The sequence below is a fragment of the Dreissena polymorpha genome, chromosome 4, assembly GCF_020536995.1.
Source record: "Dreissena polymorpha isolate Duluth1 chromosome 4, UMN_Dpol_1.0, whole genome shotgun sequence".
In the NCBI taxonomy this organism is placed as follows: domain Eukaryota; kingdom Metazoa; phylum Mollusca; class Bivalvia; order Myida; family Dreissenidae; genus Dreissena; species Dreissena polymorpha.
Window position 1 is genome coordinate 111414877 of NC_068358.1, and position 267127 is coordinate 111682003.

General features: G+C 35.7%; 9 protein-coding genes and 2 long non-coding RNA genes across 15 annotated transcripts; 6 read left to right on the top strand and 5 right to left on the bottom strand.

The window, feature by feature from the left end:
* The first annotated feature begins 17000 nt into the window (after positions 1 to 17000).
* Positions 17001 to 40539, top strand: LOC127875895 (ufm1-specific protease 2-like). Its single transcript, XM_052420638.1, has 14 exons — positions 17001 to 17096; positions 22032 to 22161; positions 22690 to 22754; positions 24718 to 24919; positions 25674 to 25882; positions 26748 to 26838; positions 27869 to 28020; positions 29307 to 29409; positions 30505 to 30654; positions 32646 to 32824; positions 34757 to 34855; positions 38457 to 38559; positions 39180 to 39304; positions 39639 to 40539. Exons 1-14 carry the CDS (start codon positions 17007 to 17009, stop codon positions 39723 to 39725), a joined length of 1785 nt encoding a protein of 594 aa, XP_052276598.1. The 5' UTR covers positions 17001 to 17006; the 3' UTR covers positions 39726 to 40539.
* A 206-nt stretch (positions 40540 to 40745) lies between these two features.
* On the top strand, positions 40746 to 45672 carry LOC127875898 (uncharacterized). The gene is made up of 2 exons (XR_008047497.1): positions 40746 to 41361; positions 41572 to 45672. It is a non-coding gene; the product is annotated as an uncharacterized LOC127875898 (long non-coding RNA).
* On the bottom strand, positions 44609 to 114605 carry LOC127875897 (unconventional myosin-Ie-like). 4 transcript variants are annotated; one of them, XM_052420641.1, is made up of 29 exons: positions 114464 to 114605; positions 100323 to 100448; positions 99557 to 99646; positions 95710 to 95804; positions 94091 to 94178; positions 93264 to 93353; positions 90051 to 90128; positions 86387 to 86471; positions 85306 to 85409; positions 79793 to 79925; positions 78697 to 78893; positions 77466 to 77633; positions 76823 to 76993; positions 75575 to 75741; positions 73542 to 73623; positions 72547 to 72653; positions 70146 to 70244; positions 69800 to 69944; positions 69225 to 69339; positions 68193 to 68362; positions 65826 to 65885; positions 65109 to 65194; positions 61165 to 61314; positions 60672 to 60820; positions 59778 to 59894; positions 59297 to 59453; positions 56877 to 56900; positions 52033 to 52208; positions 44609 to 50869 (listed from the first exon to the last, which is right to left on the bottom strand). In XM_052420641.1, the coding sequence occupies exons 1-29, from the start codon at positions 114473 to 114475 to the stop codon at positions 50793 to 50795; spliced, it is 3318 nt and encodes a 1105-aa protein (XP_052276601.1). In that variant the 5' UTR covers positions 114476 to 114605; the 3' UTR covers positions 44609 to 50792. The 4 variants fall into 4 exon arrangements, with proteins under 4 accessions (XP_052276601.1, XP_052276602.1, XP_052276603.1 ...); XM_052420642.1 differs by lacking the exon at positions 114464 to 114605 and adding an exon at positions 112431 to 112632; XM_052420643.1 differs by lacking the exon at positions 56877 to 56900.
* LOC127875896 (uncharacterized protein K02A2.6-like) lies at positions 106127 to 111268 on the top strand. The gene is made up of 2 exons (XM_052420640.1): positions 106127 to 107070; positions 107500 to 111268. The coding sequence occupies exons 1-2, from the start codon at positions 106254 to 106256 to the stop codon at positions 110337 to 110339; spliced, it is 3657 nt and encodes a 1218-aa protein (XP_052276600.1). The 5' UTR covers positions 106127 to 106253; the 3' UTR covers positions 110340 to 111268.
* A 1377-nt stretch (positions 114606 to 115982) lies between the features above and the next one.
* LOC127877475 (translocon-associated protein subunit beta-like) lies at positions 115983 to 126944 on the top strand. The gene is made up of 6 exons (XM_052423394.1): positions 115983 to 116059; positions 120268 to 120437; positions 122294 to 122392; positions 122842 to 122953; positions 125198 to 125275; positions 125887 to 126944. The coding sequence occupies exons 2-6, from the start codon at positions 120268 to 120270 to the stop codon at positions 125992 to 125994; spliced, it is 567 nt and encodes a 188-aa protein (XP_052279354.1). The 5' UTR covers positions 115983 to 116059; the 3' UTR covers positions 125995 to 126944.
* A 283-nt stretch (positions 126945 to 127227) lies between these two features.
* On the bottom strand, positions 127228 to 134777 carry LOC127877473 (uncharacterized). Of its 2 annotated transcripts, none has more exons than XM_052423393.1 (7): positions 134585 to 134777; positions 134009 to 134313; positions 132293 to 132428; positions 131949 to 132015; positions 131525 to 131674; positions 130551 to 130708; positions 127228 to 128396 (listed from the first exon to the last, which is right to left on the bottom strand). In XM_052423393.1, exons 1-7 carry the CDS (start codon positions 134765 to 134767, stop codon positions 128301 to 128303), a joined length of 1095 nt encoding a protein of 364 aa, XP_052279353.1. In that variant the 5' UTR covers positions 134768 to 134777; the 3' UTR covers positions 127228 to 128300. The 2 variants fall into 2 exon arrangements, with proteins under 2 accessions (XP_052279353.1, XP_052279352.1); XM_052423392.1 differs by having other exon boundaries at positions 130545 to 130708.
* Positions 134778 to 138485: 3708 nt separating this feature from the next.
* Positions 138486 to 148680, top strand: LOC127878707 (beta-1,4-N-acetylgalactosaminyltransferase bre-4-like). The gene is made up of 8 exons (XM_052425238.1): positions 138486 to 138531; positions 139176 to 139333; positions 139953 to 140024; positions 140517 to 140701; positions 141503 to 141625; positions 143669 to 143773; positions 146417 to 146555; positions 148654 to 148680. The coding sequence occupies exons 1-8, from the start codon at positions 138486 to 138488 to the stop codon at positions 148678 to 148680; spliced, it is 855 nt and encodes a 284-aa protein (XP_052281198.1).
* A 9406-nt stretch (positions 148681 to 158086) lies between these two features.
* On the bottom strand, positions 158087 to 210853 carry LOC127878995 (uncharacterized). The gene is made up of 8 exons (XM_052425575.1): positions 210126 to 210853; positions 196558 to 196990; positions 176110 to 176276; positions 174870 to 175000; positions 174198 to 174366; positions 170618 to 170727; positions 161376 to 161428; positions 158087 to 160472 (listed from the first exon to the last, which is right to left on the bottom strand). The coding sequence occupies exons 2-8, from the start codon at positions 196702 to 196704 to the stop codon at positions 160368 to 160370; spliced, it is 882 nt and encodes a 293-aa protein (XP_052281535.1). The 5' UTR covers positions 196705 to 196990; positions 210126 to 210853; the 3' UTR covers positions 158087 to 160367.
* On the top strand, positions 162346 to 167891 carry LOC127878996 (uncharacterized). The gene is made up of 2 exons (XR_008048878.1): positions 162346 to 164562; positions 165059 to 167891. It is a non-coding gene; the product is annotated as an uncharacterized LOC127878996 (long non-coding RNA).
* Positions 210854 to 218317: 7464 nt separating the features above from the next.
* LOC127879474 (rhodopsin, GQ-coupled-like) lies at positions 218318 to 221544 on the bottom strand. Its single transcript, XM_052426322.1, has 2 exons — positions 221444 to 221544; positions 218318 to 221303 (listed from the first exon to the last, which is right to left on the bottom strand). Exon 2 carries the CDS (start codon positions 221247 to 221249, stop codon positions 220269 to 220271), a length of 981 nt encoding a protein of 326 aa, XP_052282282.1. The 5' UTR covers positions 221250 to 221303; positions 221444 to 221544; the 3' UTR covers positions 218318 to 220268.
* A 37110-nt stretch (positions 221545 to 258654) lies between these two features.
* LOC127876434 (uncharacterized) lies at positions 258655 to 259623 on the bottom strand. Its single transcript, XM_052421714.1, has 3 exons — positions 259410 to 259623; positions 259077 to 259269; positions 258655 to 258935 (listed from the first exon to the last, which is right to left on the bottom strand). The coding sequence occupies exons 1-3, from the start codon at positions 259539 to 259541 to the stop codon at positions 258754 to 258756; spliced, it is 507 nt and encodes a 168-aa protein (XP_052277674.1). The 5' UTR covers positions 259542 to 259623; the 3' UTR covers positions 258655 to 258753.
* Between the last annotated feature and the right edge of the window lie 7504 nt (positions 259624 to 267127).

Sequence of the window (267127 nt, forward strand, 5' to 3'; positions counted from 1 at the left end):
TCAAGTAACGGCTTTTTAGTTAGTTTTATTTGTGTATATATGTCAAGCATTTTACAGTTCAATATAATCAAAGCATTACAATATCGTAACATGTTAAGTACAAATACAAATACTACGATATAGCTTACATTCTAACTTCAAGTGTGAATGGTGCCTTTTATCACAGATCTAATATAACGACATGATGTATACACAGGATAACCCGTAAAGCCTAGATATGTAAACATGAATAAGCTTATTTCCAACGGGGTCACTGGATTTTGTCAAACAGGTCTTATAAGTGACAATAAATATATAGTTTTTTCAGTTCTTAATATAAAAACGACATGATCTTACAAATTATTTCTTTTACACATTAAAAAAGTGAGACTTTCAAACGTTGACATGATAATACACAGACTCATACAAATTAGAATAAAAATAAGCGATTTCATAAAATAAAACAAATCTAAAAGTAAAAATACATGGAATTCTCGTCTTCCTTTATTTCATTTAATAGATGTTTCTTAACAAGTTTCTTTAAAGTAAATTTCGATTTGATGGACTTTATATTATCAGGTAATGAATTCCAATCCTTAATACCATTGTAGTAAAATGAAGAACTAGTAAAGCCATCAACTTGAGGTACATAAAAAATTAATCTTGATCTATTCCCATATTGATGGACATCTGTACATTTGACAAAATTGTCTTTCATATAGCTTGGGCATTTATTGTAGAAAATCTTATGGATATGGTTAAGTCGAAGTTGCTTGTATCTTTGCTCAATGTTCAATAAACCAAGATCTTCGAAATTCGATACACCAAGTGATGTTCTACTATGGGAATTGTTAATAAAACGAACCATTTTATTTTGGACTATTTGTAGCTTGTGCTTGAGCTGTTTCGTGAGCCCACAATACCACGAAGAGGATGCATAATCTAAATGGCATTGTATTAAAGAATTACATAAACTTCTTCTAAGACTTTTATTTAAGAAAGCACTTTGTCTATATAAAAATTTAAGTCTAGAGTTAACCTTCTTGACGATATTATTTACAATAGAAGTACCAGACAAATCAGCATCCAAAATCGAACCAAGATATTTTACATGCGTCTGAGATTTTATAACATGATCATTACATTGTATATTAAAATTGTCCACCTTAAGTAGTGAGTTTACGTTTCGAACCAAAAAGAATACACTCTGTTTTGCCTAGATGGAGGGATAGCTTATTGTCTATTAGCCACTTACTACAGGACTCGAGCTCTTTGCCTAAAACTTGACTGATGGTACTAGGATCTTTATGTGAATACAAAATTGCACTATCATCAGCATAGAGTATTAATTTACCATTGGATGATATACTTGTTTTCATATCATTAATGTAGGTCAAAAACAAGAGAGGACCCAGTATACTCCCTTGGGGGACTCCACACACAACCGATTCGAAAACTGATTTAGCGGCATTAACATGCACAGACTGCGTCCTATCAGTTAGGTACGAGCGAAACCACTCCACAGACTCCACTCCCATCGCACGAAGCTTTTGACACAGTATTTCATGATCTACAGTGTCGAAGGCCTTCTGTAGATCCAACATAATCATACCAGTAAACAAGCCCTTAGAGGTCTGTCCACGTATATGATCCGACAGGTGAATAAGACAGGAGTCAGTGGAGTAGTTCCCCATGAAGCCACTCTGATACTCAAACAACAGACCTTGCTTCACTAGAAAGGATTTCAACTGGTTGTATACAGCTCTCTCTAATTTTTTTGAAACAATTGACAAAATGCTAACCGGTCTATAATTAGAAACCTCGGACCTATTGTCTTTCTTAAACCGTGGTTTACCTTAGCACTTTTTAAATCAGTGGGAACTACATTGTTTACAATAGAGCTATTTATCAAAAATGTAACATTAGTTTTGGTATAAGGAGCAGAATCTTTCAAAAATCTGGCCGGAATTTCATCTAACCAAGTACTCTTTGAACAATTCGATTTGCTTAACTCTTTGTAAACAAAATCTTCCGAAACTGTATGCAGTTTAAACGAATTGTGAGCAGGATTTCTTTCTCTGTAAAATGATTTAAAAATGCTAGACGCTGTATTAAATAGATTTGGAGCAGCAGGAAGCTTATCAACTAGTACTGAAGCAACAGTTGTGAAAAAATGGTTAAAATGATTCTGTATTGTTTCAGCTTTAAAACATAGGTTGCCCTCTATTTTTAAAACAACATGTGGTGAGGATTTATTATTATTGCTATGACCTAACGATTTTTAATGAGACCACACACTTTTAGGATTGTGTTTCTTTTCTTCTAATTGATCACAAATATATTCTGCCTTTGCTTTCTTCACAGCTATGTGGACCTTAGTTCTATATAAACAAAACAATTGAAAAAAAAATCATTATTATTAGTTTTCTTAAATTTGTACATAAAATAGTCCCTATTTTTAATTAATTCTAATATATTTGAATCCATTCATGGCTCTGTTCTCTGCTTTAAACGAACTTCTTTGGTTGGATCTATATTATTCAAACCTGTCAAAAATTTGTCTTTGAAAAATAACAAGATTCTTGTACAGTGTCAGCAGTAAACATACAATTCCAATCACAATTAAAAAGTTTGTTAATAAAATCTTATACAGTATTATTTGTCATACACCGAACATGAACTGTGTTATGCTTACTTATTATTTCTTTGGTAGTTTTTCTTGTACAATATAACGGGAAATGGTCACTAAGATTTATGGGTAAAGTACCAGATTGAGAAACTTTATTACTTTGATTGCACAAGATATGATCTAAAATCGATGAAGTTGTTTCAGTTATTCTAGTAGGATTAGCAATCAGTTGTTTCAGGTTAAAAATTTCTATAAAATTTCATATTTTTTAAACAGTGAACACATTTTGTTTTTAAAACAAATATTTAAATCACCTAAAATAAACCATTCAGAATCAGATCGTAAATTCGTTGAAATGTTTTCTAAATGTTCCGTAAAATCATTTTGATTCAGAGGCCGATAGCAAGAACAAATCAGAATAGGTTTAGTTTTTACAAGATGTATCTCAGCCCAAACGGCCTCAATAGTGTCACCGTGTAAATCAGTTATTTCCGAAAATGCAATATTTTTATTTATAAATAAGCACACTCCTCCTCCATTACGATTTCTGTCTCTCCGGATGACATTAAAACCTGGTATACAAATTTCATTGTTTGTGATGGTATCGTCCAACCAAGTCTCAGTAATTGCAATCACATGTACTTTACATAAACAGGCAAATAGTTTCTGACATTTTTGGTAATAAAGATCTACAATTAAAATAAACAAAATGCAACCCTTTTTGTTTAAAAACATCAAACGAATTAAAAACACTTGTACATTTCGTTGAGTTAAAATCACTGGAAGAGTTTGATGACGATGAATGATGATTAAAACTATCACAGTCTCTTGGATCACAGGTTCCTGGATGTTCCTCCGTTGATTCCCTGGGTGATGTTTCTCCAGGAAGAAGATTAAAAGTACACGTATTACAAGTAAAGTTAAAAGATATGTTTTCACTGGATGCTTTGATAACGTTTGCATCTGTAATGAAGCCTGTGCATCTTATATGTGTTTTTGCTTTACACTGAGTGCAACTAACTGCTTTGCTCGAAGCAATTACACCTCCTGAGCAGACAGTACAAGGGAACTTTGGTTGTCTTTTTCTTTGAGAGGATGCTGTTCTTGGTGAGGGTCCGTGGTTGGGCTGTATATCGCCACACTGTAACAGACACAAGTTCAATAGGCTTTTGGGAGTTGGTCTAAGTTGTGTAGTCAAAGTTATGAAACGAACTTCTGGATCATAGTGATTTCGATCAACGATGATTGTCTGACGTTTCGTGATTAGAATGCCACTAATGGAAAGATGCTCAATAGCGTGTCGACGATCTATAATATATGGCGTGGGATCCAATTTAAAGTCAATATAATCGTTCTGTTTTTGGCGGAAAGTTTTCTTTCGATGTATTGTACATTTGACCCCTTATTAAATGAAAAACATATACATATAGATACATTTTTAACCCGGTGATATAATATACTTACTGGCATATAATGCGATTGATATGGGAAAAGCTCATTAGTCTGGAGGTACAAAACCTGCTTAATCCATTTAAAATACTTTCAAAATCACATACCATATCAACAGTTTAATTATTTAAATAAAGCTACCAATGTTTTTTTTTATCTACGAGTTTTCAATCAATACCTAAAATTTCACAACTTAGCATCACTCCAGATCTTAACAATTTAACTTCTTAGGTCAGTGTGTCCAATTTATCAAAAGTTGTACGCGGTTTGCGCAATGGTTGATACACGCCCTTATGGCTTATCATCTCGGTGACCCGGGTTCAATCCACGTACCGGAAAGCATTTGATTTTGGTAGGTGGTCACTAGAACGGACATGTGGGATACTCCGTATTCCCCAACAACAAAAGACCACACAACATTTATAAATCTGTCAATAACAACCAATGGGCAGGACATTTGATAATTCGAAAGTTCGTCCCAAATTTCCTGAGTTTAGAATGTAAATTAAGTAGGAGTGCTGGGACACACCAAAGGTCCTTACATGATGCAGACTAAGGATATTATAGACTTCATAATACACATACATGCAGACATAACACAACGAAGAGAAACTAAATTAGAAAATTGAACTTACTTAAACGAACGGAGTATACATGAACATGTAGACCGCATGAGTTATTGTACTCATGTGTGTTAACACCCTTCTGTGGTCACATCATTATCAGCTGAAATTAGACAGCTGAAAGAAATGATGACTTATAAAGAAACAGGTTCAACAAATTAAGAGTACCAAGGTAGTCAGATGTGGATATACCTTAAACTAGACATGTCGCTCAATGCCTTGTTTAAACTCGTACCCCTCCAATTTTGGTATTTTGCTTGGTTCACCATAACCTCTCTTATCATAATCTTCAATCTTATGAGACATATGACTAAACAATTGCTCATTAAAGTTGTTCTCTGCAGCAGTGTATTCATTATCAGTTGGTATGAGCAACAACGTTATGACTCATTCAGCCACCGAGTCGTTGACGTCTGGAACTCGTTACCAAACAGCGTCATTACATAGAGGATATTTGTTGGATTCGGTGGATTATTAATTTTAGTTCACGAGTGATCATAGAAAAAAATATTTTCACGAGTGGCGCAGCCACGAGTGAAAATATATATTTTCTATGATAACGAGTGAATAAAAATCGATATTCCACCGAATCCAACAAATTTTCTTTTTATTTTATGCTTTTTTTTCACAGTTTATAAACATTGTTAAAGAGTTTAATTAAGAATTTCGCTCGAACAATGACGTCATTTCGTCAAAAAAGTGACGCCATTTCACAGTAAACAGTATAAATTATCGATAATTTTCACTGATAATTTTCATTGTTTGAAATAGTGAAATTATTAGTTATAATTCACTGATATTTCTCTAAAAACCACCCAAAGCATAACATAAAGCTATATCCATAAATTTAAACTCATTTGAGGCAAGACTTGATAAATACTGGAAAAAACAAGAACTTGTTTACAAATTTAAAGCTGAAATCTCAACCGGAAGAGATAAAGAAAGTGAAAAGCTTGAGTCAGAGGCTGAGGGCCTTCTTCAAGAATTATCTAAGGTAATCTAAGGTACCACTGAGTTCCAACACATGGTAAAATACACCAGATGGCGAGAATAATAACATAGAGAATAAAACCAGGAAAAATATTGATTCTTGTTTAACACAAGTTGAAATATGTTATAATCAAATCTATCATTTAATTTTTACACACATATGCGCGCAACAGTAAAAGTCAAAGAACACTTTAAAGGGGCCGTCCAACAGATTTTGGCATGTATTAAAGCTTGTCATTAACTGCTTTAAATGCTTTATATTTATAAATTTAAACATTTAAACTAAACAACTCCAGTAAAAAATAAGAATACAATTTAAAAAAAGTAGAAAAACGTTAACGTCCATAGGGCTCGAACCACTGACCCCTAGAGTCACGGAGTCTTGGAGTAAAATGTCTCCCGACTTTACCACTCGACCACCCACGCTCACGTCAACTTCGGAGGTATTTTTAGCTATCTAAGGGCGAGGTATAAAACCCGGAACTATCCGGAAATCTTTATGGTAAAACCCGGAACCGATATAAATGGTTATAACTTCATTATTATTCGTCCGATATTAATTATAATGGTACCGTTGTAAAGAAGATCCTCTACAGATTCTAACCATATCAAAATATTTTATGGCAGAGTCGTAGTCGGCCTGTAAATCGCGGACAAAGTTGGCCTGTTTTAACGTTTTTTTTTACACACGCAAATGCCGAAAAGAAAACCCGGAACCGATATAAATGGTTATAACTTCATTATTATTCGTCCGATATTAATTATAATGGTACCGTTGTAAAGAAGATCCTCTACAGATTCTAACCATATCAAAATATTTTATGGCAGGGTCGTAGTCGGCCTGTAAATCGCGGACAAAGTCGGCCTGTTTTAACGTTTTTTTTTACACACGCAAATGCCGAAAAGAAAACCCGGAACCGATATAAATGGTTATAACTTCATTATTATTCGTCCGATATTAATTATAATCGTACCGTTGTAAAGAAGATCCTCTACAAATTCTAACCATATCAAAATATTTTATGGCAGGGTCGTAGTCGGCCTGCAAATCGCGGACAAAGTTGGCCTGTTTTAACGTTTTTTTTTACACACGCAAATGCCGAAAAGAAAACCCGGAACCGATATAAATGGTTATAACTTCATTATTATTCGTCCGATATTAATTATAATGGTACCGTTGTAAAGAAGATCCTCTACAGATTCTAACCATATCAAAATATTTTATGGCAGGGTCGTAGTCGGCCTGCAAATCGCGGACAAAGTCGGCCTGTTTTAACGTTTTTTTTTACACGCGCAAATGCCGAGAAGAAAACCCGGAACCGATATAAATGGTTATAACTTCATTATTATTCGTCCGATATTAATTATAATGGTACCGTTGTAAAGAAGATCCTCTACAGATTCTAACCATATCAAAATATTTTATGGCAGGGTCGTAGTCTGCCTGTAAATCGCGGACAAAGTCGGCCTGTTTTAACGGTTTTTTTTACACACGCAAATGCCGAAAAGAAAACCCGGAACCGATATAAATGGTTATAACTTCATTATTATTCGTCCGATATTAATTATAATGGTACCGTTGTAAAGAAGATCCTCTACAGATTCTAACCATATCAAAATATTTTATGGCAGGGTCGTAGTCGGCCTGCAAATCGCGGACAAAGTCGGCCTGTTTTAACGTTTTTTTTTACACACGCAAATGCCGAGAAGAAAACCCGGAACCGATATAAATGGTTATAACTTCATTATTATTCGTCCGATATTAATTATAATGGTACCGTTGTAAAGAAGATCCTCTACAGATTCTAACCATATCAAAATATTTTATGGCAGGGTCGTAGTCGGCCTGTAAATCGCGGACAAAGTCGGCCTGTTTTAACGGGTTTTTTTACACACGCAAATGCCGAGAAGAAAACCCGGAACCGATATAAATGGTTATAACTTCATTATTATTCGTCCGATATTAATTATAATGGTACCGTTGTAAAGAAGATCCTCTACAGATTCTTACCATATCAAAATATTTTATGGCAGGGTCGTAGTCGGCCTGTAAATCGCGGACAAAGTCGGCCTGTTTTAACGGTTTTTTTTACACACGCAAATGCCGTAAAGAAAACCCGGAACCGATATAAATGGTTATAACTTCATTATTATCCGTCCGATATTAATTATAATGGTACCGTTGTAAAGAAGATCCTCTACAGATTCTAACCATATCAAAATATTTTATGGCAGGGTCGTAGTCTGCCTGTAAATCGCGGACAAAGTCGGCCTGTTTTAACGGGTTTTTTTACACACGCAAATGCCGTAAAGAAAACCCGGAACCGATATAAATGGTTATAAATGCATTATTATTCGTCCGATATTATAATGGTACCGTTGTAAAGAAGATCCTCTACATTTTCTAACCATATGAAAATATTTTATGGCAGGATCGTAGTCGGCCTGTAAATCGCGGACAAAGTCGGCCTGTTTTAACGGTTTTTTTACACACGCAAATGCCGTAAAGAAAACCAGGAACCGATATAAATGGTTATAAATGCATTATTATTCGTCCGATATTAATTGTAATGGTACCGTTGTAAAGAAGTTCCTCTACAGTTTCTAATAATATATAAAATAGTTTATGGCAGGGTCAGAGTCGGCCTGTAAATCGCGGACAAAGTCGGCCTGTTTTAACGGGGGTTTTTTACACACGCAAATGCCGTAAAGAAAACCCTGAAAAGGAAAAAGGGAATTATAAAAACATTATTATTAATTCGATATTAATTATAATGGTATCGTTGCAAAGAAGAACCTCCACAGTTTCTAACCATGTTAAAATATTTTATGGCAGGGTCAGTGCCAACCTGTAAATCGCGGTCAAAATTGACCGAAAAATACCGTTTTGTTTTTGTTCACAAAACAATGTCTTGAGGAAAACACGTAAAAGCTAAAAGGGGCTATAAAAGCATCCTTTTTCTAACCGACCATACATTTTTGGTACCGTTGTTATGGTTTTCTTCCACTGTTTCTAAATATGTAAAAAAAATTGTGAGAAAGCATAATATGAAATAAGGCGATGCATCAAAGCGAGCTCAATTAATCTGTAATAGAAGAAACCACGGACTCTAGATGACAATATACAATATACGCACCGTGAAGAAACTAACTCACAACTTATATACAGAAAATATTTGAATTAAATCATTAAAGGCACTTCTAGCAGAAGAACCTGGAGTTCGTAAAGACTTTTATTAAAAAGTAAGGAAATGAACTTTCAATTATTACTTTAATCAGCAATTCAACAACAAACGGGCCATATTAAAGGGTTTCATGTGACCTAATGAACTGAACTGTTAGCCCAAAAACCCCGCCCAAAACAGATTGTCATCCTATTCGTTGCCATCCTTGCAACCACAATTTACCTACGAAGGTCAGATCGGGATTCGAACCCGAAACCACCCATTAGCCATCTAAATAAGATATGATTCCGGCCTGGGTTGCTCTACCAATTAAGCTATTCTGACCTTTTGAAAAATATATGGGTAAACTGCAATTCTGTTGAATAGCATGATTAACTTGCTTAGAAAAACAACTTAATAGAACAACTTTTTGCTACTTTACACGGCATTTTTGGCATTTTTTCTATTTTTGGAAATGTTGTAAACTGTTGTTTAGTAATACATTCTAATAAATGTGCTCTCATTCTTGGTATATCATATCTGATAATTGAAAAATCTACATCATAATTGTTGTGTAACACCTCAGTAAGATTTGCAATAGCAAAAACACCACAATCTGTGTAATTAGGTTGACGTTGTACGTCGGGTATTTGTACTTGTACACTGCGCTCTCCATTTTCATAGATTTGAGCGATTTGAATTGAAATACTACTGTTTAGAGTTCTTGGAGATTTTAAACTGTCCACCACAATAACATGTCGATCTTTCTGTGACTGGTATGGTAATACCCAGTGATTACTGGCGTTGTAATGTATTTGGGCGGACGGGGGATTTTGTTTCGTTAAACGTTTATTTATATCCCAGGTACCTAAATCATGATTAAAGTACGGAGCAAGAAGTGTGTTCTGCATCCCACTGTCAAGCGCGAATTGTTCTTTTAGCATTTGCTGACATTTGTTTTTTATTGGGTTGTTCAGCCACCCAGATGGATTTTTAACTAGCTCTAAATCTATTGTAGATATATTTGCAATTTCTACATTATCGTCTTCCGCGTCATCAATGGTCATTTGATTAAAACACGTCTGTCCACTGGTAAATGAATCATCGCTGCTTATATTTAAATGGTTTTCTTCTTCGAGAACGTCTTCTGCAATTGAACTTAAATTGTTGTCAAACTTTATTTGTTTACAAGAAGTGAATGAATTGTTGGTGTTCCGGCTTCTTTTTTTAGACGTTGGTGTTTTGGGGGCTGATGCTATTAAATTGGCGAGCTTTTGTTTCAGCGATGTGTCGCAAGATTTTTCAGTTGGTGTCATGAGTATTGAATCGGGTGCTGGGTTAATTTCGAAGTCGGCTTTTTTCGGTTTCTTTTGTCCCGTTTTTTTTGGCAACACGCGGTTTGCTATTTTTTCGGAGAAGCGTGAGATTTTTAAGCGTGCGTTTATCACAGATTCCATCAATACCAAAATATGAATCATTTTCTGCACACGTGAAATGCAAATTATTTCATTGCGAATGAGATGCTAATAGATTGATGTAATGACAGCGATGAATTGAAAGAATCTGTTTGTCTTACATGTACACTATACATGAAAGGAAGGTATCATTAATCTCGTTTATTTTATATATATTATTATGAAAAATTATTCCGTAAAAGGCATAGTCAAACGGAAAAACTTTTCATGGTTATTATAATATATCATTCCTTCACTAAAATGAATGATATCTCTTTGGATAGTTGTCAATTTTGTGGTTCAAAATTGAAATGTCATAATATGTAACGTCTCTTACAGAGTATATTATATATACGATTTTGTAGTGACTGTCATGTTTTATACATAGCACACACAATGCACCCATATCCGATTTTTCGTCATTTAAAGTCAAAAGTTTCAATTGGTTGCATCAAAATATCACTCACTACAAGTTGGTTTTTAACTACTTCAAAAAATGAAAATGTCCCTTTAATTGACTATAGAGGATTTGACACCATTTTGTTAATGCTGTTAGTACAGATGACATAATAGTTTCAGATTTTAATTCGCACCTTTCGCTTAACTCAACGTTCAATGGCACGCGCACTTATTATTGTAACTAATGCAAGATAAAATTAATATGTGAATACTTTCTAAAAAACCACTATCCTGCGAAAATGGATCTTATTTGATTGTGGTTCCCTCTTAAGTTGTCCGTCGACTTTAAGAATAATGTGTCAGTAATAAAAGTATTGTACATATTCACATGCTTTGTAATAAATGAAAGATGCAAATGTGTCCAATTCATCTTTTTCAGTGCGCTTAATGTAGCTTTTTTACCTGTGACTACGTGCTTATTTTTTCGAATAAATGAAAGATTCAAATGTGTCTTATTGATATAATACTACATGCTATACTGCCAGAGTCATGCGAAAATGGATCTTATTTCTTAATATCCAACTTAATTAGCGCCGTCTTTATAAAGGCTATGTCTATTTAAAGAACAGATTACGGGGCGCCTAAATTACAGTGACGTTTATACTAATGTGCAACAATGATGTGGGTCCACTCTCGTTGTTTATTTTAAATGTACATAACAATTTGGCAATAAATGACATCAGTTATTTTCAGTAAATCCAATTTGTTCATAACAGTAGCCAGGTGCCTGAGATAGAGCTGATAAATAGGGATAACCACAGCGGGTGGCTAATACACAGTGTAGACTTCCCCTGTTTTATTATTGGAATTGTTTTTTATCTGATTGGCATTTATGAAGTGTATTAATTCGGGTCTGTTGGCGATCATTTTATGTGCAAAACTGTGTTTCTTACATACTTTCAATCGTTATGCTTTTGAACACAATTTCATGAAACCATTTAATTAAATACATTGGCGCGTTGGAACATGAATTATAAATCAAGCTGAGTGGTATCAGTTTTTAAATCGCATAACTCGCTTAAATCAACGTTCAATGTCACGCACGCTTAACAAAATTATAAAAACATCACGTGATTCATTATATTTGTTTAAAAAAGTATGTACACATATTATATGTATTGGTATATTTTGTTTTTGTTTTTAATCAACAAGAAAAAATAAAACATTGTCATATATATAGCGCTTTACCTTTGCAAAATTCTACATTACATAAAGAAGTATCGTATTTGTTAAAGTGAACATGCTTGACATATTTATAATGCATTATTACAAGTATTATAGTGCAAACGGAATTTGACCTTTAACTTTATGCAATCCACATTTTTAAGCGTCGTATTGTAACAGTAGCAGACAACAGGCATCAGGTTAATAAGAATAACTGATGTATGTATTGAACGTGAATAACATCACCAAGTAACATGTTTTGAAATTACAAATAATAGTATAACATTATTCATCTATCAATGGTCATTAAAAGCTATGTTTAAAAGCAAATAATATCACAATGTTTGCCGAAATAAACAATTATTCTGTGTTTGTGTCACGCTCTATTGGTATTTAAGTCGGTCCATACAATCACCGAAAAGCACCGAAAAACACTCAATTTCTCTCTCTATATATGCAATATATCGTTTCTAGCGTGTGTTAACGGGTTTAATTAGTTATTAATGGTTATATGAATGTATTTTGCCCAAAATTGGATAAATATCGGCAATATACCGACCGAATAGCAATTCATGTGAAGACCGAAAAGCAATCAATTTCTCGCTATATAAATGAAAAATTGCGTTTCTATTGTGTGTAACGGATTAAATGAGTTATAAATGGTTATATTTTATGCATACTTATACTACCTTTTGTTTATTATGATGTATTAATGCCCAAAATTGGATAAATATCGGCAATATACCGCCCGAAAAGCACTTCATGTGACGACCGAAAAGCACTCAATTTCTCGCTATATATATATGAAAACTGGCGTTTCTATTGTGTGTAAACGGACTAAATTAGTTATAAATGGTTATATTTCATGCATATTTATACTACCTTGTGTTTATTATGATGTATTAATGCCCCAAATTGGATAAATATCGGCAATATACCGACCGAAAAGCACGTCATGTGAAGACCGAAAAGCACTCGATTTCTCGCAATATATATTAAAAATTGCGTTTCTGTTGTGTGTAAATGGACTAAATTAGATAAAAATGGTTATATTTCATGCATATTTATACTACCTTGTGTTTATTATGATGTATTAATGCCCAAAATTGGATAAATATCGGCAATATACCGACCGAAAAGCACTTCATGTGAAGACCGAAAAGCACTCCCGCGACAGCACAGAATCACAGAAAAGCACTCAATTTCTTCATATTTACATGAAAGTAAGCCATAAGTGCCGTTTATAATGGATTGAAAACATGTACGTATTAATTAAGTCATTAATGACTTCGTTAAATATTGATTTAAGTTTAAAGATTACGCACAATAGTATTTTTATTTGCAACCGAAAAGCACTATCGCGCCAGCATAGAATCACCGAAAAGCACTCAATTATTCTATATATACATGAAAGTAAACTATAAGGGCCGATTTTAATGGAGTGAAAAAATGTACATATTTATTTAGTCAATAATGACTTCGTAAAATATTGATTTAAGTTTAAACATAAAAAAGGCAGTTCTTCTTTTCATTGCATCAAATTAAAGGTTAAAGACCGATTGTTTAAAAAAACTGCTATTTTATGAATATATATCAAGCACGTACACTTAACAAAAAAATACGATATTTCTTTATTTAATGTAGAATTTTGAAATAGTAAAGCGCTTTATACATAACAATGCTTCTTTCTGGTACTTCTTGAGTAAATAAACAACAATGTATAGCATATTATATTTGTACATAATTTATAAAAAGAACTATGCGCGTCCCATTGAACGTTGAGTTAAGCGAGAGTTGAGAATTAAATTACACATTCATTGTTTTATTTTTATTTTTAATTTAAATGATTGAAAAGTTATGTCAGAAAACCAGCTTTTCTGCATTAAATGACCTTTAACAAAACGCCATCAGACCCGAATGAATACACGTCATTTATTCCAAGCAGGTAAATAACAAATACTATAATAAAACAGGGGAAGTCTACACTGTGTATTAGCAACCTGCTGTGGTTATCGTATCAGCTCAATACACAGGAACATGGCCATAATGGCTACTGTACTGGAAAAATTGGATTTACAGTCAAAATAACCAATTTCGTTTAAGTCTACACTGTGTATTAGCAACTTGCTGTGGTGATCTTATCAGCTCAATACACAGGAACATGGCTACTGTACGGAAAAAAATGGATTTACAGCCAAAATAACTGATTTCATTTATTGCTGAAGTGGTGTGTAATTTAAATTAACAACGAGCATTGATCCACCTCACCGTTGCACATTATATTAAATTAATTAATTTAATGAACTAATTAAAGACGGCGCTAATAAAGTGTGAAGGTGGAAATTAAGAAATAAGATATATTTTCGCATGACACTGAATACACACGATACATGGATAAAATATAAATAAGACAAATTTGAATCTTTCATTTCTCCAACAAAATAGCACGTAGTCACATATATAAGATAGCTTAAAGACCAGAAAACAATATAAGTTAGACACATTTGCATCTTTCATATCTTAAAAAAACAAACATGTGAATCTAAAGCAAAAAAAACCCGTTAAAACAGGCTGACTTTGACCGGGATATACAGGCGGACTCTGACCCTGCCATAAATTATTTTGACATGGTTAATAACTGTGGAGTATCTTCTTTACAACGGTACCACTATAATTAATATCGAACGAATAATAATGCATTTATAACCATTTTCGCTTTGATGCTTCGCCTTATTTCATATTATGCTTTCTCACAATATTTGTTTACATATTTAGAAACAGTGGAAGAATACCGTAACAACGGTACCAAAAATGTATGGTCGGTTGGGAAAAGGATGCTTTTATAACCCCTTTTAGCTTTTCCGTGTTTTCATCAAGACATTGTTCTGTGTAAAAAAACACGGTATTTTTCGGTCAACTTTTACCGCACAGCGATTTACAGGTTGACACTGTCCCTGCCATAAAATATTTTAACATCATTAGAAACTGTGGAGGTCCTTCTTTGCAACGGTACCATTATAATTAATATCGGACGAATAATAATGCATTTATAACCATTTATATTGGTTCCGGGTTTTCTTTACGGCATTTGCGTGTGTAAAAAAACCCCGTTAAAACAGGCCGACTTTGTCCGCGATTTACAGGCCGACTCTGACCCTGCCTTAAACTATTTTATATAATATTAGAAACTGTAGAGGATCTTCTTTACAACGGTACCATTATAATTAATATCGGACGAATAATAATGAAGTTATAACCATTTATATCGGTTCCGGGTTTTCTTTACGGCATTTGCGTGTGTAAAAAAACCGTTAAAACAGGCCGACTTTGTCCGCAATTTACAGGCCGACTACGACCCTGCCATAAAATATTTTGATATGGTAAGAATCTGTAGAGGATCTTCTTTACAACGGTACCATTATAATTAATATCGGACGAATAATAATGAAGTTATAACCATTTATATCGGTTCCGGGTTTTCTTCTCGGCATTTGCGTGTGTAAAAAAAACCGTTAAAACAGGCCGACTTTGTCCGCGATTTACAGGCCGACTACGACCCTGCCATAAAATATTTTGATATGGTTAGAATCTGTAGAGGATCTTCTTTACAACGGTACCATTATAATTAATATCGGACGAATAATAATGAAGTTATAACCATTTATATCGGTTCCGGGTTTTCTTCTCGGCATTTGCGTGTGTAAAAAAAAACGTTAAAACAGGCCGACTTTGTCCGCGATTTGCAGGCCGACTACGACCCTGCCATAAAATATTTTGATATGGTTAGAATCTGTAGAGGATCTTCTTTACAACGGTACCATTATAATTAATATCGGACGAATAATAATGAAGTTATAACCATTTGTATCGGTTCCGGGTTTTCTTTTCGGCATTTGCGTGTGTAAAAAAAACCGTTAAAACAGGCCGACTTTGTCCGCGATTTACAGGCCGACTACGACCCTGCCATAAAATATTTTGATATGGTTAGAATCTGTAGAGGATCTTCTTTACAACGGTACCATTATAATTAATATCGGACGAATAATAATGAAGTTATAACCATTTATATCGGTTCCGGGTTTTCTTCTCGGCATTTGCGCGTGTAAAAAAAAACGTTAAAACAGGCCGACTTTGTCCGCGATTTGCAGGCCGACTACGACCCTGCCATAAAATATTTTGATATGGTTAGAATCTGTAGAGGATCTTCTTTACAACGGTACCATTATAATTAATATCGGACGAATAATAATGAAGTTATAACCATTTATATCGGTTCCGGGTTTTCTTTTCGGCATTTGCGTGTGTAAAAAAAAACGTTAAAACAGGCCGACTTTGTCCGCGATTTACAGGCCGACTACGACCCTGCCATAAAATATTTTGATATGGTTAGAATTTGTAGAGGATCTTCTTTACAACGGTACCATTATAATTAATATCGGACGAATAATAATGAAGTTATAACCATTTATATCGGTTCCGGGTTTTCTTCTCGGCATTTGCGTGTTAAAAAAAAACGTTGAAACAGGCCGACTTTGTCCGCGATTTGCAGGCCGACTACGACCCTGCCATAAAATATTTTGATATGGTTAGAATCTGTAGAGGATCTTCTTTACAACGGTACCATTATAATTAATATCGGACGAATAATAATGAAGTTATAACCATTTATATCGGTTCCGGGTTTTCTTTTCGGCATTTGCGTGTGTAAAAAAAAACGTTAAAACAGGCCGACTTTGTCCGCGATTTACAGGCCGACTACGACCCTGCCATAAAATATTTTGATATGGTTAGAATCTGTAGAGGATCTTCTTTACAACGGTACCATTATAATTAATATCGGACGAATAATAATGAAGTTATAACCATTTATATCGGTTCCGGGTTTTACCATAAAGATTTCCGGATAGTTCCGGGTTTTATACCTGCCCCTATCTAAGCAATCCTCGTAGATTCCCAAAATATCGATTCGCGTCGAACGACGCTTTTAATCTGTTGGACGGTCCCTTTAAAGACAATATTCAAAGCTAATAATGGTTGTATGTCGTAAATGCGCCAGACTGATATATAAGTTTAGTGGTTATTAGCCAGATACTGTATGGTACAGGTTTTAAAGGCCGATGTTTTGACCACAGCGAAAATGACTACGTGTGTCAAAATTTCACAAAAAATTACGGAAAATTGTAAAGTATGCTATAATTGTCAAATGGTTCTTTCGTATATTGGTTTCTGTTATCATCTGCAAATCTTACATTTAACAAAGATGGTTAAATTGTTGGAAATACATATTTCGGTGGAACATACTTTGCTTTCGGTTTGATATTAGGCGACAAACAACTAAATAACTTTTTTAACCAATCGTATATATCCTATAATGAATTTAGTCAAACGGGTAAAAGCGATGTTAGTGAAACATGTTAAAACTCAGATTTAATCTCTCTCTATTGCATTATATGAACAGCCATGAATAGTTGTGACAAACTTCACGGCAATACAATATTTATCCATTCTGCTTTATGACAGAATGGAAATGTATCATCATTAAAACATTACACATACATATACATATAAAACCCGTAAGGGGAGTTAAAAAGATAGATAGATAGATGTATATTTTTGTGCCTCTACAGAATGAAAGGCATTAAGCATTGTTCTTGTCTGACCATACAATGCATACATCCCTACTGACATCCTGAAGCTTTTGTTTTCACATCTAACACCTGTTTGGATTTTGCTGAAACTTTCACAGTTGAATGACCTAAACTAACAGATACCCAACTGATCGCCCTTTGTACAGTTTTCACCCCTTAACCAATAGGCGCCGGCACAAAATCTTCCATTGAGAAGGAGTTCTGTATCCAGAAGATCAAAAAGACATTAAAGTTTAGATGATCAAAAATGTAATTTGGCTGTGATCAGTTTTGGTATTCTGGCTCTTTGACTGTGTTTAATGTCCTGAAGCTTATCAGTAAGCATGTACTTTGTCAGAACATCAGCACTGGTTTATCAGTAGACATGTACTTTGTTGAATATCAACACTGGTTTATCAGTAGACATGCACTTTGTTGAATATCAACACTGGATTATCAGTAGACATGTACTTTGTTGAATATCAACACTGGATTATCAGTAGACGTGAACTTTGTTGAATATCAACACTGGATTATCAGTAGACATGTACTTTGTTGAATATCAACACTGGATTATCAGTAGACATGTTCTTTGTTGAACATCAGCACTGGATTATCAGTAGACACGTACTTTGTTGAACATCAGCACTGGATTATAAGTAGACATGTATGTTGTTAAACACCAATACTGGATTATCAGTAGACAAGTAGACATGTATGTTGTTAAACACCAATACTGGATTATCAGTAGACATGTATGCTGTTAAACACCAACACTGCATTATCAGTAGACATGTATGCTGTTAAACACCAAACTGGATTATCAGTAGACATGTACTTTGTTGAAAATCAACACTGGATTATCAGTAGACATGTACTTTGTTGAACATCAACACTTGATTATCAGTAGACATGTACTTTATTGAATATCAGCTCTGGATTATCAGTAGACATGTATGTTGTTGAACATCAGCACTGGATTATAAGTAGACATGTACTTTATTGAATATCAGCACTGGATTATCAGTAGACATGTATGTTGTTGAACATCAGCACTGGATTATCAGTAGACATGTATGTTGTTGAACATCAGCACTGGATTATAAGTAGACATGTACTTTATTGAATATCAGCTCTGGATTATAAGTAGACATGTATGTTGTTGAACATCAACACTGGATTATCAGTAGACATGTATGTTGTTGAACATCAACACTGGATTATCAGTAGACATGTACTTTATTGAATATCAGCTCTGGATTATCAGTAGACATGTACTTTGTTGAATATCAGCACTGGATTATCAGTAGACATGTATGTTGTTGAACATCAGCACTGGATTATAAGTAGACATGTACTTTTTTGAATATCAGCACTGGATTATCAGTAGACATGTATGTTGTTGAACATCAGCACTGGATTATAAGTAGACATGTACTTTATTGAATATCAGCTCTGGATTATCAGTAGACATGTATGTTGTTGAACATCAACACTGGATTATCAGTAGACATGTATGTTGTTGAACATCAACACTGGATTATCAGTAGACATGTACTTTATTGAATATCAGCTCTGGATTATCAGTAGACATGTACTTTGTTGAATATCAACACTGGATTATCAGTAGACATGTACTTTGTTGAACATCAGCACTTATAAGTAGACATGTATGTTGTTAAACACCAATACTGGATTATCAGTAGACAAGTAGACATGTATGTTGTTAAACACCAATACTGGATTATCAGTAGACATGTATGCTGTTAAACACCAACACTGCATTATCAGTAGACATATATGCTGTTGAACACCAATACTCGATTATCAGTAGACATGTACTTTGTTGAACATCAACACTGGATTATCAGTAGACATGTACTTTGTTGAACATCAACACTGGATTATCAGTAGACATGTACTTTTTTGAATATCAGCTCTGGATTATCAGTAGACATGTATGTTGTTGAACATCAGCACTGGATTATAAGTAGACATGTACTTTATTGAATATCAGCACTGGATTATCAGTAGACATGTATGTTGTTGAACATCAGCACTGGATTATCAGTAGACATGTATGTTGTTGAACATCAGCACTGGATTATAAGTAGACATGTACTTTATTGAATATCAGCTCTGGATTATCAGTAGACATGTACTTTGTTGAATATCAACACTGGATTATAAGTAGACATGTATGTTGTTAAACACCAATACTGGATTATCAGTAGACATGTGTGTTGTTGAACACCAACACTGGATTATCAGGAGACATGTATGTTGTTAAACACCAATACTGGATTATCAGTAGACAAGTGTGTTGTTGAACACCAACACTGCATTATCAGTAGACATGTATGTTGTTGAACACCAACACTGGATTATCAGTAGACATGTATGTTGTTGAACACCAACACTGCATTATCAGTAGACATGTATGTTGTTGAACACCAACACTGGAATATCAGTAGACATGTATGTTGTTAAACATCAACACTGGATTATCAGTAGAGACATATTTTGTTGGAAATAAACATTTTATGATCAGTAAACCTGTATTTTAAAGGTCGTATACACTTTTTTATCAGAAGGCCTGTATTTTGTTGGACTGTATTGTTGGTAGACATGTATTTTACATGACCTTAAAACTAAGGATGCCACAGATTACAAAAAACATTAACCAGTTAACATTTTGCTGTAACCAGTTATTAAACAATTATCTGAACAACCTTAAAAAGTAAAACTGTTACTGTAGACTTTAGAAATGTCATATTGCTCATAGATGTAATTTATGGTAATTTGTTTTGATCACATGAAGCGCCATTTCAGTTTGTTAATACAAATATATTATAACATTTATTTTAATAATTTGGTAAATGTATATTAGATTTTGTATTTATTCTTCCTGCTTAAAGTAAAAATTGATAAGAGCAACATAATGTTCATTTTCACAAGTAAGTTTTTTATGCTCCCCCTAAATTTTTGGGGTGAGCATATAGTCGCCGCTTCGTCTGTCCGTGTGTCCGTCTGTCCGTGTGTCCGTCTGTCCGTGCACAATTTTTGTCCGGGCTATTTCTCAGCAATTAATGACCGGAATTCAATTAAACTTTATGGGAAGCTTCACTACCAAGAGAAGATGTGCATATTATCAGCAGGTTCTTGTCCGATGATTTTTCACAGAGTTATGGCCTTTTTAAATTTTCCATTAACTGTACATATAGTGCAATTCTTGTCTGGGCTATTTCTCAGCAACTAATGACCGGAATTCAATGAAACTTTATGGGAAGCTTCACTACCAAGAGGACATGTGCGTATTATCAGCGGGTTGTAGTCAGATGATTTTTCACAGAGTTATGTCCCTTTGAAATTTTCTATAAACTGTACATATAGTGCAATCCTTTTCCGGGCTATTTCTCCCCAACTACTGACTGAAATTCAATGAAGCTTTATGGGAAGCTTAACTACCTTGAGGAGATGCGCATGTTATTTGTGGGTTCTGGTTAGATGATTTATTTAGAGAGTTATGGCCCTTTGAAATTTTAAAGTTGCTGTCCAAAGTTATGCCCCTCAAGACGTTTTTTTTTATCTGAATATATAGTGCAATATTGTGACAAAAAAAAACGTTGGGGAGCATCACCCGTCTCCGACTGTTTCTTGTTTTGGGTGGTTGGACCACTTATGTTACGTTTATGTCATATTGCTCACAACAATGTTGTGTTTTTTTTGTCATCAAGTTTTTTCTTTTTTTAGTAATAAAGTTAAATGTCTTATTAAAAAAACGACGTTACCTGGTCAAGATTTTCTTGATAAAATTGAAACTTATTTATACTTTATTTTTGCCAGCAATCGTGTTGGGTATTGGTTAACTGAACATCAAAATAAGCAGTCCAATGTTTCAACTGGTTTTTATTGCAAGTTAAATAAATGTGTTTATTACATTCACTGTTAATAGCTCCAACTCACCTCAGTTTGCAAGTTGTTTTTCATGAAAAAACAAAATTGCCAATTATCAAACACTTATAACAACAAAGGTACTGATCTATTGCTTTATTAATGTGTCTGTTCACACGTTATTTATTACCGTAATTGGTGTGGCAGTATGTCACGCGCAAGAACAAAAATGAACAATTTATTCAATGAAAAAATGATAATTAAAAAATCAGGTTAACCTTTTCCAAAAATGTAACCGATTAACAGATCCTTTCGGTAAGTTAACCAGTTAACCTTTGGTCATACAAAATATATATATCTTGTGATGATCCAGACTCGTTGTCTTATAAAATGCATGTCTACTGATAGTGTAGATTTAATTAGGATTACCGGTAATTAAAACTACATTATCAGTAGACATGCATTTCATTAGACAACGAGTCTGGCTCATCAGAAGACATGTATTTTGTAAGACATCAACACTCGATTAGACTTGTTGTGTGTAAGTTTTATCTTGTACGACATCAATACTGGATTATTATTAGATATCTGTTTTGCAGGACATCAACTCTGGATGCAAGCTTGTTTTTGGCGTACAATCCAGCACTACCAGCTATGTTTTAGGCTGTGTCAGTGTATCGGAAGATCCTGTTAAGAGGCTGAATTATGTACACACTTTATTACCTGGAGGTAAGCAACTACACACTGCAAGTTTATTCAAACTATAGGCATGATAGCAGCCTTATAAGCAGGGCTTACTCTGCCATTCACCAAATCAGCCAATGGCTACAAATAAGGAAATTTGGCTACAAAAAATCCATTTGGCTACAAGGTGTTCTACATAATCACCCATAAAATATCCAAAATAATAAGAATTAGGACATACAAAGGTAAAATTGGCTGCAGAAAATGTTGAGCCTGAGGAACCTTGGATAGGGTTTTATTAAAGTTACTTATCTGATTACACTTTGTATAAATTATACAGTTTCCAATACAATCAATATTGGTTATAATAGCATTGCTCCAAAAAAGAAATTTTTGCAAAAGAATAAGCATTAACTGATATATGAAGAATACAAAAGAACTCTGCTACTAACATACTTAAGCCTCTAAATCTGTAATCTAAATATTTGTACATGAACATTAAAAGAGGAAAAGAATCCAGCGACAAAGATGCTCATTTAGCAATTTAAAATACTTGCCTGTTGTTTTTACCAGGAGTTCAAGTCTTGGGAATTCTATCGGCTGATGCAGATCCAGTTTCAAAACACCGAGATGTTCTTGTAAGTACCAGTCAAAAGATGATATTTGATTATTTTCAGAGAGAATTAGGGTTAATGCATACATGCCAGAAATTTTCGGGTCCAAATCGATCAATCGTGCCACCTTTACTGGAGTCAGTAATCAGCTAATTACTTACAAAACCTCATAATTTCTGGCAAATATTGACGATAAATGTGTTAAGAATTGCATGAACACAGACGTTCTCCATTTTTCCGGAAGTAAACACACATGTGCACTATGTGGATGAATCCATTTGGGACTAAGGCAACGTTCAACGGGATGTGCGAACATCGAGCACTGTTTTAATTCAACCAATCATCCATTAGCTCTAAATTTAGATTGATGCAATAATATGTACACATTATTTTCTGAAAATCAGTCAAAAACGAAAGTAAATTTATGTCTCTGGTATCGGTCAGCGCTCGATTTGTCTGACATATAATACACTAAATACCGCGTAATTATAGTATCTTTGTACTTGATTTGTGCCTTGAAATACAAAAAGCAATCTGCTAATTGCACTACGATGCATCTTTCACTAGCAATTAACGACCCTTATCATAAAAAAACCCTGGTGTGAATGCCCGATAAAATCAATAATTTGCCGATATATCGCTGATAAGGTGTCGAAAATAACACTGGATCACTCGACTAGTAGATATGGTTTGTTTATAGGGGGCAATAAAGGGATTAGCGATGGTAGTTAAAGCCAGACGTAGCTTGAATAGGGAATCTTATTGTGAACTTATAGAGCATATATCGTTTTGTATGAATGTCGGGACAAATAGTGTCACATCGGGACACCGGGACAAACTCCCCAAAAGCAGGACTGTCCCGCCAAGATCGGGACGTCTGGCATGTATGTCATGTTTGAGTAAAGGGAGACAAATTATTTGGGTCGTGCTCAGGACAAAAGAGCTTAATGCAAATGCATAAAGTATCGTCCAAGATTGGCCTGTGCAATCTGCACAGGCTTATGTGAGAAGACACTTTCTGCATGAATTGGACTATAGGTAAGAAGAGAGTTCTTTTAAACGAAAAATAACATTAAAGAACAAAGGGTCAGCCCTAATTAGCTTTCTGCACAGGCTAATCTTTGACAACATTTTACACACATGCATCAAACCATGTTTTTACAGAATAGGACTCATATTTAAAAAATGCTCATGCATCGCTGAGAAAGACATGGAGAATTTTTTCTGGGATAGTTTACAATAGTTTTTGGTATTTTTGCATTAAAATAAATGATTGTCATGACTACAGATATTATACGCTTTAATTATGAAATTATTTGCTGTCAACTTAAAGCAAATTTAACTCCAAAGTAAACAAGTATGGAAATGTGATGACATTTTTTAACTCTAAGTAGAGACGTGTTTGTTAATAGAGTCTTGTAATTTTCAGGGTTACTCTTGCATGTACCGGTAGATGTTGTTCATGTTTGTACAAGAATGCTATTTTCTTGAGCAAATATTACATGTATGTAGGCTGTTGTCATAAAAAAGTGACAAGACCATTGTTGCATTTCTTGTTTGTCCAACATTAATAATAAAACTATTTTGACATGAACATTTATGAAATCAATAAATTTCTTACTTTAACAGAGGGATTCTTATTTTTATGCCTCCGAAAGAGGGTATATAGTGATCGCACTGTCTGTGTGTCCGTCTGTCAGTCTTTGCTTCCGTCTGTCCGTCACACTTTGCGTTTAGGTTTCGAAAAATGCTTATAACTTCTATGTCGCTTCAGATGTAACATTCATATTTGGTATGCATGTGTATATGGACAAGTCCATTCCATACGCATACAAATTTTGACCCCTTTGACCTTGACCTTGAACTGAGGGTCCGTCGTTTAGGTTTCAAGAAATGCGTTTAGGTTTCAAAAAATGCTAATAATTTCTATCAAAGCGTTTATCGGGGGCATATGTCATCCTATGGAGACAGCTCTTGTTCATTTCAGAATTGTATTGACCAAGAGACCTCCAGGCTAATAATAACTGTGAAGAAGGGCCAGACCCAGATAGACTCTGTGCATGAGTTCAGTGCTGATGGCGACTGTGTGCAGCTTCAGTGGACCCTGGAGCACATAGACCTCCCCTCCATCTGTGTGGTAGCCAGAACGAGATGCCAAATCTCACTGGCATTTCCACTCCCAGAGAAAGGTATGTTAAACAGGCATTGTCAGTCCCGGATTACCAACGAGGCAGAGAAGGCAACTGCCTTTGGGCCCAGCGACTTTTAGGGGTCCTATGAGACCTTCAGGAAATAATTATACCCCCACAAAAGAAGTTTAGGGGGGTATATAGGAGTGAACTTTTCTGTTGGTCGGTCTGTCGGTCGGTCCGTGTCCGCTGTCTAATTCAAGTAGTTTTCATTTTTTACTTACTTAGCCAATTATAATGACTTGCAAAGCCAATTACTTTGTTTCAATGTTATGTTCCGATTAAAGGCATTTTTAGATTGCTTGTGTCTTGCCAGCCTAAGCTCTGGAAGGCTAATTAAAATGTGTGAAAACGACTGGGTACTGATGTCCTAGTAAGAACTATGCTGACTAGGGGCCAGTGGCGTGGGCCCCAAAAGTTTCACTGTCTATGGGCCTCCACTGTGATTATTCCCAACTGGTTATTTTTGAAAATTGTTATGGCTGAACAATGTAAATAGCAAGTCATATTGTATTACAATGCAATGCAGTGCTTCTCAAGTAAAATTTTACCAATCTTGAGGATTTGTTGTTTTAGTAAAGCAATTCATGAAGGTAAGGGTGAGTTGTTAAAGAAATATTTAAAAAAAGAAGGTATACCTTAAACGTTATTGGTTGCCTCTGTTAAATGCTTTTAAGCACTAGAATAAGTCAATGTTTAAATTAAATACTACCACTTTCAGAATTTTTTAATAATTCCTTAACTTTAATTGCAGGAAAGTGGCAAGACAGTTTAAATACTGCAATCGAAAATATCAAAACAGGCATAGCATCACAAAGTACAATGTTCCGTTTAGAACAAGCGAATGTGTTGCTATGCAGTTCTGGTTGCTATGGGTTACCAGATGATAGTAGTATTCATTCTCTTGTTGACATGGTTGGCGATGAAAACGCAATCCAAACAAGACGTAAAGAAAAGAAACAGGTATGTTTTATCTTGGTAGATTCTACATGCATGCTGCTTAATTGGTGTTGGAATTATTTTTCATAGAACATGTCCATTAAAAAAAAAAGTTAAAGTTTTTCTACTCAAAACACAAGTGCTGGTATAAATGTATTGGCATCATTCTCTTTTATTTATTTATTGTCTGACTAATTTCAGTAAATATATGTTATTGATTCTATGCATATTTTAATCAAATGAGATGTTTTGAGATGTATGTAGGAAATTGAATGCATAAATGATTAATTATCATTTGAATGATTCTATTGCTTTTAGTAAACATTGTTTCTATAAGATCTTTCTTTTGATGAATAAGTTTTCTCTTATATTATTTTTTGTTTTCCTGTGGTTTACATGTATATAATCTGAAATGAAATTGGAAGATCACTGTTCAAGACGATATAACCTTACAGTAAAAATTATTGATAATTTTCTCTGCTTTATTGTAAAATGATGTCAGCATTTTGATGTTATATACATTTTAAAATATAAACAAAAAGGACCTTTGTTGTTATGCTTAATTATCGATTTTTAACCACTTTTGATATTAGAGAATAAATATATGGAACACCTCCACTTTAGTGTTTCTTGGAAAGATCAAAAATGTTAAATGAATGAGACATTATTATGGACCAAGCACACCGATATCAAGTGAGTTTCCTGAAAGCTTGGCAGTTTTGAAAAATCAGCCTTAAAACCAATTGATGACCCCAAATTCTTGATTTTCATTAATTGAAAAATTCAAAAATAACACATCAAGCTTAAATGATTGTAAAATAGTTTGATTATCAATCTTCACATGTTGATTTTTGTTGCGTGATTGTTAACTGTAGTTGGATTGTACCAGGTGACACTGTTATTTGAAGTCTACACAGATATGTGCAATGGCTGTTCCGAAAAAGTGCCCTCCTGTTCCCCAGTCATCAGTTATAAAACAGGTACATGTATATGAATAAGGCATTTTACATTCATGACAATATTACAGACTATTTAGCTACAGTTTCATGTCTGTCTGATTAATTGGTCTTAATCATTTAAAATACAAATTCAGGTACTTCCAGAGTTAATAAAATACATTTTTCTGTAATTGTACAGTCCCTAATTGACAGGCGTTGACAATACATTTTGCAATTCATGAAGTGGGACGTAATTCTAAAAACAGTTTTTATGCCCCCCAAGGGTGGCATATAGTTTATGAACTGTCTGTCAGTCTGTCTGTCTGTCAGTCAGTCTGTCCGTCCGTCCGAAAACTTTAACATTGGTCATAACTTTTTTAATATTGCAGATAGGAACTTGATATTTGGCATGCATGTGTATCTCATGGAGCTGCACATTTTGAGTGGTGAAAGGTCAAGATCATCCTTCTAGGTCAAAGGTCAAAGATCTGGCTTCAAAGCAGCGCAGAAGGTGGCATTGTGTTTCTGTCAAACACATCTCTTGTTCAGAGATTTGTTTGTGAAAACATTTGTTTATTGAAAATTGTTGTTAAAATTTGTTTAAGATTGACAGAAGAAAGAGTTCCAATTATCCAATGGCTCCTGATGATTGCAATGCAGGAGTTCCATAGAGTGTAGCTGCACTTTTGGAAAACTGGTCTTTGTGCATATGAGTTTAGTGTCATCCCAGATAAGCCAGTGCAGTCCCATCAGGCTAATCAGGGACGACACTTTCCACATTTTTCGATTTCAGGAACTCTTTTATGAAAACAAAATCCACTCTATGTGGCAAATTTCATCCCTGCTTTGACTGAATTTGGTCTCCACAGGCTGATCTGGGATGACTTTTTATGTGCATGCATTAATTCTAGTTTTAATCAGAAGGACACATATTTCCTTAGAGCAAGAAGTTCTAAAAGAATAAGTGTGAACAACTTTATTGCTAAAATTGAATTTCTGTTCCTGTAGTTATAACTCCTAGTTATCACTCAGTTTCATTGGAGGTTGACATTTAAGTATGACTTTATTTCAGGGCCAGTAAAGGTTACCAATCTTTTGTTGAACCTGGACACAGTGACATTGTTACCAACAAGTGCTCACATATCTGACGTATCTAAGGGGCTCTCAGTGAGTCTTCAGAGACAGCTGGTTGCTATGGAAACATGTATCTCACAGCACAGCAAGGTATGTCTGTATGGAGGAGGTTCAAGAATATATGAGACTTGCTGTGCGAAAAAGGGGTTTAATGTATAAATGTAAAGTATTGTCTCAGCTTAGCTCGTGCAGTCTGCAAAAAAACCTAGCTCAAAGATGAAGGTTAAGATTAGAAGTCAAAGGACAAATATGGGAAAGATGGAGCTTGTCCAGACAGTAAGTTTGTAACTTGTAAGATAATAAAATATTTACTTGCCAAAAATGTTCACCATGTGTAGACAGCAGTATTTCTCACACAAGACATGTGTCTAAAGCACTGAGGTCAAGGTTACATTTCAAGGTCAAGGCTCGAATTCGGGCATTATATGGCTTGTTCAGAATGTAATTTAATCATTTACCAGATAATTGTGAAATAACTTGTAATGACTCAATGCATTCAAGGTCTTTGTCACCAGTGCAAAGGTTATCGTCAAACGTGTGGTTGATACAGCTTGTTAACACTGTAACTTTATCATTCATCTGGCAATTTAATATGTTTTATATGTTCAACCTGATGTCAAGGCTTTTTAAGTGCAATGTCTGTTACATTTGCTTAAAAATCCAGGTCACACTATTGTTTTTATGCTGCCCGAAGGGTGGCATATAGCACTGGGACTGTCCGTCCATCTGTCCATCCATCTGTCCGGCACTCCCTTTCCAGAGATATTTACCTGATTTTTGGTTTTTAGCTCGGCTGTTTTCAGAGAAAATCCGAGGTATTGTCATAGCCAGCTCGTCATCCGGCGTCGTGCTAAAACCTTTACATTGGCTCTAAAATCAAAGTGCTTCCACCTACAACTTTGAAACTTCATATGTAGCTGCACCTTGAGGAGTTCTACAGGCCACACCCATTTTTGGGTCACTAGGTCAAAGGTCAAGGTCACTATGACCTCTAAACAAAACAAAAAATATTCTGACAAGCTTTATTCGAAACTGCACCCGCAGCCGAGCGTTGGTACCAGCTATGCGGTGCTCTTGTTGAGACTACCTGCATGAGTTACAGATAAAGTTTCAGTTTTGTTCTGGTCTATTGATGTTTTGTGAAGTTATGGGCCTTGAAAATTTCTCTACAATAACAGTTTCCAGACTTTTTTTGCCAAATGCTTGCAGATATTTACATGTACCTGATTTTTTGTGTGCTTTTTTACCGTAGGAAGAGGTTCTTGTTCTTATTAAAAGCCCATTCTTTCTTAAAGATTTTATCAGACAAATGAGTTTCCCAATATTATACTGGTTTCTCTAAAAAAAAAATAGAAATTGTCAGTTTTTGATTGCAGTTGAAGTCATTTGTGAAGCCCAAGTCCTACCACTGCAAGCCTCTTCTGTCTGACTGTGTGTTCTCTGTCATTTACCCTGACAGCTTCGACAACAAACAACTCGGTATGTTCTTTGTTTTGGAGTACGTTTTTTGAAAAAGACTCTTCAAATATAAAACTGCTGTCATCCATTTTGAATGACATATCTTTATATAGTTATACTTTACTTTGAATTACCACATATTTATTTTGAAAATGACTTTCTCACTATGATTGAGGGAAATGCATAATAAATAATGATAATAAATCAAAGAAATACATCCAAGCTGAGAACAGCGGTCAATCAAGGGAAATAGTCAAAGTGACTGTTGTTAACAGGTAACTGTTGTTCTCAGTGTCCAATGTTTAGATGTTTGGTCAATTGTACTTATAATTGAACGAAAATTGTACCAACCAGTTAGCGACCATGATGCGTTGTTTTGAGCACTTGCCACCTTCCCAGGTATCCCCGTTCTCAACACCTTTTTACATTTGAGCCTCACTCTGTGAAAAGGGGGGTTAATGCATGTGCGTAAAGTGTCGTGCAGTCCGCATAGGCTAATCAGGGATGACACTTTCCCCTTTTTAACCAGGTTTTTAACCAGGTTTTCTGAAGGAAAAAACTGGTTATTAGATTGGCGAATGCGGGCGGGCTGGCTGGCGGGCTGGCGGGCGGGCGGAACAAGCTTGTCCGGGCCATAACTTTGTCGTTCATTGTGAGATTTTAAAATCATTTGGCACATTTGTTAACCATCATTAGACGGTGTGTTGCGCGAAAAAATAACGTCAATATCTCCAAGGTCAAGGTCACACTTTGAGTTCAAAGGTAAAAAATAGCCATAAATGAGCTTGTCTGGGCTATAACTATGTCATTCATTATGAGATTTTAAAATCATTTGGCACATTTGTTCACCATCATGGGACGGTGTGTCGCACGAAAGAATCACGTCAATATCTCCAATGTCAAGGTCGCCACGACTAAAAATATATTTATTTAAAACAAACTTACAAAGGGGGTTAATATTGTTTGTTCATTTCAAAAGTTCAGTTTGAGTTGTCTCCCTTTATCAGATTTTTTTTCACAATGAAAACCTGGTTTTGTGACAATTTTGTCCCTTGTTTATATTTTTCTTAGTTTTAGTTTAAATTTAGTTTATTACTTTGATTCAACATTTTTTAGAGTTGGAGCGAAAGCAGCTACATGAATGTCTTTGTTTCGCGCTGGATCGGCCGCTATTCCGTCGTGTAAATCGTTTTACTTTCCCTGGTAGTCATGACAACACTGGGGGGTATCTCGTGAATGTTCATGAACATGTACCAAGGTCAAAAGGTAGGAGCTTTGATACATCTGCATAATGTTTTTTTTAATTATTTGTCATCTAATATTCATACCTAGTATAATCATGTAGGTTTGAAGTTTAGTGAAGTACACAGACATGATGTTTTTAATTTTAATAAAGTTTACCATAATGTAGGTTTGAAGTTTAAAGAAAAGCACAATCACGTAGGTTTGAAGTTAAAAGAAGTGCAAAGTGATGTAATTTTTAAGTTAAACAAAGTGCACAATGATATAGGTTTGAAGTTTTAAGAAAATTGTTATCATGTGTGTTAAAAGTATAAAATTAAATAGATTTTATGTCTCATATTAAAATCAAATAGATTTTATGTCTCATGAAGTATACAATCATGTAGGTTTGAAGTTTTAAGAAGTGCATGCTGTACCTGTAGTTTAAAGTTTAAAAAAGGCACATTCATGTAGGTTTTAAGTTTACAGGCGTGCATAATCATATGGATTCAATGTTTAATGAAGTACACAATTATATAGGTTTGAACTTTAATAAATAATGTATCTAGACACACTATGAATGCACAAGGCACATACTGCAGTTACTGGTGGCAGAGTTTATTGTGTACAGGAATGAACACACATGATCATTATGATGGGTCCAAATTTGGATGACATACATTAGAAATGCAATTACAATTACTGGGGACACCGTGTGTTAAGTTCAGGGATACTAACCATTTGGGTAACTTTGGCTTTGGTCGGGAAAAACGGGGCATATTCTTGTGCGTAAATTGTTGTCCAATACTAGCCTGTGTTATATGCACTGGCTAATTAAGAAATAATCGACGGGTAACCATTGGTTATTGCGGTAATAACCAACGGTATGGAATTCCGATGCGTAGGAATTAAACCACGAGGGCGTAGCCAAGTGGTTTGATAACAAGCATCGGAACAACATACCGTTGGTTATAACCGCAATAACCAACAGTTACCCGTCGATTATTATGATTCTAACACGATTTCATTAATAAGTTACCCGCGATTTTAAGGTTATAAATGAGAATTATATTAACCAAACGTCCTCCACATTTCCTCGAAAACGTGACGTCACCACAACAATGAAAATCAAATGACGTCGTCTTCATTCATAAAGAGTGCGCGGACAATAAAAAGTGACGTCATACTAACAACCGTTGGGGGGGGGTTTATCGGGGTAATAATCCACGGTGGATTTCCTTCTTTGTATATAGAAAACAAGTCACGTGCCGTGGTAGAATCAGGGACAATACTTTCAACATACACTGGATTTTTGCTAAAAAGATTTTTCCTGTTAACAAAAGATCCATTTAAGTGGAAAGTGTCGTCCTTCATTAGTCTGTGCAGACTGGTCAGGCTAATCTGGGACGAGACTGTGCAGCAATGGATGAAAGTCAGTGTTCCCAGATTGCTGCTCATAGTTCCTGTATTTCAGTGACTGGTGGCACTATGTGTTGTGTTCAGGGCAGCCTGTATTTCAGTGACTGGTGGCACTATGTGTTGTGTTCAGGGCAGCCTGTATTTCAGTGACTGGTGGCACAATGTGTTGTGTTCAGGGCAGCCTGTATTTCAGTGACTGGTGGCACTATGTGTTGTGTTCAGGGCAGCCTGTATTTCAGTGACTGGTGGCACAATGTGTTGTGTTCAGGGCAGCCTGTATTTCAGTGACTGGTGGCACTATGTGTTGTGTTCAGGGCAGCCTGTATTTCAGTGACTGGTGGCACAATGTGTTGTGTTCAGGGCAGCCTGTATTTCAGTGACTGGTGGCACAATGTGTTGTGTTCAGGGCAGCTCATTGTTCCTGTATTTCAGTGACTGGTGGCACAATGTGTTGTGTTCAGGGCAGCTCATTGTTCCTGTATTTCAGTGACTGGTGGCACAATGTATTGTGGTCAGGGCAGCTACCTCATAGTTCCTGTATTTCAGTGACTGGTGGCACAATGTGTTGTGTTCAGGGCAGCTACACCTATCACCACTTCATAGTTCCTGTATTTCAGTGACTGGTGGCACAATGTGTTGTGTTCAGGGCAGCTACACCTATCACCACTACATGCAGGACAGGTTTGATGACAATAAGTGGGGGTGTGCGTACCGCTCCCTCCAGACCCTTGTCTCCTGGTTTCGTCTCCAGGGTTACAATGACACCGAGATACCTTCCCATCACACCATTCAGCAGGTCAGGGGCTCGCGGTATACTTTATCTCTTTCCCACTCTGATATACATTTTGATGTGTTTGTAGACCCTTTTTGCCTTGTATAGTAGGTGTTAGCAATTACCCAAGTAGAGTGATTTGTAACCAGGTTTTCTGAAGGAAAAAACTGGTTATGAGATTGGCGAATGTCGGCGGGCAGGCGGGGGGAACAAGCTTGTCCGGGCCATAACTTTGTCATTCATTGTGAGATTTTAAAATCATTTGGCACATTTGTTCACCATCATTAGACGGTGTGTCGCGCGAAAGAATTTAGTCAATATCTCCAAGGTCAAGGTCACACTTTTAGTTCAAAGGTGAAAAAATGACCATAAATGAGCTTGTCCGGGCCATTACTTTGTCGTTCATTGTGAGATTTTAAATCATCTGGCACATTTGTTCACCATCATTAGACGGTGTGTGGCGCGAAAGAATAACATCGATATCTCCAAGGTCAAGGTCTCATTTTTTAGTTCAAAGGTCAAAAATGGCCATAAATGAACATGTCCGGGCCATAACTATGTCATTCATTGTGCGATTTTAAAATCATTTGGCACATTTGTTCACCATTATTGGACGGTGTGTCACAAAAAAAGAATTACTTCTATATCTCCAAGGTCACGGTCGCTGAGACTAAAAATAGATTTATTTTGAAACAAATGGGGTTAATTATAAACAATCAGTTCAGTTTGAGTTGTCTCCCTTTATCAGACTTTTTATGCCCCCTTTCGAAGAAAAGGGGGTATATAGTTTTCGCACTGTCCGTCAGTGTGTCTGTCTATCAGTCTGTCACACTTTTCGTGTCTGCTATCTAATTCAAATAGTTTTCATCTGATCTTTACCAAACTTGGTCAGAAGTTGTATCTAGACAATATCTAGGTCAAGTTCGAATATGGGTCATACCGGGTCAAAAACTAGGTCTCGGGGTCACTTAGTTTATTTCAAGGATTTAGCATGGTGTCCGCTCTCTAATTGAAGTAGTTTTCATCTGATCTTTACCAAACTTGGTCAGAAGTTGTATCAAGACAATATCTAGGTCAAGTTCGAATATGTGTCATGCAGGGTCAAAAACATCACAGGGTCACTTTTCAAGGATTTAGCATGGTGTCCGCTCTCTAGTTTATGTGGCAATTGATTTATTTTGATATTCTAAGACATTTTTATGCCCCCGAAGAAGGGCATATAGTGATCGGACTGTCCGTCTGTCTGTCTGTCCGTCACACTTTACGTTTAGATTTAGAATAGCTCATAACTTCTCTGTCCCTTCAGATAGCAATTTCATATTTGGCATGCATGTTTATATGGACAAGGCTTTTCCATACGCACACAAATTTTGACCCCTGTGACCTTGACCTTGAACTTAGGGTCCGCGTTTAGGTTTTGAAATCTGCGTTTAGGTTTCGAAAAAAGCTCATAACTTTTACCAAGCGTTTATAGGGGGCATATGTCATGCTATGGTGACAGCTCTTGTTTCAAATTGAAAACCTGGTTTTGTGACAATTTTGTCCCTTGTTTTATTTGGGCTCATGCTGCTCTTGCTTTTAAGTGCTTGATATCAATATTGTAATGAATATATTAACTTTTGGTGATCAACTATTGCTTATATGTAAATTTGGATATTTAACTTTTGCTGATGTTGGAGTAAAATAATTATGGGTGATAAACTATTGCTACATGAATATTAAATGATAAAATTGCAGATATTTAAATTAGTTACACTATGGGAAAATCGTGCTTTAAGTATGTCCACACAGGCTTGGGAAGTCTAAACAAAAAATTAATCTAGGCAGAAAGTGTTCTCCCAGATTAGCCTGTGCAGACAGCACAAGCTAGCCTGTGACAATATGTTACGCCCATGCATTAAGCCCCATTTTCCAGAGCGAAGCTGACATGTAAGGCAACTGAACATTCTGTTTTAGACCCTTGTGGACATTGGGGACAAGGAGCCCAGCTTTGTTGGTTCCAGAAAGTGGATCGGTTCCATGGAAGTCAGCTTTGTTTTGGATACTCTGCTGGGGGTGAGTGGCCATGGTAACGTTTTTTTGTGTTAATATCAGCAAAAGATATTATAAATTTCCTTTGAATATTCTTGAGTAAAATTAGTCTGAAATACATGTTTACTGGTAATTGATTTAATGGTTGGTAATATCCACTTATTGACTGGTGAGCCCTTGAATTTGATGGTATATTAACTGTTATTGACATAGGCAGTATTTATAGCTGCAATAAGTAATTTTACATTTATAATTTCTGTAATTACTCTTTAAGTTTTTGGACTCTCTTATTTTTCAGACACCCCTTTTTGGCCAAAACAATTTTTTCATGACTCTTAATTTTTGGACTTGCAAGTTTTTTCCATAATTAATGACTCAATATTTTCTGACAGTATATTTTACAGTGCTATCTTATCAGATTTCTTTGTTGTTTCGCTTATCTGGTGTCACTTTGATCATGCATGTTTATGTCTGAATTAAGGACATAAAACCGGGCAAATAAATGCCAGAGGGCAATATCGTTACATTTGTGTTATTGGGTAAATAACCATGTATACTGGTTATAAACAATGGTTTCACCTCAGAAAGATAACTTTCACAAATACGAAATGCTCCAAATAGTAAAGAATGGTATCCTGACTAACGGCACCCGGTCAATCGGCACCCAGTGTTTTTTTGCATACGCGGACAGTCGGCACCCTGTAAATTTGACGACGCGGACAGTCGACACCCTGTAAATTTGTCGACCCGGACAATCGGCACCTGATTCATTTGTATACCCTGACAAACGGCACCCTATTTTAAGTTCTCGATCATAGCTATACTTATTGACAGAATCGTTGTGTTTTTATTGAGGATATCACTGAAAATCCGGTTCAAATCCGTTTTAATTTTAAATCGATTCCCGCTTTGTAATTGATTAAACCAAGCGTATTTGTAAATTGTGAAGACACATAGCAGTAATAAACGGGGATAATTAGTTGAGTGATTAAATAATTATTTCATCAAGCAATGTTCAACGTAATCTAATTGCAGAAAACAAACAATCAGCCGACAATATTTGCGGCAATTTTCAATAATGACGATTAAATAATAATGTGCAAAAAAATAATGAAGCTTTAAGAGTTACCGATAAAGCACAGGGAGATAAAAGAAATTTTCCGAAATCTAGCACTTCTGTCGGACACTGATTGAGAAGAACGCTCTAGGCCACGATGTTGCCCAAGTTAATTGACGCATGTATGACAATACACAGGGACGAGTGTGTACACAGTAATCTTGATACCGATAAAATAATCGCCATTGTCTTGCTTCAGCCTGAGCATTTGTTAATGCAGCATACTAACACAATATCGCGGAAAGAGAAAAATAATGCATTTAATGTCAACCTTTTAGTGTTTTCTGTTTTGTGTACAAGTTGATTGCGAAACACAACCTTTGCACACCTTTACGTGTCGTGATGAATTGCATTTTTGTTACGGAATGTTTCCATTTTAATTCCTTTATATAAGCTAGCTTATGTTCATTCGCAGTTTGTTGTTTTCAGGACAAATAATAAGATTAGGAATTCTTTTATTGTCTTTGATGTATGTAAATTGTTTAGAGGTGTTATTAAACCAATTAGCAGATAACGTTAATTAATCCACACTTATATTGGTTTGATAAAACAGTTTGTTGACTGGATGTTTTAATCATCTCTTTTACCAAACCAATTAGCGGATTGGACTAATTAGTTCAACAAGGTGCTGACGGGCTTTATCAATCGCCTTTAATCGGGACATGATGGTACATGTGATATTAGTTGTTGATATAAAAGACGCTATACATATTGCATACCGGTATCGGATTGTCTGTACAATCTTTTTATAGTGTTTCTAAATTTTTGGACACCTGTATTTTTTTTTATATTTTCGTATCTAAATATTCGGACAGGGAACAAAATATTTTTTTAAATTTTGATAACTTAGTTACTGTATGTTATTGATTTAGTTTGCTATTCACTAAACAAATATTTATAAGACTGACTAAATATCTGATTAATAAGAAAAATTACTATAAGAGAATAGCACTAAATACAGAAATTCAAAATCTAGATAGAATATGTTTATCAATGTCGTTTTTTTAGCTCATCTAAAAATAGAGCTATTGTCATCACCTTGGCGTCGGTGTCCGGTTAAGTTTTGTGTTTTGGTCCACTTTTCTCAGAAAGTTTCAAAGCTATTGCATTCAAACTTGGTACACTTACTTACTATCATGAGGGGTCTGGGCAAGCAAAGTTAGATATCTCTGGCATGCATTTTGACAGAATTATGTGCCCTTTTTATACTTGAAAATTTGGTTAAGTTTTGTGTTTAGGTCCATTTTATTCCTTAAGTATCAAAGCTATTGCTTTCATACTTGCAACACTTACTATCATAAGGGGACTGTGCAGGCAAAGATATGTAACTCTTTTTATACTTAGAAAATTGAAAATTTGGTTAAGTTTTGCATGTCCTCTGTATTCCTAAAGTTTTATACTTAGAAAATTGAAAATTTGGTCAAGTTTTGTGTGTCCACTGTATTCCTAAAGTATCAAAGCTATTGCTTTTATACTTGCAACACTTACTAACTATCTGAAGGGGACTGTACAGGCAAAGTTATTTAACTCTGACTGGCATTTTGACAGAATTATGGGCCCTTTATATTTAGAAATTGAAAATTTGATTTAAGTTTTGTGTTTTGGTCCACTTTACTCCTAAAGTATCATAGATATTGCTTTCATACTTGGAACACTCGCAAACTATCGTAAGGGGACGTTACAGGACAAGTTGCATAACTCTGGTTGTCATTTTGACGGAATTTTGACAGAATTATGGCCCTTTTTTGACTTAGTAACTTTGAATATATGGTTAAATTTTGTGTTTAGATCCACTTTACTTCTAAAGTATCAAGGCTATTGCTTTCAAACTTCAAATACTTTCATGCTTTCATGAGGGTACTGTACCTGGCAAGTTGAATGTTAACTTGACCTTCGAATTACCTTGACTATCAAGGTCAAATTATTAAATTTTGCTAAAATTGCCATAACTTATTTATTTATGATTGATTGATACTTTGACATAAGAACTCTTACCTGACATACCACAATAGACTCCACCCAAACAATCCCCCACGCCCCCCCCCCCCACCCCAGAATCCCCTCCCCATTTTTTTTTCTATTTTTTTTAAAGATCGTCTAATAAATGACTACAACCTCACACTATACCCCCCCCCCCATTTTTTTTGCATGGTTAAAAAACAAAATATTTTTTTATTATTTCATGTTTGAAATACTGTCCAACCATCCCACCCAAGAATACCCTCCATTTTTTTTGCATTTTTTTTCTATTTTTAGGATATAATGTAATAATGTAATAAATGACCACACACCCACACTATACACCCCTCTCCACCCCACCCCTCCCCTCCCTCCTTTGTGATAAAAGTATTGAGATAGGTCCCTTCACCTTTAAAAGAAAAATAGATGAGCGGTCTGCACCCGCATGGCAGTGCTCTTGTTTAAAGGTGTTTTCTTTCATACATTGGATCGTGCACATATTTAGCCATATGGGTAGTTAATTGTTCATAGCTGTCTGTTTGTCTTCAGGTGACCTCCAAAATCTTGTCAGTGAGTTCAGGGGCGGAGATGTCATCCAAAGGGAGGGAACTCCAGTCTCACTTTCAGACCCAGGGGACACCAATCATGATCGGTAAGAAACAAGCAGGAGTTAACCCTTTCCCACTTTAAAGCTTAAGTGAAAATGGCTATGTGCAAACAACATACAACCAGAACAGCCTGTGAGTAACTCGCAGTTTGTTCAGGCCTAATGCTGTTTGCTGCTCATCAGTATCTAAGGGTTGGAATTAAATTAAATATAACTACAAATGTGCAGAGGTAAAGGGTTCATGCAAAAATGTTATTGATTTACTGTATGCCATGTCTGTGTTATATTGAGGTAGGTTTATTAAGCGAGGCATGGAGCTGTTGCCATTACTGTTTGTGCCAAGTACGGTAACCTTTCTTAGTTATAATCCTATATAAAATTGCCATTCTATTCATTTTGTAAACCGAACAGAAGTTTTCTGAGCAAAATATCATAGCCTAGCGATATGCCAGAATGAAACATTTTGTATATGTGAGAGCAAATTTCACGCATGGAGCTTCTTTCTGTGCCTAAAAACTGGTCTTAATGGCTGTGCGTTAAGTGTCTTCGCAGATTTTTAAGAAATTATCTAGGAAGAAAGTAACGGACTGCACAGACAAATCTGGTACGACACTTTACATACATGCATTAAGCCCTGTTGTCCTATTGACCTTGGCATGTTTCAGGTGGAGGTGTTCTTGCCCACACCATCCTCGGTGTGGACTATGATGAAGTGACAGGCAATATTGCCTTCCTCATTCTCGACCCACATTACACAGGCGCGGAGGAGCTGAAAATCATCGTTGATAAGGTTTGCTGATTATGTATCTGTTTCATGTACATATGTAATTATATTAGTAACTTAAGATGAAAAGGTATGTAAGTTATTATTGATGTCGAGGTTTGTTCTTTGAAACCAATGTTATTTGTTGGACAATGATTGTGTGGATTTTTGCTTGTATTTGTGGGTCTGCTAACCCAAAAATCAAATGTGCTGGAAAAGTTTATTCCCAAAGTCATGTTTATAAAATACATACAAAAATTGTAATGTGAGTATTCAAGGGGGCACATGTTTTTGACATGTCATGTATTTTGTTGAGATTCAGACTGCATTTGGTTTATGTTTCAACTGTGTATGTTTTTAGGGCTGGTGTGGATGGAAAGGTCCAGACTTCTGGGACCAACATGCCCACTATAACATGTGCCTGCCGCAGCGACCCTGTGTCATATAGCACACAATGGACCATCATGCCCACAATAACATGTGCCTGCCCCAGCGACCCTGTGTCATATAGCACACAATAGATATGGATATAAACACATGGATCTTTGTTCTGGGAAAACTAGGCTTAATAAATGTGCTTACAGTGTTTTCCCCGATTAGCCTTGGCAATCTGCACTGGCTAATCAGGGATGTCACTTTCTGCTATAATAGTATTTTCGTCAAAGGAAGTCTCTAAGAGAAAATTCCGTCTAGGCTGTAAGTGGTGTCCCTGATAGGCCTGTGCAAACTGTGCAGGCTAAACTGGGATGACACTTTATGCCCATGCATTAAGCCTAGTTTTCTGAAGACATATAGCACACACCGGATTTAGCAATCTTGGTAGAGGAAGATTGGTATAGAACTCTTGTGAGATTGTGTGATATAGAAAACATGGAAGTTGAAAAGTGAAATATTACAGATGTAGAGTTTGTGTTTTATAGAAAACATGAGACAGTGCAGTTGAGGTTTTTACTTCACACTCTGGGTCAAATGGATAGAGTAATGTGTGTTCTTTAGATAAAGTGATGTTTAACCTTAGCATTAAAAGTGCACTATTGAAAAAAAGAAAGAAACGTTATGATGTTTTAGTTCAAGAACTTGTTTAACATTTACACAGAATTAAACTGAATTTGTAGTGAATGATGTGAGCATGGCTTATCAAAGACAACACTTTCACCTTTCATACAGATTTTTCGTTTAAAGGAAGTCTCTTCTTAGCAAAAATCCAGTTATGGTGAAGTGTTGCCAGGATTAGCCTGTGCAGAATGCATAGGCTAAACATAGACAACACTATGCTCATGCATTAAGCGCCATTTTCCCAGAGCAAGTCTCATTTAACCCATTTATGCCCAGATTATTGGATCAATTTTTTTTCAAAATTAGGGATGTCTAGTATATTTATTTCTATATTTAGAATATTACTTACTCAAATTCCTTTAAGCAAACAGCGTAGACCCAGATGAGACGCCGCATCATGCGGCGTCTCATCTGGGTCTACGCTGTTTGCAATGTCCTTTTTTCAGGACGCTAGGCATGAATGGGTTAAACTTTTCCTAAAGTTGCAACTGTCACAGCAGCAACTGTACTTTCCTTGATACCCTGTCAAGGTGAAGTAGGACTTTGTAATCACTGGTGCTGTGTCCCAAACATTTCAGATCTCTCCACACATTCAAAATAGTCTATTTTATTATTAATTAATTATGCCCCACTTCTAAGATGCTGGGGTGTATCACTTTGCACCTCTTCGTTAGTTGGTAGGCGGGTTGGTATGTTGACCATTGGTTGTCAGGCAATAAGTAGAGAACATAGCTTTGATTTATGACCTTTGACCTATAACAATGCTTATCAGTATGATGGTTTTTGAGAGGAAACAAAAATGCTTACTGATTTTGAGGTCAACAGATCAAATGTCAAGATCATGATCTTTAGAGAATGCTTCACTTAAGATCGTGCAAATGTGTATACATGTAGTGGTTACTTGTGAGAAAGAACAGACGTTTATGGCAATTGAGGTCTCCTGGTCATGGATCATGGTAAGAGGAGTTTAACAAGAAATTTGTTTCCCCTCTAGATTTTGAGAATGTTTTGACCTACAATCTGGCAAAGTTTAACCCTTAAAGCGCTGGAGCTGAATTTTAAAGGCCTTTGCAAACAGTTTGGATCCAGATGAGACGCCACAGAACGTGGCGTCTCATCTGGATCCAAACTGTTTGCTATTCTGATAGTATTCTTTGAAAAAATTTTGAAGAAAATGCTAATTTTAGAAATTCAACAGACGACATTTTAGCAGACGACAAATTTCCCAGCATGCAAAGGGTTAATAGTGGTTGCATTGGAAAAAAAGAGGACGCATTTTGATTTTGGTGATTACTAGGTTTAAGATCAAGGTCAAATGAGCTTGTATCAAGAGACTTTTTACTGCATGATATCCAGGGAACACTTTTGCCTGCCATATTCTTAACCCATTTATGCCTAGCGTCTAGAAAAAAGGCCTTGGCAAACAGCGTAGACCCAGATGAGTCGCCGTATCATGCGGCGTCTCATCTGGGTCTGCGCTGTTTGCTTAAAGGAATTTCTGTAAGAAATATTCTAAATATAGAAATAAATATACTAGACATCCCTAATTTTGGAGATAAATTTATCCAATTTAGAAAGATGGGAGAGTCCACTAGGCTTAAATGGGTTAATCTGTATTCTGGTTATTTGGGAGGATAGAAAGACGCCCATTGATTTTGAGGTCAACAGACCAAAGGTAAAGATCACAGGGGCTTGTAACAGGCAACTCTTTTCCATACAATACCTCAAGAATGCTTTGACCTAAGATCATGAAAATTGAAAAAGTGATAACTTTGGTTGAAAGGAAGATTAAGTTTGAAAAGATGAAGGTTGTATGTGCTTGTATCATGCTATTGGTTTCTTCACAATATCTAGAGACTGCTTTGATTATTATCAACTTAATTGGTATGCTGGGTACTTGGTAGGAAAGAAAGATGCCTATAGATTTTAAGGTCACCATGTCAAAGATCAAGGGCAGACATCAAGAAAATGTTTAGGATGAGATAAATTAGTTTGCTGGTCAGTGTTGATGAAAGATAACTCCTCGTGATTTTTAAATCAAGATAACGAAGGTCAAGGTTACAAGGACAATTTTGCTGCAATTTGGGGGACATACATTTTGCAAATATCTTTTGTTTGTGTTTTATGTTGTTCAAAACTGTCTTAAAAATATCTTGCCTGGAGAACCAATTGTTATTTCCTCCTTTATGGACAAAAAGACTGTTTTGTTACTTTAAATGTTTCAAATTTTACAAGATGTGTAAGATAAGAAAGACAAAGTATATTTACACTATATATTTTATTTCACTGATCACTATTTATTAAATGTTTGGAAGATCATAATTGTTGCATTTACTTGTTATGTCCCTGCCAAGCATATTTACTTCATCTAGCACAAACACTGCCTGCTGCACAGGCTGATCTGATATGACACTTTATGCACATGGCAGTATGCCTAGTTTTCCCAGAACAAGACTCGTTAGTAAAATGCCATGTGAATGTGGAGTAAGGGCCCGGGATTGTATTATCCACATATATTGTTGTCCCAATGATATCTTGGATGAGTTGGAAAACAGTAATAATTTGCATAACTAAATTATTCATTATGCCCCCCTTCGAAGAAGATGGGGTATATTGTTTTGCAAATGTCGGTCCGTCCGTCCGTATGTCCATCCACCAGATGGTTTCCGGATGATAACTCAAGAACGCTTAGGCCTAGGATCATGAAACTTCATAGGTACATTGATCATGACTCGCAGATGACCCCTATTGATTTTGAAGTCACTAGGTCAAGGTCATGGTGACCCGAAATGTTAAAATGGTTTCTGGATAACTCAAGACCGCTTATTCCTAGGATCATGAAACTTCATAGGTACATTGATCATGACTCGAAGATGACCCCTATTGATTTTCAGGTCACTAGGTCAAAGATCAAGGTCACGGTGACCCGAAATAGTAAAATGGTTTCCAGGAGATAACTCAAGAACGCTTATGCCTAGGATCATGAAACTTCATAGGTACATTGATCATGACTCGCAGATGACACCTATTGATTTTCAGGTCACTAGGTCAAAGGTCAAGGTCACGGTGACCCGAAATAGTAAAATGGTGTCCGGATGATAACTCAAGAACGCTTATGCCTAGGATCATGAAACTTCATAGGTACATTGGTCATGACTGGCAGATGACCCCTATTGATTTTCAGGTCACTAGGTCAAGGTCACGGTGACCCGAAATAGTAAAATGGTTTCTGGATGATAACTCAAGAATGTTTATGCCTAGGATTATGAAACTTCATAGGTACATTGATCATGACTCGCAGATGACCCCTCAGGTCACTAGGTCAAAGGAAGGTCAAGGTCACGGTTACTCAACTTAGAAAAATGGTTTCCGGATGATAACTCAAGAACGCTTACGCCTAGGATCATGAAACTTCATAGGTACATTGATCATGACTCGCAGATGACCCCTATTGACTTTCAGGTCAGTAGGTCAAAGGTCACGGTGACTTGACACAGTAAAATGGTTTCCGGATGATTACTCAAGATTGCTTATGCCTAGGATCATAAAACTTCATAGGTACATTGATCATGACTCGCAGATGACCCCTATTGATTTTCAGGTCACTAGGTCAAAGGTCAAGGTCACAGTGCCAAAAAACGTATTCACATAATGGCTGCCACTACAACTGACAACCCATATGGGGGGCATGCATGTTTTACAAACAGCCCTTGTTTATTTCTGAATATATGGTGATATTTTGAATCTTGATATGACTGTAGAATATTGACTGTTTTTACATTTCATACCAAATAGCCTTCAACATATTTGCCTGTGCAATCTGGGTGACATGCCAAGTAATGGTAAAAGGTCATAATCAAGGACAATATTTAAGACAAGCTTTTCTAGGGCCAAATGTTTCCTTTGACCCCAAAGTGTAACCTTGACCTTTGACGTATTTTATGTTAAAGTTGTCTTTTCATTGGTGATCAAAAGTTCTTTTACGAGTATACAAAGCTCTGACAGGCACATACACTTGATCATTGTGATCTCTATCTTAAGCTTTCTGCAGCAGGCTGGACAAAAATTATGTCATTTTTATGCATGAGATATCTATATATCAGCATTTCTGAAATAGAGGTTATATTACACCATATTTATATATTTCAACAATGCACGTTTGATGACAGGTTAACAAAGTTATACCTTTCAGGCACAGATGTGCACACATGCATGTTTTGAATTTTATTACTTTGATTACCAATTATGTTTAAAGAGTAAACCACAAACGACAAGTAACAATTCATAATTTATTATATGTATAATTCAACAATGTCATGTAACCAATATAAGCTACATTAATTAGATTATGTATAACTAACAACAGAATATATTGATATAAAATAAAAATATAGTAGCCTATACAGCAGCAGTATTTATTCTAAAAAAGTATTTGCGAAATACATGCACACATATGAGCCTTGTTCTGGGAAAACTGGGCTTAATGCATGTGTGTAGTGTCATCTGAGCTCTGCAGTCAGCACAGGCTTATCAGGGAGGACACTGCGATTGTATGTTTTTTCGTTTATAAAAGTCTCTTGTCAACCAAAATCCAGTGCAGGCGGAGAGATGCATTAAATCCAGTTTTTAACGAACAAGGCTCATATAATAAGTAAATTAATACAGAAGAGTTCTCAAATTCAATTGCTCAACACAAATTTGAATAAGGACAAGTTCACTTAAAGTATGAAAATAAAGAATGTATTACAAGTAATGATCCCATTCGAAAATAAACAAGCACATTCGTTGAATTGATATCCCCCGCCAATATGCTTCTGGACACAAAAGTGTTATATTTGACACTCAAAAAAAGCATTTTTTCAAGATACAGAGGGCCATAACTCCGTTATTAACAGATGGTGTACAATGCAATTTGGCGTGCATCATCCTCTTATCCATATATATATACTCATACCAAGTTTCAATGAAATCCGCCAAAGCACTTCCAAGATATGGCTCCATACGGACGGAAAGACAGACGGAAGGACGGACAGACAACGCCAAAACAATATCCCTCCGCCTATGGCAGGGGATAATAATGTTAAACATGTTATTTGCATAAACAATTAAAGCAAAGGCACTATGGTGCCCAAAACAAGCACATTGAGTTGATTGACTGTCTCTAAAAACATATTAAGACAATTTCATAGTTCTATCTGCAATTATGACTTTATATGCTTCTCATAAAACCCGCTTCTTACTTTGATTGCATTTGTTACTGAACATTTATTTCTAGTTGATTATCAAAATTTTGCCCTAACAAGAGCATCGCATAGCAGGTGCCAACGCTTGGCTACGGGTGCAGTTTTGAAAAAATGAAAGCTTGTCAGAATTTTTTTTATTTGAGGTAACAGTGACCTTGACCTTTGACCTAGTGACCCAAAAATGGGTGTGGCCTGTAGAACTAATCAAGGTGCAGCTACATATGAAGTTTCAAAGTTGTAGGTGGAAGCACTTTGATTTTAGAGCCAATGTTAAGGTTTCAGCACGCCAGGGATGGTGGACGAGCTGGCTATGACAATACCTCGGGTTTTCTCCGAAAACAGCTGAGCTAAAAAAAATCAGGTTTCAGTAGAAGGTTGTCTCAGCTTGACACATCTTGCTACTCGATTAATAAATGCAAATGGTGCAGTTAAAAGTCCTACATATTGAAAGCGTTCTAAGCCCCCATAACATTATTAACATAACACAACAATATTGCAACTTCTGTGAAAGCACATTTATTACAAAACAATATTCCTTATTGTAATTGTTTCATAAGTTCGTACAGCTGTTCATCCTGCTGCAATTTGATGGTTAAATAAAATAAGTGTGTCACTTATTTAATAAATGAACTGTTGTTTTTTTTACAAAGGTGACAAAAATATAATTCTAACAACATGTCTATTTGTCTGCTCACAGAAATGAGATTGCTACAAAAGATTTATCCTCCAAACTTTATCAAAACAAGCATTACACAGAGTCCACCATTCTGGAAAGGAAATATTCAACAATAAATGACTTGATTATACAAGTCCTTCACTAAGTTAATGAAGTATTATAAGCCATGAAATGCCCAGTATTTAGTGTTTCATTTTTTTATGAAATAAGAGTTACTCTTAATATCATACCATAGGTATATATCCATCTAAAAATGTTTCAGATGAATAAACTAGTTCATTATAATGCATTTAAGAAACTGTATCAAGCATGTTTATTTTTGTAAATGCTTAAGAATGTTTTATCACAAACCAAATCACGTACTGTTGGAATAGTGAAATTCCAAATGCACACCAGAAAGAAATGCAATGAAGTTAAAGAATTAAGTAATACTTCTTCAATAAAAATTGAGTGCACAATTTACATTACGATTAAATTGTTAATGTCTATAAAAGATAATAATAAATCACAAGGTTTTTAAATAAGGAACCACGCAAGATGGTGCATCAAATAAAGATCTAAAACAATACAACAAAATACCTGTTCGGATTAATAGAAACTTCAGAAAACAGACTAGAACTTATGCAATGAAATGTCTGGTCTGAAATAAACTCAAATCTGTATCAACCCTTTCCCACTCAAAAGCAAAGTGAAAATGGCTATGTGCAAACAGCATAAAACCAGAACAGCCTGCAGCATAAAACCAGAACAGCCTGCGAGTAACTTGCAGTCTGTTCAGGTTTTATGCTGTTTGCTGCTCATCAGTATTTGAAAGGGTTGGAAATGAAGCCTTTAACATTTGAATCTAGTAAGAAAGGTCTTTAATTTAATTCAGCTTTCTATGGAACTACAAATGCGTGAAATACGTATCTAACTGCTAAAGGGTTAATTTTACGTACATTGACATGAAACTAAATTACCCAAATTGAGAGTGAAACAATCTTTACTTAATTTATACAAGAATATGTGCCAGCTTGTTAAGTTGTATATAGAACTAGTCAATAAAGATTCCAGTTGTAAAAAAGGAATCCTCCTGAAAAAAAACATCCTCTAGAAACATGGGTACAAACAAGAGCACCGCATAACAGGTGCCACCTTCTACTACGGGTGCAGTTTTGAGTTGAAAGGTTGTTAGATTTTTTTGATTTTTTTTTGTAGAAGTCACAGTGACCTTGACCTTTGACCTAGTGACCCCAAAATGGGTGTGGCATGTAGAACTCATCAAGGTGCATATACATATTAAGTTTCAAAGTTGTAGGTGGAAGCACTTTGATTTTAGAGCCAATGTTAAGGTTTTAGCACAACGCGGACGTCAGACGGCGGACGACATGTTGAGCTGGCTATGACAATACCTCGGGTTTTCTCCGAAAACGCCGAGCTAATAATACTGGGGAAAACAGGGCAAAATGCATGTGCATTTAGTGCTGTCCCACATGAGCCTTGGCAGTCCGCACAGGCTAATCAGGAACGCCGATTATATGGTATTTTTTGTTTAAACAATCTGTTTTTGGTGAAAATCAAGTTTAGGCAGAAAGTGTCGTCCTTGATTAGCCTGTGCCTTCAGACTTAAAGGAAGTCACAGCGCAGTCAACAAACTGTATACTTTCAAACTAATTTTCAATATAATAATATCATTTAACATAACGAGACAAACTTATCAAAACGTATAATGCACTAAAAGTAACAAACCTAGTAATAGAATCACAGAATTCCTCGTATGATAGACCTTATTCAATAATATTTTGCTGAGAGACAGATAAACTTAAAAAGATCTTCTCATGTTTTGATGAACAAAATTGTTTGAGATTAGTCATGCTCACAAATATCAAATGTACAAATCTTTTGACAATTAAAAAAAACGAAAATCATAAGTTATAAATGCGAAATGATTGTATAATTTGGAAATTTCTGTTATCATTATATTTTGTGACATTACAAGGATTGCATATATAAAGTTACAAAAAAACATGCACAGCACAGCTGGACGAGTGGTTTATGCGGTAGTCTTTTACTCCAAGGGTCAGTTCGAGCCCAGGTGTGGATTTAAAAAAATCTTTGTTTAACTTAGTTTTTTATTTAAACTGGAACTCTTTATTTACAATGTTTTAAAGCATTTAATGACAAACTTCAAAACATGCCTAAATCTGCAAAAAGGTCCCTTTTAAACTGGCCCTTGCAACACATTTCAGACTCCACCTGAGAAAACTGGGCTTAATGCATGTGTGAGTAACAGATTGCGCCAGATAAGCCTGTGCTGTCTGCTCAGGCTAATCAGGGACATCACTTTCCGCTTTTATAAAACTTGTTTGTTAAAGGAATCTCATCTAATTAAAAATTAAGTCTAGGGGATAAGTGTTGTCCCAGATAAGCCTGTGCTAACATTTTACACATATCAATTGAGCTTAGTTTAATAGAACCAGACTCAATCGGTTTTCATCAGACATCAGACATAACTTAAGTCACTCTTTATTTGAACCATGCTCTGTAAAAAGTTGGTTTACTGCATGTGCGTAAAGTGTCGTCCCTGATTAGCCTGTGCAATTTGCACAGGCTAATCGGGGACAACACTTTCCGCCTAAACTTGATTTTTGATACGTGAAATGAAAATATCATAAAAACCGAAAGTGTCTGCCCGGCTGATTTGTTTTTCAGAAATGTGTCTTACAATAATAACAGCATGCAATGTTGTTGATGAATAAAATATATAATTGGAATGCTTATTAAAGAAAAAAGTGATTCAATGATGGGATGAATAAATATAGTGAACAATACAAGAGTAGTTTGATACAATGGCTTACAATCTTAACAAATTATATAAACATGAGTGCGTGGAGACAGATATTTATTGAAATAGATCATTAAAGATAATAATTCATTCATAAAGCTAAATAATCAACACAAATGGGCTGTGTCATGCAAAAATGGGTATTACACTAGGTCAGGAGCTTCACTGTCCTATATAGTAATGAGACCAGCAAACCTTGCATGACTTTGTAGCTGAAAACGTAGCTCCTTACTAGACTGCAATATAGGGCACCCTGGTGTGGAGCTACGCTGGCTTCATATTGCATAAGACCCATTTTCGCATGAAGTGTGTCATATAAGCAGGCAAACACCAGGCACTTCAAAAAGATTGTTCTGGAAGGAATGTTACAAAGTTGGATCAGCAACAAACAAGATCAATGTAATACAACAATAATGCATAGATCAAACAACAATAAACAATGCATGGAACCACTGCTTAATCCACAATTATTCTGACTTAATATAAATATCATAACATTTGATGTAGAATTTCAGAGTTCATAGAAATCTATCAGACGGTAATTATTTGCATTGTTTTTTCTAAATTTTAAGATTTATATATTTATAAATGTGAACAAGAAGCACTTAATTATTAAATTTTTACTATAAAGTAATTTTGATATAAAAACCTCACCAATACTTGATATATTTATGTATATTTGCAATTGTCATAATGTTCAGAACAACCAAAGGTCCAAATTATGCTCTGATGTGGGGAATTGTGCAAAAAAAAAAAAAAAATGTAAAAGGCTATTGTTTGTCTCATGTAAAACAATCATGTCATACCTAAAAAAAAATAAACATATCTCTTACACTTGTGACTTACAAATATTTATAAATTATCTTATACCATTTTGACCTTTGCCTGTCACTTCACCTTCAAATCGTTGCACGTTGATGTACACTAGCCTATTTTTGATAATTGTAGTCATTTAACAGTTGATACCCGTTACCTTGGTTACCTTGAAGAACAGAAACATAACTGACCCTCACACTGGATAAACACCGCTTAATGCATGAGCATAGAGTTGTCCCACATTATTCTGCGCAGTCTTCACAGGCTTATTAGAGACAACCACGTCCCCTTAAATGGTTGAAATCAGTTTAGACTGGAAGCGCCATCCGTGATTAGCCTGTGCAGACTACACTGACTAGCCTAGGACAACACTTCACACACATGCATTAAGGGGGTTTAATGCATGTGCGTAAAGTGTCATCCCAGATTAGCCTGTGCAGTACACACAGGCTAATCAGGGACAACACTTTCCGCCTCAACTGGATTTTTGCTAAAATGAGACTTTCTTGAAACAAAAAATATCATAAAAGCATAAAGCCTCGTCCCTGCGGACTGCACAGGCTAATCTGGGACGACACTTAACGCAAATGCATCAAACCCCATTTTCCTATAGCAAGGCTTTAATGGTTTTTTTATTACTTTTATATGCATAGATCATTGTTCAAATTTAACATAAATCTAGCTGCTGTAAAACAATTAATAAATATGCATTTTTTTTAAAGAAAAAGAAAAGAAGTATAAAACAAAACTGTAGTTTTCAACAACGTTTGCACACTTTTTTATAATTACAATCCCTGTGAAATTCGAACATGTGACAATACCCATTACAAATATCAGATGTAATATTTCCGTTCTGTCCAGTCACATGGTATCATATGTGTTGTCTCTATGGGTGACCACTCAGATCTTCTCCACATAGTTAGCTGGGAAGAGACCATCTTTGCCACGCAATCGGCCCTTCCACCAACCCGCTGGGTCTGTAAAGTATAAGCAGAGAATGATTTTATAAATGATAGTATAACAACAATCATTTAAACTTGAGCACTATACCCTCCCTATTTTTAGATCAGATTTGGGTTTTTCCAAAAATTGAAGAATCTGTTTTTGTCAACTATGGAAAAACTTAATCGTAAAAAAAATGCGATATTCGATACATATTTATTAATGGAAAAGGGGAGGAAATAATAAGATAAATAGAATATGATGTGAGTTTTGTTTACAGATCAAGTTTATCATGCTCGGCTCGAACTCTTAGGTACTGATGAGCAGCAAGCAGCATAAAACCTGAACAGACTGCAAGTTACTCACATGCTGCTCAGGTTTTATGCTGTTTGCACATAGAAATTTTCACTTTTAAGTGGGAAAGGGATTACTTTCTGGTGTGTCAACTTTCCAAGATGATAGTTTGATCTTAATTTTTAACTATTAAAGTGCTCAAGCGAACATTCCTGCAGACTCAAAATACTGTTTATACAAGAGACAAAATTGTCACAAAACCAGGTTTTCCATGTGACAAAAAGTCTGATATAGGAAGACAACTCAAACTGAACTCATTGTTTATAATTAACCCCCTTTGTTTCAAAATAAATATATTTTTAGTTGTGGCGACCTTGACCTTGGAGATATTGACGTTATTCTTTCATGCGACACACCATGATGGTGAACAAATGTGCCAAATGATTTTAAAATCTCACAATGAATGACATAGTTATGGCCTGGACAAGCTCATTTATGGCCATTTTCGACCTTTGAACTCAAAGTGTGACCTTGACCTTGGAGATATCGACGTAATTCTTTCACGCAACCCACCATCTAATGATGGTGAACATATGTGCCAAATGATTTTAAAATCTCACAATGAACAACAATGTTATGGCCCGGACAAGCTTGTTCCACCGCCCACCCACCAACATACGCCAATCTAATAACCAGTTTTTTCCTTCGGAAAACCTGGTTAAAAATGAAAATAACAATAAGCCTTAATGTACTATTATTTTTTATGATAATGATGAGGAACTTAAACATTACATCTGTAAATATTAGCTTCATCACAGAACTTATAACAAATATATCAGCTGATGATCTTTCTTAACGATGGAAATGAAATAGAATCTTTGAACAAGATCACCAAGCCACCCACCTTCCTTGACTATCTCAATTATCTCCCCCTCGTTGAAGGTCAACTCGTCGGTGTCCTGGGCGTCATATGCGTACAGCGCCCGGCATTTGGGTAGCACGGGCTTCGCCTTAGGGGTGGGCTTGGGTTTGCCCCCTCCTGGGCTGGGCTTCACATCACTCATACGATTTCTCTGAACACTGAAAATACAGCCAAAGTGGTTGAGGGGTGAGGTTGAAAATTTTCCACTATACAAATAATACTATAAAAAGGGGAAAGTGTCATCCCTGATAAGCCTGTGCTGACTGCACAGGCTAGTCATTGACGACACTTAAAGCACATGCTTTAAGCCCAGTTTCACATCATGCATACGTTTTCTCTGAATACTGCAAATACAGACAGGTGGTTGAGATCTGAGATGGGTTAAACATTTACTGTACACAATGTATAGACCCTAATGGGCAGCCTTCCATTATGCCCACTTTGTCTTTTGGAGATAATCTCAAGGAACAAAACATACATTGCACAGCAGTGCATGTTTCAATTGTTACGAAGAACTGACAGGACATGTGTTGCTACATATAAATATACAGATATATGGTAAAAGTCTGCATCATAGAAAAATACATGTAGCGCACATTAGCTCTTAATTAAGCAAATAATAATGTGTTTAGACTTTAAGCATATGTATCCTATATTTTGGTGGCATTTTTAATATTACCTGGTTTATGTACTTCACTTTTTACAGAACTACTCTTATTATATTTTATTTAAGAAATTCCTAAATTTTTGGAAAAATATTTAGGCTATTTTTTAAGAAATCTTTAAACAGCTGTAAAGTAGCTTTTGCAATATCAACTTCTGAACAGTTACCAAGATATGAGCCTTGCTCTGTAAAAAAGAGGTTTAATGCATGTAGGTAAAGTGTCGACCCAGATTAGCCTGTGCAGTCTGCACAGGCTTATCAGGGACATTTTATGCCTAAACTGGATTTTTGCTAAAAAGATACTTTCTTTAAAAAAAATATCATAAAAGCGGAAAGTGTTGTCCCTGATAAGTTCTGGGTCAACACTTTATGCACATGCATTAAACATCCTTTTCACCGAGCGAGACTCGTAAACGGGTGACAAGATTTACCCAAATACACCTTCAAATACACCCAAATACGCTCAAAATACCCATATTCTCATAACCCTAACCCAAACCCTAACCCTTACTTAACAAAAATATGGACAAACATTCCAAAATGTGTCCAAATTATGAGTATTTGGGTATTTTGAGCATATTTGGGTGTATTTGGGTGTATTTGGATGTTTTAGGGTAAATCGTGCTTCCTCTCATATACATTCTAGTAATGTTCAAAACAATCTTTGATTACTTAAAGAACATTACCACTTATTTTACCTTATTCAGAAATTTCTTGAAGTTTAAATAAACAAGGGCTGTTTGTAAAACATGCATGCCCCCCATATGGGCTGTCCGTTGTAGTGGCAGCCATTGTGTGAATACGATTTTTGTCACTGTGACCTTGACCTAGTGACCTGAAAATCAATAGGGGTCATCTGCGGGTCACGATCAATGTACCTATGAAGTGTCATGATCCTAGGCAAAAGCGTTCTTGAGTTATCATCCGAAAATCATTTTACTATTTCGGGTCACCGTGACCTTGACCTTTGACCTTGTGACCTCAAAATCAATAGGGGTCATCTGCAAGTCATGATCAATCTACCTATGAAGTTTCATGATCCTAGGCGTATGCGTTCTTGAGTTATCATCCGAAAACCATTTTACTATTTCGGGTCACTGTGACCTTGACCTTTGACCTAGTGACCTCAAAATCAATAGGGGTCATCTGCGAGTCATGATCAATCTACCCATGAAGTTTCATGATCCTAGGCGTATGCGTTCTTGAGTTAGCATCCGGAAACCATTTTACTATTTCGGGTCACTGTGACCTTGACCTTTGACCTAGTGACCTCAAAATCAATAGGGGTCATCTGCAAGTCATGATCAATCTACCCATGAAGTTTCATGATCCTAGGCGTATGTGTTCTTGAGTTATCATTCAAAAACCATTTTACTATTTCTGGTCATCGTGACCTTTGACCTAGAGACCTCAAAATCAATAGGGGTCATCTGCGAGTTATGATCAATGTACCTATGAAGTTTCATGATCCTAGGCCCAAGCGTTCTTGAGTTATCGTCTGACAACCACCTGGTGGATGGACCGACCGACCGACCGACAGACCGACCGACATGAGCAAAGCAATATACCCCCTCTTCTTTGAAGGGGGGCATAAATATCTAACATTAAAATGTTTGCATAAAAATATGCACTAAAATGGTTGCGTAACTAAACAAAATGTCTCTTCTCTAGTGGATGTCTCCACGAGCATCTGATAAAAAGCATTTCAATTAGACTTAACTAAAACACACCACACCAAACATAACTAAAATCAGAACCAAACAGCAACATATTTTATAAGCGAGTAAACAAAGTAAAATGAATCACTTATGCTCTTAATGATAATTTCTTTTGCAAAATCAATTCATAAATAGATATATTTCGGTGACCATATTATTAGCAGAATTTGTATTAAAAGTTTTTGTAAATATGTGATAGGGATATCACCTATTCGTAATAACATAAGAAATAGTATAATAATATCTGACTGTTCAGGAACAGACAAACCATATGAGCCTCGCTCTGCAAAAAGGGGCTTTAATGCATATTCGTAGTGTTTTTCCAGATTAGCCTGTGCAGGCTGCACAGGCTAATCTGGAAAAACACTACGAATATGCATTAAAGACGACACTTTCCCCTCCAACTGGATTTTCATCAAGAACAGTCTTCCTTTGAACGAAAAATTCAATAAAAGCGGAAACTGCCGTCCCTGATTAGCCTGTGCAGACTTCACAGGCTAATCTGGGATGTCACTTTATGCACATGCATTAAACCCCCTTTTCACAGAGTGTGTCCCATATATATCTTACAGAATAGATTTTCTTTTCATGGATGCATAATGAATACATAGATGAATTTGAGGAATACTAGTTAACACAACAGTGGCTAAAAGGATGTTCTTATTTCATGACATATTGCAATGGCAGCAAAAGAACAGCAAAAGTAGTTGCTAACAATATATCAGTTGACAATTATGTGCAGAAAATTATAATCTGCTTGCATACATAGAAACAACTTCATATTATATACAGTGGCGGAGCCAAGATCTAACTTAAGTTGAGGCAGTCAAAAGAGCCAGTATACATGCTCCCATATTAGAGTTTTTTTTCGACATGACATTTGAATGTATCAGGAGTTTTAAATCATGTTATATCATAAACTGACTAAACTTTAATAGTACCTTAGAAAGCCTCAAATTAGCTGGATATTGAACCCCTCAATAGTTTATATATTTAGTCTGAACATCTCAGACAAGGAAACTACCATTCATACCTCAGTGTTGATACAATGCTAATATCCAATGATAATTTTTGTTTAATATATTTATATCACATTTCAAACTTAGAAATTTTATTTAACATAGCCAGTTTTCACAGAATACAGTTAAAATGTATTAACTTTGATAAATTTTGTAGTTAAAATAATTACAATTTGATAAAGTTAATATATAAAGATTCATTGTAAGCCATTCAATGTATGCAAGCAGATTTTGTTATATTTGAGGACAAGAAAATGGTTTCCAGAAAAGCCAGAAAGCTTTAAGTCAAGGCCAACATTGAAAAAAAAGTTTTACCAGCTATTCCGTTAATGCACTTCCAGGCGTAATTATGCCCAAAAACTAAGTCAATCGTAGACTTTTACAAATGACTTACATATATTTTCGAAGGAAAAGTATTCATATGTTATAATCACATATCTTTACCAAACTGTGTATTCAACTTTTTTCAACACTGCCTCTGTTAGTCCAACCCACAACAAAACAGCAATCATGGGCCTGAAGCGCTCGCCTGAGATAACCAATTACCACTTAGATACATATTTAACTATTTACCACTTAGATACGTATTTAACCCTTTTTCACTTAGATACATATTTAACCCTTTACCACTTAGATACATATTTAACCCTTCACCACTTAGATACATATTTAACCCTTTACCACTTAGATACATATTTAACTATTTACCACTTAGATACGTATTTAACCCTTTACCACTTAGATACATATTTAACCATTTAGCACTTAGATACGTATTTAACCCTATACCACTTAGATACATATTTAACCCTTTACCACTTAGATACATATTTAATTCTTTACCACTTAGATATGTATTTCACCCTTTACCACATAGATATGTATTTAACCCTTCACCACTTAGGTACGTATTTAACCCTATACCACTTAGATACGTATTTAACCCTTTACCACTTAGATACGTATTTAACCCTTTACCACTTAGATACATATTTAACCCTTTACCACTTAAATACATATTTAACACTTTACCACTTAGATACGTATTTAACACTTTACCACTTAGATATGTATGTCACCCTTTACCACTTAGATACATATTTCACCCTTTTACCACTTAGATATGTATTTCACCTTTACCTCTTAGATATGTATTTTTACGTATTTGTTGTCCCTTAGAAAGTTAAAGACCTTTCTTACTAAATTCAAGTTTTAAAGGCTTCATTTCCAACCCTTAATAAACTGATGAGCAGTGAACAGCATAAAACCGCAGGCTGTTCTGGTTTTATGCTGGTTGCAAAAACCATTTTCACTTTGCTTCTTATGGGGAAAAGGGTTAAGACCACAGACAAAGGGTGATCACAATAGCTCACCTGAAGTGCTCAGGTGGGATAAATATAAAAGCGGAACACAACATCAACTTACTTCTGTATTTGAGATCTGGTTTGGCTTGTAAAAACAAACATACATTATATATGTGTACAGGGTTAGAGGACACAATTTAACATAATAATAACACGCAGAGCCTGTAAAAGACCACCATTCACACTTTCCACAAATACATAACATAGCAAAGGCATGTTTTTCTCCTGGTTTAAACAAAATAAACTATTACAATTGCATGAAAATTGCAACTTTTAAGAATTAAAGCTTAGTTAACCACTGTCCAACCCTATCAATAAAATTTAAGATGCTTTGTGAAAGGTAACCAATAGTTTACCACTGTCCAACCCTATCAATAAAACCTAAGATGCTATGTGAAGGGTAACCAATAGTTTACCACTGTCCAACCCTATCGATAAAACCTAAGATGCTTTGTGAAGGGTAACCAATAGTTTACCACTGTCCAACCCTATCAATACAACCTAAGATGCTATGTGAAGGGTAACCAATAGTTAACCACTGTCCAACCCTATCAATAAAACCTAAGATGCTCTGTGAAGGGTAACCAATAGTTTACCACTGTCCAACCCTATCAATAAAACCTAAGATGCTTTGTGAAGGGTAACCAATAGTTTACCACTGTCCAACCCTATCAATAAAACCTAAGATGCTCTGTGAAGGGTAACCAATAGTTTACCAATGTTCAACCCTATCAATAAAACCTAAGATGCTATGTGAAGGGTAACCAATAGTTTACCACTGTCCAACCCTATCAATAAAACCTAAGATGCTCTGTGAAGGGTAACCAATAGTTAACCACTGTCCAACCCTATCAATAAAACCTAAGATGCTCTGTGAAGGGTAACCAATAGTTTACCACTGTCCAACCCTATCAATACAACCTAAGATGCTTTGTGAAGGGTAACCAATAGTTTACCACTGTCCAACCCTATCAATACAACCTAAGATGCTCTGTGAAGGGTAACAAATAGTGTACCACTGTCCAACCCTATCAATAAAACATAAGATGCTTTGTGAAGGGTAACCAATAGTTTACCACTGTCCAACCCTATCAATACAACCTAAGATGCTATGTGAAGGGTAACCAATAGTTTACCACTGTCCAACCCTATCAATAAAACCTAAGATGCTTTGTGAAGGGTAACCAATAGTTTACCACTGTCCAACCCTATCAATACAACCTAAGATGCTATGTGAAGGGTAACCAATAGTTTACCACTGTCCAACCCTATCAATAAAACCTAAGATGCTTTGTGAAGGGTAACCAATAGTTTACCACTGTCCAACCCTATCAATACAACCTAAGATGCTATGTGAAGGGTAACCAATAGTTTACCACTGTCCAACCCTATCAATACAATCTAAGATGCTATGTGAAGGGTAACCAATAGTTTACCACTGTCCAACCCTATCAATACAACCTAAGATGCTGTGAAGGGTAACCAATAGTTTACCACTCTCCAACCCTATCAATACAACCTAAGATGCTATGTGAAGGGTAAACAATAGTTTACCACTGTCCAACCCTATCAATAAAACCTAAGATGCTTTGTGAAGGGTAACCAATAGTTTACCACTGTCCAACCCTATCAATACAACCTAAGATGCTATGTGAAGGGTAACCCATAGTTTACCACTGTCCAACCCTATCAATACAACCTAAGATGCTGTGAAGGGTAACCAATAGTTTACCACTGTCCTACCCTATTAATACAACCTAAGATGCTTTGTGAAGGGTAACCAATAGTTTACCACTGTCCTACCCTATTAATACAACCTAAGATGCTGTGAAGGGTAACCAATATCTATATGAGCTGCGCTCTGTGTACAGGGGATTAATGCATGTGCCTAAAGTGTGCTGACTGCACAGGCTAATCTGGGACGACACTTCACACACATGGAATAAACCCCCTTTTCACAGAGCATGGCTATATTAGCAGGCTATTTACATGACAGATTTAGTGATATTTTGATTATCAATATAAAGAAGTTACATGAATGACATAGTAAGTAGACCCACACATTCTAGAATACATTTATACAACAAAGAGATTATGACATAGAAGGAAGTTACTAGAAGAAAGCTTTATTTTGTTATTTTATACTTTATAATGACTATATTTCAAATTTATTTTTCAATGTTTATCAACATTAATATGGGAAAACCTAGCTTAATGCATGAACAGTCCGCACAGGTTTATCAGGGACAACACTTTCTGCTTAAACTGGAGACTTCCTTTAAACAGAAAATTCCATACAAGCAGAAAGTGTTGTCTGTGTAGCCTGTAAAGACTGCACAAGCTTATGCGGGACCACACTTTACACACATGCATTAAGCCAGTTCTCCTTAAGAGGCTGGAATATAAACAAACAGTGTACATCTAAGTGTCTACCTCAAAGAAGTTATATAACAACCAGCTTGGCAATGCCTGCATATTTACCCAGACTGTCCTGAGTCAGGCACCTTCATGAAGTCGTTGTTTCGCATCTCAACTGCATTGTGAATCTTCTTCGCCATCACATGGGCACCCTGCCTTGGGAGCGATGGAGCCTTTTCCACGCTGTGCTGTTTGGATATTTTTCGGGCGCTAGGTGGGGCTAGAGATTGATTGGAAACAAACCCTTGCTTTTCACATTTCATAATGAGATGCAATATTTGTGTAGAATAGCATCAATAAAACAACTAAAAATCCAAAGATAAAATTGCGCGGTTGTCTGACTAGAATGTGAATTTCTCCGATAAATCTGTTGTTTTACTTAGGTATGATTCTGTAAGTGATACAAATTATCAGATAAACAATAATAATTAAATGTTTTTCCTTTTGTGATGTTTTTCAAAGTTGCTAATAATTATATTGAGAAGTTACAAATAATTGCATATGTAAGCACCAATCTTGTAATAATACTTAAACATGCCCTTACCTGTTGTTGGTATGGAAGGTGCTGGGAATGAGGGGGCAGGTCGGGACGGCGCTATCCGGGACGGGCGTCTGTTGCCAGGGCCGCCATTACTGACCATCGGGGCTGATCTTCTAGGTCCTGGGAATCACAGACAACAACAAACTGGTAACCTTGGTAACATTTATAGTCAAATTCTCACAGAGAGTCATCCAGCAATATTGAAGTTCAACAAGAAAATGAATTCTAAAGCATTAGAGCTGCATTCTGAAAAAACTGGGCTAAATGCATGTGCGTAAAGTGTCATCCCAGATTAGCCTGTGCAGTCCACACAGGCTAATCAGGGACGACACTTTCTGCTTTAATGACATTTTTCGTATAAATGAAGTAGGCGGAAAGTGTTGTCCCTGATTAGCATAGGCAAATCTGGGACAACTCTTTACGCACATGCGTTATGCCCAGTTTTCTCAAAACACGACCCATTATATTCCGGTATCCTGAAACAAAGCAAACAAATCTCTCATCATCCGTAACAAAAGCATTTTGTTCACAAAATATTGGCATAATAATTTCAATACATAAACTAGTGATAACTATAATTCTACAAATAACAATTGAGACAATAAACTTAAGCAGCTACTTCACAAGTATATAAGTTAGACAACTTGGTTTAGTTTCTGTTTTGCAAAGAAAAAAATCTTCCATTTGAGACAAGAATTTACAAAACATCACAAAAACTGAATGCTTCTGTTTAGTGTGTGATATAAAAGATGGGATGTCATGTCTGCATGTCAAATTAAGACGAACAATTTAAACCAAACATTTATAACCATTTCCCAAGCTTATTAGCTAATGGTGAATACACAGAGAGATACAATTTTCAAATTAAAATTAAATCAAGAAATATTAAAAGCTTACTGGAATCCTTGGGCAATCCAGACCCTATGGACACTGTGAGGGTCTTGCCGGACACCTTGAACACGGCCACATCTCCCTGACCTCTCACGAACTTAATCATCCTTGACCCACCACCTCCCCAGCCCTCCTTCTTCACACCAAAATCAATACTGCAACAAAATGGCAAGTTATTAACCCTTTACCACTGAGTATTTTGACGCATTTGTAGTCCTTTAGAAAGTTAAATTCAATTAAAGGCCTTTCTTACTAGATTTAAGTTTTAAAGGCTTCATTTCCAACCCTTAGATATGATGAGCAGCAAACAGCAAAAAACCTGAACAGACTACGAGTTACTCGCAGGCTATTCTGGTTGTATGCTGTTTGCACATAGCCATTTTCACTTTGCTTCTGAGTGGGAAATGGTTAAAACACATCTTTGTGCAGTTAAAGTTCAAAACAAATTTTTAATTCAGACATCTGAACACATATCAAATCAAATGTGACATCCTACTACCTGTCAGAAAATATCAATCGGAGTTCCTTCCCAGTTTTGTCCTTGTAACGTTTTGTTAACAAGGACAGGAACTCTGTCTTGAAGATTGATTCTAGCACGCTAGCATAGTCGTTCTGTATATTCATAACAAATAGGTCATCTTGCATAGTACTGAAAGGAAGTGAATGTATTATTAATACTTCCATGCAACACAGTTATGATGTTTTTGTACTAGATCTTGACCAGATTAGATTCTTTTGTAAAATCGCAAGTAAAATAATTAAACAATTGGGGAACAATCAGTTGAATATGGAAAGAAATTTACAAAACCTTTAATAATTTCATTTTACTTGTTTCTTGTAGAAGATTGCTAAATAATGACATTTTGTATGATGATGTAAATGCAGAATAAGCCGTATGAACTTAAGTTTGTTAAAAAAAGTTTGGTAGACTGCAACTGGTATGAAGTTAAACCATGGGTGTCTGTATTTGCTGTTTTATCAATACTTTCTATCTAGTTTGAAATCCATAGCAAAAATGGGTGGTAAAAAATGGTAAAGTATCTGATACAAAATATTGAATATTTCTTAAAACTGTCCACTGCTTAACTATTAAACATTGGAGCAGCCCTTGTGTTGTGTTACCTACACGCAATAGACTGAACACCCCTGGGTTGTGTTTCCTTAATGCAATAGACTGAACACCCCTGGGTTGTGTTCCCTTAATGCAATAGACTGAACAGCCGCTGGGTTGTGTTACCTAAATGCAATAGACTGAACACCCCTGAGTTGTGTTACCAACATGCAATAGACTGAACACCCCTGGATTGTGTTACCTTCATGCAATAGACTGAACACCTCTGGATTGTGTTACCTTCATGCAATAGACTAAACACCCCTGGGTTGTATTACCTTCATGCAATAGACTGAAAACCCTGGGTTGTGTTACTTTCATGAAATAGACTGAACACCTCTGGGTTGTGTTACCTACATGCAATAGACTGAACACCCCTGGGTTGTGTAAGCTTCATGCAATAGACTGAGCACCCCTGGTTTGTGTTACCTATATGCAATATACTGAACACCCCTGGGTTGTGTTACCTAAATGCAATAGACTGAAAAACCCTGGGTTGTGTTACTTTCATGAAATAGATTGAACAGCCACTGGGTTGTATTACCTAAATGCAATAGACTGAACAGCTACTGGGTTGTGTAACCTAAATTCTATAAACTGAACAGTGGCCGTGTTGTGTTACCTAAATGCAATAGACTGAACAGCCACTGGGTTGTGTTACCTTCATGCAATAGACTGAACAACCCTGGGTTGTGTTTCTTTCATGCAATAGACTGAACAGCCACTGGGTTGTGTTACCTAAATGCAATAGACTGAACAGCAACTGGGTTGTGTAACCTAAATGCAATACACTGAACAGGGGCTGTGTTCTGTTATCTATATGACTTAACAAACCTGGGTTGTGTTACTTTCATGCAATAGAATTAACAGCCCCTGGGATGTGTCATCTACATGCAATAGACTGAACGGGTGTTGTGTTACCTAAATGTAATAGACTGAACAGCTGCTTGGTTGTGTTACCTAATTGCAATATACTTTACGGCCTCTGTGTTGTGTTACCTTCATGCAATAGACTGAACAGCCACTGGGTTGTGTTACCTTAAAGAAATAGACTGAACAGCCCCATGGGTTGTGTTACCTTAAAAGGGCCTTTTCACATTTAGGTAAATTGACAAAATTGAAAAAAGTTGTTTCAGATTCGCAAATTTTCGTTTTAGTTATGATATTTGAGAGGAAACAGTAATACTGAACATTTACCATGCTCTAAAATAACCATTATATGCATTTTGTGACGATTTAAAAACCCGAAAATAATCAAGCGTTGCAACGCTAAAGGAATTAATAATTTGGAGAGTTCTGTTGTTGTCGTTATATTCTGTGAAACTACCAGGATTGCTTATATAAAATATAAAATACATCTGTCATTGTTTCCGCAAGGATGGCTGAGTGGTCAAAGTGGGTACTACTTTTACTTCAGGACTCCAGGGGTCAGTGGTTCGAGCCCTGCTGAGGCTTACCTTTTTTTTCCTTTTTTAATTTTATTTTTGATTTTTTACTTGAGCTTTTTATATCTAATGTTTACATTTATCAATATAATGCATATAATGACAAACTTCAAAACATGCCAAAATCTGTGAAAAGGCCCTTTTAATGCAATAGACTGAACAGCTGCTGGGTTGTGTTACCTAATTGCAATATACTGAACAGCCTCTGTGTTGTGTTACCTTCATGCAATAGACTGAACAGCCACTGGTTTGTGTTACCTTAAAGCAATAGACTGAACAGCCCAATGGGTTGTATTACCTAAATGCAATAGACTAAACAGCTGCTGGGTTGTGTTACCTAATTGCAATATACTGAATGGCCCCTGTGTTGTGTTACCTTCATGAAATATACTTGACAGCTCGTGTGTTGTGTTACCTAAATGCAATAGACTGAACAACCCCTGTGTTGTGTTACCTAAATGCAATAGACTGAACAGCTGCTGGGTTGTGCTACCTAATTGCAATATATTGAGTGGTCCCTGTGTTGTGTTACCTTCAGGCAATATACTTGACAGCTCGTGTGTTGTGTTACCTTCATGCAATACACTGAACAGCCCCTGGGTTGTGTTACCTTCATGCAATAGACTTGACAGCCTGTGGGTTGTGTTACCTTCATGCAATAGACTTGACAGCCTGTGGGTTGTGTTACCTAAATGCAATAGACTGAACAGCCACTGGGTTTTGTTACCTTCATGCAAAAGACTGAACAGCCCGTTTGATTTGTTACTTAAATGCAAAAGACCGAATAGCCATTGGGTTTGTTACCTAAATGCAATAGACTAAAGAGCCCCCGGGTTGTGTAACCTTAATGCAATTGACTGAACAGCCCATGTGTTGTGTTCCCTAAATGCACTAGACTTAACTGCCCCTGGAATGTGTTACGTAAAGGCAATAGACTAAACAGCCCTTTGGTTTGTTACCTAAATTTAACAGACTGAACAGCCCCTGGATTTTGTTACCCAAATGAAATAGACTGGAAAGCCCCTTTGTTTTTTTACCTAAATGCAATAGACTGGACAGCTGCTTGGTTAGGTTACCCAAATGAAATAGACTGGAAAGCCCCTTTGTTTTGTTACCTAAATGCAATAGACTGGACAGCTGCTTGGTTAGGTTACCCAAATGAAATAGACTGAAAAGCCCCTTTGTTTTGTTACCTAAATGCAATAGACTGGACAGCTGCTTGGTTAGGTTACCCAAATGAAATAGACTGAAAAGCCCCTTTGTTTTGTTACCTAAATGCAATAGACTGGACAGCTGCTGGGTTAGGTTACCTAAATGAAATAGACTGAACAGCCCTTGGGTTTGTTACCTTAATGCAATAGACTGAACAGACCCTTAGCGTTGTTACCTGGATGCAATAGACTGTATAGCCCATGGAATGTGTTACCTAAATCAATCGACTGAACAGCTGCTGTGTTAACTAATTGCAATATACTTAACAGTCCCTGCGTTGTGTTACCTTCATGCAATAGACTATACCGCCCCTGGGTTGTGTTACCTTCAAGAAATGGACTTGACAGCCTGTGGGTTGTGTTACCTAAATGCAATAGACTGAGCAGCCCCTGGGTTTTGTAACCTTCATGCAATAGACTAAAAAGCCCATTTGGTTTGTTACCTAAATGCAATAGACCAAATAGTCACTGGGTTTTGTAACATAAATGCAAATGACTGAACAGCCAATTTGGTTCTTACCTAAATGCAAAAGACTGAAAAGCCAGTGGGTTGTGTTACCTACATGCAATAGACTGAACAGCCACTGGGTTGTGTTACCTTAATGAAATAGACTGAACAGCCACTGGGTTGTGTTACCTTAATGAAATAGACTGAACAGCCCCTGTGTTGTGTTACCTAAATGCTATTGACTGGACCTGCTCCAGGGGCAGCTGTCTCTTCACAACTTCCACCAGTTGACCCTTCTGTGGACCCTTTTTGATCTGAAAACAGCACAGAACTATTGTTGACAATACCGCTAGCGATGCTGAAGCCATTATGGTGTCTGCATTGAAAACAGGAGATCCTACAGATCATTCCTATCAATTCTTTGACACCACTCAAATAGACAGGGTCAAAATTTTGCTAAATTTTAATAACAGACAAGTTCACACAGTCTTGAAGTTGGGTAATTACAAAGTAAGGCTTTTATGAAACTGTACTAAAATAAATCAAAGTAAACACGACATGAGCTGACGAGCTTAGTCTCTTGAAAGCTACATCTCAAAATCACAAGTATGACAATTTTTATGGAAAAAGGTTAACATTTAAATATGAAATGATTGGTTAAAACTTCATGTGAGTCTTGGTAGGGGAAAACTGGGCTAAATGCATGAGGATAAAGTGTGGTCCCAGATTAGCCTGTGCAGTCCACTTCTATTGCATTTGTTTTACATATCAAGGAAGTTTCTTCTTAGAAAAAAGTTTAGGCAGAAAGTGTCGTCCCTGATTACCCTGTGTGGAAAGCACAAGCTAATCTGGGACGACACTTTGTACATACGCATCAAACCAGCTAGTACCAAAGTGCATATCACTTAAAACCTGGTGATTTTAAGACAAGTCATCAAAATGTACCTTTTCTCTGCCAATTAGGTAAATATTCTGTGTAGTAAGCAGGAGATCTCGTTTGGTGGCCTGGAACAAAAAAATAACCCTAAGTAAAAGAAGTAACCTGAAGTAAAAAAAAGTCACCCAAAGTAAAAGTAACATCTTTTTATAATTAATGAAAGTCATGTTTTGAGATTGAAACAGTCTTACTCTGGAAGGGGCTATATTATGTAGAAACCTGCTAATTTTTTTAGACAGAACTCTCTAATGATAAATTATATCTTAAATTAATTTCATAAACAACTAACAAAGTATATAAAAATTAATATGATTTTGAATTATTATAAAGAGTTATATTAAATTAGTTTTTCCCACCTCATGCAGCGGACTTTTCATATGAATTTCATTTTTCCCCAAATGACCAGGAAAAGACCTGATGCATCTATATTGTGTCAATATTTGTTGATAAAAAAATTCCAATTTGGTCTATTTTATTGATAAACAAGAGGGCCATGATGGCCCTGAATCGCTCACCTGACTAACCAAATACAATCCCAACCCAGATTGCATCAAGATAAACATTCTGACCCAATTTCATAAAGATTGGATGAAAACTGTGACCTCTACTGTCTATGCAAGGTTTTTCTATTATTTGACCTAGTGACCTAGTTTTTGACCCCAAGTGACCCAAATACAATCCCAACCCAGATTTCATCAAGATAAACATTCTGATCAAATTGTATAAAGATTGGATGAAAACTGTGACCTCCATTGTCTACACAAGGTTTTTCTATTATTTGACCTAGTGACCTCGTTTTTGACCCCAGATGACCCAAATACAATCCCAACCCAGATTTCATCAAGATAAACATTCTGACCAAATTTCATAAAGATTGGATAAAAACTGTGACCTCTAATGTCTTTACAAGTTTTTTTTATTATTTGACCTAATGACCTAGTTTTTGATCTAGTGACGTAGTTTTTGACCTAGTGACCTAGTTTTTGACCCCAGATGACCCAAATACAATCCCAAACTAGATTTCATCAAAATAAACATTCTGACCAAATTTCATAAAGGTTGGATGAAAACTGTGACCTCTACTGTCTACACAAACAAATTGTTGACGGTTTTTCTATTATTTTACCTAGTGACCTAGTTTTTGACCCCAGATGACCCAAATACAATCCCAACCCAGATTTCATCAAGACAAACATTCTGACCAAATTTCATAAAGATTGGATGAAAACTGCGACCTCTATTGTCTACACAAGGTTTTTTGTATTATTTGACCTAGCTTTTGACCTAGTGTTTGACCCCAGATGACCCAAATACATTCCCAACCCAGATTTCATTAAGATAAACATTCTGACCAAATTTCATAAAGATTGGATGAAAACTGTGACCTCTACTGTCTACACAAACAAATTGTTGACGGACGCACTCACACACAACGGACGCTGGACATCACACGGTCACATAAGCTCACCATGTCACTTTGTGACAGGTGAGCTAAAAATGCTCAAATTTGCCATTTTATCGATTAAAAAATCCCAATTAGACTCAAAATGGCTAGATGGGTAGGAAAACTGAGACTGCGCATGAAGGCTGAACTGTCTGAAACTAATGTTGACAAAATCATTGATATATATTTAAGAGTGATTTTTAATTTTCTCCTTTTCCTAAAAAACGGCGGGGTTTTTCCCTTTGGCCGGGCCCCGCCACCATTTCCCTATTTGTGAAAAAAAAACACTGAAGCTAAAATAAATAGATTTAAACCAATTTAAACCAACAAGTCTGACACATTAAAATCCTTTCACAGTCATACACAATATTTACTGTATTTTTTTTATAACTATCAAATGTGGATAAAATAGGTAGCTCTAGTGTTATTTTACTTACAGATTAGATCATAAATATATTATTAAATTTCCTATAAAAAAATGTCATCACACAATAAGCCTGAATAGCCATTTAAATTATTTCCATCTTGTTAAGCAAGGTAATGTTGCCAAAAAGTTTTTCATTGCAATTATTTTTTATTGATTTTTTTTCTTTCTGAATTTAAAAATAGAAATGTGTCAAAGACACCGATGCCCCCACAAAACATGTTGTAATCCACTATATTCGTGCTCTTTGAAAAAGGGGTATAATGCATTTGCATAAAGTGTCGTCTCAGATTAGCCTGTGCAGTCTGCACAGGCTAATCAGGGATGACACTGTCCGCCTAAACTGGATTTTTGCTAAGAAAATACTTTCTTCCCTGATTAGCCTGTGCAGACTCCATAAGTTAATCTGGGATGACACTTAATATAAACGCATTAGGCCCCATTTTCCCAAAGCAAGAACATTACATCCAACAAAACTCATTCAAAACCAACCAAATTATCCCCTACCTTAAACCGTCTGTCATACTTGTTGACGGTGTCTGCAAACTCTATTCTCTCCCTCTTTCCCACGAGAGCTCGCAATGCTGGATTCTCGTCCATGCCTATGTAGTCGCCCACAAAATTGCGGTTGATACTATATCGCTTTCTCTCTTTGCGGTTCAGCAGAATATCCGAGGCTGAAACAAGTCAAAATCATAATGAACACCTTGAATCGCTCAAATAAGCATTCTGCACCTATGTAGTCCCTTAGTCCGCACAGGCTAATCAAGGACAACACTTTCCGCCTAAACTGGATTTTTGCTAAGAAGAGACTTTCTTTAAGAAAAATATTATAGAAGCTGAAAAAATTGTCCCTGATTAGCTTGTGCAGTCTGCACAGGCTAATCTGGGACAGCACTTTACGCACATGAATTAAACCCCCTTTTCACAGAGTGCTGCTCATATATAACATTTAATAAATCCCATCAGTGCTTTGATACCCTAAGAATGATTACCCTTTACCAATTAGATACGTATTTTGACGCATCTGTAGTCCCTTAGAAAGTGACATTATATTAAAGACTTTTCTTACTAGATTCAAGTTTTAAACAAGACTATTGCCAAGCAAAATGGTCCCCTACTAGTGAAACTCCACCATTTTCAGCAATATTTCTAGTCTATTTGTTTCCATAGCAACCCGAATTCTTGATGTAGGAACAAAATGAAAAATGTAGTGCATAATCTCCATGTTGCCATCTGTCCATGTTTCAAGTTTCATGAAAAAATATGTAAAACTTATAAAGTTATCGCAGAATCCACCATTTTCAGCAATATTTCTAGTCTATTTGTTGCCATAGCAACCATAATTCTTGACGTAGGAACAAAATGAAATGACGTGCATAATCTCCATATTGCCATCTGTCAATGTTTCAAGTTTCATGAAAAAATATGAAGACTGACAGACAGAGGGCAAACCATAATTCCCCTCCAGTTTCATCGGTAGGGGACAATAACTGATAACTGAACTACAATACAGGCATACCTCATTAGATATATTACCTTCTTCCTTCTGTTTGAAGTACTGTTGCCGAGCATGATACTTCCTCCATGATTTCTGGATAACTCGAGCATAGCTGTCAAATTTTCGCTCCCTCATTTCTTCTAGCAAGAACAGCTGATGTGAAAATAAAAACAATGGCATTATAAGGCTGCAAGTCCAAAGGTTGTAAATTGTAAAAATAACTTTTTTGCAATTTTAATGTCAGAAAATATCAACACATAGCATAATAACATCAAAACAACAGTTGGCATAGAGAATTCAGTTTTTGAAGTACAAAAATTCATATGAGCATATGCGTAAAAAGTAAAATAAGCTACATTAACCCTTTACCACTTCAATACGTATTTTGACGCATTTGCAGTCCCTTAGAAAGTAAAATTTAAGAAAAGACCTTTATTACTTAATTCAACTTTCAAAGGCTTTATTTCCAACCCATAATTCTGATGAGAAGCAAACAAAATAAAACCTGAACAGACTGGGAGTTACTCGCAGGCTGTTCTGGCTTTACGCTGTTTGTTCACAATGCCTCTGAGTGGGAAAGGGTTAAGCATTCTATGAGCAAATAATTACTTACCGACTCTGGGTTCTTAATGAAGACTTTAGTTTTGCCGAGCTGGTACTGATCCTTATCCATGTTGACAGAGTTCATGAGGTGGTGTATACCTCGAGTTATGTCCCCTGTCCACTGGGGCCACGTCTCCGGGGTCAAAATGGCGTATCTGGGAAAGTGTGAGAACAGCGGTAACAATAGGTGCACACCAGCTCGCGAATTAAGAACTTTATTTTATTTAATGATCATTTTAACATTTATAATGAAAACGCCTTTTCCTTTTACGTATTTGTGAAATTACAAATAAGATAGACACCTACTGACACGTTTGTTAGATTTTCTGCCATTTCAACTAATGCAATGGTATTACCTCCGCATAAATTTGGGGAATTCTCTCCTGAATGCAAATCCAGCACGTCTGACTCGAATGTTCTCCTTCAAACCCAGGTACTCAACTTGATGTTTCACCCTGGAAACAACACAAGCGCCTCCATATGAGCCTCTCTGTATGAAAATTGGGCTAAATCCATGCGCCTACAGTGTCATCCCAGATTAGCTTGTGCAGTCCGCATAGGTTAATCATAGATAATACTTTCCCCTTGAATGGTATATTTCATTCAAAATAGTATTTTGTATAGCAAAAATCCAGGTTGAAGGTTTTGTCCCTGATTAGCCAGTGCAAACTACACAGGCTAATCTGGAACAAAAGTGTATGACATGCATAAAGCCAAACTTTCCTGAAGAAAGGCAAGTATGTTTTCATCTTCTCATCATTTGAAATACAATTTCTATTGAGATATCTTCAAACAGAAGTTAGTTTGTAATTTCTGCTACACCTAATGTTAACACAGATATGGGTAATTTACAGGCAACCATAATGATCGAAATTAACAATACACTTGTCTGCCATTCTTTATTTTCATGTCACTTTTGTAGATGCTTCATTTTTCTATGGATTTTGAATAATTTTTTATTAACACTCTAAATTTTCCAACATTTAAAAAAAGGTCTGTAGAAACATATCCCACAATTCAAGTGGTTTATGTATAGCATGCACTACGGACTTAATTGAAAGGAAGTTTGATGTGTCCTGCCATGAAGTTAAAGTCCTGCAATTTTCATGTAATTACCCACTTTTTACTAAAACAAATTATGGCATGCAATTGCATGTGCAAATCACTGTAAAAAAAATAAATATCTCTACTGAAATCTGTGTAGTAAGACATTTGTTAGTGAGTAATATTTAAATGCTCATAGTTGTACTTATTCATTGACAAGATGCAATTAAGTACAAGTGTTTTATGCAATCTACTTAGGTTGCCATTTTTTAAATGTACATTCCATTCATTTGATTACAAAATTAACTATAGATTTGGAATAAAACAAGAGCTGTCTCCATTGGAATACAAATGCTTTTTTCAAAATTTTGAAACCTAAACACAGAGTTCAAAGTTAAAGGTAAAGGTCAAATGGGTCAAAATTTTGATGCACATGGAAACGTCTTGTCTATATACACATGCATACCAAATATGAAGGTTACATCTGAAGCGACATAGAAGTTATGAGCATTTTTCAAAACCTAAACGCAAAAGTGTGATGGAAAGACAGACCAACAGACGGATAGTGCGATCTCTTTATGCCCTCCTTCGGGGCAATAAAAAACATATCATTGACAATGTTGAGAATGCTCTCAATTTCAAACATATTATAATCTTCAAATATTGATCATTGAAAATTGTTGTTACATTTGAGCTGTGATGTCCACTATTATGATGTAAAAAACTACCAGCAACATTAAGGTAAAATGCTTGATGGCTAGAAATATCATCAGCCATATTGTTTCTTTACACTTTACCACTTAGAAACATATTTTACCGAATTAGTAGTCTCTTAGAAAAATATATTTAATTAAAGACCTTTCCTACTAGATTCACTTTTTAAAGGCTTCACCTCCAAACCTTAGATACTGATGAGCAGCAAACATCATAAAACCAGAACAGACAGTGAGTTACTTACAGGCTGTTCTGGTTGTGTGCTGTTTGCACATAGCCATTTTCACTTTGCTAATAAGTGGGTAAAGGTTTAAAGCAAAAAGGGCTCATAAGACTTATTAGCAGAAGTGCAGATACACAATGTTGACTTTCAAAGGTAAGTTATCTGGTAAAAGCCATAAAGGCTTATCATAATACTTTGGCAATATGCTGATAGGACCTTTTGGCTTTCAATTGACATCTATGAAGGCTTAATGGATCTTAAAATGATAAAGGAGCCTCATTCTATGAACACTGAACTTTATACATGTGCAAAAAGTGTCATCCCAGATTTGCATGTGAAATTAGCGCAGGCTAATCTGGGAATACACTTTCTGCCTAGCCCTTTGCATGCTGGGAAATTTGTCGTCTGCTAAAATGCTGTCTGCTGAATTTCTAAAATAAGCATTTTCTTCGATTTTGTTTCAATGAATACTATCAGAAAAGCAAACAGTTTGGATCCTGATGAGACGCCACATTCTGTGGTGTCTCATCTGGATCCAAACTGTTTGCAAAGGCCTTCAAAATTCGGTTCCAGCACTGAAAGAGCTAGACTGGATTTGAATTTAGAGATGACACTTCCTTTAAATAAAAAATTCCATAAAAGCAAAAAGTGTAGTCCCTGATTAGCCTGTGTGGACTGCAGAGGCTAATCTTGGACAAGACTTAAAACTCATACATTAAGTTAAGTTTTCCTAAAACAAGGTTAATAGAAACCCGCCTACAGTTCCCAGCATATACCTGCTGTCCTCAAAGTCCTTGGGTCGTTTGGTCTCGTTAGGTTTGATACATCGGATATAGTGTGGTGTGCACTGCATCAGAGTGTCCACCAGCTTGTTGGCTTGAGACTGCAAATATACACATGTACAATTAAAATACAGTGAGTGAGAACACAAGGCTTGAGACTGTAAATATACACATGTACAATCAAAATACAGTGAGTGAGAACACAAGGCTTGAGACTGCAAATATACACATGTACAATCAAAATACAGTGAGTGAGAACACAGGGTTGTATGCATAACAGAGCAGCTTGTGCTGCATATATACCATAGGGTCCTGCTTCCAAGTATTGAGTTTCATAAACCATATCTTAAGTACTTTTTAAGTTATGGCTGTTCCAGAATAAATGAAAGCAAATGTAGTCCATTATTCTTAAAAGAATATTCAAAGAGTGTTGAGAAAACAGGCCCAAACCTAATAGAGACAAAATTACTCAAACCTTTAGCAAAAATCTGTATGAATTGCATACAGTGGTCATGTCCTTCCTCTGATTTAACCTAAATTCCATTTGCACCATAGGAACGGCTACTGTATGGAACCAATTTAACACATGATCCCAATTTTTTCTCATTCTGTAAAACAAAAGATAATCTACTAAATTATCCTCAGGGATAATTAGGGAATAATTAATCCTCAGAAGAAATCTGTACAGACAAATGAGCCTTGCTCAAACAGGGCTTGATGCATGTACAAAAAGTGTTGTCTCAAATAAGCCTGTGAAGTCAGCGCAGGCTAATCAGGGAGGACATTTTTGGCTTTAATGGTATTTTAAAATTAAAGGAAGTCTCTTCCAAAACAAAATCCAGGTTAAGCCAATTGTGTCGTCCATAATTAACATGTGCGGATTGCACAGGCTTATCTGAGAAAATAATTAACCCACACGAATTAACCCCTATTGGAGTGCAGCTCAAGTATAACATAATGATGCTTGGACGTGACTTTGAACACTTAACCTTGATTTTTGTTGAAGCTGTTGTCGGACGGCTTTTGGTCATGGCATCTACACTGTCTGGGAAGAGCTTGACTATAAAGTCACTGAAAAATATTCAATAAAACCCAATATTAAAAGTTCTTTTAACCCTTTCCCACTCAGAAGCAAAGTGAAAATGGTTATGAGCAAACAGCATAAAACCAGAACAGCCTGAGAGTAACTCGCAGTCTGTTCAGGTTTTATGCTGTTTGCTGTTCATCAGTACCAAAGGGTTAGAAATGAAGCCTGTAAAACTTGAATTTAGGACAAAGGTCTTACATTAAATTTAATTTTCTCAGGGACTACAAAAGAGTACAAATACGATTCTAAGTTGTAAATGGTTAAATACGTACTTAAGTTGTAAATGGTTAAATAAAACTTGTTAAAAGATGCATGACTATTACCTTACATGCTATATTAAATACCTCATGACATAGCAAATAATAGACTTATTATTCCACATAGAGCCAAAGATGAAAGTCAAATATTGAATAACATTGAGCTGAATAAACACAACAGATTTGTGGTATATCATAATTAACATCAAAATCAAAAGACAATATATAAAAAGATGTCGTAAAGCAACCAATTCATCTCACAATTTTACTTTATGTAATCAGTTTTGTTCATGACTTCAATTGCACAGGAGAAAACACACAGTATCTTCTTCACGTTTCTGTACAAGCTAAAACTGTTTCAAGGTCAGGCATACATGGGCCTCGTTCTGAGAAAACTGGGCCTGTGTGTGCACATAGTGTCATCCATGGTTAGCCTGCGCAGTCTGCATAGGCTAATCATGGACAACACTTTCTGCCTAGACTGGATTTTTGTTTAGAAACAACGTTCTTTACACACACAAATCCTAAACACCTGAAAGTGATGTCCCTAATAAGCCAGTGCAGACTGCGCAGGCTAATCTGGGACCACACTTTGAGTACATGGCACATGCATCAAGCCCCCTTTTCTCAGAATGTGGTTCACTATTTCAGATCAATATGGAACTGACTGTCCCTTTTAAGTCAACTACATTAACATGATATCATTTTATCAGTCTTGATTTGTACCCATAAGTGGCAGTTTTGATAGAAATCATAACAACGATGTCAGTTTTTAAAGGTCATTTTATCTCCTTTTCACAATTTTCCTGTTCAAGCTTAGCCAATCAAAACACTTTGACAAAACTAAATGCGCTAGTCCATATAATTAAATGTAATCTACTGATGTATATCAACCTCATATTTATAGGATGATAAATGCACATGTTCATGACAGTAAATGAACAACTAAAACAAACACAGCCGTCAAAAAAAATTGCGAACCATGAATCAGTGGACCAGGGATAGATTGAAAGAGCTGTAAGCAACAAAACTTTTGTAACTGTCCTTACTGTACCTAGTCATTCAAAAATTATACTGTGATAATATTAATAGTGGTGATAGTTTCAAACAAAAATTTGTATTTTACTGCTTGAACTTTGAGGAGAAACTCATCAGATCTAGTTAATATTTAAAAATAGTTAGGACAAGGATATATTCACCAAAGATTATCAAATTTTTTATGAGCTGTGCTCTGTGAAAAGGGGGTTTAATGCATGTGTGTAAAGTGTCGTCTCAGATTAGCCTGTCAGACTTTCTAGAAACGAAAAGTATCATTAAACCCCCTTTTCACAGAGCATTGTGCTCATATGCATGTTAGCCAATATACAATAGTTATCATTTACCAATGATCAAATATTGAAACAACCAGACCCTGTCTACTTACTGAGCATCTTTTTTTTTTAATGAACTTAATGCAAGCACCTAAAGTGTTGTCCTAGATTAGCCGGTGAAGTCTGCACAGGCTTTTCAGAGACCAAACTCTCCGCTTTGATAGTATTGATTGTTTAAAGGAAGCCTATTCTAAGTGAAAACCCAGTTTAAGCAGAAAGTAGCATCCCTGATTAGCATGTGCAGTATGTACTTTATGCACATAAATTAAGTTCGTTCATCAAAGACTTTGACTCCGGCAAAGACTCACTTATCGCTGGACTGCATGAGCTGTATCAGATCAATAAAGAGGACGTCCCTGTTGCGCTCACAGAACCCTTCCACGAAGTACTCCACCTTGCCTGCGTAATGGTGGATGACAAAGCCGATATTGGTACCATTGTAATGTTCATTGCTGCCCACTGCGGCATTCAGTTTCTGGGAGCAAGAAAAAAACAACATCTGATATAAGGATTTAACAATATAAAACGGGAAAGTGGTGTCTCTGATTAGCCTGTGCAAACTGTTGTAGTGCTAATGGCTGCCCAACGAAGCATTAGGTTTTATACATTAAACCCTATAAAAGTTGAAAGTGTTTGCACAGGCTCATCTGGGACAACTCCTAACGTAAATTCATAAAGAATATTTTCCAAGGCAAACCTCTCGCCATGACTCCAATAAAAACCCTCTAAAATTGAGTGTGTGTGTGGTGGGGGGTGGATAAAAAAAACTACATCTGGGATCTACATTAAGTGCTGTTTTCCAACAAACCACATACATCATATATTTTTTTTAATATCACATTAGTTTGTTCACTCATTATACACACTTTATAGTGGAAATTAATATACAGCATTGTTTACATAAAGATTGTTATAGTTATATTGAGACTGTTTTTCTTCAAGGACTACCCTTGGCAGAAAAACTGTGCATGTCTAACATCATCTGCGATGGATACATCAGGCATTAGATTACCCAAATCCTGGGTAAATATATAATTAATGGAGCCTGGTTTTAGGAAAACTGGGCTGAATGCATGTGTGTTAAGTTCCATCCCAGATAAGCCTGCGCAGTCCACACATGCTGAACAGGGATGACACTTTCCACATAAACATTTTTGTTAAAAATACTTCCTTCAAATGAAAAATTCCAGTGGAAAGAGTCGTCCCCATTCAGCCTGCGCCGACTGACTGCACAGGCTATTCTAGGATGAAACTTTACACACATGAATTAAGACCAGTTTTCCAAGAACGAGGAGTAATGAAATGTTTTTCTTAACCCTTTCAGTGCGGGAACCGAATTTTAAAGGCCTTTGCAAACAGTTTGGATCCAGATGAGACGCCACAAAACGTGGCGTCTCATCTGGATCCAAACTGTTTGCTATTCTGATAGTATTCTTTGAAAAAAAATTGAAGAAAATGCTAATTTTAGAAATTCTGCAGACGACATTTTAGCAGACGACAAATTTCCCAGCATGCAAAGGGTTATGAAGCTTGAAAGGAACATCCCCTTTTCTGACCTGTGAGAGAGTTTGGTCTGCCCCTTCAGACACTGCATGCATCGTTGCACACACGTCGTCAAGGACGCACATGACCCCGATAGGCTTCTTACTCTCTATGAGGTCACACACTATCTTGTTGTTGAAGTAGTCGATTGGTGTCCACTTGATACCCTCTTGCACATACTCTTCCTGGAATCCATGGAGACCACAGAGATTGAAGAATTTAAACAGACAAGTATGTTTCTATAGACAGATTGATGGGCAGACTAAAGTCCATGATCATTCCAATATACCTACCCCTTTATCGCAGTAAAGTGGTATTACTATTATTGTGATAAAATTATTTAAAATTGATAATGCACAAAATAAACACAGTTTGTATACTTCAAACACAGGAAATAATCTAACACTTTACTTATTCTATAAGCTCACAAGAGTCACCCAAGCATGTTTGAACTCTTTCAGTGCTCAAACCGAATTCTGAAGGCCTTTGCAAACAGTTTGGATCCAGATGAGATCCAAAACAGGATCCAAACTGTTTGCTATTTCTATATTATTTTTTGATAAAAATGATTGAAAATGCTATTTTTAGAAATTCAGCAGACGACATTTTAGCAGATGACAAATTTCCCAGCATGCAAAGGGTTTAGTTGAGTGTTACCTGTTCTGCCTTGAGAGTGAGCTCAATGAATATCTGCTGTAACTTCTCGTTGACATAGTTGATACAGAACTGCTCAAACCCATTTTTCTGGAAAATCTCAAAGCCGTAAATGTCCAAAATACCGATGTTGATTTCTTCTTTCTCCTTCCTAATGGCTTTATTCACCAACTAAAACAAAGGGAAAATTAATTTAATACCGGAACATGCATCTGTATAACAGCTTTGTGTCATGCCACTTAAGAACTTAACTTAAAACGCACTAAGTGACCCCGTAACCTAGTTTTTGACCTGGCATGACCCATATTCAAACTTGACCTAGACATCATCTAGGTTACAACATCTGACCAAGTTTGGTGAAGATCGGAGGAAAACAACTAGAATTAGAGTGCGGACACTTAATATGGACTGACTAACAGACAGACAGAAGACTGACAGACAGACAGACAAGCTCACTCCTATATACCCCCCCTAACTCTTGTTTGTGGGGGTATAATTATAATCGATGAGAGATGAAACAAGTAATGCAGACGATTTACTTACATGCAAACGCAGGTAATTGTTAACAGAAATTCACATTAATTTCAGCCCAGTTTAAAAAAAGTCCAAGGGAAACTCGCTTTTTGCATGACTGTGTATAACTCAATAAAGCATGGCTTTGTATTATATTACATTTAATCCAAATTTAAATTCACTCATTCATTGGTTGTTTTAATTAAATCTGAACATTGACTCATGAAACCTCTGTCCCATACTGCACTGTACACTTTACACTTCTAAAAAATGGCGTATGTTTGTGCTTATGAAATTATTAAACATATGTTTATGAAATTATTAAATCCAGTCTATACTGGGGGACATATTGTATTTGCCCTGTCTGTTTGTTGGTTTGTTTGTTGGTTGGTTTGTTTGCGTCAAACTTTAACATTTGCCAAACACTTCTTAATTTATGTTTTAATTATATTGGATTATGAATATAAATTCATGTTAGAAAAGCACTATTTATACAGTTCTCGACATGGTACGGTTTATATGCATGTATTGGCAAATAACAACACAACATGGCAGTAAATGAGCTCAGAACTTCTAACACGGATCCGTTTATAACCCTGTCATATGGCTTAGACCCGTTGTCAGTGTTACATTGGAGTCACTGTGTACATATGATGAATTTCCCAGTACTTAAAGATCCACATTACCACCAAATCTTAAAACCAAGTTCAACAACTCTTACCTCCACTAGAAAATCAAACATGCGAGAGTAGAGGGCCTTCGAAAGAGCGTCACGCGTGAACTCTGCCTGCTCCACATTGAGTGTGACCTCGATACTTTCTGACTTGCCGCCCCACTTGCTGTCCATTTTACGACTTGTAATCTTGGACTGCAGAAGGTCTTGCCGTATTCCAAACAGGTAAGCTGGGTATTCTAGAACTGTGGTGGAAAAAAAATTGTCATCATAATAATTATCAATATCATGATCATGATTATTGGCAGCAAAATCCTCCTCCTCCTCCTCCTCCTCCTCCTCCTCCTCATCATCATCATCATCATCATCATCATCATCATCATCATCACCGTCATCATCAGCAGCAGCAGCAACAGCAGCAGTATAAGCATCATTATCATCATCATTAATTGACAAAAATCACATTTATCATAAAGAGTTATTATTACATGTTCCATGTCCTCACTACATTCATGTATGAATTTCATGGTATTTGGTTATTTATATATAGTGCTGGTCTTAGTAAAATGTATCAACAAACAAAATAATGGACAGAAATTTACGCTAGTGATGATAAAATGACCACATCGCTGGAAACTTGGACCAAGATTAGGTGAAAAAGGAATTCGAAAAGATATCTAAAACGGTAAATTTGCATTTTTTAAATATGAAAGTCAAATAACTGAGAAGTTTCAGAGTAAACTTGGCTTGTTATTGAACTGTGCCTCAAGACACTAAATGCTCATTTTTATTTTTTTAGTGACAATATTCCATGTTAATTTGCCACAACTATATCTGAACATTTACAAGCAAACGTGAGATTGGCTTCGGGCAGCATCAAAAGCATGATGTAGTTCTTATGAGCTGCCTGAAGCCAATCCCGCATTTGCTCGGCAATATTCGCATAGCGTGGCAGACAATTATCATACATCTATGCTACCAGACCACATCTAGTTTTGAAATTTCAGCTTTTGCTTTAAGGAACACTCATTTTTGTAGGTTCACTCTATTTTACGAAATATTTAACAAAATATTCGCTGATTTGAGTATTTATGTGGCTTTAAATATCATATCAAAAGATTCATATTAACAAACAAAACCTTACATCCTGGGTCAGCAATGGCAGCGTAGTTGCCATTCTCCACAAAAGAGATGTTGCCAAGGTGAAGAATGCCTGATACAAGGGACAGGACATCTTCTCGAGTCTGATCATCCAGCCCTATCACTTGCATGGCGTGCTAAAACATGGACATGTATGCAGTGAGACACAATGTAGCATCCAGCTCTATCACTTGCATGGCGTTCCAAAACATGGACATGTATGCAGTGAGACACAATGTAGCATCCAGCTCTATCACTTGCATGACGTGCTAAAACATGGACATGTATGCAGTGAGACACAATGTAGCATCCAGCTCTATCACTTGCATGGCGTGCTAAAACATGGATATGTATGCAGTTGGACACAATGTAGCATCCAGCTCTATCACTTGCATGGTGTGCTAAAACATGGACATGTATGCAGTGAGACACAATGTAGCATCCAGCTCTATCACTTGCATGGCGTTCCAAAACATGGACATGTATGCAGTGAGACACAATGTAGCATCCAGCTCTATCACTTGCATGGCGTGCTAAAACATGGACATGTATGCAGTGAGACACAATGTAGCATCCAGCTCTATCACTTGCATGGCGTGCTAAAACATGGATATGTATGCAGTGAGACACAATGTAGCATCCAGCTCTATCACTTGCATGGCGTGCTAAAACATGGACATGTATGCAGTGAGACACAATGTAGCATCCAGCTCTATCACTTGCATGGCGTGCTAAAACATGGATATGTATGCAGTGAGACACAATGTAGCATCCAGCTCTATCACTTGCATGGCGTGCTAAAACATGGACATGTATGCAGTGAGACACAATGTAGCATCCAGCTCTATCACTTGCATGACGTGCTAAAACATGGACATGTATGCAGTGAGACACAATGTAGCATCCAGCTCTATCACTTGCATGGCGTGCTAAAACATGGACATGTATTCAGTGAGACACAATGTAGCATCCAGCTCTATCTCTTGCATGGCGTGCTAAAACATGGACATGTATGCAGTGAGACACAATGTAGCATCCAGCTCTATCACTTGCATGGCTTGCTAAAACGTGGACATGTATGCAGTGAGACAATATGTAGCATCCAGCCCTATCACTTGCATGGCGTGCTAAAACATGGACATGTATGCAGTGAGACACAATGTAGCATCCAGCTCTATCACTTGCATGGCGTGCTAAAACATGGACATGTATGCAGTGAGACACAATGTAGCATCCAACCCTATCACTTGCATGGCGTGCTAAAACATGGACATGTATGCAGGACACAATGTAGCATCCAGCTCTATCTCTTGCATGGCGTGCTAAAACATGGACATGTATGCAGTGAGACACAATGTAGCATCCAGCTCTATCACTTGCATGGCGTGCTAAAACATGGATATGTATGCAGGGAGACACAATGTAGCATCCAGCTCTATCACTTGCATGGCGTGCTAAAACATGGACATGTATGCAGGGAGACACAATGTAGCATCCAGCTCTATCACTTGCATGGCGTGCTAAAACATGGATATGTATGCAGTGAGACACAATGTAGCATCCAGCTCTATCACTTGCATGGCGTGCTAAAACAGGGACATGTATGCAGTGAGACACAATGTAGCATCCAGCTCTATCACTTGCATGGTGTGCTAAAACATGGACATGTATGCAGTGAGACACAATGTAGCATCCAGCTCTATCACTTGCATGGCGTGCTTAAACATGGACATGTATGCAGTGAGACACAATGAAGCATCCAGCCCTATCACTTGCATGGTGTGCTAAAACATGGACATGTATGCAGTGAGACACAATGTAGCATCCAGCCCTATCACTTGCATGGTGTGCTTTAACATGGACATGTATGCAGTGAGACACAATCTAGCATCCAGCTCTATCACTTGCATGGCGTTCCAAAACATGGACATGTATGCAGTGAGACACAATGTAGCATCCAGCTCTATCACTTGCATGGCGTGCTAAAACATGGACATGTATGCAGTGAGACACAATGTAGCATCCAGCTCTATCACTTGCATGGCGTGCTAAAACATGGACATGTATGCAGTGAGTCACAATGTAGCATCCAGCTCTATCACTTGCATGGGGTGCTAAAACATGGACATGTATGCAGTAAGAAACAATGTAGCATCCAGCTCTATCACTTGCATGGCATGCTAAAACATGGACATGTATGCAGTGAGACACAATGTAGCATCTAGCTCTATCACTTGCATGGCGTGCTAAAACATGAACATGTATGCAGTGAGACAATATATAGCATCCAGCTCTATCACTTGCATGGCGTGCTAAAACATGGACATGCATGGAGTGAGACACAATGTAGCATCTAGCCCTATCACTTGCATGGTGTGCTAAAACATGGACATGTATGCAGTGAGACACAATGTAGCATCCAGCTCTATCACTTGCATGGCGTGCTAAAACATGGACATGTATGCAGTGAGACACAATGTAGCATCCAGCTCTATCACTTGCATGGCGTGCTAAAACATGGACATGTATGCAGTGAGACACAATGTAGCATCCAGCCCTATCACTTGCATGACGTGCTAAAACATGGACATGTATGCAGTGAGACACAATGTAGCATCCAGCTCTATCACTTGCATGGCATGCTAAAACATGGACATATATGCAGTGAGACACAATGTAGCATCCAGCTCTATCACTTGCATGGCGTGCTAAAACATGGACATGTATTCAGTGAGACACAATGTAGCATCCAGCTCTATCACTTGCATGGCATGCTAAAACATGGACATGTATGCAGTGAGACACAATGTAGCATCCAGCCCTATCACTTGCATGGCGTGCTAAAACATGGACATGTATGCAGTGAGACACAATGTAGCATCCAGCCCTATCACTTGCATGGCGTGCTAAAACATGGACATGTATATTGCAGTGAGACACAATGTAGCATCCAGCTCTATCACTTGCATGGTGTGCTAAAACATGGACATGTATGCAGTGAGACACAATGTAGCATCCAGCTCTATCACTTGCATGGCGTGCTAAAACATGGACATGTATGCAGTGAGTCACAATGTAGCATCCAGCTCTATCACTTGCATGGTGTGCTAAAACAGGGACATGTATGCAGTGAGACACAATGTAGCATCCAGCTCTATCACTTGCATGGCGTGCTAAAACATGGACATGTATGCAGTGAGACACAATGTAGCATCCAGCTCTATCACTTGCATGGCGTGCTAAAACATGGACATGTATGCAGTGAGACACAATGTAGCATCCAGCTCTATCACTTGCGTGCTAAAACATGGACATGTATTCAGTGAGACACAATGTAGCATCCAGCTCTATCACTTGCATGGCGTGCTAAAACATGGACATGTATGCAGTGAGACACAATGTAGCATCCAGCTCTATCACTTGCATGGCGTGCTAAAACATGGACATGTATGCAGTGAGACACAATGTAGCATCCAGCTCTATCACTTGCATGGCATGCTAAAACATGGACATGAGCATTCACTTGTGAAAAGGGGGTTAATGTATGTGGGAAAAATGTCATCCCAGACTTTCTTTAAACAAAAAATAACATAAAAGCGGAAAGTGTCGTCCCAGATTAGCCTGTGCAGTCCACACAGGCTAATCATGGATGACACTTTCCGCTTTCATTGTATTTTTCATTCAAAGGAATACTTCTCTGGATGAAAATCAAGTTAAGGCGGAAAGTGTTGTCCCAGAGTGAGACAAAATCTAGCATATGCAGATATGGACCCTATGGGCATTTGTCCAGCCAAATCACTTGCATGGCACGCTGAATATGGCAATTAAAATAGCAAGGATATTTTGAATAATTTATTAATGTCATAAAGCACATTCTTGAAAATATTGACATATATTTAAGAATGTCATAAACTCAAGCGTCTGTCATTTATCTAAATATGAAATGAATTCTGGCATATGTTGTGTTGGCAATGTTACGTATTTCTATTTGAATTGCATTAGTGTTGGCAATATTACATATTACTGTTTGCATTGCATTAGTGTTAGAAATGTTATGTGTAACTGTTTGCATTGCATCAGTATTGGCAATGTAACATATTACTGTTTGCAATGATTAGTGTTGGCAATATTACGTATAACTGTTTGGATTGCATTAGTTTTTGCAATGTTACGCATTACTGTTTGCATTGCATTAGTGTTGGAAATGTTACGTGTTACTGTTTGTATTGCATCACTGTTGGCAATGTAACGTATAACTGTTTGCATTGCAGTAGTGTTGGCAATGTTATGTAAAACTGTTTGGATTGCATTAGTCTTTTAGCCTTAAAGCTAAATGTTCTTATATCTTTGTTGATCATTATATTAAAAAGTGTTTAATTTTGTTTTATTTATTTAATGAAGTGTACAACTATTGTTTTCAGTATGTAAGCTTGTAAAAAAAAAAGTCAATACTTCTTAATGTTCTCTCTGGTACAAAGTTTTCATGTTGAATCAAGATTGCCCAGTGTTTCCATATGGAAAATAAGACGTCATCCATGTTTTTTCTTGCACTTACTTGCAGAACAAATGATTACTGTGACAAAAGAGTGCAATACAATTGTGAAATAATTTGTATTTACATAATTGGCATAGAAAATGGAAAAATATTTCCTGTTGCTATTTTTTTATAAAAACACTTGGAACTGAATAACAAATTATGTTCTTCTTTATGTCTAAAATTAAATGGTTTATTTAAAATACGAAAACAATAAATTACTCTTTTTTACAAAATGATACAGATGGATATTTTTGTATCCTATTTAATTGAATTATAAACTTCATACAAGGATGGAAAAATAACATGTAACCTGCAGTGAACATGACACATGGTCTATATTTGCCATGGTTATAAATTATCGCAATCTGGGAAGTGCAAAAAAGCACATTAAATAAGACCTCCTTGAAAATGAGATATTCCACAATAGGTGCTACATTGGACCAAAATATGGTACAGATATCAGAACTGGCAAGTTACCTTATACTTTGACCATGAGGACACATACAAAGTTTCAGATATTCATATTTATTGCTCCTCAACCTGAACATGATTTTTCTGAGTACAAAAGGGACATAATTTTGCTAAATTGCAAGTATGAGTTTAAGGCCTTGGTCAGTGGCCATCCAATAATTACCAGTAATGACAAGGCCACCTTTAAGACATAATTGGCCAATTAACCATTTTCAACTCAAAAGCATAGTGAAAAAAGCTATGTGCAAACAGCTAAAAACCAGAACAGTCTGTGAGTAACTAGCAGTCTGTTCAGGTTTTATGCTGTTTGCTACTCATAAGTATGTTAGGGTTGGAAATAAAGCTTTTAAAACTTGAAAATAGAAAAAAAAGGACTTAAATTAAATTTGATTTTCTAAATGACTTCAAATGTGTCAAAGTGCGTTTCTGAGTGGAAAAGGGTTAAACTCAATATATTCTTGTACATCTAAGTTATTTTGAGATACGTCTTTTAAATAAGTTCCACCTACCAGGGTATCCCTAAAGTCCTTGACATCATCTACCCCATCCACTGTGTAGGCTCCACTCTGGTTGAGGTAGCAGTAGAAGTCGGGCGTGGAGATGCCAAACTGCTCTGTAAACATAGACCATCCTTCTTAGACCAACTATCTTTTAAGCTGTGATATTAAGCTTTACCATCATTGAAAAATTTGTTTTTGAATAAAATATTGCTGCCTTGTAATAAAATAAATATGCTGTTGAAAATACTAAGTAAATACTATTTAAGTGGGGAAGTTACAGATGAGAGGTTGCTTTATATATCAGCCAAATCCTGCTTTAACATTCTAAAAGAAAGAAGGAATATTTTATATTCAAAATGAATTGTATATACTTTATTTTTATTCTGTACATTTGTTAATTAGTTTATTGACTAGTCTAGGCTTTAAGAAGCAAATGGAATTTTAATGTATGAACAATATTGACAAGTGTAAATAATAGATACAATAACTTAGTTTAATAGAATTAAGTTTTAATCATGTGGCAGTAATTTGATAGTCAAGAATTGTTAATGCATATAATTATATAGTCTCTTATAAATCATATAATCACATGTAACTGTGCTTTTTATATTTATCTTAATTGTTAATGTATTGCGAATAAGACTTTAATAAAACATTGATTTGAATTGGTATAGTTGATCAATTGAGTCTCGTAATGGGAAAACTGGGCTTAATGCAGATAGGCAGTGTCATCCCAGACTAGCCTGCGCAGTCCACACAGATTACTCAGAAATAACAATTACCACATAAACTGGATTTTAACTAAAAAGAAACTTCCTTTTAACAAAAAATACAATAAATGCAGAATGGTTGTTCCTGATTAGCCTGTGTAGACTGCACAAGCTAATTTGGAATGAAACTTTAAATTAAGTCTCCTTTTTAAAGATTGAGGCTTATTTCAAATTTCTATATTCTTCTTACACTTACTGTTACAACTAATGATAAAGCTTGACTTATACCTACAATTAATGATGAAGTATGACTTGTACTAACAATTATTTACAAATATTGACTTGTTACACTAACAAGTGATTAAGTGTTACTTTTTCACCTTTTTGAGTCTTGTCCGCACCAGAGCACAGTTGATAAAAGATGTGGAAATTTCTTTCTTCAAGGTTTTGGCTCACTACTCTGGACTTGATGAAAATAACAATAATTTAATATAAAAACATCATGTACAATCCAATCAAGTCACACATTTAAAACACCAGTAAAATTAGTCACTCATTATGCATGAGCATTACAAGTGAAACAAGAGCACCGCATAATGGGTGCCACGCTCGGCTGCGGGTGCAGTTTTGAATAAATGAAAGCTTGACAGATTTTTTTGATTTTTTTTAGAAGTCAGTGACCTTGACCTTTGACCTAGTGACCCAAAATTGGGTGTGGCATGTAGAACTCATCAAGGTGCAGCTACATATGAAGATTCAAAGTTGTAGGTTGAAGCACTTTGATTTTAGAGCCAATGTTCAAAACCTTGACAAAATGTTAAGGTTTTAGCACAACGCGGACGGTGGACACGACGACGGACATGACGAGCTGGCTATGACAATACCTCGGGTTTTCTCCGAAAACAGCCGAGCTAAAAAATACAAAATGTAACACCAAAAGTAACACTTGCAGTATTACAAATAAGTCAACTAATGTAGAGTGAAACACTCAAAGTGATTAGCACCGACGAAATTACTTCAAACATAGAATTATTATGAGTATTACCTGAAGTGAAAAATCTTATAATTGTTACAGGGGCAGTCAACCAGATTGCTATATATCACGAAAAAGAAAAGTTCTAAAATAGGGTCATTTAATGCTTTATATTGATAAATTTAAACATTGGATCTAAAAATCTCCAGTAACAAGAGCTGTCACCATAGGATGACTTCTGCCCCCTATAAACACTTGGTAGAAGTTATGAGCTTTTTTCGAAACCGAAACACAGATTTCGAAACCTAAACGCGGACCCTAAGTTCAAGGTCAAGGTCACAGGGGTCACAATTTGTGTGCGTATGGAAAGGCCCTGTCCATATACACATGCATGCCAAATATGAAATTGCTATCTGCAGTGACATAGAAGTTATGAGCATTTTTTCGAAATCTAAACGCAAAGTGTGACAGACAGACGGACGGACAGTCCGATCACTATATGCCCTCCTTCAGGGGCATACAAACGTCTTAGAATATAAAAATAAATCAGAAAGCCACATAAACTAGAGAGCGGACACCATGCTTAATCCTTGAAATGCACTAAGTGACTCCGTGACCAAGTTTTTGACCCGGCATGACCCATATTCAAACTTGACCTAGATATTGTCTTGATACAACTTCTGACCAAGGTTGGTAAATATCAGATGAAAACTACTTCAATTAGAGAGCGGACACCATGCTAAATCCTTGAAATGCACTAAGTGACCCGTGACCTAGTTTTTGACCCGGTATGACCCATATTCTAACTTGACCTAGATATTGTCTTGATACAACTTCTGACCAAGTTGTGTAAAGATTGGATGAAAAATATTTGAATTAGAGAGCGGACACGAAAAGTGTGACAGACTGACGGACACTGCAAAAACTATATACCCCCTTTTCATCGAAAGGGGGCATAAACAAGAGCTGTCAGAGGACAGCGCGCTCGACTATTCGAGTGCTTGACATTATAAAAAAGGAAAAAAAAAAAAAATTTTGTTTTGGGGGGGGGGGGGGTGAGAAGGGCTATAATGTGGGGTGTGGTCATTTATTAGACGATCTTTCAAAAATAAAAAAAGGAAAAAAAAAAAAAATTGGGGTAGGGGGGGTGAGAGAGGGGTATAATGTGGGGTGTGGTAAATTATTAGATGTTAATAAAAAAATATATATATATATTTTTTTTGGGGGGGGGTTGGGGGTGGTACGGGTGGGGGGTGGGGGTGAGAGGGGGGTATAATGTGAGGTAGGGTAATTTATTAGATGATGTTAAAAAAAAAAATTGGGGGGGGGGGGTAGGGGGGGTTGGTAGGGGGGGTTGGTAGGGGGGTGGGGGTGAGAGGGGGGTATAATGTGGGGTAATGTATTAGATGATGTTTAAAAAAAAAATGGGGGGGGGGAGAGGTTGGGGGGGGGGGGGATTCTGGGTAGGGGCGTGGGGTATTGTTTGGGTGGAATCCATTGTGGTATTCAGGTAAGTGTTATTTTGTCAAAGTAATAATAAAATGTGATCATAAATAAAGAAGTTATGGCAAGTTAAGCAAAATGTTCAATTATCTAAGTGTAAAAGGGGCCATAATTATGTCAAAATGCTTGAGACAGTGGTCTGCTCTTGTTTATAGGTTGGGGTCATGTTGGTAAACAAGTATGCAACATATAAAAGCAATATGTCAAAGGATATAGGAAATATTTGGGGTAGTACGCAAAGTTTAACATAGATTTATCAATAATATGCATATTCGAAGTATAAAAGGGGCAATAATTATGACAAAATGCTTGATAGAGTTGTCTGCTCTTGTTTACAGGTTGGGGTGATGTTGGTAAACAAGTATGCAAAATATGAAAGCAATATGTCAAGGGACATTGAAAATAATTTGGGTAGTATGCAAACTTTAACATTTGCCCGCTAACGCAGACGCTAACGCTAACACTAACGCTAACGGTAACGCTAATGCAGACGGTCACGCCGACGCCAGGGTGAGTAGGAGAGCTCCACTATATACATATGTATATTTCATATATAATAGTCGAGCTAAAAACTAAGGTAGATAGAGTTATGGTTCTTGGTCACTGCACTTCTCCTAGTTGCCATCTATTTATACTTTAAGTTTCAAGTAAATCCCTTCAGTAGTTTTGGAGTTATTCTCCGGACAAAAATTTACAATGAATTTATATAAAAGGATAATTCAAAAACTATGGTAAATAGAGTTATGGTTCTTGGTCACTGCACTTCTCCTACTCGCCATCTGTTTATATTTCAAGTAAATCCCTTCAGTAGATTTGGAGTTATGCTCCAAAAAAAATTTCGGCGGGGATAAACAAATACAGAGAACTTTCTTTTCTTCGTGATATATAGCAATCTGGTTGACCGCCCCTTTAAGTTAAGAATGCTGCTATGCAAGAACATTTTAATCTGCTGTGACGTACATATACAATCCCTCAAAATTCTTTGAACAGCTTTGAATGAGTGCCAACCAAGGACCATTCCTGAGAATTTTCGTAAGAAGCTGTTAAGGGGTCTAGAAGTCCTTAGGAAAATTAGTTATATGTAAGCATGCACATACACACTTACAAACTAGGACTACACATGATCTTAAGAGCTTACCGATGAGCACTATTATGCAATAAGGTCACAGTACAAACATAGTTCCATGCGAAAACTGATAACTTTTCGGATGCACATAATTTGGATAAAACATGAGCGTCTTAGTTGGAGCTCCAGACCAACTGAATTTCTTGAATATACATTCCATGATCTTAATTTAACCCTTTGCATGCTGGGAAATTTGTCGTCTGCTAAAAATGTCGTCTGCTGAATTTCTAAAATTAGCATTTAATAGCAAACAGTTTTGATCCAGATGAGACGCCACGTTCTGTGGCGTCTCATCTGGATCCAAACTGTTTGCAAAGGCCTTCAAAATTCGGTTCCAACACTGAAGGAGTTAAAAATAGCAACCCCATGTTCATAAGCCTCTTTCTTCAAAGAGTGCCAACAATCCAGAAACTGCCAAAATGAAAGAATGCACATTGAATACCTTTTCCAAGAGAAAGTTAGATATTTTGCCACCATCTGGCTCACCACCACGGCTAAACTGTATCTCCACGTACTTGCCCTGCAACAGAATCAGGGGGACACCTTATCAAACATTGTAAGACATACAAGCTTTGTTCTGGGAAAACTGGGCTTAATGCATGTGAGTTAAGTGTTGTCCCAGATGAATGTAACAATAGAACCCATTTCTATGTCATTTAATGTTAATTATCGGGCCTCATTTGTATAGAACTTTACATTTGTCAAGTTATGTAAGTTTTCAGATTTGTCTGTTTGGTGGTTATAATTGGAGTTTTAAGTAAGTTTTTGTTAGGCACATTATTCAGTGTGGTAGAAGATACATTTTAAGCCAAAACACGATAAAATACGTTTAGTTTTAAGAAACTTTGATCTTCATATTTTTGTAAATTGTTATGTTTTTCTGTAAAGTAAGATTTACGGGCCACAGTAATTTACGCTTGTAGTCGTACGATATCGGGTGATGTGTACATTGTCGATTTATGTCTAATTTTATTGGTCAGTTGAAGAAAAGTTGTTCAGTTCGACTTCATGGAAAACAAATTTCTCGATTTTTCGGTAAATGCTGCTGGGCAGTTACACGTATAAATCGGCAGACTATGTGACATACACGGACAGTAACAGCATTCCGTCTAGAGCACTAGCTGGAAAGTAAGTGTCCGCAACATACAGCATTTGGGTAAGTCATTTTATTTTCCATTTTTTTGATACTCGTTTTTGGATAGGTGAAATACATTGTTTTATTTCAACATTGCAATTTATGCTTATAGGAATAAAATAAATTGTTGTTTGCATTTTTACAAGTAAACGCCAAAGTCATGTTTCAATTTTTAAATATTTGTTAAAAGCGGAAACTTGTATTACCTGTGTAGTTGTTTGCTTGTGTACATAATCCTAGATAAGCGAGGCATGTATAATAATGACTTGTTAATGTCTCTATATCATTTATTTTGTGTAGACGCTTTATGTATCAATTGATTTAACAAACCATTAGAGTTTGATTTAATTCAATATTACACCTAACAGTGGAGTATCATATTTAACATGTAGATGATAGTTGGTGAATTGTATTATATGTACAACTTTTTGTTGCACACAGTGCATTTAATATATGCATTCAAGCGAGTAGCAATACTTTATAAGAAACTTGTGCATTTATGGAAGTAAACAAGTTTGTGATACATTGTATGACATTGTACCATTTATATTTATATGGTATGACTGTAAGACAGTCGTAAAAGACAAAGTATTTACTAATGACACTTATTTTAGCCATTTCAATGTGGTGAGTCGTATGGTATGATAGATGTCAGGTCGTCAACGCACCGTTAGCGTTACGCCTGTGCTACATGAGCATCCACAAGTCCACAGGGCCTCATACTCGTTGACAGTACCTACGACACCTCTTTATAAGGCGAAATACGGGGAACCGTTCGCACCGGTATACGGCCGGTCACGTAATACGTCATCAGTTTGTTCTACTTCCGGGCATAGTCTGCTCGGTGTTTGACAGAACACTACTTCCGGGCTTGATACAGCTCGGGTAACTACAGTCTACTTCCGGGCTTGATGCAGCTCGGGTATCTACAGTCTACTTCCAGGCTTGATACAGTTCGGGTTATCGGCACTCTACTTCTGGGCTTGATACAGCTCGGGTTATCGGCACTCTATTTTTGGGCTTGATACAGCTCGAAGTTTGCTACTTTGCAGAACACTAGGACCGGTGCTCAGTTCCTGTTCTGGTCATTGACGGCTGGACATAAGTTCAGGTCGTGATGCTCAATATTACTACATCTACCATCTACAGTTGGACTACATCATCAGAATTTAAACTGGCCATTAACTTTGATACGTTGTTGTTTATTTCTTTTCATAGTCATATCATATTGTAAATAGTTTATTTTAAGGTTGTAAATAAATTGATTTATTGTTCATGTTTATATGTATCTGGTTCTGGAGGGGTTATTGCGCTGGGTTATCACAGCTTCTGCAATCCTGACCGTTACAATGAACCTGTGCAGTCCACACAGGCTAATTAGGTACAACCCTTTCCGTTTTTTTTGTGGATTCTTTTTTCCATAAAAAGTCTCTTCTAAACAAAAAACATGTCTTCAATTACACTTATAAAGTCAATTGCAAATAAAATTATCATACAGACTCTAAATACTGACTGGTTGATTCATCACCAATACTGTGAAACCATTATTATTCGTCCGACATTAATTTTCGCATTTTTCGTCCTTCGACCGATGGAGAAATTCAAGATCCTAATGAACAATCATGTCCCATATTTGAAACAAATAAGACTGAATTACCATGGCATGAGGCATTTAAATCCAGCGTAATCCACGCATATACACAGGGCTTGAAATAAACACTCGCACACTAGCAAAATGCGAGAAAAAAAGATTGCAAGGTAAGTTATAAGCCACTAGTATTTTTTGCAAATAAAGAAATAGTGAAAAAAAAGAGTTATATTGCTTAATGCGTTCGACGGCGTGAACGCTAAACCGTAGGTCAATTTTTTGAACGTCCGAATACCCATATGTGGAAGCGCGCACCTTGTTTGTTGACTGGTATACTTATAATACAGATACACAGATGGTATTGATACAAAGAACATGAAACAGTCGACTATTCACACTCAAGTTAAATCCGGTTTTGACACAAAGGGATGTTCATTATACAGTGTACTGACAACTGACATTTCCTGTAAAACGCGAATGCAATAAGGCTGTATCGAATGCGTCGACTTCGTTTAGGTATAATACTGTTGATTAGCGCTAATTGTTAACAACTTTATTACCCGATTATTCAGTCCCACTTATCTGCTAATCATAACAAAGAACGTGTCAATGACATAAAATAATAAGGGACAGTTACTATCACCTGAAATAACAGACTTGTTAATTGGCATATGCCAAACAAGGCCCACCTCCTGCAAGTGACTACCAAGTGTCACCTCTCTTTCCCCAGCACCATTTTTTCGCAACAGCTTATAACATGTATTACAAACAAATCGGAGGTTGATTTTTTTTTTCCAAAACCAGAAATGGACGAATTTAAGAGCGGATGAAATAGTCATTTTTATGAAAAGGGCGAAATTTTGTGCTGACGAAAATAAATGGTTTCACAGTATATTAAGTATATATTTCTTGCAATTTAGATCAGTACTTACAAATCTACTGGAATTGTTGTTTCTGACTGTCTTTGCATTTCCAAATGCTTCCAGAAGAGGATTGGATTCCAGAATGACGTCTTTCACTCTCTGCAAGAAGGAGAATAATCTAGCCACTTCTCGTTCACTGATTTACAAAAATTTCGACTAAAATGTCTGCTAGGCGTTGAAAACAGAAAGACAACTATAATCTTTCCCCTATTGCAATTTTCTACGCTTTCAATTGCAACGCAATTATGTTCCTGAATACAATGTATCATATACATTTTGTATCCATATATATTGTAAAATAAATGTGGTAAAATGTATTTGTATATAAACAAATACTAGTATTTCATATCAGTTAGTTATTTTGATTTGTTTGAATTCCTTATCTTTCTGTTAAATTAAATTGTGCAATCAATGCCTCAAAAAAAAAATTGAACAAAGTTGATTTGTTTACAGAATAAAATTGAAACCAGAAACAAACAAATAGTGTTATTTGCTGTTGTGATATTCAGTTCACTGATTCTTCTCTGTTTAAACATATATTATAATGCAGAACGAGAAGAAAGAACTTCTAAATAATCCGCTTATTAAAGTGTCATCCAATCTCTGTAAGCTAATCCAATGGTAATACATTTTTTTGTGTTCTAAAATAAAGTTCAAGCCAATAGTTCATGAAGTAGTTGTTTCTTGTGTTATTTAACAATATTTCGCTTTTTGTATATAGCGTATGAAAATCAATTTGAAAAATCAGATAAAAACATAGTAATGTTTGTCAAAAACACTGCATTCCTCTATGAAGTTCTGACCCACCTGTACCATAGCCACTCCCCCTGACCCACCTGTACCATAGCCCCTCCCCCTGACACCTTGGAGATGTAGCTCATAATATACTTGGCAGCAACCGTCTTCCCTGCACCACTCTCACCACTGCAATGGAAGAAATAAGCTGCGTTCTGAGAAAACTGGGCATAATGCTTGTACGTAAAGTGTCATCCCAGATTAGCCTGTTCAGTCTGCACAGGCTAATCAGGGACAACACTTTCTGCCTAAATTTGATTTTTGCTCAGAAAGACTTCATTTAAACGAAAAATGGAATAAAGGCGGAAAGTTTCGTCCATGATTAGCCTGTGCGGACTGCACAGGCTAATCTGGGACAACACTTTACGCACATGCATTATGCCCAGTTTTCTCAGAACAAGGCTCAAATCATTCAGGATAGTGTGGTATGAGCCAAGTCATGCACACATTAGTGTTTTTCCATGTGAAGCTCTCTATATTACCATCCTGCACATCAGCCCAGTCTCGTTGGAATTATTATTAGCAAATTAGCAAATGTCAGAAAGCTATTCTGGCTTTCAGGGACAATATCAAGACAGGCTGACCACGTTGTGGTTGTTACATCCTGCAAGATGAAATGTATTATGCTTTATGAAAATACACATTGTTTCTAATGGCACTGTAGCATTTGCAAAATCAATTAATGTAAAATTGTATGTTAGTTTAAAACTATATATCATGACTTTTCGTAAGTATATCAGGGTAGGGAACAAAATGGAAAAGACAATTACATGATTAAACAAGCAAATTCATTAAATTGCTATCCCCCAACAAATTCAAAATGTTGTGACAGATGGAAGGACAGAATGACCGCTGGACGGAATGAGGGACAGATGGACAACGCTAATTCTATATCTCTCCAATTTTGGGATTCACAATCTGGCTAATATAATGGGAAATGCAGACATTCTTTGGATTTTAACAGTTTATTGTAAAACTGTTGAACCTGCTAATTATATTCTATTTGAGATACTACAGCTTCATGCTCAACATTCAGCTAGCATCATTGCACAACGATTTTCTGAATCCCTATAATTTTCTATTATGCAAATTCAGTAGCAGAATTGTATTTATTTCGTTCTAGCAGCAGAACATTTTTATTTAAGGTCAAGAACAGTAAATACCTGGATTTAGCAGCATACATAATGGAAAAACAAGACTATTGCCAAGCAATAACAGTCCCCTACTTACGTAGGATCAACCATTTTCAGCAATATTTGTAGTTTATTAGTTGCCATAGCAACCAGAATTCTTATCATAGGAACAAAATTAAATGACGTGCTTAATTTCCATATTGCCATCTATCCATGTTTAAAATTTCATGAAAAAATATGGAGAATTTTCAAAGTTATCGCAGGATCCACCATTTTTCAGCAATATTTCTAGTCTATTTGTTGTCATAGCAACCAGAATTCTTGACGTAGGAACAAAATTAAATGACGTGCATAATCTCCATATTGCCATCTGTCCATGTTTCAAGTTTCATGAAAAATATGAAGAACTTTTAAAGTAATCGCAGGATCCAGAAAAGTGTGAAGACAGACAGACTGACAGACAGACAGAGCGCAAACCATAAGTCCACTCAAGTTTCGCCGGGTTAATTCATAGTTTCATTACATACCTGATAATGACACACTGCTTCTCCATGTCAATCATCATGTTACGGTACATGTTGTCCGTGAGTGCATACACGTGCGGAGGGTTTTCATACTGGGCCTGAAGTAGATTCACACTGTCAAACAAGTATAAAAGTTATTTTCAATCAAAACTGAATAGTACCAAGTCTTAAGAAAGACAAGGACCAGTAGACTATGTTTAATTTAATAGAAAAATCATGTACTCATCCTCATCATGAACTGCAATAAAAAACTGCATGTCTGTTGTTTTTGCCACCTGACTAAATGTAATTGTGGAGAAAAGAAACACACACAACAATTATTTTCAATATTTAGTGTACAAAGTTTTATTTAAATTGAACAAAAAATGAAACAGTAGCTTGAGGGGAAAGAAATGCTAACTGACAAAGAAACATGTTGACATAGCAAAACACCTTCAAACTTTTTTGGTAGGGGTATACAAAATCATTACCGGCCTAGTTCTGGGAAAAAAAGGTTTAATGCATGTGCGTTAAGTGTCGTCTCAGATTAGCCTGTGCAGTCCGCCTCAATTGAATTTCCAATAATAATAATAATAATAAGAGACTTTTTTTAAACAAAAAATACCTAATAGAAATGAAGAGTTTCATCACATGACAATTCAAGGTAAAGGCATAAAGCCCAATTTTACCAGAGCGCTGCTAATTTATTGGTGTTCTACTGAAGAGATAGGGTTTTCTAATCATACCACTTTAAGTGTATGCTAACAAATTGTTTTCTTCTTTAAATCTGTTTCAAATACTTTACTGTGAATCATCCACTATACTCAGGCTTCTTAACAGACCATCAAGTGTTCTGTAGATTACAATTCATTAGATTATTTTTCCTGTTATTGAAATGATCTGCTTTCCAGGTTAATCATGGTCAGGATTATGTACCTCTAAATATTTGAGCCTCACTCTGTGAAAAAGGGGTTTAATGCATGTCCATAAAGTGTCCGCCTAGATTAGCCTGTGAAGTCTGCACAGGCTAATCAGGGACGACACTTTCTGTCTTAACTGGATTTTTAATAAAAAGAGACTTCATACTTTAAGAATATCATAAAAGCGGAAAGTGTTGTCCCTGATTAGCCTGTGCACACTACCCAGGCTAATCTGGGACAACGCTTTTCGCACATGCATCAAACCCTCTTTTCACTAAGCATGGCCCATTTATATGTTTCTTTAAAAACAGTTATGATACTGGTGTGAAAAACAGTAACAAACATTCAGAATTACATATACATGAAATGGATGTTCACAGTTTGGACATTTTGTAAATTAAATGTCTTAATTTCTTGTTTCAGTATTTCAATTGTCTAAATGTTAAATGATCTGGTTTTAGATATGAATTTGCATTGCTAGGGCTGGCTTTAGGTGTTTAACCAGTTGCAATTGATGTATTTTTTAATCATAAGGATTTTAAAGTAGTTAAAATACTATCTTGGTATCCGTTCAAAATGTCAACTGCCAAAATATCTAACTCATTGCAAAATTGCTCAAGCATGTTTAATTAGATAAAAATCAAATTCAGCCATGGAATAAAATTTAGAAATGTTACTGTTTTAATTATCATCCCCATCTGATTCATACGCTATATATAGCATGTTACATGAATTGCTGAGAGTATTTCATACGGATGTCAAAACCCACACATACATGTGCCAAAAGAGGAAACAAATGCATTAACATACACTCCAGTCTGAAAACAGTGGTGTTTAATGCATGTGCACACTGCACAGGCTAATCTGGTACAACAATGTCCGCCTTGACTGGATTTTCTTTTTATACATACACTTAACCTAAAAGTGGAAAGTGCTGTCCATTCCAAGACTGTGCAGACAGCACAGGCTTATCTGGGATGTACATGTACTTTATGTACATGCATTAAGCCCCATTTTTCAAAACTAAGTCTTATCTATAATCCTTAAAATGTCACAAACTTCATCATAAGTGTTCCATTCATTAACAAGTGACCTTAGACTTTGTGTTGTGTATTTTGAGATTGTGAGTGAATATTTGTTGTACCTAATATGTATATAACAGAAATCAAGCATTCAACCTGTCTATCCAATAAAGCTAATAGAAAAACAACTATTTAGTACCAAACAGTGAATATGGGATCATACTACTGGTATAAGTAAAAATACTTAGTTCTTGTAAACCCTTTTGATAAACTGACTCCAGAAACATGCATATTAAACAAGCAAATTCTTTGAATTTATATCCACTGAAAAATATATTTTGTTTATGGATGGGTGCTAATCCTTCTATAAACATCATACAAACAAGAGATGTGTTTGTCAGAAACACAATGCCCCCTAATGCGCCGCTTTTTTTTGTTTTTTGACCTTTGACCTTGAAGGATGACCTTGACCTTTCACCACTCAAAATGTGCAGCTCCATGAGATACTGTAAAACCATTAAATTTCGTGTGGTACGAATTTTCGTCGATTTCGTTGTTCCGCTGAACCACGAATTTAAGTACCAACAATTAATTTTACATTTTTAATCCGAAATCGGTCCTTTCTGAATGTCATTGCCGACCTTCTCTATTGTTTTCGGTTATCTGAGATATTTGATTGTGATATGCTAGGTAATACAATATGTTGTTTTCTTGATAAGTGTTTGAGTAATAATACTTTTTTAATCAAGCACGGAATTTTAAACTGTACATCAACGATTGTTCTCTTTTACGTGTCGTCGTCCAATAAACAGTTTGTAGATTTACCACATATGTCAATTAGTGCCAATTAAAGTTAAAAGAGAAATAACGGTTTTCACACCTGTAGTTTGCGGACCTTCTTACTCAATTGTTACTACTAGGGGACCGATTGAGCAGAGAAATGCAAATGTTGTCAAAACAACATTGATGGCAATTAGCGAGGGGGACTCACAAGATGGCCGCTCGCTCTTATCGACAATTATCGGCAACACTTTCATGCTTCAGTGCACATTAATCACAAGCCTTGTTGTCAACACACATTAGCAGATTATTCTTCGTTATTACTCTGGTTGTTTTAAGAAAAATTTAATTATTATGACTGTCAATCTTCCCCGAAAATTTGAAATCCACGAAATTACGTGTCAACGAAATAGTTGTTTTTTATTAAACCACGAAATTTCATACAGACGAATTTCTATACGTTTACAGTACACATGCATGCTAAATATCAAGTTGGTATGTTCAATATTTCAAAAGATATTGCAAAACTTTACTGTAAGGTTAAAGTTTTGGTGACAGATTGACAGAATGACGCAATGACAGACAGAAAGAAAGACAGACAGGCCAAAAACAATATACCCCCTATCTATTGATCCGGGGGCATAAAAAAACTAAGGGCCATAACTCTTATTTGAGAAAGTGTAGGGTAATGGTTCATCTGCATGACACTTCTCTTCATTGATATATATATACACCCATGAAGTCTCATGTAGATATTTTATCAGTATATAGTTTCTGAGATATAGCCCTGCAAAATTTGTGACAGACACCTTTAGCAAGGGATAATAAGCGTTGCTATATGAATGAAAGGCAATTAACAACAGATAAAAATGAGCCTGGCTACGGGAAAACTGGGCTTAAAGCATGTGCTTAAAGTGCCCTTCAAGATTTCCCTGTGCGATCTGCACAGGCTAATCAGTGACAACACTATCCACTTTTAGAGTTTTTTTTTTAAAGGAATTAAGGCAAAAAGTGTTGTCCATGATTAGCCTGTGGGGACTGCACAGGCTAATCTGAGACGATACTTCACACACATGCATTAAGCACTGTTTTCTCAGAGCGCTGACCTTATCCACACAAAACAAGACAACACGTGTTACAAGTACTCACAGCTCCTTGATACTGGTCCACCTCCTTCTCACTGTAGATGTTCAGGGCCTTGAAAGGGTTCACAGACACCAGCACCGGACCAATATATGTCTGAACTCACGTTAAGAGACATGCCACATTAGAATAACATTGCTTTCTTAGATAAATAGGTTTATGAGATAGTTACTGCCAAATTAGAACAGAAAAATAATGATAATTTAAAAAGAAAGACTACTGAAACAATGTAAGACAAAAACAGTTCAATCTGCCAAATAAAAACAGAAAAAATAACAACAATTTACAACAACTGTACACATTTAAACAATATTAGACAAGAAACTGGTTAATAAAATTTAGCATTTGAAAAGCATTGGTCTCTTCAATCTTAAAGTTTAAAGGCTGCCATATTGGTATAGGAGTAAGATTAAAATGGTCTTCTTGAGTATTTGTATAGAAATTGTGTAGAAATATCTGCACCACGCTGAAAAATTGGGCTTGATGCATTTGCATTAAGTGTCATTCCAGGTCAGCCTGTGCAGTCCACACAGGCTTATCAGGGACAACACTTGCCGCTTTCATGATATTTTGGTTTAAAGGAAGTCCCTTGTAATCAGAGTCAGCCTTGGCCAAAAGTGTCGTCCCTAACAAGCCTTGGCCTACAGCAAAAGCTAATCAAAGACGACACTTTACGCACATGCATTAAGCCCATTTTCCCCAGAGTTTTTCTTATTTTAAAATCGTCATGGTAACATCAGACATTGAGAGGCCGCTGTGTTGCCAAGGATACATAGATGGTGTCCTCCATGAACCTCTTTTTCAGGTTATCCACGATGCCTGACTCTGAGATCTTCTGCAGCAGCACCATGTCATCAACCCCGCTGGTCTTGACATTGTGGCTCTGCCAATGGTACGGCTAAAAAACAAGGTTTACATAATGACAGCACAGGCTTAATCTGGGCTTCACGCATGTGCAAAGAAAAAATGTCAGCCCAGATTATCCTGTTAAGTCCTCACATGCTAATGGGGGATGACACTGCTTTCATGGCTCACATGCTAATGGGGGATGACACTGCTTTCATGGCTCACATGCTAATGGGGGATGACACTGTATTCATGGCTCACATGCTAATGGGGGATGACACTGCTTTCATGGCTCACATGCTAATGGGGGATGACACTGCTTTCATGGCTCACATGCTAATGGGGGATGACACTGCTTTCATGGCTCACATGCTAATGGGGGATGACACTGCTTTCATGGCTCACATGCTAATGGGGGATGACACTGCTTTCATGGCTCACATGCTAATGGGGGATGACACTGCTTTCATGGCTCACATGCTAATGGGGGATGACACTGCTTTCATGGCTCACATGCTAATGGGGGATGACACTGCTTTCATGGCTCACATGCTAATGGGGGATGACACTGCTTTCATGGCTCACATGCTAATGGGGGATGACACTGCTTTCATGGCTCACATGCTAATGGGGGATGACACTGCTTTCATGGCTCACATGCTAATGGGGGATGACACTGCTTTCATGGCTCACATGCTAATGGGGGATGACACTGCTTTCATGGCTCACATGCTAATGGGGGATGACACTGCTTTCATGGCTCACATGCTAATGGGGGATGACACTGCTTTCATGGCTCACATGCTAATGGGGGATGACACTGCTTTCATGGCTCACATGCTAATGGGGGATGACACTGCTTTCATGGCTCACATGCTAATGGGGGATGACACTGCTTTCATGGCTCACATGCTAATGGGGGATGACACTGCTTTCATGGCTCACATGCTAATGGGGGATGACACTGATTTCATGGCTCACATGCTAATGGGGGATGACACTGCTTTCATGGCTCACATGCTAATGGGGGATGACACTGCTTTCATGGCTCACATGCTAATGGGGGATGACACTGCTTTCATGGCTCACATGCTAATGGGGGATGACACTGCTTTCATGGCTCACATGCTAATGGGGGATGACACTGCTTTCATGGCTCACATGCTAATGGGGGATGACACTGCTTTCATGGCTCACATGCTAATGGGGGATGACACTGCTTTCATGGCTCACATGCTAATGGGGGATGACACTGCTTTCATGGCTCACATGCTAATGGGGGATGACACTGCTTTCATGGCTCACATGCTAATGGGGGATGACACTGCTTTCATGGCTCACATGCTAATGGGGGATGACACTGATTTCATGGCTCACATGCTAATGGGGGATGACACTGCTTTCATGGCTCACATGCTAATGGGGGATGACACTGCTTTCATGGCTCACATGCTAATGGGGGATGACACTGCTTTCATGGTATTTTTAAGGAAGTCGCTTCTACATGTAAGTCCAGTTTAGACAGAAAGTGTCCTCCCTGATTAGCCTGTGCAGACTTCAGAGGTTAATCTGGGATGACAATTAACACACATTCATAAAGCCCACTTTCCACAGGATGAGGCAAATAATTGTCCTGTCAGTTGTTAAATTGCTATTGTTGGAGAATGTCAGTAAAAAATTAATACATATATTCCTTAAGTTTTATCCTGGTCTATTCATGTTTGGGGATAACCAGGACAATTGATTTAACTGTTTCTATAATGAATTATCCAAATGTCACATTTGGTGTAACAAAATTGCAAGATTCTCTGTAAAATGTAAGTATTGGCCACATTAAATGGTAACCCATTGTATGACTTGCATTTATAAAGGTGTTCTAAACAATGTATTTTTGGTTTTTGAAATCTTGAGCACAAAAGAGTGTTTTTATTGTCAGGATCAAACAGAAATTATTTCCAACTGACAGGGCAAATAACTAGAGAAGCATATCATACACTTAAACAAGATTTCTGTAAAAACCAAAAACTTACTTAAAGTTACTGCCTGTTTTAATTTTAAAATGGCTATTCACAATCTCATGACATTTTCTTCAACTTACTATACAATTAATTCCAACCATGTACAGCATTAATAGGTTTAAACAATCTTCAATAAAAGCTTCTTAACCCTTTACCAGGGTGTAGTTTTCTGCAATAAAAAAAAATGGCGGCAATTGTGAAAATTTATGATTACGAAATGGATTTTTTGCAATTTAGCAACCAGGAAAGCGTTGTGTTAATGTATTACGCGCACTGAATTTTTATTTTGAAATTTGAAGGTAAAAAACTGCGCGCTATGCATGGTAAAATACGGTAATGGATATTTTAGAGCAAGGTAAATGCACCATACAACTGTCATCTTGCAAATATCAACAACAACTACAACAACAATTTGCAATTCTAAAACTTTTTTTTTTAATTTTGTAAATTTACCAAAACGTTAAAAGGTCCATTTAATGTTTCTCAAACAGTTTACTTTTGATTTTCCAGATAAAACTCAATCATGAACAATACTGGGAAATCCCCAACATATGTTTTCATGTATTGTACAGATCTGATCATTACACTGCAAAGAATTTTTGTTTCACCAACGCATACAGTACAATTAAACTTGCCATTATCGACTTTGAGACAGTAATAAGTAATGAAAATCACTAAACGTTTGAAAAAAGTATACATGTATCCACTTTTAATTTTAATAAATTTGATCTTTCCTTAATTCATATTCATCCTCTCATTTGTATTGTTCTAAGTATGATATTGAATGCAATGTTGACACTTAAAATGATCATATACATGCACTGTGCATGAGGCAATCACTTTAGCAATCATAGTTTAACCCTTTCCCACATAGAAGCAAAGTGAAGATGGCTATGTGCAAACAGCATAAAACCAGAACAGCCTGCAAGTAACTCGCAGTCTGTTCAGGTTTTATGCTGTTTGCTGCTTATCAGTATCTAAGGGTTGGAAATGAAGCCTTTAAAACTTGAATTTAGTAGGAAAGGCATTTAATTAAATGTAACTTTCTAAGGGACTACAAATGCGTCAAAATACGTATCTAAGCGGTAAAGGGTTAAAACAGTAGTATAACAAAACAAGAGGGCCTGAAAGGCCCAAAGTCGCTCACCTGAGATAACAAGATATTATTGGAACAAATCTTCTGACCAAGTTTCATGAAAATCGGAAAATAAAAGTGGCCTCTAAAGTGTTAACAAGGTTTTACTATAAGCCATATAAGGAAAAATGCCCCGCCCCCTGGCAGCCATGTTTTTCAACCAACCAGCATCTTTTTTTAACTCGTCCAAGATATTATCGGGATGAATCTTCTGACCAAGTTTCATGAAGATAGGACAGTAAATGTGGCCTCTAGAGTGTTAACACAATTTTACTATAGCCATATAAGGAAAAATGCCCCGCCCCTTGGAGGCCATGTTTTTCAAGCAAACATAATTATTTTCAAATTCATCCAAGATATCATTGAGACCAATCTTCTGACCAAATTTCATGAAGATTGGACAATAAATGTGGCCTCTAGAGTGTTAACAAGGTTTTACTATAGCCATATTAGCCATGTAAGGAAAAATGCCCCGCCCCTGGTGGCCATGTTTTTCAAGCGAAACCATTTTCGAACCCATCCAAGATATTATTGGGACAAATCTTCTGACCAAGTTTCATGATGTTTGGAAAATAAATGTGGCCTCTAGCGTGTTAACAAGGTTTTACTATAGCCATGTTTTTCAACCAACCGGTATCATTTTTTAACTCGTCCAAGATAGTATTGGGATGAATCTTCTGACTGAGTTTCATGAAGATAGGACAATAAGTGTGGCCTCTCGATACCGGCCCCGATTTTTAACGAAAAAACACTGTAAGCACTTTCATGTACACTTAAATGCCGTAAGAGGGTTGTTTATTGTGTTGTTTTCTTTATACTTGATAGTTGATTTAATTTATAATAAAGAGACTTGAATCAGCAGGATTCATAATGCACATCTTGTATTCAGCAATTTTAAAGGGTAAAATAATGCAACTAATTACAACACCATCTGTGTTCTGATAGCATGTTGTTGTTTGTGCAAGACTGTGAATAAAAGTTTATTTTGATTTCCTGTGTCATTTAAAGCTGATAAAAGTTAAACAAAGTCATTATTAAAAATACCATTCTTCAATTGGTACAATTCACAACTTGATTTTTCCCAATTGGAAGATTTCGCGACTCGTTTTTTCCCCAATCTGGTGATTTCACAACGCGAAAAATTCCAAATGGCATGGGTACCGGACCCGTTCCCAATTGGGTGAAAAAAATCACTGCAAAGAGTGATGCCAATATACTAACTTTCAAGCATATCATGTAGGGTTCTAAATAATAATTAGACTTCTGTCAGTTAGTATTTAATAAAATGGACCATTTGCTGGCCATTCAATTGAAATATTGTACAACAAGCATACTGGTAGATTTGTTAATTGTTTTTTATACTTAAAATTTATTAGTTTACTCTAGCTTTCGTCTATAGCAAAATGGTCATTCAAAAAGGTCATGTTTTTAAATATGGCTAGTAGTTATATAAACTTCATATTAAAGAAAAACACATCATGGATTTTATTTTTATTTTTTTTAAGTATGTGAAAGAGGTATTGAAAAGTATACCTCTTACAAAAGTTATCACTTGTTTTTCTTTACATGTTGACAGAGTTTTATGTGAATTAATAATTAAGACATATCAACAAAACCATTTTATGGCGTGTAACTAGTCTTATTTATAAGACGGGCAAAGAATTTAGAGATACTTTTTATATAGGCTAAATTCTTTGGAACGTCTTATCGGAGAAGAGTCACTTATGTGTTGGACACCAGAAAGTTTTAATTTTCATCAATTCGCGTAAAATTGCAAAATAACATTACCAATTCATAATGTTTTAGTCCAGAAGTCCATTTTTATCTCAAATATATTCGAATTGAAGTTAGAAAGGCTTAAATTCTTCAGGTAACCTTCTGCTTAAATCGCATAACAATCACTGACCTGTCGCCATGTCATAAAACTGATTTAAATATGAACCAATCAGAAGAAGGCATTATGGTGTAACGTGTACGCGCAATTTTATTTAACATTAGCTTTTAACACTGACTTTTACCTAAGTAGATCTAGTATGCTCATCTTTGTCGATTAAATAAGCATATGTTCAAAACAGATATGGTGCAGTTTCTATTCACTCTTCTAAGTTTCAGCAACTTTTTATGCATGTCTTTTTCGCACCTCTGTCTTTGTTGTTTCTGTACTTACATTCTACGTTACATAGGACGGTATACTGTACAATCTGTATCACTATTATTTATGAACCATATAAAAATAAAAGATGTTATTTATTTCAGAACTTTTTAATTATCACTTTACAAAAAAAACAATGCTTAATTAATCCAGAAAAGTATAATAACATCGGTTTTCTATATAACGCTCAGCACCACAACAGACGAACGCAAACTGTATTTTACGCCGTATAACCAGAAACAAACAAATACTTGTTTTGGCCTAATACTTGTGGTTTTTTTACCAGCAATACATGTACTTGTTGTCATGTATTGTAATGTAAGGGACACAACTCGTATTGTCTTGTTAAAGCATGCAGTCATGAGTTACTTGTATTGAGATTTATATATATATGTGAATCTATGAATAAAGCGAGTTGTGAGTTACCCACCGACGAGTTCAGAGTTATTACATGGTGTCAGAAATCTATTAAAAATCGGCGCAATCAGGCGATTGCATGACAATCGTACGTTGCAAATCTGTTGTTAAAGGTTCATTTTATACAACAGCGAAATGGCTTCGAAGGGAATCAGGCCATTACCGGAATTTAACCCGTCAGAAAGTGCATCAAGTTGGGAAGACTACAAACGGGACTTCATAATTCATTTGGACGCGCTAGGTCTGGACGACAAGCCTGGACAAAGAAAGGTTGGTGTCCTACTTGCCAACATGGGGAGAGAGTGCGTAAAAATTTACGATTCGTTCGCGTGGGCGCCGGAAGTTGTTGCCAATCAGGATGCTGGAATCGCGGCAGTGCCAGCCGAGGATAAATACCATCTAGAAACAGTTTTCACAAAATTTGACAGACATTTCGGAGTGCAGAATTACCGTAACATTAAAAGACAAGAGTTCCTCAACACAAAGCGTGGTAACCTGTCAATAATGGATTACATTTCGGAATTAAAAAGAAAGGCCGAACACTGTCAATATGGGGAACAAAAAGAAGGGTTAATATGTGACATGATCATTAATGGCGTGAATGACACAAAGTGTAGTGAAAAGCTAATGGAGATACCGGTTACACAACTTACCATCGAACGTGTCGTGCAGGTTTGTAGGCAAATAGAATTGACCGCGTCTCACATCAAATCACTGGGCGAAAGCCCTCACGTAAACATCGCTAGAACGCATCAAAACCCCCATAAGCAACAAAAATACTGTGCCAAGTGTTGCAGAAAACATGAAGTAAGGAAATGTCCCGCCTATCAAAAACAGTGTGACAATTGCGGTGAGTTTGGCCATTTCAAGGCATCCAAATTATGTCCTGCAGTCGGTGGGACATCGCATCAACAAAAGGGGATATCACACAGAGGGGCACGTGGCTATGGACGTAGACTGCGTCATCGCGGAAGTGATCGGGGAATCCACCGTGGATATCGGGGCCGTGGAGGTCAACGACGTGTCAACTACACCGAAGCCCAGGAAGACCAGGTCGAGGAAATGTTTAACCAGTTTGAACATGCGGATGTGAACGACGTATTTATCGCAACATCGAGTGAAGATAATCATGAATGGTCCGCTAACTTGAAAATAGGGTGTAAAACGATAAAATTTGAAATCGACAGTGGCGCAATGTGCAGTGTCATGTCATATGGAACAGCGAAGCTATTTGAAAAGGTTGCACCAATCACAAGGAGTGATGTTATTATTAGCGGTGTCAATGGGCCAGCAGTGAAGGCGCTAGGAATGATTACATTGCTGTGCGAGCATAAAAATATCAAGCGTTCGGTTAATTTCCAGATTATGAACACTCCAAGAGGCATAAACTTGCTTGGAAGGGATGATTCAGTTGATTTTGGGCTGATCATGAGAATACACACCGCAAGACTTGAAACAGAATCTATCATTGAGAAATATAGTGACGTCCTTGGGGAAGAGATTGGGTGTATACCGGGCGAGTACGAGATTAAAATCGATAAGTCAATAGAACCAGTAGTTCATGCACCAAGACCGGTTCCAGTCGCGATTCGTGAACAATTGCAAGCTGAACTAAAACACTTAGAGAAATGCAACATTATTGCTAAAGTAACAGAACCTACGCAATGGGTCAGTAGTTTGGTGTGCGTAAGGAAGAAAAACGGAAGAGTGCGAATATGCATTGACCCCACAGATTTAAACCGCGCAATCCGAAGAGAACATTACCCAATGAACAGTTTTGATGATGTTGCCACAAGATTGAATGGGAGTAAATACTTTACAACGCTAGACGCGAATATGGGTTATTACCAAATAAAATTAACTGAAGAGAGCTCGAAGCTCACAGCGTTTAATACTCCGTTCGGCAGGTACCGATACCTGCGGATGCCGATGGGCGTGAAGTGTTCGAGTGAAGTGTTCCAACGGTCCATGGAACAGAACTTTGGTAACATTGACGGGGTAGAAATAATTGTTGACGACATTTTGATTCATGGTAGAACACTGGAAGAACATAACAGGCGCTTGGAAACGGTGCTTCAAAAGGCACGTTCAATTAATCTGAAGATGAATAAGAAAAAGTGTATGTTTGCCAAGCCGGAGGTGGACTATGTAGGTCACAAACTGACTGGAGACGGAATTAAACCGACAGATCAAAGAGTGAAGGCGATAGCAGACATGAGAGAGCCAGAAAGCTTCAGTGAGCTGGAAACCGTGTTAGGCATGCTATCGTATGTGTCTAAGTTCATCCCAAATCTCAGTGAGTTGAATGCACCACTGCGCGATATGAAAAGGCTAGAAACGTGGAGCTGGGGTGACGAAGCGAAGCGCGCGTTCAATAAAATAAAAGAAGCTCTTGTTTCAACAAAAGTACTTCAGTACTACGACTTGAAAAAACCTGTCACACTCACAGTAGACGCATCAATGAGAGGCCTGGGAGCCGCGATAATCCAACAGGACCGTGTTGTGGCATATGCGTCACGTGCGCTCACACCGACAGAGCAACGGTACGCTCAGATCGAAAAAGAAATGCTAGCCGTTGTATATGGCTGTGAAAAATTCCACAAACTGCTATATGGCCGAGATACTTTCCTAGTGGAATCTGATCACAAACCGTTGGAGTCGATTCTAAAGAAAGAAATACATAAAGCTCCGCTAAGGATTCAACGAATGATTTTGAAGCTTCAACCGTATGACTTCAACCTCGTGCACAAAAGCGGCAAGGACATGGGTCTAGCAGACTGCCTCAGCAGATTACCGTTAGAAAATCATTATGAGAAAACTATCGATGAAGAGTTGATGGTTTTGAAGCTCGACACGCTGTCGTGTTCAAACCATGACAAAATTGCACGCGCAACGCAAGCGGATGAACAATTCCAAGTACTGGCAAAGGTTATCATTCGAGGATGGCCAGAAACGAAGTGCGAAGTTCCAGTTGAAGCCGTTCCATTTTGGGATTACCGCGATGAAATATCAATTTACAATGGAGTTCTGTACCGAGGGGAACGCGTGTGTATCCCGAAAGAAATGAGAACAGAAACGTTGAAAGCGATACATAAGTCGCATTTAGGGGTAGTAAACTGTAAAAAGAGGGCGAGAGAGTTAGTATTTTGGCCCGGCATGAACAAACAAATTGAAGATCTTATTGGCAAGTGTAGTGCGTGTTTAATGCATCGCAAGATGAGCCAAAAGGAGCCAATGATCATCCAACCAGTACCTGAGCTACCCTGGAGCAAAGTTGGAATGGACTTATGCGAACTAGAGGGTAACAATTACCTAATCATTGTAGACTTCTTCTCCAACTTCATTGAAGTAGCACCATTGCAAAGAGACACTCGAACGAGCACCATCTTAAAACACATCAAGCAAAACGTGGCTCGTTATGGAATCATGGACTCAATCATCTCGGACAACGGTCCACAGTTCACCAGTGCTGAATTCCGAGAATTCATCGAAAAATATGGCATCACCCATATTACGTCGTCGCCTTTGCACCAACAAACAAACGGCCTTGCTGAAAAGGCTGTACAAACCGTTAAAAATCTAATTAAAAAGTGTAGCGAAACAGGGGACGACATCTACTTAGCCCTGTTAGAACTAAGAAACACACCACGCGATAACATCGGATCACCGATGCAACGTTTGATGGGTCGACGCGCAAAAACACTAATACCTATGAAACAAACATTGCGACAACCAGAAGCAACCAATGAAAATGTCGCACCGAAGTTGTTAGAATTTCGTGAAAAGCAAAAATTCTACTACGACCAACACGCGAAGAGCAAGGACAATCTTCAGCCAGGGGACGCAGTAAGAATTAAAACCCCATCTGGTTGGAAACCGGCAGAGTATGTGAAACCGTCCGAATACCCACGATCACATATCGTTAAGGCAGGCGAATCGGGGCGCGAATATCGCCGAAACACGGACATGCTAATGAAAACAAAGGAAAGACCACACATTATCACCACAAACAATGACGTGTACATACCGGCACCCACAGCGCCAACAGAGACGGTAGCAGAACAACCATCAACGACTCCAAATCACGAAAACAGTGCTAGTGCGAGATCGAGCGAAACTCGAGACAAACCGGGGAAAGAGAGTGTACAAGACACTGTTAGAAAGAAAACGAGGTCAGGAAGAGAAGTTCACAAACCGATACGGTTAAATGACTATGTGTAAGATGTGAAGTGCAAAACATGTGTCATATGACTGCCTTATTGTAGTGCAAAATAAACTTATTAATAAACTGTTTAATAACTATCATTCGGTAATATTGGTATTTGTATAAGTAAGATGTATTGTGGTGGTAAATGCTTAATGTTCTTGAAACTGTACTATCATAACGAGTAAGGAACAGTTTGTACATATTTATTTTTATCATATCAAACTCTTGGTTAAGGTTTAAAGATTCAGTGCCTTCAGCGCTTTGATTTTTCTTCTAACAACAAAATGTTCATGAAATTTTCTTCTCACAAAAATCCAATATTAATTATTTTTGGGTGTATCTACTTTCTAGCTTGTTTTCGGTGTTATAACAGTCTGTTATCATTTCCTAGCTGAAACCCGACATTTACTGTATCTGGCATTTGTCATTTTGTCCTGAACAAGCTTGAATCCGAGATAACAGAGACAATTTTTTGGAAAGTTAGCAAACATGTATTTTAGTGAATAATTTTGTCTTACATGTTGTTTTATTGTTAATTTGATTTTATGAAGTTCAATTGCATATTTAATTTATAAGAAGTTCTTCATTACTTAGAGTGCATTTTATTCATATAGAATATTCTATTTTCAATAACAATTTAACACTCAGAGGTTTAAAAGAAATTCCCACTATGGTTTTATAAAAAGAACAGTTTATAATGTGTTACTACAGGTTATGTTATTTGCTTTCTTTCATAAACCTCTTCGCATATGTAACGATAGAGTAGTTGGTGTATCATGTGTTTATATTTTTAAAAAAAAAGAAAGAAAAGGGGATGTCATGTATTGTAATGTAAGGGACACAACTCGTATTGTCTTGTTAAAGCATGCAGTCATGAGTTACTTGTATTGAGATTTATATATATATGTGAATCTATGAATAAAGCGAGTTGTGAGTTACCCACCGACGAGTTCAGAGTTATTACACTTGTTGAACGTAATTAGCAGCTATAATAACCCTCCATTTATCTGCACATAACATATGCTCTAAATATTCAGGAAGAACATGGAATGCCTCTTGTTATACAAATTGCTATCAGAGTCAGGCGACTGTTTGTACTGTGATACTGATTTATTAGACAGATCGGGTAATTTTAGCTAAAGAAACTTCAGCGTACAGTTTATATAGTATTGACAGACCTGTACGCTGAAGCTAATCCCGTATCGAAAGTCAACCAGAGTCGTAACATATTTATGTCACGCTATAAATCAAAGAAAGCTCATTTTCTTGGATACATTTCTACATATATTAGTGAATGAATATAAATTACTGCATCGAGGAATGTTTTAAGGTTCAGATGTTTCAAATGCATCTTACATTAGATGAAAATAACTCTCATCAGTCTGAAATTCACAATTTTGACGCCATTGTTGCTTTGTCACGTGACGAGTTTTCATTTGGATACTTTCGGATAAACCGTGACATTTTATGCTGAAATTGTAAACATTACTTTCGTTTTCTGAAATCTATTATTTGTGATTAACAACTTACGTCTGGTGGATTATAAGACTGATTTCATTGTGAATCAGGTAGTTTTATATAATATTTACTTTGACTTTGTATTGACACTACAATTTGTTTACAAAATAAGCCAGAATAATTAAAATACCGGGAAATGTCATTCTGAATTTGAAAACACTTGAGCACATGGTTTGTTACTAAAAATAGAAATAACGTCATATGACCGTGAAATCTCGGGAGATTCGCATTTCAAGAAAGTCTGTCACATCGCTGTTTTTCTCGATATGTATGAGCAGAATAGATACATTTTAAATGTTTAAGATAGTTTTTTTGTGAAAGAGTATATCAGTTAAATGTGAAAAATGTCAATCTTTCCAATCAAGTGGTTGATTTAGGCCAACAACTGCATTTAAAAGCTGTTTTGGACCGGTCTTTGTTAACTGTCAACTTTTCGGGAATTTCTGGTTGACTTTCCTAATGGGGTTGGTCCATAACTATAAAGTCGCGCCAGTCAAAAATCATAAAAAGCGACATTTAAAGTTATGGAAGCCAGAACTAGGGTAATTTAAGTCAGTTGCGGAAGTAACTTTACCAAATTAACTTACCATTTTCCTGCTGTGAGAAGTTTATTAACTTATAATAAGTTTAAACGTATTTTTTTCTGAAACGGTAATGTCAACTGTCACGATGCATCGCTATTTATTTTTCCATCAGTCAGGTTATGTATTTTGTACACAAACAATTGCTTTTCTGCGACAGTAAGGAATAATAAACAGGAAATACAACCTGGAGCATGCGCATGGCGAATTACACAGGTAGAAGGTCAGAGGTCAGCAACAATTGTTAAAAAGAGTAACCTACATACTATCAGAGGCTATGGATCAGACATATTTACGATCGTATTCTTGTGTTTCAATCTGTGACTTCTTCGCACTACAGTACTGATATGTTTTATAATACATGTATTTGTAATTGCCATGTATACACTCGAAAGCTACAGAAAGCTACAGAAAACTGTTTTACTAATGTTTTACTGTTTACAGTTGTTGTTTAGTCGGTTCAAAAGCTTTGCAGCTTATGTTACTTGTTATATGTCTTGCCGACTCAAAATAAAATTTATTTGATTATTTTATTTGATTTGGGATATAATCGTTACACAGTAACTGTTGCGTGTTGGTGTATGGGATATACACCCTCAGTACTTCGCTCTCGTATGGTATGGACATACTGGAGTTACAGGTCTATGTCTCCACAAGGGGTTCGACCTTACTGGAAGATAGATAAATAGATACTGAGGGTGTATATCACATATACCATCTGTTGATGACAGTGTAACTAATAATACTCGATACTTTTTAATAAATTCGATGCAAAACAAAATAGTTTTCACTGTGCACTTTTAAGCTGTATTTTGACAAAGTCAGGGGTAACTGATGCGGAGCTGAGAAATGATTTCGGCACATCAATATTTGAGTGAAAACTCCGACAATTAACCTTGTATCCTCAAAGATAACATCAAAGCGCTGAAGGGAGTAAACGCGCTGTATTTTGCATTAACTTGCACTCTCTTAGAAACGAGATTTAAATTATACATTTACATGAATCAAAAAAAATATTAAGAGTATGTCAAATTTAAACATTTCAGCTACGTGCTCATTGAATAATCTTCTAAGCATCTATTTTACATCTAATATAATTACCGGTAGTCAAAATAGCATTAAAATGACCTCAATTGCAATCAAATACAACTTGCTATTCGACGATGTTACATCTTTCGTTAAAAGTGGGTGTTTTTGATATTACCGGTTCGTCAACTTGCAATTGATTTTATTGCAACAAATCTAAATAATTCAACAATTAAACTTAAGATACAATCTTACTAACACAATAATTATTTAAACTGTAGCGACGAAATTGCTCAAAAACGCAAAAGGCATCACTCTGAAAATGTATCCGAACAACCGCATATTGTGAGCATATATAGAAACCACGGACTCTAGATGAGTCAATATACGCTCCGTGATAGAAACAAACCAATTTACCGCGGTAATGATGAACACTTTTGTTTTTAGATGAAGCGTTCAAATCCGGGTATATTGTGAACAGGTTCCTGTAAACCAATCATCAGGAATGGACAGAGGAGGACTAATCTTACTGGACAAACATTCTGATTAGGCAAATGTATATTTAACGTCGGTTTTGTTCGCAAAAAGCTCGATAACTTAATACTAATGATCAGTACGTTAGGAACAATATTAATGTAATCGCTTGTTTGTTTTGATATATCAATGACCAACCTGCCGATATGTTACTGAAAACAGTAAATATAAGTAAACTTATTTATATCAGCTCAGTATTGGATAACAAGTTAATATCAAAATATTCCTCTTGCAGTTGATTTGAATATTGTTTTACTTTTACATCGTACACTATGATCTCATATAAATACAAATACATATTTGCCAGCTCAGTCTGTTTATGATTGACGATCTCACCATGAACAATAAAATAGGAAATAATATGTTAACACACACAGACACGAATAGCGTTGTTAACAGTCGTTTGAATGAAAAAAAGATGTGTACCCTACATAAAAAGTGACCTTATCGATCTCGGTAATCATTCATTAAAACATTACCTTCCCGGCCATTTCCGAGTTTTATATGAGGTTAACCTATCCGATATATGCACTGACTAATCTTACAATAAGAAACAACATAAAGTTTATTTCACCCACTAATCCACCACCAGCACTGACTATATTGTAGACTTGTTCGCTATCTTCCGTTCCATTCAGGAAATAGATGCTTAGGAGTGATTGCCTCTACTTGATCAGTCATTGTTCAACGTGCGACACATAGTGATTGATAGCGACCGACATGAAACTGTACCAAACATGGGTCATTTCAAATGTGTTGAAAACTTGACAGTAAATTTTGCTTTGTATTTACAAAATCAAATAGTGTACCAGAACGGTGTGGCTAATGAATGATCGACCAGATCATCCTAATGTTTTGTTTTATTTTTCGAGATTGGATTGCATTGCAACTGTTGTAGTTAGTTAGCTATTAGTTAATACACATAACAACTAAAACACACATTTTTGTTTTAATAAAAACCAACAAACACAGATATACATGTATTTTAGTGCGTTCCTATCCGCCACGGGGATTACCTTTTACTCATGCCAAACAGAATATAATTTAAAATCAATCGAGTATTTTTTCTCATAAACTATATTTTAAATAAAACTTAATGTAAAGTTGTACTGAACCAGGGTAAATGAGACAAATTTTGATTTCAATTAAATAATAAAATAACTGGTTGTTTTGTCGGTTAAAAGAAAACTATATATGCAATAGTCATTAAACAGATTAAAAGCTATGAAATTTTCAAATGATCTCCAGTTTTTAACTTGTGTACATTTCGGTGCTTGCTATGAACAAGTTAAAAAGCTAACATTCATTCAAACTGTACCTATGTCTCCGATCAAGTGTAGGGCAAAACTTCCGCTGAACCGGCGGGAGAGAATATATATATACTGTAAATAGTATATACCGGTATATATTTAATAAAACACATTATTATTATATAAATATTGTTTTATTCGTTCATAATCACTTGGCTGTTATTTAGCAGGATTTATATATTTTGTTTTGCTTTTGACTGTGAGCGATTAACAAATTGACAGGCTTTACGCTTAGCTTGTGCAACAACACTAAATCATTTTGTATCCCTCTGTGGTCTCGAAAGTGGTGCTTATTTCGTAAGATTTCCTTGTCGCCCATGCTTTTTATGGTAAGCTTCTGAATCCTATGTGTTATAGCACAATTTGATGCATTTCATTGTGGATTACGTTGAAAGATGGACGTTTGGTGTGTGTTTATTGAAGTACAGTGCTTTTGTCGAAATCACACTTCCGAAACCCTGTTTTCCAAGTGGTATTGCCTTTGGACGAGTTTTACTTTCTTATAAGTCACAGACGGTATATTTTGGACTGGAATTCTTGGAAAAGGACAGCTGTTTCTTTAAAATGATTCCATACTTAAAAAAAGATTCATAGGAAAGGCATGAACAAAGTTTTGAACGGTAGCGGGACCCTAGATGCGAATTCGAACATAATTAGTGTATTCCAACCTTGACCTACAAGTGCGGTTCCCACGGTAAGATATTTTTGCAAACTAAGGGACGTTACTCTCACTAGATTACACGGAAGCACGCAAACACCGAAGAGGTTTTGTTTTTTGTTTTGTTATTTTATTTATGGATTTTCAAACACGCATATACATATAACCTTACTCCCTAATGTATTTAGTTTGAGGATAATTAAACATGCTCTGATTAACTGATGTGGTTTTATTGTTTTTTAAATGTCATTTACCGGCTTCTTTGACGTGGCAGTGGGTGGGGGTAAAATTGTACCCGTGGTAGTTAAATCCAACTACTTACATCAAAATTGACCTCTGAAGTTCGTTTAAACAGGTCTTTTTATTAATTTAAATATAAATTTTGAAGACATTAAATAGCCGATGTACTGAAAGCCGTTTTTAAATCTTACAAATATCCGTAAATAAGGTCAGAATTCATATGTAGAGTGTATTATTCACTGTAATTTAAGATCTGTTTTTAGTTGAATATATTTCTTTGAACATTGTATATATGAAACTGTTATTTGAAAGCTTTCTTTTTAACTATGTTAATCATGAAATTTATAACTAAAGTATTATTTTATGTTAAGAAACATTCATGATAATTATTAATTATAATTTTTTATTTATACTATTCTTTAACCAGTGCTCACACTGCTTCCAGACATTATCGCCAATGGTGATTATTTAATCCAACTGGCTATTATTTCTTAAAATTGTCTATAAAAAATGGCGATTATTTTATCCGCCTACATCAAATATAAATTTGCCTCTTCAAGTTTTCCGGCGAATGCGAAACGCCTGTAAATCGGGCCATCAAGCAGGAAAAATCAATAAAGAGATTACTGTGTACACACTCGACACTGTGTATTGTCATACACGCGTCAATAACTTCTGCGACAGCGCGGCCTAGAGCGTTTTTCTCAATCAGTTTTCGACAGAAGTGATTTATTTCGGAAAAAACGTCTTTAATCTCCCAGTGCTTTATCTATTATCGCTAACTGTTAGATTTTCGTTATGTTTTCGCAAATTATTATTTAACAGTTATTATTGAAAATCGCCACGAATATTGTCAGCTGGTTTAGTTTTTCACGTCGTTTTTTCTGCATTTAGATTTCGTTGAACATTGCTTGGTGAAATAATTATTTAATCGCCATCATCTGATTATCCCCGTAATTACCGCTAGTTGTCGTCTGCTTCATCATTATGATTTCAATTATTATGCCCCCTTTCGAAGAAAAAGGGGTATAGTTTTCGCACTGTTAGTCTGTCAGTCACACTTTTCGTGTCCGCTCTCTATTTCAAATACTTTTCATCTGATCTTTACCAAACTTGGTCAGAAGTTGTAGAATAGCTAGGTCAAGTTCGAATATGGGTCATGCCGGGTCAAAACTTACTAGGTCACGTGCATTTCAAGGATTAAGCATGGTAAAATGCTCATAACTTCTATCAAAGCGTTTATAGGGGGCTTTTGTCATCCTATGGTGACAGCTCTTGTTTTGTTATTATTTTGTTTACGTTGCTCAAATGATACCGTAATTGCTTGTAAGTCAGCGGGCGCTAATTGTCGTCTGCTTAAATGTTTTTTTATAATAAAGACGCAGATTTTGTTATTTTTCTACAATTTATGTGTTTTTGTTGCTCAAAATACTAATTAACGTTAAAAACATTAGACACTTCTCAAAGGTAAGTAGTATAAAAACTTGAGTTTTGCAATGTTGCAGTTATTCACTTTTTCGCTACTTTCTGAAAACCAAACCATTCTACGCATGTTGCAATTGTCCGCCATTTCGCAATTTTAAATTATGTATCTATGAGTAAAGTAAAGCACTGCAATATCACATTTTAAAACAATATTTCAACCTATATTTATTGAGTATTCGCAAGATTAGGTGTTTTTATTTTCTGCAGTCAAACAATATGCATATTTTATTTCATGCGCAAAAGAGGTATCTCGACATGTTTTCGGACAGTCGTTTTCTGATATGGTACGGTTCGTCAATTAACTAAAGGCGTTCTTTATAACATTTTTATAGAATGACGAATACATATGCGGTGTTACGGATGGTCTGGTTGATAATATTTCGTATTGTACTAACCAGAACTTGCAAATAGACAGACTATGCAAATTGAACAATTTGAAAGTGCAGTTTTCTTATTTTATTAATAGTACTTTAATAAAAGTATTTATCTTTTTGTTTTAAAGTATATATGTATATAACTGTAGCTGATGTCTGGTTTGTTAAGTCACACCCACAACCTTGATTGTATTCTTTATTGTAAAGCCATGATAATATTTTATAAGAACATGACACTGATATTATGCTTGTTTTTAAGTACAGGGTTCGCCAAAACTTGAAAAATTTGTCAGTCATTCGGACTGACAGACTTGAAATTTTTGTCGGTCCAAAACAGTTTCTGTCAGTCCCACTGTCCGACTAAACTATAACAGCAAATCACAACAAAAGAAGTACCTTTTAGATGTTTATTGGTTTTGATCACATAAAATACAATAAAACATGTCTAATGTCGATATAATTAAACAATTATTATATTTATAATAAACCACATATAAACCAAAGACATACTTTTTAGACTTCTTTTTGTCAAACTGTTTTTTAGCCTCCACAGCTCTACAAATCCGTGTTCTTGAAAAGTTAGGGTGACATCCAATCAAGTTTGACTTAAATGCACACACTCATTCACACTACTTTGGATGACTTCAATTTCTGTTTATTAGCCAATTCACATGGTCTAAAACAACACCTATTGTTAAAATATTTTCTCTTAGCTGAGGTGGTTGATTTCCAGGTTCAATTAAATGAATGTATTTCACACCTATTTCTTGATAAAAAGGATCATGATAATTACCATCATTCATTCTTGTTGTATGAAATAACACAAAACATATTGCTACAAACTATCATCAACAAATCAACACATAAATCTCCCAATGTCCGAATTTTAAAATATCCGAAATATAGTATTTCGGGTGAAAAATCTAATTTTGATTTCAGAAATTGTTGGTATGTAAATTAAAATATATCCTTCCCAGAACAATAAAAAATGAAACTTTTTAACAGAAATGCTCGCAAATGCCTGTTAAAACAAGTTTTCATGCGGTTTTTGTTGTGGAGAAATAAATGGAACAAACGAAATGGCGGACGCACTCAGTTGCTTTTTTTAACAAAGACCATTGATTTTGAACTGGGATGTGATAGTTAATTCTAATCCAACTTTAAACATTTAAATGAAGGTAAGAAAAAAAGGATTTTGACAGAAGTTGAACAAAAAGCATTTACCTTCTATTAATCCAATAGCACATTATACAATTTAAGTGATCTTTTTGAAACCATTTTTCATCCGATTGTGTCGGTCAGTCGGACCGATTATCTTAATTCACTTGTCGGTCCTGAGAAAAATTTGCCGGTCAGGACCGGCAGACCGACGGTTTTTGCGAACCCTGTAAGTATATATTATAACTTAAATCCAACTGATACACGTTTGATAAAACATAGATAAAATGAGATTCATTGTTTTTTTCTTTTTTCCTTCAGTACCATTTTGCGGAAAAGTCCGCATCTGTTTTGGCTATTATTATTTTTAAGGTAAAATTGATGGCTATTATTTTCTAAAGGCCAGTGTGAGCACCGTTTAACTAAACTTCAAATAAAAAGTTTCAGAAGAAATTAAAACACTTCTTCCTCGGCGGATAAAGCAATACTTTTAGAAGACGTAACATAACATGAACTCTTAAATATAAACACATTAGTACAATTTACATTATTTTGGAGTTTAAAAAATCTAGTACAATTTACAGCATTTTAGAGTTAAAAAATCCAGCATAACTTGAATTTTATCAATTATCTTGGATATTATATGTTACAGTTCGCCCCAGGATATTTTTCTATCATGAGAAGTAGACATTTTGACAGTTGCCATTTTTTTATTTTATAAGATATTTCAAACTCGGATTGACAAGTATTGAATTTCCACATACAAGATAGTTATTTGTGTTCTTTGAGTAAAGTCTAAAGAGTAATATGCAAATATAACTTGAAAGAGTAGTATTGAAGATAGAAGTAAAAAAGTCTGATAGAAGTTATGTGTTAATTGTTGTCAGAGTTGCCTGTTCAGGTTTAATGCTGTTTGCTGCTCATCAATAACTAAGGGTTGGAAATGAAGCCTTTAACACTTGAATTTAGTAAGAAAGGTCTTTAATTAAATGTAACTTTCTAAAGGAAATATATGTGTCTTAAGTGGTAAAGAGTTATTTGATTGAAATACATTTCAGATGAAGATTATAAGTGTTCTGCTTGTGTTGGTGGCGTCCTGCCTCAGTGGTTACATGGCTGATGATGAAGGTGAACCCCGGCTGCTTGCTTCCAAGAATATTCTTAATCAGTATTTAGTGGAAAATAAGGACCTGACTGTGGAATATAAAATCTTCAATATCGGTGGAAGGTATGTACTTTATATATTTTTTAACCTATTTTACCTTTATTAAAATTTTAAGGCTATAAATAGGTATGAATTCCGATAATAGACAATTTAGGTTAGATAGAGTCTATTAGTGGTTCATTAAAATACCGTATTTTTAGGGGAATAAGACGCGACTTTTTTACTGACAAAAGTTACATGCGTCGTATGCCCCAGAGCGTCTTATGTATGTACCAAATCAATTTTTCCAAAGTCAGAATGTCAAATTTTTAAGTCAGAATTGCATAAATCCGCGAGTTTGAAAATAATTAATTGGAATTTGTTTCGCTGTTTTTGCAACACAATTTATTTTACACCGAGTCGGTTACACACTACTAACGATACTAATGGGGTACTATACAGTACCGTAACGTAAATAAAATAATGCAACAAAAAAGTAGTTGTCTGCTAAATTTATTTTACGAGCAAACATTACGTTTTTTACAACAATTTATAACAAATAATAACAAACTACAACAAACAAACACAATATCAATGAGAAGCAGAGTATATAATAAGTATACAATAAGATATGGCACAATAAAAGGTCACATTATTTATTCGCCATGGTCGTCAACATCGAAGAATCCGTCGAACTTTTCATCCTCTGTGTTAGAGTTGAAGAGTTTATTGGTATGACACTAGCCACATCTATTGCTCATGTACTTTTCTTTGTTCTGTTTGAAAGCGCGCAAAAATTAGCGTGGGTGTATACACTGTTGAAGAAAAACTGTGTAGCGAAGAGAATGCTGTTTCTTTGACGTTACGCTCATTTAGGTAGTTTATTATTGAAACAGAAAAAGTTCTGTGTACTGATTTACAGGAAAATCTGGTCAAGACTGGTCATTTTGGTTATTGTGAAAACATGATCAGCAGTGTATAGACTGCGATGTTTTGACAAAACAGATACGAATGTGCGAATGCAACGGCTTGCGGATATGGTCAATTATGACCGGTTATACATTGTTCTGAATGACGGTTTTGTTTTAATAAATTAATACGTTCAAATAAATTTAATGTAGAAAATATATAAAGACAATGAACATGTGAAAGAACAAATGCCAGCATCGTTTTAAGATGAATCTTCTATCTGAAATAAAACACGAAAGAGGATTAAACATTTAATGGATTAACATGGGTGAATGCATATTTGGGAATATTTCATGATGATTTATGTGCATCGTGTATGCCAGAGCGTCTTATGTATAACAAAAATAAAAAAATGTAAAAAATATAGGGGATACGTCTTACATTCCGGTGCGACATATAACCCGAAAAATACGGTAAGTGTAATTCTAATATATATATTGATTAATAAAATCTTATACCTGTTTAAACAAACTTAAAACGGATACCATATTGATTACATGCATTTTTACAAGCATATTGCAACATGTAGGATTGAAGTCAAAGTAAATAAACACAATGTTTGTTGCATGTTTCAGTGCAGCTCAAAATGTGCGTCTAGAGGATGCAGGGTTCATGAACACAATGTTTGTTGAATGTTTCAGTGCAGCTCAAAATATGCGTCTAGAGGATGCAGGGTTCATGAACACAATATTTGTTGTATGTTTCAGTGCAGCTCAAAATGTGCGTCTAGAGGATGCATGGTTCATCAACACAATGTTTGTTGTATGTTTCAGTGCAGCTCAAAATGTGCGTCTAGAGGATGCAGGGTTCATCAACACAATGTTTGTTGTATGTTTCAGTGCAGCTCAAAATGTGCGTCTAGAGGATGCAGGCTTCATGACCACAATGTTTGTTGTATGTTTCAGTGCAGCTCAAAATATGCGTCTAGAGGATGCAGGGTTCATGAACACAATATTTGTTGTATGTTTCAGTGCAGCTCAAAATGTGCGTCTAGAGGATGCAGGGTTCCCAGAGGCAGATTTTCAGCTGGTTGCTGGCAATGTACAGGCCACATGGGAGAGAATTGCTCCGTATCCTTTATAAGAATACTGAAAAGAAACAAATATTGTCTATTTCTTTAATTAACTTATTGTTTGACACAAATTGTTTTTGTTCATAATATATTGACTTTTTGTTTTTTTGTATTGGTATTATATGCTTGATGTAAATGAAATGATTCAGTCTCTGGAGAAATCGGTCTTAATCAGGCTGAAAGTGAGTCTTCACAGGCTAATCTTTCCATCCGGACTGGATTTACAGAGACGTCCTTTAAACACAAAATTCCAAAAAAGTGAAGTGTTGTCATGATTAACCTGTGAGGTCTGCACAGTCTAACCTGGGCTGATACTTTAGCAGCCATATTTTCCCTGAGACTGGCTCAATTGTATTCTGGATTTGTGCACTTGACAGTTTCACTCTTTCTAAGTGGAGAAACAATCAGAAGTTGTATGAAATTGTTGTGCCTTAATTCTTACAACAGTAATACAAACGTATCCCACTCTGTTATTGTCCGCCCAGTGAGCTCTGGATACTACAACTTTACGGCTGCTGAGATCAGCTATTCAGCTGGAGCAGATGCTAAGAAGAGACAGGTATATCAAACTGATATTGCTATTGTATACCGTAAAAACCCAGTCATAAATCAGCCCGCTCATAAGTCGGGGGTTAAAAAATGATACGAAAATCGGAGATTTGGAATATGTCCAAGTCATAAGTTGAGTCAGAAATTGTCCGTCCACGAATTTCATAAACAGACGCCATTTTAAATGTACGGGAAGATTTTATTCTATACATAGACCATGACATCATTATAGCCCTGTACGATGTAGACATAGTGGGTACGTGTTTTATGTACTTTGTGTAATATAATCAATACGATATATATTTAGGAAATCAAAATAATAGATAAAAAATATAGACAAGCAAATCATTATGAACCACATAAAAACAAAATCAACAACATAGGAAACCAAGACGTATATACATGTACATTGTAATTTACACAACAACGACATACGAAACCATAAACTCACTTTTAGCAGCACTATTATTATTTGATTGCTCTGCAAATTCTATCACGCGTATTTTAAATGCATTGTCATAGGCATGGCGTTTGCGTTTTCCAGGCATTTTCACAAATCAAATGTGTAAGTCAAATTAATAAATTTTTATAAAGTGTGCACTAAATTGTCCACGCTAGTAATAATCCACAAACTTTTAATCCAATGACACACTGTGATCACTGTAATCAAATCTTTGCACTTTTAATCTGACTATCAAAACAATTGATTACTTTCTCGGTATAACACGTTTTTATTACAATGATTGAAATAACAAATAGACCGCTAACTCCACCTTTGTTCTACATAACAGTTAAAAAGTCGAGATATGCACGTGCTCAAACATAATTGGACGATTACTCGCGATTGGTTAACCATGTCGCTTCACAAATTAAAGGAATCGTTTTTATCGGCTAGAAGGGTGATGCTTTATGGTCTTGACAGCAAGCGGCTTTCCTTTGATGACGTCAAACTATCAATTCACACAGGTTGCCAATTATCGCTTGACTTTAAAAATGACCTGATCTTTTGTTTATGCATTCAGTTATAAAAAAACACCTGCTAAAATGAAAACTTTGGATTAAATTATGAAAATATAAACAATGGAAATGTTGCAAACTGTGCTTATATTAATTGGTAAGAATCAGTTAAAAGACGACATTTCATGTGTCGTAAATCAACGAGTTTTTTTTTTAAAACAACAACAACAACAATTGCGGCGGGGATCAATCTTCGTCTAATTTCATTAATTTTTTTCATGGTTGACCTCATAAGTCGATACCGTAATTTTAATCAAATTTTTGAGGTAAAAAATCTCGACTTATGACTGCGTTTTTAAGGTAGTTTGTTTGCAGGTGTTATTAAGTTACCTAATTAATCAAATTAAATAAATAATTATTTATTAATTTTATAAGAGACTGTGATTTTTGTTGACAGATAATGCAGAACCTTTTTACAGAAAATATGGATGTATGACATAATTGAATTCATTAATAAAATTATTAATATCATGTAATGCTTGTAAGACTGTTATTGGGTGTAAAGAAAATGTCTGGAATACAAACCTGATCAAACAACAATCCCCAGTCAGGTAAGGTGTGTGAAAGTTACTGGTCGTTTGGTGGGTGTCAATTTAAAGCAATTTTGTTGATGGGTACTGATTTACGTGTTCAAATTAGCCGTTTGCAGGTTGGTCGGATAAGTGTGTGTATCGACCATTGAAATATATAAGGAAAAAATCTGTACTAAACAGTGATGGTTGTTGTAGCAGGTTGAGTTTTTGCTGTATTCTAATATACTAATGGGCATTATGAATGTTGACAAAAAGATCAGATAATGTCCTGTAAAATAATTTTGTTGTGAAAACTGCAAGATATTTACTAAGTTTTGGAATAAAAAATCAATGAGCAGTAAGTCATGCAGTTCACCACAGGCCCTTTGAAATGCAGAGCACCAGTTCACCACTGGCCTTTGGAAGTTTTTATCTTACATGATTCGCGTTCTGAGAAAACTGGGCATACTGCATGTGCGTAAAGTGTCGTCCCAGATTAGCCTGTGCAGTCCACACAGGCTAATCAGGGACTACGCTTTCCGCCTAAACTTGATTTTTGGTAAGGAGGGACTACTTTGAAACTAAAAATACCATAAAAGCGGAAAGTGTCGTCCCTGATAAGCCTGTGCGGACTGCACAAGCTAATCTGGGACGACACTTTATGCACATGCATTAAGCCCAGTTTTCTCAGAACACGACTCCCACGTCTGTCATATTATTTCTAGGTTGGTTACACAAGCTCACCAGGAGAGGGTGGCATCGTCAACTTCAAAGAATTCAACAGAAGGTTTTCCCCACATGTGGTAAGCACTTAAAATCATTGAAATGACTGGCAAACAAATACCGTAACCTTTAACAGTAACTTCTATGTGCTTATATTATGAAGATAGCCAGTAGTATTGCATAAATGTAGTAAAATGAGAATTGATTGTGCATGAAAGAACAGAACAAAGTTCCAAATACTTTTTAAACTTCATTTTTAGAGATTAAGAAAATTTGAATTATAAATATTAATGTATAGTATGTAGTATATACTTATATTATTTGAATAGAACATACATGAAAAAGGAAATGTTTATAATATATCAACACCTTGTTATTAACATTTACTTCCTTAGGATGTTGCAATAGTGTAGCGTATATAAACTTTCAATATAGCCAACTTTAGTGCCTCAAATAGCCAATGGCACTGGCTTATAAGGGTCGACACTTTCTGTTTTTATGGATTTATTTGTTTAAATGAAGTCTCTTTTAAACAAAAATCCAGGCTAGGTGGAAAGTGTCGTCCCTGATTAGCCTTTGTTGACTGCACCGGCTTATATGGGACGACACTTTATGCAAAAACATCAAGCCCCGTTTTTTTAGAGTATGGCCCATTTTAGATCTGTGACATAAAATCTCGTCCTGCCTGCAGGTTGACTGGTGCGTTTTTGCCATCATGACCCTGCCGTCCCTCGGCATCCCCTTCCTGCTGTGGTGGTCCAGCAAGTCCAAGTATGACTCGAAACCCAAGAGGAGCTAACACATGATGCACCCTAGATCAGTTAGGAATTTGAGTTTAGGATTTTTTCAATGAAATTTTGTTATGAGAATTAAAAGCTGGATTCTGTATTTTTTGTAGGCGTATTTTTTAAATTAATTATTGTGCAAAGGCAGTAAAAACTGTCTCGGCTCTATTCAAGCTGTCATTTACTCATTCTGCTGGAGTTTGTTCTGTTTTTTTGCGTTTACATGAAAAAATCTTATATTAACCAAGTATTTAAGTTATAATGACATTACACCATGTTTTATAAAAACAATGTTTGATTGAAAACTGTTCAACATAAGATCACTTAATTAAATTATTTTTCAAGCTCGGTTTTGACTATACATCAGGAAAACAACACAAATTATAAGACAGTCTTGACTTCTGTTAGAATAATCAATGTTTTACTTGTTCTAAGATAAGTATGATATGAAATATTATGTAACATGAGAGGTTTTATGTATTGCTTTGAACTGTTTTCCTTTTTTTGTCAGATATTTTCCGTTTAAATGGTAAGACTATGTACATGCATTTTACTATTGCTCATTTCATTCCATTTTAAAGTTGGTATTCACATCAAAATGTACGTGTCCTTTGCTTATAAACTCCTCATCAAAAGAAAGATAAGGATGTTTGAAATGAATTTCTGCATTGAATAGGATTACCTCCCTGTATTTATTTCATGCATTTATGACTTTTCAGTAAAGCTTCCTTCAATGTTTTGTACATTCAGCATGTCAGTTGCACCTTCTTTACAATATACGAGGAGTTTTTTCAACTGCAATACTACATGTATATATGTGAATGTCTTAGACTGGCTGTGTCTGCATACAATTGTCAACTAAAGTGTTTGATATAGTTCTAATTGGTTTACACAGTATGTAAATATCATCTCAACATCAATTTAATGTTTCAGAAAGTCATTTTTAAATAAATATTGAAACATATCTCATAATTGTGTTATTTTTACTGCTGGCAGTAGAGGATGTAAAAAATGCATTGACTGCATGTGAATGTGTTGATCTTTGAAGATCTTGAGAAAGGGACCTTTTGTTTTTGACTTCATAGCATTTAATCCTTTCCCACTCAGAGGAAATGTTAAAATGGCTTTTGCAACCATCAAAAAAAACAGAACCTGCGAGTAACTCGCAGTCTGTTCAGGTTTTATGCTGTTTGCTGCGCATCAGTATCTAAGGGTTGGAAATGAAGCCTTTATTTAAAATGTGAATCTAGTAAGAAATGTCTTTTATTCAATTTAATTTTCTAAGAGACTACAAATGTGTTAAAATATGTATCTAAGTGGTAAAGTGATAATTGCATGAAAGTAATTGGAAAATAATAAATGATATTTGTCTACAATCTAATAGTATTCAGGGGCATGGTTGCACATTTGCAGACTCGTGTCTTATTGCTTTTAATCAGTGTCATGCAAAAATGAGTTGTATGCTATAGGCGGTCATATTGCTCCAATCCAGCGCGGGCATTTGTGAAGTCTGGTAAGGAGTAGTCCTGCCTGTTCAGAAGACCACAAACTATTGTGCACCTTATAGCGGGCATTTTACCAGTCTGTTCTGGAGAAGTCCTGCCTTCTTATGAGACCTTGAAGCAATGTGCGATTTTTAGCGGGCATGGTAGATCCTGACCAGACTGCGGGACTGCATATCCATTGACGTGACTCTTGAAGTAAAACAACAGGTCTGCGCTTTGCAATAAGGCCACGATGCACCATAGTTATGATAAATTGTGTCTCGTTCTGAGAAAACTGGGCATTATGCATGTGCGTAAAGTGTCGTCCCAGATTAGCCTGTGCAGTCCGCGCAGGCTTATCAGGGATGACACTTTCCACTTTTAAGACATTGTTCATTTAAATGAAGTCTCTTCTTAGCAAAAAAAATTATATTTAGACGGAAAGAGTCGTCCCTGATTAGCCTGTGTGGACTGCACAGGCTAATCTGGGACGACACTGTACGCACATGCATTATGCCCAGTTTTCTCAGAACACGACTCAATTAACTACTTATACATATCATAGTATCCTTTGATCTTGTAACAATGCATATCATACAAAAGAAACGTACCGTCATATACATATTTATAAATATGCATGTGTCACTTGTTCACTTGTTCAACCCTATTTGCAAATAGTACTTCGCGTTCATGCAAACTCAAGTAAAAACAGTAAGAACGTGCGTTAAATACGGCTGTACTACTTAGTAAACATTTCCGTCAACTTAATGTTGGAATATAACAATCGCGTGGCATGTAAAATACGCCGTTAATGAGCTTAGCAATCCCCGTGAGTCTTAGTTTAAAAATCCAGTGCGTTTGAAAGTCACGTGTATTCCAAAATGATCGGAGGCCGGGAATGTCTTTCCTGGTAGATTGCGGTCCAATGTTCTCTGAAAGTGGATACACACACATATTGAATACACAAGTGCATGTAGTCAAGTATTTAACCCATTTATGCCAAGCGTCTAGAAAAAAGGCCTTGGCAAACAGCGTAGACCCAGATGAGACGCCGCATGATGCGGCGTCTCATCAGGGTCTGCGCTGTTTGCTTACAGGAATTTCTGTAAAATATATTCTAATTAAAGAAATGAGTATACTAGAAATCCTTCATTTTGGAAATAAATTGATCCAATTTAGAAGGATGGGAGAGTCCACTAGGCATAAATGGGTTAAATACATGTATACTAACCTATTTATCAAATTACATTTATTATGCTCCCCCAAAATTTATTTTGGGGTGAGCATATAGTCGCCGCTTCGTCTGTCCGTCCGTGTGTCCGTCCGTCCGTGCACAATTTTTGTCCGGGCTATTTCTCAGCAACTAATGACCGGAATTCAATGAAACTTTATGGGAAGTTTCACTTCCAAGAGGAGATGTGCATATTATCAGCGGGTTCTGGTCGGATGATTTTTCACAGAGTTATGTCCCTTTGAAATTTTCCATTAACTGTACATATAGTGCAATTCTTGTCCGGGCTATTTATCAGCAACTAATGACCGGAATTCAATGAAAGTTTATGGGAAGCTTCACTACCAAGAGGAGATGTGCATATTATCAGCGGGTTCTGGTCGTGTGATTTTTTACAGAGTAATGGCCCTTTGAAATTTTCTATTAAAAAAAATTATTGCCCCCCCACCCCCCAACTACTGTGCCCTCAAGACGTTTCCTTTTATCTGAATATATAGTGCAATATTGTGACAAAAAAAAATTTGGGGAGCATCACCCGTCTCCGACGGTTTCTTGTGTTTTTAAAGACGATCGAACTGGAATCATCTGTTATTATGACTGAGAAGACTAGGCCGCGTAACTTGTAATGTTCTGCATTAACAGGGTGCAGAATCAACGTTTTTTAGGGGTTTACACACGGACTGGACCGAATGTAAACACACCGTTAAGAACTTTTTTTTACAAATATCTCAAATTATTGAAATTCATTTGCAAAAATCTTCAGTGCATAAAAGACAGTTTTTCTTGCAGTTTGTGTCGATATCCTAAGGTATAAGAATAAAGCCTTAAATACGTCTGAAATCGGTGACACAATTTCACGTTGCGTCAAGCATAATCGTATAAATGATTGCAGTACACATAGATTTTGTTTAACAAGAACACATGCTTATTAAATAAAGTAATTCTGATGTATTTCACATTGCTAAGCATTAGCGGCATCAAATCTGTCTTGTATGCACTAGTTGAAATTTTTAAGAAAATTTGTTTTAAAAAGGTTATTCGAAAAAATCACCACTTTCCGCTTTCCACAAAGTCACGTGATCCTGCACCCTGATAACATTTTCCCCTTTAATTAAAAAATAACTAACTCCTTAGAACTATTTGAACAATAGGCACTCATGTGGGCTTCATACAATGGTATATCATGTCAACAAGACTGCAGTTTATAGATCTCTATGGTAACAGATTATTATCAATCATGATCATTTCCTTTTTAATTAATTAAGTTCCAGATTCAACTGTATGTTGGTGAAAGAAAGATAAATTCGTCGTACGCTCAGTAATTCTGATTAATTCGTGCAATCCGGTTGTAAAGACTCAGATTTTAATTAACTACGTCACGTGAAAAGAATTAGAACAACAGACAGATGTGAGACGTTTTGTCACATTAATGTCGTATGAAATACAAACTGTATCCATGAGGACATCAGAACTTCCTGACGGCTTAAAAGAGCATACGGAATCGTTTGGTGCAAGACTAAATGTTCCTTCAGCTAAGGGGATCTGGAAACTATTGACTTGGTTGGTTGGCGAACAAAGCTGCAATTTTTGTGAACAACAACACACTTATGATAACATGGAGTGCATACTGAATTTGTGTTCAGTGCCAGATCGCGTGTTTTGATTTAAATGAAGATTTTCGGTTAAAATTCGTTATCATTCATTATTTTGGAACTTTTTTCTTCACTATTTATCGTCGCGTAAGAAGAGTCGCAAATTGAACATAAATAATAAATAACTGATATTAAAACATGCCGCTCCAGTTGCTGAATACTTGTGCCTTGTATACTCTGAATCAATGCCATTTTACCAGTACCCTTATTCCGGTAATAGTGAGGTTCTTTGACATCACGTGATCGAGGATGAGGTTGCGTCTCGTTTTCGTCAGCGGGTTGTAGGTGCACCATGTGCAGATCCCGTGCTCGTTGACGTAAACACCGTGGTAACCATGGTTCTCGAGATAGGCATACGAGTCTGGAGTTAAAATATTCACGAGATGGCGGTGTGTACTAGTTTAATGCTTACAATTGAGTCGTGTTCTGAGAAAATTGGGCTTAATGCATGTGCGTAAAGTGTCGTCACAGATTAGCCTGTGCAGTCCACACAGGTTGATCAGGAACGACACTTTCCGCCTGAATTGGGATTTTTGCGAAGAAGAGACTTCATTTAAACGAAACATGTCATAAAAGCGGAAAGTGTCGTCCCTGATTAGCCTGTGCGGACTGCACAGGCTAATCTGGGACGACACTTTTTACACATGCATTAAGCCCAGTTTTCTCAGAACACGACTCAATTAATTCTTATGGTATAATAGAGCGATGTGGTTAAGTATCCTTTATGCATATTTGATGTGCGTGATAGATGTACAGTACACACATTAAAACATTAAAAGAAACACTAAAGCAACATATTTTGGTTGCTCTTTACCACTTACTGCCAGTAGTTAAATTAATAACGTTTATATGCGAAAAGTAACAACAAGATAACCCAGTCATTCTCTGTAAACATGAAGTGCAAACATGATAGAATGTATAAAACGTTGCAAGACTGTACACGGAATGAATATAATCTGTATACAGTATCATAGTTCACTTCTCCGTGGCGTAATGGATTGGGATTTCACGGATTCGATCCCCACTGCGGGAGTGTTATTTAGATCTCCCCATAGACACCATGTTCTGGTTCTGCCTAGCATGCGGACAAGAAATCATTTCATTAAGCTTTCGGCTTTCGAGGAAATAATAAAATAAAATAAATAGGTTTCAACTAAACTAAACTAATTAACTGCACCTGGAAAGTCAGGCTCCACCGCCGCCTGTGACACGGCCGGGCTCGAGTTCAGGTCCCCCATGACGATCACGTGATGCACGTGCTCGAGAACGCGCACGACATGCCGGGCCTCTGCCAGGTTCTGTTGGGACCAGCTTTCGTAGTCCAGGTCTGATACGATATCGACGATTTCAAATTACACAGTATTACTAACCGGGAGCGTTCCTCACACGGAAACAATACATTTCGCCGTTACTGTACTTTACCGGTTACATTTCACGTGTTCGTTATTTGATTAGCACGATAGTATATCAAGATTTTATAAAATGATGCTAATATAATGAAGAACATTATATATACAAAATTTGATTCTAATAAAGAACATGAAACATTCAAAATGTTTTGTATAGCAAAAATTGCAAATTAATTGTCGCTAAAATTTTACCTTCGAAATATGTTTCTCCCACATTGGCGCTGAGGTGAGTGCATACAATCTTCACAAGTCCGTCCACCTGAAAACAGAAACTCTCCGCAAATAAACGGGAAGCGCTTCTTTCTCTGGTTATACGATTATTATAAATAATTGAGCGAAATCGTCGACTTTTTAATATGAACAGTATGGCTTGAGCAAATGTTTGCCCAAGGGTTAACTGAAGTGTAAAAGAATTGGATATTTTTGCTGTTATAAATTTGTTCCGAAACGTTTAAGCAACTCAGGCTAGCTGAAGTCGGACGTGATTTCATTGTCGTCTGCTCTATCAAGACAGCGCTCTTCCCTACCCTACTTACCTCGGCGTCTATGTAGCCTCGAGGGATCAACACCTTGTCGGCCACAAAGTGCCTCGTGCGCACGTGCTCGATGGGTCGCTTACTTAGCAATAACAAGCCCAGCTCGTTGAAACGTGTTCCCCGGACATCCACACAGCTATGCAGATTAACCATGATATTAAAATAAATTACCTTTTTTTATGAATGTAAATATTCAAATATTTATGACGGTCGTAAATGGGTAAGAATTCCGTAGTTAAATAATTTAATTTAAAGGGCCTTTTGGATTTTTTATGGTAATGTCACACACTATAACGAAACCAACACAAACTCTCAAAATTATCAATATGTTATAGCACTTAATAATTTTATCAATTTCTAATGATGATGACTCATATGCGACATTGAGTTTCAATACGAGTCTACGCTAAAATTATCCGTTCGCTCCCTGTTGTATGGTGTTCTTTTTTCCGATCTTTGAAAATTAAGCTTTCGACATTCCGTAAACAAGTCCCTTAAAATGGTTATACTGAAATTATTATGTGCTTTTATCGTGATTTTGTTTTGCTCTAAAGTGACGTTTCCAACTTAAGTTTTTCCATTTAAGTCTACCTTAGCACAAAATAGTATAATTTTGTAACAAAGCAAAACTTTTTTTAGGATATATGAAATAAAGAAAACAAAATAAGGAAATTTTGCGCCCAAATAGGTACACGAAAAAACTAAATGTTGTTTTCATATTCAATTTTTGAACGTTCTCACAATTCCCTAAGAACATCACAGTATCGTTCAAATAGACAAAACACATCGCAATAACCTTCAAATAGACAAAACATACCACAATAACGTTCGAATAGACAGAACACATCGTAATAATGTTCAAATAGGCAAACCACATCGCAATAACATTCAAATAGAAAAACCACATCGCAATAACGTTCAAATAGACAAACCACATCGCAATAACGTTCAGATGTACAAAACACATCGCAAAAAACGTTCAAATAGACAAAACACATCACAATAATGTTCACATAGACAAAGCACATCGCAATAACGCTCACATAGACATAACACATCGCAATAACGTTCAAATACACAAAGAACATCGCAATAACGTTCAAATAGACAAACCACATCGCAATAACGTACAAATAGACAAACCATATCGCAATAACGTTCAAATGTACAAAACACATCGCAAAAACGTTCAAATAGACAAAACACATCACAATAACGTTCAAATGTACAAAACACACCACAATAACGTTCAAATGTACAAAACACATCGCAAAAACGTTCAAATAGAAAAAAAACACAACACAATAACGTTCAAATAGACAAAGCACATCGCAATAACGTTCAAATAGACAAAACACATCGCAATAACGTTCAAATAGACAAAACACATCGCAACAACGTACAAATAGACAAAACACATCGCAATAGCGTACAAACAAACCACATCACAATAACGTTCACATAGACAAACCACATCACAATAACGTTAAAATAGACAAAACACACCAGAATAACGTTCAAATAGACAAACCACATCGCAATAACGTACACATAGACAAACCACATCGCAATAACGTGCAAATAGACAAACCACATCGCAATTACGTTCAAATAGACAAAACACATCGCAATATCATTCAAATAGACACAAGACATCACAAAAACGTTCAAATATACAAAACACACCATAATAACGTTTTTATTAATTATACTCACCTTTGCAAGATATTACTGATACCGGAAATCACAAGGCACGTGATACAAGGTTGTGTCAGGGTTTCGAACATCCGACACTTTTGTTTTGCGCACATCAGCATTTCAAGATCTGACGACATAGCGGCGCATTTCGCGAGAAAACATGGCAGGAACTCAATACTGAAGCCTTTGGTCATGCACGGAGCGTCCGTGAAATGTGTCGTCCGTAAATGACCGACGCCGACGTGAAGGCCACTGAAGGTGTGCGGATACCGGTCTCTACCGACGGCGTCCATAATGGCTGACATGTCGGTGGAAAACCAAACCTTTTAAAGTTGTAATACATGATGTGTAGAGTTGATATTTTAACAGAAGGTATGAAAGTGATGATGTTTTGCTATCAAACATGAATCGCTTAATTTACATTCGTATATACACGTGTGAATGCTTCTTTTATTCAAATAGATTATGTTACTATATGAGATTGTATAAGCTGTTACTTTGTAACTTAATTTTATGGACCGAAATACCGGTATTTGTATATGTGTTCACATATTTTAACTTTGTTACTTGTTTAAAAAAAACACAATCACTTGCCTCTTGTAGACAGATGACGTCAGCATCAAGCTTCCTTATTGATTCACCAATCATTACCCGTCTCTCCTTATACCGGTCCACAATTGGCGTCAATCCAGTGTTGTAAGTGACGACGTCAAGAAAGCCATGGAGTCCGTGACTCATGAAAGGTACGCACACAAAGCAGACGACTGCAAGAAGCATCGTATTCCCGGACACTGATTGTTTCAGTTAACATTTTGCGCATATTTCCTCAACCCTAACTTTCAATAAAACGAGGCCCGTTCAATTTTTGTGGTAATCATTGTTCTAGCAATGAAGTGAATCTTTTCATACGACTATCAACTGTCTTATATCAGCGTAGCAGAGAAAAATATCGAAATTATCTTAAAATGTTAATGCATCAATATGAGTAGCGCGTTTAGGAAACGAGGCATAATACATTAGCTTAAGTGTCGTCCCTGATTAGCCTTTCAAGTCCACACAACTGCGCAGGCTAATCTGGGACGATTTTTTGCGCACGTGAATTAAACATTTTCAACAGAAACATTTTTGCCCTGGCTTTGTTATTAAGAATCCTCTGAAGGTACATTCTTGGTGGCTAATGTTGATTATGTTATCTTGGTTTTACATAATTTATGAAATTATGTATTTAAACGTTCAAATCTTAACTGCATTCGTAATATTATAGAAAGGATGAACTCCAGTTGTTCATGTAATACCACAACTCAAGTTAATATTTAACTAATAAACGCTCTGAGTAATTAATCCAACGTATAACCATTTCGAAATTATCATTCTTTAGAAAAATATTACAATCGAAAATCCAATAATTTAATTTTGTTGAACAAAAAATACTGGTATTTTTAAAGGAAGATAAATGAGTCGCATTTTGAGAAAACTGACCATAATGCATGTGTGTAAAGTGTCGTCCCAGATTAGCCTGTGCAGTCCGCACAGGCTTATCATGGACGACACTTTCCGCTTAAACTATATTTTTGGTAAACAGGGACTTCCTTTTAACGAAAAATACCATTAAAGCGGAAAGTGTCGTCCTTGATTAGCCTGTGCGGATCGCACAAGCATATCTGGGACGACATTTTACGCACATGCATGATGTCAAGTTTTCTCAGAACGCGACTCAAATAAACCTCGATTACCTATAGGGTATTTAATATTGAACATCGCCATTGATCAATAAAGATTACATGTGAGAGATACGTCAAAATACACTATTCAGATTTAAAATAAACGACTTGGTCTATATACGGCGTAATTAATTTAATTGTAATCGATTAGTCAGATATAAATCAATCACGACCGATGGTTCAAATTTAACCGTTTAAAAGAGCCATTTTGAAGTTAAGTGTTTTCAATTTGAGTGATTCTTTTTCTTGACTATCAGTTGAAGTTATATTTTGAAAGGTAGGAAGCGATGTAATTTTAAACATTTGAGAATCTTATTTAGATCTAACCATAAATCGTACGCAAATGCCTTATTTACTTATTCAAACGTGTTCTGATATAAATATGAATTTACATGTATAGAGACGGATTTCTTCAATTATTTAAAAAATGTTTATATTAATAATAAAGAGATTGTTAAGAAATAAGTATTGCTTAATTGATTGTCATTGTGTGCAATATATGAGCCGCGCTCTTGGAAAACAGGGCTTAATGCATTAAAGGGTCGTCCCTGATCAGCCTGTGCGGTCTGCTCAAGCTAATACTTTCCGCACAGGCTTAAAGCCAAGTCTTCCCAGAGCGGGGCTCATGTTAACCCTTTGCATGCTGAGAAATTTGTCGTCTGCTAAAATGTCGTCTGTTGAATTTCTAAAATTAGCATTTTCTTCGATTTTTTTTCAAAGAATACTATCAGAAGAGCAAACCGTTTGGATCCAGATGAGACGCCACGTTGTGTGGCGTCTTATCTGGATCCAAACTGTTTGCAAAGGCCTTCAAAATTCGGTTCCCGCACTGAAAGAGTTAAGTGCATTGTTGCCTCTAGAAAGATAAAAGCGATTATCGACAAATTAATCTTCTTTTTTTTAAAATAAATCATCCAAAGGATTAAATCGCCGAACCTCCGGTAACAAGCTAGTACCTGGCATTTGGATGGCATTTACGCCGAAGTTGTACTAGTGCGCCTATGTATTCAAATAATAACATATCTTACGGTTTCTACTATTTCTATTGGTACACGTGTTTGTTTAATTCATGTGCAAGTATGTCGATTTCATATGAACTAATCGAAAAAACTGACCGTAGTTCATTTTAACCTTCACAAGTTTCACGAACACGACCATTGTATTTACGATGTTCATATTAAAGACCTAAATAAGCTGAAAAATCAAGCCTTTTTTTAACATCGATGGGTATATATATATATATATATATATATATATATATATATATATATATATATATATATATATATATATATATATATATATTTATATATGGGCCGTGCTCTGCGAAAAGGGGCTCTAATGCACGTGCGTAAAGTGTCGTCCCAGATTAAGGTGGGTTCCCACTGCCGATCCGATCTACTCGATCATCCAGATCACCGAAATTTCCCGACCAAACCCGACCAAGCTAGACTAAAAAGGGTATACACGACTTCTTCTCGACCTCTTGTCGATAACACACGACCCACACACGACTTATTCACGACGTCAACTCAACCATCTCTCCGATTTCCGCTCGATCATCTTGACCTATACGCGAGCCCTATACGATATCCGCTCGACCAAGTGGACCTCAGCTCGATCGCAACAAGATCTTCACACGACCAGATCGTGATGGTCGTACTACAGTCGTACACAACGATCTAAAATAACTCGGGTAGAGGTCGAGCGGATCGGGTACAGAGCTCGTGTATGGTCGAATAGCAATCGGGAAGTGATCGTGTACGGTCGAGTAGCCGTCGGGTAGCAGTCTAGTAAATCTGTACATCAAATCGAATAGAGGTCGAGAGGATCGTGTTGCGATCTAAAATAACTCGGGTAGAGTTCGAGCGGATCGGGTGCATATCGTGTAAAATGCCGACCTACCCGACCGCCCCCGATCACTCATGCCGACCGAACCAGACCAGTACTCGACCGCTTGGTCGGGTTTGATCAAGTTGATCTGATCGGCAGTGGGAACACAGCTTTATCCTGTGTAGTCCGCACAGGCTTATCAGGGACGACCCTTTCCGTTTTATGATATTTTGCGTTTAAAGATAGTATCTTCTTAGCAAAATTCCAGTTAAAGCCAAAAGTGTCGTCCCTGATTAGCCTGTGCGGACTGCACAGGATAATCATGGACGACACTTTACGCACATTCATTAAATCTGTATCAAATTATCCCTGATTAGCAACAAAGTGTGTGTACTTCTACTATTTATTGCTTTGATAAAATCAATCGACTGGAAAGGTGTTAAATATGATATCATTAAAAGATCCTCTTTTATATCTTCAGTCCTACAACTGAACAACCTTGCCAGGTCCAGATCCGTCATCAGGTACCAACATGATACGTCATATCCGCTGGGTCGTTCACGCATGCCTGGTGTTTATGATCATTCCCTGTTCCATTCTGTTCGTGCTGTATATCCCTAATTACCATATTGATAAATTCAAATTATCTAGAAAGGATTGGTTTCATGAACAAACGAGTACTGCTGCAATATTCAACAGTACCCGGAATTTAAAGAAGAAATCGTCTTACATGGACTATGCAAGGTTTGGCTTATACAAAAATGTCGAGAGGATGGCGTCTTTAACTCACAAAACAAGATTCAATCAAAGATCAAACGGATCCTTGCTCAGTTTTCCGAAATTAAACTCGGGTCACAGAGATGTATCACTGCAAGAATCCTCTATTAATGACCGGAAGTTTGAATCAGGGCATATAAAAACAGTCGTGGTTAAAACCGGAAATGGTACCGACAGGTCACGGGGGCATGGACACGGACAGAGACATGCGTCAGACGATGTTGCACGACTGGATCGGAAGCGTCCTAATTATTGTCCTCTTTGGCCCCAGGAATTAGGTATGTACCGCTATTCCGCGGTTGCTTAAGTTAATTCATTATATCTCTAAAATGAATGTATTCCTATTTATGTTTTGAACCTTTGTTGACCTAATACTTACAAATAAGACAAACGCAGTTTACCGCCTTTATTTTTAGGAGTTTGTCAAAGAAAATTGCTATTAAATGTCAGCAAGTTTTCACTATGTACGACTGATAGACAGTTCAATATTTATTATATTTCACAAACCTTTGCAACAGAGAAACTTCTAAGCATCAACGTTTGTTTCAACACACATGTTAAACATAATCCAGTAAAATGATATTACCCGTTTGCATGAAATTTTATTTGATAAATATATGCTCAAGAAAGATCGTGCTCGTTTTACACACTGTTCTCATAATGCGAGACATGTTCTTGGAAAACAGGTCTTAATGCAGTCCGCATAGGCCAGTTAGGGACGACACTTTCCGCTAAGACTGTTGTTTCGTTAACAAGAAACTTATTTAAAACAAAATAGTCTACATAAAAAGTGTTGTCCGTGATTATCATGTGCGGACCGCTTATTAGAACGAGGCTGTTTTGATAATGCGCAGTCGGGCGACTCTCAGAGGACTCCTTTCATGCCTCCCCACTGGCTTCCCGGACCAGAGAGGCTGTGGATTCAGGGGGTCAGTATAGGCCCGGGGGATGCGTGCCGAGGGAGAAAGTCGCAGTTATTATACCGTACCGAGACAGGGAGCAAAATCTTAAGGCAAGTGACGACAGTATTGGCTGTGTAACACGTTTATTTTCACTAGTAGAGCGAAATGTTAAATAATATTTGAGAATTGAAATTCAAGGAATAAGACACGCACACACGCACACACGCGCACGCACGCTCATACACAGTATGAAATTTGTGTGTTGCTTATAAATGTATGTAACAATACCTTTAGTGTTGCCTCAAATAAAAAATGACCACAGAGATTAATGTAAATTAATCCCCCATGTAGTATGTTTGCCTGACAGAATCAGAAGTCGGCGCTTTAGTGCAATGTCGTTCGAGTTTTCAATAAGTAAGGCACTAGGAATGGAACTCTGGACTTCATAGTGGAAACCACTTTTAGAAGGCACCATCTCCAGCAACCAAAAGCGCAACCAACTTACTTATCTGTCGCCCTTTCTATAATGTATACCTAAAATTTGATTCTCGCTCTGGGAAAACGAGGCTTATTGCATGTGCTTATAGTATCGTACCTGATTAGCATGTGCAGTCTGGACCTGATAAGCCTGCGCAGACTGCACATACATATATAGGGCGACACTCTACGCACATGCATTTAACCCCGTTTTCCCAGATGAAGGTTCATGTGAACTTTCCTAAATGACAGGTACAGCTTCATCATCTTCACTCGGTTCTTCAGCGTCAGAATCTCCAGTACGGGATATACGTCGTGGAAATGGTAAAACATAACACGTGCTTTAGACAGTAGATAGAGACCCTAGATACCGGTTTTAAAGCAAGCACGCGTTGTTACTTTTACGTTGTTATTATTACAAAATATAACTGTTTTTGTTATAACAATACCAGCGGTCACTTGACTTACCCCACTTTTTCTGGGCATGCTTTGCCTATCGAGGAATTTATCGGTACAAAGTGCACACACTTTCGTTACAGCCAACTGTCATACTTGAATAAGTGGTAGAAATATGGATTTTGACAATAGAAAACGAAGACTTGGCATGCCATAAAACATCGAATTAATTGTCAAATGCTTTTTACTCCGATTAAATTATTTGCATAAGTACGTACATATATGAAGAATTTAGGCTTACTAGCGTCTGGCAGAATAAAATGCAATCTCTTTTACTTATTACAAGACCACACTGCGTAGGATATGTCACTGCGATATATTGTCAGAGCACATCCTGCATTCTCGTTCGTTTCGTTTCAGGCGTATCCTACGCCTTTTAACAGAGGCCTTCTTGCTAACGTGGGATTCTTGGTAGCGTCTGACGTCATACCGTACACGTGCTACGTCATACATGACGTAGATCTTCTTGTTATGGATGACCGGAACTTGTATCGTTGTGGCCGCGTTCCCAGGCACTTGTTAGCTCACAGCACAAAATACGGCAAGTCAGTACAATTTCGCTTGTACCACTGCATAACCGTATAATACAAAACACACAAATAACGATATTTTAACAAAGTACAAATGCAATTTAAAAACTTGTTGCAGTATTATACTCACATTTAAACTTCACATTTCGTAATAACATCTTCCGCTGTTTAATGTACTCACCGTGCACACTGTGTATGTGTTTCTAGATTTTGTTTACGATTTTGATGCAAACAAATTCACCTTGGTACTTATTACGTTATTATTATGTACTAGTTATGCATGTATTGAGGTCAAAAATAAAAATGCCAAATAAAACATATTAATAACGCAATGAATAAAACGACAGAGGTTTGAAAAGAGCTTCCAATGTACGTCACATCTGATCCTTTTGTTGTATAATTATACCCAACCGCCTGTTAATATTTTGGCCTTGCGCTGTGAAAAGGGGGTTCAATACATGTGCGTTAAGTGTCGTCCCAGATTAGCCTTTGCTGTCTGCACATGCTAATCTGGGACGACACTTTACGCCTAATCTAGATTTTTCCTAAGAAGAGACTTTCTTTGAACGAAAAATATAGAAGCGAACAGTGTCGTCCTTGATCAGCCTGTGCGGACTTCACAGGCTAATCTTGGACGACACTTTACACACATGCATCGAAACCTCTTTTCACAGAGCAATGTCCATATATAAACATGCATTGTATCATATGTCTATACAGTCAGCGGTATGTTACGTATTGCTGCTTTTCTTGTCTATAATTATCGCCCCTGCAGTTGTATATATAAACCATGGATTGTCTCCCATGTCTATATAGACTACCGTACGTGGCGTACTTCGGCGGCGTCGTGGCGCTGAAAGAGCGGCATCTCCGGGCCGTCAACGGGTTCTCCAACCTGTACTTTGGCTGGGGAGGCGAGGACGATGACCTTCTCACAAGGTCAGTCGTGCTTTCAACCCGTAACTAATTTACTAGAGCCTCGTTCTGGGAAAAACGGGCTTAATGCACGAGCGTAAAGTGTCGTCCCAGACCAGCCTGTGCAGTCCGCTTCGATTGCAGTTTCGTTTAAATGAAACCTACTCTTAGTGAAAGTCTCGTTAAAGCGGAAAGTTTTGTCGCTGTGCGGACGGCAGAGTCTAATTTGAGACGACACTTAAAGGGGCCTTTTCACAGATTTTGGCATTTTTTTTAACTTATTCATTAAATGCTTTATATTGATAAATGTAAACATTGGATCGTAAAAGCTCCAGTAAAAAATCAAGAAAAAAATAAAAAAAAGGAAAAGAACATTGCCCGGAGCAGGTTTCGAACCAGTGACCCCTGGAGTCCTGCCAGAGTCCTGAAGTAAAAACGCTTTAGCCTACTGAGCTATTCCGCCTAGTACACATCCGTGTCGTATTTTATACATTATATAAGCAATCTTCGTAGTTTCACAAAATTTAACGACAAAAACAGAACTCTCCAAATTATTCAATCGTTTCGCGTTGCAACGCTTTATAATTTTTAGGTTTTAAAATCGTCAAAAGATGCATATAATGGCTATATTAGAGCATGGTTAATGTTCAGTATTACTGTTTCCTCACAAATATCATAACTAAAACGAAAACTTACGAATCTGAAACAACTTTTTTCAATTTTGTCAATTTACCAAAGCGTGAAAAGATCCCTTTAACGCAAATTCATTAAACCCCGTTTTCCTATAGCGAGGCTTAATGTCTGCTTCATTACATTGTCGTGTTTGGATTATAAAAGCCAACTCCTCTTGAATGTATTTCTTTATTTTGGAAACAAGCTAACATGGACACGGAAAGATTGTAATCGACTGATGATGAATACTGGTCGGTTTTGCTTTGCCTTCCTGTCGATCCGGACCGGTCAACACAAAAGAGTGCAACTCTTTTACCTAAATGAAATTGCCAATGAAACTATACTATTTATTGATACCTCACTTACAAGTGTAAGACTAAAAAATGCTGTGAATTCAGCAAAATGGTTAGATGATCTTCCAATTCTTGTCTGGCTATCAAACCTGTCTATTTAAGCAGGAATATGTACCTTTTGTAATCCAACATCTTTCATTAAATACTAAATAAGAACATATGAACCTCGTTTTCGGAAAACAGGACTCAAAGCTCCGTCCCAGATAAGCCTATGATGTCTACAATAGCGATTCAGGGAAGAAAACTTCCGCTTTTTGAAAACTTTCGCAATGAGGATGACTTTTTTCAAAACGAAAATCCAATGTAGCCGGAAAGGGTTGTCCCTGATGAGCTTGTGTGGACAGGACAGGCTAATCTGGGACGAAACTTTACGCACATGCATTAAGCCCAGGTTTCCTGCTCATTTAGCAAACTTGTATACTGCTTATTATTAATCATAAATATTATTGCATTTGGTTTAATCAGCCGTTTTATCAATGATTTCCAGTTCATCGTTCTATACTTCATATAAATAGTCAAGATTTTTAGATGTTTCCATTCTTAGATATACGATTACATTATGCATTGTCTGTCTGTCTGTCTGTCTGTCTGTCGTCTGTCTGTCGTCTGTTTGTTTGTCTGTCTGTCTGTCTGTCTGTCTGTCTGTCAGTCTGTGTCTGTCTGTGTCTGTCTGTGTCTGTCTGTCTGTCTGTCCCAAAACTTTAACCTAGGTCATAACTTTTGCAATATTGAAGATAACAACTTGATATTTGGCGTGCATGTGTATCTCATGTAGCTGCACATTTTGAGTGGTGAAAGGTCGATGTCAAGGTCATCTTTCAAAGTCAAAGGTCAAATATATGGCTTAAAAGCGCAGTAGGGGGCATTGTGTTTCACAAACACAGCTCTTGTTTATTTTTTATTTGTGCTGAGAAACTTTGATTTTTTTGTTTACACATAAAACACCAACTTAAAAACTTCCCCTGCTTTACTATCATTTAATATTCGAATCTTAATGCAAGTATACATACATTTTACACTAGCTGGTAAAGTGCATTTACAGGATTTTTCAGGTAAATCTGCATATTTCCCGTCCTAAGCCCCTGATTGGTGGATTTTACGCCCTTCAGCACCAAAAGGATTCAGGGAACCCGGTTAATCAAAAGCGGTCAGTATTTATTTGTTTTTATTTAGGAAAATTGTCCAGTATTGGCAATAATGCTAAACAATTTAGTCGGAAACAATGGGAAAAGAAAATATGTGTTCGGGTATTATATACGTTGTAAGGTATACATTAAATTTTATGTTTATTTCGTTAAAGAATAAGTATTAAATATTTGTTCTGCATCATACCTTCTTATTCATTACAAAAGCAAATAATTTGGAAAAACAACAACAACAGCCAAAAACAAAAACAAAAAACAAACACAAGTATTGTAGACATCTTTGCATCTTTCGATAACATTGATGTTTATGTTGGTCATTGTGTTAGGGTGTGGCATAATTTATCAGCTGAATCTTAATTCTATATATCGATACCATTTCAGCCTTATATAAATCTGAAAGCAATTAAAACACACATCAGAAAGAATGATGAGGTTTCTTGTTTTCTATTGGTTTTTATTTATTGATCAGCGCTCTGTGAAAACCGGGCTTTATGCATGTGCGTCAAGTATAATTTCCAATGAGCCTTATCAGGATGAAGGACCACGTGACTTTGTGGGGTACCCCCTTTTAACTTAAATGGATGTAAACACGACGGTAAAGGAGGATGCTTTCTTTCAAATAACTTTAAAAAAACAACATTTTTTCTTAAGAATTTCAACTGGTACATATAAGACAAATTTTTATGCTGCTAATGACAATGTTATATAGATACATCCGAATAACTGTATTTGATAAGCATGTGTTCCTGTTCAAAATTCGAGTTGTACTGCACGGTTTTGCTTTACGCAACGTGAAAAATTGTCACCGATTTTCGGAGTATTCAAGGATTTATTCTTATAGCTTAAGACATCGGCACAAACTGCAAGAAAATATGTATTTTATGCATTTTTAAGGTTTTTGCAAATTTATTTCTATAACTTGAGATATTTCCAAAAATAAAGTTCTTAACGGTGTGAATACATTCTGTCAACCCCTGAAAACCCCGATTACTCTTCCTTCGTTTATTGAACTTTTCGTTTATAGGAAGCTTGTTCTAAACAAAAATCCAGTTTAACAAAAGTGTCGTTCGCACAGGCTGATCTGAGACGACAATACGAACACGCATTAAGACACCTTTTCCCAGAACGCGGCTCTAATAAACGAGCAGACTAACTACAATGATGCAGTATTGACGTCTGTTCGCTGAAGAATAGCATTATTATATATTTAATTAAATGTTTACAACTAATCAGCTTTTGATTAGTATACCTACTTATTATACCTTATAATACATTGTTCTAAAAAAATCTTATGTTATTTAAAGTAATATCTAATATAAATGATCTTCTTTTAATAAATGAACGCTACAAATAATGAGAACACCAAATAGAACAAATTTACTAGGGTAATGATATCTCCTTATATGAAACTAATGATCTTGTACAGCGTTGTATCGATAAGTCGACACTTTAAACAAGGGTTCGTTGAACTTATAAAGACACGCGTAACATTTGTATGTGTAGCCGAATGTATAATTTTCAACGGAATAAAGTTCGCTCGTCATTTTTATGTCAAATCGAACTTAGCCATCGATTTAAGCATTTCTTTTACGTTTTCACGAAACGAGTCGTTTGGTAATAATTAATCTCGTGTCAGCTCGGTTATATAAGAGATCGAATGTAATACAAACAAAAACCTTAAACAATCGCTTACTAAGGTAAATGTATAACCGGTAAGCATCAACTGGATATTTAGTTTTCATACTAAAGATCGATTACGTTTTGCAATTCATGTACAAAAACACCGAAATCAAATATTTTAACAGGGCGCGTCTTGGATGACTATACAAAACCCCGCAAAGTTCTAACAATTATACAAGCAAAACAAAGGTAATTGTATTTGCAGACTATACGTGTGCATGCCAAGGAATATAATCCTGCATTGATTCTATATTATATATCGGTCGCTGTTCGTCCGTTTGCGCGTACCAGTATACTTAACTACTAGGACTAAGTCGGTGTGGTCATATCTTATTGCTATAACTCGTTGTTAAATTGTCGGTATAAAACTCAATTAGATAGTTCAAATGTATAGGTACCAACATGTTAAAAGGTGCTGCAAATGATTTAAAAGATAAGCCTCGTTCTGGGAATACCGGGCTTAATGCGTGTTCGTTAAGTCCGCACAGGCTTATCAGCGACGACAATTTTCGCTTACCATGGATTTCGTTTAGAAGACACTTCCTTTTAAGGAAAAATTCTATAAAAGCGAATGGTTTTGTCCCAGATGAATATGGACCCAGATTACTCAATGCACGGGCTCATTAAGGACGAAATTTACGCACATGCATCAAGCCCGGTTTTCATAGAAATCTGTGTTGCTGGATCTTAGCGACAATCGTCCGTTACGCTCGACAGTTTGAAGCCCGCTTAACGGAACGGATCCACGTATTTTGACTATTTCACCAATACAAATTTAGAATTCTGCACTAATATAACGTTTATTATAGGATCGCAGGACCATTTCATTTTTTGAACCGTAGTTGTGTGTGTCTGTCTCTCTTCTTAAGCTTTCTCTAAACTTTCATGTTTACATGTTTATAAACGTTAAAGTGCAATTAACAGTGTCAATAAATTGAAGCTTATCAATTCTTTTGATATTGTAGAGATATTCTTTTGAAATCTGCAAAGGAGCGTATGTTTAAAGATGGTATCAGTTCGGTGCAGTATACACTTCTTGCTCTTGAGAAAAGGCCGCTTTTCACGTGGGTCTACATCGCTGTCAATGAGACTGACATCCCTAAGGTAGGTCATGACGTATACATTTCCAATATTAGTCATGTCATGCGAAAATGGGTCTTATGCGGCGAGCGTAGCAACAGGTAAGATGACTTAATAGACGTATGGTAAGGAGCTACGCTGTCCGCTTATGAGTCCACAAAGCCTTACGTGACTTTATAGCGGGAAGGGTAGCTCCTGGCCATACTGCGCGGATGCAGAGGCTGGTCTGGAGATACCCTTGTCGCATATGGCATAAGTCCCATTCTTGCATGACGCTGGGAATATGATAATTTCAATAAGAAGTATAGCTATTCTATGGTAAGTTTTGACATACATAATCATACATGAATGACCCTAAATTTGATGAATTGTAAGGGAATGTAGTGGTTAGCGCGATGCTATTAATTGCAATTATTACCAAAGTAACACGGTAATTGTTTGTAGTAAACATAAATGCCCTTCACGTGTGATGAAGCAGCGCCATTTATGTGTTTCGTGTGTCAGTTCTTATCTACTATTATTATAAAAGATTTCTCATGTTTTGTGTACAGTAGCTTTCAAAAGCATTTGTTATTTAGATATTATATGTAACGACAGGTTTTTAATTTAATATTTAAGGCCATGTTGTTATCAAATAATTTTAAGCTCCTAACTTAAAAATTTAATTTAGAACTCAAAGAGGCCTCATAAACATTAATACCGCTATGCTGAAAATCAATGCATCAATACAATGCTATTTCGTCGTGTTTGTTTGTACAGAGGGGGTAATCACGTGACAAACAAAATGGCGACGTCCATGCCGAGGCAGGTATTTTTCGTCGTTTTATACCCTTTACTACTTGTATTATTATTTTGTATTCCGCTCACTTTCCAGCCATATTAGAAAGAAAGTAACTGGCTTTTATTTTGAAGTCATATTCGCTCTATATCTCGACTTTACTCGGTGCAAAATTTCTTAGCGGGATGACCTAATTAGGGCTTCACTAAGAACATTTGCACCGAGTAAAGTCGAGATATAAAGCGAATTAAAATACGAAGCAAACGCTAATCACCTTCTTACTGATATGGCTGGAAAGTGAGCGTCATTTAAAAAATAAACTGAAGTAATAAAGGGTATAAAACGGCGAAAAATAACTGTCTCGGTATGGACGTCGCTATCTTGTCTATCACGTGATTACCCTCTCTGTCTGTATTGAGTGCAACTTCACTGCATACGGGCGTACTTTATGGATGTTGTACGTTACGGAATACCGAAAGGGCCATCGTGGTTACACATTAAAATCCAGAGGGCGACAATGCGATAGTGCGATAGTACAATGGCGACAATGCGATAGCACGATGAAGACAATGCGATAGTACGATGGCGACAATGCGACAACGCGATAGTACGATGGCAACAGTGCGACAATACGATGGCGACAGTGCGATAGAACGATGGCGACAATGCGACAAAGCGATAGTGCGATAATACGATGACGATAGTGCGATAGTATGATGGCGACAGTGCGATAGTACGATGGCGACAATGCGACAATGCAATAGTGTGATAATACGATGACGACATTGCGACAATGCGATAGTGCGATAATACGATGACGACAGTGCGACAATACAAAGACGACAGTGCGATACAACGATGGCGACAATGCGATAGTACGATAATACGAGGACGACAGTGCGACAGTACGATGGCGACAATGAGATAGTACGATGGCGACAATGCGATAGTACGATGGCGATAGTACGATATGACTATAGGATTGTCGCCATCGTACTATCGTGTTGTCGCCATCGTACCATCGCATTGTCGCCATCGTACTATCGCGTTGTCGCATTATCGCCATCGTACTATCGCATTGTCGCCATCGTACTATCGCATTGTCGCCATCATACTATCGCACTATCGCATTGTCGCCCTCTTGTTTTTAATGTGTAACCACGATGGCAATAATGGTATTCTGTAGTACGTCGATATGTCCCGCGAACGAAGTTCTGTTATACGTGCTTTATGGGCCATGTATATCGATAACTTTCTAAGGCATTTGATTAATGAACGTTATTATCAACCGTAGCTCGGTCAATTTATTTAACAAAAGCTGACCGTTATCTTGGTATATTTCAGAAGTTCCAAGAGTATTTTCAACGCTGACCATTTCAATTGCGGAAAAGTCCACTGCAAAAAACGGCTTTGGCGACAAATCACGAACCGTATGCGTTGCTAACTTCGCAGCGTATATTTCTTATTTTTTTATCTTGATTTAAAGACTGAAACAAGTTTGTGCCAAATCACTATCTATCTATCTATCTATCTATCCATCCATCCATCCATCCATCCATCCATCCATCCATCCATCCATCCATCCATCCATCCATCCATCCATCCATCCATCCATCCATCCATCCATCCATCCATCCATCTATCTATCTATCTATACTTCCAAGCGCCCTTTAGAGCATTATAGGCAGAGGGACATTATCGAGTCCGTTGCCTGGGAAGAACCAGTACTTGGTGTCTATGGAGGAGATAATGAGAACGCTCCCAGAGTGGGGAGCGAACCCACGATCTCCCGATCGCTAGGCGGACACCTCATCCACTACACCACCGCGATATATCAGGGTATACTTCTGATGCACCCACACCGCACAAATCGATCTTTTCTTAATAGTGCGGTTATCCAAGTTGTAATCATTGTTTATTTATAGTTGCTTATCTGTTAGAAAAATGCTGGATATTAACTAGAATTTTTCATGAGTTCATATTTTGCTAGAGTTCTTCAATTCGACTCATTAAAGCATATGACAAGATGTAGAACGATTTTCTTCTTAGCGCTTTTTTTTACATGAATTAGCCAGATAATGTCAATTTGTTATAAGAATAATACCCTACATACTGTTAAACGATGCCTCCGACGATGTGTTAGAGAATCTGGTGTTGATTGTAGCTGAAACAAGAGAACTTAACCCATTTATGCTTAGTGGACTCTCCCATCCTAAATTGGATCAATTTATTTCCGAAATTAGGAATGTCTAGTATATTTATTTCTATATTTAGAATATTTCTTACAGAAATTCCTTACGCAAACAGCATGATGCGGCGTCTCATCTAGGTCTACGCTGTTTGCAAAGGCGCTAGACGCTAGGCATAAATGGGTTAAAGGGGTCTTTTCACGTTTTGGTCAATTGACAAAAATATTTTTTTGTTTCAGATTTGCAAATTTTTGTTGTAGTTATGATATTTGTGAGGAAGCAGTAATACTGAACATTTACCATGCTCTAAAATAGCAATTATATGCATCTTTTGACGATTTAAAAACCTGAACATTATAAAGCGTTGCAACGGAAAACGATTGAATAATTTGAATAGTTCTGATGTTGTTGTTATATTTTGTGATACTACGAGGGCTGCTTATATAAAGTATGAAATACACCACTCATTGTATGAGCACGGATGGCCGAGTTGCCTTAGCGATATACTTTTACTCCAGGAATCAGTGGTCCGTGCCCAATAGAGGGTTAATTTATTTTATTATTTTTATTATTTTATTCCTTGTTTTTTAATGGAGCTTTTTAGATCCAATGTTTACATTTATCAATATTAAGCATGTAATGACAAACTTCAATACATGCCAAAATCTGTGAAAAAGGTTCCTTTAATAACGCTGTAATCCCAGTTTTAGTCATTGTTTGTTTATAGTTTGTGTTATGTTTGACAATTGCTGGGTACTGACTAGCATTTTTAATGAGTTCACATTTTGCTAATAAAAGTGCATTTGAATTTAATTATTGTAGAGTTCTTTTATTCGACTCATTAAAGCATAAGACAAGATGTAGAACGATTTTCTTCTTAGTGCTGATTTATTTTTAAATTAATTAAAAATATAATGCTAATTTGCAATACTAATAATACCCTACATACTGGCAAACGAGGCCTCGGACGATCTGTTAGAAAATCTGGTGTTGATTGTAGCTGAAACAAGAGAACTTAATAGGTGCAATGCATCGGATTTCTTACGGATAATTTCGTTCTCAGTCTCACAGTCACAGTTCAAGCAAGTATATTGTATGAACACATTCATTACTCATGGGGGATCGAGTGTAATAAGACAACAACATTATGCTTATATAAGCACCTTTGAAACATAAAAATGAGATGCGTTTCTGGAAAACTGGGCTTAATGCATGTACGTTACGTCCATTCTAATTAGGGACGACGCTTTCCGCTTTAATGGACTTGGTCATTTGAGGAAGTCTTTTCCAAACGACAATCCGGTCAATTATCAAATTTGTCAAACTAAACAGACGTATTAAAAAAGAATTTTATCATATGCATATCAATAATAATGATATCTTTATTTGTTCATTAACTGAAACGGAATATTGTTTACACATACTTGATTTTGATGTGTCAAAATAACATCCATTGTCTGTTGTGTATACAGTAAATTGCACAATACTGTTTGAATTGTATCAGGTGAGATGCAGGAGAAACATGTTTTTAAAACTTCACTCTGCTAAACACAGATTAAATTGTATAGCCTCTGAAAATACTAGAAAACATGTTTATAAACAATAAAGTCAAACTTCATCAAAAATAGTGCAAAACATGCATTTCACTGTTTGCAATAAAAGATTACAATTGTTGAGTTCTGCAATCCACACCATGTGCCAGAGCTCTAATTTTATACAATTTCAAATGAATTCTTTTTATTAAAATGCCGTCAGTCAAACATTAAATTTTACGGAAATTAGAAATGGACAACTAGAATGAATTTCAACAATGCATTATTGAATTACGCGAACGACTCATTGAATCCTTGATTTAATTTATATAAAATAAACACAAGGTGGTTCTACCTCACTTGTTATATTTAAGCATTAGAAATTTGTACATTTGCCACCTTTAACCCTTTGAGTGCTGGAACCGGATTTTGAAGGCCTTTGCAAACAGTTTGGATCCAGATGAGACGCCACAGAACGTGGCGTCTCATCTGGATCCAAACTGTTTGCTATTCTGATAGTATTCTTTGAAAAAAAACACGAAGAAAATGCTTATTTTAGAAATTCAGCAGACGACATTTTAGCAGAAGACAAATTTCCCAGCATGCAAAGGGTTAACGACAGAAGAAGTCATCTGTAAAACTCACCTGTAAAACTCCACAAACTTGATCAAACAGCTCAGCGGAAATATTCCTACTTTTCACAGGCGGCGCCCTGTGTCATGCCGGAGGTCAGCATCCGCTCGTCGATAATGGGCGATGAGAAAAGAAAGGGCAATAACAGTCACTTTTAATTTCCATCCGGGCAATTTTAGATGTATTTTAATTTAGATTGCGGTCATTTCCTATCTGGTGTAGATCTAATCGCGGACAATTTCTATCTCGGGAACCATATATATGACCACTCCGATATTGAGTAATCCCATAAGTCAGTAATAGCCATCTTGGGTTATATCGTGGGGCATTCATGTGCTAGGATTTTTCATATTTAAACATTTCACTTTAAACTCTTCAGCGTTTAGCATATATACTACTCGAGTTCGTTCATGAATAATGTAAGATCTTTGTTTATACCGTGGGGCAAGGTCAGATTATGATTTTTCTGTATATATATTTGAATTTAAACTCTTCAGAATTCAGTATACGTTATTATACCTCACTTTTATTTACAATGCTAAACTCCCATTGGCAATCGTGACATAGAAATACTGTCAGACCCCGCGGGAATAAATTTACTGTCCAAAATATACTGTATCCCGCTGCCATAGCAATCACGTGCCACCAGCGGGAAAAAATTTACTGACAAAAAAATACTGTATCCCGCTGCCTTAGCAATCACGTGCGGAATGTTCGAAAATTATACTGTCCCATTCGCGCATGCGCAGTACGCAGTTTTGCGTGTCCGTTGTATTTGGATAATTAAAATATCGATTGCAGCTGAAACTGTGCTGTAGAATAGATTAATGCCATTATTTAAGCTTTGAAAGGAGTCAAAGAGAAAAACAATTTAGTATAAACGACACGCTTACCTCAAAGGCAACTTTAATCCAATGCTAATAACAATAAAGTTACAACGATATACACTTCCATTGTCTGTTCTTTAGGTGTTATGCATGACAAACACACAATCCGAAAAACGTTTTGGATTCGTTTGATGCTTTTAACAAATATTTTACTGTTAAAAATACCACCACGTTCATATTGTTGTCCCAAAATGTTTCGTCACCGAAATGACGTCACACAAGTACGTCATAAATTGCGTAATCAAGTGATGAAAATAAAATACGGAAAGCTGGTTCTGTAATATATTTTTAAAGAAATAATTGACGACTAAGAAAATTGATGGGATAAATTGATTACTAGGTCGGTGCCGAATAAAGCGAAGTTTATTATGCTCTGCCCGTAAATCTGAACCACTCCACATATTAATGGTTGTTCATTGCTGAAATTAAATTCAATTATTGAATATTAAAATTGTTCATGGTTCATATAAATTGTTCATTTTTGAATAGTTTATTCGGTATAATAAAATTAATATTACATGTCTGACAGGATGACAGTAAATTTTCTCAACTTTCAGAAAAATACTGTCAACCTTGGCTTCGCCTCGGTTGACAGTATTTCCTCAAGTTGACAAATTTACTGTCACCCTGTCAGCCATGTAATATTTATATATTGTACTAGATTTCTTTCATGAACAATTTATGATCACCAATAAGTGCGTAATAAGAAACCGGTAATGTTGCTTTTATTTAGGTCAAGATATGAAAATACTATAGGAAACGGATCCTTAAAGTGCGTGCTTCTGTTCTATTCTGAGAAAATCTATTTCATAATGAGGTTTATAAGTATATCAAATTTCAAATTTTCAGGAATTGTGGTTAATGATAACACCTTACACGTTTATATACTTTTAATAAGAGTGTCTACGTTATGCAATAAATATACTATGAACGGCAAATAATGTGATGTTCAAAGTTATAATATCGAAAAAAATATATAAGAGTAAAGTATTTACATTTAGATTTATCGTATATATCGCACAGGCTAATCAGGGACGACACTTTCCGCATAAAATAGATTTTCGGTAAAAAGGGGCTTCCTTTAAACGAAAAATACAATTGAAGCGGAAAGTGTCGTCCCTGATAAGCCTGTGCGGACTGTACAGGCTAATCTGGGACGACACTTTACGCACATGCATTTTGCCAAATTTTCTCAGAACGCGACTCATATGCGTGTGTCGTCGATTCAATTTTCCCAATTTTCACAGAACAAGACACATAAGTGTCAATGATGTTTTCGATGGATGATACATTTAACAGCCTTTACATGCAAGTCGTGTTGGTACTTATCAATGTACCATCTTGTTATTCTTATCAGGTTGTAAAAGATCTATATCAATATACGGCAGGAAGAACAAGGAAAGCTTTTTATCTTCTTGTTCGTAAGGTTAACCACTACGAGCAACTTTTGTTTAAGGTTCATTACTGTGTTTTAAAAATAAATATATTTTTTCCACAATATCCTTAATAAATTAAAATTATGATCACGAATTCGAGATTTTTTTAAAACTGCAATACATGAATACCACCTTAATTTAAGGTCTGCATGTAATTGTTATACTTATAATAACCAACAATTTTGAGAGTCCAATGCAAGTTCTCTTAATGGCTTTTACATTTATAAGCTTCTTCAAATTCAAATGCTATGTATGCCGACGTAAGAAGATACCCGATATGTATGTCGATGTAGTTATGTTTTTGAATAAAAATTGATAATCGAAAAATCGTCCAACTGCATTTTAAGCAATAGTCTTCGTATACAATATAAAGAAGCATGCGATAACCCTCACTCCAAATCATGGATATCAAAGGTTCTAAACTTTGCAAGAATCAGGTTTTAATGACCATGGATATCCAGTATCTGTTAATATTAACAGTTTTATTGTAATGATTCGCAATGGATTACACACAGGTACTTAAAAAAAAATTGGTCCTTATATATATATATATATATATATATATATATATATATATATATATATTAATATTCTTATTATATATATAAGGACCAACATCTTTTATCAAGTACCTGTGGGATTACAGATATCTGTTTATTTAAAAAAGACAAACTGATGTAAACGACACTTTATCAATATTTCTTTACCATGAATTTAAAAATATTGTTGAAGATCTATTTACTGAGAAGAAATTGAAAATTTGAAGCTTAGAAACATAATAGCAAACTTGATATTGTCTTCTCATGTTCTATTTATAGAAACTGGTAAACTGCAACGAATTTCAAAAAATGAAAGCATATATAATATTGTTCACGTTATGAAATTTTTGATGAATACCATTTTGTTCTAATAAGGGATTCATATGATAATATTAGAAATACTTATACCTGATGCTTGATGAAGAAGACTAAGCATGTTTAACTTTTAACATGTTGAATGAGACAAAATAATCTATATTGATACGTATACCTAATTTGTGTATTAAAGTTATGCTAGTAATGCATTCAATCGTAAGATAATCTTTAACGCAATCAACTCCCCCGGAAACCCGATATGCTGTAAGAAGTTGGATGTGCTAGGAGAAGTTGCCGATAGATTTCGATGAATTTCGGTAGGGTAAGTTAATCCAGTTCTATAATTGTTTAAAGGCATTTTTTAATTAAAATATATTTTGGTGTATGCAAAGGAGGTATTACCATGTATGTTAGAAAAATCCTGGTTATTAATATTCAGGATTTATTGAAATATGGCTATTTAAAGTCGACGATGCAGGGATTTGTCCCATATTTAGCACTTTATTTACAAATTTCTTTAAAGGTATGCCAGTGAAAAAGTTTTTGCACCGACAATTATATTAACAAATGTCCCCGAGTAACATATCCGCCAGGGTTTCTTAAAAAAAATCGTATTGGTGGAAAAATTCGACTTTACATTCAACATGTTGATGAAAAAATGATATGACATGGTGCTGTACAAAAATGTCGAGATATGACATGAGTGCAGTTCCGCACAGGCTAATCAGAGACGACACTTTCCGCCTAAACTTGATATTCAGTAAGGAGGGACCTCCTTGAAACTAAAAATACCATAAAAGCGGAAAGTGTCGTCCCTGATTAGCCTGTGCGGACTGCACATGCTAATCTGGGACGGCACTTTACGCACAAGCATTAAGCCCAGTTTTCTCAGAACAAGACACATTTGAACATGTAAAGGGGTTTTTCTTTGTTGTTTATAGCCCTTTCACATATTAAGTGTACATACGTAGTCCTCATAAAGAATAGGGTTGTAATACATGCTATATTAGTGCCTATCTCTCCATTGAGGTACTATCCCATTAAGTTGATTAAACGTTTTGTTGTTATTAAATATAGATTTTGGCAAAGGTGTATAGTTGATATAGTATAAAAGACATCTTATTGTGCACAGTAAATTAATTGATGAGTTACTGACGATAGAACTAAAAGTTTAACAAAAAAATATTCATTTATGTTTACCGATGCTTATAATATCATGTTTCATATATCCACATACTTTACATTAGCTTTATATTATTTTTAATATTAGTTAATAACCAGTTATACTACTGTTGTCAATATACGCATTTCCTAAAAGCTTTGCTTCTATCAATATGGGAATATGCGACAGTTGTTAACTGATCTTCTTTAATGGGAACTTTTCACAGATTTTGGCATGTTTTGAGTTTATCATTAAACGCTTTAAATTGATAAATGTAATCATCGGAGCTAAAGAGTTCTGGTATTAAACAAACATAAAATTAAAGAAAGAAAAAAATGTAATCCACACCTGTGATCGAACCGCTAACTCTTGGAGTAAACGTCTAGAACTTAGACCACTCGGCCATGCGTGCGGACACGGCCATGAATGTATTTTATACTTTATAAAGTTTATATAAGCAATCCTCGTTATGTCACAAAATACAACGATAACAACAGAACATTATATAAATATAACAAGTCAGACAGGGTGACAGTAAATTTGTCAACTTGAGGAAATACTGTCAACCGAGGCGGAGCCGAGTTTGACAATATTTTTCCGAAAGTTGACAAATTTACTGTCACCCTGTCAGACATGTAATATTTATTTTATTATACAAAAAAAAACTATTCAAACATGAACAATTAATATGATTCATGAACAATTTTAATTTTCAATAATTGTATTTAATCTCAGCAATGAACAACCATTAATATTTTACAACGGACATGCAAAACTGCGTAATGCGCATGCGCGAATGGGACAGTATAATTTTTTACCATTCCGCACGTTATTGCTAAGGTTGCGGGCGACAGTATTTTTGAGCGGGCGACAGTATTTTTGTTTCCCGCTGGGTCTGACAGTATTTCTTTGACACGATGGCCTATGGGAGTTTAGCATTGTGAATAAAAGTGAGGTATAATAATCCAAATTATACCATCGTTTCGCGTTTGTTACATGTCATAATTTTCAGGTTTTAAATCGTCAAAAGATGCATATAATGGATATTTTAGAGCATGGTGTGCAAATCTGAAACAATATTTTCAATTTTGTCTATTTATTAAAACGTGAAAAGGTTCCTATAATATCTTGTTAAGGATAAAAATTATGATCCGGAAAAGAAAAAAACTGAATTCTTACATGTTGCCTACTTACTATCGAAAAGCTCTTTTTCTAGACACCATTTTAAGTATAACCGGCATTTCTTTCTATTTCTTGAAGACGCCATATATGTGTGCCATGTATATGCCGATCTTTAACAGGTTAGATAGGGTATGTATTTATTAAGTGTGTGTATTACATTTTGAAGTTTCCTTCACATTTTCATTTTTTTAGCAATTATGCATATTATCACGTTGCTTCGATTACTATATTGTTTTTGATCATTCATTTTTATTTCAATGTTTGCTCCTTTTGTTTTTATCTGTTTCTTCAGCCGTTCACTATCGCCCTATCGCTGATTCAGAGATTTGCCTATCCTCTAAATTTCCTTTGATAATTCTTTATTTCCTTTTCAAATAATTCACCTTCCTTTTTTCAACATTATGACTTAAGAACCTAGCGTTTCTTCCTTTAATTTAATAACGACACCTTTGATAAGTTCTTTGAGATAATTGCTATCTTCACTTTGATACAGTTTTGGCTTATACAGTGTGGTTCAGAAGCGATATCGATTCTTTGATAATATCTTATATCAACCTGTACTTCACTATGTTGATTTTTGTTTTGCTTATTTCTGTTTGCTTGATAAAGATTTCCATGGGTTAGATGTACTCAGCTTACAAGAGAACTTTAATTGCTTATAAGTTATCATTAATTGAGCTTGCGGCCTTCAGACATTTCAGCTGTCAATCGGGAAAAAAGGAAACACATGCCTTCAACTTAAATACAATTGCAATAAAATAACCGGATAACATCAATATAAAAACTAGAACAGTCATTAAATATAACAAATAATTCAAATATCCCCACAATATCAAATTTAAAGCACGTGAAAACTTCAGTATTTGTAAAATTAATCTAATAATTGTGTCGTTCGCTTCTTCAAATTCATTACACTTAGACAGAAAAAAGTTTCTCGTTAATTTTTTAATCGATTGCACAAGTTTAATGATCAATAACTCTTTAACAAATAGAGTGACATGGACAAAAATAATGCATTCTACTTCTACATAATATACACATTACTGCTATTATGTTTCATTTTGATAAACAAAAAACTGTTCGCGACAAATAAAACACATATACACATTGTACAATGATGTAAGTATCCCAATTTGATAAAAAATGGGCACATTTCTCTGCAGTGAATATCGTGACATACGCACAAATAGCGCGTTGCACTTTTGCATAGTATAAATAACTCATCTATAAAGTTTCACGTTAAAACGGAAAACACTACGGGACACGTTCGCAAAACAAAGTACAAATGTAAAATGATGTTAAGTATCCAAAATAATAAAAACTTTAATACAATTTAGTTTAAATTGAGTGAAAATTGAGATACGAGTTAATTATACGAAGTACAGATTTAGCATGATGTAGGCCTATGTATCCAAATTATACCTCAGTTCAATTGCACATCATTCTACAACAAATAGCGCAACATACACAAAATTACGTACTTAAATTTAAAATAGCATTTACAACATATCTTTAAAAGTTTATGTCGATACACAGAAAAAATGAGATACTAGTTCGAAAAACAAAGAACAGATGTACTCTGATAAGAGGATAAAAATGTCCTATGTGAAGGGCCCATAAATCTGCAAAGTATATAACGACATACACGAAAATCACCTCTGGAACTTCGTTATAGCATAAATAACATATCTCTATGTTTCATATTCGCAAAGTAAACTGAGACACAAATTAACCCATTTATTCCTAGTGGACTCTTCCATTCTTCTAAATTGGATCATTTGATTTCCAAAATTAGGGATGTCAAATATATTTATTTCTATATTTAAAACATTTCGTACAGAAATTCCTTTAAGCAAACAGCGCAGACCCTGATGAGACGCCGCATCATGCGGCATCTCATTTGGGTCTACGCTGTTTGCCAATGCCTTTTTTCTAGACCCTAGGCATAAATGGGTTAAACATATGCAGCGTGACAGACTAACCGAACAACCAAACGACAAACCGACTGATCGACAAGGTCATTCAAGTATACCTTCAAAAACTTCATTTGCGGGGGTAAAATCAGTTATTCCCATATTTAATGTTCAAGAGACACGACATAATATAGGCTGAAATGAAAAACGTTATATTAACAATGTTTTTAAGAAATCGATTTAAATTACTGGAAGGCTTTTAACAACGTGTGGGTTCTTTTTTTCAAGTTTAAAGTTTCATAGTTTTTCAACAACAAACGCCTTTTTTTTTATACCAATTTAATATAAATTAAATATTCTTCTCAGACAAAATCGCCTATTTCAGAAAACAATTTGTACAGATGCATTGAAACCTGCATTGATAGTGTACCCGGTAATCACGAAGCATATAATTCTTTGGTTTTCAAAACACACTTCGCACGAATAAATCTTTTACCGTCAAATGCTATTCTAAGGCAACACTAACAACTGTCATAATTGTCAGTATCATATTCCATATTAGAAAATGAAGAAATAAATAATATCCTACTATTTCATAGAAATGTTATTCGAATTCATCCACGATTCAATGGGTTATCAATAAGCGAGCGAAATCAATCGAAGCAGGAAAGTCACAAAATGTCACAATCCATACACACCAGCTTTCAGTAACTCGCAGTCTGTTCAGGTTTTATTCTGTTTGCTGCTCATCAGTATCTAAGGGCTGGACATGTAGCCTTTAAAACTTGAATTTAGTAATAAAAGGTATTTATTTAAACTTAACTTTCCAAGGGTTTTCACGTGCGTCAAAATACGTATCTAAGTAGTAAATGGTAAATAGAACGAATATCCCTGCAACCAGGAGCTATGTCATGTCTTTCACCATTCGAGGTTTGTTCAATGTGTATATATATCGGCCGTTGTTAAGTCCATTTTACAAACTTAACAATTTCATGATTGCATGTTTCTTGACAGCCTGTTAACACAATGGTAAATATGTTTTGCACTAATTAAGGCAGCGCAAACCGCTACACGAATGAGATGCAGTCGATCATATACGCTATTGGATCCTCTTGATATGTCAGTGTCAATTGCATATATATATATCAAAGCACTAACCTTTCCAGTTAATTCTCTCTCGTTGCAATGGTCTATTTTTTGTGCGCATTACGTCATTGGTTTTTGTCCACACATATAATACGTCACATTGCCGTTCTGGTTATTGAACGCATTAATCGAGCACTCCCATTAAAATACCGACTATGCCGCCAACTATCACAATCATTATCACCACTATCACTATGGAAACGCAGCGTATTTTCCTGCTCTCATTCTCCTGAAATTAAAGTAATAGCATTCGTTGTTATTGGAACGACCATTCTTGACAAATTACTGTAGCATCTACAAATTTATGTTGTTTTTTCTTTCAAAGAAACATAATGGCATATGGTTTAAAATATATGAAGAAGTCAAAGGTAAATTCATTAAGCTAATAATATTTAGAAACCTTTTTTACTTTTAAGTCGTTTTGAGAAAATATCATACTTTCAACGTATTCGAGTAAGTAAGGAAAGGCATACACTTTCATATTATATAAAATACATGTCTATTTAATGCACACAAATGATAGTTAACATTTTATATTGATGGTAGGTTTTTGTTAATCTTTCAATAATACTTAAATCATCGTAATTTTTCGACAAATACAAATATTGAAGTCTGATACGATGAATAAACAACAGGGGCTAAAAAGTATAAATGTTTATTCGTCAGAAGACATAATTCAGCGAATAGAAGTTGCTTCTAACATTGTACGACGTTTATGGACTTGTTTATTTTGAAGTTAATTAACTGCATGTATGCAAATGCTGTCGGACTATGACTGGGTTTTGTGTGTACAATTCATCATTCTTATACACGAATCTCCCGTTCAAATTTATATATAATAAAGAACGAACAATGAACTGATGTTTAAATATTATTGACCTAGTTTTTAACCCATTTATGCCTAGCGTCTAGAAAAAAGGCCTTGGCAAACAGCGTAGACCCAGATGAGACGCCGCATGATGCGGCGTCTCATCAGGATCTGCGCTGTTTGTTGAAATGAATTTCTGTAATAAATATTCTAAATATAGAAATACATATACTAGTCACTCCTTATTTTGAAAATAAATTGATCCAATTTAGAAGGATGGGAGAGTCCATTACGCATAAATGTGTTAAGGTGTTGTACACTTACTTCAGAAGATTGCTCCGTAGGTCCGACCGACTCTCCAACCGACTCCCCATTTTCTGAAATTGCACGTTAAAGATAAATTGAGCCTCGTTCTAGGACAATTGGGATTAATGCATATACGTAAAAGGCCCTCCCAGATTAGCTTTCCGCCTACATTGGATTTTCGTTTGGAAATGACGTCCTTTAAACGAAACATTACATTAAAACGGAAAGTGTCGTCCCTGATAAGCCTGTGTGGACTGCACAGGCTTATCTAGGATTGCACGCTACGCAAATGTATTAAGCTCAGTTTTTTTCAGAAGGAAGTTCAATTAAACATACACAAATAAAACATCCTTGGCAACCGACGAATATATTGTACCAAGCAGTATAAATTTTAACATACAGGTTGCAGGATCACGTGACTTTGTTGGGTTCCAGTTAAACCTTAACGCGAGTAAACACACCGGTAAATGCTGCTTTTTTCCAAATAACTTGTTTAAACATTTTTTCTTAAGAATTTCAACTACTGCATAAAAGACAGATCTGTAAGCCGCTAAGGGCAACGTGAAATACATAAGAATTACTTTAATTAATAAGCATGTGTTCTTGTTAAAAAATTCCATGTATACTGCACGATTTTGCTTCACGCAACGAGAAGTTTTGTCACCGATTTCAGACGTTTCCAAGGATTTATTCATATACCTTCAGATATCGACACAAACTGCAAGAAAAACTGTCTTTTATGCACGAACGATTTTTGCAAATGTATTTCAAAAACTTGAGCTATTTTCAAAATAAAGTTTTTAACGGTGTGTTGACTTTCTGGCTAGCCCTTGTGTAAATCCATGAAAACCCCGTTAATTCTGCACCCTGCATGTGCAGTAGAGAATTGCTATTCTTTTCGTCACAGTTCAATTAACATGCGTGTTTACTAATGCACGGGATTTTCGTGTGTTTTGGCGGGTATAGCGTCATTCGAGGTCCACTCACAGGGGCAACGCACGTTGTGGTTCAATATATTTGTTAAAAGTTTGATATTGTGTTGGAAAAATGTCGTAAAATCAAGAAGTTTTGTCGGGGAATTTCAGCAATTCATCGGCTGTGGAGCAGTCGTTGCTCAGCAGGGAAGTAGAATGTTCATTTCAGTGTAGAAAATAAATTAACAGTATCAAAAAGTTTAGGGATTTTATAATTTGTTTTGTTTTTCATGTTTGGCTAACGTGATTTACATACTTAAGTTTCTTCTTTGTTTATTCGATAAAAGCGGACCGCCTTCTACATTAGGTGTTTGTTGTACTAATTGTTGTCACTTGTTTGCTAGTAAGCAAAGAATTAATTTATTTTCGGACGAACGAAGTGAGGGAGAAAATAATTGCTATTCTTTTCGTCACAGTTCAATAAACATGCGTGTTTACTAATGCACGGGATTTTCGTGAGTTTTTGGCAGGTATAGCGTCATTCGAGGTCCGCTTACAGGAGACAACGCTCGTTGTGGTTCAATATATTTGTTACATTAATTATTATACTCATTTTTAGTTTTACAATATTAGAATTATTTCAGCGAAGAGGCTGCGTCAAGACGTTATCAAGAAGGTTTTCTCCAAAAACAGCGACTTCCGGTTGTCCTCGGACCGTGCTACGCTTGCCGCCTCACAAGAAACGTGGTTAGAGACTGCCCAAACGTCCAACGAGGCTTCGTCCAACAACAGCCCATTTTTAGCAGGTCCAGTTACCTAAGAACTGCAGCACAGACCGCCACTTCAGATGTCAGAGAAAGCACTAAGTTATAGAGATGAGTATAATGATTTTGTATGTTTGTCCTGTCATGAATATTCAAGTCATTCTTCTTCTGAAAAACCAGTAAAAGACGGTATTAGATATGCTTTGACTTACATAAAGTTTGTATTGTTCTCTCAAAGAATGAGTATTATGTGAATAAATGTTTAGATGTGATAAGTATTCAGAAAAGGTCCACAGTGATCTATATTCAGATTTTCAAATATGATACGCTGTTATCTCAAAGTGTGACAGGACACTTGGTTAGAGACTGCCCATACGTCCAACGAGGCTTCGTCCCACAACAGCCCACTTCTAGCAGGTCCAGTTACCCAAGAACTGCAGCACAGACCGCCACTTTAGACGTCAGAGAAAGCACTAAGCTATAGAGATGAGTATAATAATTTGTATGTTTGCGCTGTTATGAATAGTCAAGTCATTTTTCTTCTGAAAAAAAAACAACAGTAAAAGACGGTATAAGATATGCTGTGATTTGCATTAACCTTGTATTGTTGTCTCGAAAAATGGGATTTATGTGTATCAATGTTTGGATGTGATGTGTATTTAGAAAAGATCCACCGTGATCTGTATTCAGATGTTCAGATATGATACGCTGTTATCTCAAAGTGTGAGATTTATGTGTATCATTGTTTGGATGTGAAGCGTTTTCAGAAAAGATCTACGGTGATCTGTATTTAAATATTCAGATACGACACGCTGTTGTCTGAAAGTGTGAGATTTATGTGTATCATTATATATATGTGAAGTTGTGAAGTGTTTTCAGAAAAGATCCACGGTGATCTGTATTCAGATGTTCAAATATGATACGCAGTTGTCTCAGAGTGTGAGATTTGTTTGTATCAATGTATAGATGTGATTTGTATTTATTAAGGATTCCCATTGATTTGTTTGTGCAAATAAGTTTTTAATGAGCATGTCTTGATGTGAACCCATTTATACATTAACATGTAACGGAGTCAATATATAGTTATTTAAAACAAAACAAACAACTCATAAGAATATAATGAATTTGAAGATATAACGATTAGTTTTGTTTGTTTAATCAGACAATACTATGATATGTTCTCGCTTCATATTTATGTATTATGAAACGATGATTTTATGAAAGGCGTTATATATTGTAATTATTATACTCATTTTTAGTTTTATAATATTAGTATTATTTCAGCAGAGAGGCTTTGTTAAGACGTTATCAATAAGGTTTTCTCCAACAACAGCGACTTTCGGTCGTCCTCGGACCGTGCTTCGCTTGCCGCTTAACAGGACACTTGGTTAGAGACTGCCCATACGTCCAACGAGGCTTCGTCCCACAACAGCCCACTTCTAGCAGGTCCAGTTACCCAAGAACTGCAGCACAGACCGCCACTTTAGACGTCAGAGAAAGCACTAAGCTATAGAGATGAGTATAATGGTTTGTATGTTTGCGCTGTTATGAATATTCAAGTCATTTTTCTTCTAAAAAAAAAACAACAGTAAAAGACGGTATTAGATATGCTGTGATTTGCATTAACCTTGTAATGTTGTCTCGAAAAATGGGATTTATGTGTATCAATGTTTGGATGTGATTTGTATTTACAAAAGATCCACGGTGATCTGTTGTCGGAGAAAAGATCCACGGTGATCTGTATTCAGATGTTCAAGTATGATACGCTGTTGTCTCAGAGTGTGAGATTTATATGTATCAATGTATAGATGTGACGTGTATTCAGAAAAGATCCACGGTGATCTGTATTCAGATGTTCAAGTATGATGCGCTGTTGTCTCGGAGTGTGAAATTTATGTAAAGATGTGATGTGTATTCAGAAAAGATCCACGGTGATCTGTATTCAGATGTTCAAGTATGATACGCTGTTGTCTCATGGCGTGAGATTTATGTGTATCAATGTATAGATGTGCTGTGTTTTCAGAAACGATCCACGGTTATCTGTTGTCGGAGAAAAGATCCACGGTGATCTATAGACTATATTCAGATGTTCAAGTCTGATGCGCTGTTGTCTCAGAGTATGAGATTTATGTGTATCAATGTATTTAATGTTATGTGTATTCAAGAAAGATCCCCGGTGATCTGTTGTCGGAGAAAAGATCCACGGTGATCTGTTGTCAGAGAAAAGATCCACGGTGATCTGTTATCGGATGTTCAAATATGATACGCTGTTGTCTCAAAGTGCGAGATTTATGTGTATCAATGTATAGATGTGATGTGTATTCAGAAAAGATCCACGGTGATCTGTTGTCAGAGAAAAGATCCACGGTGATCTGTTGTCAGAGAAAAGATCCACGGTGATCTGTTGTCAGAGAAAAGATCCACGGTGATCTGTTATCGGATGTTCAAATATGTTACACTGTTGTCTCAGAGTATGAGATTTATGCGTATCAATGTATAGATGTGATGTCTATTTAGAAAAGATCCACGATGATCTGTATTCTAATGTTCAAATATGATACGCTGTTGTCTCTGAGTGTGAGATTTATGTGTATCAATTTATAGATGTTATGTGTATTCAGACAAGATCCACGGTGATCTGTATTCAGATGTTCAGATATGATACGCTGTTGTCTCAAAGTATGAGATTTATGTGTATCTATGTATAGATGTTATGTGTATTCAGAAAAGATCCACGGTGATCTGTTGTCGGAGGAAAGATCCACGGTGATCTGTTGTCAGAGAAGAGATCCACGGTTATCTTTTGTCGGATGTTCAAATATGATACGCTGTTGTCTCGGAGTATGATATTTATGTGTATCAATGTATAGATGTGATGTGTATTCAGACAAGATCCACGGTGATCTGTATTCAGATGTTCAGATATGATACGCTGTTGTCTCAAAGTATGAGATTTATGTGTATCAATTTATAGATGTTATGTGTATTCAGACAAGATCCACGGTGATCTGTATTCAGATGTTCAGATATGATACGCTGTTGTCTCAAAGTATGAGATTTATGTGTATCTATGTATAGATGTTATGTGTATTCAGAAAAGATCCACGGTGATCTGTATCCAGATATTCAGATCTGATACGCTTTTGTCTTAGAGCGTGAGATTTATGTGTATCTATGTATAGATGTGATTTGTATTTATTAAGGATTCACATTGATTTGTTTTAAGATATGCAAATATGTTTTTAATGAGTAAGACTTGATGTGAGCCCATTTATACATTTACATGTATCGGAGTAATTATATGGTTATTTAAAACAAAGCATAAAACTCATTACAATAAAATGAATTTGAGGATATTACGATTTGTTTTGTTTGTGTAAGCAGTCAATAATATGATATGTTCTCGTTTCATATGTATGTATTATGATACGAAGATTTGATGAAAGGCGTTATATATACACGTACACATGTATATTGTTTAAGCATATATTGGCATAGCAGTGTATGGGACGATATTGGTGAATTGAGTGCACATCATAGCTTGGGACACGCGGCTCAGAAGGACATAGCCAGAGCAGCAAAATCCAAGAATACAAACAAAAAGTATGAACTATATCTTTGACAAATTTCAAAAATGGTGCAGCGGGTATGGTTTTATTTCGTTGCCGGCAAAAAAAGCATGTGTATGTGTTTTTCTTAAGTGAATGAGTGGACAAACAATTTTCGAGTGCGGTTGTAGACGCGTATTTCTACAACATAAGTTGGAAGCATGATTTCTTTTTAGAGCAAAATCCTTGTAAGAACAAGCTTGTAATATTAACATTTGAAGGATGCAAGCGAATTTTGGCCAAGCCAGTCACAAAGAAAGAACCATTAACTGTGGATATGTTAAATAATATCATTGATTTCACTGTAAGGACGGTCAGAAATTAAGTGTGAAAAATATGAGATTATGTTTGATGTGTATTCTTGGGTATTCGTTTTTTTTTCAGATTTGATGAGTTGTCTAGTTTAAAAATGAAACTTCTTTTTAGGATTCTCATATTTCTATATTTTTTATAGAACATAGCAACTGGGATCAGTTAAAATCTGGTAATAGTGTTATTGTGCCAAAAACAGTTAATAGGCTATGTCCGGTATGTTGGTTAAAGATATATCGCTGCGGGTCTCACATTATTTCGAACTAATATTTTTTTTACAAAAGTTAGATTTTTTTTAAATAAAGGAAATTATGTTTTGTGCGACACAGATTCTACTTTATCACATACCAGGGCAAGGGAGATATTTTAGAATCAATTCATAGCATAGGGGAGCTTCCGCTGCTGCTAAAAGCGGAAAAATCACAGATGATAAATTGTTAGCCAAGCACGGTCGTTGGAAATCGGAAGCTTGGTTGATGGATGGTTTCATTTCAGTATAGAAAATAAATTGTTTAAATGTACATTTTTCATATAGAATGTTGCTGTTGTATTGGTGTGTTAATGACATTGTATTGTTTCTTGTCTACTAGTATGGATGAGGCCGAACGCTCGGCAACATGACATTTTGACAAACGGGCACAGGTTTCCAGAGCCTTTTCCTTAGACATTAGAAAAGGGTTTTTATCTCTGGTTTTTCCTGGGCGAGTCATGTTGCATTTTATACACATCCTAGTTTAATAAATAATGTGTACTAGTATTTTGGAGTTTTTGTAGAGTTTATGCTTTGTTTGTGTGAAAATAATATGTTTTACAATCTTAAAATGATATTTTGTTCCTGGGTTTTGAATAGGCAATAACTATGATCTGTTAATGTACTTGTCTACTTACATTAATCCTGTTGGTAAAACGGCTACAATAAAAGCGGACCGCCTTCTACATTTGGTGTTTGTTGTAATGTTTGTTGTCACTTGTTTGCTAGTAAGCAAAGAATTAATTTATTTTCGGACGAACGAAGTGGGGGAGAAAATAACTTCAATTCGTTTGCTGTGGGCATGTGACGTCACTGACATGTAATTAAAGCAAACTATGTATTTATTCTAGGATAAATGTTAGCGATGTTTCTTCATAACTTTGACCAGCACACTATGATTCTCCGCAGTTTTAGTGCCCGCACAGGCCAATCAGGGAAACACTTTCCACATTGACTCGATATTCGTCAAAAAGCCACTACCATTAAACGAAACATTCTGCATAAAGCGGCCAGTGTCGTCCACGAGTACCTTGTGCGGACTCAACACGCTAATTTGGGGCAATACTTTCACACTTAATTTCTGTTTTCTCAGGGCGCGTCTCATATGTTCATGTGTTAATATAAGCATGTTAACACTTACAAACTGTCGTTAACACTTACAAACTGTCGTTTACACTCACAAACTGTATGTATATGTATGTATGCTTTAAAACAATGCCAATATTGTCACATATCGTGTCATATAGTCAGTGCAATACAATACACGTAGACAAGTCTATTTCATTTTTCATTTTGGTTGATGAAACTCTAACACAAACGCTTTCTAGTGTCCGTAAAATATTCTAAACTACAAGGTACATGCGGCGGCCTAACGGCAGGGGCCACTCCGCGACAACAACAAATCGTGACTTATCTGGTCGTTGTCTAACGCATACTGTGCCTTCTCTATTAAAGTGCATATATTAATATACATTGAAACACCCAATGGTGATATGTGTAATTTACACAGGAGCGTGTGCGAAATCACGTGTCCAAATTTACCGACGTAATATGACGTAAGCGACGGACGTATATGGACGTTAGTTATGGTTCGACGCATAATCCAAAGAAACTAGGTTTTTCATGAGAACCTAGGTTGTCATTCTAAGTACCTAGGTTCTCGCTTGAAGATTGCAAATGGCTTCCAGAACCAAAGTTTTTATTCAATATCCGAGGTTTTCGACCCATTATCCCATGAAACTAGTTTTTCATGAGAAACAAGGCTCTCATTTGAAAACCCTAGTTTACGCTCGAGAACCCATGTTCTCGGCGAAAAAACGCACATAGACAAATATAACTTAGGTTCTCGTGAGAACCTAAGTCATCATTGCAGAACCTCGGTTTTCAGCGCGGTTTGACGCATAATCCCAAGAAACTAGTTTTTTCATGAGAACTTAGGTTCTCATTCTGAGAACCAAAGTTCTCGTTTGATATCCAAAGTTTTCACAAGAGCCTAGGTTCTCGACAGATTTTCGCGTCGTTCTCTCGGAAATACTAAGTTTTCATGAGAACACAAGATTTCATTTTGGATCATACGTTTTGGTTAGAACCTAGGTCCTCAGAATGGGATTCTAGGTTCTCAGAATGAGAACCTAGGTTCTCATGAAAAAACTAGTTTCTTGGGATAATGCGTCGAACCGCTTGCCATAGATAGCTTGTCATTTACATGAAATTATAAACAATTAATGGGTTGCATGCTCACCCAAGACATGACTAATTAGTGAAACAAGCGATAGGCAATAACTTAGTGCGTTTTCCTCGTCTAGTTTGACTTTAGCATACGGTGTCTATTTGTATATCCATTTAGGAAGAAACTATATTAAACTTGATGCAAAACAGACATAAACAAGACTATTGCCAAGCAATATATGTCCCCTACCGGCTCCACCATTGTCAGAAATTCCACTATTGTCAGATTTTTTTTATAAATATTTGTTTCCATAGCGATCCAGAATTTTTGACGTAGGAACAAAATGAAATGACGTGCATAATGTCCATATTGCCATCTATCCATGTTTCAAGTTTCATGAAAAAATATGAAGAACTTTTAAAGGATCCAGAAAAGTGTGACAGACAGACAGACAGACAGACTCACAGACGCACAGAGCAAAAACCATAAGTCTCCTCCGGTGAAACCGGTAGGGGACAATTAATGCTATCCTTATGAATCTATTATGTGCACCATGTTACACAATTAATTACATATTCTTATATGGTTTTCTACATACGCATGACAATACATAGGTGACGTATACAAGTTTAAGTGCCTGCTAACGAAGGTTACATACCACTGTTGCAGTCTGTAAACACATCATTTTACTATTTAATCATACGATTACTTAATTGGTTCACGCCCTCACACATGATACTAAGAGATATAAATTGTCATAGGAGCTGTATGTTGTCGCACAATAAGAAATATCTACACATCTATGCGTTGTTTATCGTGTCATATATTAATATCTCTAAGAATACATGAATTGATTAAGCAGAAACCGTTGTCATAATTTAGTTTAACCTATGTGAAATTGTATAACAAGCTTTATAATGTAATAATATTAACGAAGTATGTGAACTAATTTAAAAAACTAACACGTGACCCAAAACTTCGTTCTGGAAAGAACTGGGCTTAATGGGTGTGCGTTAAGGGTTGTACCAGATGAGCCTGTGTAGTTTGCACAGTCTTATCAGGGATAACAATTTCCTTCTACACTCGATTTTCGTTTAAAAGACAGTTCTTTTAAATGAAAAATTCTATAAGAGCGTAAACTGTCGTCCCGGTTCATCATGTGCGGACTGCGCAGGCTGATTTAGGACGAAACTTTACGCAAATGCATAAAGCCAAGTTTTCCCACAACGCGTGCACTCGTACCCATGTGAATGGTGAACTTCTCTGTCTCCATTTCCGGGTCAATCTCCCAGGACTGGATGGCGATGCTCTGGTTCATGGAATAGACCAACTCTCGCAGCTCCTCTATCTCCCTGAAAGTGTACATTTAACCCATTTATGCCTAGTGGACTCTCCCATCCTTCTAAATTGGATCAATTTATTTCCAAAATAAGGCATGTCTAGTATATTTATTTCTATATTTAGAATATTTCTTACAGAAATTCCTTTAAGCAAACAGCGCTGACCCAGATGAGATGCCGCATCTGGGTCTACGCTGTTTGCCAAGGCCTTTTTTCTAGACGTTAGGCATAAATGGGTTAATGCATGTGCGTAAAGTGTCCACACATGCTATTCAGAGAAGACTCTTTCCGTTTTATTTGGTGTTTTTGTTTAAAGACAGTCTTATTGACACCAAAATCCAGTCTAAGCAGAATCTGCCGTTCCTGATTAGCCTGTGTGGAGTGCACAGGCTAGTCTGGCACGACACTTAACGTACATGCATAAAGCCACGATTTTACAGAGCATTGATAACATGTATTGACAGGTAAAATAGTTATGGAATTCATTGTATCTGGATTGGAATAAGAACCGAAGGCTTATTGAGGCACTGTTTGCTGCTTGGGCCCAGAAAGTTCATGTTTTTGATCTTGACGGATCGTTAGACGGACGCCAAAGGTAATTATTTCAATGCCGGCGAGGGCAATATTTCAATCCTTTTTATCTGAATAATATGGGGCGTAAAATGTGAAAAATGGATTAAATGCATGTGTGTAAAATGTCGTCCGAGATTAGCCTGTGCAGTCCGCAAAGGCTTCTCAGGGGCGACACTTTCCGCCTTTATGATATTTTTCGTTTACAGACAGTTTATTCTTAGCAAAAATCCAGTTAAGGCGGAGAGTTTCGTCGCTGATTAGCCTGTGCGAATGTTGGTACAGCAAGAATATCAACACTATTGTTTCGTGAAACATCTAAAATAATTAAGTAATATTTCTTGAAAAAGTTTAAATATTTCGCTATAAAACTGACGAGTGTTTTTTTCCGTAAAATTGGTCGATAGTACGAGTAAATATGAATACCCAATAAAGTTTCTTTTATTGATATTTCATTGTTAAAACTAACACTGAAAATGCTCAAGTTCCAGCTATGTGGCTGTAATGCGCTAATTCTTGACCAGGTATTGGTATTGTCTGAAGTGTGTGAACATGTGTGCAGGCAAATGAATGTTATAGATGCCTCTTCGAAAAAAATGTATGGCATAATATAATAGAGAAGAAAATAACAGAACAATGCAGAGCAGAGCAGAAATGAGCTGAATCAATGTTTACAAAAGCTGAAATGTGATTTATAAATCTTCGTGTTTTTGAGATACCAACATGAGCCTCGTTCTGGGAAAACTGGGCTTAATGCATGATCATAAAGTGTCGTCCCATATTAGCATGAGCAATCCAGAAGGACAGTTTCCGCCTAAACTAGATTTTCGCTAAGAAGAGAAATCCTTAAAACGAAAACTACAATGAAAGCGGAAATAGTCGTCCCCGATTGGCCTGTGCAGACTGCACAGGCTAATTTGGACGACATTTTATGCACATTCATAAGGCACACTTTTCCCAGAGCTAGGCTAAAATGTATTTATAAAGGTGCATGAAATTTATATGTGTCGCTTTCTGAGAAAACTGGGCATATTGCATGTGCGTAAAGTGTCTTCCCAGATTAGCCTGTGAAGTCCGCACAGGCTAATCAGGGACGACACTTTCCACCTTACCTAGATTTTCGGTAAGGGGAGACTTTCTGGAAACGAAAAATACCGTGGAAAGTGTCGTCCCTGATTAGCCTGTGCGGACTGCACAGGCTAATCTGGGATGACACTTTACGCACATGCATTATGCCCAGTTTTCTCAGAACAAGACACATATTACAAAGTTCTACAACAGTGAAAACAGTTAGCTACAATGAACAATTTGAGAAGGCTGTTAACAAATTACTTACTGTATACCCCATTTATGATTATTTGATTCATCTGTTATGGCATTCCCCACAATTATTAAGTTTTTGTACGATCGGGTGTGATATAGAGAATAATAGGTTGGTGACATGGATGGAGAATGGTTATCTGGCAAGTCGAAGGAATTTATCGGTGAACCCGATAAGATCCTCCGACGAGCCAGATAACCATTCTCCATCTACGTCACCAACCTATTATTCTATTTATCCTGTCACATTTACAACATTCGTTGAAATGTTTCTCAAATATCTAGTTTTCGAGTATTTTGTATTTAAATTTGTAATATCGTAAACATCACGCGCGAAAAAAAACATTGTGACGTCACGTCAGGCAAAGCGCTTAGGCTAGCTTCCATCTTGTTAAAACACACAGAAATCGAGTTACTCGTAATGAATTCAATACACAAAGACGAAATTATGCTGTTTAAATAATAATGTTTTGTTTACATGTATTTGGTATTTTATTAATAGAAAAAAAGTATATTTTATTAATAGAAAATAGTAAATGCATGCGCATGCGCGGATACCAACTGATATTCGAGGTCACGTGGTAATCTAGCCTAATATCTTTTGGGATATTAGGTGACCTGGTTATCGGGCTGATTTAAAGGCATGTGATAGAATAATGTTTTATATTTGCCCATCATTTAAGCATTACGAGCTAACAATAAATTATTAAGTGTTCACAACTAACCTAAATTTTATCGTATTTGTTATGTTTCCACTTATTCAACAAACCTTTAAATAGTAAGTGATGCATATCAAAGAAAATCCGACCCCCAGATTGAAAAAAGCATGCTTGTTGATTGAATAACTACAGGAATGTTGGCGGCAGAGCATGTATGCCGCGTGCATTTGTTTAGAGGAGCGCATGTTCATTGACAAGCACATGGAAAATGATCCAATGTTGATAACACAAAAACAGGTGCTGCAAATAATAAATCCCTCACTTGTACATTGCAGATCTTCAACCACAGTTAAAACGTAATTAGAGTTGAGATGAAAAGCAAGTGCGTCCCAGTTTACACGTTGATGTTTTATACTAAATGCATACACTATTTTAGTTTTTAATTTCACAGATGAAGTGCTTGTGCAAATGTCATTCGCGTTTTAAGTGGAAGATCTTATCAATCAATCAATGAATCAAACTGTTTAATATCTTGATATGAAAAATAAAAATGGAGCGTAATGCATATGCGTGGAAGTATAGCCACAGTCCGCACAGGCTTATCAGGGACGACATTTTTCGCCTGGACTGGATCTTAATTCTGTCAAGACTTTCTTTAAACGAAAAAGTCAATTAAAGCGGAAAGGATCGTTCCTGATTAGCCTGTGTGCAAAGGCTAATCTGAGACGACACTTTACGCACACAAATTTATACCCTTTTTAAGAGAGATAGGCCCAAACCTTAGTTGATATGTTGTAATTATCTGAGACACCTTAACGAAAGGTATTTGACCCTCTAATGAAAACATAATTATTAATGTTGTGAAAGCCATTGAACCCCACTAATCAAAACTCCGCTACAGAACTGATATTAATTCTACGCCGTCATGGTTACCTTTGAAGATTCTGCACGTCGTCGGTAGTGGTGGAGAGGGCGTCACCGCTTCCGAAGCTTTTAACGGACAGGATGTCGGTGCCCGGAAGCCGGTCCACCAGCAGCTTGTCGTACATCTTCTTCGGTAGAGAATTTTCGGAAATTCCAGCATTGATGAGAATCGTTTGGTCTGAAAGCGTCATAGCAATATCAGCCCGCGTTATTAAACCTCTTTGGTTGTTGAGTAAGTTTAGCAAAGTCTTAAATTGTAAATTGAACAAAAGAAAAAATTGCTAAGAACTAGAAAAGACTGCAAAACGACGGAAAGTATGATGATAAGTTACATTATAACTGGTAATGGTATTTATGTGAGGAACATTTGAAATATAAAAATATATTTGAGATAGAAATGGTGATTGTCTGTTTGGCCTTGCTCTGGGAAAACTAGACTTGATGCATGTGCGTGAAGTGTAGTCCCAAGATTAGCCTGTGCAGTCCGCACGGGCTAATCAGGAACGACACTTTTCGACTAAACTTGATTTTCGATTAGAAGAGACATGCTTGAACAAATAAATAACATAACAATTGAAAGTTTCGTACCTCACTAATGTGGGACGACACTTAACACACATGTATTTAACCGAGTTTTCACAGAAAAAGGTTTATATAATCTGCTCACAATAAGGTACACACCGGTATCCAGGATAAAGTCGTGTTCGATGTACATAGAGACCGAATACTGCTCCTCCAAGAACTCAAGGCATGCCGAGAACGCCCGATACATTCGTTCCAACTCTTCGTCATGGCAGGCACGTGACGCCTTCCTGACCAATCAGATTTTGCATATCGGATTAATTAAATTGTTTCAGAACAATAGAGGTCGGGACTGAAAAATCACATCCTAATTTGAAACTTTTATTCGAGTAGTTCGTGTGATTACGTCTAACAAAACTGGAGACGGTTTTACGATCAAATTTGTGTTACTCATATAATTCGTCCAAACATTTGATTGTGTTGCCCATACATCCAAAAGGTCCATTTTAAAATAATAATAAAGCATTAAAAATAAAGGTATGACGCACGTTGTCATTGTGTTAAACATGCAAAGTCATGATATTTAATATAATTACTATGAACATTGAAGCGTATATTCAACAATGTTTACGAGTGTGCCAGGAACATATCTAAGCACGCAATTAATTTACCAGAGATAAACACATTGATTGCACGTGGCATGTATAGCCTATAGGACGCATCGAAGATTTCAGAGAATGTGATAAAACTAACCAAACCATTTATACTGTCGACATCGAAGCCGTAATTATTAGACTTTTTTTTTGAAAATAATGGTGTATTGTTAAATTTCCTACAGCCTAGAGTATAATTACTTTCCATCAAGAAGGAGTTATGATTCGATTGATTAGGCCATGCATATAAGTGATACCTGGTCGTTGTAATAGCTTAAATACGAAAATAGTTCGTTGTCAGACTGTTTCGAGTACATATCGAACATAAATAGATGCGAAAGTGTTGAAAGACATTCACGAGCATTGTAAACTTCTGAGTCATTGGCAGAATTGGAGAACATTTATTTGATCATATAAAGTGTAATATTTAGTCAGGTGGTGTTTAAATGGCCTTTACAAAATGCTCAATAGATCCAAATATTGTACCTAAACAAAATCTGTTTGGTACTTGGGAAGTTTGTAGATATTGATTTCCTTGGGCTTCGTGAAATTTAAGGGTATTACGAACAGTGATATAAAATCATCCCCGTCAAAGATATTTCATTAAATAATCACTATTCCATGGTGGACCAAATATCACGGATCATCATTGTGTTATAACTTCATTAAACAACAGCAGCAAGACACACACAAACACAAACAAATTGATGCTGCGCTCATCAAAACAAAAAGACGTTGTTGCCTACCTCTTTAGGACAGGAATGAGTTTGCTTTGAGCTTGTTTCGTGTGATCCCAGATTCGGCCTCTGGAGAGCTTCAACTTCCGGCGCAACATTTCGCCGTCCGCCCGCGTCCCCAACAGGGAAGCCAGGATGCAGTAGCGGGCCGTCTCTTCGTTTATTTCTTTTAGGATCTGGAAAGTGGATAACGAAAAGTAACTAAAAATACTTTCTCTTATTGGGTTGGGGAATGCCCCCTCACACGTTCGCACGTGAGTTGCCTCTGTAGAAACGTAGTACTTTGACGCACATGTGATATAATATCCAAACCTTTATACTACTTATCGAAATTTAATATGCATTTTGGATATGAATATAATTACCGCTTTTTACACTCTTAAAATAATATAACTTTTATTTTTATATTATAATTTTAATTACAGTAACACGCACAATGATTTTGTTTACGCATACATATTAGGCATATAATATTAATTTTGACACACATTACAAATTATGTTGATTTTCAGTAACTCTAATTTCCTAAAAATGGAAATTATGCATTTTTACTTAAGCAGACCTTAATGAACTTAATTAAAGACTATATATAAAATCAGTTTTAAAGATCATATTCATGATATATTTATGTGTAAAAACGTCTTAAGATAATTTTGCTTAGTTATAATTAAGTACTGCTATCTGTTACTTAAACAAACTTAACAGAAATATTTTGAAGTACATTTTATTGAAGAGGAGTTTTTTATGATCTGCTTTATTTACACAGCTTCTTTTTGGAATTTCCCACACGTTCTGACAATGTTCAAAACGTCAATCTTTTAACAGGTCCCCTTAGAAACAATCATGGATATATCGTTTCCAATTTACGAACACGATGGGATAGGCAATACCTTATATATGTATTTACAACATGGGAGTGCACTCACATAATGCAGCCTTAGGCGCGGATTGACCTCTTCCAAATTTATAGAGGTATAAAAACCGCAAGTAATATGATTGAACAATAAAGTGTTGCCATTCGTGCACGTTGCTATTGAGTTGAGAGCATTGCTAAAGCAAACAGACTATTTCAGTAAATTTACGTACCGAATTTCTGCATGTGGCATATGCTAGCCAAATGCAATGCTTGTTGTTATTTTTACTATATTTTTTTGCTCCACAGAAATCATCCTGCATGACCGTACAGATCTCTGAATGGACCATTCATTCGAATATTTTGACAGTCTTTGTTTATAGGGCTAATTTGCGGCGATAAACGCTGATTGGTGGTGTATCGAAAATCGATAACGGATTGGCTAATCGCTGGGTAATCAGCTCTTTCGATCAACAGCTGACGAGTGGTCATTTGTCCACTCTTCAGAAACCGAAATTCTTACGTCTTTAATGCGTTTAACTGCGATGTGCTTCTTCGTGGCACTGTTATTAGCGTCGCTCTGGAGAGCGGCGACAAGTATGTAATACATTTTTTTTTTCGCTTATGGGAGGAGAAGTTATTTTACGGATCAATGTACATGTATATATTTTTGTTTTAAGAATATCTTGCATAGTGGTGATTTTTTGTGTAAATAAGTACTGCATTTGTGCCTTTTACATTTATTAAAACATTTATTGCCAATAATGCAAAGCTAATTGTTTTAATTAATAACTGATCAACAACTGATCACAGGTGAAAGATCACAGGGACTGGGCAAATACGCGAAACTTTCTGGTTTTGTATAAAAACAAAACATAATCAAAATATTTTTATTTTGTGGTTTTTAGCATAGGTGCGTTTACGCACCTATGCTTATGGTATATACCACATTTCTCGAAAATCCACATCGATCGGTTGCCCTTTATGAAGCCTTACCTGATCAAAAATCAGACGAAATATCTATTTAATTTAGTATACGGTCATTCTTACAATTTTTTTTTGGAAACGTTTTTCTTACTTTTTCTTCCAAGAATATTGCTGATACCGTTTTTAGTGAATTTTTCTAAGACCGTTTTATGTTAAAAAATCTTCTTATAACCTAAAACAAATTTCGTTCGTAAAACAATTCTATCTGCACTATAAATCTCAATCTCCTACGCAGTGGCCTCCCTTATACTAGAAGTTACTGACCGGGCGAAGCAAGGGAAGTAACTGCTGTGAGGAGTTTCTATAAAAATCTGCATTCAGAAATCTGTATTCAGAACTCAATCTGTTGTGCACGTCTGCATCTAACGCTTACCACAAGTTTTACGACAAATTCTTGACGCAGACGAATAGGGTAGCGTCTATTTTCATTTGTGAAAAGAATAGTTCGATACAGATCTGTCCGTGCTTAAATTTTGAAAGGCTTGGGTAATTATTTTTTATAAGCGTTTCAAACACTGATGTAAATGGAAAGATTATCTATTTAAATAGTCGGTAATTGTTTGAAATAATTGATTTGAGAAATTCGCGGATGGCGATATCGAACTACATTATACCACGTGACGCCATTCTTCCCTGTATCTTGCACCTATGCTTTTAACGCCATCGGCGCTCTCGTTCTAATTTGCTTATTAAGTGGAGAATCAATGTAGTACGATATTTGACGACCTATCGCGCAAGCAAGTTAATTGGAAGGCGTAGTTGTACGAAAACGTACAATGTATTAGTTTGTTAATAGACATATAATAACGATCGCTATATACAACTTTACCAAATAGCAGTGCATAAATGATGTCAGTCGGAATAGCTCAGTTGGGAGAGCGTTAGACTGAAGTTGTTTACGCAACAATTATCTAAAGGCCCCGGTTCAATCTCTGGTTCCGGCACGAACGGAACAGTTCGGCGGCTGGCAATTTTTTTCAGTCAGGTTAATAAATATAATAAAGCTTTATTTTATGTAGAAATTTTAAAATCCATTTTACTACAATTGGACATTTTTATTAAAATTAATGGATGCCGCGTGGTGACAACGTTAATTAAAATTTCTTACATCACTTAAATATCTTAAAAATATATACGTGTTTTTATATTAACAAATAAATGCAAACAACACATCTATTATCCATGTATTTTTATGGTTGTCTATCATAGGCCCTAAGTACTATCCCTACCACATATAGAGCGCGAAGCGCGACACGTATTATTAATTGTAACAATGAGTTGCGATAAAGGAAGCAGCCGCTTATCAAGGAGGAGCTGTGTCCCAGCAACCGGTTTCCCTAGAGTCAATCACTCCATGGAGTTTTTTTTAAGAACCACATATAGAGCGCGAAGCGCGACACGTATTACTATCCAGGTGGTATGGGCTCTTTAGCATTATCCGACCATTACGTCCATAGTTATCTTCCTTAGAATTTGAGAAATTTTGAAATCGTTGTTCGAAGTCCAAAAGTTTTATCCGATTGTTTCCAAACTTGCACAGGTTTTTTTTTATCAATGAGAACCCAACCCAAACTCTCTATATGTGCAATATCGGACCATAAGTCCAGAATTATGTGTCTTTGAATTTAAAAATAAAAGTGAAAAACTGCTTGGTTAGGTGATTATGTCAACATTTTTCATCAGATTCTTTCCAAACTTACAGTGTCTTCATATCAATGAGCATTTTTACCTCATTAAAAATGAGAAACATCGGGGCAATAAGTCCAGATTTTTTTCTATTAAATTTGACAAAATAAACAATTTCCACTTGTTTAAAAGATTTCACAACTTTCGTCTGAATCTTTCCAAACTTGTTAAGTGTTTTTTATATCAGTAGTACTCGAACCCTATTGAAAATGACGAATATTGGAGCAATAAATCTATAATGATCTTTTACTGAATTTCAAAGTATTGTGAACTGCAGCTTCTTTATGCAATTTACAGTTTTCATTCAATTTTTTTCAAACTTTTACAGTGTTTTCATATCAATGAGTACTCAACCCCTATCGTAAATGAGCAACGTAAGAATAAGTTCAGAATAATCTCCCCTTGAAGTTGAGAAAAATATGAAATAACGCTTACAAGATGAAGCAGATTTTTTAAAACCTACACAGTTCTGTTCCATTAATGAAAACTGCACACGGATGCCAGTAAAAAAGGAAACCAATGAAAATAAAATGAACTATGAAATATTTGGGGGTTACAACACAAAATCGTAGATAATGGTTATTTGGGGGATATAACACAACATCATTAATAATGGTTATTTGGGAGTTATAACACAACATTATAGATAATGGTTATACCAGTATCTTTTTCTATTTTGTTTAAAATAATCGGCCAATATAATAATATTTACAGCAGAAAAAAAATCTTTCCATGTAACTTCATTGAGTGCCTTTTACACTGAAATTCCCGACGCCCTTTGATGCTTTGCATCAATACTTATCTTGTAACACTATTAGTATATTCACTTTGAGTCACATAAGGATCGTAATATTGATAACAATAACATCTTATTTACTGTTTTTCAAAAATCTAAAGACAACACGCTTTTAGAACACCGAGTGAACTTTAGATAGTGATTAATTCGTTCTCTTTTTCCACTCATTCAATTATGTGTGATCAGTTTTATGGAAAAGACTATACAGTACACACATACGCTTGTTTGCAAACCCTTCAGTATTTAAAGTTTGTATAAGAATTTTCAGGGAGAAAAAGTCAGTTATGTGACAAGTCCAATACAGTTATAGTAAAAAAATTTCTGCTTAATATGTAAGCATAAAATGAACGAATGACAATGAGAGAAAAAACACCCAATTATGTTAACATGGCAACGCAGAACCGGTAAATAAGTATCGCCATTACCATGATAACACTCTCCTTTATCGATAACGAACATACAGTAGTCTCAGACCCATATTGATTCTTCGCAAAAACCAGAGGTGGAATTAATATCCATTTGCGATTGTTCGGATCAATTACATGTAATTAAGAACATTGCGTCAAAATACACACTCCAAACAAAACCATAGAAACACGCCTACAATTTGCCGTCACGTGAAATCTGAATGTGATGAATCAAGCCAACACATAGTGACGTCATGTACCTGAATAGGAACCATGCATGCATGAGTCGTCCCACCTTCCTAGGACGACAAAAGTTTGATTTTCGTTAAAATGAGATTTCAATGAAAGGAATGATTCCATAAGAACGCAAGGTGTCGTTCCTGATTAGCCTATGCATACTTCGCAGGGTAATCAGGGACGATGCTAAAAGCAAATGCATTAAGCCCGGTTTTCCCATAGACCGGCAATCGCACATTCTCGGCCCTTTCCGTCAAACATCGGTTAAGTACTTATTGATAATCTGCGAGGGGTACCGAATGATAGACCGGCTCAATTTTAGCCTATTGTTTTCAATGAAGTCAAAACATCAAAGAATATACAGAATACCGGCTGCATGCATATGGCAAAAGGGTGAAGACGCAAATTATTACATTGTATTGTCATTGTATGAAAACTGGCGCGCTACTAAGCATCCACCATTATGATCTGTTGAAAACGTTCACACATACAGGCATTGGCTTAAAGCATTAAATACATATTACATCGGGCGATGCCTGCGAATTGAAACGAAATGTACATTCATTTGAAAGAGCTGATATTTTAACCCCGAAATAACACAACAAAGAGATTTAACATCTGAAAACACTTGCTCAATGTGAAATATGTGTCTATAAGAACGCGTGTGCACAAATGAGTACACAGTACTCGTTGATAAACTAGAACACATACAAGAAGCTATGCAGTTATTAAAATGTTTTCGTTCTTTGAACACTTGGAGATCCTTGAAATCAGACAATGAAGGAAAAACTGCATACGATTTGAAAGAAAGAAAACATGCGCGATCCAAACATGGTAATGCAATTATAAACATATAATAAGACATCAATGATGTTGTTTTTATACAGACATTATAATTACTTGTGAAAACGTGCATCAAATACACTTTAATTGAAAAAAAAAGAAGTGTGCGTGTTGGTCGAATAGTTTTATTGGTTCATAATGAATAAATCATGTCGACCATATTAGGAAAACGATAGGTTGCATTCTAGACAAGCGTTTCTGTAATATATGGTGAATGAAATGTCTTTTGCAATTAATTTCTTGAATGAGTGTGTGGTCTTAAACCATTCCAACTGGTCATTACTTTGGTCGATTTTGTAATATGGACCATCTAAATGAAAACAAAAACAAGTTTTAGTATATATACCGAAGTACTCAAAACATTATAAGGAAACTGTTTTGTGTAAAAACCGCTAGTATTGTATGAATGATTCCATTAACGTATACATAATGGTTAGCTTGATCGCGTAGATTCACGATACTATAAATACCGGGCACTCGAGTAAAATAGCTGCGGACCAGTAAACCCATTTATGCCTAGTGTCTAGAAAAAGAAAAGGAATTTGCAAACAGCGTATACCCAGATGAGAGGCCGCATGATGCGGCGTCTCATCAGGGTCTGCGCTGTTTGCTTAAAGGAATTTCCGTAATAAATGTATCTAATTTTTTATATAAAAAATTAAATACTTTAAGTCGTTTTCATTTTTTAAGGGATGTTTACAATATTTTCTGACTCATTCTTCCACTTTCTTTTTTTTCTTTTTCAAGGTCTATTCGATCGTCCAATGCCCAATCTTGCCATCGAAAATAAAAATCTTTTTTCTTTCTAGCCAATCCAAATATTCATCTTTTTTCTTGTCTAGCCAAACAAAATATTCATCTTTTCCTTTTCTATATGTTTCTTCGTTCTTTTTCTTTTCTAGCCATTCCAAATAGTCTTTTTTTTCTTTTTTAGCCAATCCAAATATTCATCTTTCTCTATCATGGGTCTGCCCCCGGCTATCCATTCCAAATATTCATTTTGTTTCTTTTCTAGTATTATTTTAATTTAAATTTTCCTTCTATTTCCCATTCCCTACTTTTCCAATCATCATCAAACCATATGGAGGACCACATATACCTTGCCGTGCCCCAGACCGTTGACACAACACCACGCAAACTTATTACAATTCGATTCATTATTTTATAATGGTAAATACATTACTTAAGTCAATTCAATTTTTTTTATTTCATCATTCCATAAATCTTTTCGCTAAGTCTGGCCGCTTCATAGTAAGTTCGTGAGAACTTTTAGTTCGGAAAAGATAATTTGTAATCAGCCTCAGGGTATCGCTGATTGTGAACAGTCACATATATGTTATTTAGATTGCAATGATCGTATATCGATGTATTTCTTGTTTGATTATTTTTGCAATCAGCTTGGAATCCTACCAAAATGTATCGCGGTTTTTCGGTTGGTGTTCTAACACTTAGTCTCCAGTTGAGTGAAGTAGATTGTGGAACTGTAATACTTTCACAATGCCTAGAACTGAAAGCGACGGGTACTGTTACCTTTGCCTGAATGGATTTGTACAGCTGAATTTTTTCCATATCTGCAGGTAAAATCTGAGGCATAAACCATGACATTTTATCAAGGCTTACCCTCATCTTCATCATTGTGTCAAAAGATGGAATCGTTGTCAGTTTTTCTTACAAGTGCGAGCGTATGTTTAAACCCATACACAATCTTGTATTAGTCATCGCAAAAGCCGAAAATGTGTTTCAGCGGAACAACGAACGAGAATGTTCCCTTGGGATTAGGCTTTTGAATAAGGTATGCCTGCCTGATAGCAAAGCCTGTGTTGTCTGCAATAACAGCTGTTGCCGCATTATCTTTAGTCCAAAGCTGATTGAGTCCTTGCGCTTTTGAAAACCCATTCGGATACTTAAGCATTCCAATCATGGTCGTAGCCTGTGTGGGATGATTCAACGATTCTTCTTCTTGATCGGATAGCTTATACGTAATATTGGAAAAAAAATGCATAAACCCATTGTTTGTTAACGCATCATCGTCTGCGTATGTAGTCCCATTAACTTTAGTTAGTCTACCTACCGTGTCACAGTTATTGCATAATTTAAAGTTACTGTGAAAGGACCTTGACAATTATGAGTAGGTACGATTCAGCAGGATGAGCAAAGACATCATACAACCCGATATCGATAGTTATTGTACCCGATGAATTTAAAATTCTGTAAAATTCCGTAAAATTTAATATTTCGCTCGACATTGTTGCTATTTTAATTATAAAAGAAAACAAATTCTTAAGCCAGACGAAGACCGGATCCTGTGTTCAACCTTTTTACAAGATCTTGAATTGATATTGCGTTTGCCCTTGCAGTACCTCTCTTCACCCCAACACCGGAACCCGCAATCAAGTTGTTAATGTTTGTTGCTTTATTAGAACCCTTATTTACGAGAGACGCTAACGCGTCCCGCGATTCTCGCGTTATTTCGGGATTTTTTGGTGCATTATATCCATCAATCAAAGCTTTAGCCTTGGCTATAGCTACATCTTTTCCAACATCAATAGCTTTTAAACCAACTTCTTTTACAACCGATTTTCCGGCTTCGATAGCCGTTTTAACTATTTCTGTTTTCGATGCGCTACTCACTTTTGATGCCACCGTTTTTGCAACATTTGCAGCAATTTTCGCAGCCGTTGATCCTACCATTCGCTTAAAGAAATTTGAGACGGTATCAAACATTCCAGAACCGCCGATAACGTGTTTTTTATATACCTTCGTTAAACAATCATTTTTTAAATACGTAACATTATTTTTTTATAATATTCTTTGTCTCACCAGTTCATCTGCCATGTCTATGATTTCATTTCTTTACTCCAGTATGACCTGCATTATAACAATTAACTCGTAATGTAAGCATTTCAACGAGTCTGTTTGGATCAGAACGCATTAACGCTATTCCTTCTCCTTTCTTCTTGAAAAATGAAGTTGTTTTTAGTGTCTTTTTAGGTTTTAAATATGCTTGATAGATTGGTTTAATGATTTTCTGTACTTCTCTCCAGAACTTGATTTAACCTTACCCGTGTCAGGATTCACAAAAGCATTGGTGTTTAGTAAAATTGTTTTGTAGGAGTCAATGTCTTGTGAAGTATATTTATCGGAATCAGGATATTTCGATGTTATTAGCTGCCAGTCCTAGGGTTCCATTATATTTTGTTTCTCCAACAATAATACCATATCCAGATAGTTTAACCTCTGAATCTCCAATATATAAAGCGCCACCTTTATCAAACAGTCCAAATGTTTTATCGGTTAATTGTTTGCCTGCCATCGATCTCAAGTATTCAGTTGCTATTGAACCTAGTTCTATAAATGTTTCTTTCGGTCTTTTATCCTCTTCTGCTTGTATGCTTGGGTATTGAGGAAAAGTAATGGCATTGTAATGTTGTAGCTGCTAATGCTGCTGGCAGTGCTTGTATCGCATTTGACGTTGCTTCTTTTATCTCTCTTTTCGAATCGGTGCTAGGTTTGTAAAGTTTTGTTAGTTCTCTGTGTTGATCAATGTCTTCTAGCTTTTCAGATAGAGTCTTGACGAATTTTATTTCGTAACATAAGATACTCATGCACCATGGAGTCCCCTTTTCCGGATCTGTTATCTTTAAAAACGACATTTTTTTAAATAGAAATAATAATATTTTTAGACATGATTTTAGATGTGATTTTTGACGTGATTTTAGACGTAATTTTCAACGTGATTTGAGACGTAATTTTAAAAGTAATTTTTGACGTGATTTTCAACGTGATTTTAGACGTTATACGTTGATTGAGAGGTGTTCGTCTGTTTTTTACTAAACATGTTTTGAAACAATAAAATTGCATCTTCACGTCCTTTTGCAATAAGAGACTGTTTTGTTTCCTCGTCTATACCTACTCGTATTTTAGATCTTATTTCCTCTTTCATTTGATTGAATTTATCTAATTCACTTAGAATCAGTGAGTATTCTTCATCCGAAATTTGATCGTCTGCTAACGCCTTTGATACAAGATCACTTATTGTATTCAACTTTGCATCTGCAAGTGTTTGAATTTTTTCGTGTTTTTCAGCTTTCATTGATAGCTTTTTATTAGTTTGATCTCCAACGATAGACAATAGTCCTAAACCTAAGGCAGCACCTTCCAATGCTATTGCAACTGGCGCTGCAATGATTGTACACAGTACTCCTATCCCCGTAGCACCTAACACCATTGAAGAAACAACAAGAGCGTTGTCTACTCCTGCTACAATTCTCACTTCTTTGTGACACTTTTTAGACAAGTTTGCACGCTTGTCTCTTTCTGCGGCAATTTCTTTTTGAATTTCGTTAATCTTTTGAAGTCTGTATGACTGAGCACTTCCTTCAACTCGAATCAGTTCGGGAGCCGACGGAACGACAACTGGTGGTAGAGATGGATATAGTTTAGCGTCACTAGCATACGTATCGTATGCGTTACATTTAGAATCTTTGTACTCCATTTTTATATTTAAAAAACTATTTTTTAAAACGACTGATGTGTAACAAAACATAAAGATTCACCTTCATCAATATCTACTGCAGCGTCTGAGTTGTTTTAATTGTAACAATTATGTCGAACATATTCAGCAATAGTTCCATCTTGTAAACTACATCTCTTTTCTTTTAAACTGTGTCTGAGCGAAACCGAACAAACACCTTGAAAAAGCCGTACACCTTTTCCTAATGCAATAGTTAGTGTTGCTTTCGGTTGAATAGTGAGCGATTGTTGCGCAAAAATGTTCCACTTACCATACAGTGGTTCTGCAGGATGTGCAAGAATCTTGTGTGGCAACCATTTAACTGACGCTGGTGGTGATCGTTTATACTTGTGGATAAACTTGTGAATTGGCATACTATATCTTTTTTTTAATTTATATATATGTAAATATTTTTATAGAAGCATCCCTAATATTGGAATACTGATAAATGGTGAATTCGGTCCTAGTAGCAATCCTATTCCCGTTCTCATGTAAATTCCTTTTCCAGATTTAAGATACAGCCCCTCTCCTAACGAACTACTTTTCTTCCACGGAGCTAAATACAATCCTTTACCCGATTGTGTTACTTTACAACCTCTTCCGTTTTTCTTTAAATACATAACACCTGATCCACTAATTTTGTTAACAACTTTACTACCGGCTGCGGCTCCTACGCCGGTTAGTAAGCCGGTTGCAAGTCCTGGTAAAACGCTTGACATCAGAAATTTACCCGCGGTTGCCAACATCGGCAAAATAGCTCCAATAAATCCCCCTTCAACTTTTGCGTTGTGTTCTATTTGTGTTTTTGACATTTTAATCGTCACTCCTTTTCCATTTTGTTACGCTTTTGTTATTTTGTTGATCTGTGCTTGAGTGAGGGCTAACACATCTTCTCCGATTATATCCTTATGTGATAAACGGATAGCCACTGCCTCTCCAGCTTGAATAGCTTTGTAAATTTTTTCCCTCTGACCTTCGCTAATATTTACTTTTACATTCTCGTAACGACTCATTTTATATAGGACTTAATATATTTTTACTTTTCTCTTATATGAAATCTTATCGAAAGATCTTCACCACGCAAATTTACAAGTTTCCCGTTTTGATCAGTGAGTTGTGTCTCAATTGACGAAATTGTAGATAAATTAACAGGTAAATTAACCAAATTAACTTGTGTTTCCATAATTGTATACCCGGGTCCGACTGATGGAAAAAAAACTATATCTAACGTTGTCAGTCGAATTGTTAACATATGATGAGTTAATTAAATCACAAGTTACTCTCAAGCTACTAATACTTAATATATTTACAATATTTTCTGACTCGTGATATCCTGATGCGTATACTTCTGCATTAAACCCCAATACCGTTCTGATAGAGTTTGCAGGTGTCAGGTCTATTTTATAATTTTGTGCTATATTTAGTACTGTTTTAAGTGTGCTGTCGTTTGACTCTAGCGTTACAGCGTACTCGTCCGAGACAGAGTTGTAATGCCCGTTTTCCCTCATTATTCGTTGGACGTAATCGTTAATATCATCAACTTCGTATGAACCTTCGGGAATATTTATATCAAACCATTTTTCTCCGTCAGGACAATAGCGAAAATTATTATTTAAAGAGTCTATATTTGGAAATGAATAATAGGTCTCAAAATTAACTAAGGCCATTTCGTACTTTTTGTCTACATCTAGTTGAATTGTTGGACTTAATGAAGTACAAATTCGAGAGCTATTTCCTTTCTATATAATGTGAAAAGAATTCTTCGGACAATGTATTATTCCTAATTTGTTTTAATTCTGATAACATGTCCTCAAGCACTCTTGTTTCCATTTTTATTTAGAAAAAAGTTTTTTTTTCAATTAGTGAGGTATGTAAAAGTAGTCAAATCCTGATCTAAACTTTCCCTTTCTTTTACTAGTAAGATCTATAACAGCAAATCCATGAGGACGGTCCCAGGCTACTTTACAAAAATCTCTCAATTCTTCTTTTGACATATCAGTATTACCAATAATAAGACCTCGTATTGATCTCGGTAAAAGTCTACTGTTGCATCTTTTTGAAATATCATCATTCCACGAAAGATATGTAACTTCCATTTTAAATATAAAGTATTTTTTCATTTAAAAATGTATTGCGTAAAGTGCAAAAGCAAAACTGAAACAGTTGATGTGCAAAATGTTGTAAGTAAAAACAATAAACCAATGCTTCGCGGAAAGTGCGCCGTTTGCGGTTGTGTTAAAACACAGTTTGTAAAAATGCATACTAAAACTGGAGGAGACTTGGTTTAGTCGTTAAATTCGATAACTAGTAAAGTAAAGCTCCCGTGGGCTTAATTTCCCGGTGAAATGCATATTCCAGGAATGAACTTTGCAGGACCTGGAAATAATTTAAACGAACGATTAACTTGAACTGGTGCTTATAAAGACTGGAGTTAATCAGTTAATCGAGTTGATAATGCTGCCTACCATCATGATTTAGCTTACCAACACTTTCCAGATAAAGCAAGTAGAAACGCAGCTGATAAAATTATGCTTGAACAAATGGATGTTATTAAAGACCCAACGATCCGTGAAAGAATTGAGCGTAGTATAATAAAGCCAATAATATCTACCAAGGCAAAGTGTGGGTTAGGTTATAAGGGGAAAATAAAGTCGTGGCTAAAGAACTAAAATGGACTGATCAGCTCGCAGACGAACTGCATAGACGCGTTGTAAAACGTTTTAGAAAAAAAAATAGTCGTTGCCCATGGCGTTGATAAAATATGGGCTGCTGATTTAGTAGACATGCAAGCTTTTGCATGTAATAGTGTAAAATACTTGCTAACAGTTATAGATGTATTTTCAAAATATGGATGGAATGTTCCATTAAAGAGTAAAACCGGAGTTGAGGTAACAAAAAGTTGTGGGTTGATAAAGGAAAAGAGTTCTACACTAAAAATGTAATGGCGTTGGGAGTCGAGTTGTATTCCACAGAAAACGAAGAGAAAAGTTTCGTGGTAGAGCGGTGGAACAGAACAATGAAGGAAAAGATGATCAAATATTTTTCAGCCAACTCTACCAGAAAATAAATCGATGTCTTAGATGAAATGGTAAATGATTATAACAACACAAAGCATTCATCAATCAAACTGACACCTGTTGATGCTCGTCATAAAAAACCGAAAGCGCAGTTTGGTTCAATTTGTACTCCAAACTCCCTCAAAAGTACGGTAAGCCAATATTTGAAGTCGGCGATAAGGTGAGAATCACTAAGAAAAAGTGAATATTTGAAAAAGGATATACGCCTAGATGGACTGAGGAAGTGTTTACAGTATCACAAGTTCAATATACGGATCCACCAACGTATAAAATCACTGATAATAATGGAGAGGAAATACAGGAAACGTTTTATGAACAAGAACTACAAAAGACAAGTCAAGAAGTATATAGAATTGAAAAAGTTATTCGAAAACGCGGAAACAAGTTGTTAGTCAAGTGGCTTGGTTATCCCGAATCGTTTAATGAATGGGTTGACAATAAAAGCCTCATAGACTTGTTATAGTAATTTTAAAACCCAGTTTGGGTTTGGAAATTAACCTTAATCCGTTTTATAATCTACTAAATCCAAAATACGATGATCATACATAAAACTGTTTTTAACAGGTTAACGACTTTTGAATTGTATTCTTTTAAATGTTTTTGTGCAAATTTTAAATCTTGTAAAAATCTTGTATTTACATGCTCATCTTGTGGTGGTAGATTTTCAATTTGCTGAATACGCCGTTGAATCAACTCTTGTACCGGTGTGTTTCCATTTTATACATAGTAAAAAAATACTTAAGTCAATTCAATTTTTTTTGTAATATAAAACTTCCTAACCCCTCGTATCGTGCAATCTATCCTGTCAAGTGATCTTTATGATATAAAATATATATATTATATATGAAAACAATGTCTGACGTAAATATGAATATTATTTCATTACACAACTAAATTCTTTCCCGCTTTTCACAGGAAGAACAGGAGACAAAGACCACCTTGCAAACCGTGACCGATTTACTTTCCTCTCCGTTATTTACGGAGGAGACAGTGCGTTATTTACAGGATACGAAAGAAGAGCTAGAGCGCCGCGTGCTCATTAAAAACGCGTTCATCGTTAAAACCACGGAACTGGTGCAAGAGTATATGACGATTCTGAACAACCCGCTAAATGCTAACATTGAAGAGAAGAAAAACACGCTGTATCAATAGTACGTGGCCATTTCGTCCGGGTTGGTGGAGGATAACAAATGGAACATTAAGATACAAAAACCTCTCTCGGTGCAAAAGACGGTGTGCGACGTCTGTCAAAATAACGACCCGAGACAATTTGAAATGGACGAGAGCAGTAAAAAGTTTTGTCTAATATGACCAACGCAACACGACGTTCTTGAAACAAGCCTGGCGGTGCACAAAGACTACGATCGAGTTAAAATTGTTACGAAGGTTGCGTACTCGCGTAAAGTACACTTTCACGAGTGCATAAAGCAGTACCAGGGTAAGCAAAACTGCAAGATTCCAAAGAAGGTGTTTGATAAGCTACATCAAAAGTTTCAGACGTTTCGTCTGCTTAATGACTCCGATAACGCACACATTAAGTACTCAAGAATAACCAAGAATACCAGTATAATGTTTTTAAAACAGCTATGCCAACCACTACGAAAATGCAAACTATATTTATTACGTTTTGGTTGGAAAACATATAGACGATATTGAGTATTTAGATGACAAAATAATCAAAGATTTTAAGGAGCTTTCGTCCTTATACGACTCCATAAATGGGAAGGATAAACCAATGGAACTTAAACGTAAGAACTTTATAAGTGTTCAGTATATCCTATTTCAACTACTCCGCAACCGAAACCATATGTGTAAATTGGAGGATTTCGTGGTTTTGAAAATCATTGAGAAGAAAAAGTTTTACGACAAGGTTTGCTCACATTTATTTAAAATCCTGGGTTGGAGTTTTACACCAACATTTTGATTCTTATGGGTGTGTTCTGTTCTAATCGTCAAAAACAAAATGTAATTTGGAAATGGTTAAATAATAAAAAATAGGATATACAAAACATACCATGAATACATATTTACAAAAATGTTCGTTAAGAGTTACAGAATAACAAGTACAGCAAGGCTATCTTTGATGTGGTTAATACCGTTCCGGTATGCAAAACAGTATTTGTACTAATAGCGAATGAGATGCTACCAGATCTTAACTGGGGGAGAATCTTAACTCTGTATACCTTTCAACAGCAGATGGTTAAAAAATCTAACTACGACCCAGAGTTTTCATAGTTTACGGAATTATGGCTTAAGTAGAATGTTACTCCGTGGGTTGAAGCTAATGGAGGGTGGGAGGGTTTAAACACGTTTCTTCAAGGTCGAAAGTCGATAGGCGAATATCTAAGGGAAAGCTTGACAATTTTCTGTGGAACTGGAATAAATAATATCTTTTCAAGATTGCCACGGCATTCTAACTCGGAATGATCAAACCAAACGACATTGTTTACCAAGACTTTGAAATTAAACATATAAAAGGAGAATATATTGCATAGGCCTTAACGAAAATAAGAAAATAGAATTTTCATGGTTAAGGTGTTATTCGAAAGTTGTAATACTTGTTTTAAATTTATGTTTAAGGAAAGACCATACATTTATAAAATTGTGGTTCCATCATGTTGACGTGAAGGAAATCTGCTTTAGTATATTTCTTTACGGAAGGGAAACGAAAGGGAAACGAATAGGGAATCGAAAGGGAAACGACAGTGGGCCAGCCGCGCAATTTCTACACTACTATCTCAAGGTTTTGAAATTCATTTGCAAAAATCTTAAGTGCATTACATTAATTTTTTCTTGAAATCGGTGACAACATTTCACGTTGCGTGAAGCATAACCGTGCAGAACACAAGGCAATGTTTGAACCACAGGTATTGGACGCGTGGCCAAGTCATTTTTACACTAACGATATGTCATAAAACAACATTTTTCATCATTTTGAAAAAAAATATATATAATATATACAAGGTAGGTATCTCTTGGCACAGGAAAATCACCTACATCAATATAGTTAAGCCATTCATTGCCTAAACGGCGGTCGATTTTCATAAACTATTTTTTTGGGAAAGGTTGCCTCGTGACGAAAAATGATGAAAAATGGCTACTTGACAACATAAACTACAAGAAAACACTTCTCGAACTCGTAGAAATGCTAGGTCGGCTCTCGTCTGACCGAACGTTAAGTGCCGATTTTACAAGAGTAAAACTATCGAAATACGCCAGCTACCGAACAAAATCATAAACAAATACGAGTTCATCAACTAACAACACCGATTTGTCTTTTTGTTCACACCAAACACTTATATAATCGTTATGTTTGAATGTTCATTTCAATCGTGTACGATGATCCGGGTCATGGCAGGCGCTTGCAAAACGTCCTTCATCTTTCGCCATTTATCCATTGATTGGTTCCGCGCCTCAGAGTTACCAAATACATGAAACCGAGAACAATATTAACCTTGTAAGCGTCTGATCGACATGGAGCTCCGAGCTCGAAATTGCCGATAAACAGTTCCCGATTTACAACGATTTCGACGGTAAAACGCAAACAAAAGGACAAATCTGTGTTGTAAGTTGAAAAACTCGTATTTGTTTATTGTATTAATGCGTTTTATGATCGGTAGCTGGGGTATTTCAATAGTTTTAGTCGTGTAAAATCGGCACTGAACGTTCGGTCAGACGAGAGCCGACCTAGCATGTCTACGAGTTCGAGAAGTGTTTTCTTGTAGTTAGTGTTGGCACGTAGCCGTGTTTGGTCATTTTTCGTCACGAGGTCACGAGGCAACCTTTCCCAACAAAATCGTATATAGTTTATGAAATTCGACCGCCATTTAGGTAATTAATGGCTTAAACATGTTGATGTAGGTTATTTTCCTGTGTCAAGAGATACCTACCATGTATATATATATATATATATATATATATATATATATATATATATATATATATATATATATATATATATATATATATATATATATATATATATATATATATATATAATGATTTTTTTTGTGTGTGGTCAGAATGATGAAAACTGTTATGTTATGACATATCTAATACCTGTGGTTTAAACAAAAACACAGACGTATTAAATAAATTAATTCTGATGTATTTCACATTGCCACAAGCAGCATAAAATTTGTCTTTTATGCACTAATTGAAATTCTTAAGAAAAAATGTTTTAAAAACTTATTTGAAAAAAGCACCACTTACCGGTGTGTTTAGATCCATTTACGTTTAATTGGAAACCCCACAAAGTCAAGTATCCTGCACCCTGGCAATATACACACTTATTTCCAGCATTTGGAGGAAATGATCGATCCAATATAAACCGTTAACTCTAGTGATTTCCTAAATGTTGACATTCGACTGTGGCACTCAGTGGATTGCATTTGATTAGTTCGACATTTACCGACAGTGTGTCGGGTTGTCCATTATCAGGATCACATTTTGAAGACTTTTCTACTGCTCATTACGCGGTATTTCAACATTAAGGTAGCGCACCTCTAATGATTTCCCGCGATTTATTTTACGATCATTGCCGATCTTCAATGATCGGTTATTTCCGAGAGATGCATTTTATTTTTTTCAAACTTCGAATTTTGATATGTGTTTACCTAATTCATTTAGAATACATTATTTTCACTATAAATATTGACTTTGATCCAATTATCATCTGAAAAATACGATTTTGCGATTTCTTAAAAGATCGACGAGCCTTTTTACCTGTAAACTAATAGATATCTAATTTAAGATTGCATTGAAGTGATGTTGTCGTGGCCGAATGGTTAAGACGATGGACTAGAAATCTTTTTGGGATCTTCCCGCGCAGGTTCGAATCCTGCCGACATCGCATACTTTTTGCGACGCGTTTTATTTCTTTTCTAACGTAATTTGATTTAATATAGCATATAAGCTATGTTTATTGTTAAATATGTTGAAAATTGTATGCACATCCTTCAATTTTTAAAATTAAAACAACGTTATGTCTAAAAGGGTAATTTACTGCTGAAAATACGAATGATGCATGTTGCATTTTTATTTTTATTTCAAAAAGTAAAGGGTAAATCTGTCTATTTCTTGGTGTTTTTTGCTGTACATAGTGTTTCTATAAAAAATTAGTTTAAAATATAACTTAAATGATACTATTTTGAATTTTATGACACTTTGTTTTTAACAAACCCAATTTTTACTTGGCTGAAACCTCTTACATTTCATGGCGCTATTCCAATAGATAAACATTTGTAAAAAATAAATATCTGTAAAAGAATACTTATTTCATCTTGTTTAAATTTAAAACACCTTTACTGCATCTGTACACACCAACTGCATGCCCATATTTGGAAATTTGAATGAATTATGGAACTTTTATATACCCCAGGGGTGAAAATAAACTGGACAAAAGCCGAGCGTGAGGGTGGTTTTGAAAAAATCGGTATATGTTTTTTAAAAAGCATGGAAAGCCTACCTACAAATTTGCATGTAGTTTAGTGAAATGATGCTGATTAGGAAAATAATTAATTAAATTATATTTGGATATGTGCCCATTTGGGGTGCGCTACTTATACCTATTCTTCACAACCGAGAGGTCAACAATGCGTTCATCGTGTTCTGCAAATGTAACGGTTAGCTGCATAAATGTAAACGTCATTTACGGTGACAACAACAAATTGTTATTATTAAATATGATCGAATAACGTTTAATTTTTTTTCTTTATACAGTTAAAAACACGTTTATTTCAGAAAGCAAATGTTGTTTTGAATAACCACCTTTTCGCTCAACCGGAAACGCTAGCACACTGGCTGGGCACGAACAGTGCACACATCGTTTAAACCCGAAGTTATCCTTATAAGAGTAATACAACATATGCTGATAAAGTGATGAAGAAATAGTAGTACATGTACACTTATTGGCAAATACATGTCTTCTGGTATTTCTCATCATTCAGCTTTTAATATCAAGCAAGTTTTATCAAAATCGGGTGTTACGTGCGTTGACATATAGATTCATAGTACTAGTAGTTCATGTTACTTCCATCATTTGTAGATTTTAATATTAATGATTTTAACTAATTTTATTTTGCTATTTCCAGTATAGCACGGCGAATGAATGCCATCAATGCAACCGACTGAGGAAAAATAACACTATATGTATACGATCACGTGTAAAGTTACAATTTTATTACTCAGCGATATTATATTTTACAAACCTCTAGGTACTAATATAATCCTATCACATTCCTTACAGGAATAATTGGATTCACAGAGGACTAGCTATTCGTGTTATTGTTCATATAAATGTACTTGTGTATCTGCAATAAGCCTTTGTTTATATGGAACTGTGTGTAAGACAACTACGTGGGATAACGACCTAGCAAAACTACTAACTGACCAAGCATCTAAAAAGTGGACACTGAGAACAATGGTCACCTGTCTACAACGGTCACTTTGGTCATTTCCCTTGACTTACCGGTGTATTCACGTAGGCTGTAGTAAATTTGGTGATTAAAGACCGATACTTTCTTATTGGTTTTATATAAAAATGTTTTACATATTTCACAGAAAACGATAATAATTGCGTTAAGTATTTTGCGACAAGAAAACACAATTTTAATATCCATTAATAATTCATTTATAGTCACTGCTTGTTTACATATCGTCTTTTAATAAAAGATGTCTTTCAAGGAATTCACTAACAGAAGTGTGATATTTTTAGTATTTTCACCACTAAACCAGAAAGGCTTTCGAATTTTCGTTATTATAAACGCTATATGTGTTATACACTAGCTGAATCATTGACACAAAGCGTTACAAACGATGTATTATTTTCTGGATTTCGATCGTTGATTATCAATAAACCAAAATCGAATTATAAAAATTGTTCTAAGTCAGGAGCTTGTGTTTATATAATCCATTTATTATTTTTGAATCTATGACTTGTTAAAAAAAGCCATATTACCAAACCGTAAACAAGTTCTCTTTAAGTGATCAATGTGTACATATGTACTATAATGTCTATATAATTATCCTCTAGTACAAGGTGTGCGCATATCACATACCTTCGGAAATAAGTACTTGTCGTTGTAGCTAAGAATAGAACGTCTAAGCGGTTCCGCGACGTCAACAACGCCAGTGAATGACGTCAGTGAAGGATCAACGTTTTTATCGGCGTCTCTCTCTGGACTCGTCCGCTCGATACCGGACATGTTTCAACATGGAACACTTTGGTAACACTCACTTCCGTCTCGACATTCACAACATAAAGTGTTTCGTAGAAGGTTCCACATTCCAATAAAGTTTTTTCCAACATGTTCAATATTGTAAGTGGTTTGAGCCGCTTAATGTTTGAAGAATCACTTCAACATATACCATATTGATGGATGATGCCAGCATTAAGAGCACGGGCGTTTTACACTTCAATGTGTAATGTATTGTTTATCAAAAGAGCTGTAAGAGGTTCCGAGGCTTGTAGGTCGTCTAGGCTAGGTCAATCTGAAAGACATTTTATCGTTATTGCAGCAAATATATATGCGTATATATATATATATATATATATATATATATATATATATATATATATATATATATATATATACTATATATATATATATATATATAACGGCTCGTCCAATATGACGTCAACCTGTGTGCTCGTCAAAATATATCTTCGTATTGTACAGTGAAACGTCTAATAACCTATAAATATTCAAACCTTTTTATAATTGCTGTTTCTTTGGTATAAATATATTTTTAAGTCACGCTTTCCCTATACTTATCCCAACACGCGATGCAGCCCTAATTTGTTCCCTCTCTCTTCAGCATGCGTTATCGGAAAGTTTAAAACACCAATAAATGTCATAGCAATCTGCCAAAGTCTATCATGAATAATGAGTTTGTACTGTAATATTATTTATTGAATACACATAAATTATTGATTTGCTTAATTTTACAATCTACAGTAAAAAAAATGAAGTCAAATCACTTCAGGAAAGCAAACGCTTCACATACATTTGAACCATGCTCTTTGAAAAGGGGGTTTGATACATGTGCGTAAAGTGTCGTCCCTGATTAGCCTGTGCAGTCCGCACAGGCTAATCAGGGACGATACTTTCCGTCTAAACTTAATTTGTGCTAAGAAGAAACTTTCTTTAAACAGGAAATATAATAAAAGCGGAAAGTGTCGTCCCTGATATGCCTATAGGGACTGCACAGGCTAAACTGGGACACTTCACGCACATTCATTAAACCCCCTTTTCTCAAAGCACGGCTTAATTTGCTTAATCGTACATTTATGTTGCATCAGTATGGAAACAGTAGTATATATAGGCGTGAACTAGTACTTTGTTATTGAAATGACAAAATCACATTCGTTTTAACTATTTGATCGTCATTGGTGTTTGCATCTGGTCGTCTGGAAATCCCAAAAGCATAGAAAGTGACGTAAGCAGTGTGTTTTGAAAACCTATACTGAAACAATTAATTAGTCAAATAAACCAGACCTGATCAATTACTTATCTTAGCATTTCTTTTGATGTTTAGGTCAGTAGAAAAATATGAAGCAATACATTTCACACCAAACGTGGAGATTGCATAACAAAGATCACAAGGACAGACCCTCCCAACCATATTATTCTCAATCCCTTGATTTTTTCCCATCTTTTTAAATAACAATAGAAATCAAAACTAATCCATTCTCATGGTGAATAATTCCGTATGCTCAAATGAATAAAATGCGTTGCAATTAATGACCAGATATTCTATTTGAAATAAAATGCTTAAAAAATAGTGAATTTTCACGATAAGTAAAAATCATGTAGTTTTTTTATCTTCAAATATAATTGAAATAAATTTATGTAAACGTGCTTGATGCTATACATTTCAACACAGCATCTCATTCAAGCACTCACGGAATAGCATCATTTAAAGCTATTTAAAAAACACTAAAACTCTTGCAGAAAAAATACACTATATCAATCGGTATAGTTGAGTCGCGTTCTGAGAAAACTGGGCATAACGCATGTGCGTAAAATGTCATCCCAGATTAGCCTGTGCATTCCGCACAGGCGAACCAATGACGACATTTCCGCTTTTATGGTATTTGTCGTTTAAAAGAAGTCTCTGCTACACGAAAATCCAGTTAAGGCGGAAAGTGTCATCCCTGATTCGCCTGTGCGGACTGCACAATCTAATCTGGAAGGACATTTAACGCACATGTATTATGCCCAGTTTTCTCAGAACGCGACTCATTTGATGAGGTTCTAGAGAGGACAATCTCATTGCTCACGCATAAAGTTATTTACCAAAGATAGCAATCTCCTGTGTCAAAGTGTTTTACAACAAAGTAATCATTGATGAAACACGCATAGATAAAGCAAACAGTGATTAACAGAGCTGTCAGTGTCGTTTTATATATGTCAATATTCAGATCAAATTTCGCCCATCAGAGACCCGAAGAACGGAACTGTTTCCGCCACCTTTAATGATGTTCCAAGAACGATAATAGAACTCAGCCTAGATATCATACGAACAAATATACAGACAAAGTTTCATGATGATTGGGTAAAAATTGTACCCTCTAAACTGTTCTTAAACATTTTTTTTATGTTACATAGTTACGTAGATTTTAATAGCATGTGACCTAGATTAAAACTCGGCCGAGATATCGTTTGGACAAATGTTCTGAAAAAGTTTCGTGATTTTTGAGCGCCCGCATTTTCGAACTCGGACGTGACATAATAAGGGTAAATGTTCTTGCCGAGTACCAAGAATGATATGCAAACTACGCCGCTTCTAGGGTGTTCTTGACACAAATATTGACGCAGGACGAGAGACGGACAAAAGGCGATCACAGAGGCTAATTATTAGAACGCTGTGCTCGTGTGAGCTTCTATTACAATGATTATTTTACAGGCTTAATTTACACGTATACGCGTCGATGAAAAAAAATCGCTAAGTAGCAAGTTCGTCAAAAAAACTTGTATATATTATCTACGCCTCTGTATTTCTTGGGTTAGAATATCAAGGAACATACATCGGGGCTAGAAGTGTAACCACGTGCTACTGATGCGTTTGGACAGTATTATATGGGCCTCGTTCTGAAGAAAACTGGTCTTAATGCATGTGCGTAAAGTGTCGTCCCTGATTAGCCTGTGCAGTCCGCACAAGCTAATCAGGGATGACACTTTCCGCTTTTATTGTATTTTTAGTTTCAAGGAAGTCCCTCCTTACCGAAAATACAGTTTAGGCAGAAAGTGTCGTCCCTGATAAGCCTGTGCGGACTGCACATGCTTATCTGGAATGACACTTGACGCACATGCATTTTGCCCAGTTTTCTCAGAACAAGGCTCATATTATACACAGCTTGATCCGGCGTAAAGTGTCGCTCCAGAGTAGCCCGTGCAGTTCATACAGACTTACTAGGGACGAGACTTTCCGATTTTAAGGGGAGTTTCTGCGTACAGAAAATCTTATTTAGGCGGAAAGAATCTTCCCTGTATAGCCTGTGCAGACTGCACAGTGTATTCTGAAACTTCTTTGTAAGCACACGCATTTTGTCCAGCTTTTCCGTGTCTAACGTATACCAAGAAATAAATATAGTAACAAAATGAGTACGCATGCACCGCTTAGTCGGATACAAAATCATGACAGATATAGGCACTATTTTTGATATTTCAAAGCCATTATTATTCGTTAATGACATTTACGAATTCCAAGAATAACTTACGTACGTACATCACTGATCTGTGTTGGTATATTTCAGGAACTCTACGATCAATACTTAAGCAATATTAATGATCCCGAGGGAGACGGCCGTGTCATTCATCACGCTATTTCAGACATGCAATCCATTAAATAATTACACTCAAAGGATACCAGTAACATTAAATGATACGAAATAGATTTTTACAGTATATTAAAAAATACTCATTAATCTCTTTTAAAGTAAGTTACATAAAAATGGTCGTATCATTTCAGTTTGAAAGAGAACAATCAAAATATCTTAATTTCAGATCGACACACTGGTCTGTACTAGATGGAGTAATCGACTGGCATAAAATAACTGATTGGAAGGTAGTTTATGACGATGACAGACGATCAAGTGTATTTGTAGTATATAATGTGATGATTATGATTATGGTAATGATGATGATGATGATGATGATGATGATGATGATGATGATGATGATGATGATGATGATGATGATGATGATGATGATGATGATGATGATGATAATTATAATAATGGTGATGATAATGATGATGATGACGACGACGAAGAGGACGACGAAAGATGCTGGTGATGATGAAAATGCTTTTTGCGCGTTTGAACTGTCATTTTATACGTTAGCAATTACCAATAAAAGCGTAATTTCGTTCTTTTAGTTTTGTGTGAGATTGTATTCTTCCTTTAAATGCTTTATATTGATAAATGTAAACATTGGATCTTAAAAGCTCCAGTAAAAAATCAAGAATAAAATAAATAAAAGAAAAAAAGTAGCCGGTAAACGAACCAGTGACCCCCGGAGTCCTGGAATTAGTCTGAAGTAAAAACGCATTAGCCCTCTCGGCTATTCCGCCGGGCATACGCAGATTGAGTATTTTATACGTTATATAAGCAATCTTCGTAGTTTCGTAAAGTTAAACGACAACAACAGAACTCTCCAAATTATTCAATCGTTTCGCGTTGCAACGCTTTATAATGTTTAGGTTTTCAAATCGTCAAAAGATACATATAATGGCTATATTGGACTATGGTAAATGTTAGTAATAATCACAAATATCATAACTAAAACGAAAATTTGCGAATCTGAAAAAACTTTTTTCAATTTTGTCAATTTACCAAACCGTGAAAAGATCCCTTTAAAACGTAGACATCTATGTAATGCTTCTTGAACTAAAATGACTGAACTAATATTTCTTACCTTTCAACTACTACTAAAACCCAAAGGCAATCGCAACACTAAAGCATTTAGAAAATCCGAAGTTAATATAAGAAAATACATCGTTCAGTCTATTTGCACCAGTTAGACCACGGTCAATGAAAAACTCTGGACTATACCAGCAGAATTCATTTTCAAAGCCTCGTTTAATGTCAGTTTCTAATGCTGAAATAGTGATTTATTGACCCAATAAATAACTCAAACAATCAGACTCCGGACTTGTCAATAAACATATTGGGGGCTTTTACAACGATGGCTTTAACAGCCTAGATACAAACGATGTGAGAAATTACAATATCAAACTATTGCGCTCCATTGTGCGAGGTGTCAGGATATGAACTTTGAACAAGTAATTGTGCACACGTATCATGTCAACGAAAGCATGCAAGTGTTTGGCGTTTTTCCGGGTAACATTAACCTGTTCAATTTAAGATTCCAATACCCATGCAATATTTAATTTGAATTTTGATCAGTAACGTGTTAAAAATATGTATATAAACATTGTTTTATTTAACTAACGTCGAAATGTGCGTTCTCAATGTAACGCTTATTTTTTCAAAGTCGTTTTTTTACTTTGTTAAAGATCTTTTTTCATAATGTATTTAAAATATGGTTATAATTTTGTAAATATAATTGAATACATTGTTAACATGATAATATTTTGATTTATTTATTGAGTGAACTACTATAACACGTACTTAATGTGTCTGTTTAAAAACATTTTGCTAGTGTAATTTCTTCGTTGAACAAGTTGAAGTATAGATATACCAGTAACGTAGACGAGTCACATTTAAACCGAAGCACTGATCAATTTACTAGCATATCACTAACAGAAGGGCCACATCATATAGTTCAATAATTCTTAATTGATTATTAAACCAGTACTTGAAAGATCAGCGTATATTGCCATTAAACAAAAGGCATAGGAACATTTTTAAATTACGTTTGTACGTCACAAATTATGTATACAAACGGATAGATGATATTTCATTCTTTCCATTGAACCGAAATTCATCCATCCGTCAATCCGTCCGTCCATCCATACATCCATCCGTGCGTTCGTGCATGCGTCCGTCAGTTCGTTTCATCGTCCGTCAGTCCCCCGTCCATCCATCAATCCATCCATCGATCCATCCATCCATCGATTCGTCCATCCATCCATCCATCCATCCATCCATCCATCCATCCATCCATCCATCCATCCATCCATCCATCCATCCATCCATCCATCCATCCATCCATCCATCCATCCATCCATCCATCCATCCATCCATCGATCCATTCATCCATCCATCGACCGATCGATCCATCCATCCATCCATCCATCCATCCATCCATCCATCCATCCATCCATCCATCCATCCATCCATCCATCCATCCATCCATCCATCCATCCATCCATCCATCCATCCATCCATCCATCCATCCATCCATCCATCCATCCATCCATCCATCCATCCATCCATCCATCCATCCATCCATCCATCCATCCATCCATCCATCCATCCATCCATCCATCCATCCATCCATCCATCCATCCATCCATCCATCCATCCATCCATCCATCCATCCATCCATCCATCCATCCATCCATCCATCCATCCATCCATCCATCCATACGTTCATTCGTTCATTCGTTCATTCATCAATCCATCGATCCTTTGATCCATCCATCCTCCCAACCATTAATCCATCCATCCATCAGATCGTCCTTCAAACCACCCATCCGTCATTCCATCAATCCTTCCATCCTTTGATCCCAGAAATATCGTTGTGTTAATCTGCGCTTTGATTTTAAGCGTACAAACGCGATTACATCTTATCATCGGCATGATGCGGCGTCTCATCAGGGTCTGCGCTGTTTGCTTAAAGGATTTTCTGTAAGTTATATTCTAAATATAGAAATAAATATACTAGAAATCCCTAATTTCGGAAATTGATTTTTCCAATTAAGAAGGATGGGGGAGTCCACTAGGCATAAATGGGTTAAAAGAACAAATACGAGAATGGCATCTCAAGGCGAATGATTAACCGGTACATTGATCCCGAGCACGTTTGGAAGGAAACTGAATGTATGACCACATCTATAAACCTGTAAATCAGTTACAAATATCATCTAACTTACAACATTTATGATTCAGGACCCGTATTATTTGTCACAATTTTCGAATAGTTTTATAAATCTCAAACGACTACAATCTGCGTGTCTGAGTACTAGAGTCTGAGATCTTAAACAAATACATAAATAACGCATATACTGTCTGCATGCACTACGCGTTTAATAGATTATTATTGGTTGTCATTTAATGGTAACATCCATCAAATCTGCTACTGCTTTTCACACCGAGTTTTACATATTCATCATTTTTGCCTGACGCTGCTCAGATTCGAATACAATGTTTTTGTGAAGCTAAGATTCGGATACAATGTTTATGTGAAGCTCTGATTCGAATACAATGTTTTTGTGAAGCTCAGATTCGAATACAATGTTTTTGTGAAGCTCAGATTCGAATACAATGTTTTTGTGAAGCTCAGATTCGGATACAGTGTTTTTGTGAAAGTGTTTGTAATACTACACGGCTGTATTGACTCATGTATTATTTAGTAAAAAGTAATCTCGTTTATTCTACAGTGACAACGCAACTGTTTTTCTGTTAAATAACTGTCTGCAATTTTGTCTTGTGTTTAATATTAAATTAGAGTATTATCATATTGTTAAAAATGTATTAGTTTTTTACCTTTTAATGAAGGCTTTCGCGCGGTTTGTGTTCTCAGGGTGCAGAGTTAACGGGGTTTTCAGGGGGTTACACACGGACTGGACAGAATGTAAACACACCGTTAAGTACTTTATTTTTGCAAATATCTCCAGTTATTCAAATACATTTGTAAAAATCTTTAGTGCATAAAAGACAGTTTTCCAAGCAGTATGGACCGATATCTTAAGGTATAAGAAAAATTCCTTGAATACGTCTAAAATCGGTGACAAAATTTCACGATGCGTGACGGATAGTCTTGCAGTATACATGGAATTTTGAATAAGAACACAGGAGTATTAAATAAAATATTTCTGATGTATTTTAAGTTGCCATAAGCAGCATAAAACTCTGTCTTTTATGTTCTAGTTGAAATTCTTAAGAAAAATTGTTTTAAATAGTTATTTGGAAAAAAACAGCACATTGCCGGTTTGTTACATCAATTAACGTTTAATAATGGTTTAAACCCCAACAAAGTCACGTGATCCTGCACCCTGACAATCTGCGTGTCTGAGAACTAGATTATGAAATCTTCAACAAAACACAAATAACGCATATACTGTCTTCATGAACTACGCGGTTAATAGATTATTATTGGCTGCCACTGGATGGTAACATCCATCAAACCTGTTACTGCGTTTCACATCGAGTTTAACACATTCATCATTTTCGCCCGACGCTGCTCAGATTCGAACACAATGTTTCTGTGAAGGCGTTTGTAATACTACACGGACGTACCAAAATAACAGCTACGAGTGTTCGCTGTATTGAATGCATTATTTAGAAAAAGTCATCTCGTTTTTATACATCACGGACCAAGCAAAAAACGTGTTTCTGTTCAATGATTGTATGCAACATTGTCGTTTGTTTTATAATACAGTAGAGTATTCTCGCTTTTCTGTAAGAATGTATTAGTGTTTGACCTTTTATGAATGCTATAGGGCGTTCGCGCGGTGTGTGTTATGCTGTGTGCTATGTCTTGTATTTGAGTATGTGTATTATATATTGCTGCTACGAAACAAGGCGGTGAAAAGGCATGATGTTAACTCTTTCAGTGCGGGAACCGAATTTTGAAGGCCTTTGCAAACAGTTTGGATCCAGATGAGACGCCACAGAACGTGGCGTCTCATCAGGATGCAAACTGTTTGCTATTCTGATAGTATTCTTTGAAAAATATCGAAGAAAATGATAATTTTAGAAATTGAGCAGACGACATTTTAGCAGACGACAAATTTCCCAGCATGCAAAGGGTTAACAACAATAATGGAGCGGCGTTATGGGAAAACTGTGCTTAATGCAGATGCGTCAACAATCGTCCCAACGTCAGGGACGACACTTTCCGCCTTTATTTAATGTCTTGTTTAAAATGGTGGCTCTTCTTAACGACAATCCAGTGTCGTCCCTAATGAGCCTTTGCGGACTGCACATGTTAATCTAGGACGACACTTTATGCATATGCATTTGTCTCAGAACACGGCTCATTTCTACTCATGGGAATTCGGCTGAATAATCAACTTGACATTGAAGACATATTTAATTATATCTGTTAATTTAATCAATTTGTCGATATTAGAAAATATATAAACTAGAGTATAGGCCGTCTCTACACAAATGTCATCACTTTTCAGTAGCAAAAATATTGAATTATTTATAAAATCTTTCATTAAATGTACATTGTCCTGAATTATGCCAACAAGTAGATATAAATCCATATTAGTAAAAAACAACTGTACACCCTCCAGCAAATTTGAAGATCTACCGAATTACGTAGTACCCGAAAATATCTTCAGTATTGACATTTCAATTAATTTTATATTCATTGATTGATGTATTTTTCACCTGCAATGATCGGCATGTTGCATTAACCCCAAACAAGTAGATATACTATGTATAGGGAACAACATGTTTAAAATGTATTTTTACTCTTGGAAGAAGAATGAAGTAGCCATAAACTACCAGTGTTCATGTTCTGTTCACAGTTGAGTTTGTATTTAGCTATCACATTCGGTCGAAATAGGTTTTATTTATTAAAATATTCACGTACACAAACCCCATATCGTTCAGGTTAACGCGTACATATATATGAAGTACGACGCCAATTTTAATCATTATTTGAAATTAACCAAGTACTTTATGGGTTACAAAAACAAAAAGGGTTATAACAAAAACATTCACTACTGCATGCTATACCTTTGGTTCACAAACACGCAACATATTCACACAAAAAGCTAAAATAGATGTACCAATAAGTCATAAATTTGTAACTGCTATCACATATTTGTCACCGCAGTTATTTTTCTCGACGTTGCTGTCTAACCCAGGTTTTGACTGTTAATGATCGTGATCAACAGCAAATAAAGTGTTGGGGAAATTTCCCGCAAAAAGACCTGAATTAAATAAATTCTACTAATGAATTGGTCAAAATCAAAATTATATGGGATACAGTAGTATATTTTATAATGATGATATCCGAATGTGAAGCTATTGTATATCATATAGAAATTAAAAGCGGATACTGCTATTTTAAACTCAACTCTCAAAATCAAAAGATTGCCTGCGTTTCCATTCATATTAGCCAGATGGTGTATACTAAGCGGCTGTGTTCTTACAATTCTCAATTTACAAGAAGTCGTTTTATATCGTTTTGTTTTAACAAACATGTAAAAGTGTTGAGTTTTGCATTTGCCAGAGTTCCAGAACAAAAATTTAACACTTTCTTATAGCGTAATATATTCCATTTCGCGTTACATGAAGTTCAGTGGAAGTTCAGCATGTCCAGAAAGAGTCAATAAAGCCAGATTAGGCTAACGATATTTGTCCATTTTGTATTAATAAAAGTCTTAATTAAATTTTATACAGAAAAGTATGTTGGCTAGATTTTTCATTAAATATAAATAAGATAAACATGTGTGATTTGAATGCGTGGAAATAAAACTCCGTGTTAATGAAATACTATCATAAATATATGTTTATCGTGAAGAACAAACATATGTTGAATACATATTAGTCCATGCAAGGAAAAGTATAATATGGTTTGATGAAGTATAATTTATATGCACAAACGCGAGTGGGTTGCTTAGATATACGTGCACTTGTATGTAATCATGGTGCGGGATCACGTGACGTTGTGTGCATCCCAGTTAATCCAACGGTAAGTGGTGCTTTGTTTCCAATAACTGTTTAAAACATTTTTTCTTAAGAATTTCAACTAGTGCATAAACGACAGTTTTTATGCTACTTATGGAAATATTAAATAAATCAGAATTACTTTATTTAATAAGCCAGTGTTCTTGGCCAAAAATTCGATCTATACGGCATACATATATACTATTATGTAGCACGCAGCGTGAAATTTTGGCACCGATATCAGACTTATTAAAGGATCGATACTTTAATCTTAAGATATCGGCACAAACTGCAAGAAAAACTCCCTTTCATGCACTAAAGATTTTTGCAAAGGTATGTTAATAACTTGCGATATTTGCAAAAAAACAGTTCTTAACGGTGTGTTTACATTTTTTCCAGTCCGTGTGTAACCCCTGACAACCCCGTTGACCCTGCACCCTGGTAATTGATGTTTGTAAAGATATCTTATATTTTGCAAATACCAGCATATATTTAAGAAATATTTCGTTTACGTTATAGTTTGTTGTCGAATAACCCACGGCTGGAAAGTTTAGATGCGTAGGGATTAAATCACCAGTGCGAAGCACGAGATTTGAAACCACGCATCTAAACTTCCGGCCGTGCGTTATTCGACAACAAACTAAAACGTACACGATTTATTTCGATTCTAATTAGTTTTTTTACTTAAGATTTATAAAAAATTCTTATTTTTCTTGTGTACTATTTTATGTGAAGTTCCGCCCATAAAAATAACTTTCGGCTGTTCTGTCGATCAGATCTCCGCCTTTCATTCATAAAATACCGGATTATTACGCTGGTGGAAAATGTATCGGCATGTTTTGTTTAGTAACAGGCTTACAGGGCGTGCTTTCATTGTATAAGCTCCGCCCATAATTATTGCAGAATAACCCACAGACGATTTACTTCTTTGTTTATATGAAATTTGGCACGTGCCGTGTTAGAATAGTGTATAAAAAGCATAGGAAATGTAACATGCGGTATTGGTATATAAACTGCATAAACACGAATTAAATGGGCCTTTTACAGATTTTGGCATGTTTTGCAGTGTGTCGTTAAATGCTTTATATTGATAAATGAAAACATTTGATCTTAAAAGCTCCAGTAAAAAATCAAGAATAATATTAAAAAAGAAAAAAAGAGAAAAGAACCCTCAACAGGACTCGAACCACAGACTCCTGGAGTCCTGGAGTAAAAGTCTACCACTTAGACCACTTGGACATCCGTATTTTACACTTTATATACACAATCCTCGTAGTTTAACAAAATATAAAGACAAAAACAGAACTCTCCGAATTATTCAATCGTTTCGCGTTGCAACGCATTATAATTTTCAGGTTTTTAAATCGTCAAAAGATATAATGGCTATTTTATAGCATGTCAAATGTTCAGTATTACTGTTTCCTCACAAACATAACTAAAACGAATATTTGCAAATCTTAAACATTTTTTTTTAATTTTGTCAATTTACCAAAACTTGAAAAGGCTTCTTTAAAAGAACAACAGAAAGATATAAAGGCTATACTACATAACAAAAATTGAACACAGTGGACGAGCGACTAATAACGGGCAAAATAAACATAAAATATTTAATTTCAATGTATTTATTTAGAAACGTAAAGTTTGAACCAACATTTTCAAACTGAGGATACACGCTGAATGTTGTTTTAAATTTTAAAGAGATTTCTTGTTATAAATGAAAACGCGGTTTCAAATTATGACTGTTGATATATTTTTTGTTACAGTCATACGTGCGGATCAATAAGCGACCAATCATTGTTCAAAGTTTAATTAATCCATATATGTTAAATTAAAATTATAAGGTAATCGAAAATATATTATTGAAGAGTTTTTGAATATGTTTTGAGAAGTTAAACAAAAATGCGAATAAGCACCTATAAAAGCTCATTATATAAAAGTAAGTATCCGTGGAGAAGGATACTGTGAGCCTATTTGTATTTTTAAGTCATTCAAAATATACCGCGGTTTCAAATATAGATATGGCAATTATCACACATCAATAGCACGGTTACTTGACAACTATGCAACAAAAAATATCACAACCCATATAAAAAACGTAGACTGTACATAGAGTTTGACCTGCTAAAGAATGCCTCATCAACTAACAGTGCTTATAATAACTTTAACCACCAACAATATTATATAGGATAAACGAGAAATGTGTGATAATGCTTCAACAAAGCGCGTTTATTTACACTTTAAAATGATTTTTTTGGAAACTTGTTCATTATAAACATTTTTTTCTCAATAAGAACTGTTAAGAATTATTAATGGACATGCTTGTGTATTAGTAGTGCATATTTCACTTTTATTAACCCATTTATGCCTAGCGTCTAGAAAAAAGGCATTGGCAAACAGAGTAGACCCAGATGAAACGCCGCATCATGCGGCTTCTCATCAGGGTCTGCGCTGTTTGCTTTAAGGAATTTCAGTAAGAAATATGCTAAATATAGAAATAAATATACTTGACATCCCTAATTTTGGAAATAAATTGATCTAATTTAGAAGGATGGGAGAGTCCACTAGGTATAAATGGGTTAATAAGTAACACAATTTATTCTGCTTAGAGAGGTGTAACTCAGTTTGGTAACTGAGTTATCATCAGTTGTCAAATTAGCATGTTTTCTTAGAAATCAAAACTTTGCATTCACGCGACCGATCGATCAAAATTGCTGTTCAGGATTTGCAATAGTTGACTGCCGAGGTCCACTTTACGTTCAAGCAATTTCGGAAAATTGATATCCGTTAAACAAAAACAAACACATTTACCTGAAAATCCAGCAGTAATTTCCTTTTCTGGGCTTCTGACACTCTAAAATTCATAGATTTTAAGTTCCATTTAATGCCACTTTCACAAAGGCAGCAATGCAGGAAAGAACACAATTAACTTTTTTGTTTACCGACGCCGATCGAAATTAAAACAACTGATACATATCCTGGAAACACTCACAAATCTCGCCACAAATCTCGCCGTTCCCGGTCTATATTCTCGAAGCACACTTGTATCGCTTCAAGTCTTCCTTCTTCTATCACTATATCAACAACAGCGCCTGAGTTTATAGGTAAATATTGATTTGTATGCTGCTTCCAATCGGTTTTATAGCGAACCTCAACGACTTGATGGATTTCCTTCACAAAGGTATCAGGAATAGCTGCTGCCATATTTTATACAAGCTTTCACATATTGGTCTTATGTTTAGTATCCTGCGAAGCGCTTTCAGTGCATAGAAATAATATTTCAGTTTCTCGACATATTATCATGTTCCGGTTACATTGTAAATGAGCGTTAGATGTATGTATAGATTCTATGGATAAAATTCATTAAAATTCGTTCGGTCACATATACATTTTTTATTCAATATAAATTGTCTTGTTTTTTTATTTAATATAATTACACATTTTATTGAAAGCCCTGAAACATAAGAATATTTTTTCTACTTTTAGCCACTTAACTTTCCGAATAATAATATTGAATCGATACAGGTTGATACAGATCCTAACCCTTCGTGAAACTACAACAGGTGTAACACTTTGCTTAACTCACACTTCATAACCCTGCCTATAATAATTATACATACAACAGGTTAAACACCAATCTTAACATAAGAAGATAAGAAGATGATTAATCATAAGAACAGATAAGTTTTTTTAAAGGCCTTACATGCATTATCAAATTAATTGCACGTGTTAAGTTAGAGTAATAAACGTTCATAGTGTTTGACATCAAACAATTTGGTTTTAAAGGCTTCACGGCATTAATGAATTTTCGTTTCTGGATAAAAAAAAACAACTAACAAAATCCCACAAAATACGCTGACCTAAATTGCTATTGAGGACGTTTGTGTGCCGTTCTCTGTGAAAACGCATCTGTTTAATGCAGATGCGTAGAGTGTCGTCCGAAATTAGCCTATGCGGAATCATGGACGACACTTTCCTTCTTAGCTACATTTTTACCAAGAATAGACTTTTTTTTAAACGAAAAATATCATAAAATCGGAAAGTGTCATCCCTGATTAACCTTTGCGGACTGAACCGGCTAATAAGGGACGACACTCTACGAACATGCATTAAACCACCTATTTACAGAGCACGGTCCGTATAGTATTATGTACAATGCGAATAAAGTATTGAAATGTTATTTTTATTAGTTTAATTTTGATTGTTTACTTGATTGATTCGTTGGTAAACGTCTGGGTTATTTAACTTTTCCTTCCATTTATGATGAACATGTTTGAATGCGAGTGTTAACGATTCGATTGAACAATAGTTTTGCAAAACTTGGCATTTTTAGTGTGAGCATTTTGCAAATCAGTATGTGCTTAGAAGCCTTAGGTACGGTATGGAAATACAACCACTGCCTATTGTAGCAGACGACAAATGCCATTCTTCTAGCGTAGTTGTCGTTAGTGCCTCAACATACATGTGCATGTGATGAACCGCAGTGTAAGAGAGTGGACAAATGCTATGAACGTCTGCTTGGAAAGATAACCAGCACATTTGCCTATTTATAGTTCACCACTGGTACACTGCAGAGGGTTTATATGACTTATAGTGTTTAACAGCTTGTAAGAGGAGATTGGCCAGTCTGATGTTTACCATTGAAATCTGTACATATTGCAATGCGCACAAGCTAATCAAGGACGACATTTTATAACAGCAAACACCTACAGTGCCTTCAGCGCTTTGATTTGGTTATTTGGTTATGCATGAAATAATATATTTTACTTGTTTTCTGTTTATATTTGAGTCGCGTTCTGAGAAAACTGGACATAATGTATGTGCGTTAAGTGTTCTCCCAGATTAGTGTCCTCGCACAGACTAATCATGGACGACACTTTCCGCCTAAATTGGATTTTTGCTAAGACGTGACTCCATTTAAACGAAAAATGTCATACAATCGCAAAGTGTCGTCCCTGATTAGCCTGTGTGGATTGCACAGGCTAATATGGGACGACACTTACCGCACATGCATTATGTCCTGTTTTCTCAGAACGCGACTCATTTGAGCCGGTCTCTTGAAAATCCGGGCACACAGCATTAGCGTACAGAGTCTGTGTACAGGCTAATCAGGGACGACACTTTCCGCATAGACTGTAATTATGTTTAGAAATACTTTCTTAAGACCAAAAAAATCCAGAAAAGTGGAAATCGACGTCAGATTATCTCGGTTTTTCCAATACTCTTTGAAAAGGGGGTTTACCGGTAATATATGTGCGGTCTAGTCTGCACTTGATTTTTGCCAAGAAGGTACAGTACTTTCTATAAACGAAAAATATCATAAAATTTGAAAGTATCGTCCCTGATTAGCCTGTGCGGACTGCATATGGTAATCTGGGACGACACTTAACGCACATGCATTTAACCCCTTTTTCACAGAGAACGGCCCAATTATATATGCAAAAACGCGTTTTTATGACTGCTGTAAAAAAAAGTAAACATATATTTAGTGTCATATATGTGTATTTTACGTTGTTTCATCTCTAAACATGTCACAACAAGAAAATAATAATATTTTTTAAGGCAGCGTTCTAAAGTAAAATTGATACATATCTGTTGTCATAGACAACGTGCCCGCAATATATTGTGTGATAGGTTACACCATACTTTTGGGGGTTTTTCTGTCAAAGTTCGAAATCAATATTCTCGGTACTGTGATCTTACTTAATACAGTAACTTCAAAACGATCATTAGGACCTCCATCACATTCAATAGTTTTCGCACATGCGACATAGAGGATAGTGAATTTTACACTTTCGAAACATAGGAATGCGCGTCATGTAGGCCTCATATTTCAATATTGGGTGAATCATCTAATCAATATCGCGTATTCATATATGTAAAGACACATATTTTTACAGAAAAATAAGGATGCAACATCTGAAAAAGTGGATTTGTTACATCATAACAATTATTGTTCACATGTTATATATAGGAACACAAATCGTGCTTTTATATAATAAATAAATACATATCCAAAACTATTTCCATTGCTGAGCGTTGTGAATTTATGTCCATCACTAAATCCGTCTAGCCGCTTTTTCCACTAAAAGAAATTTTGGTTGCATAAAGTAATCACAACGTTTATCCGTTCCTCTATAAGTCCGTGAACCTTTAGCTTTGAAATTAAACATGAAAACTCGAAAAGTTTTCAAGCGATTCAAATAATGATTTTTATAATGATAAACGACATGCTATTTCTACAGATTTTGAATGTGAAGAAAATGACGAACAATACATATGTTGCTACAAAATTGGTTTATTTCACTTTCTCGTCATCAATTGACTAACAAAATATATAAAGTGATCCTTTTTACATTTGAAAACAGATCATATTCTTGCAAATTATTATTTGTGACAAATAAGGTCCAACATCGCGGTGAAGAAAATGAAACGAAAAAGTAGGCGATCTGTTGCCTTTGATTATATTTCATAGACTTTTTAAGTTTTATGTAGATTTGAGTTTAATTTTCTACCTAAACACAACAAAACGTGTTCACTGCATATCGTACATCATCACAGATGAAGTGCACGAACAGGTGCTTATAATGGGATTGTACATTTAAGTGCGCCGAATACTGCAGGGTATAGAGCCACATGCGCGAATGCAACAGGCTTCATTTTAAACAATCGGCTTAACGGTTTGAAAGAAAAGCATTTCTATGGACAACATTTGAAGATTTTGTAATGTATTAGTATTGAGGATTAAAATGATTACTTTCTAGAATCATATTAACGTGCTCAATACCCCGGACTTTAATAAATTGACAACCACACTAATCTGCTGGAACCAACCGATTAAATTCCTTTGAAAATCACATTCCATGCATGAAACTACTTTTGGTACATTAAAACAGTTTGCGTGGGTCTAAACAAAATGCACATGTAAATTAGACGCGGGGTTTCAAACTCAAAGAAATCCGGATTACTTTTGTTCTTCTCTGCAGAATATACCTCTTTCATTTAATTAAATCATTTCAATTACGCATAGTGATAATCAGAGGGGGTAATCACGTGACAAACAAAATGGCGACGTCCATGCCGAGGCAGGTATTTTTCGTCGTTTTATACCCTTTACTACTTGTATTAATATTTTGTATTCCGCTCACTTTCCAGCCATATTAGAAAGAAAGTTACTGGCTTTTATTTTGAAGTTATATTCGCTCTATATCTCGACTTCACTCGGTGCAAAATTTCTTAGCGGGATGACCTAATTAGGGCTTCACTAAGAACATTTGCACCGAGTAAAGTCGAGATATAAAGCGAATTAAAATACAAAGCAAACGCTTATCACCTTCTTACTGATATGTCTGGAAAGTGTGCGTCATTTAAAAAATAAACTGAAGTAATAAAGGGTATAAAACGGCGAAAAATAACTGTCTCGGTATGGACGTCGCTATCTTGTCTATCACGTGATTACTCCCGCTGATAATAGGGAAAACAAGATCATCGACACCTCACTCAAGTCTTATACGTAATGTGAGAGGTATTAATGAAACAATGAATCGATCGTTTACAAAAACAAATACTGTGATGAGGCTAATCAACAATGGACAATATTTTCAGACGATGACATGATCAATAGTATATCGTTCATTTTATAACTGCACTGAGGAATTAGTTGTACGCCGTCTCTGGTTAACGTCTAGTTTGAAATGCCGATGAACGTTGCCGATTTAATGAGTGTGTATTCATGTAATACTAGTATTGAGTTATACTTAAATTTACTTAAATATATGGGAATACATAATAAATTACCTTAGAATTGTATTAGGATACATATTATGTTATACAGTCTAAAAATATCCAATACAAATTAAAATTAGTAAACTATACGTCAATTATTATGTTTAGCAAAAACACTGAGTGTTCCGGTAAATGATAAGGATTGTACACGGATTACATTAATATACTAAGATATTCTCCATAAATGTATACTGTAGTAAAAAAGTATAAACAGCAGATCACGTAAACACCGTCAAATGTAACTTGTGCATTTTCCCTATGACTGTGACTCTTAGCATGTTTGAGTTATACCGGAAGCTTTTAAAACATTTTCTAACATGCTACTCACTTATGTTTCTTTATGCAAGGTATAACAATAGAGTTTAAAGCTTGCATCATAAAAAAGAAGAGCACGATATTTCCATCCAAACAAAAGATATTCAACGGTTACCGTTACATTTTGTTACAAACATTGACCTTGACCCTGCTTCCCCTAAAATGCATCCCGCCCGAGAAAAGCGCATGAACACTATCAAAAAATAAATTTGTTGACTGGGAACTGTTTAAATAATGTAAGCAATAGTAGCCTTAATCCCGCCTGTCCAAAATGTGACGCCAAAGGTCTGCATGTAAGCAATAGTAGCCTCAACCCGTCCAAAATGTGACATGTAAGCAATAGTAGCCCCAACCCGTCCAAAATGTGACGCCAAAGGTCTGCATGTAAGCTACCTTCACAAAAAAATCATAACAAAAGATTTCCATCAAACTCTAGGTACCTGTATTTAGCGGCAACTCTTTTGCATTTTTACTTATAGTCACATTGACCGACTAACTCTAAGTGCAATTCAATTCTTGATCAGCATGTAAGTTACTCGTAAATTATCAAGCGGAAACTTTTTATTAACGTATTTCTTACAGCAATGATCTTGACCCAAATCGCCTAAAATGCAATTCCAATAAATACATATAATTCACTTACTTACATATAGAATTACAGCATAATAACACCACCCAAAATTGATAGAAAACGGGTTATCAGTTCAGTTTTAGTTTATTGGCAATCAGCAAAGCATTTGCCTTTGGCCATTTACAAACACAAAAAAACAACATCAAAGGCCATCACAAACGTCAAATAAGCATAGACAGATATTGCAGAAAAATACAGATATACATACACATATATAAACGAACTGAAGACAGGTAAACTATAAAGAGTATTTTGTCGTATACATAATGCTTCTTTTACATATTTTGCGAGATTATAATACACTTTTTACTTGAAGTTGACATTTTAACGAATTAAATGTTTGTACTGTATGCCATGAACATTGGCCTAGAAATTTTGATCTTATACAACTATATCGTGAGCAAAATAGCATACAGTGATATTCAGACTCTACTGCATTTTGGTTACATAATTTACACAATCTATTGTTTTTCTGTATTGTTATACCTTCCTAGTTCTATCTCTAAACTATGATAACATAATCGTAAAGACAATTGATGTCTAAGTTTATCATTTGATATAACATCCAAATACTTTTCAAAACAAATTTTGTTTTATATTTACAATAACTATCTACCTTTGACATTGAATTAACATTATTACTCCACTCTTGAGCAAACTGGTCTCTAATTCTCAAGTTTCATGAATGATAATAATTTACACTGGGATCAAAATACACTCTCATATAATTTATTCTAGTAGCCCCAGGCTAGACACTGGTCTATTTCTATACATAGCATTAATAGTACATTTACCCTCATCTTAACGGCCATTTAAAATACAGAGATTATTTTCCCTGCAAAGAGATAACAATTTCGATCCATAGTTATTTAACCCATTGTCATGATTTTTACGTGTAGGTAAATCCGCTCCGGACTCGGGTAAATCTACATACATTTGAAAATTTAGGTCAGTAATATAATCTGGTTAATTGCTCGTGCGACTATTTGTATATTTATGTTATTGTGACCCTAACCTAACCGCCTTCTAAGTCCAAGTAGGCCTTTATTGAAGCTTGCCAAATTCACAGTTTGCTCAATGGATGCTAATTGACCTGCAAACGCAAGCGTTAACCTTATATTTCAAGCCTTATCCTTTTTTTGGTACAAAAAGGGAAATCCAAGTAAATTCAAGACAATATGTATTGCACCCGGTCTTTGACCAGGTATTATGACAACATTATACATTGATCGCTAGTAAGGAATTTTCCATTTCCTTTTATTTTAACAGTAAGTAAAATCCACGTGTAATTGATGCTCCAGGGAATGCGCCATGGACTGTATGATAAACCTTAATTGATTCTGGAACTGAGATCTGCGTAAACAAATACACTACAAAAATCATATCTAGGAATCAAACCATCTATGACTAGTATTTATTTATGATATTGCATGTCTTTAATCTTTGGTAATGTTTCAGTCTGAATATTCAAAAAGTGCTCAACATTATTAATCGAGAGGCGCATTGAAGTTTGCAGACAATGTGGAGGAAATGACCCTCAGATACCAACTGCATATGAAAACTGAGTAGACTACAAAGGCAGCCATTAAACTAACAAAATATATGTATATATAATAAGTAAATAGTTTTGAAAACACTTGCGCTTCCACCTTACAGTATAGTAATAGGGTATGTATTGCATTATTAAGCATATACCGGTATTTAATAAACATATAAAAATAATATTCTGTATTGATATCAGATCGCGTTTCCTTAAATCATAACATATTGGAAACAAATTTCTTTTTTCTTTCGTCAAATTGATTCAAATGAGACTTCATTTGACTAATCATGTCTTATGTGCCTACTCATATATACACTGACAACGTTTCGGCATTGTTCGAATGGGAAACTTGTCGTGCCATTACACTTAATTAAGCAATCCAGATGACTTGTCCATTAATAGTTTACAACAGACAAACAAGGAAGTGATTACCTAGTACGAGAAGGATAACGGTAATGGAATATTGTTTGATAATATATGTTTAAGTAAATATGTGAATATGTGCTTTAATAATAAACAAAAGTAAGCCTACCGTGCATTATACAAAACCTTTCATTAAATTAATATTATTTTAAGTAACATATATTGTATTATATTTTTAGCATAGGTGCAACGCACCTATGCTTAAGGTATATACTACATTTCGAAAATGCACATGATACGGTTGGCCATTATGAAGCCTTACCTGATCAAAAATCAGACGAAATTTCTGTTTAATATAGTATATGGTAATTCAACATTTTTTTATTTGGAAACATTTTTCTAACGTTTTCTTTCAAGAATATTGATGACATCGTTTTAAGTGAATTTTTTAAAGACCGTTTTATGTCAAAAAATCTTCTTATAACCTAAAACAAATTTCGTTCGTAAAACAATTCTATCTGCACTATAAATCTCAATCTCCTACGCAGTGGTCTCCCTTATACTAGAAGTTATTGACCGGGCGAAGCAAGGGAAGTAACTGCTGTGAGGAGTTTCTATAAAATTTGCATTCAGAAATATGTATTCAGAACTAAATCTGTTGTGCACGTCTGCATCTAACGCTTACCACAATTTTTACGACAAATTCTTGACGCAGACGAATAGGGTAGCGTCTATTTTCATTTGTGAAAAGAATAGTTCGATACAGATCTGTCCGTGCTTAAATTTTGAAAGGCTTGGGTAATTATTTTTCATCAGCGTTTCAAACACTGATGTAAATGGAGAGATTATCTGTTTAAATAGTCGGTAATTGTTTGAAATTACCGACTGTTTTTTTCCGAATGAAAAAGTCGTTCTGTCTCGCACATATTAATGATAACGTTCATTACCACATTGTACAAATATCTCTCAGGAACATGTAATTGTTATGAGTTACTTCATCTTTTCATTACACAAACAACGGACACATCTGTAGGAAGCTATTCTTGTCCAAATTAAAACAACAACAGAAATAAACGTCCAGCCAAAAATAACATTTACATCCGGGCATTTACTTTCTCGCAAAATACCAAGCTCACTTAATACGTGTTCCTGATGTTCCGATTGCTATAGGAAGATTTGCAATATTTCCTCACTTCCTGTTTCATTATTTGTACTTAATCTTAAAAATAACTTTTCTTCTTGATAGCCGTTTAGTTTTTCATTCAGTCAACTGTTCCCTAAACATTTACTTAAGCAGCAACTTCCCTGTATCTTGCACCTATGCTTTTAACGCCATCGGCGCTCTCGTTATATTTCGTCAGTTTTCGTAAAACTCGCTCTCTTGGAAATCCTTTAACTCATCGATCTCATTCTAAGTGAGGTGGCTTTGCGAAGATAGGTTAGTTTAGTGTACATATATTTCCGTGCGCATAACATCACTTCTCTCGTGAAACACGCTGCACAACGGCTTATAAACCTCATAATCGGAAGTACCAATATCGGGTACGCATATGTCAGAGGCACTATAATCCAAGTTATATGTGAGTTTAACTCATTCGCTAATAGTACAGTGCCCAATAAATTGAATTTGTGAATTTAATTTTATATTTGTAACAAGTCTTGATCAATAATATGAGATAAAGGCAACCTTTCACCTCATATAATATGACAAATCACTGCTGCACGATACAGATATGTAGGTTGTTTACAGAAACATTCTCCAAATTCAAACGAATCAATATAGTATGCAAATTTAACAACATTATGACATGTTTTATAGAAACATCGTGTTTTATACATAACATCCGTAAATGAAGGATTTATCGACTTACACAATCAGCGTTTGCATTGCATACAATATTAATTCATGATTCAACGATCGTATTACAGTTTACATGTTTTCGATCCGGAACATTGGTAAACAGGATGTCTTTTGTAAATGTTAAACATGATATATAGTTTAGACCGTTTTGCGTTGTGTCGATATTTTACGTGTTATTTCACAATTCGCATTCTAATTAAGTTTATTAAAAAGTGTATTTAAACGTATATATATATATATATACAACGGCATCGATACACACCTACAGATATATAATAGGTTTACATGAAGGGCTTTAGATTCGAAAATAAGTATTTAAACATTTAGTTTCTTCTTAAACTTGGCAAGAAACGGCAAGTAATGATCTTTTTAATGAACGCCCGAAATTCCGAGTTGTAGTATCCTATCAGATAAGGGTTCAAAGAGGAATTCAAAGCATAAGACCTGTATACAATCCTAGCCCAAATCGGGCAGCACTTTATGAATTTGAGCTATTATTGACACGATGAAGTAAGGGACAAAACTCAAGACGGATGCCAACGTAAGAATAAATACCATCTGAGTCAGCCGTCGTTCGATTGTCGAGCTCCAGTGATCTGTGTTGCTTAAATGTATAGTCTTAGGGTGAATTGTTGTAGGTCTATCTCTTACAACATCTGCACTTTCATTTGGACTTTGTTTTACAGCCTTTGAAGAGATGTCTGAAACTTCAGTTGATTTGCTATCGTCCGAAGCAATATTATTGGGCGTTGCACGACGACGTTTGCCAACAGAAGAAACCTTACGTATGATAAATGCATACAGAGTTAGCATTACGATCATAATAACGAGGATCACAATGAAGTCAATAATGTTAAAAGCGGTGACAATTTTTGCGAGACGCTTTTCTCCGGTTATCATGCAGTGGTTACCTATGACGGTTACATTCTCGGCTACAGTAAAAACTATGGGTCCAGCTTCGAAAAAGACAAGTTCTCGTATTGAAAACAGAATTGAAAGTGCTGTGGTGCAAACGATGTTACACACCACATTTTTCCTTTTTGCAAATAGTGACTTCCATGATGATGTCTTGCAGATGCTAAAGTACCGATCCAGGGCTAAGATGAATAGCAAAAAGATGGAATTCATAACAAACACGTGGTTAAGGAATCCCTGAAGTTTGCACGCCGCCTCATTTGTGTACGTCATCGAATGAACGAGCCCAGCTGTAGTTGCAAGCAGTACTACAGAGCAAATAAAATCGTTTCCAGACAGTGCAGTTAGCGCTAAGGTTGCAGATGATTTATTTGTCCTTGAAACGTAAAACAGCAAGGCGACGAAATTCCCGACGATGCCAGCAGAACAAACAATCGACATATACACGATGATTGGTAAATTCTCAACGGTATTTGCATCGTTTTTCTCTTGAGCCAGTTTACCGTAATCCATTTTAGGCATAGGTTGACAGATTTTGGAACACAACGCTACAAAACTTTCGTTGCCAATGTAAAACTGAAAAAAAATGTGAAAAAACGTAGGTCGAAAAATGTCAATTAATAATAGTATTAAGATCACAGTAACAACAAGACTTGAACATGACCAAAAGTGAGAATAAATAAAACTGCTTATCTAGTAAACACACAAACGCATACTTTACAGTTAGTGGTTTAGATTCCGTCCACTATTAGAACTATTCTTGAAATAACAAGACTAAATATTTTTCTCTTGTTTAATAACACTTTAAGCAGGAAGTAAAGTCAACAAGACCATCATTTGTTATTTAAACTTCCGTGAACTTATTCATGCGACCAGCTTCATTCAACATTTTGAAATAATTTAAGTACACGTGTTCACTCAACCAGAAACAATCCATTTAAATTAACGTTATGTCGAAATAGTCAGGATGTTCTCATGTTTGAAGATTTTTCTTGAGTATTATGTTTAGAAATAATGATCTACTTTTTACCAAAAGCTTCCTTACTAAGTTTATTGCCGATTGCAATATCCAGTTAATTAGATAAATGATTGTAAATCATCAGGTCGACTAAGCAATATGCAGTTTTATAGCAAATCCAACAATAAAGTATTAAAGGGGCCTTTTCAGGTTTTGGTAAATTGACAAAATAAAAAAAGGTTCTTTCAGATTCGCATATTTTCGTTTTAGTTATGATATTTGTGAGGAAATAGTAATACTGAACATATACCATGCTCTAAAATACCCATTATATGCAGCTTTTGACGATTTAAAAATTTGAAAATTATAAAGCGTTGCAACGCGTAACGATTGAATAATTTGGAGAGTTCTGTTGTTGTCGTTATATTTTGCGAAACTACGAGGATGCAAAATAAAGTATAAAATAGTTTGCTCATTGGATAAGAACGGATGGCCGAGTGGTCTAAGTGGTAGACTTTTACTCCAGGATTCCAGGGGTCAGTGGTTCGAGCCCTGTTGAGGGTTACATTTTTTGTTTTAAATTGTATTCTTGTTTTTTACTGGAGCTTTTAGATCCCATGTTAACACTAATCAATATAAAGCATTTTATGACAAATTTCAATACATGCCAAAAATCTGTGAAAAGACCCCTTTGAACATGTACATGTTACTAAGTTTTGTTATGGAAATGTATACGAACATTTAACTAACCTCAAATGAAAAAATAAGGTGAGGTAATGGCTATAATTAGAACTTGTGTTAAATAATTGCTTGACTGTTGAACTTCCATAAGCTAAATATTTTATGTTTTAATGTTTTAAATTGATAAAGCGCAATAACTCACCTGTCTTTGAAAACTAGTAAGTCACATGATTCTAGGTCATTGTTCCTGCTAATATACTAGTAATCAACCGAAGCAAATGAATTATATTGTAATTATATTCATCATATTAATCCATGCATAATTTACCAACACACAAATTATAAAAAGCTGTCTTTTTCAAAGATTTTTTCAGTCCACAGGGGCTATTCAGGGACGACTCTTTCCGCCTTAACTACATTTCTACTAAGAAGAGACGTTCTTTAGACGAAAATGTCATAAAAGTGGAAAGTGTCGTCCCTGATACTTTACGCACATGTATTAAACCCACTTTTTTACAGAGCACGGCCCATATAGTGTTATTTACAATGTAAATGCATTATTGATATATAATTTGTATTAGTTTAATGTAGATATTTACTTAATTGACTCGTTGGTAAATATCTGGATTGTTTAACGCTTCCTTTTATTTATGATTAAGATGTTTGAATTCGAGTTTTAATGATTCGATTAAACAATAGCTTTGCAAACCTTGGCATGTCCTGTTATTTTGTTATGCACGGATTGTGATGTGGAATAATTTATTAGACTTGTTTTATGTTCATATTTGAGCCGGTTTCTTGAAAATCCGGGCAAACAGCATTAGCGTACAGTGTCGTCCTAGAATAGACTGTGAAATCTGCACAGGCTAATCAGAGACGACACTTTCCTCATACACTGTAATTTCGTTTAGAAAATACTTTCTTTAAACGGAAAACAAAATTCCAGTAACGTGGAAATTGACGTCTCAGATAAGCCCGGTTTTCTCAGAACGCTCATTACCATTTTACATTTATGTAATTCAGTCGCGCTCTGTGAAAATGGGGCTTATTGCATGTGCGTAAAGTGTCGTTCCAAATAAGCCCGTGCAATCTGCAATTGATTTTCGCTAAGAAGAGACTTTCTTGAACCGAAACATATCAGAAAAGCGGAAAGTATCGTCCCTGATTAACCTTTGCGGACTGCGTAGGCAAAGTTTTGGACTACAGTTTACGCACATGCATTTACCGTAATAACTCTAAGTTATTTAGATACAATTTTGTTTCAAAAATCACTAGTGTCCGAAAATTTTGAGACAAAAATTAAAATGTCCGAAAATGATAACTATATTGAAATAAATGCAATAAATCAATGTACAATAATTTTCTTGTGATAAATAAATAAATAAATAGAACTTCACATATTTTACTCTTGTCTGAAATGATAAACAACACAAAGTAACAACAGAAAACATACTGTTTCCTTTATAGGACGATACTGTTTAAAATGCTGTTGGGTCAATCCATTACTTTCTACCTGTATACATGGTTATTTACAAATTAAGCGAATGTAAAGGTCCATTGCCCTCAGACATGCATCTGTCAGGTTTTATCACCTTAATCCGGTTGTAAAAATCCATGATCGAAGTGTCACAAGATAAGCGAAAAAACAGGACTGAAGTCTGTAGAATAGCGCGGTAAAAATATACTGTCCAAAAATTAAGAGAATTAATTATCAACGACAACCCGTAGGACCGAAAATAAAGAGTCACGAAATATTATTATTTTGGCTAAAAAGAGAGTTTTCGAAAACTTAGAGTGTCCGAAGACTTATAGTAATTACGCTAACCACTTTTTCACAGATTACAGCCCAATTACATTTGCGAAACGCGTTTTTATGTTTCATCTCTAAACATGTTAAAACATGAAAATATTACTATAATTTTTAAGACAGCGTTTAAAGTAAATTTGATATTTAGTAAGACATTCATAACCACGCAGGTAAGTTGTTGACATTAACATATCTGTTTTATGGACAACGTGCCCGAAATATGTTGTGTGATATGCTACACCCTACTTTTGAGGGTGTTTCTGTCAAAGTTCGAATTCAATACACTCGGTACTGTGATCCTACTCAAGACAGTTACTACAAAACAATCTTTTGGACCTCTATCACAATCAATAGTTTTCGCACATGTGAAATAAAGGATAGTGAATTTTACACTATCGAAACATAAAAAAACACGCTTCAAGTAGGCCTCATATTTCACATATTGGGTAAATCCTGTAATCAATACCGCGTATAGATATATGTTAAGACACATATTTTTACAGCAAAAACAAGGATGCAACGTCTAAAAAAGTGGATGTGTTACATCATAACAATTATTGTTCACATTTAATATATAGGAACACAAATCGTGCATTTATATAATAAATAAATACAAATTCAAAACTATCCGACTGCAGAGCGTTTTGAATTTATGTCCATCACTAAATCCGTCTAGCCGCTTTTTGCACCAAAATAACGTTTGATTGCATATAGTAATCACAACGTATGTCCGTTCGTCTGTTTGTCCGTCAGCCTTTAGCTTTGATATTTAACATGATAACTCGAAAGGTTTTCAAGCGATTCAAAGAATTATTTTTATAATGATAAACGACATGCTATTTCTACAAATTTTGAATGTGAAGAAAAAGTCGAAGCTTTACATATGTTGCTACAAAATTGGTTTATTTCACTATCTCGTCATAAATTGACTAAATAAAGTATTTAAAGTGATCCTTTTAAATATGAAAACAGATCATATGCTTACAAATTATTTGAGACAAATAAGGTCCAACACCGCGGTGCAGAAAATAAAACGAAAAAGTAGGCGATCTGTCGTCTTTGATTTTATTTCATATACTTTTTAAGTTGTATGTAGATTTGCGTTTAATTTTCTACCTGAAACACATCAAAATGTGTTCACTGCATATCGTACATCATCACAGACGAAGTGCAAGAACAAGTGCTTATAATGTGACTGTGCATATAAGTGCGCCGAATAGTTCAGGGTATAGAGTCACATGCGACAGGCTTCATTATAAAGAATCGGCTTAACAGTTTAAAGAGAAAAGCATTTGTATGGACAACATACGAATATTTGGTAATGTATTAGTATAAAGGATTAAAATGATTACTTTCTATAATCATAGTAACGTGCTCATCAGATTTCAACGGACTTTGAACGATTTTGAACAACAAAACTTACCTGCTGGAACCAACCCATTAAAATCCTTTCAAAATCCCATTCTATTAATGAAACTAGTATTGGTACATTTAAAACGGTATGTGTGGTTTATACGTGTAATAAGACGCGGTGTTTCCAGGTTTATACGTGTAATAAGACGCGGTGTTTCCAGGTTTATACGTGTAATAAGACGCGGTGTTTCCAAGTCTATGAAATCTGGATGAAATGTTTTTTACTCTGCAGAATATACCTTGTTGACTTCAGATCATTAAGTCACTTCAATTAGCCATAGTGATCAAAGAGAAAACAAGAACATCGTCACCTAAGTCTTATACGTAATGTTAGAGGTATTAATGAACCAATGATTCGCTCGTTTACAAAAACAAATACTGCGATGATGCTAATAAACATAGGGCAATATCTTCATACGATGACATGATCAATAGTCTATCGTTCTGAACTGTACTGAAGAATTAGCTGTGAGCCGTCTCTGGTTAACGTCTAGTTTGAAATGCCGATGAACTTTGCCGATTTAATGAGTATGTATTCATGTAATACTAGTATTGAGTTATACTTAAATTTACTTAAATATATGGGAATACATAATAAATTACCTTAAAAGTGTATTTTGATACATATTATGTTATACAGTCTAAAATACCCAATACAAATTTAAATCAGAATACTGTATCTCAATTTTTATGTATAGCAAAAAACAATGAGTGTAATAATACAGTATTAGGATATTATACAGATTACATTGATATACTACGATATTCTACATAATTGTATAAATAATCTAGTATAAAAAGAGCAGGTCACGTAAACACCGTCAAATGTAACTTTTGCATTTTCCGCATGGCGGTGACTCTTAGCATGTTTTAGTTATAACAAACGCTTTTAAAATCATATTTTTACAGGCTTCTCGCTTATATTTCTTTATGTAATAAATACAAATATAGCTTTAAGCTTGCATCATAAAAAAAGAAGAGCACAATATGTCCATCCAAACAAAAGATATTCAACGGTTACCGTAACATTTTGTTACATACAGTGACCTTGACCCTGATTCCCCTAAAATTCATCCCGCTCGAGAACTTAATATGAGCTTCCTTAACACACAATTACAGCGCATTAACACTATCCAAAAATGCATTTTTTAGACTGGGAACTGTTCAAATAATGTTAGCAATAGTAGCCTTAATCCCGCCTGTCCAAAATGTAATCCCACAGGTCTGCATGTAAGCTACCTTCACGCATAATTACATCAAAAGGTCTCCATTCAACTCTTCGTACCTGAATTTAGCGGCAACTCTTTATACATTGTTACTACAGTGACCGTGACCGTATGACGCCAAGTGTAATTCAATTCTTGATCAGCATGTAAGCTACTAGTAAGTTATTAAGCGGAAACTTTAAATTAATGTATTTCTTACAGCAATGATCTTAACCCAAATCGCCCAAAATGCAACTCCAATAAATACATATATTTACCTTACTTACATATAGAATTTCTGCATAATAACACCATCAAAAAATGATATAAAACGGTTTATCTATTTACTTCCTTTTGTCCCTAACCTAACCGCCCTCCAAGTCCAAGCAAGGACGTCATTTAAGCTTGCTATATTCACAGTTTGCTCAATGGATGCGAAATGACCTGCAAACGCAAGCTTTAACCTAATCTTTCAGGCCTTAACCTTTTATTTTGAGTACAAAATGGGAAATACAAGTAAATTCAATACAAGATTAATTGCACTCGGCATTTAACCATGTATTATGACAACATTATACATTGATCTTTAATAATATACATTTAGTAACCGGAATTTTCTCAGAAATTTCAGAATTGGGACATGGTCGGTAACCTCACATAATGACCCAATGATCTGATCGTAACTGTAGTAGAAACAGTGATATGATGTTGTTGCAAAGCCTAAACATGACGACGACGCCGAAAAATGTGTGTTAGTATAAACACTGAAATGAATTATGACAATATCACAATGATCAAACTCCATTAATTGAAAAAGGTATAAACATACATTTCTAGGTAACCACGTTTCAATTAAGCATCGGTTTCTGAAATTACTGAGGGGATTTGCATATCTAGCATGTAAACAGGAGTCATTTCCATGTGATAATTTATAAAACAATTAAAGTCTTTGTACACTTGAGTTCAGGTTTCATTAATAACAATGTCAACACATAATGTCTCTTACATATTACCGCAATTTAACTTATGCTGTTTTGTTCAAGTTATTCTATTTTAATAATATATTTCTATACAATTATATCTACTTATTTATACAAGTCACTGTGTTTATATTATGCATTTCAATATGAATATTTGACTTTTGGATGCCTTCATTATTTATAAAAACATAAATAAACTTAGCATGAAATCATTCGTTTACAAAACATACATGATTATACAGAGATATTCACTAGGACGTGAAATTTATTTGAGCCGCGTTCTGAGAAAACTGGGATTAATGCATGTGCGTCAAGTGTCGTCCCAGATATCAGGGACGGAACTTTCCGCTTTTATGGTATTTTTCGTTTTAAGGAAGTCTCTTCTACACGAAAATCCAGTTAAGGCGGAAAGTGTCGTCCCTGATTAGCCTGTGCGGACTGCACAGGCTAATCTGGAACGACACTGTACGCTCATGCATTCAGCCCAGTTTTCTCAGAACGCGACTCATTTATACACGCGATATATAGGTTGGGTTTTACCGATTGCACAGGGTTCCTTCAATAGCACTAGACAAGGTCAAAACAAAATGCATTTCAGTAAACAAAACTAGATGGTGCAGTTATTAGAACATTAGTCCCAACTGTCAAGTATGTCAATATTGTAGTAGTGCTGGAGCACATGACGGGTAGTCAATAAAACAGTTCCAGATATGGAAGGACCTCATACACTTCGAAATGCACACACAAATTCATGTTTATGTTTGTGTTACATACCGGGTAGTTTTCTGGTCGAGCTCGTCTCTTCAAAGTGTAGCCCTCAAACTACAATAAACGTATTGGTATACTGTCAAATATGAACCATATCTGTGTTATATTGTTTTCTTTAAATAACATAAAGCACGTTTATTGCTCTACAAAATAATATATAACATAAGTAACTCGCATATAAAGAATATATTAAGATTTGAACGACTCAATAGCATTACCAATTTTATTAAATGTAATTATTTTTGAATTACTTATCATTTACCTATCATTATGTCTTGGTTTTACATATCTTTAAAAACCCTTTAAAGGGATCGTCAACCGCGATTGACGAAAAAAGAAAAGTTTTAAAATACCGTATTTTGTAAAATTATTAGTCTATATTGATTAAAATAACAAGACTGGTATATTACATTACTTGAAAAAAATAATTATGTTTTCATATATTTCAGCATTACGATTGAAATAGTTTAAGTTAAGTTTCAATGGTTTCTTCAATAGTTACAACATCAGTCAGTCCGTGCGTCTGTCTGTCCGTCTTTATTTTAATATTGAACAACATAACTCGAAAAGTATAAAAGCAATGCAAATAATTCTTTTTATAATGATACACGTCGTGCAATTTGTGCTGATTTTAAATGTGGAGAAGAAGGAGAAGATACTATATGTATTTTGCTTGCAAAAGCGGTTTCTTTCCATTGTCTCGTCATCAACTGCCAATAACAATTATGAAAAGTGATCCTTTGTTGAATGAATACAGGAATCTCATCTTTTACAGTTGTGTAAAACATAGAATTTGAGAAAAAAATACGCTCCGACATTGCGATCTGTCAAATTTGATTTATATTTTAACCCATTTATGCCTAGCGTCTAGAAAAAAGGCCTTGGCAAACAGCGTAGACTCAGATGAGACGCCACATGATGCGTCGTCTCATCAGGGTCTGCGCTGTTTGCTTAAAAAAATTCTGTAAGAAATATTCTTAATATAGAAATAAGTATTCTAGACATCCCTAATTTTTTAAATAAATTGCTCCAATTTAGAAGGATGGGAGAGTCCACTAGGCATACATGGGTTAAACACTGTTTCGTAGTTAATTGTTCATGTAGGATATCAGCCTTATTTTACGCCTTAAAAGTTATCGCTGTGTTACTGAGAAAAAAGTATTATAACAATCCACTTACGCATCCACAAACGAATGAAATGCAAATATGAAGTGCATGAACAGGTGCTTATAATGTGATTGATAATTTGCGTTCGCCGAATACTTCACGGCATATTTCCATATGCGCGAATGCATCAGGTTTCATGTTAAACTTCTTTTTGTTCAGAAGAAACGGTTCAAGCAAAATATTAATTATAAAAGTTGACAGCATTTGAAGATGTGCCAATCTATCAGTATTTAAGATTTTAACGACGATCTAATCACAGTAACTTGCTAGATAGATTACCCCGAAATTTGATAGATTTGAACAATTACACCAGTCTACGGATTACAAACTAATTAAAATCGTTTCAAATGCACATTCCATATAAGCTCTTATTGTCTTAATGAAACAACCATTTGCACAGTAAAAAGAGAATACATGGCTGGTGCCGAGATAGAGAAAGTTTATCCGGTTCGACTCGAAAAAAAAACGGGACGCGCTTTTTGACGATGATGGAACAGCATCATCCAAGGTATGATAACCATCAAAAAACATTTCACAATGGCGACCTATGTAAAAGACCGAGCCTGTCCGATTGAGATAACTCGATTTTTCAGTTACTTTCCTTTTGCATTCGCCACTGCGTAGGAGATTGCTCGTCATTGATAACATTCTCCTAGCAGAGTTGTCGTTCGTGTTTCAACATTCAACAATGGCCGCTCCCATGAGAGTCTCGATTCAAAACAACTTTCTTACTGCATAAATTGGCTTGTTTCGCTATTTAGAAGCTGTCATTTAGGATATATGAATTATTTATTCACTAAATCTCCGCTTATGACAACACTAGTTGGAATTCGAAGGATATATACTCGATGTGAATGAAGGACTTTCTGGATCGTAACAGCTTGACACGGCAAAACTGGCATACTGGTATTTTTAGTTATCAATATAAGTCACATTGTGCTTTATAAATTGTATTCGAGCATTTTGGGACTTATTGAATGACTATGATACCCGATATCAACATTTCATCGGGGATTTGCAGATCACCAAGCTGTCCTGAAATTCAACATTGATTTCAAACTCTTTACTGGTTTGTACTGTTTCTTAGTGTTAGTACTTTTTATTATTTTAAAGTTAAATGAACTGTGTCACAGTAAAAGAGACATTAAGGCGATTGTGGCCAGTTTGGATCTAGATCAGCCTGCAGTCACTTGAAAGCTGTTTGCTTAAAAGCGTTTTTCTGACAATAACAAATAATTTAATTGGATACTGATTTGACTGCGCTTTTCCTGTGACCTGGCTCAAATAATAGAATTGTCATAAATCAAATTATTTATTTCGAACATTAATCAATTGTTTTTCTTGTCCCTCGGGATCAATGACTCCAGCACTTTCCTGTTGAGAATTGAATAATGCTAAAGGCGATGATAGGGGGCGTGAGTGATGTTGCACCTTCCAGTATCGCTCGATTGTTCATTGTCGGCTCGGGTACCACGTACATGTACCCCGGGTACTCTTAAGTATACTTACATGTATCCCGGGTACGGTAAATATACTAAAATGTAATAATTATATATACACATTTATGTCAATTTTCTGTAGAATGGCCTCTATATTATCGGAACACATACTCAAAAAGCATGTTGATGCAGTGTTATTTGAAGAGAAGTGTGTTTATGACAATCGGTTGCGCGTTTTACGACATCGGATTTTGGGCGCGAATACAACTCGGGTACAGTCTAATATGGACCGAGTACAATTACGTTTAATTACCGTACCTGGGGTACATGTAAGTATATTTAGAGTACCCAGGGTACATGTAAGTATACTTAAGAGTACCCGGGGTACATGTAAGTAGTACCAGGGCCGACAATGACCAATCAAGCTCCATTATCCCTCATGAACCGACTCAAAAAACCAAGTCGACAATATTTGACTTAATTTTTGGTTTGGTTGCTCTCGAGGGATCGAACATTTCAGAATCTTCCTAAAAGCCCTACGGGTTTGATCCCCAGAAGCGACATTGAAAACTAGCATACTTTGTTATCAAAAAGGCTGCTAAACCTGATATACAATGATAATGTGAATTTTCTCTCACATGATGTTCATCAGTCGTATTATATAAAAACTTACAGCAGTAGTAAACAACTGGACAATAAATATTGAACGCATCTTTCATTTGTCTTTGACACTTTGATTTTGACATGGCCTAGATTTAAATATGTGACTGGACTTTACCAGCACTCTTGTAACAGAGCTAAAGTTTAAATGTACCATTGAAGATCACCTAAATCCATATTTGCTATTATAGACGTGTGGAAAGTTTTAAGGGTGTGACAAGTAAGCAAAAATTGGTCATTACCCAGTGGCCACAACTGATCTATGACTGTATTAAAACAAGAAAAATCAGTGCCTGATTTAGATTTCCTTAGAGAGTTCAATAAAAACTAATTTCATAAGCCTGGTAACAGTTTAACGGTAATGCTACCAACGTGTCACACCAGGGCCTTGAATTTGAAATCTAGGACATGCATTGTCATTTCTTCATGAAATCAGGACTCAAAATTGTATTTTAAGTCCTTAATTGACCTGGCTATAGTTCTCAGATTATTATAAGCTCAATCAGTATATTTATATCTGTATTTATGCTTTGTGTATTGTAAACATATACACAATCATGCAGTTACATGATAGCAATAAATAATATCAAAGCTACCCATACTATAAAGGTCATTGACAAAGCCTATGGTCAAAATGTGAACACATTGAGTGTAATCGCCCTCTCGTGCCAGCAAAAACAAGACGTTGACAGGTTGTCATTTTTGACAGTTCTACTTTCACATTCATTTTGTGATATCAAACTATTAACAATTATGTGGCTGAGAAAAATATCGCCATTGCTTTTTATGGCGCCGGTAGGGTGGCCTATATCAGTTGAACTGTCAGTCAGTCAGTCAGTCAGTCAGTCAGTCAGTCAGTGTGTCAGTCTGTCCGTCCGTCCGTCCGAAAACTTTAATGGCCATAACTTTTTTAATATTGAACATAGCAACTTGATATTTGGCATACATGTGCATCTCATGGTGCTGCACATTTTCAGTTGTGAAAGGTGAAGGTAAAGGTCATCCTTCAAGGTCAAATGTCAAATATAAAGCGTCTGTCTGTCTGCCCGAAAACTTCAACATTGGCCATAACTTTTTCAATATTGGCGTGCATGCGTATCTCATAGAGCTGCACATATTGATTGGTGAAAGGTCAAGGTCATCCTTCAAGGTCAAGGCCAAAGGTCAAATCTTGCAATATTGAAGATAGCAACTCCATATTCGGCATGAATGTTTATGTCATGGAGCTGCACATTTTGAGTGGTGAAAGGTCAAGGTCATCCTTCAAGGTCAAAGGTAAAATATATGGCTTCAAAGCTGCGCAGCAGGGGGCATTATTTTCTGCACATTTCTTTAAAAAACTTACATCAAAACACGATTTTCTTCGTTAATTCAATCATTCCTGACAGACTTGTGTACATATTTCGCTTACAGTTAGGTAGGACCGCATTACCGCTTCCGAAATGTGTATTCATACTATTGCCTTCGAGGAACTTATCTGATGTTTGACGGAAAGGGCCGAAAATGTGCGAGTGTGGGTCAAGTTCCCCACAGGTACTACTTTCCCGTTCCCCCAATTTTTTTTCCGTACCTAAAATTTTTCGTACCCAATTTTTTTCGTACCCAATTTTTTTTTCGTACCCAATTTTTTTTTCATCCCCAATTTTTTGTTCGTACCCAATTTTTTTTCGGTCTCAATTTTTTTGTTCCTAAATATTTTTCGTACCCAAATTTATTTTCATACCCAAATTTTTTTCGCAAAATTTTTGCACCAAATTTTTTTTCGTACCAACATACACAATTGTGGTGATTTTGGTGATGTAGATAAACTTAACTTGATGCTTTTATATCCATCCTCTCAAAAGCATCGTCACACCAGTACTGTCAGTACTTTGATTTATTTGATTTATCCTGCTTCATTTTAATATATGCCGTTAACACATTGTATCAAAGACAAATCATTAATTCATTTATCATTTTTGACGATGCTGTTTCAGTATCGTCTAAGGTATGATACCATAAAAAAAATCTTCACAATGGCGACCTATGTAAAAGACCGAGCCAGTCCGATTGAGATAATGCTCGGGTCGTGGAAATACCGATTTCCTCGTAATTACCGAAATCCCCCGAACCCCCTCCCCCCCGGAAATCCACCGAAATACCAAGAATTCCCCATTAAAATTGATTATTTCTCAAAATACTGCGGATATTAATATAGAATATTGCAAAATACACTGAAATCACTGATGAAACATTGTTTTTATCCAAGTTCGATCGTGAAAAACTAAAATATAAACATTATTATTGGGATTCCCAGTATAAATTCATAGTGCATATTAGCACATGCACGATCAGGTACCGAAATCTCCTCTGTAAAGACCTTCAAGTGTCAAAAATTCATCTGGGCATCTGGGGCTTTTTTATATTTTAAAGCAGCGGAAAAGTCAAAAACTTAACAACAATATTCCACTTCTGTTGAAAAATATTGACTTGTAGCGGGGGTTTCGGTAATTCTACATTCGCATAGCAGAGTTGTCGTTCGTGTTTCAACATTCAAATTGTTTTACTTTTTTAATCAGTGTATTTAAAGATTTATAAACATAGCTCCAGCATCAGAGCTTCAGGCAATGAATATTTCACCCCTGATTTTTTTCTGATCGGCATACCTCGCTGATTACCATTGATAAAGGTAAAAGAAGCTCAGCTATAAATAGCACAGCATATTCTGGGGAAAAGATTTAATAATAGTTTGAAAACGTTAATTTTAAATCAGTTATATTCAATCCATTATATGTTTATAGATCAATGAAACAACTATGCATGTTCTGTATTGTATTTGACATTTGTAGTGATTCTGTAAATAAATTGCGAATGAAAACGTGTATAATTAACGTTTAACGCGATCATGAGTGTAAAGAAAACGAATCATTTCAAACCTGCCATTTGTTAACGTTGTAGCGAGTACGGTATATAAACAGCATAATAGCCGTACAATATCTATGAAACTCGCTCTCATGCGTTCGTTCTTATTTTGCATATTTTATAAACTTTTCAATCAGAAATTACATAGCCACATCAGTTACATAGCCACATCAGTGCACATACTATGTCTGATAATTCATTCGTTTGATGGATTTTGTTTGCTGTTTTAAACACATATTAGGTCATATCGCGGAGATTTAGTCAACCTTACCATGTGTTCATGGGCGAACTCACGTATTCAAGTACTCTTACGACTATGTGCTCATACCTACTTTCGGCAATCATCATGAAATTATTGCCGTACTTAACGAACAAACATGCCCAAGCTTATTGAATTAGAGAAAAAACAATAATCAAAAGAGAAAAGTTATGTGAAATCACGTCCGTACACATTACATCATTAACTTAGGAAAGAAAACAACGAAATATAAAGTTTGGTATGATATATATGTGCAATTAAAGAGCATGGTGTAATTAAAGATCATGCCCAGTTTTGAATATATCTGCTGAAACGTAATGTTATAACCCACAAAAGTTTTACTGTAACAGAGCGTTTTTTAAGATAAGTGGTACAGAAAATACACTTTGAATATCTTTTTAAAGACATTTCTTGTTATATTTGATCGAGAATGTAACCCGCCTCCCAGTTCCGCTGAATGGGTCAAGTTCCCCACGGGTACTACTGTACTTCCCCGTACCCCCAATTTTTTTCTTACCCACATTTTTCGTACCCAATTTTTTTCGTACCCATTTTTTTTTCGTACCCAATTTTTTTTTCGTACCCAATTTTTGTTTCCTACCCAATTTTTTTTCCTACCCAAATTGTTTGTTACCCATTTTTGGGGGGAATACTTTTCGTGGGAGCGGTGGTCTAATGGTAGGACGCTGGCGTAGGGATCGAGAGGTCCCGGGTTCGAATCCCGCCCTGACCACTGGAATTTCCTTGAGCAAGAAATTTACCCCACATCTGCTCCTCTCTACCCAGGTGTATAAATGGGTACCTGTGAGGGATAAAAGTAAATGTTCCGTGGCTGCAAACTGCGCCGAATGTAAACGGACGACTGATATCCCAGTGATCGGGGGGCAAATGTCAAAGTCGATTGAATATGTATATAGTAATCAGACTATAAACACATGCATTTGCATTTACCCAAGATTTTCGTACCCACATACACAATTTTGGTGATGTAGATAAACTTAAATTGATGCTTTTATATCCATCCTCTTCAAAAGCATCGTCACATCAGTATTGTCAGTACTTTGATTTTTCTAGTCGGGCCTCCTACATGTACACAACATTCCTAGCGACCGAATGACTACAGATTGTGTCACGTAAAAATGGTTCCACATTAAACTGTTACGTTGAATACATTCCTATTGAAAATATGAGAAGTAAAAACGAATCGAGAATGTGATAATTGTATTGTTAGGATTAGAAAAAAAAATGCAACAGCAAAACAAAATCTCATTTTTGCATTTTATGGTCGTCACGAACAGCGCTAGCTGCCATCTTGTTACACAGAACAAAGAAACACAGTTACGCGTTAATTCAATAAACAAAGACGAAATTATTATGTCTATACGACATAATACATATCTTAATTATATATAGTAACACATTTGCGTCGAGAACGGGTTGTTATTTGTATCTTGCGGGCAAATTTGATCATATGTGTCTTGTTCTGAGAAAACTGGGCATAATGCATGTGCGTAAAGTGTCGTCCCAGATTAGCATGTGCAGTCCACACAGGCTTATCAGGGACGACACTTTCCGCTTAAACTAGATTTTCGGTTAAAAGGGACTTCCTTTAAACGAAAAATAACATTAAAGCGGAAATTGTCGTCCCTGATTAGCCTGTGTGAACTGGCTAATATGGATCGACACTTTACGCACATGCATTATGCCCAGTTTTCTCAGAACAAGACTCATATTAGCCCTATGTTCAATTTTTCATACCTTGAGCGAATCTGATCGCACGACTTCAGTTGAACAAAATAGAGTGCACATTCAGTCAAACACAACTGATGTAAATATAATTTTGCCACAAATCAACAAAGAAATCGATCATAAGTATAATTAAACATAGCCAACAATTACGATCACCGTCTTAACCCATTTATGCCTAGCGTCTAGAAAAAAAGGCCTTGGCAAACAGCGTACACCCATATGAGACGCCGCATAATGCGGCGTCTTATCAGGGTCTGCGCTGTTTGCTTAAAGGAATTTCTGTAAGAAATATTCTAAATATAAAAATAATATTCTAGACGTCTCTAATTTTGGAAATAAATTGATCCAATTTAGAAGGATGGGAGTGTCCACTAGGCATAAATGGGTTAATTAGGTCACTGTTTGCAACAGAAACTTGATAAACGAATTAGCGTGGTTTTTACCTATAAATTAGACGGAGGTGTCGAAAGAGACTCGGATTTCAAAAACTCAACTCCACATGATATACCTTGTTCAGTTCATTAAGGCACTTTCCTTTACCACAGCGATCATAGCGAAAAATCAGAACACAGACAAAAATGTCGTATACGTAATATCAGTCATATTTAACCCATTTATGCCTAGTGAACTCTCCCATCCTTCAAAATTGGATCAACTTATTTTCAAAATTAGGGATATCTAGTATATTTATTTCTATATTTAGAATATTTCTTACAGAAATTCCTTTAAGCAAACAGCGAAAACCCTGATGAGACGACGCATCATGCGGCGTCTCATCTGGATCTACGCTGTTTTCTAAGGCCTTTTTTCTAAACGCGAGGTATAAATGGGTTAAGAACCACTGAATCAATCGTTTACAGAAACCTAAGCGTTTGATGATGCCAATTACCAAAGTGCATTGTAATAATACAAGGACACTATCAAAAGTATATCAGTCATTTTTATAAATGCACCGAGGAATTAGTGGTACGTCGTACGGGTCACTAGGTCAAAGGTCAAGGTCAAGGTGACTTGAACCAGTAAAATGGTTTCCGGATGATAATTCAAGAACGCTTACGCCTAGGATCATGAAACTTCATAGGTACATTAAGCATTACTCGCAGATGACCCCTAATGATTTTTAGGTCACTAGGTCAAAGGTCAAGGTCTCGGTGACTTGACACAGTAAAATCGTTTCCGGATGATAACTCAAGAAAACTTACGCCTAGGATCATGAAAATGAAGGTACATTGATCAGGACTCGCATATGACCCCTATTGATTTTCAGGTCACTAGGTCAAAGGTCAAGGTCACAGTGACAAAAAACGTATTCACACAATGGCTGCCACTACAACTGACAGCCCATATGGAGGGCATGCATGTTTTACAAACAGCCCTTGTTAGTACTGGGTTATACGTTAATGTACTCATATGTGTGCGAATACATGAAAGATTACCTTAATGTTTTACATATCTTCATATTATTTTGTAAAGCTTACAAATACTTAATATAAATAAAAATAATTATACCATAGTGATGATATACAAGAAATTCAATAAATAGCTTTGATAAATTATGATGAACTTTTACAGATTACTTGCTTATATTATAATATCCTGCACTATTGTATAAATAATGTTGAATACAAACTGCATGTAAACTAAAGTCTTGTCGAATGTAACTTTCACATTTTATATTCCACGCTGAGTGTAAGGGCAGGTATAACCAACTTTTTTTTCATTAAATTTTAACATGCTACTCGTTGATGTTTCTTTAGGAAACAAGAAATAACATGAAAACAAAGATATACATTGAGGTTTTTTTTGGAAAACGTTAGATACATCTATATATAGAACATATTACACGCCAATATTATGGTGATTGTATAAGTATTAAAACGGGCATAATTCTGCCAAATAACACATAAGAATTATATATCTTTTGAAATTACATTAAATAATTAATAACGTTTAATGTTAAATATAATAACGATTTAAAGATAACAAATGTTGCAGGCTAATTTAAACCTGATTTTTAGTGGACTTCTTTATTAACAAAAGGGTAGTAATTTGCGCGTTTTCTTGAAGATTACTTCCTGTAAAAAAACATCATTTATAAGCACATGTATGTATTATATACGCATTTTAACATGTTTAAACGAAGAAAATACTACTTAACATTTGAAATACAGTATGCTTAAGAATAAAGATATTTTATATAAAATTGGAAACCGTGTTGGAAGATTTAATTATAACATATCTCTCTGTATTCATTGTCAACGCGCATGTTTAAATGATAAAATGTAACAAAACATTTTTTAAATACGTATGTGGGTGTTTCTGTCAAAATTCGAATTGAAAATACTTGTTGATTGGACCTTATCTAAAATACTTGTTGATTGGACCTTATCTAAAAAGTAATCAGAAAACTCTTCATTGGATCTGTTTTTACATCAATATTTTCACACAAGTAAAAAAGATTATAATATTTTCACACTCGTGAAATATTGCAATAATCGTTTAAGTCTAATCTTACACATTTTTAGCGATCAATATCGATTTTTTGTAATGACACACATTTTCACAGACAAACGTAAGGGTGCAACTTCTGCAAAAAAAGTCGATTTGTTACATCATTATCATTTTTCCACATTTTATACATATTTATAAAAATTGAGTTTATTACTATATTTATAAACACATGAAAAGTACTTCGATTGAAGGGCATTTTGAATGTATTATTTATTCGAATTGACCATCTGACCGCTAATCTATGCCGCAAATGAATTTTGTGTGGCATATATGAACTACAACGTATGTAAGAATTTTATTATATGTTTAACACTGAAACATAAATAGAAAAAATAAAGCGATTAGAATAAGTATTATAACAGCTGATGCTTGTTTTGAATGTGAAGAATAGGAAGAAGAAGTTTATTTATTTTTTTTTGCTTCAAAAGTGGTCTCTGAGACTATCTCGTCATCAGCTGACCATAAAATATGAAACGTGAGTATGTTACATGAAAACAGAGAGCATATTCTTTACAGTTGCAAGCAAAATAGTATTTGTGAAAAAAGGTCATACAACGCGCTGCAGAAAATGTTACAAGAAAATAGGTGATCTTTCGCCTTTGATTTATGTTAAATACACAATGTTTCGTATTTTGTTTTATTGCACAAAATGTATACATAAACACATCAAACCGTGCTCACTGCCTGCTTGTGAAATAAAGGGTTTTACCACTTGACATGTCGATTATCATCAAAGATGCAGCCCTTTAACAAGTTTTTATAATGTGATTTAACCAGGAAATGCGCCGAATAATTCACAGCAGAATGCCAAGTGTGTGTATGCATCAAGCATTATATTTAACCTTTTATTGTTAAAAATAAAAGGTTTTAAATTTAACAGAGATAAGCATATCTTTACAAATAAATATATTTGTAGTTTTTCCAATGTATCAGTATTTATGATTAAAATGTAAAGTTTCTAGTTTCATAGCAACGGGCTTGAGAGATTACCCAAGAATCTGATTGGTTTTAGACAACCGATGTAATCTGCTTTTACCAAACCATTGAACTCCTTTCAAAATCAATTTCAACATAAATTGTTATTATCTTAATGGAACAACTCTTGATACATTAAAAATGATCAGCGTCGTTTGTACTTACAAATAAGACGGGAGTTTCCAAAGAGGGAGTTTCCAAAGAGACCCGGTTTGCAACTATTCTACTCTGCTGGATTGAAAATGGTCAGTTCATTTTATCAAGAAGACAAGACAAGACACTTGTACACAGAACATCGTCTAAATACATCAATAACATATACATACATGATGTCACGTTTTTAACATTTTGTTAAACATTGTGATATGGTTAGATATAGGTTTACAATACACAAAAAACTACATATATTGTATATTTATACATTACTTCATTTTACTTAAATTGACGTCTTAATGAAAAGATATAACATTTAATTAAATGCCTAACAAGATCAGATATAACAAGTATTCGTACAGTTTTACAGTATTTAGAGGGGGAAACGCTATGTATACTACAAAGTAGTGTTCATAAATGTTTTTCTTGCTTTTAACGCGTATTTAACGTATTTTGCCAACATTAATAACTTATTTGTGCTATTACCATTTAGTTATTGGTGGAATTTATATACAGATGGTTTATTTTAGTAAAATGGTTTCATATATTTCTTTCTGATAGTGATATATTTAGTACATTTTCATACCAAGTGGAACTCATCTTCTAAATCTAGTTCGTTACATAATAGGCAATGCCGTTCGTTTCTTGGGGTGTTTTGAGTAGCATATCTACCAGTCTGCATTTTAAGTGGAGGAACTGACAATCGTAATTTAATAATGTATGCCCACAGGGATTTGGGAATATGATCAAGGTAATGTTCATACACAAAAACAGGTTTAAATACACAATACATGTCCAGAACCGGGCTGTTGTCCACAATCCTATGCCGGTCCTGGATATGCGTATCAATAACTCTACATTTAAATTGATGTAAACATAGGTTAACATCGACCAAATTCACGTCATCAAACGCATGTGAAAATCCAAGTGTCTAACAGCTTTTTAACATAAGTAACCAAATTTATATTCCCATTCTGGCTATCTTGCAAGGCTTGTAAATATACACTTTTTATAATAATATTATCAGAATTTGAAATTTTAAAACAGTATTTAACAATTCTTATAAAACGATTAATAAATAAAAGATGCCGACCCAACTCCCCATATACTGCTGCTTTACAAGTGTTCTGTTTAACAGTCAGCAATCTTTTGCAGAATTTTAAATGTATTCGTTCTACTTCTTTTGACTTTGTGTTGCCCCATACTTCGCATGCATAGTTAAGAATTGCATTGAATCATTGTCATAACGCAGTGATCGTAGCGAAAAACCAGAGCCAAGCCACCTAAGTCGTATACGAAATAATGTTCGTATTTATGAACCACTGAATCGATCGTTTACGAGAACCCAAAACTATATTGATGCTTATCACCAGAAGGCAATGTCCTTACACGATGACATGATCAATACAGTAGTTGATTATTAGTATAACATTGAAACATTATTGGCAAGTGGTTTGTGGTACACGTCTAGTTTCCTGTGTCACGTAATCGTTCATAGTTCATAGACGACACATAGTTACTAACAATGTTCATTACTCTTAAATTACCGGTATGTAGCCTATCATTCGATATCTCGTCATGCGCGAATTGCCAAGATGACGAGTTTTGCATTTACTCCCATTTTCTCGTGCCGCGCCTGGGACAAGTCGGTCCCTCTCTATTTATTTTAATTTCTCTGCATAATACAGGATAAAATATTCAACAACACCATGTATCAGTTTCTAGTCCAATTTAATGTCTAACATACTTAATATTTTCGGTTATACAAATACAGTCTGATAGCTACATGATCGTATCTTTCTCGATCCGTACACCTCCAAGTCTAAACGCTAACTCTCTTGTTTCCCTCTAACATCTGCCCCGTGAAACGCAGTTATCTATCCCATTGGTCAGTGTTCTATGTGTATTTATTTCTAATTGGCTGAATTACAATCTGGAGAAGTCACTATTCAAGTATGCACAGGTTAATGAGCGTTGTGGTACAAATAATAAATAATGCAAATACAGCCTAAGGCTTGTGTCAACAGCATTGTAACCCCTTTGTTGTTAATGCATACTCGCTACTGATATACTTGTCAATATTTCGTACATAAAGAAAACCCAAATATTTCACCCAATTTCTCATCATTATTTGACACTAGTTATCGATTTATCCCATCAATTTTCTTAGTCTTCAATTATTTCTTTAGAAATATATTACCGAACCAGCTTTCCGTATTTTATTTTCATCACTTGATTACGCAATTTATGACATACTCGCGTGACGTCATTTCGGTGACGAAACATTTTTTGACAACAATATGGCTGTGGTGTTTGTTTAACAGTAAAATATTTGTTTAAAGCAGCGAACGAATCCAAAACGTATTTCGGATTGTGTGTTTGTCATGCATAGCACCTTAAGAACAGACATTTGAAGTGTATATCGTAACTTTATTGTTATTAGCATTGGATTAAAGTTTCCATTGAGGTAATCGTGTCGTTTATACTAAATTGATTTTTATGACTTCTGTCAAAGTTTAAATAATGGCATTTATCTATAGACCGTTCCAGAATCGATAAATTGACCGCCGCCATATTGTCAGTCACGTGACTGTCCGCCATTACACTACTGCCAACTTCTGCGAGTCAGCGATTCCAAAAGCCAAAGACGTAGCGAATACCCGCTTCGCCGATGTCGGATAAATAAATTACTTAATGAATAATTTTCAGACGATTATAACATTTTTTGTTGTTAAATTGATTGTTTGAAGTTGAGATTGATTGTTAAAAAAAAAATAAAATAAAATGCTCTTATGTGTTTGTTTTGTGTGTGTGTGTAAACAAGTGGTAATCACCGGCGAAAATTTGCCGGTTCAGTCGCTCATATTATTTTGATTAGACATTTTACTTATTACTTGTTACAAACAATTCACGCATGTCTTGTTGTGTTGATTTTAATAGCCGCAACATCAAGCAGATAATACTTATTAAAGATTCTCGCGCAATTAATTAACGCTAATTGTTTGAAATGGGTAAAACTCTTTACTCTAAAATCATAACATATTGTATTAAGTATGGTATTTTTGATACGCCTTCCATTATTTTTCTTGTTCTAACTGATATCAGATATAAACAAACTGTTGTTTGGATTTAAATTTAATTTTGTGAGCTGGAATTATGTCTCGTACAAAAACCCGAACTTTTTGGAGAGTGATATTGATCTTGACGATCTTTTAGGAGATTATATGGAAGATGAAGATAAAGTGAATATATCTAGTTGAGTAGATTTTCATCTTTGGAATCATTTAACAGCTATAAACCAAAAATCTTAAAAAATGTATTTTATAGGTTTTTGCAGTAACGCAAAACATATGGATAACGACGCTTGTTTAGTCAATTAATCGAAACGAAACTCTAAAAAAAAACTAAATAATATTTCAAAAATATATTATTTAGTGCCAAAAGAATTTTTTAATACATTTATTGGCATCTTAAAAAACGTGTCATTAGCATCAAAGTAAAGATTATCTGAAGACTGAAAGGCCGACAATTTGACACAACAAAGAGCTCTATGCATAAGCCGTATTATTTTTTGCAGAAAAGCTTCACAAAATTACAATAGTAATACATCTAATTATAAAAATATAATTATGAATGGCATAAGTACGTTAGTGTGATAAACACGTGAGTGATAGAAAGTGTAAGGGGTGCATTGAATATAAACGTACTACAAAGCCCTATTAAAAGCGAAGTGCATGACGGTATTTACATGTAATTTTAATTTGATGTTTTTTTTTACAGAGAATGACGCTATTGAGGAATATTAACATACAACTGAAAAAACACAACTTTACATGAGGCAAATTGAACTGTGTATTCATGTATATTGAAAACTCGTTACTAGTGAGTATGAGTGGCAAAAATCTAAAATTTTAACACACATATATCTATATACATATTTTTTTAAACATTATTTACCCCCGTTGGTGTCAAATGTAATTTCTTGTTTTTATGATGTCGTTCGTGCATTGCCGTAACATTAAATCTTCATACGAAATGACGTAGTTTTAATTAACCGATACCCGCTAAATACGTTAAATGTTATGTTTTAAGGTAAATTTTATAATTATCAAATACTTTTTTTCATAAATTAAACCAGGGATTAAACGGGCTAGTATCTTTACGGTGTACAATTTCTGATATTCAATATTAGACATAACTTTTAATTTGTACAATATGAAACATATCAAATGTACGCAACTGTTAAGTATGTCGGAGGTAAACTATTAAACCAAATGACTGCTTAATACTACGAGAAAGAGAAGACATGGTGGCATCATAAATTGTGTTTAATGACCAGACTGTCATCTGCCACCCAGTGTGGTTTATGACACCCCGGGATGACACCATGTTGTTAGTTAAGTCTGGATAATATCTGATCAAAACGAGATAATCGGATTATGCAAAACAAACGGGCAATTCAACACTGGAATGCAAAGGAGTACGCGATTTTAAGATTGATGCAAATAATCAAATGATAAATATTGCATTTAATTTAATTAATTAATTTAATGTGTCAACGTGTTTCCTTGCCTAGACAAATTCCAAAAAAATGCACGATTACAAACATTTTTCTGTTATAACACTAGCGCAACATCTTCTCTAGCAGAAAAACTTTATTTCATACAATTTGCATGACAAACAAAAAAAAAATACAAAAAGATAGAAATTCATCCGTTGAATAATCGGCGCTCTCTTATATATGTTACCGGTCGTTAGGCAGTAGTGTAATGGCGGACGCGGAGAGTATTCAGGGGAGATAATTGGGTAATTACTAAATTCTGGAACGGTCTATTCTACAGCACAGTTTCAGTTGCAATCGATAATTTTATTATCCAAATACAACGGAAATGCAAAACTGCGTACTGCGCATGCGGGAATGTGACAGCATAAGTGTCTACCATTCCGCACGTGATTGCTATGGTAGCGGGCGACAGTATTTTTTGGACAGTACATTTTTTCCCGCTGGTGGCACTTATTGCTAAGGTAGCGGGCGAAAGGATTTTTTGGACAGTAATTTTTTTCCCGCTGGGTCTGACAGTATTTTTATGTCACGATGGCCTATGGGAGTTTGGCATTGTGAATAAAAGTGAGGTAGATCTATAATAATAAAATAAATATTACATGTCTGACAGGGTGACAGTAAATTCGTCAAATTTCGGAAAAATACTGTCAACCTTGGCTTCGCCTCGGTTGACAGTATTTCGTCAAGTTGACAAATGCACTGTCACCCTGTCAGACATGTAATATTTATATACAGTATTAAGCGAAACCCTTTAATCTATTTTATCAGCTGTGACCTTATCCCAAACGCCCTCAAATGCAATTTCAATTCATGTTTAAATTACAGCAAATTACAAACAGCATTTCAGCGCAATAGCACTATCCTTACTGAGGGTATAGAGGGTATTTTTATAGTTAAAGTGACCTTTACCAAAGTTGTGTCGAAATGCCCAATATAATCCAAAACTTGGCCTTACTAAAGCTTGCTTTATTAAAAATTTGATCAACTCAGAATTAATTTATTGACCGGGAAACGCAAACCTTTACCTATGTTAGTATAAAAGGGTAATTGTTCTGCTACATTCCAGGTAATGTCATTGTCGTTGACCATAATTTATTACAACAAAGATGTACATCAATAACTAATAAGATATATTTACTCGGTATATTGATATTGAGTATGTTACACGCAAGTGTTGATTTTAAAAGTATTAAAAGGGGCATAGTTCTGATACAGCACACGTCAGACTTATAGGTCTTGGTTAATAACCATAAATAATGACACGCAATATATAGTGCCGTGCTCTGTGGAAAGGGGGTTTAATGCATGTGCGTAAAGTGTCGTCTCATATTAGCCTGTGCAGTCGTCACATCTAATCAGGGACAACACTTTCCTCCTTTATGATATTTTTCGTTTAAAGCAAGTCTCCTCTAAGCTAAAATCTAGCTTAGGCGGAAAATGTCGTCCCTGTATAGCATGTGCGGACTATATTAAACTTATTAACCCATTTATGTCTAGTGGACTCTCCCATCCTTCTAAATTGGATCAATTTATTTCCAAAATTAGGGATGTCTAGTATATTTATTTCTATATTTAGAATATTACTTACTGAAATTATTTTAAGCAAATAGCGCAGACCCAGATGAGACGCCGCATCATGCGGCGTCTCATTTGGGTCTACGCTGTTTGCAATGTCCTTATTTCAGGACGCTAGGCATGAATGGGTTAATTAAATACGTGTCTCTAAACTATTAAGACTCGTGGGTGTGTCACTTCGCTGAATAACACAATTCGTATCATAGTCTATATAATAATAGTATATACATAATAATGATATCGATTATAATAATACGTCTTTAAATTTATTTTATGCTGAACAACGTTACTCGTAAAGAAATAAAACAATCTAATAATTTATCTTATACTGATAAATGACATTCTATTGCGAACGTTGATTTTGAACGTTACGATGACGAAGAAGAAACCATATTTTATTTGGTAATGGTTTATTCAAGATACATTAGACATTACAGTCCATAAGTACATATGTATGTTGAATATATTCATACAAACAAAATGCATGCAAGTGGTCATCAATACATACAAGTTCATGACATGATTGATCATTTACAAACTATATTATGTTCTATACATACATTGCTAAAAGATACATGTATTTCAACATAATGTTAACATAAAAAGCACTATTGACATGCAAATACTCAAAATAATATTTATAGATATTTCTTTGAATAAATGCTTTATAAACATAAGTTGCTAAATTTCTGTTAATTGTTTGGTTATCAGATTGCATTAACGCAATAAATTTTGGAATATTTGGTCTTTTCCAGTAATATTGCTTTATGTATTTTTTTTCTAATATTGTATACGGAACATTCAAACAAAAAATGAAATTCATCCTCCAAGACATTGCAATGTTGACATTTTCTTTCCTGGAATGGTATAGATTCTGGTTTATGCCATCTGCCTGACTCTATTTCTAATCTATGAGAGGATACTCTTAGTCGGCACAGATTAAACCTAAACTTATCAATAGTTACATCATTTAAATAAGGCTGTAATTCAAATTTACAAAAACGATTATTACTTACTGCTCTTGATGAATTACTCAGTTCAGTCATCCAATTTTGTATAAAAACATCATTTAATCTGGATTTAACAAGATATGAAAAGCACTTATCATCACCTACTCCTTGGTTATCCATGCATAATGTAATCCCAAGGACTGCAACAAGTTACAAACAGCTTTTGCCCATGTGTGCATATTTGGTTTACTTATCAAAATGTTACACATATGTAAATATAATTATACACTTAACATATTTATGGTTTTCTAACTGGGTAACTTTAAGCCAACACTTCATTACATTGGCTGCACGTCTCACGATTAAGGATGTTCTACCAAGTTCTCCATAGACAAAATTATTTTGAGTTTGAATTTTCACACCTAATAATTTTTACAGAAACTTAAATGTACTCTCTCAAGTGTCATGGATTCATTTAAGCCCCATATTTCTGAGCCATAATTTAAAATGGGTAAAACAAGTTGATCAAATAGCTGTAATTTGGTCTGAACATTGATTGAAGGAAAATTAAGTAAATATGAATTTAATTTAAAAACCGCCTTTGAAGCTTGTCCAGCAAGAGTTTCAAAAGTACTTGTAAATGATCCTACCGTGGTGTATTCAATTCCTAAATATGTAAAATATTTTACAATTTCTATAACCTCGCCTTTATATGCAAAATTCATATTTTTCCTTAATTGTCCCCCTTTAAAAAATCATAACTTCAGTTTTATTTGAATTTACACAAAGTTTCCACCTATCACAGTATTCTTCCAACAAGCACAAACCTTTATTGAGTTCTTTCTCCGATTCAGCCATAATAACAATATCATCTGCATATAGTAACAGAAATAATTTCATTCCAATATCAATAACGAGCTTAAACATTCATCTAAATCACCATTATTTTGAGACTGTGCAATATTAAAACAAAGTGTATCAAATGTATCTCTTATACAGTCACTATTTAATGCATTAATATAATCATTTTTCTTTTCATCCTCCCATTTATACAAATATGGTTATTGTTTATCATCATTTTCAAATGCATTATTTAAAGTTTTATCATCAGCAATAAAATCAAGCAAAACTTTACTTTTAATGCTAAAAGTTACAGCACAATGATCTGAAAAAATATCTGGTTCTAAAATTTTTCAATATATGGGAACATATTACTTTTACACAAAACAAAATCAATAGTACTACAACCTTGTGTACATACAAATGTGTGTTTTCCAATATTGCTATCTGACCCAAGTCTGCCATTCACTATTCTTAACCCTGTCATTTTACAAAAATCCAGTAGTAACATACCATATTTATCTATAGTTTTATCTAAATTACATCTTGGCAAATAAACATCTTGATTATAATCATCTGGCAATAATTTTTCTAGGCAAACATGAACATTATCATTTAAAACAAAATCCGGTTTCTCGCCAACTCTAGCATTAAAATCACCACATATAAAGAATTCACATGATTCATTATACACATTATTAAAGTGCAGTAGGTCATCTGATATTAAATCAAAAACACTTTGATCAACAAGGTACTTCTTCCACTACATTGTGGTGCATTATAAACTAAATATAAAAATACATCATGATCTAATTCAAACAATTTACCATCTATCTTTATCAACTGTATACAATCACTGGTACTTAATGAATTGGACATATGTAAAATGTATGCAGTGAAATTTTCGACATTATACTTAAAAGTATCATTGGACCATGTTTCCGTTAACAATAAGATATCATATTTATTAAATAAGGTTTTCATTTCTAAACTGTCAAGCTTGTTATACTGTTTACCTATTAGTCCTTGCACATTTAGTAAACATATTTTCACTTGATTGACCCCGCTGTCCTATTTATTTCCTGCTTTTTGATTTGTCAGTCCCGTCACGCTTTCTGCCGCTCCGTCCCGTTTCATATTCCCAATACTGTCTCTCGTTACGTTTTCGTGGGATACCACAGACAGTTTCTTTAGCCCCGTGCTATTTTAGCATTGTTTGCACGCTGTGTATTCAAACCTTGTTCGTTGTTCGTAGTGATGGGTTTTCCCGAAGTTTTTGAAGATTGTACATGTTTAACGTCCTCGTTCATCAAACCTCTTCTTGTTCCTCATACTTCGAGCTTCAATATCTATAGATATCTGTAGCACATCACTTTGGACATATGCTCTTGTCGCTCACAAATCTGTTCCATATCAATAATTCTGTTTTCAAGTTTTGTACAATATCGATGTACATTTTGGACATCTTTCCTGCATGCTCGCTGCTCATTCTCTACATCATTTATCTGTTTGAAGTTTTTATTAATCTGGTCAAAGATACAATTGAGTTTTTCATCTGTCGACAAGTTAGCAAAACTGTCACTACTACTTGCCTTTTTTCTTTTTTTTTTGTCACGGCTTGCCGTTTCCCGCCACTTTCTCCTTTGTCCAAAATCACGAAACGATTTTTTTAGAGATATGTCCTCACAAACGTCAAAATCACCTTCATCAACACTGTCGCCACTGTATTCTTTGTCACAACTCTCCATTTTACAATAAATTACACGAAAGAAATCCAAGAATTTAAGTAAATTTAGCAATTTTATTCCCCGCCATTGATTTCACGACTTGACCACTAGTGGTACAAAAGTGAATTCGTTCACTGTCTCGTTACAATTGACTATACCAATATGAAAAGTGATAATTGTTTAATATTTACACAAAGATGAAGTGCATGAACAGGTTCGTATAATGTGATTGTTCATTTGAGTGCGCTGAATACTTCATGGCACATTGTTATATGGTCGAATGCATCAGGCTTCATTTTAAATCTTCTTTTTTCCGAAGAAACGGTTTCACTTTTTAAGGAACAAGTATTTCTCGACAAATGGAAACATTTGAAGATGTTCAAATCCATCAGTATTAATTATTATCATGACATGGTTCTATAATTATAGTTACGTGTTAATTACCCCGCAATTTAATAGATATTTGATAATCACACTTATTTGCGGCTAATTAACACATACAACTCTTTTCAAAAGCGCATTTTATATACGCTGTTATCGTCTTTGTGAAGCAAAAATGTGTATATTAATTAAAAGGGTCAGCGTATTTTTTACCTATAAATTAGACGAAGGTGTCGAAAGAGATACGGATTACAAGTATTCTAATCCACAGAATGGACCTTATATTACAAGTATTCGAATCTACAGAATAGACCTTTCACTTCTTTATATCGTATAAGTATTTTAATCCGCAGAATAGATCTTATATTACAAGTATTATAATCCGCAGAATAGACCTTGTTTATTGCATTTAGTCAGTTTCATTAGCCAAAGCGATTGAAGAATTTAAAAAGAACACATACATGTTATTCTTTATCGTAATATTAGCATTATGTTTAAACCACTGAATCTGTCGGTTACGAGCACCAAATACTGTGATGATGCTAAACACAAGAAGGCAATGTCTCTCTCATTACAGAAGTACATGGAGGAATTATTGGTATGTCGTTTGTTATAAACGTCTTGTTTTGATGTACGAAATGTATACATAAACACACCAAACCGTACTTACTGCATGGTTGTGCAATAAAGGGTTGTGCCACTTGGCATGCCGATTATCATCAAGGACGAAGCCCATTAGGAAGTTTTTATAATGTGATTTTACCAGAGAATACGCCGCATAATTCACAGCACAATGCCACGTGCGCGAATGCATAAGGCTTCATTTGTAACCTTCTTTGTTCAAAGGAAGGGTTTTACAGAGATAAGCATTTATCTCAAAATAAACATATTAGTGTTTTTCAATGTATCAGTATTTATGATAAAAATATAAAGTTTCTATAATCATAGTAAAATGCTAAATAGATCACCCTGGAATTGGAATGGTTTTAGACAACCTATGTAATATGTGTTTACCAAACCATAAAACTCCTTTCAAAATCACATTCGACATTTATTGTAATTATCTTAATGGAACTACACTTAGTACATTAAAAACGCTCAGCGCCGGTTGTACTCACAAATAAGACGGGATTTTTTTTAAAGAGTTTGCAACTATTCTACTCCGCTGGATGGAACTTGTTCAGTTCATTTAGTCATTGATATTACATATAGTGATCGTAGCGAAAAACCAGAGCAATGGACACATTAGTCGTATACGTAATAACATTCGAATTTATGAATCACTGAATCAATCGTTTACGAGAACCAAATACTGTATTGATGCAAATCACCAGAAAGCAATGTCTCCATACGGTGTCATGATCAATAGTTGATTATTTAATTCAGTATTATATTGAAACATTCTTGGGAAGTCGTTTGTTGTTAACGTCTAGTTTTGAATTTCGATGAACTGTACACATTTTAAGTGCATGTATTGATGTATTACTAGTGCTTGGCTTGACTTATATCTACTCAAATGTATAGGGATATTGATGATAACATTACAATTCAGTAGAAAACATTACAAATAATCATATTATTTTGAAACTGTTAAAATAATACAATAGTTTCCACAAAAAAGCTTTAGTTTTGATAGTTAAATGTGCTGTAATTTTGTGTGAAGGTCAGACGTATTTTTCGGACTGGATTTTGAGTTCCTTATTGTAAATATTTACATATGCTTTAACACACAGTTTTATAATCGATGAAGTATAAAAACAACAACTCACCTAAAGCTCGTCAAATGTAACTTATACCATTGTCCATACCACGGTGACTGTAAGACAGTTATAACAAATGCATTTTTATATCAAATTCTAAACTGCTACCCGCTGGTGTTTGTTAAAGCAGGACATACCGCTTTTGTTGTAAAAATACACATTAACCCATTTATGCCTAGCGTCTAGACAAACGGCCTTTGCAAAAAAAGCGTATACCCAGATGAGACGCCGCATGATGCGGCGTCTCATCAGGGTCTGCGCTGTTTGCTTAAAGGAATTTAATCTGTAAGAAATATTCTAAATATAAAAATAAATATACTAGACATCCCTAATTTTGGAAATTTGATCCAATTTAGAACGATGAGATAGACCACTAGGCATAAATGGGTCAATATGCAAAATAATTCAGAGAACGAGGACAGCATAGTTTTTTTTATAAAGCCATTCGATGTAACACAGCTTGTCACTGTTAACTAATGCATTCCTCTGTTTTATAAGTAAAATATATTATCGAATATCTGTGGTAGTCACAATTACAGCACGATACGTCCATTTGAATTTTATGTAATCAGTACAAACCACTATAAATTGTTTAAAACACCGACACTGGTTCTCAAATGTAATCCAGTGCGAAAAAATATATGTGACTTTCACACAAAATTACAGCACATTAAAACTATCAAAACCGACTCCAAATGCAACTCAGTTATTGATTAGCATGTAGCTAAAACTTGCAAAATATAAACACAACATTCGCATTACCGGTATACAGTATTTAGCGAAAGCCTTTTATCTACTTTTGCAGCTGTGACCTCAAATGCAATTTCAGTTAATGCTTGCATTTCAGCAAATTACAAAAAGGAACTTCAGCGCAACAGCACTATACTTACTGAGGGCACTGAGGGTATTTTTTTTTAGCTAAAGGGACACTGGCCACACATGCCCGAATTGCACAATTTAATCCAATAAAGCTGGGCCTTATTAAAGCTTGCTATATTTACAGTTTGATCAACTGTGAATTAATTTATTGACCCGGAAACGCAAGCCTTTATTTTCTTTGTAAAAAAGGGTCATTGTTCTGCTACATTCCAGGTAATGTCAATGAACTTTGTTGTTGAACATATTATATGACAACAAAGATATACATCGAACTTCAACCTGATATCTGTACTCGGTATGTTGGTATTGATTATGTTGCACGCAAATGTTGACTTAAAGTATTTAAATTATTATTATTATACCTGATTTGAATAGCGTTCTTTTCACACATAGTTGTGCGTTCAAAAGCGGTTAAAGAGACGTGAATCTGATTCATCACACGTCAGACGTATAGGTCTTGATTAATTACCATAAATAATGACATGCAATATATATTTTATATTTTACATTAACACATTAATGCCTAGCGTCTAGAAAAAGGCTTTGGCAAACAGCGTAAACCCAGATGAGAAGCCGCATGATGCAGCGTCTCATCAGGATCTACGCTGTTTGCTTAAAGAAATTTTCTTAATTAATATTCTAAATATAGAAATAAATTTAATAGACATCCCTAATTTTGGAAATAAATTGATCCAATTTAGAAGGATGGGAGAGTCCAGTAGGCATAAATGGGTTAATTAAGATTACATATAAAGATAAGATTTAAGATGCACTCTTATGTTCACCTGCATTTCTTAACCCTTTACCACTTACACACGTATTGTGACGCATTTGTAGTCTCTTAGAGATTTAATTTAATTAAAAACCTTTCTTACTCGAGTCAAGTTTTAAAATCTTCATTTCTTACCCTTCGTGATCGATGAAGAGAAAACAGCATAAACCCTGAACAGACTGTGAGTTTCTCTCAGGCTTTTCTGGTTTTAAGCTGTTGAACATTTTCACTTTGTATGCCCCCCCCCCCTTCAAAGAAGAGAGGATTTATTGTTTAGCACATGTCGATACGTCCGTCCTTCGGTCGGTCCGTCCACCAAATGGTTGCCGGATGATAACTCAAGAACGCTTAGGCATAGGATCATCAAACTTCATAGGTACATTGATCATGACTGGCGGATGTCTCCTATTGATTTCCAGGTCACTAGGTCAAAGGTCAAGGTCACGTTTGTGGGGCATATGTTTCCGACCGCGGAACACTTGTTCACTTTGCTCCTGAGTGGTAAAGTGTTAAGTAAATTTCATCAATCACAAAACGAGCCATCATTATGCTAAACTGTGTGTGAGAGCTATAGGCTATGGTCGATGATTTTGTTAAGTAGTCCCAAAGATATCTCCAAAGATATCTAAATAACTTTATAATAGTTTAAAGAAGTTTTGAGATATATACGTCTTTCCTGGAAAAGCAAGAATAAAATATTGTACACCAACATTTACTTGAATTTTCCGAGTAGATAGCGAGGCATAATTTTGCTAACAGGCTGCTTACAGTCGAATATCTTGGTCAGTCACTGTTTATAAAGACCCAGAACAAAGACATACAATTTTATCCCATTTTCAACGCGACATTGACGGTATAACACCTTATGGAATATACTAGCCAGTATTCAGCCTTGTGGAATATACCTGTCGCGTGCACGGACTACTTATTACTTTACCACTGAATGATTTTTCATAAGAAATAAAGTCGAGAATACTTTAGCTTCAAAAATATGCGACCTCCAACCTTTAAATCTACCCGGTAGTCATTTGAGATAATTTTTCGCCATCCGTATAATGAATCAGCTGATACTTATTGCGTCATTTTCCCCCAATTTTTTACGATTTATCAGAGATCGGGATAACGGTGTACAGTGCGTTCTTTTCCCATTAAAACAAACAAGAAATATCTTTAAAAAAGATATACGGCGTTGATTGTGGTCGATGTTTATGAACGATCAAAAGTTATCTCTATGAGATAATCAAAGTACTGGCAGTACTGGTGTGACGATGCTTTTGAAGAGGATGGATATAAAACATCAATTTAAGTTTATCTATATCACTACAATTGTGTATGTTGATACGAACATTTGGGTACGATAAAAAAAAATTGGGTACGAAAATTTTGGGTACGAACAAAAAATTTGGTACGAAAACAATTTGCGTACGAAACATTTTTGGTACAAAAAAAAGTTTAGGGGTACGGGGAAGTAATACCCGTGGGTAACTTGACCCATTGAGCGAAACTGGGAGGCGGGTCACATTCTTGTTCATTAAGTATGGCAATACATTCATGATGATTCTCGAAAGTAGGTATGAGCACATAGCCGGACCATGTGAGCTCAATCGTATGAGCACTTGACTATCCGAGTTCGCCCACGAACATATGGATAAGTTAACTAATAGCGAAATGACCTTATACATGTATATGCTGAAATCTAACAATCGAACGAAATATCAAACATGGTATGTACACTTAGGTGGTTGTGTAATTTCTGTTAGAATATCGTATTTAATATGTAAATTTTAAATGATTGTGCCCGATCTTGAGTTTGTTGCCTTGTTTGAGTCTATACGCGCCTAGGCTGCACCCAGTGTGTGTATTTGTGTTTTTCCAAGGTAATGAGTTACCTCCGCGCTGAGGCTGCATAATGTTGGGACCCGAAGTGTGTCCAGCACTCCTACCTAATAAGATTAGATTGACGACAGTTGGGACGAATTTTGAATGATAGCTGCAATTTTGTTTTGTACTGAAATACTTTTTAATTTTTTATATGGTCAAATGCTGCGGGGGGGGGGGGGGGGGATGAGATTTTCCGGAAAACAACAACTGTCAGGAATGGTGACCACAAAACATACAAAATATAACATTGCGCCGGGAGCGGGAATCGAACCGGTGTCGTACAGGCGATAAAGCGAACGTCCTTACCACTGCGCTAACGGGACGGACAATTACGCTAAAAATGTTGTTTTATCTATATATATATATATATCATAGCAGTGCAGCGTTTACAATTTGCAGGTTCGAAATCGTTCGCATTCTTTAGTTTTGTGATCACGTAAAAAGTTAATTTTACATGTTTTTATTCGCAATTTATTTACTAAATCGAGAACAAATATCAAACAAAATAGAGAAAATATATAGTTGTTTCATTGGTCCATAAAAATAAAATGGATGTAAAATAACTAATTTGAAATTAACGTTCTGATACACTTATTGAATCTGATTCCCCAGGATATGCTGTTCTATTAATATTTACCTTTATCAACACGAACGACAACTCTGCTAGGAGAATGTTATCAATGAAAATCAACGAGCAATCTCCTACGCAGGGGCGAATGCCAAGGGAAGTAACTGAAAAATCGAGTTATCTCAATCGGACTGGCTCGGTCTTTTACATAGGTCGCCATTGTGAAGAATTTGTTTACTGGTTATTAAACCTTGGACGCTGCTGTTCCAGCATCGTCAAAAAGTAGCGGATGCCTTTTTTCTGCGCAGTTCTTAGCTACATCACAAGCAAATCAATTACGTGGTGTTGCGCCAGATTTCGTGGCTTATTTTGCTTTATGTGATTTTATTACTCAGATATCTATATTTACAGAATAGAAAAACACAAGAAACATGAAAATAAACGAGTGCATATAGGTCAGCCGGCAATACTCGAATCTTATTTAATTGCATAATTATAGTATAGTGAATTATTGTGCTCGTGCTTAATAAACTGGTCTAAATGGATAAATATTTCTTATTAATTTTATCAAAATTGGTCCTTATCATGCAAATGTTGAAAACATATTAAAAATCGATGATTGACATACCACAATAATATCGCCGAATATCTTTATTTAGTATCTTTCTGATCAAAACAGACTTCAAGTGCACAAAGTTTACGAGACGGCGTTTATATAAAGATTTCTGCAACTGACCGCAAACTGACCTTGATACCTTGCGGATTGGAATGCAATGCATAAAAGTTAGGTAACAATTCTGCTGCTGAAACGACGGCTTGTTTACGCCAACTGTACACGACCAAGGCAACAGCTGTGCCTAAAATATTGATATATCGACAAAGCGACTAAACGAACTATTTACTCCATCAGACAAAAATAGCATGGATTCCAATTTTTCCTTCAATGAAAAGATCGCAACCCCTTCTGCGAACTCCGTTGATGAACTGTATATAAACTCTGACTTTCACACACTGGCCGCGAATTGACCCGAAACCTCGCGGGTTGAAATGCAATGCAAGTAAGTACTAAATATGAGAAAATAGCCTTTAGTATAAACGCTTTTGCGCTGGTAATTCTCTGAAAATAAAAGGTGAACGCACAAACTGTATTTATGTCGAAAATTAATTGTAAAACTGTTCTATCTATTGAGCCTTTTCATTAGAGATAAAATTGTTTCATGCAGTAAAACAGTGTTACAAAGACGCGGATATGTTTCCAATGTTCTGGTGTTATACTCAAATCAGCCAATGGAATAAATGAAGTGTATTCATTCGTACCTAGCCGCGGGAAATTTTATTTGAATATTATTGGACACTTACAAAGGTCAAGTCAGGGTGAAAAGCTGGCTTAATACAGCTTACGCCGAAAAAAGTGGTTTACGTATAACAACTACATACAAGTCGGTTATAGGAGATCATTGTAAACGACGATTAGTTGCTGGGAAATTATTAAAAATATAAAGTTTAAATCAATAAGTCATGAATAACAAGCGCACGATCTGTTCACAAGGCTGCTTCTTTGTAAGTTCATATGGTATAAACGATACAAAAAAGCCGCCGATCTATTTTTTACAGGGGTATAACTTGTTTACCTTGTGTTGCAAACCCGTGTCGATTTTGATAGCTTTTGCCTTTTTCGCAAAATGTCAGTCTTTTTATGAAAAACATCAAATATTAATTTACAGTTATATTTTTTTCGTTGGAAATTACATAAACAAAGAAAAAAATCTGGTTTGTTATTTTAATTCATTTTATTGGAAAGTTGAAATAATCTAGTTGTATCCCTTGTTAGTATATCTAGTGTATAGTAAAAAAAAATCGAGACTTTTCCCTGTCCTTCGGACGACGAATTTAAGGACGCGCAGAACGTGATTTTTATATAATGTTATGGGTATGCCGTGTGTGATCCAATGCATCAATGGCTCCCATGTTAAAATCATTTCCCCGAGAAAAGGGAACGACAAAAGTACAAACAAGAACTAGTCCATATAAACGGACTCCCAGAGCCTTTGATAATTTTTGCTATGGCGGCTCTGGCAGTCTATATGCACCCCTTCATAAACATGGGTGCAGTTCAGCGCAGCGAATCTGTGCGCTTCACTAAACAGACGTCGTTCGAGACAAATTGAGGAAAATAATGAATAAACTTGAACCAGGCATTTCCCCAGGAATTTGGGCAGGCACAGCGGAAAGACAGCGTGGACGGGGGTTGGTGCGGAAGGGTGCTTGCCCCATTCCGCGTGTCGATTTTTTTTATTGTTTTTAACTGTTCTAAATCAAAATCTTCACTACTTGGGAGCTTCTAAAACACAATATTTTCTCTTTTTTTTATTTATTTATTTGTCCTCAATTTATTTCATTCAAGTCATGTATTTAATTATTAAATAAAAAGCAGAATAACAGTAGACATTAGCAAGCAAAACATGATTGAAAAACAACAACAATACAGTCACATATTACATGTTCAAAACACTGTTCTGCGAGGCTTCTCCTGGTGCCAGGCATCCACCATTTTCCCGAAGTCTACTGCCTCAATGTCTGGCCCTTCAATGCTGACCGTCATCAGTGCATTAATGACAGCAGACTTCATGCGAGCACGATTCTCCGTCTTTATCCTTTTCATCGTGCTGAATCCCCTCTCGCAGTCTGAAATACACACAATATTGTAAACTACTCTGAAATAATATCTATTGAATCGCTTTGGTTAAAGAACAAAGAGATATTTAAGCAAAACAAAAACATCATTCGTTTGTTATTGTGCTCTTGACAGCCTAGTCAAGTACCTACCAGCTGTAGATGTAGGGAGGAGCAGGCCAACGGCTGCCAGCTTGTAGAGCTGGTCGTGGCTATTACGCAAATGGATGGTTACCCACTCCATTGCCTCTTCAGCCTTCTTCTCTGTGCCCTGTAGGCTGCCTCGAACCTGCCTCCAGTTGTGCAGTGTTGCGTCAACGGGAAGGTTGAAGTGGTCAGACAGTTTCTAAACAATAAAAAAGTTACACTGATTGATTTTATAAATATTGTCACACAATCTGATAATTAACAATTGATTATAATGGAGTACATCTTTGAAATTATAATGGTTGACTGTAAATATCATGTTCTAGTTTAGTGCATTACCTTGATGTCCTGTTCGCCATGGTTGCCCATATCTCCAGTGGGGAACTTGGTGGTGTTGAAAGCCTCGAAGATTGACCCCCATAAACGACCCGTAAATCGTTCGCATATCTTATCAAAGCCCATTATGCACATACCGCTGATTAGCGCGTGCGCGTTTTATCTGGTCGTCGGCCGAATGCAGACAACATTCGGATCAGAGCTTGCGAGCGCTTGTGAAATTTTCAAGCGTCGCGGCGACATGATCGGAAAAACAAGCGCCGCGGGGAGATTGATTTTGAACTCCAAGCACCGCGCACCCGCTGTTCTAAAACCGCCTGGGGAAATGCCATTCAGGTAAATTTAACATGTTTATGAAGTTACTTCATAAACATGTTAAATTTACCTGAATGGCATCATACGGATGATATCCTTTGAATGCACCCTATAAAACACGACGATGTTTCAACACACTTTTCTCGCTGACATGTTTATGTTTAAATTTGAAACAGTGTATTCTGTATCGAATACCACATCTTTATCGACTTTATAGGCTGGAGCACATTACCCGACGTGCAAAATATTGGTGTACTGCGACCTAACCAATATTGGGTCAATTTTCCAATATGGCGGATACAGCGTACAAAACAAAACCTGAGTCAATAAAATCAATTATTTCTTGCTTTAATGGTACCATTTAGATAAGTTTGTGGTTTAGATAGATAAACTTGAATAAGTTCTTGCAGTTTCAGTGTTCCTTAAACCTTGCATTGTTGATAACATTTTGCACCCATAGACAAGAGAGAGCGCATTGCAACTCGAAGCAGCCCATTGGGCTTTAAAGCTTAGAGTTGAATTATTGCAACTAAAACAAGAACCAAAACACGTTCGAACTATATCTTACCTTTAATTATCCTTTAAAATCCATCTAATAATCCATTTAACTTAATAATTGACGATTTTGCATATAGGGTCTTCAATAATTATTTTAGCATAGTTAAATAAAGACCCTTATGCCATCCTATCACTATGTTCAAATGAGTTTACGAACTCGATAAACTTTCTTCTTCGTCACACGCTACGTCATGTACTCTATGTACATTACTGCTGTTAAAATGAACCGGAGCAGTTTATCAAATAATAGCCGTTGGTAAACTCGGTTGCATTTGCAGACTTCTGCACACAAACATAATTATGATTAAACGTGCACAATGTTTTATTTGTCTATGGTAAATGCAATATTGTACAAGAAAATAATTTAATATATAAATACACAAAGAATGAAAAACATTCCATTACACAAAAGACAAATGAGTGGATAATACCAGTGTACAAAATGGCACGTTCCGAATTCCAGTGTGGTGCTATTTTTACCATCTTATACTTTACACAGCTCTATGCCTAACGTGAATTAAATCGGAAAGCAAATAGAGATAATGCAGATTATTTACGAATTGTGCTATATTTATATGGCTTGTTGTACATTCTTAAATGTCAAAGTATATGCATGGATTATAAACAATGCACATTACACGAAATAAGGAAATTGTGATAAATTGACAATTCAAATATGTCGATATACAGTACACGTACATGTGAAATAAGTCGCGTTAATTATAAATCAGAGATCGGGATATTTTTTTCTCTCGTGGGATTTATTACCCCATTGATAAAAAAAACAAAACAATGGGCACTTAAAAATATGAATGGGCACTTTGCAAAAATGAAAGGGCACTTCTCAAGATGTATATCCGGTAAAAATTACAAACAATAGGAAAATCAGCATCAGTAAAATTGCGACCCATCAAATTTTTGTATGAGTCTGACGGAACTATATTGGTTAATATGTTAATGATATTAAAAAACTCGATATTATAGTAGATACAAATAATATTACCTTGTAATTTGATAATAAGTATAAATAATCCAATAAAACACTGCCATTATTTACGATAATGGATATGTGTTTATGAATTTTGTAAACACGGGCGTCAGCCATAGTTAGGAACTGTACAATAAGTTTGTAAATCGGAACTAATCTGTATATCTCGGAAAATCATTGATAAATGTATTTGTCGTTTCATTGCTTATGGCTTAATCAACCCATCAATGTAACAAAGGGCATCTCTCATATTCCAATAGTCTAAAATGATCAGTGGACAATCTTTTCTGACTTCAGGCCAACCGTCAAGTATTGTCTGTCTCAGTATTTAAAATACTGGATCTTCAAAGGTGTGTTTTCGAATACCTTCAAGTTTTCTGTCAGTGTACGGCAAGGTCGCCATGAACGTAAACATGTGTGGCCTGTGATAATTCAGGCTATGTATCACTTATGTCTACTCAGCGTGCCAGCTAATGGTATCTGTGTACCTGCTTTGTGTTCCAATGTCATGTCGTAACCTTGGACATGCAACATAATGCGTTGCAATCTTGGTAAAGCTGCATAAATGGGGTTTTTCATGATTGCTATCAATGGCAAATGATCAATTTCGACTTTGACCTTTCTACCATAGATATATTTCTGTATCGATTGAGTCCGAATGTAATAGCGAACATTTTCTTCTCAATGTGTGCCCAATTAACCTCGGTTTTAGTAATAGTTTAACGAGCATATGCAATAGGTCGTCCTTCTTGCATCAATGCTGTACCTAGGCCATATTTGGAACTATCAACCTGGAGCACTAGAGGTTTGTCAGGGTCATATTTTGTCAAAACAGGTCCTGGTGACTGTGTCAGTATGTTATTGACCTTATCGAATGCTTCCTGTTGGGGGTCATCCCAATGGAATATACGTCTTTTTTCAATACGTCTCTCATTGGAGTCGTAATTTCAGACAGATTTGGAGCACACCAAGATAAATAAGTTATCATTCCCATGATAGTTAGCAATTCTGTCTTTTCTTTGGGTCTCTGCATATTTGTAATAGCTTCCACTTTCTTTGGATCAGGCTTTATCCCGTCTTTCGTCAGAAGATGTCCAAAATACTTGACCACTAATACGCCAACATCAAGCGTGTCTCTTAGCTTGATACCATTTTGAGCACATGTCTTTAAAACCCGTCTCAAATTTGTGTCATGTTCCTCTGTGGAACTTCCGTACACCAGTATATCGTCAACAATGACTGCACAACCAGGTAATCCTGTCAGTATCTGGTCCATATTTAGCTGGTAGAAATTTTGCGAACAGATTAGACCCATTGGCATGCGGCAATATCTGTATCTACCCAGAAAAGTATTAAATGTTGTCAAAATTGATGATTCATGATCAAGTTTCAATGACCAATAACCTGATCGACAGTCCATTTACGTGAACATTTTTGCAGATTTTAACTTTGGCAATATGTCATCAAGCGTTTTCATTTGGTAATGGGGTCTTTATATGGCCTTGTTGAGATCTTTAGGGTCTACACATATCCTGACCTTATCTGACCCCGGTTTGTTGACCACAACCATAGCATTAACCCTTTTGGGTAGGCTGATCAACTTTTTTGATAATGTCCTCTTTTTCCATGCGGTGCAATTCTTTTTTGAACTCTGCGTGGGGGATGCAAAACAGGGGGTACCTTAGGATCCGTTTGTATTGAGCAAGCTCCTTGCATCTTCCCTATACCCGTGAAAATTTCAGGAAAACTACTGAGAACGGAGTACTTTGTAAAAGTGTAATGGTATGTTATCAAGGGCCATGACTATTTTGATTAAATTTAAGTCTAAACTGGCAGGTAATCCCATGATTGATGATTTGCTCCGTTTGACCACATATAATGTAACGTTTTTGTTCACATTCTTGTTTCTGCACTGCAGTGTAACCTTACCTAATACATACAATTTTGACCCGTTGTAAGCTGTCAACGTACTTTACCTTTGTTTAAGTGGACCCTTTACATTTAAAGAGCGGTAATCTTTCTCGGTCAATGTACTGCAGGACGCACCAGTCTCTACTTTAAAGCCTTTATTGGTATGTGAAAGTACAACTTAAATGTTTGCAAATACCTCATCTTTCTGTATGGTAACTGATGCTATGTTGAAGCCGTTTTCGTCACTGCTGTCGCTGTCGTCACTGTCGATAACATGGACATTTTTCTTCTGGCGTGATGAACGTTTTACCGACCTGCATACGCTTGCGAAATGGTTCCATTTACGGCACTTCCGACACAGTTGACCCTTGGCTGGACACGAGGAAGCCATAAGACGATTTCCACATTGGCCACATGGTTTTCGTGTAGATCTGGTTTCTTGTGTAGATCTTTCTGTTGTTTATGAGCAAAGTTTTGCGATCCCTTTTGAAGTTTGCGCATTTTCCTTTCTAACGATAGAACCCATTTCTTTATTATTTAATGTTAATTATCGGGCCTCATTTTTAAAGAACTATAAAACGTTTAGTTTTAAGAAACTTTGATCTTCATAATTTGTAAATTGTTGTTTTTCTGTAAAGTAAGACTTACGGACCTCAGTAATTCACGCCTGTAGTCGTACGATATCGGGTGATGTGTACATGATCGATTTATGTCTATTTTGATTGATCAGTTGAAGAAAAGTTGTTCAGTTCGAGTTCATGGAAAGCATGTTTCTCGCTTTGGCGCTAAACGCTGCTGGGCGATTACACGTATAAAATCGGCAGACTATTTGACATATACGGACAGTTACAGCATTGCGACTAGAGCACTAGCTGGGAAGTAAGTATCAGCAACATACGGCATTTGGGTAAGTTATTTTATTTTTCCATTACAATTTTGATATGTGTTTTGCTAGGTTTGAAATAAATTGTTGTTTTATTTAAATATTTCAATATATGGTTATAGGAATAAAGTAAATTGTTATTTGCATTTTTACAAGTAAACGCCAAAGTCGTCTTTCTTTTTAAAAATATTTGTCAAAGCGGAAATTTGCATGAGCCTGTATAATACTTTGCTTTTGTACATAATCCTAGGTATGCTAGGCATGTATAATAATGACTTTGTAAATGTCTATATCATTATCTTGTTTAGACGCTTTATGTGTTAGTTGATTTAACAAACCATTAGAGTTTGATTTAATTGAATATTACACATGATGGTGGAGTATAACATTTAAAAGTCAGATGTTAGTTGGTGAATTGAGTATTATAGGTGCAACTCTTTGCCACACAGTGCATTTACTATATACTTACATGGTATGACTGTAAGACAGTCGTTAATGACAAAGTATTTACTAATGTCATTTATTTTAGCCGTTTCAATGTGGTGATTCGTGTGGCATGATATACGTCAGGTCGTCAACGCACCGTTAGCGTTACGCCAGTGCTACATGAGCATCCGCAAGTCTACAGGGCGTCATACTCGTTGACAGTACCTACGACACCTCGTTATAAGGCGACAATACTAGGAACCGTTCGCACCGGTATACGGCCGGTCACGTGATACATGTCAAATACGTTCTACTTCCGGGCACAGTCTGCTCGGTGTTTGACAGAACACTACTTCCGGGCTTGATACAGCTCGGGTATCGTAGTCTTCTTCCAGGCATAGTCTGTTCGGGTATCTACAGTCTTCTTCTGGGTTTGGTACAGCTCGGGTATCTACAGTCTACTTCTGGGCTTGATACAGCTCGGGTTATCTGCATTCTACTTTCGGGCGTGATACAGCTCAAATTTTGCTACTTCGCAGAACACTACGACCTGTGCTCAGTTCCGGCTCTGGCCATTGATATAAGTTCAGGTCGTGACACTCAATACTACTCCACCGCTACATCTACCGTTCGAATTTATCATCTACAGTTGAACTATGTCATCTATCGTCCAAATATTACTTGAATATTGGAATTTTAACTGGCCATTAACTTTGATACTTTGTTGTTTATTTCTTATCATAGTCATATCATATTGTAAATAGTTTATTTTAATGTTGTAAATAAATTGCTTAATTGTGCACGTGTATTTGTATCTGTTACGGGAGGGGTTATTGCGCTGGGTTATCATAGCTTCTGCAATCCTGACCGTTACATGGTGTCAGAAGTGGGATGATAACCAGGGAATAATAAAAACAGAGTCAAGATACAATGTTTATTTTAACTGGTTTCCGCAGTAAGTTCTAGTATTGTTGGTGAACATTTTTGTTTTTTCTCTTTATATATTTTCAGACACAACGACCTAGTTGGTGCTGACGTAGCTACCGGACAGACTGACAGACCTTTGACCTTTTGACGTGGATCTCATTCATTCTTTGCCTGGTGATGAACCACAGCAGTACACTTCGTGTATTTCCGTAGTAATGCACGGATCTGAAGGCACAAGCTTTCTGTCTTAGGGAACCCTGTGTCTGCGTTAACCTATTTTGTTAAAATTTACAATTAGTTATTTGGTATTGATTTTTTTGATCAAAAAAGCTAAATAAAATAAATTTTTATTCAATATTATAAAAATTTAACGAGGCTCATTTACATACGACATTGTGCGTTTTTTTTACATATCTATCGATTTGTATGATACCACTGATCTGTCTTCTTGGAAGGTAAGAGTTTTAATTTGCTATTGTACTTTGGCTTTAACTTGACGAAGCCTGAAGGCACCTAGTTTTGGTAAGTTAACTTTACACCTACGTGTAATAATAGCGGGTGTCGTTGTTAACCACATTGAACTTCAGTGAATTTCATCGGGTGTTTATAGTATTAGGTGTTACTCCTAATCGTTGTATTTTGTTACATGCATACTAAGTGTTTTATTGTACACTTGTGTACGTGTACTAGTCGGGGTATACTAGTACATAAGTGGTGCTTTGTAAAATTCTAGTGTGTATTAATTATTTTTTTATTTTTGTATTGTGTCATCGTGTGTTGCAATTATGTCTACATTAAAGGAGTTGTCAGACATCGGAAAAGAGTTGGGATACAAAGACGAGGAATTATGGCAGTTTGTCCAGGAGGAGCAGGATAAAGAAAGGGAATTTGAACATTCGAAGGTAATGGAACTTGAACAACTTCGGCACTACTCAACGACTGAGAACAGTAAGACACAAGTTATATCATCTTTAAAGGTAAAGGTTACGAAGTTACCTTACTTTGATGCAAAGAATGACAATATGGACAGTTACTTGTCCCGTTTTGAACAATTATAATTCCTTCTGGCTTATAACTTGTAGTTGATCACGCATCAAACAGTCTATTACCCCTTCGTAGTTTTTATCTACATGACCAAGTTGCATCCATCTTTCAAGATAATTACGGGATCTTCTAATAAACTGCGCAAACGTCTCACCCCTTTCTGGTTTACAACTTCTAAACCTCTTTCGGAATCCTTCTTCCGTTAACTCAAACCGCTTAAGTAGTGCAGTCTTCAACAGATCGTAATTAGATGCATCATCACTCGGAAGTCGAGAGTAAACATCAAGAGCTTTCCCTTTCAACAATGTACTAAGATGCAAACACCACATCGCCGTATCGCTGTCGAGGAGGTCAGAAAAACAGCTGGATGGGCAAGATTACTTTTTGTGTGTTAGAAATTGCTTTTCAAAGCAGCCCAAAACATACCCGACTATATCAACCTTTTTATTTGCGCTGGATTGCATCAAAAGACTTGGGCATTATTGAGTCCGTTACCTGGGTTGGACCAGTACTTGGTGTCTGTTAGGGTGATATAAAGAATCCTCCCACTTATCGAATATAAGATTATCATTTCATTTAGCACCGTTAATCGGACAGACACACACGTGTTGCAAAGACGCTCTCTGTCGATGTGTGCTTGTCTAGGACGAACTCACTCTAGGATTATAT

Bases quoted from the DNA above. Each gene is read 5' to 3' on its own strand.
- LOC127875895 (XM_052420638.1), top strand. From the start codon at position 17,007: ATGGTACAGGTTTTAAAGGCCGATGTTTTGACCACAGCGAAAATGACT. The intron at 30,655-32,645 runs GTAGGAGCTTTG...CCTGTATTTCAG, and splicing joins ACATGTACCAAGGTCAAAAG to TGACTGGTGGCACAATGTGT. The intron at 38,560-39,179 runs GTAAGAAACAAG...GGCATGTTTCAG, and splicing joins GGGGACACCAATCATGATCG to GTGGAGGTGTTCTTGCCCAC.
- LOC127875896 (XM_052420640.1), top strand. From the start codon at position 106,254: ATGGCTTCGAAGGGAATCAGGCCATTACCGGAATTTAACCCGTCAGAA. The intron at 107,071-107,499 runs GTAGACTGCGTC...ACACTCCAAGAG, and splicing joins AGGGGCACGTGGCTATGGAC to GCATAAACTTGCTTGGAAGG.
- LOC127875897 (XM_052420641.1), bottom strand. The intron at 73,624-75,574 runs GTGAGTCTTTGC...AATATTTTTCAG, and splicing joins CTCATGCAGTCCAGCGATAA to TGACTTTATAGTCAAGCTCT. The intron at 69,340-69,799 runs GTAAGTAATTAT...TTTTCACATCAG, and splicing joins TCATTAAGAACCCAGAGTCG to CTGTTCTTGCTAGAAGAAAT.
- LOC127877475 (XM_052423394.1), top strand. From the start codon at position 120,268: ATGAAGATTATAAGTGTTCTGCTTGTGTTGGTGGCGTCCTGCCTCAGT. The intron at 122,954-125,197 runs GTATATCAAACT...TATTATTTCTAG, and splicing joins CAGATGCTAAGAAGAGACAG to GTTGGTTACACAAGCTCACC. The intron at 125,276-125,886 runs GTAAGCACTTAA...TCCTGCCTGCAG, and splicing joins GAAGGTTTTCCCCACATGTG to GTTGACTGGTGCGTTTTTGC.
- LOC127877473 (XM_052423392.1), bottom strand. From the start codon at position 134,767: ATGCTTCTTGCAGTCGTCTGCTTTGTGTGCGTACCTTTCATGAGTCAC. The intron at 134,314-134,584 runs GCAAGTGATTGT...CAACTTTAAAAG, and splicing joins ACGTCATCTGTCTACAAGAG to GTTTGGTTTTCCACCGACAT. The intron at 131,675-131,948 runs GTAAAATTTTAG...ATATCGTATCAG, and splicing joins GGGAGAAACATATTTCGAAG to ACCTGGACTACGAAAGCTGG.
- LOC127878707 (XM_052425238.1), top strand. From the start codon at position 138,486: ATGGTACCGACAGGTCACGGGGGCATGGACACGGACAGAGACATGC. The intron at 138,532-139,175 runs GTCAGACGATGT...GATAATGCGCAG, and splicing joins GGACACGGACAGAGACATGC to TCGGGCGACTCTCAGAGGAC. The intron at 143,774-146,416 runs GTCAGTATTTAT...TTGATATTGTAG, and splicing joins AACCCGGTTAATCAAAAGCG to AGATATTCTTTTGAAATCTG.
- LOC127878995 (XM_052425575.1), bottom strand. From the start codon at position 196,704: ATGTCCGGTATCGAGCGGACGAGTCCAGAGAGAGACGCCGATAAAAAC. The intron at 170,728-174,197 runs GTAACCATGACG...GTACACTTTCAG, and splicing joins GACGTGCAGAATCTTCAAAG to GGAGATAGAGGAGCTGCGAG. The intron at 160,473-161,375 runs GTAAGTGTACAA...CTTTAATTTCAG, and splicing joins CTACGGAGCAATCTTCTGAA to GAGAATGAGAGCAGGAAAAT.
- LOC127879474 (XM_052426322.1), bottom strand. From the start codon at position 221,249: ATGCCTAAAATGGATTACGGTAAACTGGCTCAAGAGAAAAACGATGCA.
- LOC127876434 (XM_052421714.1), bottom strand. From the start codon at position 259,541: ATGTGCATAATGGGCTTTGATAAGATATGCGAACGATTTACGGGTCGT. The intron at 259,270-259,409 runs GTAATGCACTAA...TTTATTGTTTAG, and splicing joins ATGGCGAACAGGACATCAAG to AAACTGTCTGACCACTTCAA. The intron at 258,936-259,076 runs GTAGGTACTTGA...TGTGTATTTCAG, and splicing joins CCTCCCTACATCTACAGCTG to ACTGCGAGAGGGGATTCAGC.